This window comes from Myxocyprinus asiaticus, chromosome 20 (assembly GCF_019703515.2).
Source record: "Myxocyprinus asiaticus isolate MX2 ecotype Aquarium Trade chromosome 20, UBuf_Myxa_2, whole genome shotgun sequence".
NCBI lineage: Eukaryota > Metazoa > Chordata > Actinopteri > Cypriniformes > Catostomidae > Myxocyprinus > Myxocyprinus asiaticus.
The window spans coordinates 42090338-42378695 of record NC_059363.1 but is presented as its reverse complement, the minus strand read 5'-3'; the positions used below and the strand labels follow the sequence as shown (position 1 = coordinate 42378695).

General features: G+C 37.6%; 5 protein-coding genes across 13 annotated transcripts in view; 2 read left to right on the top strand and 3 right to left on the bottom strand.

The window, feature by feature from the left end:
* Positions 1 to 291, bottom strand: part of LOC127410967 (interactor protein for cytohesin exchange factors 1-like) — a 25897-nt gene extending 25606 nt beyond the window's left edge. The window contains exon 1 of one of the 2 annotated variants that reach the window (XM_051646261.1): positions 134 to 291. The gene's annotated coding sequence lies outside the window, so the exon portion shown is untranslated. The remainder of the gene's footprint in view (positions 1 to 133) is intronic. The other variant, XM_051646262.1, reaches the window with a different exon arrangement.
* A 4479-nt stretch (positions 292 to 4770) lies between these two features.
* Positions 4771 to 92554, bottom strand: LOC127410952 (connector enhancer of kinase suppressor of ras 3-like). 2 transcript variants are annotated; one of them, XM_051646240.1, is made up of 16 exons: positions 92306 to 92554; positions 48884 to 49047; positions 44542 to 44744; positions 39651 to 39738; positions 36222 to 36263; positions 34392 to 34511; positions 32673 to 32732; positions 30695 to 30763; positions 27320 to 27466; positions 22091 to 22215; positions 20399 to 20580; positions 20106 to 20192; positions 18055 to 18308; positions 9345 to 9382; positions 7252 to 7297; positions 4771 to 5172 (listed from the first exon to the last, which is right to left on the bottom strand). In XM_051646240.1, the coding sequence occupies exons 1-16, from the start codon at positions 92355 to 92357 to the stop codon at positions 5158 to 5160; spliced, it is 1692 nt and encodes a 563-aa protein (XP_051502200.1). In that variant the 5' UTR covers positions 92358 to 92554; the 3' UTR covers positions 4771 to 5157. The 2 variants fall into 2 exon arrangements, with proteins under 2 accessions (XP_051502200.1, XP_051502201.1); XM_051646241.1 differs by lacking the exons at positions 4771 to 5172; positions 7252 to 7297; positions 9345 to 9382 and having other exon boundaries at positions 15905 to 18308.
* A 13548-nt stretch (positions 92555 to 106102) lies between these two features.
* On the bottom strand, positions 106103 to 121242 carry qpct (glutaminyl-peptide cyclotransferase). Its single transcript, XM_051646278.1, has 7 exons — positions 121101 to 121242; positions 113057 to 113203; positions 112398 to 112679; positions 110426 to 110593; positions 108885 to 108984; positions 108341 to 108457; positions 106103 to 106965 (listed from the first exon to the last, which is right to left on the bottom strand). Exons 1-7 carry the CDS (start codon positions 121200 to 121202, stop codon positions 106790 to 106792), a joined length of 1092 nt encoding a protein of 363 aa, XP_051502238.1. The 5' UTR covers positions 121203 to 121242; the 3' UTR covers positions 106103 to 106789.
* An 836-nt stretch (positions 121243 to 122078) lies between these two features.
* mocs3 (molybdenum cofactor synthesis 3) lies at positions 122079 to 145742 on the top strand. The gene is made up of 13 exons (XM_051646254.1): positions 122079 to 122290; positions 124008 to 124140; positions 124230 to 124322; positions 124722 to 124842; positions 132775 to 132853; positions 132947 to 133060; positions 138385 to 138493; positions 141205 to 141267; positions 141381 to 141544; positions 142716 to 142763; positions 142982 to 143078; positions 144551 to 144658; positions 145331 to 145742. The coding sequence occupies exons 1-13, from the start codon at positions 122198 to 122200 to the stop codon at positions 145486 to 145488; spliced, it is 1380 nt and encodes a 459-aa protein (XP_051502214.1). The 5' UTR covers positions 122079 to 122197; the 3' UTR covers positions 145489 to 145742.
* Positions 145743 to 146846: 1104 nt separating this feature from the next.
* Positions 146847 to 274104, top strand: LOC127410935 (serine/threonine-protein kinase D3-like). 7 transcript variants are annotated; one of them, XM_051646204.1, is made up of 19 exons: positions 146847 to 147577; positions 148476 to 149095; positions 211279 to 211417; positions 228141 to 228272; positions 237518 to 237672; positions 239600 to 239792; positions 239908 to 239979; positions 244272 to 244455; positions 244600 to 244744; positions 248943 to 249020; positions 255616 to 255895; positions 256820 to 256872; positions 257104 to 257176; positions 257292 to 257398; positions 261600 to 261761; positions 264950 to 265048; positions 265153 to 265420; positions 271024 to 271109; positions 271196 to 274104. In XM_051646204.1, the coding sequence occupies exons 2-19, from the start codon at positions 148811 to 148813 to the stop codon at positions 271367 to 271369; spliced, it is 2685 nt and encodes an 894-aa protein (XP_051502164.1). In that variant the 5' UTR covers positions 146847 to 147577; positions 148476 to 148810; the 3' UTR covers positions 271370 to 274104. The 7 variants fall into 7 exon arrangements, with proteins under 7 accessions (XP_051502164.1, XP_051502161.1, XP_051502162.1 ...); XM_051646201.1 differs by having other exon boundaries at positions 147017 to 147577; positions 255616 to 255907; XM_051646202.1 differs by having other exon boundaries at positions 147019 to 147577; positions 239603 to 239792; positions 255616 to 255907.
* The last annotated feature ends 14254 nt before the right edge of the window (positions 274105 to 288358 follow it).

The following is a 288358-nucleotide window of genomic DNA, read 5'->3' as shown; positions in this document are numbered from 1 at the left end:
GAAAAGCAATATTATATTAATAGATGATTGATATTTTTGAAAGCACTTTTTGAAATTTTGAAAGTCCCCAGTTGTTTATAAGATATTATCTGCTTCACCTGTATAATATATGCTAAAATATTGTCCGTTTTACCTGTTCACCAGACTCAATCAGATGGAGCGTCTAACTGCCGATGTTTTTTTTTTTTTTTTGATATTCTGAAATGACAATTAACTGTCCTTCTATCACTTTTAAAGTTAAGAAGTAAAGACCACACTCGGCTCATTTGAGAGAGAGAGAGAGAAAAAAAAAGAAAAGACTTCTGCTAACGGAAGACACATTTCAAAACACCCGTCAGTTCTTATTATACACATAACAGCACAGTAGAAATGCATATATGAGTGTTGATGTGTTTCTACAATCACTCAACTGTTACAGGCGAATTTTAAATAAAATCAAAACGCTGTTTTTATTTTCATTATTATAATTTAATGTACAACTATATGAAATCCACATTTATTTTTTTTTGTGCACAGCTCTCTGTCACACATAGAAAAAAAGTCTTGTCAGGTAACCTAAAAACAGCCTGGTCTCATAAACATTTCGTGACTGTGGCAACATTTTTGCCAAAACTAAATTATGCGCTTCATTACACATTTGGCTGCAGTTTCCTGTGAAAGGTCCACCAGGGGGCGCCAAAAGTGAGTGAAATGGTGTCGTAATCAGACGAGGTTTTTAAGGTGAATATTAGATGGAGGTTTTAATGAGATAAATGTGCCTCTGGCTCCCTAACCTCAAAGTTTAACCTAAACCAAACCAATAGTGATCAAAAATAATCTAAGAGGTGAACATAACAGACATCCTTCCCTTAAACCAACACCTTAAAGGAATATTCCAGGTTCAAGCTCAGTCGACAGCATTTGTGGCATAATACTGACTACCACAAAAATGTATTTTAGCTCGTCCCTCCATTTCCAGTGAGGCACTTACAATGGAAGTGAATGGGGACAATTTTTTGAATGTTAAAATACTCACTTTATCAAAAATATAGACAAGACATCAAGGATATGCGTTTAAACACGATTTTAGTGTGATAAAATCACGTACTAACCTTTTCTGTGTAAAGTTATAGCCAATTTTACAACTTCGTTACCATGACGATGTAATGTCAACAAACCCTAAAACCCTAAACAACTGTAAAAATGGCAATTTAAACAATTTTGTAGCTCAAAAAAAATAAAATAACAAAATACCAAAAGAAATAATGTAAGTGCTTTTATAAAATTACAAGCTTCACATTTCTGCCTTTAAACCCTCCAAAAATTGGCCACATTCACTTCCATTTCAAATGCCTCACTGTAACCTAAATGTTTTGAAAACCTTTTTTTTTTTTTTTTTTTTTTAAAGGAGGAGGAGGAACGAGTCTAAATTGATTTTTGTGGTAATCAGCATTATGCCACAAATACTGTCAACTGAGCATAACTTGCATTGAACCCGGAACATTCCTTTAACCTAACCAATAGTGTCCAAAAACAAAATGAGAAATAAAAGCACACATTCTGAAGAAAACATATCATCTTATGTCACTCCTATGACACTCATCTCACGTCAGCTTGTATGCTTGACTGGTCTCAAGCTGTGGTCTTCCGAGTCCAAAGTCCAGTGTCAATTAGGTGAGCTACCGCTGAAGTTTATAACATTGGAATAAGTGTGAAAATGAGTCTGTAATACAAGCGTTAAAGTGTGTAGTTTTTCAAATGATGTGCGAGAAATAGTGTGAAAAAACAAGTGTTTATGAAGTCATAATCAGCCGTTGTACTTTGTGAAAGTGAATAAAACCCACAGTTGTTGTAGCGCCTCTAGTGTTCATTTCATCAGGAAACTGCAGCGAAACGTAGAACGTGGCACGTTAAATTATTGTTATAGTAATGTTCATTCTATGAGACTAGGTTGCCTAAAAATGTGCTTAACACTTAAACGCATACCTCGGGTCTTTAGAGACCCGGGACCTAATTCCACCCCCTGTACCTCATCCATTTTTTGGAGTTGTGCCCACACATCTTTAGGATTCCTCAATCTATCTCTTATAAATATTGTAAAGCCCAAAGTATACTTTGCCTGTACGCATTCCGCGATGGTCCGTGCACAGTCTGCGTGACGTAATTTTCGTAATCAGGAGTGTCTGTGGATGTCCACGCACAGTGTCCGCATGCAGCCAGATTTTTCTGTCCACGCGGACTGTATGTAGACAAACGCACATGCGCAAGGTTGACTGTTGAGATAGAAGAGTCCACTAGGTGGCAGTACGCACAGTTGGGCTGTACTGTCAAGCAGTAGTTGAAGAACATATCCTTCTCTATCGTTTTGTTGTTGTTGTTCTTGCTTCCTCTAATGGCGGATCCTCAGTTTTTCTTCTTCTTTATCCTTCAGAGCAGATGTCCTGTAAATGACACGACTCGGTGCTGCCCTCTAATGTCTGGTAGCGAATAACAAAGCAATTGTACTGCGCATGTGTCGAATGCGTCCATTCGTTCTCATCCGCCTGAGGTATACTTTCAAAGCTGCGCGCACACAACTGTGCGTGAGATGGAACGGACTGCGCAAATTGAAGTATACCTGGGCCTTTACACACACAAAAATGGCAAAATTGCCAAAAAAAAAAAAAAACATTTGTATAATGGTTTAAGTATCAAAAGTTTATAGGGTCTCTACATTGTCATGTAAGAGTGTCGTTTTTTTTTTTTTTGCACTTCCATAAATTACATTTTTTATAATTATTTCATATCTATTTAAGTTTACTATCACAGGATATCTATTTCTTTGTGTCTTATAAGAGAAAAAGTACTTTTATCCAAATAAATACTAGATCATGTTGACTTCTGTGCAACAATGAATTCTCAACAGTGTATGCTTATACACATACAAAATATACATGCAATTTCTTACTCAAGGTGGCGGCGCTGTTTCAGTGATTGACTTGATTTACATTTGACATTGCTATTTGACAAAGAAACAACATCGAAGTATTTTATAGCAAGTTTAACACATGAACAGTATGATATGACTATTGTCATTTGGGTGTACTACTGAAATAATGTAAGTTGTGCATCTATTTAGACTCAAAATGTGCCTGTTAAAATACACATTAGATACACATAAGCTACACATATTTACCCATAGATTACACATGTGTAGATTATGTGTTATGTGTAGCTCAATGTGTTTGACAGCCAGTTGCATCTCATGAAATTGTGAAAATAATGAATCCTGTTCTTGGTTTGTCCTGATTTGTTGCAGTATCTCTTTAATTAATGAAAAATAAAACATCAAAACATATCAAAATATATGTTATTGTTTTATTATTGTCTTGAAAATATTTAAAAAAAATGTTACACTATCTGGGCATTTTGCACATCCATTTTTGATAGATATAAGTGCCGGGTCTCTAAAGACCCGAATATGTAAGAGTGTTTGGGAATATTACCATGCATTTAAGGGTTAATGTTATAACATCTAAATTAACTGGTTTTATTCAAGTTCAAAATCTAATTTAATATGACTAAACCAGACTACAGTCAGTTTTATCAATAAAAAAATTTAAGGATTTGATAAAGTAGAAATGGAACTTTAAAATAAAATGTAAAATAAATTAAGTAAAATATAAAATTAAATGTTTTTGTACCATTCCTGTTTGAATGTTTTAATGAAGGGGAGAGCTTGTAGAGGGCACAAATGTAATAACATGTCCTAAACAAATGTAAAAACAGCCCTAAATGTAACACCTTTTGTCCCAAATGTAACAACTTTTTGCCATAAATGTAAAAACAGGCCTAAATGTAACAACTTTGTTTCCTAAATGTAATGAAATGTTTCCTAAAAATAACAGCATTTTGTCCTAAATGTAATGAAGACCCTAAATGTAAGAACTATCAATCCTAGATGCAATAATTACCTCAAATGTCACGACTTTTTGTCCTACATGTAATGTAGGCCCTAAATAACTTTTGGTGCTAAATACAAGGCCCAATGTGTAATACGTTAAGGTGTTAAAATTAAGAAAAGCCCTGAATGTAATAGCTCATATGAATCATTTATTAATGAGTTATGAACAATAGTAGCCTATGAAAGTTTACCTCAATATTTAGTGGAAACCTATGAATCATTTATTAATGAGTTATCAAAACTAGTAACATGTGAAAGTGGACATTTAATGTAAAGTGAATGGGTACATGGATTAACATTATTTATAACTCATTACATAATTTTATAACCTTTAGGACCGTTTATTACATTTGAGGTTTTTGGTATTGTAATGTATTGACATTGTAATGTAATTTAACTCACAGGCCTATACGTGATGCGAGGAGTCATGATAACAAAGAGAGTAGCTAACTGGTAAATAAGCTTAAAATAAGCTAATCAAAGATGCATTCAATATCAAGTTTTTTCTGCAGTTTTGCTGAAGTGTTGTTGAGTTACCAAAATTCACCACTAGATGTCACTAAAGTAATAGCCTATCCAATACCGGGATAACAGGGATTTGTTGTCATGGCAAGGAAGTTGTAAAGGTGTAACTTCACACAGATAAGGTTAGTAAGAGATTTTATCACACTAAAATCATGTTAAATGGTGTGTATTTCAGCGTTTATGGACTGGCCCAATTCACTTCAATTTTAAGTACCTTACTGTAATTTGTATTATTATTATTTAAATAAATGAGGGTATATGTGTATATATATATATATATATATTCATATACATTCATATACATTCATTGGTGAGGTTCAGATGTGGACTTGATTGACTAGTAACAAACAAGTCATATTTTTAGTGGACTATTTACAACTAACATTTTGACCACTTAATGGACACATGACCATTCACTGACCCCCATACATTCAGCCTCTTTGGATACCAAATAAAAATGAAACATTTATGTCACGGCTGAAATGCTGTCCATGTGAGTGATACACCCCCTATCGCTGTATTTCAGGGATTAATTTCCCACCATGTTCTGCACATGTGATTGTCACGCCACTTAACTAAATACCCCCTTGGGGGCCAAGTCATGTAGCTGTAAGGCACAGAAGGTCCATTCTTCTCTTGCTCTGTCTGTGTTCAATGTTCTCCCCTACTGTGTCAACAACAAAGAAAGAGCTTCTTCTACAATGCTGTTCTTACTGAGTAGTACCCTAGAGGATGATGGCACCAGTATGCATCATCAGGCAATTGTTTAAGCACTGTTGCCTTTATATGTCATAGCACTTTCAGAGTTTGTAATTACATAATGCAAATGATCATTTACACATAAATACAATTGGAGTATAAAGTAACATTACAGTTCCCTTTTTTGTCCTGAAAAATATAGTCTAAACACAGTCGGGAAAAATTCCGAATTTAAAAATTGGCCCTCTAACAATTCATGAATTGGTCAACCCCTACAGAAGTTGAATTGAGATGACAGGAAGATGAATTTAAGGAATTGCATTTCAGGGAAATTAAACATAATAAATCTTTGTGCAAGGAAATGTAATTGACCTTCAAATCGTGATCGTGCCAAGGAGACTGCAGATGTCAAGATTCATAGTGAAAAAGGAGTTACATTTTGGTCTGTTTTAGAGGTAGACCGATATACAGGTTTTACCGATTAATCGGTGCCGATAGTTGCTTTTTGGAACTATCGTTACCAGCAAAAATCTATGGCGATATTTGCAGACAGTTTTTTCATCATTTCAAAATAAGAGTCACCATTGTGTTTCAGGCTTGTTTAAACTTAAAAGTTCCACGTTTTGCACCAAATTGATTTTAAGAACTATTGGCCCATTAATTGGTTAATTAATAATTTAATAATAATTTTCTTTATTTATCACACATTATACATTTGCACATATACAGTGAAATTCTTCTTTTTCACATATCCCAGCTAGGCTGGGGTCAGAGTGCAGGGTCAGGGTTATCAGCCTTTCCCACCACCTTGGTTATCGTATCGGCAAAATCCACTATCGGTCGACCTCTAGTCTGTTTCTTACCCAAAATCAATTGTATCGCTTCAGAAGGCACAGATAAAACCAGTCGAGTTGTATGGATTACCTTTATGCTGCCTTTTTGGAGCTTGAAAGTTTTGGACCCATTGACTTGCATTGTAAGGATATAAACACATATCTTTCCGACTCACGTTTATTTGTTCTCTAAATATTTAAAAAGATGGGGCTTTGTTGTTCTTAAAAGTGTGCTGTGTATTTCAGAGGTTCTCTATTATATCGTGTAATGCTTTATTTTTAGTGTTTTGGTTGGAATTATTTAATAAGAACAAATATTCAAGAATACATTTAAAGTGTTTTCTTTAGCCTTCTCACTGGCATGACTTTGTCTAATAACAGTTCGTAAAATGAATGTACTGTATTTGATAAACAATGCATAAAAATATGTCAGCTTATTGATGTCTGTCCCAAATGCACAGTTTTCTAACTCACGCACCCTCAATGACTTGCTGACTAGCACGTCTGGACTCAGAAGAGGACTGCAAGGGCATTGGGTGCCACTTGGAATGTTTTTTTACTACATGGAAGCATGTGTTTTTTAGCTGGCAGAAGTGATGTTTCAAACACGATGCGTTGCCGCTAGCTTTAGCATGTTAGTCAAACTCAGTTCAACACTAATATCTCAAATAATGTAAATATTCACACAGCGTGGGGCGATGGTAAAGCATTTGACTCACATTTGTATGGTCCTGTCTTGAAACAAACGTTTTGCTGGTTGCTACATTCACCTTTAATTGTTTTGTCAGGCCAGCAACACGGCCAGGTAACTCGGCCCTTTCCGCTACACAGGGCAAGCTGCGACTGTAGAGTGCATGAAGTGAACAACATTCCACAAATTTTCGGTTGAAGTAGTACATCATCCGGATACTCATAGTAAACTTCTTTTTAGATCAAAACTAGGCACTTAAAGGAATCACCGAACAAAAGGCAGCAAACAATCTAAAACTGAATGTTTTTTGGCGAAAATCGAGATTTTAATGTGAAAAGTGGATAAACATGCATTGTGCATGGCTGTTTGGAATGCCATGACTGCATGTGTTTGTATTAGTGTGAGTGTGTTTGGACATGTTTTACCTACACCCAGAATAAAAAAGAAAATATCTGAAACTAACTGGTTCTGTTATTCTTTGACAGGATAAAGTGAAAAGATTTAATCTAATTAATTTTACTGCAAACTTAAATGCAAACTAAAATGATTTTGGCAAAAGAAGATCTAGAGGTGGTTCTTACCGCTTGAGAGAATGACCAGGATCGCATGGCAGTGTTGCTGTACCTCCTAAAAAGATGGTGACAGAAATCAAGCATTTTAGATATGGCAAATTTTTGATAAACTGTACATCTGTACATCTAAAGCAATTTTAGAACACAAACAATAAGTAATAATATTTTAAGGGGTGAAAAATGAAATAAATGTTAGATTTTACACTCACCGAGCACTTTATTAAGAACACTGTGGTGCTCACTGGATGTGTTTTTGGCACCATTCGGAGTAAATTCTAGAGACTGTTGTGTGTGAAAATCCCAGGAGATCAGCAGTTACAGAAATACTCAAACCAGCCCATCTGGCACCAACAATCATGCCACAGTCAAAATGACTGAGATCAAAAAATGTTCCCCATTCTGATGGTTGATGTGAACATTAACTGAAGCTCCTGACCCGTATCTGCATGATTTTGTGCACTGCTGCCACACTGGCTGATTAGATAATCGCTTTAATAAGTAGGTGTACAGGTGTTCCTAATAAAGTGCTCGGTGAGTGTATATTCCCTTACAAAAATGTACATGATTTTACTACAGTAACCACAGTTTGAGGCTGAATTTGTTATTTGTGGTAAAACCATACTAACCACAAAATTAACCATGGTTACTAGTCACAGTATTATTACTACAGTAAAACCATGGTTAAAAACTATGGTTTACACACACAAAAAAACAACTCATGCATCCGAAATCACATTCTTTTGGTATGCATGCGAGTAGTGTGAATAGATTCTGGACATAGTTCCCCTGGGGATGTGGGCATTGTCCCAAGACCCGAATATACAGGGCCGCTTCCAGCTATAAGCAGGATAAGCGGTCGCTTAGGGCCCCCCAACCACCAGGGGGCCCCGCAAAGCAAGGTAGTTTATTATTATTTTATTTTTTTTATTTTTTAAATATAGTTATTTATTGTTATTTAAAGACATTTACTGCAAATTTGTATACAGTAGCTATTTATTTGTAATTTATTGTTAACTTTTTGTTAATTGTAATTGTATTTTTTATTATAGTAAGATTTCGCTTAGGGCCCTCATTTGCTTAGAAACGGCCCTGCGAACGTATGACCTTATAACAACAACAACAGCGAAAATGATCTGCTACAATTTTGTTAAACAAGCACCATTTAAGCACAAGGAACAACTTTCTTAGTATTTATATCACTTATAGTTGAGAAAAGCCGGCTCGCGGTTCTTTGCCATTTTTGTTTTTTTTAAATCCAGCGTTTTGAACGTGACGTCTGCTCAGCTCCACACTACCACAATATAAAAGGGGAAGTCACACCATGTCAGTCCTTGTGACAAGCCATATGACCTTTGGCCATGTGTTTACCTCCTCAGCATGCCTATTCCAAATGGAAGTGTTTATGTAGTTAAACACTAGATTACTGTATGTGTATGTGACAAGTGACACCACAATACCATCTCTGGTCTCAAACTGCAGTTGTATATTTGGCACATAACACTGCACTACTATGATTTACTCTGGGCACGTACGTTTAGCCTAGAGACATTTAAAGTAAGGTATGTCAATTATTTCTCAGTTATGCAAGAAATGCTTGACTGGTTGAATTCACTCAAATGTGTCACTGTTGTTTTCTAACTGTCTTGAAAAGGCTTCGAAATTTGTATTCTATCTTGGCATTTTGTAGATCCATTTGTAAAGTGTCGGGTTGCATAAAACCCGAGGTATGTAATGATGTTTGGCGAAACACCCAAGCATTTAAGGGTTAAAGTGTCCAAATACTTTTTTGGGACCACTTTATAATAGACCTTAACACATAACTGTGATCGTTCCAAATCCTGGGGTTGTCTCTTCTGTTCATGCTTGGGATTTTTACAGCATGATGTCATGGCACTATTGCACGCTATAAATATACATATAAATGGAGTGGCAGCCAGGCCACAGTGCATCTCACATCCTGACAGGAAGAATGCATTCCTGATAACCGTCTGAGCAACATTCATTTGTGCCAAGAATTCTCCTGGCCTTTTTGTTGGGTTTAGAGTGGATGTGCACTGCACTAAGCCGATACTTCTGGAAGTGTAATTTCATTCTGCACCCACCTGTTTATGAATGCGTTGTTGGAGGCCCAGTCAGGATCCTGTGGCAGGACATAAAGAAGTGTTAAAGTATGATCCTTACTGGTTTCATTTGCTCTACTATGGTTCAGCATTTACAGCATCTCCTCATTTGAGTATTCAGTTATTGCTGAACAAAGAAATAGTTCATCTAGAAGAACATGACCACTTTGGAGTAGTTGAAATAAATTTTGGGAGTCCTGCTGTGATATCTAAAAATTTCAACATGGTCTCAAATCAAGTTAAGATACCTACATTTTTGCAAAATGATTTTTATGTGGCTCGTTTTATGCATCACGGACAGTTTCTTGGTGAAATAAAGAATAGAAGTGCTAGAACAACAATGACTTTCACACAAATCACGAGTAAAACAGCAGTTTCTCACACAATGCTATTTTATGACATAAAAAAAAACTTTTACTATAGCATTAGAGCACATGACTTGTAAGGTGATACTTTTGGCAATGCATTACATAACCAACTACATTTATAAGTTCATTTGAATGTGATTAAATTACGCGGTAGCTCAACTGATAGAGGTTGTATTTATGATGCAAAGGATGGGATACGATTCCAGAAGAGCCCACAAGTTGATATATGTGAGCCGAAAGTGTCTTAGAAGCAATACAAAATGACATACATTTGCTTTTTATGACACTATCGATTAGATTTAGGTTTAGGGAAGAGAGGTCAATTTTGTTGATTTAAAACTCGATAGAGCATTAACCTTAAAAAAAAAAAACAAAAAAAACTAATCTATTTGAAAAAAATATTTAACCTCACTTTTAGCACCACTCAGTGGACATTTCACGTCAGAACTGTCACAATATGTGTAACTAACCACATAATATTGTATTGCAAAAATGTTGTAGGAAAAATGAGAAAAAAGGCTGAAAAATATTTTAAACAGCATTTTGCCAATTCTGTAAGCATTGTACATGTAGCCTTTATGACTTCATCTCAATTGAGAGACTAAATTGAATATTTGTACATTTAAAAAAATATATATTTGTCACATTTTAAATTAACTAGTAAACATAAAAAGTTATTTAAAATAGTAGAAAAACAACACTTTCCATTATACATCCATATACATTTTTACCTAAAATCTTGATGTTGATAAAAAGAAGTCGGACCCACTTTATATAAGGTGTCTTTAACTACTATGTACTTAAAGAGATAGTTCACCCAAAAATGAAAATGATCTCATCATTTACTCACCCTCATGCCATCCCAGATGTGTATGACTTTCTTTCTTCAGCAGAACACAAAGATTTTTAGAAGAATATCTCAGCTCTGTAGGTCCATACAATGCAAGTGAATGGTGAGCAGAAACTCCAGTGGTTAAATCAATGTCTTCTGAAGCGATATGATAGGTGTGGGTGAGAAACAGATCAATATTTAAGTCCTTTTTTACCCTAAATCTCCACTTTCACTTTTACATCTGAAATGTCACATGTGGTGCCTGTTTAGATTAACTTTCACATCTGAAAGTGAAAGTGGAGATTTAGAGTAAAGAAAGGACTTAAATAATGTTCTGTTTCTCACACACACATATTATATTGCTTCTGAAGATATGAATTTAACCACTGGAGTTTTAAAGGTTACTTCTATGCTTGCTTTATGTGATTTTTGGAGCTACAAAGTTCTGATCCACATTCACTTGCATTGAATGGACCTACAGAGCGGAGATATTTTCCTAAAAATCCTTGTTTGTGTTCTGCTGAAGAAAGAAAGTCATACACATCTGGGATAGCATGAGGGTGAGTAAATGATAAGAGAATTTTCATTTTTGGGTGAAATATCCCTTTAAGAATTTGATACTATGCACTTACAAACTGATACATGTTGTTGCATTATTCTTACATTTAAAGTACCTGCATTTAATTATGTCTGTAATTACACTGTTAACCTTACCCCTAAACCTAACCTTCACCCTTAACCCTAACCTTACTTCTAAACCTACCTGTACCTTAATCTCAGTAGCAGCAAATGTGAATCTTGTGAGAATTTTACAGAACAGCATGTAGTTACACAATAAATACATTGTGTTGCATGCATTTTAATGTTAATACATAGTTGTTAAAGACAACTAATTTAAAGTGGCACCAAGAAGTCCTTATACACGTTATGTCAACCAAGCCAAAGACTAGTGTGGTTTACATGACAAGGGCTCCAGTTTATCAATGACTAATCAAGGTCTCTTGTGAAAATTTTCAAGAGAGGTATAAGAGGAAAGTAATGATCAGATTACAGTGTCTGAGCAAAAAGTGTTGTATTCCAATGTGTCCATGGGAAAACAGGTCTCTAATGCATTCATGCCGAATATAATCTAATATGATGAGTAAATTCACACTCCATGCAAAGCTAGAGAATGCAGTAGGCCGTACGTCATATCGCAGACAGTATTACTGCTTATTTGATATTTCACTCAAGCAAAGACCTTAGCACAATGCATTTCTTCAATAAAAGTGAAGTACATTTCATTTAGCATTTTGCAAACAAGCAGAGTTTAGTCTTTTGTCAAATATGGGAAAACTGAAGAGGTTAATATGATTGGTTTATTAAGTGACACTAGTAAAGTAAGATGGTAGACCAAGGCAGAGCGAAAATGCGAGGAGAAAACACACAAAGAAATCAGAGGAAACAAACTCGTCAGTTCTGGACAAAACAACTCCTTTAACAACCTTTGTTTGCATGCATCTCTTATCACTGTATGAACTGTATCCCTTTTCTAGCTAAAACCTTGATGTAAAGCAGTTTGTTAAACACTTAAATTCTTGTAAAATGAACATAAACGGTCAGCTGTGCCAGAGATTATTTAGCAGAGATGGGCCACTTCTATCAAAATGAATGGGGAAAAATTGGAACGCCCAATGGCAGCCAACGGTCAACAGATGTAGAAAGGATCTCACCTTTTAGATACAAACATCGCCTGTCAATCAACTCGATAACGTGCATGCGCATTAGCTATACAAGCCGTAATCTGAGGTAAAGCAGCACAATTTATGATACCAGTGTTGTTAGATTTTACTGATGATCTGAAATATGACCTTTGATAGTAATCATGACCAACCGTTTAGGAGATTTTGTTTTTTCCCAATCAAGTAGATAGGAGCTGCACTGGCATGACTGGAAATAGCCTCCCGAGAGCATTCCAAAGATGGCCGACATACCAGAAAGACTTTGGTTGTGCCCAGTGTTGGGGAGTAGCTAACTAAAAGTAGTGACGCTACTAACTTAATTACATTTTTCAGTAGTGTGACAGTAGCTTAGATATTTTCACAATAGTGTAGCTTTTCCAGTAACATGTTACATTTTCTAAAAAATTGCTGTGTAGTGTCACAAAAAATTCTACATTTGTCAAAATATATTGCAAATGCAACAATAAAGCAGAGGGAGTAATCAAATACACTCACCACCTTAACCGTTCTCTCTCTCATGCAATGCTGGGAAAACCAACTCATTTAAGTAAATCGGTTCTTTCGGACAGTTTATGTCAATGAACTAATTTACATATATGATTCACTGATTCACTTGAGCCCGGCGCAAGGGACTTTGCCTTCTTTTTCGAAGCAAAGTATTTGGTTAATGGACCCTTTTCACACGTCCGGGTTTTGGTACTTGGAAGTAAACGACTGCATGGCAACTTTGATAACGGTGAATGGCAGCGAATGAGAGACTATGGCAAAAAAAAAAATGCTGCTTACCCATTTGCGGCAAAATCAAAAGAAAAACGGCCCTATTACGTTTCCACAACTTTAGAGAAAAAAGAAAAAGAGCACGATGGATTACGACTGTCAAAAGAGAGAAAATGACAAATTTACTGTCACCCTCACAGCAGTTGTACTAGAAACCTCATTGTATCTGTGGTAACTCCCTTTTTTTAAACTAATTCCGTAATGTTATAAAATCACACTAAAGAATAAAACATTTGCAAATACAAAAAGTTTGCCAGATTAACGGTTTTAAATAAGGCGAAAATGCGTCATCACAGTCTGTGAAAAGGGTCCACTGCTGCTTTTTATCACTATATTTTGATTGAGAAATATTAAATAGGGCGTTTCACAGTATATTAATATATATTAAAGTATAACTTTGAGTTCAATTTCATTTCGTAACCCTGTTTGTTTAACCCTTACGAAAATTAAGCATGCTTTTATTATCAAATCAAATCCCTTTGTCACTCAACAATATACACAAGTGCAACAGTGGGCGAAAGTCTTGGTTACTACAATATTACTATAGTACTATTGTAGTAACCATGCATTTTTTATTTTTTTGGCAGAACCATGGTTAATGATTGTAGTTTCTTCAAAACAGTAGTTGACTGTAGTTTAACTACTGGAAATTATGAGTAGCTTGTAGTTTGGGAAGCGAAACTGTTTGTGCCATGCTACATGATTCTTATGTCATGTTCATCTTTGTCGTGTTATGAACACAATTTCAAGCGATTTTGTAAACATTTAAAATACTACAGCTAATTCCATTATTGATCACTGCATACGATATAAAAACTGCTTAAGTGTTCACTGTAGTATTACATGGCAACATTTCACCTCCAACTGATATGAAAGACACTTGTAAGTGTATCTTCAAAAAAAAAAAAAATAATAACCTGACAATTAAATGAAGACAATACAAAATCATCTGGAATGGCACCTTTAATGGACATCCGCCACTAATGTGGTACAAAATACAAGTACGGTACAAAAGAGTAACTGTGAAGGCCAATCCTTAATACTGCATAATCCTTTCTGCATAATCCCATTGCAACAAAACAGACAAAAAATTCAGTACGCAGTGGACAAAGGAGCATTATTAGGAGATTCTTAAGTCATTGCAATACACTGTTTAAGCTTAAGCTGTCACTCTCAATTACAGGTTTAAAACACAAAAATAAAATAATATAATATAGATTGACTAGTCTAAAATGCAGGTGGGGTTATTTAACTGCCCCACAGGTGCAAATAATAAAGTCCTCCTCTGTTTCCTTGATTATTGTGCACAGTTGAAAAAAGATGAAATTGTGTTTTGAGGTCCAGAGTAACACTGTAGTTACACTATCACTTAAACCTGTTCTACCATGTTTCCTCAGCAAATGTGGTTTAATCTCAGCAACAGGAAAAAGCAAAACCAACTAATGGGTGCATACTGTAGATTTTGAAGAGGATAACAATGTCAAAGCTTTACTCTCAAAAGAATAGTTCACGCAAAAATCAACACTGCGTCATCACTTACCATCATGTCATTACAAAAAAATCCTGTATTATGATTTATTTTTAATTATTATATTTTTTTTCTTTTATGTGGAACACAAAAGGAGATATTTAGCAAAATATCCAAGCTGTTTTATTTATTTATTTTTTTTTCAAACCACAAAATCAGCTGGGGATTTATACTGTCAAGCTATAAAATGGACAAAAGAGCACCATAAAAGTACTCCATATGTGCTATATTCTAGATCTTTTATTTTTTAAATACATACGATAGACTTTGTGTCTTTTTGGAGTTTGACAGCATAAATAACCTTCAACTTTTATGATTTTTGTTCCACGGAATAAAGAAAATAATACAGGTATGGAACAAAAAAATTTGGTGAACTAACACCTTAATGAAAAACAAGAATAAAAAGCTAACATTTATCAAAAAAATAAAAATAAATAATAATCATAATAATAATATTCTATATACACACACTGATCAGCCACAACATAAAACCACCTACCTAATATTGTGTAGGTCCCCCTCATGCTGCCAAAACAGCGCCAACCCACATCTCAAAATAGCATTCTGAGATGCTATTCTTCTCACCACAATTGTACAGAGCGGTTATCCGAGTTACCGTAGACTTTGTCTGTTTGAACCAGACTGGCAATCCTCTGTTGACCTCTCTCATCAACAAGGCGTTTCCGTCCACTGAACTGCCCCTCACTGGATGTTTTTTGATTTGGCACCATTCGGAGTAAATTCTAGAGACTGTTATGCATGAAAATCCCAGGAGATCAGCAGTTATAGAAATACACAAACCAGCCCATCTGGCACCAACAATCATGCCACGGTCCAAATAACATTCACAGATCACATTTCTTCCCCATTCTGATGGTTGATGTGAACATTAACTGCAGCTCCTGACCCATATCTGCATGCTTCTATGCACTGCTGCCACATGATTGGCTGATTAGATAATGGCATGGATGATTGTTGGTGCCAGATGGGCTGGTTTGAGTATTTCTGTAACTGCTGATCTCATTACATCTATGGTAACTCACTTTTTTTTTAAACTAATTCCAGGGTAATATAATACAAAGTGTAATGAAACTGCAATCTCCAGAATTTACTCCGAATGGTGCCCAAAACAAAAAACATCCAGTGAGCGGCAGTTCTGCGGATGGAAATGCCTTGTTGATGAGAGAGGTCAACAGAGAACGACCAGACTGGTTTGAACTGACAAAGTCTATGGTAACTCAGATAACTACTCTGTACAATTGTGGTGAGAAGAATAGTATCTCAGAATGTTATTCTGAGATGCGGGTTGACGCTGTTTAGGCGGCACAAGGGGGACCTACACAATCTTAGACAGGTGGTTTTAATGTTGTGGCTGATTTGTGTATATCAGTATTGTTAATGTACCCATCTCGGAAAGCAATGCAAAATAGCACAAAATGCAAGATCAAAAACACTTCAAAAGCAAATTCAAAATAACTTACTCAACACACAAATGAGAAAACACAAACCATGATGAAACTCATAGTAACTTAGGAAAACAATTTCCCCAGTCCTCCAATTCCATCCACTGAAGGTTATTAATCCAAAGCAAAAAGACACAAGAAACAACAGGATGCATTTGTTTCTCTGTAAAATGTTCTGTTAGGAGTTTAAAAATGAGAGTTGACTAAGCTGTTTGGAAATACATGGGGTTTGGTAGAAATAACTTTTAACAGTTTTTGTTTTAAATCAGATTTAACAAATGTTTTACCATAAACTATGCAGAAGTGTACTGTTACATAAACACTATGAATTCCATGTACATAACTGTGGAAAGTTGAGGTAGATGTACAAGTGTAAATGGATTGATATACAAATCAATACTGTAGCTTACAATTCAATTTTCCCAAAAAGGCAACTGAACTAATCAGAGACTGTTTATCTAATTTTCCCCAAAAGCATTTCCAAACATTCATACATTTCTGAAGTTAAAGCTAAAGTGTGTAATTTCTGTAATGTAATTAATGTTTTCAAACAGGTTTCCTGTCTACTCCCCCATCTGCCGTTTGTTGGCAAACAGATAGCCCCACCCGAAAGTCACGCCATTGGTTGAGCCAAATGTTGTCTTGTCGGACTGGTCAAGATGTTTAAACAGAACAATGTTTTGGTAGCAGCACAGAGTGACATGTGCATGGCTTACATTTAGCTGTCTTTGACTATTATGGAGCCCCTTAGAGAACAAGGATCGCCTCCCTTCGCAATTACTTTTTCCATCCCTTACAAAACTTAACCATGGTTTTACTTAGGGATGTGCACGAGTAATCAACTAATCGAGTACTCATTCTGTACCAGCTAGTCGACAATTAAAAACACTACTTGAATATCGCAAATTGATTTCTCGCAGTTACAATTCAGTCCACTGGGGGGCGCTGCAGATGTGTGTCTACGAGGTTGTGGATGAGAGAAGGCATAATGATGGTGTGTAGTCAAGTGTGGCAATACTTGCAATATTTTGATTCCTATTGAATTATATTGTATTGGTATTCGGTTCTTGTTGGAGCCATGCAGACCAATGGACAAGGATCTGCTTTTATGGTGGAAAGAAAATGTGAAGCGGTACGAGAATCTCGCAAAACTTATCAGACCAGTATTTGTGTATGTGCGTTAAATCTCTGAACAAGGGCAGAGCACATTTGATAAAAAGTCAACTTTCACCACTTGTTTTTCTGAATAATAACATGTGAAATCATAAAAATGTGTTAGCCTTTATGTAGTTTAAAAGTTTATATACAGTATGTGCATAAACCTCATGCCATCAGTACTGGTTTCTACAGTATGTAAGCTCCGGGTGAGTACAAATATTTATAAAAAAGTTATTTTAAAATCTTTCTTTTCACCATTTTTATTAATGCATATTGTTTATTTCAACAAAATATAAAATTCACGTATGTGTCATACATGTTATTTTTAATTTACATATTAATAAGTAAACGATTATTCGTTTTTTTTGTGGGTTGGAGTACTCGACTACAAAATAATTTGAAAACACCCATTCCTAGTTTTACTACGATAACCATTGTTTAACTATTTGTTGTAAAACCATAGTAACCAAAAAAAAAAAACTATTGCGAGGGAACGCAAAACTATTTCAGAAAATAAATTGCCTCCCTGTTCTCTAAGTGGCTCTGTAGAATATTAACCTGGGACAGGAGAAATATTTAACGTAAAAAAATTACACACTTCAGTTCTACATCTAGTCATTTTAGACATGTTAAAGCAATCTAGTCAAATGGTAATATAAGCAAATAAGAGGCACAAAGACAAATCCAGAGAGTAGGAGAACGAAAGCATGAAAGAGACCATAAGAAAAGAGCCACCACAGAGCTGGACAAAGGCACCAAGGCGACAGAAAGTTAGCCCAGGGTGGGGGGAGAAGGCAAAGCTGACATTAGTGAGTCAATAGCTTAAGCCGTGTGATCCAACTGACCAGTAGCGAGGGCTCCGCAGGGGGTCGTTTGGGGGTGGATGTCATGGGGGTCTTTTTGATTAGGTCCTCATGATAAGGGATGGTGGCACTGTTGTGTAGGTCCGCACTGACCGTTATTCGGCTGTTCCGTGCGTGGTCTGCCTCATGAGTGAGTTTCTGTGCTTTGGATTTGTATGAAGATCTGGGCCCCGGGGCCTCCTCAACAATTGTTGGTATGCGTTCGTTGCTTAGGTATCTGTACAAAAGATCTTCACCTAGAGACCAGAAGATTTAAAGGGGTGTAACAAACTTAAATAAAAAAAAACTTTAAATTCATGTTCCAACAATCGTATATAGTATAGCACTCAATCTGAGAATGAAATATACTTGTTATTTAGTAATGAAATAAAAAGTCACAGAGGCTTTGCTACTATGAGTGAGTTTACCGGCTTTACATGGTAAGTTATTCAACAGGGGCGTTCACATGACAACGAACTGCAACGACTTAAAGTCATTCATTTTCAATTTGCGACAGCAACCGTTTGCGGTGCGACAGTTATTTTGTGCAAATGAACGATGCAATTTGGTAACTACTACTGGGAGTGCAGACAGTATGCCTCCTGACTCAGTTGCATACTGCAGTTGAGTAGGAATGCCTACTAGCCACCAACAGTAGAGATGATTCAGTCCTTGTCAGTGTGAACACCCCTCATGGCACCAGTCTCATACTAACATATGTCATGTTTACAAGAGTTATAGTTATAATTCAGAACAATGTGACAATTTATGGATGGACCGATATGGAAATTTTGGCCAATACGATAACCGATAATGCAATGAATTTGGAGGCTGATTACCGATATATTTGCTGATAAATCTATATCTGGATATATTGTAAATATACATTTTGTGTGTCTGATTACAAAAACAAAAGTATCATGTTATAAAACCACATCCGGAGCACTTCTAATGAAATCAATCATGTAAAGTGGATTATTGTTTTTATTTTAAAACAACTTAAATTGCAAAAAACATCTAAAACTTTTAAATCATTTACAAAATGTAGCCTACTTTGAACCAGTTAAATAAATAAATTTTACATTCATATGGCCAACTTTATTTAAATTTTATAAAATAAAAATAAAATAAAAAGCATAATGACTCAGCCATTAAATTAATTTGATGAGTCAGCTACTTTTATAAATACAGTGCATTGTACTTGATTCAAACCTGTGAAAAGACAAAACTAAGGAATGCAAACAAGTCTCAAACTCACTTTAAACTCAACATGTTTCTACACAACCGATAACTTTAAAATTCACATTTATCGGCCAATACCGATATTGTTGCAGATATATTACGCATCCTTATGACAATTTTCAAGTTTTAACCTCTTAAACTCTGTCTGGGTGGGGCCAGGAGTTAGTAATACATTTATGTAAAATATACTGTAGAGTATTGATGATTAAATATTACACAACAACGCAAACCTGAGAAACTCAGCCTTCCAACAACACCTAGATTAAGCTTATAGTCCACTCAGAGGCCGAGATATTTGAATAAACAGTGGGGAAGGTGCGTGGGATCACAAAATAAACTGAACGCATTTGGACAAGCACATGGCGAGTGCTCAGCTGCATTAGAGCGACACCTGCATTTCAGATCTGTATATTGTGATGGAAGGTGAAAAGCTATTTTTGCTAGTACTTGCTGCCATCTAGTGGAATGAACACTGATTGCAGGAACATAGAGCAAACAGAGCCTGAATCACAGGCTTTCAAAAACAGAATAAACAAAATTATGTTCATCATAAGATTGTAAAAATATACAATATTATTTATGAATTAATGGAATATTTTTTTTATTATAATTATTTAGGGGGGGTTTCTGTAAAATGAGACCAATATTGATCAATTAGTCCACTGTATGTATGTGTAAGGTGAGCTTTTAAATTTGGCTCTGATAAATTGCAGGCAGCAAGAAAAATATGCAGTGGAGCTTAGGGGTGAAACATTTATTCATGTTTTAACTTTACATGTGGGTACAATTTGTATTTCACCCTGAATACATACCTTTCCGTCCATGAGCCCAGGGCCTCGCATACAGGTTTGCAACACTCAAACATGTATCTACTGGCATGGAAAGAGGCCGTGGTTTACCTGTGTATACCGGTCATGAGAAACAAACACAAAGTCACACTCAATGGTAAGAAGAAGAGAAATTATATGATTTATGTGACACTGTAGGAATGCATTATTTATATGAAAAATTGATAACTGTAAATTATGACTTCAATTCAAAAATAATTTTGAATTGTGTTTTTAATTGTAATTTTGTGGAAAAATCTTTTTGGGGGGATAATGACCATGTGAGGAAGCTCTTCCTCTCGGTCGCATCTGTACGTTGACCTCAACGGGGTGAACAGACAGTTTGTCGTACTCTGCAATGGTGAAGCACTGATGGCCCTCCAGATCCAGGAAGGAGTTTGGGGACTCAGAGCCTTTAGGTCTGGCATTGATGCTGGTGTAGGAGCTATTTCTTACTTCCCTATAATAGAGGACACAAGTTTATTTAATCATTAGGAATACCTTTATAATTAAAAAAATTATGAATAATTTAGAGGCTCTCCTTCTGTGTTTACTTTGGAAATACAGAACATGAAAACTAACAAAAAAAGTATTGTGGCATGATCACGGTACCATGATCAAATTACACTGGTAATATTGTAGCTTTAGGTACCTTTCTGTAAGTAAATGTATGGCAATGAAAACAAAAGAGATTTAGAAACCATTTCTAATTAGTCAAAATACAAGAGTCAGAAAAGAACAAGCAGAGGTTGGTAACACTTTGCATTAATGTTCCCTTTGATAAGGGTTTATAAAGGGGTTCATTAATGACTACAAATTAATTTACTAATGCATAACAACATGCAGGAAAAAAGTGACTTTAAAATGTAATTTCTGCTAGAGGTTGACCGATAGTGGATTTTGCCGATACCGATAACTAAGGTGGTAGGAAAGGCAGATAACAGATTAATCTGCCGATAGCTTTTACAATTGATTTATAGAATGTAAAAAAAAAAATAAAAAAAAAATGATATTCTTAATATGACAGGGACAAAGATTCCTAAATGAATAAAGTCCCAGATGCAGTTTAATGTTCAACTAAAATAATATAGATTTGTTGCATAATGCAGGACTTTTAAGTATAAACAATCCCGAAACAGGACACTTATTTTGAAATGATGAAATGATGAAAAAACTATCGGCAACTATCACCATAGATTTTTGCCGATAATGGCAAAAAGCAACTATCGGCACCGATTAATCGGTAAAACAGATATGAGTCTACCTCTAATTCCTGCCAAATAATTAGCCATTTTAACTTACATGTTATAAATGCTTAATGACACTTTCAACATTAGTTACCTAAACAAATGCACCTTCAAGTAAATTGAAGCATTTATTAAGGAGTTGCCAACATTAGAAACCTATGTACATAAAGTTCTATATGGTTTAAAGGTCATCAGGTTTATTATATGATATATGCTGTGAATGAGCACGAAGACCTGAAGTGTTTTTGCAGTGGACTTCAGGTAACTAGGACTAGGCAAGTTGGGACAGCACTTGGATGAGCACCATTCTTTTGACATCAACAGCACAAAAAAAGTGACAACTTGTGAGTCAAGACAATTAATAGAAACAAAAAGTGGACTGTAACAATGACATAATGCCTCCTTTTAATCTCACTATAGTAGTCTATTTTTGCTGCATTGTGAAAGATGATGTATTGGGACATTTTATGTTTGATTAATTTAATATGTATGAATAAGTGTATTTAAGTATTTTTGACATGCAAGTTAAAATGCACACTATTTGGCAAGTATTGCATAAAAGATGCCCTTGTTGTTATAACTGCATATCAATATGTACTGCATTTTTAGATGACTTATTAGTATTAAGGAACTCTTTTAAAATCCCTCAACAAAGGGAACATTGATGTAATGTGTTTCCAAGAGATTTTGGAGGTTGAAGGGTGACAGTCCTCTTTGTCTTACCGTGGTGTGTAAGGCACTGAGGGGGGTGGAGGGATGTACAGGTCCAGTATAGCTGGCTTGTCTTTCCTACTGCAGAGTTTGGTAGTATCACCTGACGACTGACTTTTATTAGGAGAGGTGGAGCTCTGTAGAATGTTACAGAAACATTAGTACACCCAAAACATATCTTTCCACACACATTTTTTTGTTGATTTTCTCCCCTTTTCTCCCCAATCTGGCATGCCCAATTCCCAATGCTCTCTACTGTCTCGTGGTGGCACAGCTACTCTCCTCAATCTGGGTGGCGGAGGAGGGATCTCAGTTGCCTCCACTTCTAAAACAGTCAGCCCACACATCTTATCATGTGGCATGCTGAGCGTGTTAGCGCGGACACTTAACGCGTGTGGAGGCTCAAGCTATTCACCTTGGCGTCCACGCATAACTAACCACATGTCCCACCGTGAGCGAGAACCACCATTTTACATTTACATTAAGTCATTTAGTAGATGCTTTTATCCAAAGTGACTTACAAATGAGGACATAAGCAATTTGTCATACAAAATTTAACAACATCAGTATTGCACTGCCAAGTTCTGTAGCAGTAAAGATGCTAGCGCATAAGAAAGAGACATACAAGGAATTGTATTTTATTTATTTTAAGTGCGTGCAAATAGTTGTGGATTGGATAAGTGCTCGCGGAACATTTGTGTTTTCATATTCGTTTCTTATTTATTTATTTATTTATTTATTTTATCCCCTTTTCTCCCAATTTGAAATGCCTAATTCCCACTACTTAGTAGGTCTTCATGGTGGCACGGTTACTCACCTCAATCCGGGTGGCAGAGGACAAGTCTCAGTTGCCTCTGCTTCTGAGACCGTCAATCTGCGCATTTTATCACGTGGCCGTTGTGCATGACACCGCAGAGACTCCGCATGTGGAGGCTCATGCTACTCTCCACGATCCATGCACAACTTACCACGTGCCCCATTGAGAGCAAGAACCACTAATAGCGACCACGAGGAGGTTACCCCATGTGACTCCACCCTCCCAAGCAACTGGGCCAATTTGGTTGCTTAGAACTCGCGACTCCAGGGGTGGTAGTCAGCGTCAATACTCACTGAGCTACCCAGGCCCCTCAGCTGTTTCTTGAATACTGAGATGTTATCAGCAGATCATGTGGAGGTTGAAAGCTCATTCCACCACAGAGGAACAGAGAGAGTGAATGATTGAGAAATGGACTTTGTGCCTCTTTGCGATGGGACCACCAGGTGCCACTCGTTCACTGACTGCAGATAGCAAGTTGGGACATAGGCCTAGAGGAGTGAATTGAAGGTGCTGTTCCATTGGCTGTCCTGAAGGCCAGAGTTAAAGCCTTGAATTTGATACAGGAAGCTACTGGCAGCCAATGGAGTGAAATCAAGAGTGGGGTGACGTGAGCCCTCTTTAGCCAATTGAAGATCAGACACACCGCAGCGTTCTGGATCATCTGGAGTAGCTTAATCATGCTAGCTGGGAGAATGGTGAATAGGGTATTACAGCAGTCCAGTCTTGAAATTACCAGAGCTTGGATCAAGAGTTGTGTAACATATTCAGACAGGAAAGGTCTGATTTCCTGATGTTGTAAAGCGTGAACCTGCAAGACCAGGCGGTTGATGAGATGTTGGCACTCAAGTTAAGCTTGTCATCCACCACCACTTCCAGGTTCCGGGCTATTCTGGTTGGCGTTAGCGTAGTTGAACCAAGATGAATAGAGAGGTTGCGGTCAACAGACAGGTTGGCTGGGATCACGTGGAGTTCTGTCTTGGCAAGGTTGAGCTGAAGGTGACGTTCCTTCATCCAGGCCATGATCTCTGAGATATTGCGACCACGAGAAAGGTAACCCTACATGACTCTACCCACCCTAGCAACCGGGCCAATTAGACATAAAGCCAGAGGAGGATACACACACTCACACACACACACACACACACACACACACACACACACACACACACACACACACACATATATATATATATACATACATACATACACACACACACACACACACACATACATATATATAAAAAAAATTTTTTAATTATTATTACAAATGCTGTCCGACATTAGATAGATTCCGATTTCGAAGGGAGTCTGTGTGATTTCATGACTGCATACATCAATCATAACGACAAGGTGTTGCTGCCAGTTACTGCATGATAATAAAGCGCACAAAATGAACAAGATTAAAGTGCGCAAAGTTCGCACACCATTTCTGACGGTTATACTTGGATTTAATCTAAGCGCAAACATGACATTTAGTGCAAAATTAGGAGGTATTTTAGTGGAGTAGGCTACCTATATTATTCAGCTTTAGATGTTAGATGTCCTTCTCAACTGTGCCACTCTGTCACTGCTTGCATGTTGATAGCAGACATGCTGAATAAGTCTTGTCCATGTAAATGCGCTTTAAAGCCGCACATAGCAAAGTTTAAAAATCTTGTTTTAGCGCTGCGGTTGATTGACAGGTAGAACTTAACCTAGAAGTCTTGGTTTCACCAGACTCACACTTGGGGAGTAAAAAAAAAACAAAAACAAATCCACTATTGTGTATATACAGTTATAACAGATGCTATACCCTCCTAAATGTCGCCCTAGAACTGAAACTAATGCAAGTATGATGAATAAAAACAGAACATGACGGAAATGTTACAACTTTTTCCATCAGAGTGATAAAGCAATCCGTATGGCAAATGATTTTTTTGAAGAACAGAGAACAGCATGATTCTACAGAAAGGTCATTCTCAGAGATTTGGTCGTGAATAACATGGGAAAAACACCACTTTCTCCAAATGTGTAAAAGCTTCATGAACCCTCAGTTTTCATTGATCGTATGAGTTGTAACACCTTCTACTGACTGGTCAACTTCAGGTAGATCGCCAAATTGGCTCGTTCAACCGCACACACCTACCGGATGCATGCATCCGACGAACATGTGCATTCTGCGTTGGGCCGGGAAGGCCAACAGTGTGAGCAACACATGGAGCTGTGTGTGTGTGTGTGTGTGTGCTGGTGAGTACGCTGAAAAGCAGTTTTATGTTGTGTCCAATTGAAAGTGTGTCCAATTAAAGTCTTCTGTGAACCGTTTACCCCTGCCTCCCACTTCTTCCTTAGTAGGGAATGCAGAGATTTGCCACATTGGTGTCGAACCTGGGAACTGGAGGAAGAAGGCGCCATCATGGAGTCCTCGCCACTGGATGAGTATCGCAACGCAGAGGAGAATCCTGATCTGGTGGTGCTTGAGCAGTTCTTCAGCCGGCGACCGAAAGGGACGGCTGAGTGTGTCCAGTGCCATCGGCCAGCATCGCTGACAGAGGCATAAATATTATTTTTTTCATTAATTGAAAAAAACAAATTAACCCTTTTAATGAATCTAACTAAATGAGCAACAAAAAAGTACATGCCATGAACATCTAAATTAAAATCCATTTAATCATAGCACCATCTTACTTAATTCTGAGATTTATAAACTGACACCACAAAACTTTGTTCAAACAATACTGGCGAGTAATGTTGTAACTACAGGCCCTTCAATGTAAGACATGCATTGTGATGCCTTGTTCTGATTTTGTCCCACTGGGTATGTGAGAACACCTGAGGAGACAAGCTTCACTGCCAAAGATGAGACTTGATTACAGAAGCCCTGTGTTCCTTTGAAAGCAGGGAAGTTGTATCTGGACCGCTTTGTAAGCCTGAGCTATTTTAAAAATGCAAGCTTCAATTGCGATAGTACAAATGTCTGAACATGTTAGATATAGAACCCTTGAGGTTGACACCTAATTTTCCACACAAAGGATAAGAGGGTTTGAACTTTCGCATTGTGCCGTATCATTCAGCGCTAGTGAATGGCATTTGTTTAAGGACAAGTCAGCCCTTGACCCAAGACCCCATGAAATTACTTTACATGCAGTTTTCTTTCCTGTGCTGACATATTTCCTATAGGCAGGAAGTTTAGGCAGGATATACTATAAGGCACGTAAATTAATTAATTAATTATTTTTAAAAGGCCTTTTATGCATGTTTTGTGCTGTTGTACAGATTTGCTTATTATTATTCTTAAGCCCTAAAAGTGTCTAGTCAGCTAAAACCATAAGTCCTAGAGACGCCAGATTTGGCAGGATGGTCTCAAATCCCCCCCACAACTCAGGTGCATACACAAACCCCATTCGACCCTAAGTGGAGCTATAATATGCAATTATTGGTTTGTACTAATATCTTCAAAACCGTATGGGCTACAATAAAGTTTCTCCCTCCGATTCCCTCAGTCAAGTGAAACCAAAACATCTATTTCTAAGTCCGATTTCATTTCAGTTTATAAAATTTTTGATCAAATCTTTTAGAAGATATAGATTAAGTAAATTGGGCCACAGCCAAAAAAAAAATTTGGCTTAAATCTTCTAAAAACGATTTGACGAATCAAAATTATTTTGATAACTTTTGTCATGAGGGTTTCTAGATGATGCATGCAAATTTTGTGCAAATTGGGCCAACGGTTTAGGAGGAGTCTGAAAAAGAAGGCAGACAGAATACTTAATGTCAGATGGAATCCTTACAAAGGAACTAGGAACTTAGTAATGAAATGACTTTGCCCCTAAAAGATCTGTTCTTTCAAATTTGGCAACTTTTGTCATTTTCTACACTTTTCCAAACTGCTTGATCCCCAATAATTGCAGATTGTGGCCATTTTATTTTATTTTAATTGAATTTTCTTACATTTTTTTTGTTTTGTTTTTTATTTCATGGGGTCTTTCAAGGGGAGAAGTTCCAGCCAATAGATGATCTCCTACCCTAATCTTCAGGTGATCTTCTGTTTTCTGAATTGGATCTTAAGGAATGTACATCTTGATGTTATCAGACTGAAGCGTGATGCTATCCACAGTACATCTATCAGGGTCGACACCACTCTGTATGACATCACCCTGATGTTGTGCTTCTCAGCTGCTAATGGAGCATGAAACAGCTAAGTATTGTTCTTACAGATGACACAGTAATGTGCAACCACACAATTTGTTCAGCTGTGATTTCCAAGACTGAGGCAGCAGATACAAGCTTCTGTTAAAAACCACCATTCTTAAAAGTTGACACTAAATGAACACTTCATACCTAAAATGTCTTTGATTCAAGTTCTTACAATCAGAGACTAAAGTTCAGTTCTTTTCCAAGTTATTCTGAAAGGCACATCTGAGTTTGTGATTGAGTAAATGGCACACCTGGGGCACGGGTGGTTTCCAGCGCATGTTCTTGAGAGGTGCTGGGGTGAAGCCTGAGGTTCCTGTAGGTCTTTTCTTTAACAAAAGCACCACACTTTTAGGGTCTTCTCTCAGCTTGGCCACCAGGTTCTTCAGCTGCCAGCCCACCTGGAGCAAGCAATCACAAACACTTCAGAACAATTCTGTTTAACCAGGCATGAGCAATTCACTGCTGTATTATCTCGAACTGAATGACTGATTACAGCTCTGTTCCAAATCCTAGTGAGCTGTAACAAACTCAGTTTAAAAAAATAAATAAAAATGGCAGTCGATTACAAATTAGAGATAGGGATTGTGAGGAATTTAACGTGCAGTAGATTCAAAAGAACCGGCTCTTGGGAGTCATTCCTTCTAAATCAGACTACACTTGTCGTGCTATATGCTTAGCGCTGCAGATTCAAAAGAATCGACTCACTCATAAGAGTCATTCATTCTGAATCGGTCTATACTTTAGCGCTGTGTTTCATGCTGTAGATACAAAAGAACTGCCGCAAAATAGTAATTAGATCGGGAATCAAACTACACTAGTTGCGCTGTATGTTTGATGCTGTATATTCAAAAGAACCGGCTCATGCGTTCGGGATTCATGCATGACTTGTCACACTGTATGTTTCACGCTGTTAATTCAAAAGAGCCGGCTCTTGAGAGTCATTCGTTCGAAATCAGACTACACTTGTGCTATATGCTTAGCGCTGCAGATTCAAAAGAACCGACTCCATCACAAGAGTCATTCATTCTGAATCGGACTACACTTTTAGCGCTGTGTTTCACTCTGTCGATTCAAAAGAACTGGCTCAAAAGAGTAATTTATTCAGGAAGCAGAATACACTGGTCACGCTGTATGTTTTGTGTTGTAAATTTAAAAGAACCGGCTCATAAGAGTCATGTGTTCGGCAATCGAAGAAGACTTGTCGTGCTGTATATTTCGAGTTGTTCAGTTGAAGTCAGTTTACATACACCTTAGCCAAATACATTTTAACTCAGTTTTTTACAATTCCTGACATTTAATCGAAGAAAACATTCCCTGTCTTAGGTCAGTTAGGATCACTACTTTATTTTAAGAATGTGAAATGTCAGAATAATACTAGAGAGTATGATTATTTCAGCTTTTATTTCTTTCATCACATTCCCAGTGGGTCAGATGTTTACATACACTTTGTTAGTATTTGGTAGCATTGCCTTTAAATTGTTTAACTTGGGTCAAACGTTTTGGGTTGCCTTCCACAAGCTTCTTACAATAAGTTGCTGGAATTTTGTCCCATTCCTCCAGACAGAACTGGTGTAACTGAGTCAGGTTTGTAGGCCTCTTTGCTCGCACATGCTTTTTAGTTCTGACCACAAATTTTCTATCAGATTGAGGTCAGGGTTTTGTGATGGACACTCAAATACCTTGACTTTGTTGTCCTTAAAACATTTTGCCACAATTTGAGGTATGCTTGGAATCATTGTCCATTTGGAAGACCCATTTGTGACCAAGCTTTAACTTCCTGGCTGATGTCTTGAGATGTTGCTTCAATATATCCACATAATTTTCCTTCCTCATGATGCCATCTATTTTGTGAAGTTCATCAGTCCCTCCTGCAGCAAAGCACCCCCACAACATGATGCTGGCACCCCCATGCTTCACGGTTTGGATGGTGTTCATCAGCTTGCAAGCCTCACCCTTTTTCTTCAAAACATAATAGCCAAACAGTTCAATTTTTGTTTCATCAGACCAGAGGTCATTTCTACAAAAAGTAAGATCTTTGTCCCCATTAGCAATTGCAAACTGTAGTCTGGCTTTTTTATGGTGGTTTCGGAGCAGTGGATTCTTCCTTGCTGAGCAGCCTTTCAGGTTATGTCGATATAGGACTCGTTTTACTGTGGATATTGATACTTGTCTACCTTTATCCTCCAGCATCTTCACAAGGTTTTTTGCTGTTGTTCTGGGATTTATCTGCACTTTTCGCACCAAACTACGTTCATCTCTAGGAGACAGAATGCGTCTCCTTCCTGAGTGGTATGATGGCTGCGTGGTCCCATGGTGTATATACTTGCATACTATCGTTTTTACAGAAGAATGTGGTACCTTCAGACATTTGGAAATTGCTCCCAAGGATGAACCAGACTTGTGGAGGTCCACAATTTTTTTTGAGGTCTTGGCTGATTTCTTTTGATTTTCCCATGATGTCAAGCAAAGAGGCACGGAGTTTGAAGGTAGGCCTTAAAATACATCCACAGGTACACCTCCAATTCGGCACACCTCCTATCAGAAGCTAAGTGGCTAACAGTCTAAAGGCTTGACAACATTTTCAAGCTGCTTAAAGGCACAGTTAACTTCGTGTATGTAAATTTCTGACCCATCGGAATTGTGATATAGTCAATTAAAGGTGAAATTATCTGTATGTAAACAATTGTTGTTAAAAATTACGCATGTCAGGCACAAAGTAGATGTGCTAAACAACATGCCAAAACTATAGTTTACTAATATTAAATCTGTGGAGTGGTTAAAAAAAAAAAAAGGGTTTTAATGACTTCAACCTAAGTGCATGTAAACTTCTGACTTCAACTGTAAATTCAGAACAATTGGCTCAGAGTCATTCATTCAAAATTAGACTACACTCCTCATGCTCTGTTTCACGCTGCAGATTCAAAAGAAACGACTCACACATAAGAGTCATTCATTCAGAATCAGACTACACAGGTTGTATGTTTCGTGCTGTATATTCAAAAGAACTGGGTCATGGGGGCCTGGGTAGCTCAGCAAGTAAAGACGCTGACTACCACCCCTGGAGTCACGAATTCGAATCCAGGGTGTGCTGAGTGACTCCAGCCAGGTCTCCTAATCAACCAAATTGGCCCGGTTGCTAGGGAGGGTAGAGTCACATGGGGTCATGGTCACTATAATGTGTGGTTCTTGCTCTCGGTGGGGCACGTGGGGAGTTGTGCGTGGATGCCGCAGAGAATAGCGATAGCCTCCACACGCGCTACGTCTCCACGGAAACGCACTCAACAAGCCTTGTGATAAGATGCGCAGCTTGAATAGTAACTTTAAAAAAATTTAAATCTAATTAAAATATTAGCTTTATTATATTTTTACTATTTAAACCAGTTTTGTGTGCTATGAATTTTATCAGGCTGTACTTTTTTAGTCGAGTTTCCCATGTCCTCCATATAAAGAGTGCTATCTGTGCCGCACGGAGTTGCTGCCGATATACAGTGTTTCAATTCAGTCACCTGATGGGGTTCCATTTCAATTAGGATGCTGCCTTAGAAGATAGTTGTCAATGTAGGCAGTAAACAGCAGAGCAGCTCACTAGGCTTTGGAACACAGCTTGTGTATATAAATATACTTACCACTGTCTGCTGGTTGACTTGGATGACCTCATCTCCAGCATGGATCTTGTGTGTCATATCTGCTGGGGACTGAGCAACCATGAGATCAGGAGATTAGAGGGCAAATTCTATGAATGCCTGTATGATTTTAGGTAATATTCACATTTCTGTCAAAGCCATTTTCAAATTGTATAAAACAAGTGTATAGACTTAATCATAACTAGACATAATCTCTAGTCCTATTCACTGCACCATGATCCCAAACTGAAATTAAACAGACTACATAGGATCTGTAAACTATAGGGTTATTCCATGTCAAATCAATGAAATTTCAGAAACTTCTCTGGCTGAAACTTTCCATTTTGTAAATACTTTTTTCTGAAGAAAGATACACTTAAAGGATGATGAAAGGCAAAATATTAAATGCCATGGTTCAATATATACATAGTAATCCATTATTTTTTAGAGGCAATTTTCACCTATGATTTTGGAGCAAACCTACAGGTAAAAAAAATAATCATAGGAAGGTGGCAGCATCTTTATTTTATTTTAAACAAAGATGGGTAAGTATATTACAAAAATCAGTTGACTTCAGCACCCCTTGTTGCATTTAATGGCAATGGTGCGAGTCCAAAAATGGGGGAGAAAGAAAAACATTTTTTTGTGTTATTTCCATAGTTTGAGTGCCTATAACTCCAGAAGTATTAAAGATATCCTAATGGGACTCCGGTTCATAACAAACTTTCCCTTTGGTATCTAAACTTTTAAGGCCCTATATGGTTAAATCCCAGAGATATGGGGCACGCAATGTTGCTCCATCTATAAATTGTTACATTTTACCCATTTTCAAAGGTCAAAAGCCAAGTGTGGGTCAAATTGTATGAAGCTTGTCTTTCCTGTCCAACAAAACAAAGATCTGAAGTACAAATAATGTTTAAACTAGAACATAAAAACAATAAATGTCAAAATCAAAAAACTTTGTAATTTTTTTTAAGAATAAAAAAAGTTTTGGGATTTTTCAGGCCTGGAAAACACGAATTCCCTGATATTTCCAGACTTTCTATGAATTTCCATGTAAATAAAATTTCATCCATTTTTTCCTAAAGAGAAATAGATTTTTTACCCTAATCCATAAACCTTTCAATGCCGATCTATCACGAGCTCTGATATCATTATGTGATCAATATGTCAGTCAGTGTCAATAAGTCAGTGTGATTTCAGCTTAATTCAAAAACAAATCTAGGTTAATAACTACAATACCCATAAATCCTGAAGAGAGAGCTAACAATAAGAGAAGTCGCTGTTACCATTGAAACGGAAATTGCAGCAAAAGCGTTCAGCAGAGACTGCCTACTCCCATGAAGCAATGTGAATTACATCGTGTTGGACTCACAGTATATTTTAATATTTTGCATAAAATTTAAAATACTTTGTTTTTTTTTCTTATAATCAATGACTACAAGTCAATTGTTTTGTACCATGTTGTTTTATTTGATCACATAGTTCACGCTGCTTCATGGGATTATAGTTAATTCCCTCATTTGTGTTCCTCAGAGGAAAGAAAGTCATATGGGTTTGCTACAACATAAAGGTGAATAAAATATGGCAGAATTTTCAAACTTCATCACTTTTGTAATTCATCTCGGAACTGATTGGTTTGGTTCAAGGCACAGAATTCTTAAAGAAATGCCTATGGAGAAAATAAATGGGAACAATACTACTGGAACCAAAGACGCTCATAAAGTGGGTGATCACTTTTGCCCTCTGTACTTAAAGTTAAATCAGTCCAGGTGCAGAATGTCCCCATGTACCATCTGCACCCATGACAGACACAGTTCAGTCTGCAAACTAAAAGAAGCTCCATCTACTTTCCATGAGTTTATTAATTTAGACAGAGCATTACACGCACACTGAGGCTAAATTTATCTCGGCCATTGGCATCATAAAGCGAAAAGTCTCTGATGAATCAAAGACTTTCGTCATTAGAGCTCTTACTCACATTCTCAGTGGTGCCCGTGATGACATGAAGCCCATCGTAGGTGGATTTGATGTACATGCCCTGAATAACAGGAAGACAGAGAGAAAACATGAAAATGCGTTTGCAGCTCACTATTCAGTTGGCAAACAGGAAGCTGTGACCACAGAGATTAAACAATTTTCTGCAAATGTACAAAAAGGTTCAATGGTACATGGTTTTTAGACATGCACCATGGTAGTAACATGGTATTCTTTGAGAGTCATGAACATGTCCGGGCCATATTTTACCAGATTTTTAAACATTTTCTAATTGAGATTCAGATTGCCATTTTCAAGACAATCAGAAAATAGCAGAATAGAATATATTTTCTTATATTTGATGTTTTTATTTTTCATCTATGAAACAGATGATGCAACAAATGATAGAAAAGGATTCATTCAATCCATGCTGAAATTTTATGAGACACAACCTCATATTGAGCTATACATAACACATAAGCTACACATATGCATTTTCTCAGACACTTATTAAGTCTCTCAATAGATGTACAACCGTTGCTTCTTCGTCAAATAGCAATGTCAATTGTACATCAAGCCAATTACTGAAACATCACCGCCACATTGAGGAACTAATTACATGTATAATATGTATGTGTACGTGCATGTGGGATACTGATAATTCACTATTGTTGCGCAGGAAATGGTCATGATATAGTATAAATATAGTACTGATTTGTTATGTAATAAAGTTCTGTGATAGTAAACTTGTATAATTAATATTTTTTGATTATTTAATATCAATATAAGCGCAGATATATATTGCAACACCTTAACAACGACCTTATACTTTTTTAGTAATTAAGTAATTATTCCATTAAGCGTAAAGCATATTTTAATGCTGAAATGTGTCTCTCTCTCTCATATATATATATATATATATATATATATATATATATATATATATATATATATATATATATATATATATAAAACAATAGATAGATTCAACTTTATTCTCATTGTCATATACATTATACAGTTGTGCTCAAAAGTTTGCATACCCTGGCAGAAATTGTGAAATTTTGGCATTGATTTTGAAAATATGACTGATCATGCAAAAAAAACAAAAAACTGTCTTTTATTTAAGGATAGTGATCATATGAAGCCATTTATTATCACATAGTTGTTTGGCTCCTTTTTAAATCATAATGATAACAGAAATCACCCAAATGGCCCTAATTAAAAGTTTACATACCCTTGAATGTTTGGCCTTGTTACAGACACACAAGGTGACACACACAGGTTTAAATGGCAATTAAAGGTTAATTTCCCACACCTGTGGCTTTTTAAATTGCAATTAGTGTCTGTGTATAAATAGTCAATGATTTTGTTAGCTCTCACGTGGATGCACTGAGCAGGCTAGATATTGAGCCATGGGGAGCAGAAAAGAACTGTCAAAAGACCTGCGTAACAAGGTAATGGAACTTTATAAAGATGGAAAAGGATATAAAAAGATATCCAAAGCCTTGAAAATGCCAGTCAGTACTGTTCAGTCACTTATTAAGAAGTGGAGAAATACAGGAGAAATATTCTTTTATATTCATATTTCTGTTATTGTTATTGTCATATTTTCAAAATGAATAACAAAATTTCACAATTTCTGCCAGGGTATGCAAACTTTTGAGCACAACTGTATATACAGTACAGCACTTTTTGTAAGGAAAAATATTTGTCTTCTCACCAATCCCTCTCCTGCTTTGATGTTGGTAAGCTGAACTTCCTCCAGACATGCTGACTGACTCATCAGAGGATCGGAGGTGGTTCTCACCGTCTGGTCACAAATACTGTTTAACACCTTCGACTGAAATTAAGGAGAAAAAGAGTGTTTAGCAACACAGTGCTGGATGAATGGCAGTATCTTCAAAGAAATTGTAAATCTTTAAAATTCTAAAGATCCCTGGTTACTTTAAAATAACTTTGCAATAAAAACTGAGATTACCCTGGCAGCCTGTGCCATTCTGTGTGTATACATCTATAGGCATTAATTTGCCTCACTGCATGAAATTATCAGGAGAGAGGATATTACTACAAAGCCCCAAGATGAGTTGGGAAAATTAAGGTTCCATTAACTGATTTTTCAGTTTTGGACATATTTGGAGGGATATAACTCACTACCAAACCCTCCCCTCTCCATGCCCCCAAACCACCTCTTTTCAAAAGCCTAATCACAGCTCCATGTCATCATTAACAGGGCAGTTTTGTGGCAATCACAAAAGGGTCTTTCTTTTCATGCAATCTTGTTACAAGCGGCCCATAAGTGATATACAATACAAACTACAAAAGGAATGTTCGTCAAGACAATCTTTGAATTTTAGCTTGACAAACCTTGTCTGAACTTTCACATTTATTTAGCCTTACAGTCAGAAGCTTTTCAGTGTGCCAAGTGTGGTGGATGTAGCTTGAAAGATCTAAGAGAAGTTACAATTTACAATGTTTCCTTAGGTTAGAGATAAAAAATAAATTATAAAAGCATAAATAAATAAAATAAAGCAGGTTTGTGTAATAACAGTACAGTATGTTGACTTTATCAACCCAATTTTCAGGGGCAGTTTTGTGGACTAAAATGATGATTATGACAATTTTAAACATTTTAATCTAGTGCAAGCATAAATCTGTGCCTGGGAAACAGATCTATCATGTTTACTTTAAAATTCCAAAATAATCCACCTGAGCCAAGCAAAAAAAAATAAGTCCAACAAACCATTGGCAACCCAAAAACAAACTAAATGTTATCTGAGATTTGATTTAATTTTCCTCTCAGTGCACAAGGACAGCACAATGTCTGCTGAATGCAGTGTAAAAAAAAAAAAAAAACATTTTAGTTTTGCATTCTAGAATTGCAAGCTTCCATGGTTTAATCCGAATTATACATTTGAATTGTTTTCACATTAAAAGCTCAACATAAAGAAGCTGTGGTGTAATGACAAGAGAATGAAGTTCAGCCGGGTGGCCGGTGCAGAGATAAAGGGGTGCCAGGTGGGTGGGAATTTAGAGAGTGTTGTTAACAGGAAATGATGGATGATGAAAAGCAAATGAAGCTTTTTACATTTACCCAGCTGTCTTTGACATTTGGTAGCCTTTGTAGCAGTCAATTTAAATGAGAAACATGTTTAAACTAGTTACTTTATCTTCTTTTCCACAACATAAAAAAACAAGACCAAAACACAAAACCAAAAAACTAAGCAACTTTTACTAAGCAAAACACAAAAAGCAAAACACAAAACAATACAAAGCAAAACACAAAAAACAAAAACTAAGCTAAAAAAAAACACATCAAACTGAACTTAAACAAAACACAAAGCAAAACACAAAAAACAAAACACAAAATACAATGCAAAACAAAAACAAAAACCCCCAAAACAATGCCAAATCAAAAAAAATAAAAAATAAATAAATACATATCCCAAACCAAATCAAACCAAAGAACAAGCCAAAACAAACAAAACACAAAATAATAATAAAACAATTAATAAAAATATACAAATAAAGGCTAGTGTAAAGAGATACTTACAACATCCAAAATCTTCTCTTCCATGTCATTCACAGTGCAATCCTGCACAGGAAAAAAAAAGAAGAAAAAAAAAAAAAGAGCATGTTTCAAACCCTGGCGAATAATTAAAACAAAAACTTCAGTGTCAAGAGGAACGTTGTTACAGAGCCTCAAATAAACTGCTTTCAGCTTTGAATCACATCTCCACATCCACTTAGAGACAAAATAATTACACAACACACCGTGGGAGTACAGCAATATGAGGAAGAGGAGGACATGGAACACCAGCATCTAGTGCTTTAAGGTTAGAAGTGAAAGAGTGTTCAATAAAGACATTTTAATATCTAAGATTTCCTATACAGAGGTGAGACGGACAGTACACTGAAAGTAAACCTGGAATCTGTTACTAGACATTTACTGTGCCAGCTTTAAGTCTGAATGCTCCAAAACTGTTATCAATGCTAATATCTGCTGAAGCAAAAGAGATGAAGGAAGACAATAAGGGTTACAAGACAGATGTGTTTTGAAATCTAGCGACTCATATGACAGGACTTTGATCAACTAACCTAAACTTATATGAACGGCCAGACAACCCTGTTTGACATAAACAAGAGAGACCCTAACAGGAGTCAGTGTCTGTATAACCCACACTGATTGGCCGTGCTGCATTCTTGTCCTCTGTTAACAGGATGTGCAATCTAATACATTTTTCCCACACCATTAAACCTGACTGGGCTGGAAACTCCCAGTTAATGGAGTACCTGACTCTCTTGACCCCTGTGACATATACAAACCTTTAGAAATTCCTCAGCATTCTTTAAATATTAAAAGAGCTGACACAACTTCCAAAGGATTAAAGGAATGTTCTGGGTTCAGTGCAAGTTAAGCTCAATAGACAGCATTATAGATTACCACAAAAATAAATTTTGACTTGCCCCTCCTTTTCTTTATAATTTTTTTTTTTAAAAAAAGCAAAAATCTAAGGCACTTACAGTATAATGGAAGTGAATGAGGGCCAATTTTTGAACGTTAAAATACTCACTTTTTCAAAAGTGCAGCCAAAAGACAAACAATATGCATGTAAGCATGATTTCAGTGTGATAAAATCTGTTATTAACCTTTTCTGTGTAAATTTATAGCCGATTTTACAACTTCGTTACAATGGCAATGTAATGCCAACAAACCCTAAAATGACTGTAAAAAAATTAAACAACTTTACAGCTCAAATTATACATGAGTTTTAACAGAAGCATGAATGTAAGTGCTTTTATAAAATTATATGCTTCACATTTCTGCTTTTAAATCCTCAAAAAATTGGCCCCATTCACTTCCATTGTAAGTGCCGTACTGTAACCTCAATTTGTGTTTTTTTTGAAGAGGGACGAGTAAAAAAAAAATTTTTTTTTGTGGTAATCAACATTGTCACATATGCTGTCGATTGAGCTTAACTTGAATTGAACCCCGGATATTCCTTTTATTTTATTTTTCTTTCTATAAGCTTGTCATTGTATATCGTTTTTCCAATGATCGCATACAGTTACGTAATGACATAAAAATTCTACATTCAATGTTGAAGGTTTTGTAGAAAGACAAAGATAAAAAGAAAAGGTACAAGACTGTACTTAATGTATTTCATGAGAGAATGAACTACAATCACTTAAACTATTGCAAATGACATAACTGAATTAAAAACAATGAAAAAAATCTTCTTCAGGTTGATGATTATAAGTACAGAATCTTAAGCTTATCGCAAACCATTCAGATATTTGCTATTGCAGATATTGTCGATTAACATCCTCAGAGCTCTTTGTATGCCTGTCTTCAAAGCTTTATACGCTTAAATCATTAAAAATGCTTTAAAAATGCTTCAAACTGCTGTTGAACACAACATCACCTTGCAGCTGGGTGCAACTACAGTAACGCCTTCCAAAACGGTCAGAAATCCAGGGGTAACCACCGACAACAGACTAAATTTCACAGACCACATCTCAAAGACCGCAAGATCATGTAGATTTACACTCTACAATATCAGGAAGATAAGACCCTTCCTCTCTGAACATGCCACACAACTTCTTGTTCAGTCACTTGTCATAACTAGACTGGACTACTGTAATGCTCTCATTGCAGGCCTCCCTGCATGTGAAATTAGACCCCTGCAAATGATCCAGAATGCAGCAGCACGTCTGGTCTTTAATCAACCAAAGAGAGCATGTTACACCACTCCTTGTCTCTCTTCACTGGCTGCCTGTTGATGCATGTATCAAGTTCAAGGCTCTGATGCTGGCATACAAAACAGTCACTAGGTCTGCTCCAGCATACCTAAAATCATTTCTGCAGAGCTACGCGCCCACTAGAAGCCTGCGGTCAGCTAAGGAACGTCGCCTTGTTGTACCAACACAAAGAGGCTCCAAAACACTTTCCCAGACTTTCGGCTTCTTCATACCACGTTGGTGGAATGACCTTCCCAAATCCATCCGTGAAGCTGACTCACTTTGTCTTCAAAAAACGACTAAAACATCTTTTCCATGAGCACTTAACCAGTCACTAAAAAAAAAAAAATTGTGCATTTTAATCTGTTCTGAATACTATTCTGATGCTAGTGAAACTTTGTAATACGGCACTTTTCATACCACTGTCTCCTTAAGATGATTCGCTTATGTTTTCCTCTTTTGTAAGTCGCTTTGGATAAAAGCGTCTGCCAAACGAATAAATGTAAAAATCCCCTATAGTACAAATGAATGGGATTTTTAATTCAAAAATCAGACTGTTGTGTTCTATTGTCAGAGAAGTGGCCTAGTGGTTTGTGCATGTGCTCTGATCCCATTCCACCCCCCGTTCTCCATATCTTTTCCTGTCTACTCTTTAATTGTCCCTGTCAATAAACTGGCAAAAAGGCCAAAACAAAACCATAGTTAGGGAAATATGAAGACATACCAGCATATTAAAGTCAGTCATTAAAACGTTCCCATCATCATTCTAAAGTAAACACACACGGCAACCATCACTTCATCCGCATCTCAGTCTCTGATCATGGCAGCTATGAAGTCACCCAGATGCAAGCCTCCCACTGAGAACATCTTACTGAAGGTGAAATGCTCTGCACGGCCAGGAAGATAATATAAAGGAATGCTGGCGGCCAACTTTAAAAGAGTGTCCGGGCTTGTTTAATGGAACTGTTAACTCAGAACCTGTGACTTGTACGTCAGGGGGTCCGCTTATTTTTGTCTGAGGTAAACCCCCCGAGCCAAACACTGCAAGACAACATATGGTCTCATAACTAGCTTCAGGCCTGGATCAAATCCAGGTTTCCAGCTCTAGATCCCCCACTGGGAACACGTGAGAGTATAAGATGAACGCGTCCCAGAAGGGCCTCATAACAGAGAGATCTAAGGAGGTGAGCATTGGCATGTTTAGTAGTTGAGGTACTGAAGCAAGAGATGGTGGGCTTACCTGTTGAACTGTAGTGGTGAGTTCCAAACACAATTGAATGATTTTGTTCTTGGTGGTTGTGAAATCACTGATCCCCGTCAACGGAGTTCTACATAGAGAAGAAGAATGGACGGTTTAAAGACAAGCAACATACACACTGTAGAACCCTAAACAGAACATTAAATGAATAGTGCGCACCCAAAAACGAAAATTCTGAAATTATTTATATCTACTCATGTCATTCTAAATCCATATGAAAATCTTTCTTCCGTGGAACACAAAAGGAGATGTTCTGAAGAATGTTTAAACTGCTCTTTTTCGTATCATAAAAGTGGATGGTGAACAGTAACTGTCAACCTCCAACAAGAACAAAAAAACACAGATTTTCAGTCCCTGAAAATCTTTCCCTCCACTGTAGCTCTCCATTTGCGCTTACATTCTATTCAAAACGAGACGTGGGAGAACCAATGGTGCTTGACATAACTGACATTAAACTGGTACGAGATTTAAGAGTTAAAAATGAAAGGAAAGATTTTTATGGAATAATAACTTTAATAATAGCATGAAATTTGGTTGCATATGAAAGTGATTCACTCGCATTAGAGGGTTGTGAGTAAAAGATCAATCAATTTTAAGAATCAATATCGGGATCACGATTAATCGGAAAATCAATATTTTTACCCAGCGCCATTTCAGAAGACATGCAATGTAGCTTACTAGTTGTACGACTAACTTTTATGGAGCACTTTCTTTGCCCACCCGTCACTGTATGTTTGTTTGGAAAAGGACAGCTTGGACATTATGCCACATATCTCCTTTGAGGGTGAGTAAATGATGACTCATTATTTACATTTTAAATTTGGGTATACTATTCTCTTAAAATTAGGTCTGGAATCAAAATGTTTGTGAAAACTTGTACTACGGGGTTATACAATAGCAGAAGAGAATGTTATTTCCATTGCTGTGTGTCTGGAGTTCTGTGGTCATAATCACTGTGGCTAGCAATGAACATGCTGCAATGTAAAAAACCATAAATCTCAGGTCAACCAGTTTCCATTGCTTTTCCCCAGACATATCAGAACAATCGCAATACACAACATGTAACATTACGTTGCCACATTAAGCTGGCTCTACATTAGCTGATTTTACCAATGATTTTCAGGTGTTAGCTTCATTAACATAATCACTGGCCAGGCAGAGGGAGATGGAACGCCCATTAGCACCTCTCAGCGGGAGGTGTTAATCACTTGACTGTCTGGACTCCCAGCTGAGTTAATGCCTTGAAACACTGAAAATACACATCCGACTTCTTGAAATTATCACTGGCTGTGGATGGGGTGGGAACACACCACCAAGGCAGTAACCAATGAGTGCAGTTCATGTATAAAGTGTTTTTTTGATGGAAGACGGAAGTGATTTTTTTCAGCAGAAAAAGCATGAAAAAGCACCTTATTTTGTTTAGCTTTTTTTACACACTTGTTAGACCTTGCACTAATGCTTGATCTGAGAGGACAAAAAGCATATAATAATTTATTCCATTGTGCAACATGTTAACAGTTGTTAGTCGGTCATTAAATCGCAAAATAAACCCGTCCAAGGTGACAATACATTGCCTACCGTCTATATCGATTTATAAACGTTCACGTGTAAATAAAAGTGACTGTTATGGTCGCGTTCTTACCTCCAATTACCCCTGAAGAACTTCCAAGCCATATTGTCAACTGTGGTCTTGCCCTAAACTTTCGCCGCTTTCTATTCTTTTTGCGTATAACAAAATGCAGCCGCTGCCGTGAAACTCTGCTTGCTGTTCATGTTTGCCTGTGTGTTCACATTTCGCACGGAGGTGGTGCTCTTGCTCTTCAGGTTGATTGGCTGCGAAAATGGGCCATGACAGTGAAGCGTTGAGAGAAGTCAAAGCCAGTCATTAGGTGTGACACCTTCCCTCTGTTTTTGATCGGTAAATGTGACAGGCTCACTGACAAGGAGGGCAAGATTAGCGAAAACAGTCATTAAGTGTGACACCTCCCACCCAATTCGAGTTGTTCTGAGTCTGCTAGTGTAGAGCCAGCTTTATATGCACACACATCACTGAATTTATTTGAGATTAAGAAGAGATTAAGTAGTAGTAGTAACAACAGTAGCTGAGACTGTTCTAAGTTCAAAGTAAAGCTCTATTGACAGCATTTTTGGCATAAATCCTTTACCACAGAAAAATTACTGTTAAAGCTCAGTCCTTAAAATGGACATCTATGGTGCAGTGCCCTTCGAGGGCATTAAAGTAGAAATGTAGTAGCTCATATTTCTGTTAAATCACTTACATATAAATTCTTTGTGTCCTTAAAATTGTTTTAAAGAAGAAAAAGAAAAATAAGCTTTGTAGTTTTTTTTGTTTGTAATTTTTCTTATGGGACTACTGGTCCTGTTGAACTTCTAGACGTATTTCCCTTGACGTATTTCCTCTATTTGAGTTGGACTTTTCTCCTGTATTTGGATGTTCCTCAAAGTTTCCGCTATATCTGCACATATCATGCAACGTTTACAAGGTTTACCACCTTTACATGTTCATGACGAGATGTAATATTGGATTTAAATTTACACTGACAAGGAAAGCAATTCACACTAGTCTCATGTTAAATGTAAAATGTCTTCGGCTATCCTTTTGAAACAGAGTGTTTCAAAACATTTTACAGTAGATTTAGCTTTCGAATAACTGTATTATTTCAGTGATGAATTATATGAAAAAAAAAAAAAGCATTTTAAGAAATGAACTCATTAATAAATTAATTAAAAATTATTCATGCCCCCAGACCGTAACGAAGAATATTCCTACCATCTGAGCAGTTCAAACTTGAAGTACCACCTTTAAGTTTTTGCGAGTCCAAGTCAGCAGGGGGCTGTAAGCGCATCTCCAGCTGAACAGGCAATCTGCAGTTGAACGGGCAACTGAAACCAGTCTTACGGACAGCAAACTGCACAAAACGAGGAGGAGCACTTTGTTTAAACACAGCTGGATGAAGCGCAACTCTGAATGCAGGGGTCTCAAAATGTGTTTTTCTAAGTTTCAAACTAATTTTAACTTGGCAGTGTAAAAAAAAAAAAAAAAAAGGCGTTTATGACGCGACACAACCAAAGTGAGACAATTCAAAAGCCTCCGTCTGATGCATGTATACATAGATGCATCCTTAAAAACCCCTTATAATAAATCGAACTCAGATTACGAATTGAACTGCAAAATGGATTGCTGTTGACTGTAGTCCTATGATAGACTTTTGTTCAATGAGATAAACAATATATTGCCTTTCAAAGCCACATTTGCACTGTCTAATCAATGCTTTTCTCATCTGCCACAATAATGTAAGGTATTTTAGTGTATTTTAATTAGCTGAATTATTATTTTACAAATTATATATTTATTATATATATTATATAAAAATATTTAAATATGATTATTGATAATTATTTAATCATTATATATCATTTTTATTTGGGGGCCTTTTTCTGCAAATGTTGATACGTGCGTAAATGTAATTAATTAAATTAATATTGTTATAATCAGCATATCATTTTATATCATGAATTCATTTGAAAATAATAGACAGCCCTAATTTAATTGTGTTGCCCTGTTTACTTTCATTGTAAGTGCATGTTTTGTTAATTGAGGGATGGGTTGAAATAAATGTTAAGGTAATAGACATTGCCACAAATGCTGTCAATAGAGCTTAAATTGTACTTAACCCGGAGCATTCTTTTAACTGCACTGCAAAGGTTTTTTATTAAATGTATGCGTAATGTCATTAACACACTTTAGTTCTGTTCCAAAACCAGTGACCTGCCTACCTAGACAGCATTTTATGGCATGTATAGACTCAATGAGTAGACTATTCCAAATGCTAGGCAACATAATTATGCCAACATAAAAAAAATTAAATAAAATTGACAACATCTAAGGTAGCACTGCATATAGTCTTTATGAAGAAGCAATACCAAAATGCACTGCGATGATGGTGGATGAGTTGAGAAAAATGTTGATTATAAATATGCTTATATTTAATTCAATACCGAGAAGTATTGATCAAATGCAAAGAAAAATTACTATACCCAATATTAGTGAGTTATGTTATTGTGCTTATTAGAGTATCACGTCGTTAGCAACATGCTGGCATCAAATTTTATTGGGGGTCAAGAGATGTTAGCCAAGAGTATCACGATGCTAGCTTAGCGACATGCTAACATCAAACACTATTGGAATTAATTGTTACGTCAAGAGCATCACATCATTAGCTTAGCAATATGCTAATGTCAAACTCTTTTGGTATCAATTGTGAGTCAAGAGTATCATGTTGCTTGCTTAGCAACAAGCTAACATCAAACACTATTGGAATTAAATGTGTCAAATTCTGTCGATTAAGCTTAACTTATAATGAACCCAGAACATTCCTTTGAAGACATACAGTACGTCCTTCTAGTGAATGTTCATAGAATAGCGGACCACAGTCTCCAACCACCGCCTGTAAGAAGTAGACAGAGGCTCACTAGTTTTAGGAACAGAGCATTTGTGCTCACAGAAACCACTTTCATGTGAGAGATATGGTTAGCTGCTCAAAGAGGGGTGAGGAAGAAAGGCAGACTGGATCTGGTTTCAACTCTGTCCTTGCGTTTTTCTCTGGAAACACAAGTGCTGCTAATGCAAGTTTGCCTGCAGCCTGAGTCTGTGCAGTGAAATATATGATCTTACAGATGGTTAATGGCAGCTTTAAGAATTAATACCCCTGTAAATCATCTTTGCTCAACACATTATAGCCATTTACATGCGTTAATTCACTGTACTGCATGTCCATATGCTTCCTTTGAATTAAAGCAGAGAAATAACCCCCCCCCCTCCAAAAAAAACAAGAATAAAAAAAGTTTGTACCTGTCTAGCCAAGCCAGGAGGCTTTTGGCTGCTCCGATAAGCTCAACCACAGAGGAAAGGAATTCATTTGGAAGCTTGCTAGATGTGCTGTTTTCATTCGTAAGGCTTTTCCTGCGTTCTGATGTTGCACTGTGAAGGCTATTGGTGACAGCTCTCATCTTCACCACCAGGTTCTTCAAGTTATCTGTCTCCAGTCCATAGTTCTGAGGAAGAGGTGGAAAATTATATACTACAGGTTTGTAATATTACCTCAATTCACCAGATGCTACCATGCAGGTATGTCTAGATTAGTGTAAACACATTAATTCGTATATATATATATATATATATATATATATATATAAACTTCAGTTTACATAATAGCAAGATTTGTTCTTGGTTCAAGATTTGTGTTTACATTTTTTCTGATCTTACAAACATTTTGATATAAAGACTTATGCTTAAATGCTTGAAATTTGTAAAAATGATCCCTATATGCACTCCATCTATATGAAAAAAAAAAAAAAAACCCACACAAGACTTCTTGTGTCCTCACATGCCATTGATTTACAACACTTTCAAATATGCTAATAACTTGTTTACTTTGCAAGTAAGCAGTTTATACTTGACTTGCCCCAATTCAATTTGTTTAGTACACGGTTTCATTCTATTTCTGGCATGCAGTGAATGAGTGCCTTGTCCAATAGATGCAGCATAAAGCAAAGCACAGTCTATTCAGAGTGATTTTTTGCCACACTGAGAACAAGCTACTGCATATTCCATCCATCCATCCATCCATCCACCACCGTTATTGGTATCTGCAAAATCCAATTACAGTCCACCTATAATCTGAAATGGTGTGAGAAAGGCTTGAAATGAGACCATTCTGACTTCCTGGGGTTCTTTGAGGTTTCTGCTTATTGGTTTATAGGGTTGCTTTCGCCTGACAGGGATAGGAACCTGAAAGAGTTTCCCTGTGTCTGTCCATCAGGGCTTAGAGAGATCTCAGTTTAGATGGAGTAGGAAATTTGTTTCTGGTTCTGCATGAAAAAGACTTTAGTACATTCCATTAGGGAAAGATCTGGAGAGCTGGTAACACTAACACTTTCTGACTTTAATACTTGGCCTGAGTGCCTTTAATATCTTTTCCAGAGCTGCGAGACAATAGAAGGATCTTTCCATCAAGGAGGCTGTTTTAAGGCCAAAACAGACGTAGGTTTTGGGAGAAACCCTGGAGAAACCATTAAGTACAATCTAATGTAAATGTAATTATATCATGGCATTGCTGAATGCTTGATTCTGATTGTCTTACAGATGCTCCAAGGAGTTTTCATTTTCTATAACTGCATGGCTATGAAGTCATTCAAGGTTTGTTAACTGCACTACAGTTTAATATCAGTTCATCAAATTGAGGCTCCAGCACTTTGAAGCTCAAGAAAATGTAATAAAAATTACAATTATTTATTGATTTATTTATTTCCTAAAGTTGTTTCAATTAGAGGTAGACAGATATATCGGATGTACCAATAAATCTATGCCGACAGTTGCTTTTTGAAACGGTCGTTACAGGCAAAAATCTATGGCGATAGTTGACGATAGTTTTTTCATCATTTCAAAATAAGAGTTCCCCAGCCGAAAATACTTTAATAATATAAGGTCTAATAATGTACAGTATGTGACTAAGTTATCAGTCTGGTTGAGATAACATGCTTTCACAAACACACAGAACCTTGTTGTTATTGCTACCCTGCTATATAATTAATACAAAATGTATTCAGTTTCTCTACTGAAAAGCTACATTGATTAAAAGATATAGACACTGCCAGCTTATAAACGATAAATGTAGATACTAGTAAGGCTGTCAATTTATTAAATAAAAACAACACGTCCAAAAATTAACGCAATTAATTATGCCCCTGACCCTTATGTAAACTTGGTAAAAAGCGTTGACGTTTTTGCATTGTGCAGTCAGCAGGGGGCAGTCAGAGCAGCCTCAGCTTGGGGCTTTACCATGACCATTGGAAAGAGTGTCTTTCTGTCCTTGTTAGTACCAGTTGTCCTTTGTCTTTGAAGACTGTAGTGTACATCTTTGTATGAAATCTTCAGTTTTTTTTGGCAATTTCAAGCATTGTATAGCCTTCATTCCTCAAAACAATGATTGACTGACAAGTTTCTAGAGAAAGTAGTTTCTTTTTTGCCATTTTTGACCTAATATTGACCTTAAGACATGCCAGTCTATTGCATACTGTGGCAACTCAAAAACAAACACAAAGACAATGTTAAGCTTCATTTAACAAACCACATAATTTTCAACTGTGTTTGATATAATGGCAAGTGAATTTCTAGTACCAAATTAGCAATTTAGCATGATTACTCAAGTATAAGGTGTTGAGTGATGGCTGCTGGAAATGGGGCCTGTCCAGATTTCATCAAAAATGACTTTTTTCAAATAGTGATGGTGCTGTTTTTTTTACATCAGTAATGTCCTGACTATACTATGTGATCAGTTGAATGCCACTTTGGTGAATTAAAGCACCAATTTCCTTCCGAAACAGCAAAATCTGCACTTTAATCCAAACTTTTGGCCGCCAGTGTGTGTACGTCCGTCCGTCCATCTAATATGTGTGTGTGTGTGTGTGTGTGTATGCACTTATTTGTTATTAATCTGATTAATGAATCAGCACATCGTGTAATTAATTTGACAAACACTTAAGCGACTGGCAGCTCTAGCCAATAGTGATGCTTTCAAATTAGCAACAGGGACTTGGGGGACTTTCAAGAACTGGTATTATTTGAACGAACATTGATCAGACAAACAGGTAGTCCTGCCCCTACCATTTTATAATAAATTATACTTTTATAATTACAAACAAATGCATGCAGGAAATACAAGGACAGATTTTTTTCATCTTGCACCAATATGCCTTTTACTCCACAGAAAAGAGATCCAATTTGGTGCTTCTGTTCTCATCCATCAGAAAATACTAACAAGAGAAGTGAAGGAGTTTAAACAAGCAGCACAGGGTCATTGGTCGGGATTACTTTTTTTTTCTAAATGTGTTAACCTGAACCATAGTAAAAAGGTACAGCAACATGTTGGCTTTGAAAAAGTTTGGAACTAGTAGGGTAGTTCATCAGAAAAAATGGTGTAGTTCTTTGATGAACTTTCCCCATGGCACCAGTATCATGTTCAAATGGGCTAAAGACATTCAGAATTTAATATTTCATGTACTCAAGGCTCTTCTTCATGGCGACTTTTGGAGCTCTATGTACCCTCCCACCACAAAAATAATGAAGTCCAGATATTTTTGGAAGACTTCAGAGCACCTCATACAAAACTGAGGATTTGTAGCAACTGTCAGCTTCTGATGCAAGGGGTCTGGGGCTAATTCACACATCCATAAAGTGACGAGTGCTGGACACTGGGATGTACTGTATGATTAATAAGCAATGACATAACCATCAGTCAAAGTTCTTTTACCTAACCGTTTCCATGTGTCAGTATCAAGTCTTTGTATTTTGCACTCCATGGGATATCCATAGACACTATGGATAGATCTCTCCAAACAAGAAGCTATTCACTTATAAAACGTTCTTTTTTTTTTTTTTCAAAATCAGATTTTTCAGGATTGTAGCTATGCAGCTACATAATTCACAAAACCATTTTGGTGCATATTGCATGCCTTTCTCAAAGCCTTAAAGCAGATTTTTGGGCGAGGGCTCAACCTCTATGTGACTAATTCCAAATGAATTCAATCTGTTTTTAAATTAGTTGGTCAACAGAAGACAATTACGGGGAAAGATTATATATTGATTCGGCATTATTGTAAGGCAGGAAAGGCCACTAGAAAGATAAAGATAAAAGATAAAGGGATCACACAAAAACACACAAGCCTAAATGGAAACAATAAAAAAAAAAATATGTCTCGTTTCCCAGTAAAAATATTTAAACAACCTTAAAAAATAAAATAAAGATACATTTACTTAAGCAAAATTTCACAAAACTTTTCTTGTTTTCTAAGAATATATTTTAAATTAAGTAAATTTTTCTAACCCCACTGGCAAATATGTTTTTTTATTATCATAAATCTAACAACATTTATTGGTTTATGCTTAAAAAAAAAAAAAACTATTTGCCAATGTGGTAATAAAATAAACGTAATTTAAAGTGATGTTGTAAGTGATGTATACAGTGAAAAATCAGAGACCCTCCCAAAGAATTTCGATCTCAAGAGGTTAATACCGGGTGTAAACCACAATCTGTCTTGGCCGACCACTTGTGATCGAATCACCCAGGATGGAAGTTAATACAAGTTGTAAACAGTGCCTAAGTGGCACAACAAATGTGGAAATGGACTCTTACCAGAGCACAGAGCAGATCTACTGCCTCCAACACCAGCTCCTGATGGCCAATGCGGGCCACGCCCAGTTCCTCAAGGTCCTGATGGGAGATTTTCAGTAGCTGCTCTCCATTTATTTTCTCTCTCTCAAATTTGTGAACATACTGTTGGAGGCTATCATCCAGACCTACAAATGAAGAGCAGGAAAAAGAGAAAACAAAGAAATAAGATTATTGAATAAGCACTTATCCTTCCCACATACAGTACTTGATTTTTAGAGCATTGCTTTGTAGTTGCTGAGCTTTGTAATAGCTATGCAGTTAGGGTGATCTCTGGCCTAATTCCAAAGAGGCCACCCCAAATCCTATGATATTATGGTCTCTATATGGCTTACATCCCTCACTCAATGCAAGTCACCTTTCCTCAACAAGGCATATTCATGTCCATAGTACAAATGGTGCAGGACAAGTTTGTTCAAATCTCTATCCCCAAGTATGAGCAATAGTAATAATAGTGCTTGCCTTAAACTCCCCTGCCTAAATGTTCTTGTGATTCTTTTGAAATGAATCTGAAACATGAAACATCTCAAAGGGCTGCCTGTTAATTATGGATAAGAATACACCGAGAGATAAAATATAGAGAGATCACTTTGTTCTAACAAACAGGTGTCTTGATTTCTCTAGAAACATGGTTCTTGTGTTGACATGGCAACAGGAGTGTATGGAGCTTCCAGATACCATAAACATCATGTTAATTCCACCTGCCAAAGTGTGTACATGTGTGGATGTGGGTCAAGCTGGTTAAACAATTCACGCTTTATTTTTTTTTCCCTGCAAAGCGTCAACTGTAATTACAACAGTTCGAATGGGGCAAGCCTACCAACTCACAGAAAGTACACCTCAAAGGAAACTAATTCCAATTAACTGGTTTAGCAGGATTCTTCAAGACCTTAAGCACCATTCAGTTTCTTTACACCTACTCCTGTTTGGAAATGTTGATGTGTTTCCTGCTTAAAATCAAATTAATTTTTATGTAAATCATAGAACTGTTAAAGAAATAGTTGACTGAAAAATTAAAATGATACTTTTGGTAAATGTTAAAAGGACATGAGTAAATAATGAGTATACATTTTTAGTCAACTATCATTTTAAAGAAAATACAGTTGGCTGAGTTAGCATAGGAAAATCTAAAGACCCTCATGACAAAATGTTATTTAGTCAAATTTTTAAGATATAAGCCAATTAATTTTTTTTGCCGTGGCCCAAATTCACTTATCAACCCATATGTTCTGAACATAAATTCCGAACTTAACCAAAAATGGTCAAACTCTAATACGAAGACATTGAGGATGCATGCATGCCAAATTTCAGCCAAATTTTGTCTATAGGGGGTGCTGAAACTAAAAACAAAAAAAGTTAAACGATGACAGAATTTCCATTAAGCGAACTTTCCCTTTAAAAACAAATGGAGTTTACGGATATAGCATAAGAATTTTAGTCTGATAGCCCGCCTTGTTGACATGAACGTCCTACACCTACCCAGATATACAAAGCTCTTAGTCACCCAGTCTGCACTGCCAGTGAAGGACGGTGAAGGATGGTGCTGTGGGACGAGGGGGATGGGTCTTCACCCAGTCAAAGGCACTACAGAGACACGGCAGCTGCAAAGATCTGGCCTTGTGCCCTCTGCCTCAACAACTTGACAGCCCAGACAAAACCACTGACCTTAATATTCAATACACCATCCACCTCCATCTATCTTTGCAAAACACTGTCAAGGCTTAGCTATATCAATGAACTTTAACAATGGCAATAGAAATGAATTGCTGGAAAATAGTGACATATTCTGTGTTCTAAAACTAGCAATTTAATGCACAGGCAAAAGCTGTTTCCAAAAAAGCAAGCACCACAATTATGCTACTGTACTTTCTAAGATACCTGACAAGTTGTTAATCAGTACAACTACCACAGAGATGTGAGTTAACATGCTGGAAGAACTGGACAACTGTTGTAGTCTAAATGTTAGCAACTTACATTTTAAAAGCACACACACCAATATCATGTTTTGAGGTATGACTGTGTAATTTCTGTTGTAGAACAAAACATGAAAGTCTCTTCAATGACCATTTTTACTCATAGAAAAACACTGCACTACTCTTTTGTATTCAATGTTGAAAAGTAACAATAAAATTCCATGTAATTAAAACAGACTATTTCACCCAGTTCTTATTAGAACATCACATAGTTATTCTAGCAACAAGCTAGCAGCAAACTACTGTATATAGAGTGCAACACTGCCCACCCACTTTTTCAGCCGTCTTGGTTCCGGAAGTATTTTTCCCATTAATTTATTCCATAGGGATTTCATAAAAAACTTAATTAAAGGGTTCTAAGCCATTAGCCAAACCAATCAGCTCCGAGGTGAATCTAACTATTACAGACTTTGGTATAAAGCAAAAAACAAAAGACAAAAGGTACAAGGCTGTGTACTTAACTGTCTTTAATGAGGAAATGCACTGTAAAATTCCATGAAGAATTGTGAATATTGTAATCAATTAAAAATAATGGAAAAGTAAAAAAAAAAAAAGTGATTTAAAGTTGTTTATTGTAAGTGTAAACAATATACTCACATTTTTTTGCAAAATATTAAGATATTTCCAAATATATAAGTATTTTGAATGTGTATATAGAGTGTGCCATGGGAGCGGGCAGTTGCTACAAAGCCCTTTTGGCGTGCTTTGTTGGCCGCGGTTCCCTGATTGGTAGATTTTCCCCTCAGAATCATGGGTAGTGTAGTCCTTCACTAGGAATTCTGCTGATAAACACGATTTATAGAAAAAATTAAGTTGAAAAAAAATGTGGACTGATGACTTTAACAGAAGAATGTACTATCGATTAACAACCTCTAAGCTCATGGAAGGTGTCTTATTTATTGTTAAGAAGTAAAAAAAATAGGCATTTTTACTTCTGGAACCTTACTGTTACACTCTATTAAATCAACAAGTCGATTTAGTCGAGTTTCTTGTGTGCTAAATAGCTTTTGGACCAGGGCTACAATTTCATGTCTCATATTTGGCCTGGCATACTCTGATCACATGTATTTCCATTAAGCTTTATAGGAAGCCATATTATTTTAATAATTCTGCAACAGGGACTGAACACAGGTTGAACACAGGTTGAATTATCCTGACTCTGCAAGCCATTATGCTTAGTCCTTAGAGTGTACATAGTAAATCATGGGCCAAATGATACAGCTATGCCATGTGGACTGCATAGCTGATGTTGAATCAGAGATTATGAATGGCTGGTATCTAGTTACTGATATTGGAGTAACAGATAATTCAGCCTCTAAATGGCCTTCAAAGAAGCACAGACTTCTCACAATAATAATAATTAAAAATAAATAAATAAATAAACTCTGGGTATGAAAGGTAAAGATTAAAATGGAAACATCCACTAAAGTTTCAGATACAGTAACCTAGCTCCAGGCCTAAGCCTCACCAATGACTGAAATTAATTTGTTGTCATCATAAGTTTGTAATATTTTGATACAAATTCCCATGCTAGCCTAATATCATTTGAGCTTCATCTCTACTTTAGTGCTTAGTGTTTTAGCAATAGAGTACAACAGTAAGGTTAGTAAGTAAAAATTCCATACATTCTGCATAAAGGATCAAGATGTACAAAGATAACAAACAGGAATGCACCTTTCAAGACAGACCAACCATGAACTCTAGAGTTGTTAAGCGATGGTATGTAGAAGCCATAAGTCAATGTAATTTCAACTTCGTATTCAAAAATCATGTTTAATTGCCAGATTCCTGGTGAAGTACTACATTACCCAGAATACTAAAGAGAGATCTACCAATCAGAGAAGTCACTGCTACAATGGAAATGGGAGTCACTGTTGGCAGATTTTTTGCAAGATGGAGGCTAGCAAACGTTAGCCATCAACCTAGCTTGAAACCTATTATTAATCACTAATTATTACAAGAAAATTCCTTTAAAAAACACAAATATCTAGATTGATTCAATGACATAATTCGCACTGCTTCATGGGGTGAAGACTTCATTAATTCCCTACACATGAGGTCTTGTACCTTTTTCTTTTCTTTTTTTTTTTTCAGGTTTTTAAAAACTTGTTTTGCTTGGCAAAGCTGTAATGTTGTGATAAATCTCAGGGCTGGTTGGTTGGATCAAGGTATAAAACTCTTTGTTTTTTTTCTAAATGCCAACAGAGAAAATGAATAGGGAAAAACAATTCCAGAGCCCATGTCGCTCAAAAAGTGGGCTGTTACTGTTGCTCTATTGGAGAAACTTATTACTGTATGTGAATTTAGTCCTCCATATTAAGAATTCTTTCCATTTATACAAGCTTTCTCTACAGAAAGAATTTGGGATTGCAGGGAGATTAAATACCCACCCTCTTTTTCACCCGCTCTTCTCACCTGCCAACTACCAATGAGCACAAATGAGACTATACAGAGATCCCACCAAGCCAATTATCTATACAACTCTGACCTATAATAACAAAGTGTACAGGTCCCATTGGAGAAAACACAGAGACCTCAAAGAGATACATTTTCAATTCAGAGATGAATACAATACAAAAGACTTGAGTAGCAATTTACTGTGAGATGAACAAAGTGGGCCTGTGACATTTCTTCAAAGAAAAAAGGCACCAAGCATTATATTCCATAATGAAATAGTTAACAGCAGCATTCAAACATCACTCAGGATGCATCCTAATTTTGTTTCAACTCAATTCTGCCATTTCAAGAGTAAAATCTGTAGCAATGATTATAACTGGGAGGTGAGGGGCCAGAGGATGAGCCCCCAACATGTAGAAATTTCTATATGAGCTGCCCACACCCTTGGCCAGGAGATGATCAATGTATTTAAAGGGTAATAAAAATTGTGGCTATACATGTATCTGACAAATTCATTTCACTGCTGAAGTGTTTGTCAATCTACCTCAATAGTGGGCTGAATGCAGACTAATCTCACAGTGAAATCGGAAACGGTCGATTTTTCATTACTAAAATCGGTCTGTGCTTACCGAAATGAGAAACACTGTCCCCAGTGGCCAAATCGGTTAAGTATTGCTGGGCGTATGGGTATGTTTGAGCTCTATATTCCGGGTGTAATGTCTACGGATTGGTGCCAAAAGTGAGTTGTTTTCCAGGTGTACAGATACAGTGAAGAGGTATGCATATTTTAAAAAACAGAACCTAAACCCCAAATCTAAACCTAACCATCAGTGGAGTAAAAATGTAATTTTAGAGGGAAAAATGCAACCTCTGAATTGTGCTCGTCACTGATTATGCGTCCCACGCTGCCGACGCAACAAGCTTCCAGACGCCTCACAAGGGAAGTTAAACACACTGGAGCCGATGCAAAAATGTCTGATAGGAGATGGCACTCAGGGCTGTTTCTAGGCATAGGCGAACTAGGTGGTCGCCTAGGGCGCCACCTTCTGGGGGGGGGGCACCAAAGATGGATCATCAGGCTGCATCAATTATTTGGCGCCCAGCCTTTCACCAGTTCTACTTTTAAAATCACAACATTTCCTGAATAATATCCTTTCGGAAGCTAGAAACAGCCAACTTCCACTATTTTGCCCAGGGCGATCTAGGAAGCATCAAGGAACATCAGGGCTGTTTGGAAAATGAGGTCATATACAGTATACTCCATGTAGTATATACAGTACAAAAGGTCAACCGATTGTGGATTTTACCGATACCAATAACTAAGTTGGGCAGTACCTGCCGATAACTGATTAATCAACCGACAGTTTTTTAAAAATTGATACTGAATGAATAAATAACACAATGTAAAATAGTGCTGAACTTTATTACACTAGTTTATAAACAGTGCTGACTGAACCATGAAAATGTATTATACTTTTTTAAAATGAAATAAATATATATAAATATTAATATAAACTCAGCAAAAAAGAAACATCCTCTCACTTTCAACTGCTTTTATTTTCAGCAAATTTAACGTGTAAATATTTGTATGAACATAAAAAGATTCAACAACTAAGACATAAACTGAACAAGTTTCACAGACATGTGACTAACAGAAATGGAATAATGTGTACCTGAACAAAGGAGGGGTCAAAATCAAAAGTTACAGTCAGTATCTGGTGTGGCCACCAGCTGCATTAAGTACTGGACCTCATGGACTGGACCAGATTTGCCAGTTCTTGCTGAGTACAGGACTCGGTGTAACGCTCATTCCTTCGACGATAAATGCGAGTCCGACCATCACCCCTGGTGAGACAAAACTGCGATTCGTCAGTGAAGAGCACTTTTTGCCAGTCCCGTCTGGTCCAGCGAAGGTGGGTTTGTGCCCATAGGTGATGTTGTCGCCGGCGATGTCTAGTAAGGACCTGCCATACAACAGGCCTACAATCCCTCAGTCCAGCCTCTCTCAGCCTATTGCGGACAGTCTGAGCACTGATGGTGGGATTGTGCGTTCCTTGTGTAACTCGGGCAGTTGTTGTTGCCATCCTGTACCTGTCCCGCAGGTGTGATATTCAGATGTACCGATCCTGTGCAGGTGTTGTTACACGTGGTCTGCCACTGTGAGGATTATCAGCTGTCCTTCCTGTCTCCCTGTAGCGCTGTCTAAGGAGTCTCACAGTATGGACATTGCAATTTATTGCCCTGCCCACATCTGCAGTCCTCATGCCTCCATGCAGCATGCCTAAGGCGTGTTCACGCAGATAAGCAGGGACCCTGGGCATCTTTCTTTTGGAGTTTTTCAGAGTTAGTAGAAAGGTCTCTTTAGTGTCCTAAGTTTTCATAACTGTGAACTTAATTGCCTACCGTCTGTAAGCCGTTAGTGTTTTAATGACCGTTCTACAGGTGCATGTTCATTAATTGTTTATGGTTCATTGAACAAGCATGGAAAACATTGTTTAAACCCTTTACAATAAAGATCTGTAAAGTTATTTGGATTTCTTTTTTTGCTGAATTTATATGAACTAATATTCAAATTTTAAAGTCAGCTGATTTTTAAATTGACGTTGTTTCCTTAGTCCAAGAGGTCGCAATAAATACATAAACCATTCAACACTGTTATATTATTGCATAGAACATTCCTATCCTGGCTGTTAAAAAAAAAAATTCAACTAATGTGCATAAAATAAATAAATAAATAATTTTAATAGTCAAAAGTAAAATGGGGTTCACATGGTGTTACACTTGCACTGATTCCTACTACTCCAGACACAAGCTTCATAATAACAGCGAATACCACATAGTTTTTTATTCAGTACAGTTGTATGTAGAGTAGCAATATTCACAGATAGCAGTGGTAGTCGGCTGAACTCGGTGATGCAGCGGCTCAGACTATGAGCCCAGGCCAGGGGCTGTTCAAACAGACGGAAAACACAACAGACTGGAACCGAATGGATCTCGAGACACACATTTCCAAGTTGAACATCTTTCCTGACAAAGCATTTAAACAACTCATTGCTTAATCTGAGAAACGCTTATAAAATAGCAAGACGCAACAGCCAAAGACCTCCACCAACTGTAAGAGGCTGTTCACACAAACGCTTTTGCAACCATCCATTTGTTTTTCTATGCAAATGCGCACTAAACGAACGTCGTTGTTTCCCTTTGTTTTTGTTTATTCAGTCTCGTGCAGGAGTGCTGTTTTTTAGATGATTTGTCTAATAAAAAAGAACTTTAAAAGCATATTGAGACACCTGCTTTCTGTTAAACTGTATTTGTTGCGCTGTGTCTTTTTTTTTTTTTTTTAGCGCAAGAATGTGATCGATCTGAAGTCATTGTATTACAGTGTGGATAATTTTTTTCAATTTAAATCAGATGCGTTTCTGATTTGTTTATACGTTTCTCTCGGCTGCATGAAGATATTAATTTGCTTTCTCACGTCACTAGCTTTAAATATGCAACTTAGCTGGCTAACAAATGCATAAACATGACCAGCTGAATATAAACTAACGCAAATGGATGGTAACGATCGTGACATTTAAACATTTGGGTAAGGCTTGCATGTATTTTTGGTCACATTGTTCTAACCGCTTGAGGTTAGTTTTAATGTTAGTGTCCTTGTCGGCAAACATACTGCTGTTCCCTACAAATGCAGCATGTAGACAACAAATTAATTACTTTATAATGATATGACAGCATGTACTGTAGTGTACATACCTTTTCTTTGTTGATGTTTTAAATCCGCATCTGAAGTTTTTTGCGCTCCATGCAGAGTGTAGTCTCATGTGTTAAAAGAAACACCACAAGGCATCAGTGAAGTGATAGTTTTTATTTCACCTCTAGAGGCCGCTCTCATACTGTATAATGACAGCGGACCTTTACCAGCCGCTCCAGCACCGGACGCAACGGGGAAAAACTTTCGATGTGGATTTTTACCAATAATTCCAGAAATCTGTTATCGGTGCTGATTAATCATCAAAACCAATATTTCGTCGACCCCTATACAGTACTATACACAGTATATATAGAAATTAGGGCTGTCGAATAACACAATTACCAATTCGACATTAGATTCTGACATTTTATTCAGCTCTGTGAGAGTTATAAACACTGATTAGGATAGGGAGGAACCTTCGTAACTTGATGGGGTCATTTCACTAAAATTAAAAAAAAAAAAAATTCACTGACAAACTTATTACAAAACAAACCCAGTTGGGACCTGTGTAAAGCACAGATGGGACAGTGCCAGCTCTAAAAGTAAAGCAAGACATTCTCTGCAGCACTTTTCATGTGGAGTTCAAAGCGACACAAATCATGTAAATGCATCTTCACGATTGCTGTAGCAAAGTGAAAATTAATATTGTGGAGGACGAGGGTTTAAGAGATTAAATGTCCACTGCAAACGAATACGCAACCTAAGGAGACTAGTTCTTTCAATTAGTCAACCTCTCACTTAGACTTTGGGAAATGTTTAATGTTGCTGCATGTTATTTTACTGCATTTCCATCTTTATACTGTGGAATCCTTTGTTTGGAATATGTTAATAAAAAATTATTGTTACATTTTTTGTTTTGTTTTCCTTCCTAAAAAGGAAATAAATGGATTTTGATAGAAAATGTATTGTAGAGTCAGATTTTAGCACTTTCAAAATCTACGATTAATCGCAGTTAACTCTGAAAAAAAATCATGCAATTAAATATTTTAATCGACTGATATACTGAAATCATAATTTTCGTACAGAACATTTTGTCTCATTTCTTCTGTCAAAATATTTATCTTTAAAACAAGAAAAAAAAATACTTTAGAAGCAAAATTACATAAAATATAAAGTCAAGAAAAAAGATTTGCCAATAGGGTGAGAAAACCTTTTTTTTTACCCCATTGGCAAATATTTTTTTCTTGTTATAAGCATAAACTTCGACATTTTGTTAACTAAAGGTTTCTCGAAAAAAGTATTTTTTTTTTCTCTTCTATTTTTTTTATTTTGTATTATTTCTACTGGAAGTAAAAAATAAATACATTGTCCAGCTTGAACAAGAACATAAAATACACATTTTTCTCCAATGTTTCTTTTGTCAACAGAGATCAAGGCTCGTTAAAGTGTCAGGTTTCCGCTAAAATTTGGATAATTACACAACTGGATCAGTCTGCTGTTTTTGTTACCTCCCCCCCCTTAAAACAGACTGTGATGTGATCACTGATAAATCCAACACCTTAGTAATGCTCTGAAACTAAAACCTGAACAGCTGTTCCGACAGGATGTATCCCAGCCCCCACTGTACAATGTAGAATCAACCCTATCCAAGCCCTCTACCTTCTCTCAGAATCTCTTAGTCTGAGACTCGCTAACACAGGCCCCATGTCAACAGAATGGCAGGCTGTGGTTCTCAGGGGTTTCATTACATGAGAACCAAAGCCCTTCCAGCATCCACAGAATGAAGGACCTCCCTGTGGGAGTCTGACCTCCCTCTCCACACTTTCTCCATGCCTTCATGAGAAGAAAGTGGGAAAAGCAGTGTGTACAATAGCCACTAATGCTGGTACCCTCTCTCTTCCAGTAAACCTGTGGGGACTAAAGGAATGTCCATTGTTTTTGGGCGGCGACCCTTTGTGGGAATTCCAGAATTCCACACTGGTGCCACCTCGATAGAGATTTGTTATTGTGAAGGCAATAATTAGAAAAAAAGAAAAAGAAAAAATTCCTTTGTGTGCAAAACCTGTCATTAGATCCAAAACAAAATGAGGAAAGTAAACAGAGCACTGTAATTCAGATCAGAGGTGTGGTACAGTATGTCTAAATTGTGTTTACATGCACAAGAATACTTTTATATTAATCAGAATTTGGTAATATTTCAATTATGTACAATATGTGTCATGTAAATGCATTAACTACATTGCCCATATTTCAGTTTCTAGTAATCCAAAAAAAAAAGACAGCTGGCATACTCTATGCCTGTATTCATCTGAATTTCTTGTCTTGCACCATATTTGGATGATCCCCTATGATGAAATAATCATAAAATGTGTGCTTGTCCATACAAAAGTAATTCTGGGTTCTATGTTTTACCAGCAGTTGTACAATGGTATGCATTTGAGGAAACACAAGAGGTGACAAATAAAAAGAAATTAACAAATCAGTATATAGACAGTTGAACGTACAATACGAGTCTGTTAACTTACATTTTGCTATTTATTGTGCTCTTGGGTGCTGTTGTCAAGAATATGAATGAGAACTAATGAGCTGTTTAAATTAATGTGCAGAATTACCACAAATTAGGACTGTCAATCGATTACATTTTTTAAATCTAATTAATTACATGACATGCCTAATAATCAAATTAATCACAATTAATTGCATATGAATATTTGCTGAGAAAGACTTCCAAATAAAGATAAATAAATATAATACACACACATACATACATATACACACACACACATACATATACACACACACACATTATACCAACTACTTTATTAGGTACACCTATATTAGGTACACTTATTCATGGGATTATCTAATCAGCCAATCATGTGGCAGCAATGTAATGCATAAAATCATGCAGATATGGGTCAGGAGCTTCAGAATGGGGAAAAAATTTGATCTCAGTGATTTAGACTGTTGCTGCCAGACGGGCTGGTTTGAGTATTTCTGTAACTGCTGATCTCCTGGGATTTTCACATGCAACAGTCTCTAAGGTGTATAGAGAATGGTGCGAAAAGCAAAAAACATCCAATGAGCGGCAGTTCTGTGGACGGAAACGTCTTGTTGATGAGAGGTCAACAGAGAATGGCCAGACTGGTTCGAACTGACAGAAAGTCTACGGTAACTCAGATAACCACTCTGTACAATTGTAGTGAGCAGAATAGCATCTCAGAATGCACAACATGTTGAACCTCGAGGCGGATGGGCTACAACATCAGAAGATCACGCCGGGTTCCACTTCTGTCAGCCAAGAACAGAAAACTAAGGCCGATGTGGGCCTATCATTTGTGTACCTCAGCAGAAATCCAGATGTTTTCCAAATGTCTACTGTCTAGTTTTGGTGAGTCTGTGCCCACTGCAGCCTCAGTTTCCTGTTCTAAGCTGATAGTAGTGGTACCCGGAGGGGTCTTCTGCTGCTGTAGCCCTTCCACCTCAATGTTCGACGTGTTGTACGTTCAGAAATGCTTTTCTGCATAGCACCGTTTTAACATGTGGTGACTTGGGATACTGTCACCTTCCTGTCAGTTTGGACCAGTCTGGCCATTCTCTGTTGACCTCTCTCATCAACAAGGCATTTCTGTCCAAAGAACTGCCACTTGCTGGATGTTTTTTGTTTTTCCCACACCATTCTCTTTACACTCTAGAGACTGTTGTGCATGAAAATCCCAGGAGATCAGCAGTTACAGAAATACTCAAACCAGCCCATCTGGCACCAACAATCATGCCACGGTCTAAATAACAGAGATCACATTTTTCCCCATTCTGATGGTTGATGTGAACATTAACTGAAGCTCCTGACCCGTATCTGCTAGAATATATAAATTACACTGCTTCCACACAAATGGCTGATTAGATAATCGCATGTATAAGTAGGTGTACAGATGTACCTAATAAAGTGGTTGGAGAGTATAATATATATATATATATATAGCATTATTCAGATAAATATATTGCATTATTGTGGCAGAGGAGTAAAGCATTGATTACAAAATACCAAAAGCTTCACAAGTCAATATACTATTGTTTTATTTCCATTTCACTGAACATAAGCCTACAGTCGACAGTAATCCATTTTGCAACTGGTATCTTATTTTACTGATCTCGTGTGAATTCTACTCATAGCATGAGGTGTGAAGTCATTGATAACACATTTTAATGTCATATTAGTTGATGTTTAACATGTAGTCTTGAGCATATTAATAATTTTCCCCAATTTGGAAAGCCCAATTCCCACTACTTAGTAGGTCCTCATGGTGGCGCGGTTACTCACCTCAATCCGGGTGGCGGAGGACAAGTCTCAGTTACCTCCGCTTCTGAGACCATCAATCCGCGCATCTTATCACGTGGCTCCGCACGGAGACTCCGCACGTGGAGGCTCATGCTATTCTCCATGATCCACGCACAACTTACCACGCCATTGAGAGCTAGAACCACTCATCGTGACCACGAGGAGGTTACCCCATGTGACTCCCTAGCAACCGGGCCAAATTGGTTGCTTAGAAGACCTGGCTGGAGTCACTCAGCACACCCTGGATTCGAACTTGCGACTCCAGGGGTGGTAGTCAGCATCAATACTCGCTGAGCTACCCAGGCCCCCGACCAGCCTCAAATTTTTATGTACCTCTAAATGCCTTTTTGATTGTAATATAGCAGCTCATTTAACAATATATATTTCTAACAGGGTTGTGAATCGATTACATTTTTTAAACTATAATCACACAGTTTTCTGTGATTAATCACGAATAATTTATGGCACATGATACATTACAACAAACATTAAAAAAAATCATCATAGGGGCCTGGGTAGCTCAGCGAGTATTGACGCTGACTACCACCCCTGGAGTCGCGAGTTCGAATCCAGGGCGTGCTGAGTGACTCCAGCCAGGTCTCCTAAGCATCCAAATTGGCCTGGTTGCTAGGGTGGGTAGAGTCACATGGGGTAACCTCCTCGTGGTCGCGATTAGGGGTTCTCGCTCTCAATGGGGCGCATGGTAAGTTGTGCGTGGATCGCGGAGAGTAGCATGAGCCTCCACATGCTGCGAGTCTCCTAGGTGTCATGCACAACAAGCCATGTGATAAGATACGCAGATTGACTGTCTTAGAAGCGGAGGCAACTGAGACTTGTCCTCCGCCACCCGTACTGAGGTGAGTAACCGCGCCATCACAAGGACCTACTAAGTAGTGGGAATTGGGCATTCCAAACTGGGAGAAAAGGGGATAAAATTTAATTTAAAAAGAAAAAAGAAATAATATATACAAATATATAAAATTTAATTTATACTTTGTTTTAAAGAGCTTGCAAGAAATTGGTTAGTCATCATTTATTTAAATAATTTAAATATGTACATGTTAAAATGTATTTTTTTTTTTCTTCAAATAGTGTTAGACACATTTTTACAGGTATTAATATTTGATACAAGAGTATACATGCCATAAAATCAGTGGACATGTTGTAATTAAAATTTTGGCAAAATCTTCTGCCGTTATTCAGTGGCCTTTTTTTTTAATAATAGGATCAAATGGGCAGAATTGATTCATATCAAACTTTATTGGCAAGAGAAACTTAAGTGTACATTGCCAATGCATTATTAGACATGATACATACAGATATAAAACAAATTGAATGCTTAAGTTATTTGTTGAAGTTTAAAATCTCAAAAAAATATTTAAAATATTATTTTCTCTGGCTGCCGTTCAGTCTCTACAAGTACCTGGCGTCAGCTTGGTGAACGGTCATGTCCTTCTCAGTCTCTATTGAGCACAATCTGGGTCTCACTCACTCATTTTTAAAACTGCTTCAAATGACAGTAACAGAGTTTTCACCACTTGCGGGTGAAGTCTCCATTCTCCGTACAGTAAATCCGCTCCCATGTTTATTATGCCCAAGACTAGAGCCCGACCGATATGGGATTTTTGAGACCGATACCGATTTTAGAGAGAGGGAAAATTCACCGATTACCGATATTGTGGCCGATATATAACATTTTTGAGTTGGAATGAAAACAGACCTTTTCTGTGTGGATTTTTCACCAATTTGACTATGCAAAGGTACTCAGAAGGATGATTTTTTTTAAACAAAGAATATTTGACATTATTATTATTAGACATTGTCAACAAATTCTAGAAATGAACATTGAGAAAATGAAGACTAAATAAAAATAAAATAAATAGCTAAATAAACATCAGTATTACTGTTTAATATCAGTCAAATACTGAATATATTAATACTGCTGAGTCAAGATAAACAGATAATCAGCGGTGTTGTACCATATTCTGCTATACAAGTTCAGGGGAAACTTTCAACGGTGGAAAACCAGACTTTTAAATATTACATTTTATAAACGCAACGACTGGAATTGTTCGGTTGAAGGGGTACCAAACTGTGAATCCTGAACAAAACAGTTTGGTGAATACATGTTTTCTCATTAGCTTCCACTCAGCTGACAACTAGTTTCCATCCACTTTTCGCTCTATTTTGTTATCGACAAAGTGAAAACGCGTAAAAACAAAATTTGCGAAATTTGCCGTCTTCTGCCTGTTTCCATTCAAATGGCCTTTTATCGATAAAAATGGTGTGCGTGATGACGTCATGCCTAAAAAAAAAATTAAAATAAAAAAAACTGTCGCATACGTTTTAGTTTATCACAAAAGAAATCTGCCCTTAAGCCATTTCCATACAGAAATGTGTGTTTATCGCTAATTCGCCTCCCAGATGTCCCTAATTTTTTTCCTCCGAAGTTTTGGTAAAATGGGGAGAGTATTGAGACAATTCATTGAAATTAGTCAGCTTACTGCCATTTTAATTTCACAAATAAAAGCAATCAGAAGACGAGGCATTGCAATCAAAAGGGAGCTGTTGCCCTTCTGATAGGACTGTAATATTGCTCCTGATGTTGCGCCTATCACAGTTTGACACCGGTTCCAACCCGAAAGTGAATCGTTATGGCCCTGTTCAACCTGCACCAAGTAGTGGGGAAATTTTCAGTCTTAGTATAAGGACCATCCATCGATGTGTATATGCTCTGTGCACAGCTATTAAAGAAAAACTGATGCAGTGTAATATCAGGGTTTACATATGATACATTCCTGATATTCAATTGGCTATTTTGAACAATCATCTAAAGCATTGCCATCACAACTGCATTATGTCCCGCATATTTGTCCAGCAACTTTTAACAACCAACTGAACATGATTATCATCTAAAATGTATTTTAGCATCATAATGCAATTTACATTTTCTGAAGTGGCTCAGCAAATGCGATCTGAGGTAAAGAGGGTTAGATTTAAAATATGTAAAAGTTTTAAAAGGTTCAAAAGCTTGTTTTCTGAAAGTGAACTCTGCATTGGACAAATAGTTCTGATAGTTTATATTCTTGAAGTGTAGAAAATGTCATTCAGCTGACTTTATTCGTCTACAGAACAGGGTAAGGCTAATTTATGTTTGTGTAAAGAAAAGGCATATATAGGTCTAAAAATATAATTTTTTCGTTTGGCAATTTATTTATTTTTAATTTAATGCGTTTTTCGTTTGGTAATTTATTTAATACAGGGAATTTTTCCAGCATTTTTTCAAAAGTAAGCTAAACAATAATTTAATATAATTGGGCTATATTAGTGTTCCAAAAAAGCACACTGAAGCTTTTCTTCAAGTAGTATGTTTTTATTTTTAATTTAAAACATCTTTGTGCACAGAAATAATATGTTTTTTTTGTATTATGGGCTAATTCCGTGACTGCTGTCTATTATTTTGAATGGTGTGGAAAAGCAACTTTAATAAATAAACGGATGTCTACTGCAATTAAATTAATTGCAAAGAGTGGCCATTCATTTGTTCTCCGTGCACTTGTCGATGTGCATGTTACGAAATATTTGTGTTGGCACTCCTGGAAGTGTCATGTTTGCAGTGATCGGATCTTTATGCCGTTCAGATCAATCCATAATCACGTACAATAAATTGGCTTTTATGGATGTATACATTGTCGTCATGATTAACACAGGCTAACGATTGGGGTAAATTCTGTCATGTGACACTATATTTTTGCGTTAATGCCAATTTTCTCTACAAAGTGTTTCCAAACCAGTTTTTCGTGAAATTTGATGTATCGACAGAGTTTATGCATTAGAGTTAAACTGAAAAATATGTCAACACTTGTGAAATTTTGGAGATAATCAGCTTTATTTTGATGCGCTAAATTTTTCAGTAAAAAATCCTTGGATGGAAACGTAGTTATTTAAAGTAGCTACGTGATTAGCTGTTAGCTATAAGCTCGTTGTCACGGAGAGTAAAAGACGGACGTTGTTTATTTTACTTTCCAGCATTGTGTCTCACCAACAAGGTAATAACATAGCATGAAATCAACACTCAGACACAATCCACCACCGCACCATTGTCTGCTGAGCTGCAAAAATATGTTCTGATGTTTAACCTTTCAATCTGCTACATTACTGACTGCACTGACAAACTATAGCTGGCTAACAGCAAACAGACATGAGTGACATGGTTGTCAGGGACAAGGTTAATGTTATATTAGTTATATTGAAAAGGGAAAATGATGGGGTCATTGTTTATTAAGTTTCCAGTATGTATTTCACAAACTAGTTAACTTACCGAGACACCGCTTAACTCCGCCCTGTCTGCACAGCCACCGCCAGCTTAGAGTCAGCTCTGTAAACAATGGAGCCGGAGCGCGCTCTGCTGGACAAACTACGTAATGACACCAATTCTAAAGCATTGTTTTCTGCATTTTATGTTCTGGAAAAAAAAATTAATATCGGTAAAATATACGCCGATACTGATATATCGGTGAAAGGCTAATATCGGCCGGCCGATATATCGGTCGGGCACTACCCAAGACGTGTCACGCTTAATAAATAAGCGTGCGCTGCTCCACACAATCAGTTTCTGTGCTAGGATGTGCAGGCGAGTTGAGAGTGTACCTCCTGAACATTTATATATGCCAATTTTAGCCACATAAAGTGGGGAAAAACATTGAAGTTTTGCCAGCAACAACTCGGGACACTCTTTTCCTATTGCATGAAGTTTCAGCAATTAAAAAAGAAAAAAAGAAAAGAAAAAAAACAGATACTGCAGTAAATGTGTTATTTTTTTTTTTTTACACATTAAACAAAATATATTAAATCACAGAAATTAACGCGTTAAACTTCCCAGCCCTAATTTTTTATCTCACTTGAAAATTTGCTTGCAGTTCCACACAAGAAATTCTAAAAGAAAAGAAAGGCAATCAGATTAAGATTCCCCCCTCCCCCTTTATACTTCAAAAGACAGACAAGGGAGACAAAAGGCTTTTTGTGGACTCTAAGAATGATTGATAAGCAGGTTTCGAGGCGATGATCTGGGCCGGGATAGAATGAGGCATCATGGGATTGATGGTCTTTTGCCATAATGCTTGTGGTTTTAGCTGACAGAGTCAGAAAAAGAAGAAAAAGTCAAACCAGATAGAAGAAAAAGCCTTCAGGGAAAAAACTTAACTGACAAGTTTGCTTAGGGTCACACACACCCTCTACATCAGGATTAACTGAAAGGAAGGAGGACTAGTTCTGGGTCAATGAGTTAAAGTATTGCCAACCTCCTGATGTTTAGAAGATCATGTCCTTCTATAGGCTAATTCATCATATTTGTGCCAGTGTCTGTGGAATATGAATGTGGAAGCTCAGTTCTGTTGTGAGAGTGTGGAAAGAGCCGGGTCAGTTTGAAACCATGCTGGAATGCAGGAAAAACTGTCAGACAAACTCCGTTTTTAATTATTATTACTCCGTTTCCGTATATTATTTAGGGCTGTCAATCAATAAAAAAATTTAACTGATTTAATTACATGACATGACAAATTAATTAATTGCTTACAAACATTATTTGCTGAGAAAGGCCCCCAAATAAAGAGAATTCATAAAAAAAATGCATAATAATTCAAATTTTTATAAATATAATATATAGGGCCTATAATAAATATATAATAATACAGATTGAAATTCAGTTTGAAATAAAATCGCATTATTGTGGCAGATAAAGAATTGATTTAAAAATACAAAAAGTAGCTTAAGAGCACAATATATTGTTTGTTTTATTCTCATATCATTGCACTGAGTTCATCAATGTGTCCAGTTCTGTTCCATCGGAGCTATTTTTAATTGTTGTTTTATGTACGTGTGCGTGCCAGAGACAGACATGTTTGGAGCACCTCACTGGCGTTCAGCATAATACACACTATTTTTTTAGGACGCTGCGCTGCTTGTAAGTTTTCTTGAGGTGCGCTGCCACATATTGATGCAGCTCGTAAAAACAGATGTACTTCAAGCTTGAATTGCTCGTATGATAGGAAAATTCTAACTTTTAATACGGAATTTACATACACGTCAGGGGGCATTATGAACTGCGTAATTTTTTTAGCACGTTATTCGTAATAAAATTACATTAACAGATTTCTATTAAGCCAGGCATCCCATAGACTGTGATAAAACTGTGATTTCCACTCATATCTTTAAGGATGTTATCCAGTATTCACAAACATCTGTTAAGGTCATGGAAAGGTCTTAAGAATTCATGGGTCAAAATCTGTGGGAACCTTATAACCTAAGCCTTAATATGAACTTCATATTGTTGCATCTGCTACTGAGCATGTCCAATGGAGAAGCATTGAGGCTGAAGGCAATGCCCACAATCCCTTGCGCTTGAATTTATTGCTAATGTTTGGTCAAAGCATGCCGACTAAATCTGTTTTGAATCAATAGGTGTTTTAGCTTTATGTGTGCTTTTAATGATGTTTTGCTGTAAAAAGTTGTGTTTTGTTTCATTTCACCATCAAGGTGATTAGTTTTCACTTTGATGAAGATTCTTCAATTATTAAGTACTTGTTACCTACACCACCTTTTAAGTTAGACCAACTATTTGGTACCTTGGTGGGACTGACACGTGATCTTATGTTGAAATGTAGATCTGTCTAATAAAGAATATACAGAATTTTTGCATTTTTGAATTTTGAAAATTCTGGACAGCTGCACTTAAAAATGCAAGTTCATTGAACTTGTATACTAATCATTCATATTTCTGAGTCTGCTGAACATACTGTATTGAGTTCATAGAACTTACACACCAACTTGATTGTTGCATTGGTACAACATTTGCCTGAAGTTGAGTAAACTCAAAAATGCTTCGCAGCTGGTTGCTTTAAGTTTAAAAAAAAAAAAAAAAAAAAAAAAAACAATTTCATTGCAACTTCTCTTACATTCTTATTTGTCAACATATGTCTACGTCAGAAATGTCCACCTTTGATGCAGCATAAAATCTAGTGTTTATGTGCCAAGGTTTGTTCCAAAACCTGGTGAGCTGCCTTTATGTCTATGTCTACATAGGTAGCTACCTTCTAAGACAGCATTCTCATTGAAATGGAAGCTCACTGGAAAGTGACTGATTTGGAACCCTCTTCATGCTCGCTACAAAAATAGCGAACTGCACAGGAGGTGCTCCTCTCATGACTGATTCCAGCAGTTTGATGTTAGCATGGTGTGACGTTACCAACAGATATCTGAAACAGCATAATGAAATACATAACACAAATATTGGGTAAAATATTTTAAATAGATTCATCTAATTTCTGTACATTTCATATATATATATATCTCACTGCTGAATTAAATCTGAAAATTTACCAGCCAGTGGCGGCATTTGCAATTCATGTAAACACATTTTGTGCAGAGTTGTGCATTGAGTAAAAGGTCCATCTTGGGATTTTAATAATCGAATTGTTCAAGTGACGATTGGGACTGAAAATTGCTATTTTTACTCAGCCCTAGCTAAAATCACTTACCACCGATGGACAAACCATGACAAAACGGCCATTTATGCTAAGAAATGGCTTGGGATGCCAACAAAATCCCTTTGCGGCAAATTAGTTCAATCGGCCATCTTGGTAACACCCCCCAGGCAAATTTTTCTAGTACTAGTTTTCTAGTACAGTTCCTAGATACTTAAATGTCGAAAATCTAAAATCAACAAAACTGTTGGCCAAGCTTAGGTTTCAATAACATGTGTAATCACCAATCAAATCTGACAAAAATAGTATAAGAAAACTTGCTGAAATAGGGGAAAAAACCTACTGAACATTGTGATTCCTTCTCACATTCATTTTCCAACAAGTGGCCAGACTCCTCCTCATTAAAGGTTATCTGATTCATCGTTGACTATTATGAATTTACATAATAGCACAATGCTGGTGGTTTCACACGTTCTACTTGTTTACACACAAAAACTGTTTCTGCCCTGAAGTCATTCATTAACAGACCAGTAAGAGCAGCCAGTGATCTCACACTTCCCTAAATCTTTTCAATACACATTACATGGCAATTGTTGTGACTGAAGAGAGGATGAAAGTCAGTCTGAGAGACCTGTAATCAGAAGTGACTTGGAGAACAGAAAGGCATCTGTGGCTGGATCTACCCTCCCCATTCTCTGCTAAATCACCCTCTGCCAAACCAAAATTACAGAGGCAAACCTCACATGTTACCCCCATATCTCAACAACTACCTTTATTTTAGTAAAAATATACACAAAACCAACACAAAAAGTGCTTAATTATGGAGGTCCTGAATCATTCTTCAACTTGTTGGTTGCATACAGACCCATTATAGAATCAGAAATGTAATGAGAGCCAGAAGATGATATAAACTTCTCTTCAGGAGAAAGGAATGTGTAGCCCTCTCTTTGGGTGGTAGTGGAGCAACCACAAATCTATGGGATCTTCCTGCTGAAAGGACTTTAAATGCAGCTATGAACATTTTATTTTAGCTAATGTCTATGTACCACATGTGTGGCATGCTGTCGATTGCAAAATACAATCATTTTATCTCACCTATAAACTAACAGGAAACATGTTTACAGTAAATACACTTAAAATGCAAACAGACAAGCGGGCATCACTGTAAAAAAAAAAAAAAAAAAAAAAAACACCTTATATACTCGGGCAAATATTATGCCCATGAAGCAAAGATGGCAGTGTTGTGTACTTCCAGGACTGCATGCACCAGTCGAGCAACTGCCATTGAGATAAATGGGAATGCGAACACATAGCTTTATCTAGGTATTTAGGCTCGAGTTTACTTATACAAATACATTTCCATGTGCTTGATCGTACTGTATTGAGAAAATCTGGGCCACACACAGATAGTCGGATTTGTACTGAAAAATTAATGTATGGGATTTCATAAAATACTTCACATTTCGGTTTTTAAGTGGCCTGGCCCACTTGCTGAGAAGATTCAATTATAAGTGTATTTACAGTAAATAATAAAGATTTTTATATTCTATTCCTTGCAAATCTTTGAAACACAGCAAATAGTCAAATGAAACTACACATTCGATTTGAATTTAGATGGGTCATGAATTTACAGTTATCTCACTCTACCGTTTTGCCAGCAGCATTTTTTTTTTTTTTATTTCCATTTGAATGCAGAATAAAAAAAAAAAACATTGTACTGTTTATCAAACTTTAAAAGCAACACAATTTTTGAAAGCAATTTTTATAGGGTTATTCTTCCATGTCAAATCTACCAAATTTCAGAAACTTTGGTTCAAATTTCTGAAGAAATACTAACATCAATGATGATAAAAGCAAAAATATTAAATGCCATGGATCAAACTTTACTAAGTAATCCATTATTTTGTAGAAGGGGGTCATAACATTTATTGCCTATGATTTTGGAGCAAAACTACAGGTAAAAAAACAAAATACACCTTAGAAAAGTGGCAGTGTCATTATTTTATTTTTACACAGAGATAGGCAAGAATACACTGGCAGCCAAAAGTTTGGAATAATGTACAGATTTTGCTGTTTCGGAAGGAAATTGGTACTTTAATTCAACAAAGTGGCATTCAGCTGATAACAAAGTATAGTCAGGACATTACTGATGTAAAAAACAGCACCATCACTACTTAGTTTTTTTTTTTTTTTTTTTTTTTTTTGGTGTGCCTATAACTCCAGAAGGGGCCTATTTTACAGTAGGTGTGCTTAACTACTATGTACTTAAGTTTTTTGATACATGCACTTTATATGTACATATGTGTTGTCGCATTGTACCTGCATTTAATTACATCTGATATTATACTGTTAAACCCCTAACCCTACCCCAACCCTACTCTAAACCTAACCCCTAAAGGCCCGGGTATATTTTGTATTTGTGTGTTCAGGATTGGATCACGCCTGTCAACCATGTTGCCTTTCAAAGCATACTCTAATGGCCATGAACGAGTACAAATGTGGTTGAACATGCACACAATGACTGCTTTGGGATACTGTTTTAGTACAGTCAACGGCAGGTGCAGGTGCCGACGATACGCTCAGACGAGGACTGTCCGCGTGTCGAGAAAATCTGGGTCGCGTGCAGAAAGTCCGCGCCGACAACGGAATTTGCATCACGCATACTGTGCGCTGAGCTATCACCACCGCGGACAACCACAGTATACTTTGGCCTTGACCCTTACCCTTTTAAACCCACCTGTACCTCAACCTCTGAAGCAGCAAATGTGAATCTTGTGAGAATTTTGCATAAAAACATGTAGATAAACATTAAATACATTGTACAAGTACAATTTCTTATTCTTTCCTTATTATGAAGGGCACAGACAAAAGAGTCCTAAATGAATAAAATCCCAGATGCAGTTTATTGTTCAAACAAAATCACCAAAATAACAAGAAAAAAACGTAGATTTGGTGCATAACGCAGGACTTTTAAGTATAAACAAGCCTGAAGCACACCAGGGACTCTTACTTTGAAATGACAAAAATTATCGACAACTATCCCCATAGATTTTTGCCAATAACGATAGTTCCAAAAAGCAACTATCGGCACTGATTAATTGGCAAAACCGATATATCGGTCTACCTCTATTTGATATATAGTGGGACCCCAGAAGTATTAAATATATCTTAAAAACCTTTTAGATTCTGGTTCAGAACAAACTTTCCTTTTTGTATTTTCATACTTAAGGTCCTATATGGATAAATTCCAGAGATATAGGGTTCTCAGTGTGGATACATGCATTTATTTATTTATTTTTATTTTATTTACCTATTTTAAAAGGTCAAATCCAAATGTGGGTCACATGATATGAATCTAGGTTTTCTTAAAAAAAAAAACACAGATCTGAAGTACAAATAATGTTAAAACTAGCAATGTCCAAAAAGAAAGAGTCCAAAAATGCACTATTACTAAGAATAATGGACACTTGTGGCTCTTCAGTGTAATATCTAATTTTTGGATTCCAGAAATGTACATCTGCAAAACAACGTTGTTGGGATGGTCCTAAAGTCTGTAATTACAGCCATCTCCCAAGGAAAATGAACTTAGATTTAGACACAACAATGTAACAAAGGAAAAGTGTTATTTACTACTCGATTGAAAAGCATGAATGCTGCACTTCAGGGACATATTACATTTCACTTCAGTTATGCAGGTTAACTCCTTACACTTAAATATATATTAAAAAAAAAAGAGGAGTATGATGAGAGTATTTGTTTGAAGTCATTTGATACATTAATTCTGAATAGATCCTGAGTGAATAATGTGAGAATGAATATAAGACATTATGGCTGGTGTCTATCAACGCGTGTGAAAGTTTCTGATGCAGATGAGTCACAACAACCAGGCTGTTATGAGTGAATGACAGCATGACTGACTCAACCCAGTGATGCTGTTACTCTCTGATCTCTCTCTCTCTCTCTCTCTCTCACTCTCACTCTCACTCTCACACACACACACACACACACACACACACACACACACACCCCTCTGACAGATGCACAGGAGACTAAGGTCAAGTATGTGCATGCACATAGATGCAAACTGGAATTTAAAGGCTGCCTTTCATACACCTGATGACCCCATGAAATGGCTTGACAAGTGCAGTTTTCTTTCTTGTGCTGACATATAAGATGTATGGGCAGTACATATCGAAAGGGAATAAAAGTCATTGTTGTAGCTTCTCGAGTGTTCATTTCACCAGGAAACTGCTGCAATACATACAGCGAGCCACGTAAAAATCCTTTTACAAAAAATATAGGTATAGTAACACTATACCTATATTTATTATATATATTTTTATATATAACCACATTGAATTTATTATACAAAATAATTTAATGAACAAATACGCCATAAATAAAGATTTGTTTTTAATGCAGTGGCCAAATGAAGGCGTGGGCAGGATTTCTCATGATGCCCTGATGTGGCTAAGACCTTTTGTCTGTGCATGCACAGTAACACCCTTCCTCTGTTTACCCAAATGCAGGTGCTGCATGAGGAGTATTATAATGTGACCTTTACACAGTTCAATGGGAGACCCAATTCTTTTCTGTTTTCCCAAGCTGTGGAAAACACAGAGGAATTTAACTAGTGCAGTCCTGTAAATCTCTAGTGCAGTCAAGTGAAAGTTTCTCTCAATTAATCTCTGGTTTGAGAACCATAAAATGTAGGTTTGTTACAATACATAAAAACACCAAAAACTGTAACATAAGTAAGAACATAAGTAACACATAAGTAAACCCAACTAAAATGAACTCAAATGAATCTCTTTCCGTTACAAACTGGCTAGTACAGTGAATACTAGTAAGCTATAAGCTTGCTAATGGCAAACACTATGCTATGATTAGCATAGCAATTGCTCAATGAGTGAAGCCATTGTAGACCATTAAAAAAAAACGTAAATAATAACAAAGGAATTACAACGCTACTGACCCTGAAGCATTTCCAGTATCATTATCGGATCCTTTAAATAAGGCTTGGAGTTGAAATATTTTCACAAAGAACATCAAACGTTTACCTGAAGTGACTTATCCAGACGTGTTGTTGATACTGAGCGTCTACGTGCAAGAGGCGATTAAACTGAATCGTAGTTTAGATGCTCACAATTATTTCCTCAGCAGACAGATCAGGAATATTGGATCACTCCTATTATAATCAATGAAGCCGTTCAACAAACTATCTGCGTGACCTGCGGACAAGTATTTCTTTTTAATTATAAAAATACTTTTGTAGTTACTCTGAGAACTTAGCAGTTCGATACTGCAGATATTGTTGACTTGTGTGACAAACTGCTTGTTCCTCATTTGTAAGTAGTTTTGGATAAAAGTATCTGTTAAATAACTAAATGTAATAGTAAATGACTAGTGCAGCTTCATTCATTATAATGGGAGCGATCTATATTCACTTTTAGAGCGCTACCTCTCAAATGTACAATTCACCTACCTACGTGTGCTACAGTTGTTAGTACTGTACGCATCCAGCTCTTGCTTTATTACAGTGGTTCATGTGTCCCTTTATGGTTGTTTTTTCTGCAAGCTAAACACTTTAATTTCTGTTAGTTCCAGGCATCCAGGGAGCATCCAGCCAACGAACAACATGGTCCACGTTATAAATAATGACATTTTATGACAATCGTGTTAACATCAGTAACGTTAATCATGTTAAAGTCACTATGAATGTAATACCTCCCGCTGTTGTTTTGAATGAGTTTGACAACTTGCAGGAAATGTTCGAGGGACAAAGACGTCACTTCCTAAAACCGACGAGCAGTCATTCAAATGATCTACAGAGCATTCTCAACATGTACCTGTCCTTAAAATGAGCTCAAGCTCTACTATTTCACCATAATGGTAACCCCCCAAAACTCCACAGAAACTCTTCCAAATCTTAACTCAATAAAACATTAACACTAACAAGTCTCCCCCTTTAAATTCATCTTGCACAAACACTAATTTGAACATTCACTCTCCCTATCGAGTGGTCGTGTCTAGAAGGGAACCCTCTCTCATCAATCTCGCGCATGCGCATTCTATTATGACGCTATGGTGGATTTTTCCGCTCGCCTCAGCGTAATAATGATAAAGAGCATTCAAACTTCAATAATATAACATTATTGCAATCATTACGGAGTGACTATTTACATTAGTTGTACATACCTGCCACACAGTGCAGCTACTTGCACTCACATAGTCTGGGGGAAACAAGAAATTAAAGACAAACTGCATGTCAACGAGTTGCCATGATGACTCGGTCTGTAAGAACAGTGTATGTGTGTTTTTTCCATGTGTCCAACATGGGTTCAAATCTGCCTTTTGACCCAGTTTTCCCCATACTGTTTCCTGTCTCCACTCTTAATATTTTTCTTTAATACTATATAATAATAAATAAAATGAATATAAAGTTGATTTCCTCACAGTGATTTGGTCACGATGAAGGCTAGAGAGTTGAGTGAAAGGTTTGATCCGGGTAAAATTACGGCATGCTCATGAACTGCTTTTAATTTTAAAAACATCATATGCGTTAAATTTACAGTAATAAGATGATGGCAACATACACTATATTGCCAAAAGTATTCGCTCACCCATCCAAATAACTGAATTCAGGTGTTCCAATCACTTCCATGGCCACAGGTGTATAAAATGAAGCACCTAGGCATGCAGACTGCTTCTACAAACATTTGTGAAAGAATGGGCCGCTCTCAGGAGCTCAGTGAATTCCAGCATGGTACTGTGATAGGATGCCACCTGTGCAACAAGTCCAGTCGTGAAATTTCCTCGCTACTAAATATTCCACAGTCAACTGTCAGTGGTATTATAACAAAGTGGAAGCGATTGGGAATGACAGCAACTCAGCCACGAAGTGGTAGGCCACGTAAAATGACAGAGCGGGGTCAGCGGATGCTGTGGCGCATAGTGCGCAGAGGTCGCCAACTTTCTGCAGAGTCAATCGCTACAGACCTCCAAAGTTCATGTGGCCTTCAGATTAGCTCAAGAACAGTGCGTAGAGAGCTTCATGGAATGGGTTTCCATGGCCAAGCAGCTGCATCCAAGCCATACATCACCAAGTGCAATGCAAAGCGTCGGATGCAGTGGTGTAAAGCACGCCGCCACTGGACTCTAGAGCAGTGGAGACGCGTTCTCTGGAGTGACGAATCACGCTTCTCCATCTGGCAATCTGATGGACGAGTCTGGGTTTGGCGATTGCCAGGAGAACGGTACTTGTCTGACTGCATTGTGCCAACTGTGAAGTTTGGTGGAGGGGGGATTATGGTGTGGGGTTGTTTTTCAGGAACTGGGCTTGGCCCCTTAGTTCCAGTGAAAGGAACTCTGAATGCTTCAGCATACCAAGAGATTTTGGACAATTCCATGCTCCCAACTTTGTGGGAACAGTTTGGGGATGGCCCCTTCCTGTTCCAACATGACTGCGCACCAGTGCACAAAGCAAGGTCCATAAAGACATGGATGAGCGAGTTTGGTGTGGAAGAACTTGACTGACCTCAACCCGACAGAGCACCTTTGGGATGAATTAGAGCGAAGACTGCGAGCCAGGCCTTCTCGTCCAACATCAGTGTCTGACCTCACAAATGCGCTTCTGGAAGAATGGTCAAAAATTCCCATAAACACTCCTAAACCTTGTGGAAAGCCTTCCCAGAAGAGTTGAAGCTGTTATAGCTGCAAAGGGTGGGCCGACATCATATTAAACCCTATGGATTAAGAATGGGATGTCACTTAAGTTCATATGCGTCTAAAGGCAGATGAGCGAATACTTTTGGCAATATAGTGTATGTGCGGCAGTGATGTAATTGGGGAAACGAGAATGGACGGCGAGCGCTCCTCGTTGCTACGAGTTCTGCAGCTCATGCTCCTTTCCAGTCAAATTGCAAAGAAAAATGCAAACAAATGTGTTCCCCCTCAAGATATACTTCCACTGAAGTGCGGATGCAATCTTTGTTTTATTAAAACGTATGGGTGGACTAGAACCCGAAGCCTCTAGTGCAAGGGGCGAATCAGTTACCACTAGACCATGCAGTCAGATGCTTATTAAAAGAACTGATTAATGTACTTCTCCACTGACCAACAATATCTCATGACTGACAGAAGCAGATGTAAAGCTGAATATATTCATATTTGTTAAATATTTATTTTAGATCTTGAATTGATAATCAAGAATGACTATTCATCAAAACAGACAATTTAAAATAATCCTTTACGAGCGCTCCTCGTTGCTGTGCGACCTTAAATTAACGCAGTGTAAGAATCTTGCGAGGTTAACGAGTGAGGAATCCCTTCTAGACATGAGCCTATTGAGTGCCATGCAAAGCATGTTGGGAATTAGAATCCCCTGCCCAGTTTCAGTTAACCAAAAAATAATAATAAAAAAATAAGTATTCATGTTGTCTCAACACAAATAGATTAAGTAAAACTTGAAACCGTTCAACAACTCAATTTAAATTCACTTGGTAACATGCATTTTTTGAGTAATATGAACAAGGGAGGATCGGTAAAACTGACAAAAGTGAAAATTCATTTTTTGAGTGTACATATTTGAATGTGCTACATGAGTTTGAGATTTTGAAAGTATAGTGAAGGAACTTTCCGATGAATGACAATCATTGGTCTGTTCCTCACACAAAGCTATCATATGGCTTGCTTCAGAAGGCTTTAAATATATAGAACACAAGTCTTATGAACTACTTTGATGGTGCAATACTTTAAAGTTTGCATGTGCCTTTTATTGGTCCAATTGTGTGTTTAATAGGCATTCCATTTATTCCTGAGGATTAGCCTTCTGCCGCAACCACGACCGCCATGTCCCGTCCACCTTTCTGCCTGGTTAGGCACCCATGGAGGGCCAGTGAACCATGTATGCTGCACTAAGGTTGCATTTTCCCCATTGCATTAAGCTGTGTGTTTATAGAGATCACTGTTCTTATGCTGGCACTACTAAGCTTCTGTAATCTGACTTTTGTATTTGGTAGTTCAGCTTTGAATGCAAAAGTCAGTATTCCCACCCCTTGTCACCTCAAAGCTGTTATAAACAGAGCATGGCTTCATGCAAATATTAACGGATCATCAAATAGAATCAAAGATCTTTTGTGATAAGTTGAAGCGTATTGGAAAGGAAAGCACTGAAAAAAAAAAAAAATTGTGTTGTCTTATCAACCATAACGCATGGAAAAATAAATCGCTTCTATTCAGAAACGTACATATTTGTAAAATGTTTAGCTTTACTTCACTTGCATTAATGCATACAACACAAAATATCAATTATAAGGTGAACGCAGAGTGATAAATAAAGTAAATGAATAATTGTGAGTTCCTTGATCTTTTTTGGCTTAAAAATCCATAAAATTAAGATATTAAGTACTACTAACTCAAACAATCAAGTACAGAACTAAGGTTGTTGGAAATATCCATAATCCCTTGCACTTGAATAATTTAAGCATGTTTGTTTAGTGAAAAGGAACTTATTTCTTATTAAGAAATCATAGAGATTTTAGCTCTTTTTAGTAATATTGATATTGTTTTACTGTAATTAGTTGTTTTATGTAACGTCACCATTAGGGTGATTAGTGTTCCCTTTGGTGAAGTTGGATCTTGTTCAATCCATGTAATTTTTCCTAGCGCATGTACATTGCTGACGCGCTTTATCTGCACTTCTTTGGGGAATCAAGAAGGGGAATTATTTTATTTTGAGCCAATTAAATTAAGAAACAATAAAAGAAATATTAATTTTAAAAAGAGTGCTATTAGTTGTTAAATCTTAATCGTGTGAAATACCTTTTTAAATAAATAGTTGAATGAACTGATAAATTTGTGTATATCTAAAAGTTTTTCTAGTTATGCTGACATAAAATGACCATAACATGAATTTTCTTAAATTGTGATGCAAAAAAATGCTACATAAATATTTCAAGTAAATCCCACACATCATTTTTTATTTTCTGTGTGGTCAGATATTGTAATAATCAGGAACTAGCTAAGCTAAGTTAGGTTGTTAATGGATGCCAAAATGTGTTTCACTGTATTTGTGCCATTAGTTTAAATTAAAGCTTTGTGGTGCTCTATACTGCACCATGCAAAAAATACAATCCCATAAAATTAAAGAACAGGAAATGCCAGGCATCTCTTCCTTAATTCTTTCAACAGCAAGTCTCCACTTAATATTTACGAGAATCCCAATAAGACGCCATATGGAGATATCATGGATCTAAGGGCTGACATATGGTATTGTGATGGAGACAACAGTTAGATTAAAGCATAAGTATAACAGAACCTATGGAAAAATGTCATCATGGGTAGCACTGTAGCGGAATCAACTTGGCAAATTAGTAGCATTTTCAAGTTTACAGATCTGACAATACTCATGAAACAGATTTTTATAGATGCATTATGGAAAGACTACAATGAATTCTGTAGTTTTGAGAAATTCTATATGTTACTTTTATAGACTCCTCAAATACTGTAATAGCATCTAATGAAAATCACGTGACTGTGGCAACATTTTAGCAAAATGTTATTACGTGGTTCATTACACGTATCATGGCAGTTCCAACGTGAAATGTCGACAGTTACCTTTTCTCCCAAACAAATGAGGTTTTTAATGCTCAATCGATTTGTAAATCCACAAAACATACTATACCTCCCTACCCTTAAACCTAAACAATAATGTCTTAAAAAGCAAATGTGAGAAGAACACAATTACTGGAGCAATCACGTCATTTTGTGGCGCTTCAATGGCACTTTCGGTTCAAGTGTCAATCCGTGTGCTCTTCAGGACTCATACCCCAGTACTTTGCATCTTAAGTGCAACACTCTATCGGTTGAGCAACCACGCAATTGGGCGAGCTTATATTTGTAGTTGGTCGTGTAAGGGAAACATTCAAATGTATCACCTTACAAGTCATGCGCTAAAGTATTTTGCTGTCATTAGACAAAAGCAAAATTACATGTAAATGAACTGATAATCTGCAGTGTTACTCATGAATTTGTGTGAAAGTGAATAAAAGTCATTGTTGTTAGATATCTTTACCTGCTGCCACAATTATGAGGCAGTAACATTTCCCATTACCTGATACCGTTTCATTAGCTATGTTTCCATCCAAGTTGTGAATTTAATTTATGCGAAAAACCATAATATCCATAATATGGGGGCAGTGGTAGCTCAGCGGTTAAGGCTCTGGGTTACTGATCAGAAGGTCGGGGGTTCAAGCCCCAGCACCGCCAAGATGCCACTGTTGGGCCCTTGAGCAAGGCCCTTGACCCTATCTGCTCCAGGGGTGCTGCATCATGGCTGACCCTGCACTCTGACCCCAGCCTAGCTGGGATATGTGAAAAAGAAGAATTTCACTGTATATGTGCAAATGTATAATGTGTGATAAAGGAAATAAATTAAAATTAAATTAAAATTAATATCACAAAAACAATGTGCATATCAAGCTACATTTCCAACACGTGTTCAAAATAGTCACATCCAGGGAAATTGTAGCCACTGTGACTCTTTTCTTAATAAAATACTCGCAGATTAATCAAAACACTCTAAAGAACATCTCATATCCAGGAGCGACAGCTTCAGTGCCACAGTTTTGGGAGTGCTATGCATGTGCGTTCCTCCATCATTATGACTTTATCATGCTGATCTATTTTACATTTTTCAAAAGTGTCAATAAACCTGCTCTTCTGCGCAGTTCAAGATTGTATTTGACTTATTTTTCTCTGCAAACTCTATACAGGCTTTGGATTTTCTAGACACGGTTGATTTCAGGATGACCAGGGCAACATTTCAGATGTGATGATTGGGCCGCTGGTTAGTTCAGTTATGAACAAGTTATTCAGTCACATGACTTTAATGCACATCTTGTATTCCTAGTAAATTCAATAGTAGTTTATTCGGTAAATGTGTTTCCATTATAGTTTTTGCATTTTTTCTCATCGAATAAAAAATGAATCCACCTCAAGCTAGCATATAGGTTTTTGATGTGCATTTTGGAGATTTTCTTCGCATCTTAGTGTTTCCATCCAGCGTTTTTTTTATGTGATATTCCAAAATGCGTGGATGGAAACCCAGCAACTGAAGAGCTCATGTGAGCAGAAACATATGAACACAGATAACAATTGGGGAATTCCTGATAAAACTTTTGTCTAGATTTAGGGCAGACTTCAAGGTGCAGTGTGTAATTTCCCTTACAGCACTACACAGAATTGAAATCTTTTTCTTTCATTGGCCTGACATAATATTTAGGACAAAAAAGTCTGACATGATAGTTTCTTCAATTTTGGGCACTGTGGATTTCTAGAATGTAAAATCTTGTTAAAACTTTTTTCACACTCTCAACTTTATTATTATTATTATTATTATATGGCTGATATCCATATCCAACTGTGTATGTACATGCGTCACAGGAGATTAATGTCATTTTTTTCTGAAAGTCATGAAAAATCCCACCTCAGTGTCATTTCGAACACATTTCAAAATCTGTATCGTGTTTAATAGAATTCTGTGGTGGAAATGACCACATGTTTTTGGAATAAAATGGCTGACTTCAATGTCTTGCTAAGGATAATTTCATAACTAATATTTTATGAATCCTAAATACACACAATTAAATATTTTCACATTTTTTGCACTATTGGCAAAATTACAGTTTCATTGGAAATTACGTCCAATAAAAATTGTCTGTACACAACAATATTTACCTTGAATTTTCTTTGTTTTCTTAAAACATTACTTGTCATATTCCATCTCAAGCATGCTCTTCATCTTTATATATAAAGAAAACAGTTGGAATCTGTTAGTTAAAAAAAAAAAAAAGAATGTGGGCTCAACCAATGGCATGACTTTGGGGCTGGACTAGCAAACAATGGGAGATGAAGAGATCAGGAAACCTGTTTAAAAACAATTATTTTAGCAATTCCATTTGATGCCACTAGTTGCAAACAATGCACCTATAAATAATTTAGAGACTAGACAACGAATAACTATGGGCCAAAGAAAGCAATATAGAAAAAGAAAGACAACTCTAGTTCTATATACTCACTCATCTACATTTTTTGTACATCGTATATTTCGGCTGCTTGTAAAGATTTTAAAAAGAATGTAAGGCACTCAGCTGTCCTTCATCGAGTGTGGGAGCAGAAGGGGAGGGATGAAAACCAAATTCGTATGTGTGAAATTATTCACTCCAGTTTCAGAAGAACATTCCATGAATATACTCCAGACCAGAAGCAAAAGTTTTAAAGACTATATTTGAAAAGTGAATTATGTGACTTTAAATGCAACTGTGTGCGCTTGTGTTTGTTAGAGAATGAGAAAACCTGAACTGAACACATTTTCAGCAGCTGAAGCAGTAAAAGAAAAGTGATAAAGTTCTTAAGCTAACAATCGCATAATATGGAGCAGACTACATAACACCTCCAGCAAAAATAAAAGCCATTCGAGTTACACCTGGCAGGTACTGTCCCCAGGAGAAAACAAAATTCATTTATTGCAACTGTCTCTTATGAACAGGGAAATCAAATAACAATAAATAAATGAAACAGTGCTGAGAGACAGGAGCCCCCTACACGAACCACTGTGCACCCTAAAAGCCTAAAATACCCTAAAAGGGTATTTTATTCAACACTGAACTGATCCAGCTCTTGTTCTTTTCTTCTCTTAACTATAGACAGCGGGGTACTTCGTTTCTTTGTAAACATGCTTTCCCACTGTCTGGCGTTTCAATATAGTGGTACAGTAGATGTTTGCAAAGCACCGTTTGTGCCCAAAGGCTATTCCCATTCAATTCAGGGTGGTGTAGCATAGTGGTTAAACATCAAGGCTTGTAACTGAAAGGCTGTTGGTTCAAACCCTGCAAGGGTTGATCCATTAACATCACCACTGTTCACCTGAAGTTCTAACCACCGGGTTACACCAAGGAGACTGAACCCATAATGTGTGTATAATTAAGAGGATTCAAAAACAAATAATTGTGATGGAGAGCCTGCGAGTCGGTCTCCATCACAGGATTTTATTGTGTTCAAAGGACTTATTGTTTTACTCGCCAATTTTCAATATTTATTGGGGTTTTATTGTGCAAATGTTTTATCCGTCCTATTAACTGGTTTTGTTTTAACTCTCATTTTAACTCATTCTTATGTATTTTTCAAAGATTTTGTATTTAAGAATGGGGAGGTGAGGCTTAATTTTATTTCAAATAATGGTTTGTTCCAATTAGCAAAGGCGGGGAAATTGTGTATTTAAACCAGCCACCACTAAGGGAGAGGAAAAAAGATGGACGACAAAAGTTTAAGCACACGGACAAGGTTATGCGTGAGTGCAAATATACTCCGGCCTCAATTGTTTAGGGAGGGGAGTAGGTACTGCTGTTAGTACCAAAAACAAGGCTAGTTTTTAGACTGTTTTTATTTTTATTTTTTATGATTGCTTTTTAACACTTTATTTGCACATTTTGCACCTCTAATGGATTAAACATATTTTTGGAACTTGGTGTTGGGGTGTTGTCTGTTACTATAGACTGTACTTTACTGTTACTGTAGACAGCGTAATCTGCGTATAGAGAGCTGCGGAACTGCAACTCTGTACATATCGTAAATCGCTCGTAAATGGGTCATTCCTACAATTCGGTGACATTCCAGCTTTGAAAGTTTTGAAAAATAAAACATACTTTTACAAGTTTCTTCATGTTTCATCATTACAGGGACATATTAAACACTGTATTAGTCATGTCAAGCTAAATTACTAAAAATTCAGATGTCCATCCAGTTAAATGGGCAGCATCAGGGTGGACATTCAGTGGATAAATGAGCCACTACATGTTCTGTGATTAATATCTAGGAAACATATTTGTACTTATATTTATGATTTTAATTCTGTTAAAAAATACTGTATATTATTTTTTTATAAAATTAATTTCCCATATATCTTCCCATAATAGGGTGGACATGTTATGCTTGACCACATATGACTAACACCATAAAATAAAGGAAAACATAAATAAAACAATAGAGTTATAAACTTCAAATAACTCAAAGTAATTTTGCAGAATGGCTGATGTCCACCTCCATTTTGTATGATGTCATTTCCTAACATATATCTTCAATGAAAGGTCATAGTATCATGACATAACAGGGTGTGCAATGAATCAAGGGACACACAAAAATCCTCCACTATCAGTGTTAAAAGCACACATTTACCACAAATGAATAAATGTTAGTGAGAGAATGTAACACTAAACTCTTAACTGTATGTGGGGGAAAAAATAGGAATGCTCCAATGATTTAACATATATTTTTGTCAAAGATGTTTGATGTGCAATCTTTGGGACATCAGGAAGTGACAAAGTGCAATAAAAAAGGATTTCAATTATTTAAAATGTTACTTTTAAGCCCACATTAGAATCAGATCAGAATCAGAATAAGCTTTATTGCCAAATATGCTTACACACACAAGGAATTTGCATGGTGACTAGGGCTAAAACGATTAGTTGACGTTAACGACAACATCGACAATAAAAAAAATTGTAGACAAAAATTTGTTGCCGAACAGTCGTTTTATCTCATTTAATGTAACATGAGATTACATTAAACTCTAATGATGATGCACGAGAGCAGCACTGCAGCTCGCACCTGACTGAGGAGAGGAAGAATTACACAGCTCACAGTCCAGATGCACTCTAAACATTCCAAACAGCTTAAGATGATGTAGACTGCAAAGTATGAGGGAATTATAATGAAAAAATACAAAATAATACAGAAGCACTCTCGTTGTGGAATAAGTGGAGCCAGAGCTGTCGCTCCGCTGAAGCAAAACTTGTGTGTCAAGCGTAATATCGAGCGTAAAATATTTTTCTTTATAATATCTATAATATTTAGACTTTAGCATGTAAGATATTTAGACTTGCTTTTAGAGAATAGATCTTGAATATAAGTATATTGTGTCTTCACTGCACTCACAGAAATATAACCAAATGAAAAAAAATAAATAAATACACTTACAGTTGAAGTCACCAGTTTACATACACTTAGGTTGAAGTCATTAAAACTCATTTTTTAACCACTCCACAGATTTAATATTAGCAAACTATCGTTTTGGCAAGACATTTAGGACATCTACTTTGTGCATGACAATTCTTTACAGACAGATTGTTTCACTTTTAACTCACTATATCGCAATTCCAGTGGGTCAGAAATTAACATACACTAAGTTAACTGTGCCTTTAAGTAGGGGTGTGCGATATGACGATATTAGATCGTGAACGATTAAAATGTCTCCACGAGCTGCCTTTACAGAGAGATCTATGCAGTTCTATGGCTCGCGCCCCCATCCCAACATGCAACGCGACATACCTTCACATCCCCTATTTAGCAACGTAGTGGCATGGATGAAAACACGGAAGTGTTGGTCCCTAAAAAGAATTCAACATCAGTAATATGGAACTGGTGTGGATTTTCCAAAAACGACATGCCGCAAACAACAGTTAGTTGCAAAATTTGCAAAGATAAGATTCGCACGTCAGATGGCAACATGACGAACCTTTTTAACCACCTCAAAAGAAAGCACCCGAAAGAGTATGCTGACAGTCAAACTGTGAGGGGATCCCACATGAGTGCATCAGCTACAGCCATGCAGCCAGAGGCTACAAGGCTAAAACAACTCTAACGAAGCAGGCATTTGAGAAAGGCACTCCGTATGACAGGACAAGTAAGCGCTGGAAAGAGTTAACTGATGCAGTGACATTTTACCTGGCCAAGGATATGATTCCCATAAAAACTGTGGAAAATGAGGGCTTCAAAAGACTGCTCAAAATAGCTGATCTGCGGTACGAGATACCCAGCCGCAAATATTTATCCACCACGGTCATTCCACGGCTGTACTCCAAATGCCGCAATAAGATTGAACACAAAATTCTAAACTTTCAGTTTTTTGCTACAACAGCTGATTTATGGTCTAGCTGCACTTCAGAACCTCCTGTCCACACCAAATGCAGACAGTGAGATGGATCCTCTGGAATGGTGTAAAGTCAACGAGGGAAACTTTCCAAGATTACCAACTAGTTAGAAAGTATTTGTGCATTCTAGCAACAAGTGCTCCATCAGAAAGAGTCTTCAGCACTGGTGGCAATATTGTCACATGCCAAAGGGAAACTCTCAAGCCAGATAAAGTCAATCAACTGGTTTTCCTGGCTAAAAATCTGTGACTGAGATCTGTCACACTTTGTCTTCTTTTAGTAGGAAATATAAATTATAAGATGTGAAAGGTATGTTCTAAAGCTGCTGGGTTTTCAATAGTCAGGATTCAGACATATTTTTGCACCTTTAGTTGATGGTTTTGGTTCTGAATCACACTGCAATTTAAAAAATTACAAGAGTTAGTTTACATTTTTATTTTACCTTTTATATATATATATATATATATATATCTCATTAAGCTAATTATAATGTTGTGTTTTTCCTTTTGAAATCAATGTTTATTTTGGGAGTTATGCTAAAGTCTCTGATTGTACTTGAAGACCAAGTTGAAGACCAAGTTAAAATTATTGTTGAATGGTAATACTTTGCAGAATTGTATTAGATTACAAGAGTTTACATTTTTATTTGACATTTTTTAAATAAGCTATTTATATTTTTTAAAACTGGCTTTGCCGCATTGATATCTTGTTCTGTTTATGTTTATTCTACTTTTCATGCTAGATGCTACCTCAAAAAAGAAAGTGAATAGACTGGTTTTGCTGAGGATCTGTGTCTAATAAGCTACCTGACTGTTAAAATTGTTATCAATGTTAGATTTCTCTAAACCAATGTTCATTTTGGGATGGGATATATGCAAAAGTCTCTGATTGTAATTGAATGCAAGTCTAAACCAAGTCAAAATTCTTGAATTTCTTACTTTGCAGAATTGCACACTTGATTAAAATCTGTTTGAAAAGGTACTTTGGCCTAAATGGTCTGTCATTCTTTATTCTTTTATGTTTTGTTACCTTGTAGGGCTATATTTTTTAAATAGGGAAATAAGTTTGTCTGTATTGCTCATTAACTTGCAAAATAGTCTTAAAAACCAACATGAAAACTAATTGTGATAAGATCATGGCTTGTGATCCTGCCTGAAAACAATTGTGATACGATATTTTTCACCCACCCCTACTTGGACAATTAGCTTCTGATAGGCTAATTGGAGTCAATTGGAGGTGTACCTGTGGATGTATTTTAATGCCTACCTTCTCTCAGTGCCTCTTTCCTCAGTGCCTCTTTGCATGACATCATGGGAAAAATAAAAATAAATCAGCAAAGTTAAAAAAATAAAAAATACATTTGAACTCCACAAGTCTGGTTCATCCGTGGGAGCAATTTCCAAATGCCTGAAGGTACCACGTTCATCTGTACAAACAATAGTATGCAAGTACAAACACCATGGGACCACGCAGCCATCATACCACTCAGGAAGGAGATGCATTCTGTCTCCTAGAGATTAACATAGTTTGGTGCGAGAAGTGCAAATCAATCCCAGAACAACAGCAAAGGACCTTGTGAAGATGCTGAAGGAAACAGGTAGACAAGTATCTATATCCACAGTAAAACAAGTCCTATATCGACATAACCTGAAAGGCTGCTCAGCAAGGAAGAAGCCACTGCTCCAAAACCACCATAAAAAAGCCAGACTACAGTTTGCAAGTGCACATGGGGACAAAGATCTTACTTTCTGGAGAAATGTCCTAAGTGTTTGGCCATAATGACCATCGTTATGTTTGGAGGAAAAAGGGTGAGGCTTGCAAGCCGAAGAACACCATCCCAACCGTGAAGCATGGGGGTGATTTGCAGCAAGAGGGACTGGTGCACTTTACAAAATAGATGGCATCATGAGGAAGGAAAATTATGTGGATATATTGAAGCAACATCAAGACATCAGCCAGGAAGTTAAAGCTTGGTCGCAAATGGGTCTTCCAAATGGACAATGAAACCAAGCATACCCAAGCAAGTTGTGGCAAAATGGCTTAAGGACAACAAAGTCAAGGTATTGGAGTGGCCATCACAAAACCCTGACCTCAATCCAATTTGTGGGCAGAACTGAAAAAGCGTGTGCGAGCAAGGAGGTCTACAAATCTGACTCAGTTACACCAGTTCTGTTTGGAGGAATGGGCCAAAATTCCAGCAACTTATTGTGAGAAGCTTGTGGAAGGCTACCCAAAATGTTTGACCCAAGTTAAACAATATAAAGGCAATGCTACCAAATACTAACAAAGTGGATGTAAACTTCTGACCCACTGGGAATGTGATGAAAGAAATAAAAGCTGAAATAAATCATTCTCTCTACAATTATTCTTGACATTTCATTCTTAAAATAGTGATCCTAACTGACCTAAGACAGGGAATTTTTTTCTACGAATAAATGTCAGGAATTGTGAAAAACTGAGTTTAAATGTATTTGGCTAAGGTGTATGTAAACTTCTGACTTCAACGGTATATACAAAATGCACTTATATTTAAGATACATTCTCTTAAAGCAAGTCTAAATATCCTTTATGTTGCTTCTCAAATAAATGTATCTTGTTTTAAAGGATTTTTAGACTATTTTAAATGGAAAACAAGACAAAAACACTTGATAACAATAGGATTGTTTTGCAGTGAATTTCTTTACTGAATTAAACTTAAAAGTATTTTTTCCTTTAATTCAGTGAATGTCATTTAGAAGTATTTTTAAAAGATAATTTTGTCCTCTTTATTGTTAGTAAGCACTATGGGTGTAAATTGGACATTTCATCTCAATACGATCTTATATTGATTCTCTTGGCCTGCAATCCGATATTTGCCAATATTATGCACCTATTTTACACAATCAATTTAAAAACTTTTGCCCTCAAATGCAACCAAAATATAATTTGTAAAATAAAATAAATATAATTCTATTAAGCTCTCTGAAAAGTGCCAATTTATTATCCACATTGGGACATCCACAACAAAATAAGGTACTTAAGATGTTGAAAAGAATTATAAAGATAATAATATAAAAAATTGTGTTTGTCAGAGCTCACATATTAGGGAGCACACAGTTGACGTGCTCGCACGGATCCTGTCACTGGAGCTTGCCTTTCGCGGGAAGCTCGGTTGACGCGCACGCACGCCGCATGGATAGCAGAGCACAACTTGGCTTCACAGACCCCAAACACATCCGTGTCCACACGAAAAGCGTATTTAGCGCTCAAAGTTAAATGAATGTAATAAGGTTGCTTCATTGCCTGACGGAAATGTGTACGGACGTGGCTGACATGAGAGTATTAAAATAAAGGTAGGCTACATCTTTAAAAAATGTCTATATCAATATTTACGCACTGTATCAATAACATTGGATCATTGGTTATTGGTAGGGATGTACCAATACCACTTTTTCTCTTCTGATCCAGTTCCGATATCGGAAATCTCAGTATCGGCCGATACCAATCCCATACCAGTGTTGTTTTTTTGCATAATCAGTTTAGAATATCTTTACATTATTGTGTGGAACTAATTGGGACTAATTGAACTAATTCTCTTTAATGCGTAAAGAAGCACAAACCTCTAACTACACATTATTTAAATATAAATGTATATCTTATTAAGAAAAACTTTGTTAACTAGTATACTGGATAATGTAGCAGCAAAATTAACAGTAATTCCAGTATAAGTCATCAGTAGAAAAGAAGCCATGTTTTTTTTTTTTTTTTTTTGTAAATTTTTTCTCAACTTGTATCTGGACTTTAAAGGATTCAGATCTCTTTTTTGTTCAATTTAGTTGTAAGATATCAGTACACTTTTCATTTACACAGTTAATTTTTGGAACCCATTCAACTTAAATATTATTTTATTTTGTAAACAAATGCCAATAATAATAATAATAATATAAGTAATATATATAGTAATATATCTCAATCGTGCACCTTTAACTTTAAAACCCTCTGGCTTTTATTTTGACATTCTGAACTCTCCAGGAAGTCCCGTATGTGTCTTTTTGTAGGCAAGTTCACAGTAGTTTAATTCGATTCTTATTCAAATTCTGGTAAAATGCACCTCCAGTGCCATTCTAAATGCATATTATAAGTGAACCGAACTACTGAGCATCTACATCTGAGATGTTATTCGTGAGTAGCGCTCAAATATTGCACACCGCGTGAAGGCTATAAATAGGTGCACGTGTATTGACAGATCAGCGCCATTCACTGATGTGCTGGAGCTGCGTGTGCATTTTATATATTTACTTATAAAACACAGCCTTTTGTGATTCACAGAGCTACTGCACGTCTTCAAGTGGCTTTGAATAAAATGCACGAGTCATATGAACTACTTTAATTGTGTTTTTATGGTTCTTTCATGTCATTTTTTGAGCTTGCAGTAACGAACATGACTAACACACAGTATCGGATTTGGATCGGGCTCATCGGACCGATACCCGATCCATTCAAAAACGTCAGTATCAGAGCCGATACTGATCCAGGTATCGGATTGGTGCATCCCTAGTTATTGGATCGATGCATCGATCCAGATCGATGAATCGTTACACCCCTAGTAAGCACGTTTAATACAACCTTTTAAGTCAGGGCACAAGCTGAATAATCCATTAAGAGCTAATGATTAATCGTTGCAATAATCGCAGAATAGTTGAATAATTGTTCTAATAATTGTTAGATTAATCGATTATCAAAATAATCGTTAGTTGCAGCCCTAATGGTGACAGAAGCTTCCAGTGCAAAAAGAATGCACCCATACCAAGGGGGCCATCCGTGGTGCCATCTTAGGCCATAAGTGTGTAACATTATAAAAAGTCTTCTTTTTAGCAAGCCTATCAAAATTGTAATCGGGTGAAATTAAACAATATAAATACCGCACACACTTGTAATGGGGACTTAAGTGTCAAAGAATTGTAGGAATGACCCATATTTACAGGTGTTCCTGCACGAGACGCTGCTTAACATTGAAAACAGTGTGGAAGGACACAAAAACACGTTCAGTGTGAACGTCCCTACTAAACTTAAAATGAATGTAAACTGATATTGACAGTAAATTATGGACATCTGAGACAGCAAAACAAGTGGGTATACGCAAGTACTGATCCTTAGAAGTCTATATACGCAAACAGCCCTGGGGATAAAAGCAAGCATATGCTGTATATGTGCATATGGCCCCGACTACACCACTGGTCAGATCCTTATAATGCAAGTAAATGGGTGCCAGCTATTTGACGGTCCAAAAGTCACATTTAGGCAGCATAAAAGTAATCCATGTAGCTCCAGTCGATCAACTGATGTCTTCTAAAGCAAATCGATCGGTTTTTGTAAGAAAAGTCTATAATGAAAACGTTTCTAAATTTAACTCGGCGCTTCCGTCCAGTGCTGTATTGATGTTTGAAATGGCCAATCTCTTGCGTGATGTTTGTTTTTCTGTTGTAAATAAGTGCCGCTTTTGAATTCTCGCGTGAAATCGCCGACGCGCTTACGTCACGACAGCTACGTGATGCGTCAACTGCTGGCAGGAAGCGCTTTTAAAAAGTTAATTATTATTATCCCGATTTCTTTTTTTACAAAAAAAAATTTAAGAAAACAGGAAACTCGAGGTAGAACAAGGCAATAAATTACATTTTCAAACAAGATACAGTAAACAGAGATAGTCTACTAAAAATAAAAATGAATGCACAAAACATCTAAAGCAACAGAAATTAAACATACAATAAACATTATCGCTGGATGTAAACAGCTGAACGGGCGTTCTTACCGGCTTAATCCAATGTATGCAAGTGCTGTGCGCATGCCTCTTCACGGGCTGACGTCAAAAGCACAGAAAAACGTCAATTATTTCAAATCTTTGTTAAACTTTAGACTTTCTTACGAAGTTGTATTTTTTTTTTATTTATTTATTTATTTTAATAAACTAGTGAACAACATTTGGTTTGTATGTAAACGCGCTCTACAAATACTATGATTTGAAGTTTATTTATATTCACATGGTTACAAATGTTCCGATTCCAATTTTACTGTAATTCACTGCTGCAAACGAACAAGTGCTACTACAATGCTGAATAATAGTGTGTTATGCGGTAATCATTTGCAAAGATGACAGGGTATAATTATCTAGAAGAGTTGAAGTGATGGCATGTATGATAAATCTGTCTATAACAAGCCCCAGAACTGTAAAACTATATTTATGCGTGCATAACAATGAATGCGTATTGAAAAAGCGAACGAAAGTGAAATATCCCCCCTAAATTATTTTAATTGTTTCTTTCTCTTCCACAAGGCAGAAGCAGTTTTTTAAAAACATATAATTTTGTTTTGTTTGTCCTCGAACATTGCTGACGCTTTGACTTGGTTCCATCGAAACTACAGGTAGCCTAAACAAAGCCCTGATAAAAATCCCTGCACTCGCTTTCCATTCAGTTTATATATAATATATCATAAAACATTTAATCTGCAGCAAATGACAATATTGCACCGGTAAACTCACCTCTCATCCAGTCAACAACCTGCTTCGGTGTCCACTTTGTTACTGGATCCATTGCTCTACAACTTCAGTCCAGTCGCTGGAGTTCTCGTCAAGTGCTGAAGATGATCAACAAAGTGCATAAAGCATCAGTGTGAGATCGTCGATGTTAACTGAGACCATTCTTTCGTCTCAAAATCCAGAAGTAAGCACGCTTGTCGAAATGCTGAATCTCCGTTTGAACCTAACGACTCACACACACGGACTGGTCGCTAATAATCATGTGGAGGAAAAGAGTTCCTCGGTAGCCAAATGGATCAGATTTCAGTGTGTTCCTCCCCTCTGCCAAACGGAGGAGGAGCATCAACGACTCAACCAAGCTGTGAAGTAGCTGCTAGTGTCTCCTGAGTTTGCTTTTATGTATAATCTTTCAGTTGATCATTATTCAAATGCACGAGTCACCTGTGTGGCATCATTATACTACTTTTGAGCAAAATATTTTTTTTGGACAGTCCTTGGGAAAGTTTTCAAAATTTTGAAAACAGTTTGAATACTTTGGAATACTTTGAATACATCATTTAATGCAGTGCACCTTGTAGTTAAATTTGCTGGCCCATTATATACACAGTATATTACTTTATATGTACTATTGCCTATATATTACTACTGAATATTTCTCAGGGTTCATTTCGTTACCATCACCACTACTACAAAACAAAATCTATATCTATATATATATATATATATATATATATATATATATATATATATATATATACAGGTGCATCTCAATAAATTAGAATGTCGTGGAAAAGTTCATTTATTTCAGTAATTCAACTCAAATTGTGAAACTTGTGTATTAAATAAATTCAATGCACACAGACTGAAGTAGTTTAAGTCTTTGGTTCTTTTAATTGTGATGATTTGGGCTCACATTTAACAAAAACCCACCAATTCACTATCTCAAAAAATTAGAATACATCATAAGACCAATAAAAAAAACATTTTTAGTGAATTGTTGGCCTTCTGGAAAGTATGTTCATTTACTGTATATGTACTCAATACTTGGTAGGGGCTCCTTTTGCTTTAATTACTGCCTCAATTCAGCGTGGCATGGAGGTGATCAGTTTGTGGCACTGCTGAGATGGTACGGAAGCCTAGGTTTCTTTAACAGTGGCCTTCAGCTCATCTGCATTATTTGGTCTCTTGTTTCTCATTTTCCTCTTGACAATACCCCATAGATTCTCTATGGGGTTCAGGTCTGGTGAGTTTACTGGCCAGTCAAGCACACCAACACCATGGTCATTTAGCCAACTTTTGGTGCTTTTGGCAGTGTGGGCAGGTGACAAATCCTGCTGGAAAATGAAATCAGCATCTTTAAAAAGCTGGTCAGCAGAAGGAAGCATGAAGTGCTCCAAAATTTCTTGGTAAATGGGTGCAGTGACTTTGGTTTTCAAAAAACACAGTGGACCTACACCAGCAGATGACATTGCACCCCAAATCATCACAGACTGTGGAAACTTAACACTGGACTTCAAGCAACTTGGGCTATGAGCTTCTCCACCCTTCCTCCAGACTCTAGGACCTTGGTTTCCAAATGAAATACAAAACTTGCTCTCATCTGAAAAGAGGACTTTGGACCACTGGGCAACAGTCCAGTTCTTCTTCTCCTTAGCCCAGGTAAGACACCTCTGACGTTGTCTGTGGTTCAGGAGTGGCTTAACAAGAGGAATACGACAACTGTAGCCAAATTCCTTGACACGTCTGTGTGTGGTGGCTCTTGATGCCTTGACCCCAGCCTCAGTCCATTCCTTGTGAAGTTCACCCAACTTCTTGAATCGATTTTGCTTGACAATCATAAGGCTGCGGTTCTCTCGGTTGGTTGTGCATCTTTTTCTTCCACACTTTTTCCTTCCACTCAACTTTCTGTTAACATGCTTGGATACAGCACTCTGTGAACAGCCAGCTTCTTTGGCAATGAATGTTTGTGGCTTACCCTCCTTGTGAAGGGTGTCAATGATTGTCTTCTGGACAACTGTCAGATCAGCAGTCTTCCCCATGATTGTGTAGCCTAGTGAACCAAACTGAGAGACCATTTTGAAGGCTCAGGAAACCTTTGCAGGTGTTTTGAGTTGATTAGCTGATTGGCATGTCACCATATTCTAATTTTTTGAGATAGTGAATTGGTGGGTTTTTGTTAAATGTGAGCTAAAATCATCACAATTAAAAGAACCAAAGACTTAAACTACTTCAGTCTGTGTGCATTGAATTTATTTAATACACGAGTTTCACAATTTGAGTTGAATTACTGAAATAAATGAACTTTTCCACGACATTCTAATTTATTGAGATGCACCTGTATATATATACACTATATTGCCAAAAGTATTCGCTCACCCATCCAAATAATTGAATTTAGGTGTTCCAATCACTTCCATGGCCACAGGTGTATAAAATGAAGCACCTAGGCATGCAGACTGCTTCTACAAACATTTGTGAAAGAATGGGCCGCTCTCAGGAGCTCAGTGAATTCCAGCGTGGTACTGTGATAGGATGCCATCTGTGCAACAAGTCCAGTTGTGAAATTTCCTCACTACTAAATATTCCACAGTCAACTGTCAGTGGTATTATAACAAAGTGGAAGCGATTGGGAATGACAGCAACTCAGCCACGAAGTAGTAGGCCACGTAAAATGACAGAGCGGGGTCAGCGGATGCTGAGGCGCATAGTGCGCAGAGGTCGCCAACTTTCTGCAGAGTCAATCGCTACAGACCTCCAAAGTTCATGTGGCCTTCAGATTAGCTCAAGAACAGTGCGTAGAGAGCTTCATGGAATGGGTTTCCATGGCCGAGCAGCTGCATCCAAGCCATACATCACCAATTGCAATGCAAAGCGTCTTATGTAGTGGTGTAAAGCACGCCGCCACTGGACTCTAGAGCAGTGGAGACGCGTTCTCTGGAGTGACGAATCACGCTTCTCCATCTGGCAATCTGATGGACGAGTCTGGGTTTGGCAGTTGCCAGGAGAACGGTACTTGTCTGACTGCATTGTGCCAACTGTGAAGTTTGGTGGAGGGGGATTATGGTGTGGGGTTGTTTTTCAGGAGCTGGGCTTGGCCCCTTAGTTCCAGTGAAAGGAACTCTGAATGCTTCAGCATACCAAGAGATTTTGGACAATTCCATGCTCCCAACTTTGTGGGAACAGTTTGGGGATGGCCCCTTCCTGTTCCAACATGACTGCGCACCAGTGCACAAAGCAAGGTCCATAAAGACATGGATGAGCGAGTTTGGTGTGGAAGAACTTGACTGGCCTGCACAGAGTCCTGACCTCAACCCGACAGAGCACCTTTGGGATGAATTAGAGCGAAGACTGCGAGTCAGGCCTTCTCGTCCAACATCAGTGTCTGACCTCACAAATACGCTTCTGGAAGAATGGTCAAAAATTCCCATAAACATACTCCTAAACCTTGTGGAAAGCCGTCCCAGAAGAGTTGAAGCTGTTATAGCTGCAAAGGGTGGGCTGACGTCATATTAAACCCTATGGATTAAGAATGGGATGTCATTAAGTTCATATGCGTCTAAAGGCAGATGAGCGAATACTTTTGGCAATATAGTGTATATATATATATATATGTCAGCCAGTTGTTATCGCACAATAAACCCCGACAGGGGGATCGGCCTGAAGGGGTTTATTTTGCAATAACAACCGGCTGACTGTACTTTATCCCACTTATTACATGGCTACTAACCAAATAAATAAATACATGGACACAAAAAATTTATTTGCGTTGATATTATGTAATTTGAGAAGAAACAGCTGAACAGCTGGGATCAACCTCCGGTTTGCGTCAGAGTTCTGTTGGTGTTTAATTTTTTGAAAATGACTGTCTGACTGCTCGTTATTTAGCCTATTACAAGACTACTTGCCAGCTAAAAAATAAATCAAATCAAATCACTTTTATTGTCACACAGCCATATACACAAGTGCAATGGTGTGTGAAATTCTTGGGTGCAGTTCCGATCAATATAGCAGTCGTGACAGTGATGAGACATATACCAATTTACAATAACATCAAATTAACACAACACAATTTAAAGTGTAATATACACATAATTACACACAACAATATACAAATAATAACATACACTGTACAGTATACAATACGCACAATATAGATACACATTATTCAATAAAAATTAAAAAGTATATATAGTAGTATATATAGAATATACAGTAAGATGTATTGTACTGTATTGACATTCAGGCTGTCGGTTGATAGTAAGTTGTTAAGAGAGAATATACAGGTGCATCTCAATAAATTAGAATGTCATGGAAAAGTTCATTTATTTCAGTAATTCAACTCAAATTGTGAAACTTGTGTATTAAATAAATTCAATGCACACAGACTGAAGTAGTTTAAGTCTTTGGTTCTTTTAATTGTGATGATTTGGGCTCACATTTAACAAAAACCCACCAATTCACTATCTCAAAAAATTAGAATATGGTGACATGCCAATCAGCTAATCAACTCAAAACACCTGCAAAGGTTTCCTGAGCCTTCAAAATGGTCTCTCAGTTTGGTTCACTAGGCTACACAATCATGGGGAAGACTGCTGATCTGACAGTTGTCCAGAAGACAATCATTGACACCCTTCACAAGGAGGGTAAGCCACAAACATTCATTGCCAAAGAAGCTGGCTGTTCACAGAGTGCTGTATCCAAGCATGTTAACAGAAAGTTGAGTGGAAGGAAAAAGTGTGGAAGGAAAAGATGCACAACCAACCAAGAGAACCGCAGCCTTATGATTGTCAAGCAAAATCGATTCAAGAAGTTGGGTGAACTTCACAAGGAATGGACTGAGGCTGGGGTCAAGGCATCAAGAGCCACCACACACAGACGTGTCAAGGAATTTGGCTACAGTTGTCATATTCCTCTTGTTAAGCCACTCCTGAACCACAGACAATGTCAGAGGTGTCTTACCTGGGCTAAGGAGAAGAAGTACTGGACTGTTGCCCAGTGTTCCAAAGTCCTCTTTTCAGATGAGAGCAAGTTTTGTATTTCATTTGGAAACCAAGGTCCTAGAGTCTGGAGGAAGGGTGGAGAAGCTCATAGCCCAAGTTGCTTGAAGTCCAGTGTTAAGTTTCCACAGTCTGTGATGATTTGGGGTGCAATGTCATCTGCTGGTGTTGGTCCATTGTGTTTTTTGAAAACCAAAGTCACTGCACCCATTTACCAAGACATTTTGGAGCACTTCATGCTTCCTTCTGCTGACCAGCTTTTTAAAGATGCTGATTTCATTTTCCAGCAGGATTTGGCACCTGCCCACACTGCCAAAAGCACCAAAAGTTGGTTAAATGACCATGGTGTTGGTGTGCTTGACTGGCCAGCAAACTCACCAGACCTGAACCCCATAGAGAATCTATGGGGTATTGTCAAGAGGAAAATGAGAAACAAGAGACCAAAAAATGCAGATGAGCTGAAGGCCACTGTCAAAGAAACCTGGGCTTCCATACCACCTCAGCAGTGCCACAAACTGATCACCTCCATGCCACGCCGAATTGAGGCAGTAATTAAAGCAAAAGGAGCCCCTACCAAGTATTGAGTACATATACAGTAAATGAACATACTTTCCAGAAGGCCAACAATTCACTAAAAATGTTTTTTTTATTGGTCTTATGATGTATTCTAATTTTTTGAGATAGTGAATTGGTGGGTTTTTGTTAAATGTGAGCCAAAATCATCACAATTAAAAGAACCAAAGACTTAAACTACTTCAGTCTGTGTGCATTGAATTTATTTAATACACGAGTTTCACAATTTGAGTTGAATTACTGAAATAAATGAACTTTTCCACGACATTCTAATTTATTGAGATGCACCTGTATATAATAAAAATATAATTTATGACAGTCCGGTGTGAGATATAAGAGTAAGGGTAATAAAGTGCAGTGCTGATGTATTTGATCGTGGGAGATCAAGAGTTCAAAAGTCTGATTGCTTGGGGGAAGAAGCTATCATGGAGTCGGCTGGTGCGGGTCCTGATGCTGCGATATCGCCTGCCTGATGGTAGCAGTGAGAACAGCCCATGACTCGGGTGGCTGGAGTCTCTGATGATCCTCCGAGCTTTTTTCACACACCGCCTCGTATATATTTCCTGGAGGGAGGGAAGCTCACCTCCGATGATGTGTCTGGCAGTTCGCACCACCCTTTGCAGTGCTTTGCGGTTGTGGGCTGTGCTATTGCTGTACCAGGCGGAGATGCAGCCAGTCAGGATGCTCTCTACAGTGCAGGTGTAGAACCGTGTGCGGATGTGGCAGATCATTCCAAACTTCCTCAGCCGTCTCAGGAAGAAGAGGCGCTGATGAGTCTTCTTCACAATGACTTCAGTGTGGATGGACCATGTGAGTTCCTCAGTGATGTGGACACCCAGGAACTTGAAGCTGCTGACTCTCTCCACTGGTGCTCCATTGATGGTGATGGGACTGTGTTCTCTGTCTTTTCTTCTGAAGTCCACCACAAGCTCCTTTGTCTTACTGACATTGAGGGAGAGGTTGTGCTCCTGACACCAGTGTGTCAGAGTACAGGGAATACAGGAGTGGACTGAGAACACAGCCCTGTGGGACTCCAGTGTTGAGGGTCAGTGATGAGGAGATGTTGCTGCCTATTCTAACCACCTGGCGTCTGCTTGACAGGAAGTCCAGGATCCAGCTGCACAGTGAGCTGTTTAAGCCCAGAGCCCGGAGTTTCTCATCTAGCTTGGAGGGCACTATGGTGTTGAATGCTGAGCTGTAGTCTACAAACAGCATTCTCACATAAGTGTTCTTTTTTTCCAGGTGGGAGAGAGCAGTGTGTAGTGTAGATGCAATGGCATCATCAGTGGAGCGGTTGTTGAGGTAAGCAAACTGCAATGGGTCAAGAGAGAGAGGCAGCACAGAGCAGATGTAATCTCTGATTAGTCTCTCAAAGCATTTGCTGATGATGGGGGTCAGAGCAACAGGACGCCAGTCATTTAAGCAAGTTATTTTTGATTGCTTTGGAACAGGCACAATGGTGGATGTTTTAAAGCATGTGGGGACTACAGACAAAGAGAGGGAAAGGTTGAAAATGTCTGTAAAAACACCAGCCAGCTGGTTCGCGCACGCTCTGATGACGCGGCCCGGAATGCCGTCTGGGCCCGCGGCTTTGCGGATATTCACCCGTCGGAAGGATCGGGTTACATCCGCTACAGAGACGGAGAGTGAACTAACCTCTATAGCTTCGGCCACGAGAGCTCTCTCCGCGAGGGTGGTGTTATTTCCCTCAAAACGAGCATAAAAAGTATTTAGCTCATCCGGGAGAAAGGCAGCAGTGTTTATGGCAGAGTTTTTATTCCCTTTAAAGTCTGTGATGATATTAATTCCCTTCCACATGCTTCTAGAGTTGGTGGTGTTAAACTGTCCTTCAATCTTGTTCCTGTACTGGCGTTTTGCTGTTTGCTGTTTTTCGGAGGGCATAACTGGCTTGTTTATGCTCCTCTGCATTCCCGGAATTAAAAGCAGAGGTCCGCACATTAAGTGCCGCGCGAACATCGCTATTAATCCATGGCTTCTGGTTCGGATAGATCCGTGTTGTTCTGGTTGGAACGACGTCCTCCACACACTTTTTGATGAAACACATTACGCTATCAGCGTAAACCTCGATGTCGTCATCAGAGGAGGACCAGAACATCTCCCAGTCCATGTGATCAAAACAGTCTTGTAGCATAGAGTCTGATTGGTCCGACCAGCACTGGATCGTTCTGAGGGTGGGTGCTTCCTGTTTCAGTTTCTGCCTGTAAGAATGGAAGAGTGGTCTGATTTGCCAAATGGTGGGCGGGGGAGGGATTTGTAGCCATCCCGGAAGGGAGAGCAGCAATGGTCCAAAACCCGGTCCCCTCGTGTGTTGAAACTAATGTGCTGGTGGTATTTTGGTGCGACTGATTTGAAACTGGCTTTATTAAAGTCCCCGGTCACAATGAACGCGGCCTCAGGATGTGCGGTTTCCTGCTCACTTATACTCCCATACAGTTCCTTGAGTGCCCGGTCTGTGTCGGCTTGTGGCGGGATGTACACTGCAGTGATAATGACTGCTGTGAATTCCCTCGGTAGCCAGAATGGTCGACACAGAAGCATGAGAAATTCCAGATCAGGAGAGCAGAAAGACTTGATAGAATGTACGTTCCTCTGATCACACCAGGATTTGTTGATCATAAAACATTCACCACCACCTCTGCTTTTACCTGAGAGGTCTTTTGCTCTGTCCGCTCGGTGCACGGAGAACCCCGCGGGTTCAATGGCTGAGTCTGGAATCTCCACAGACATGCAAGTTTCTGTAAGGCAGATAATGCAGCAGTCCCTCATCTCTTGTTGGAAAGAGATCCGCGCTTTCAGCTCGCAGAGCTTGTTATCCAGAGACTGAACATTTGCCAGTAGAATACTGGGTAGTGGGGGTCGATTTGCGCGGCATCTTACTCTGATGAGAACGCCGGCTCTGTTTCCCCTTTTCCTCCTGCGTTTCCGCGGCCATGCAGCCCAGACAAAGGGCTCCGCTTGCGTGTTTGTAAACAGCGGGTCGGCATTGAGGAATTTGAAGTCCGGTTTACGGTGTGAAATTGCTGAACCAATGTCCAAAAGTGTTTGTCTGTCGTAGACAATAAGGCAGACAACATCCAAGACAAAAAACATAAGAATTGTGAACAAAACAAACAAAAAACTGCCATGTTGTGTCGGAGCTCGCAATGCAGCAGCCATATATATATATATATACATACACACACTAGTGGCCAAAAGTTTGGAATAATGTACAGATTTTGCTGTTTCGGAAGGAAATTGGTACTTTAATTCACCAAAGTGGCATTCAACTGATCACAAAGTATAGTCAGGACATTACTGATGTAAAATACTGCATCATCACTATTTGAAAAAAGTCATTTTTGATCAAATCTAGACAGGCCCCATTTCCAGCAGCCATCACTCCAACACCTTATCCTTGAGTGATCATGCTAAATTGCTAATTTGGTTCTAGAAAATCACTTGCCATTATATCAAACACTGCTGAAAGCTATTTGGTTCGTTAAATGAAGCTTAACATTGTCTTTGTGTTTGTTTTTGAGTTGCCACAGTATGCAACAGACTGGTGTAGGGCTTTACTGGTTGTTTAGATCAGTGTTACTATCAGAAATAATTAATAATTATTTCTGTAGTTATTAATTAATATTTAAATTAATCAATTGAATCTAACTCATTAAAACCTCATATGGGGCTCCAGTAAATGTATTGCGCTACGTTTAGGAGCAAGTTTGGTTATTAGCAATAATTAATAATTATCAAAGATAATTATTAATTATTAAAATCAATAGAACATTGATGAGAATCAATGTTAGCTTTTTAAATCCTTTAAATCAACAGTTATCAAAGATAATCGTTAATTGTTAACATCGATGAAACAATAATTAAAGTTAACACAAGCTTATTGATCATTCAAATTCAAAAATCATCAAAGATAATTATCAATTATCAAAAATCAATAGAATATTAATAAGGATTAACACTGACGGGGCACCACCCTGAAATCAGGGACTAATAACCAGATAGTAAAACAGTCTCAATATTAGATTGTTTTCTTAGGAAAATAGACATCCGAAGAATATCGATTTTCGGGAAAAAAAACAATGAATGAAGGCTTGAATCCGAGCACTGACATCCCGTCAGCATGACACAGGTCTATGCAAAACAAACCAAAACACTTCTCTTTGTAATATAAACAAAGTTTATTTATGCAGTAATATCAATTAATAATTAATACAATGCGGTCAATAAACTTCCGACTTACAACTACAAACTAAACAGTGATATGATTAGATATGGAAATCAAAATAATCCTTTAACACATAAGGTGTGTGTGTGTGACAGTGTGTGTGTGTGTGTGATTAGTAAGAGAGAGAGAGAGAGAGAGAGAGAGATTAAGTAACAGCCCTAAAGCTGATTTCGCGATAGCGGGAGAGAAAGCAGCTGTGTTCATCACTCAGAGACGCGGTTTTAAGAGCGGGGCTCGTAAAAGTCCTGCGTTATTTGACTCTTTAATGGAGGAACTCAGTTTCTGTCTCACCCGCGATGGCGAAATTGCACAATCCAATTTGGTTGGACCACAATACAGCAAAACAAATTTGTGATAATTAATACCTTGAGTATTAATAATGAGCGGACATGGCGGTCCGTAAACTGTACAAGCAAAAACCTTGAAACACAAGAATAACACACTATAATATTCTATCTCTGCCCAGACGTAAACCTCTTACTTGTATCGCATGAGGACACAGGTAGAATGTGTTTTACTCTGTCATTTAACTCTGACCCGGTTCCTTGAGGCTCGGGTGATGACGGGAGGCCGTTTCCTCACTCTATCGGCGGGCGGTACGGCTGTTGATTGTCGGCGGGCGGGCGGAGAACTCAGAAATGTCGACTTGATTGAAGATGGAAGAGAAATCTTTAATCTCTTCACTTCTGCAGGCAAACGGATGAAGGTGCGAATTGCTCGGCGGTCTCCTTCGGATCCGTTAGAGTGTTCGGTTGAACACAGAGTAATCTCAACTCGTCCAGTGAGATGGAGATTGTATGGCTACAGTTTCAAGTCGGACATTACTTCCTTGTGCCACGAGGTTGCACCGGAGAGCAGCAAAAAAACGACGTCTATATTCGGTGAACAAAGTCACTGGAAGCAACTCACGAAACATTTTAGAGGTATTTCAACTCCTGATGATGTCATGTTTGAGGGACGTTCTGTTGTGTGCCTCATCCAATAGGAGTTGAGAGCTCGATCCTTTAGTGAGCAAGGCTTCATGGATTTGTAGTCTGTTTTGGACTCCCTTTGTTTGATTTTGGCATGATTTTTATCAGTAAAATTTACAACATGGAATGTGTGGGGGCTGAGTTAGGTTTTACGACTTGTGTTAGGCCTGCCTTTGTCTTCTATCTGAATACATGAGGCCCAACACTGGCATGTCTTACAGTCAATACTGTCAAAAAAGAAACAGCTTTCTCTAGAAACTCGTCAGTCAATCATTGTTTTGAGGAATGAAGGCTATACAATGCTTGAAGATTTCATACAAAGGTGTACACTACAGTCTTCAAAGACAAAGGACAACTGGCTCTAACAAGGACAGAAAGAGACGTGGAAGGCCAGATGTACAACTAAACAAGAGGATAAGTACATCAGAGTCTCTAGTTTGAGAAATAGACGCCTCATGTCCTCAGCTGACAGCTTCATTGAATGCTATCCACCCAACACCAGTTTCATGTACAACAGTAAAGAGAAGACTCAGGGGTGCAGGCCTTATGGGAAGAATTGCAAAGAAAAAGCCACTTTTGAAACAGAAAAACAAAAAGAAAAGGTTAGAGTGGGCAAAGAAACAGACATTGGACAACAGATAATTGGAAAAGAGTGTTATGGATCTTAATCCCATTGAGCTTTTGTGGGATCAGCTTGACTGTAAGGTGCGTAAAGTGCCCGACAAGACAGCCACATCTATGGCAAGTGCTACAGGAAGTGTGGGGTGAAATGTCACCTGAGTATCTGGACAAACTGACAGCTCTGCTGTCAAGGATCTGCAAAGCTGCCATTGCTGCACGTGGAGGATTTTTTGATGAGAACTCTTTGAAGTAGTTTGAGAAGTTCTGATTTTTTTTTTTCAAATTGTAATAGTAATTTTTCATGTTATTAACGTCCTGACTATACATTGTGATCAGCTGAATGTCACTTTGGTGAATAAAAGTACCAATTTCTTTCCATATGAGCAAAATCTGTACATTATTCCGAACTTTTGACCGCCTGTGTGTGTGTGTGTGTGTGTGTGTATATATCACTATGAACATTGGCTTTAAAATATATCCAAGTAAATCTGTGTTTATTGTGCCACTCTCTAGTGACTGACTACAGATAGTATTTTAAGAGTGAATACCATCAACTTCACCCAGTGCATGGAAAACCCATATTACTTTGTAAGGTGGAATAAATCTGGGGACTTTTGACACTGGAATTCATGGCAGTATCATGATCATGTGGTGTAGAAATGCTTGTGTCTGGAAACACCCAGTTCCAAGGCTAGAATCCAATCTGAGCTTCAGCCACAGTTTACAGAACATCTTACTTGTAAAAGCCTTCAGATGGGGCATCTAAACACAATTTAAAAGAATTCCTCCTAATTCAATCTCTGCTAAAATATGGTTGAGAATCTGGAAAAGTACTCGGTACATACACATGGATCTAATATCTTTATTTCTATGATCCAAATATCTCAAGTCCTCAAATATCTTAAGGAATTCTTCCAGGTTCAATACAAGTTGAGCTCAATCGGCAGCATTTGTGGCATAATGTTGATTACCACAAAAATTATTTAGACTCTTCCATCCTTTCTTAAAAAAAAAACAATAATAAATAAATAAAAAAAATAATCGATGTTACAGTGAGGCACTTACAATGGAAGTGAATGAGGCCAAATTTTGGAGGTTTTAAAGACAGAAATGTAAAGCTTATAATTTAATAAATGCACTTACTTTAATTCAATTGTTAAAACTCATGCATTATTTGAACTATAAAGTTGTGTAAATTAAAATTTTACAGTCATTTTAGGGTTTTAGGGTTTATTGAAAAGTTGGCCATAATTCTACACAGAAAAGGTTAGTAAGTGATTTTATCACACTAAAATCATGTTAAAACACATATTGTTTGAGTCTTGTGGCTATACCTTTGAAAAAGTGAGTATTTTTATGTTTATGGATTGGCCCCCATTCACTTCCAATGGTGCCTCACTGTAACACAGATTTTTGCTTTTTTTTTTTTTAAAGAAAAGGATGGACGAGATGTACAGTTCTGTATAGTATTCGACACTGTAGACAAATACTACATTTGTATAGTTAACAAAATATGGACATTATTTTTTTTTTTAACATCTAACTTTTAGGTTTAAAAGTGCACTAAAAAAAATATTGTACCCAATTTTTAGGCATTTGGGGTTACAATTTTCACTACTGTTTTTTGAGGACTATTGATATCGATGATATATTTGATGATATAATCAAAATAATAAACAAAAACATCAATTTGTAATGCAGTATATCTAATATACCATGAATACCAAACAAAACAAATATTTTTTAATGACGGAACAGCACAGAAACAACTGAAAATCATTTGGAATAGTTTACCAATTCATTGAATAAGCTCCAATGTGTGAATATAAAAAAACTTTGACCGCTACACTCAGCATTGCATCGCTTAGAAAAATGGTCTCAAATTCAAGAAAGTTGATTTTTCCCAACAAACAACTGGAATTAAGAAAAAAAGCAGGTCAAACACTTTGAAAATTGCTGAATTGTTCCAAAATGTTTGCAATTGTGTCATCTAGCCGTGACCTTTTTGTGTGATTTCAGATACAATTCAGTGTCAGCTAATGTTGTATGTAGTTTTTACCCATATTTAATGAAAATTTGATATTTTATAGCTTTAAACAAATGGTCTGCTATGCTGGATCTCTGAGGGTTAAATAGTCTTGTGTTGAGATAAATGATTTTTTAAATGTACAAAAAGTATATTGCATGTAACTATACGTACTGTATGATAAATATACAAGAATTAGAAAATGTTGCACTTCAGGACACTACTTCAAGGTCAAAAAATGTAAAAGTACAAATAAAAATAAAAAAGCTATGTTATTAAATAATGTATGAAGTTTTAAGATTTACATGAGTTGGACCCCAGCTGTTGATTAATGTAACCGAATGAATGAACGAATGAACTAATGATTGATTAAAGGACAGCTTTGTAAAGTGTTTATTTGACTTTTTGTTATGAACAGCTATCTAAAATGGATACATGTTTAATGTGACAATAAAAGCTTTCAGAACCCAACGGTCAGTGAGAAATATGTTGATACCTGCAGCACATAACAATAGCAGCAGTATGAAGAATCACACCAGCACTGTTTCCCGATTGCTGTACATTTAAAGTGATAAAGGCAACAAACTATAAACTACATTATTTATTTGTCTACCCCACTAGAATTAAAATGTTTTTAATATTAAGTTCTAACTTTTGACACTGGTCATCTGTGGCAAAGTGACATGCTGAGCACAAACTGAGCTTCCAGAAAGCAAGAGGACATCGAGAAAACACCGTTGCTGAACACACATTGAACCCAGTAAACCTGCTCCTGAACCGCTCAAATGTCTTCTGAATTATATCAGTCCCAGTAGCAGCACACCTAAGTGCATCTGGCTGCACATTCAAAATCTTTACACAAGAACTAGCAGAAGATTTACAGGATCATGTAAATGTGTGACGGAAATCGATAATGCAAGACACAAATACAGTAAAAAACCCTGGAATTGGTGAACCTGGGTAATTTGGAACACCAAATTATTCAGAGTTTACTGTGCTTTTCAGTAAGAGGAATGTCATGGTTGATTGATGTTTTGGCAAAAAAGTAACTGAACATTAGGTGTTTTCAGGGGCAGGGTTCTGGATTTTCTTGTTGAGGTACTCAAGAACAAAGACCTGCAGGATCTTGTTGAGATTGCTGATAGAGGTACGATCCAGGTTCTCCTCATTGTCATCAAAGGTGTGCCACACTGCAGGAAAAGGAGTGGAAATCAGATGGAGGATCCGAACCCCTGTGAGTGCAGAGGGATATAAAGTGAAATATGCTTTCTAGACATAAGGATCACCTCAATTTTATATGCATTTTTAAAAAAAATTTTTATTAACATCCACAAATCCCAGGAAGGATACAGTATTAGGACACTTTCCACGAATAGGGTAAAAAACAAGGTTAGAAACTGAAGAATTTGTGTGATTTTGTTGTTTTATAGCAATAAACATTAAATAAACATCAAAATTAATTAAAAATAAAGACAAAATCTATTACTTACTATGGGGATAACTAGTATAGGACCAAATGTTGGTTTATAATTACTGATAAACTTATATTTCCCATAAATATTTCTTTCTGACAATACTTTTGGTAACATGGTTGAATGATTAAGGCTGATCAACACGGATCTCCACACAGATCACAGGGAGGGCATTTTTTTCTTTCACTCACAATAAATTAACTATTGTATTTGTAGTAAAACCATAGTAAACACAAAAATTACCAAGATTTTACTAATGTATCCATATTTTAACCATGACATTGGTAGTGAAACCATTGTAAGCTGATTAGGCTAAAACAACAAAACGAAAACTAGTAATAAAATCAAATAAAAATGGTAATAAAATCATAATTTTGTGGTTACTATAGTTTTACTACAACTACCATAGTTCAGCTATGATCACTGTAATAAAACCATGGCTAACCCTTATGAAAATGAATCATGGTTTTACTACAATTACCATAGTTTAACCATGATATCTGTAGTAAAACCATTGTAACCACAAGACTACACATGGTTGCTACAGTCATGGTTACTACAATATTACTATATAAAAACAATGGTTACTATATGGGTACCACATTATTACTGTAGTAAAACCATGGTTAATTTAATAATTCATTTATTGGGAACCCAAAATAATTGCAAGTTACCTCAAAAAGTATTGTGGAGGAACACAAAACTATTTCAGAAATTAAATTCCATTCCTGTCCCTGAAGGGGCTCCGTAGAATGCAGTCAACACCACAATTTTTTTTTTTAGGGATTAATTATTCTTTACTTTCTTGCTATACTGTAGAAAGGATCCAAATGATGTTGAAGTTACAGTTTTAAGGAATGTTATATTTTTAATGGGGGAAAATCATGCGGTAACAGGGTTGCACACAAAATGTGGGACAGACATTAGATGCGTATAAAACATCTACATTTCAGGCTAGGTTAATTTTGTGTAGTAACAGTTTTTCTAACACACTGTATATAATAGTTCTCACAAAAAAATAAAATACAAAAATAAATAAAAATCCGTGCCTCTAATGTTATTTAAAAAAAAAAAAAAAAAATTTAAGTACCCTATTAGTGGAAAGTGCTATTACATTGTTCATTTATTCGTTTACCTCGGTTGAAGAATGGTATGTGGTCGTCCAGAATTAGACCCACATGCAGGCCGGGCCAGAAATACTGAACCTCATTAGGGTGATTCTCTAGATAGCCGAGTGCATGCAGCCGACGCTCTAGACAAAGTTAAAAGTAAAGAGGGTGACATACTTTATACTTCCACTACTTCAACATCAGTTGAAATCACCTGAAACATGATCATGTTCTCAAGTTGAGATATTTTTTAAGGCATGCAGGGATGACGGACTGACCCCACATCCTATAAATAATTCAGCATTTTGGTCTGAAGGAAGACCTCTTTTCAGATGTAATATACAGTATGAGAGGAACACTTGAAACTATAAATGTCATGGCCTGAACTGAATCGTTAGTTTTAGGATCGACATTTGCTTGTCAAACAAGGTTCTGGCTGTTCGGACTTATCCAATAAAATAAAATAAATAAAAAATACTTGTTAGATCCCGCATAACCAAACTCAACTAAATTACTCTGAAGGGAAAAGGATGTAACACTCAAGTGAAAACAGAGCATAATAATGCCAACCGATATTCTGTAGTCTGGAAAGCCATCGGGTCGTACTGGAGAGCTGATTACCGAAGCGAGGATTAGGACCTCCAATCAAGTCCAACAGAACAAACAGATCCTGATGAGAAATTAAATGAATGAAGTAACAGAAAGTGAGAAGAAAAATCTTATGAAAAAGGTGAATATAGTTGGCATGCTTAAGTTTTAAGACTTTAACCATTAGCCCTACATTCTCAATATCTATGATGAACCATTTGCATGCATAATGTAATTTAGGAGGTATTCAAATTCTCCTGTCAATTTGAATATTGTATGAGTCATGCTAAGGAAACAGTGTCATTTGTGAGTCCCCATGCCTAAGTACAAATATAATCATTTTTTTATATACTGTATATATTTCACATTGTTTGATATATTTCACTATACAGTATTTCATGTGTAATGAAAAATAAATGTTAATTAAAACCTAATTTGATTTTGGTTGCACTTTATTTTACAGTATGTGTACTTTCTGTATATGTACAGTGTATTTACAGTACCCAAAAATGTACTGAGTAATATTAGGTAAATGCATGTACTTAATATAGGTTAAGGTTAGTGTTGGGGTTAGGTTTAGGGCTAGTACCTGGTAATTACTGTAGTTGTTGTAATTATATAGTATGTAAATTTAGAACAGTACTGTAAATTAAAATGCTACCATGATTTAAAAAAAAATAAAAAATCTTCATCAGAATAACAGCTAATTTGCATATCCCCATTAAGTACCATTACTGTACATGACGATTACCATCGGTCATATAAAACTGAAAGCTTTAACTACATATTTAGGATCGGATGTAATAGTTGCAAAATAAGTTCAGGCACAAATGACATTGTTTCCTCAGAATTACCTATACAGGTGCAACTTAAAACGCATATAGTGATTTTTTACTTTGAACTGCGGAACAAAACCTGTTAAAGGAATATTCCGGGTTTAATAGAGTGAGGTACTTACAATGGAAGTGAATGGGGGCCAATTATTGAATGTTTAAATACTCACTTTTTCAAAAGTATAGCCACAAGACATAAACAATATGCATGTAAACAAGATTTTAGTGTGATAAAATCACTTACTAATCTTTTCTGTGTAAAGTTAAAGCCAACTTCGTTGCCATGTAGATCTAAACAAACCCTAAAACAACTGTAAAAATGACAATTTGAACTACTTTACAGCTCAAATAATACGTGTTTTAACAGAAGAATAAACTTAAGGGCTTTTATAAAATGATATGCTTCATATTTCTGCCTTTAAACCCTTAAAAAATTGGCTCCCATTCACTTCCATTGTAAGTGCCTCAATGTAACTCTTTTTCTTTATTTTTGTGGTAATCAACAATATAACACAAATGCTTTCGATTGAGCTTAACTTGTATTGAACCTGGAACATTCCTTTAAGCTGAATAAAAAAACAACTATTCCAACAGTAATTAAGATGCAGCAAGTGGATTTCTAGAACAGTCTGCTGGTCTGTCTGTATGTCAACTATACTGTATTTGTGAATCACTCAAAGAGAACAGTACAATGCTGTCGAGCTGGCTGGTGTTGGTGGCTCCAGGCGGGTGTGCTGTTGTTGCCATCCTGTGGGCGAGATGCCGGGAGCCGTACAGCGAGTCTTCAGAGGTCCACTGGTAGAGCGCCTCCTCTCCATCGAAGAACAACAGCTGCAGAGACAGATCTGAGCCAGAGTCCTGCCAGAAAAATCACAACAAACACTGCCATCTACTGGTAACAATGCAGCATACAGCACAAATTGTGTGCCCAGAGTAATTGAAATTAATACATAATCACATGACCACTACTTTTGGCATGAAATTATGCTCACTGAAACTAGTAGTAAATAATGCAGTGCTTCTAAACTGGTGGGTCATAGGTCTGTTCTGATAAGGTTGCAGACAGCAGGGAAAAACAATGTTAACCCTTACAAAAAATGTAAACTAGCCGCAAACGTGCTGCAAATTTGCCACTTGTTATTTTCACATGCAAATGAGCTTGTGATTCGCTGCATATATTTGCAGGAAGTTTGCATCTATTCACCAGTAGTGGTGAACCTCCGGCATACCTTTGGCAACAATAGACAATTTGCCACAAGTTTGCTGCAAAGCTCAAACGCATGTGAAAATGATCAGTGGTGAATTTGCAGCAAGTTTGCGGCAACTTTGCAGTGAACTCTCAATTTGTGTAAGGGAAAATAATCAAATGCAACTCACCATATAATCGTACATAGTTTTAGGACAGCAATTTAAATAGGCTTATTAACTTTTAAAAAGGAGGAGAACATGCTTACTGTACCTTTTGTTGTTGACTGTGAGCATTCAATCAGACTCAACAATATGTTGGCACAAATTCATCTGTCACTTGGTAGAAGCTAGCCAAATAATAATAATTCCTTACATTTTTATATAGCACTTTTCTAGGCACTCAAAGCACTTTACATAGTATAAGGGGAATCTCCTCAACCACCACCAGTGTGCAACATCCACCTGGATGATGAAACAGCAGCCATAGTGCACCAGAATACCAACTGTGATATAGCCAATTCAGGGATGGAGATTATTAGGAGGTCATGATAGATAAGGGCCAAAGGGGGTAATTTTGGCCAGGATACCAGGGTTATACCCCTACTTTACTAGAAGCACCCTGGGATTTTTAATGACCACAGAGAGTCAGGACCTCGGTTTAACAACTCATTTGAAAGACAGTGCTTTTTTACAGTATTGTGTCCCTGTCACTATACTGGGGCATTAGGACCCACACAGACCACAGGATGAGCACCCCTACTGGCCTCCCAAATACTACTTCCAGCAACAACCTTAGTTTCCCCTAAGAGGTCTCCCATCCAGGTACTGTCCAGGATCAACCCTGCTTAGCTTAAGTGTACAACCAGGTGAGAGCTGCAGGGTGATATGGAATTTAAAGGCTACATGCTTGAAGGTTGTATAATATGTCCCCATTTTGAAAACCATGGACAAAACGATGCAAGGTAAAATAAAAATAAAGAAAGAAAGAAAACAACCCAAAGTACATTTAATACAGAGTTACCTGCAGTGAAGATAAACATGTTATGTGCTGACCGCAGTGTGTTTTGTGGATGCCGAGAGCATGAGACCATTGAGTAAAAAGACACTTTCAATCTAGAATTAATTCGTTTACAAGAACAATTTTGCACCAATTATTACTTTATCTGTGTAAGGTCATAAACGGCTAAAGAATAAACCAATCGTAACGGGTAGATTTTTGCCCATTACTCTGTCAAAAGCAGAGAATAACTTGATTATTTCAAATCTCATGTAAACGTGGTTTTCTTGCTTTGTTTGATTTTTTAAATAAGCTGATTTTTGGGAGTTATCAGCGTATTGGTGTGCATGCAAACAAGCTCATTGTGTGAGGTCATTTAAACACAATAAAGGCAGTATATAGTATTTTTTGTGCCCCTTGCTTCAAGTATCCTTCTTAAATCGATTTATCCTTTTCATTATCTTTAAGTTGCCAAACCTTTAGAGTATTCAGCTCATCATCTTGGGCTCTTGCCAGTTCCAGAATCATTGAGCAGGGCACAGCAGAATCTGTAGCACCGAGAAACTCGCGGCCATCCCACTGCGGAGGGTAGTATTTGGAGTCAAAGTGGCAGGCCACCACTAACTGACGCTTTGCAGCAGGTTTGAGAGTGGCAATGATGTTGGTGAAGGGAAATTGGCCGTAAGGAGTTTCAGAAAAGAAGGTATCTTCCGTCACTTCCCACCCTGCTTTCAGCGAGCCGAGGGTCGATTTGATATGCTAAAGAGAGAAAGAGAGACTCAGATCCACTGTCAGCTTTCACACACACACACACACACACACACACACACACACACACACACACACACACACACACACACACACACACACGTTGGTGCAGCTATCCTTATGAGGAATCTCCACAGACATAATGATTTTTATACTGTACGAACTACAGATTTTATCACAAAAAAACTTTCTGCATTTTTACATTTTCAAAAAAACACTGTTTAGTATGATTTTTAAGCGATTTAAATTATGGGGACACTAGAAATGTCCTCATAAACCATAGCATAATACCCTTGTAATTACCAGTTTGTTACCTAAAAAAATGTCCTCGTAAACCACCGAACCCACCCGCACACACTCACACTGACCTGCTGAACATCTTGGCTTCCAGTGGAGCCTGGGTACCGCACGACAAGCATGGGCTTCAGGTCTTTCTGCCACATCCGGTCCAGATCAGTACGAGCTAAAACACTACTCAGTTCACTAGAGCTCAGTGTGGTTGCTTCATGTTTCAGCTGAAGAGAACAGAAAAAGATCACACTCTCATGTACTACCTCCACTTTCATAATCTCTGTTTTACACAAAACAAAAGCATATAGTGACCAGGAGCTGTCCAGCTCCAAAAGGGACAAAAATATCGCAAGCCTTTTCAACATTTAAAAACGTGCAGGATATTCATTTTAGATCTCAACAATTACATTTTCACTAGTTAAAATGCTCATTCTTTATATCAGTTATTAGATTTGCCCTAGTAACAATATTCATTTTTGATATAAAAAATGATGTCATTGCTCACAGAAATACCCATTCTTGATTTCAAAAATGGAATTTCAACTAGTACAATTTCACAAGGATCTTTCATTCTATGGCAAGCTAAATTGACTTTTAATTACATGCAGCATATGAAATACTAATATCTGTTATTCAATTTTAATTTAGTTAAACTGCTAATTGTTGATATCAGCAATGGAATTACTACTAGTAAAAATGCTAATTTTTTTAATCAGTTATTTGCACTAGTAAAACAATTCACTCTTGATATATATATATATAAACTATTTAAAAAGATAATTATTGATATCTGTAATTGCATTTTCGCTAGTAGAATTTCACAATGATCTGTCATTCACTCCAGTTCAAAACACAATTACAGATACCTATACTTAATATTTTACTATCAGCTAATGTACATACTTCTCACTAGTAAAAATTATCATTTTTATATCAGTAATTACATTTTTACCAGTATAAATATCCATCTCTAATATCAACAATTGAATTTCAACTAGCAAAAATGCTCAATTTTGAAATCTGTAAATATATTTCAACATATTAGATCTGGCATTTCAGATATCTGGAAAAGGATTTCAAATATCAATAAATTAACAATATCATAAAAGGCTTTCTTACTAGTTACAATCACATTACAGATTTCTGAAATTAACATTGTTACTACTGAATATCAAATTACACATATCAAAAATTAGCATTTGTTACTGGTTGCAATTCAGTTGTTGATTTCAGAAATTGACTTTTGCACTTGTAACAAATTAATTACTGATATAAAAAATTATCATCTTTACTAGAAAGTAGTACATTGCTGATATGTGTATTTGGAATTTCAACTAGTAAGAAATTATCTGTAGATATCTGTAATTGTGTTTTGAACAGGAATAAATGATCATTGTGAAATTCTACTAGTGAAAATACAATAACATATATCATTAATTACAGTTTTTACTAGTTGAAATACAAATTTTTTCAAATTAACAATGGGTATTTCTGAGTCACGTGACGCCATGTGAGGATCGGACGTGTGAACGGCGAGCTCTGCGCACTTTGCTAGTTTTAACACTTTTAATGACATAAACCAGTGAGATTCGATACACTGTTCCATAACTGTTCTAGGATGACAATATGTCAAAGAATTCAAAATCCTCTGGCTCTGGAGACATTAAAAGACACTTACGTGGGGGCCTGGGTAGCTCAGCGTGTATTGACGCTGACTACCACCCCTGGAGTCGCGAGTTTGAATCCAGGGCGTGCTTAGTGACTCCAGCCAGGTCTCCTAAGCAACCAAATTGGCCCGGTTGCTAGGGAGGGTAGAGTCATGTGTGGTAACTTCCTCATGGTCGCTATAATGTGTGGTTCTCACTCTCGGTGGGGAGCGTGGTGAGTTGTGCGTGGATGCCACAGAGAATAGTGTGGGCCTCCACATGCATTACGTCTCCGTGGTAATGTGCTCAACAAGCCATGTGATAAGATGCGTGGACTGACAGTCTCAGATGTAGAGGCAACTGAGATTCGTCCTCCGCCACCCAGACTGATTCACTATGCCACCACGAGGACTTAGAGCGCACTGGGATTTGGGCATTCCAAATTGGAGAGAAAAAAGACACTTACGTGCTCAAGCTGACACCTCCAAGCAGGCCGTGAGCCTGGGAGTCGATTTAGTCAAGGAAGTGCGGGAAATGCGGCGAGAGATGCTGAACATGTCGGCAATGCTGACGAAGGTCGTTGCTGACTTGGAGGATCTTGCTGTGACAAGTCGATCGATCACTGCCATGGAGGCGAAGTTCACTGAGGTGGTTACAAGAGAGGGGGATGTCGAGAAACGGATCGATTACCTGGAGTCATCGGAGAGGGAATTATCTGCTAATCCGCTAGCAACCAAGGTGGATTTGGAGTATGTTTGAGAGAAGTTGGAGGACATGGAGAACCGTAGCCGGGGGAAAAATGTCTGTATCGTTGGAATTCCAGAGGGTAAGAAGGATAGGATATGGTGAAATTCCGGGATGGGCTCCTTTCGAATCTGCTTAACATAGCAGGTTTCCTGCTCAGCGATCCGCGGAGGGAGACAGGCCCTGGTCAATTCTGGCCAAATTTCTGTGATCATCCGATAAAGATCTTGTGTTATGCGAGTCGAGGAGTAAAGGAAGGCTTTCTTGGGAAAACCACAGCATTTTCTTGTTCCAGACAAGATTCAAAGAATGGAAGAAACTTTTATATCAACAGAAGGTTGCTTTTGCACTAATATTCCTGGCAAAATTGAGAATAGATGCTAAGGATGGCCGTAAAACATTCACATGCCCATGGCAAGCGATGTCCTTCATAAAATTAATGGAGTGAGTAAGTCATCTTGTGGTCCTCACGTTGCAGCCGAGTGGACTGGCTCACTGAACATTCGCTTGACTGTTTGAGGAAACTGAACGCTTTTTTTTTTTTGTGCTGGTTCCACCTAGCGGCTATAGTTTATTTTGTAGAGTAACACACCTTCAGGACAGTTTTATGGATGAATCTACATGCTCTTTGTGTTTATTCCACCTAATGGTTGGAGTTTGTTTTATAGATTATCTTTTGCCGTGTAATTCTCTCTAACAAAATTTGTATAGAAACACCGGACTTGAGTAACCCAACAGCAAAGTTGTCGCGGGGGTTCTCGTGGTGTGTATGGACTGTTTGAGTTCGGAGGAACAGACTGCAATTGCTGCTGTCATGCACGGGTTTAATGCACACGTTTTTCTGTTTGTTTGGTTCAGGGGGATGTTCGGGTTTTAATGGTTGCACTAATTTTGCAATGTGGTCTTTATAATCTTGTTTTTGACTCACAATCTATTTTTTCTTACATGTCAAAATGTCAAATGTTAATATGAGTGGATTGTCTCTCTCCATGTGGAATGTGAATGAAAAGAAGGAAGGTTCTTCTTAAGCGTAAGAAATATGATATAGTGGTTCTTCAAGAAACACACATTTCTCTGCAGGAAGCTGAAAAATTTGGAAAGATATGGGGTGGGTATTTTTTTTATAGTGCTGGCTCGAGTAAGAGCAGGGGAGTCATTACACTGATAAGTAAACATCTACAATTCAAATGTCTCAAACAGAGTAAAGATAAATTAGGAAGAGTCATTATTGTTTTAGCTGAAATTCAGAGACAAAATCTTGTTTTGGCTAATATTTATGGACCTAACGTTGATGATCAGGGCTTTTATATAGATCTTGAAGGGATGTTGCAAGCCGCTAGCACCCCTCATGATATAATATTGGGAGGAGACTTTAATCTTTTGATGGACTCAGTCCTTGATCATAGTGAAGCAAAAGTGTGTAAGCCCCCTAGAGCATCATTGACACTTCACAGGATGTGTCAAAATAATGGTCTTACAAATATTTGGAGACTGTTGAACCCATTTTGGCTATTTTGTCGCAGAAGGTGGAGTTTTTGCTATTCATGGCAAAAAAGTCATACTTTGAGTTGGGGGACAAGGCAGGGAAACCTCTGGCTAGATATATAAAACAGAGAGAGTCTTTTTCTAGCATTCCCTCAGTGAAATCTGTTGGTGGTGAAATATTTACCACGGCCATTGATATTAATAATGCTTTTAAAGAATTCTATCTTGATCTCTATAGTTCCACGTCTTCGTCTACTGATGAGGATATTAGAAACTTTGTGGAACTATTAGAACTTCTTAAACTGACAACTGAGCAAAACAATTCTCTTGATTCTGAGATAACCTTGGAGGAGCTTGGCGAGGTAATTAAGGCCTTGCCTACAGGCAAGGCTCCAGGGCCAGACGGCTTTGCCGCTGAATTTTTTAGATCTTATGCTACAGAACTGGCTCCACTTTTGCTAGAAGTTGATACGGAATCATTAAAGAATGGAAAGCTTCTGCCAACAATGACACAAGCCCAGATCAGTCTGATTCTAAAAAAGGACAAATATCCAAGCGAGTGTAAGAGTTACCATCCAATTTCCCTGATCCAGCTAGATGTTTAAGTAAAATTATGATGTTATACATATAGATCAGGTGCCCTGGAACCATTAGCAGCCACGATAAGAAAGGAGGATGATTTTCCAGGGGTGGTGGTGGGAGGTGTGGCGCATAAGCTTTTGCTTTGTGCAGATGATATTTTACTATTCGTCTCCGACCCTACTAGATCTATGCCTTGCCTACACAGAATTATTAATTCCTTTTCTAAGTTCTCGGGATATATATATATATATATATATATATATATATATATATATATTGTTTTGTTTTTTGTGTATTCTCATGTTTGACCACATGGATATTTGTTGAGGGTCTGGGTGGATTGTGAGGGGGAAAGGGAATAATGGGGTGTAAGGGGGTTCAGTGGAAAGGAGGAGGCGAGAAGCAGCTTTCCTTGTTTAGGTAAGGATTTATTTTCTCTGTTTGCAGCACAATTTACAGTCTCACGTTATGCATTAAGTTAATCCACTATCACACACCGCTTCACAAAATAAACTCTCATTATTTGTAATAAAAAATCTTTGCTTCTGGTTCGGGTCTGTCGTGCCCAGGCTCTCTCTCCCTCTTCTATTTGCGGTGTGTCTATTTATGCCGCTCTCCCCGTGCTCACTGAAATTAGAGACAGGTGTTAGACATAATTTAGCTCAGGTGTAAGCACCCTTACCGCTTTCTCTCTCTCCGGAGAGATGCTTGACCATGCCCCCGCTGCCACATGGGGGTTAAAAGTTGATTCGGTGTATATATGTCTGCTTTTCTGTTTCATGTGTCTGAATCAATAAAAAGTGTTAATCGGAAAAAGAATGGGTATTTCTGTGAGTGATGACGTCATTTTAAAAAGTGCAAATGTAATAACTGAATTACCATTTTAACCAGTGAAAATGTCATTGTTTATATCTATTAAATTCATATCCTGGACATGATTAAAAGTCAATTTGGCTTTCCATAATTATCTGTCATTCACTCCTATTCAACATGCTATTACACATATCTAAAATTATTTAAAACCAATTTTACATATCAGTAATGTGCTTCTTACTAGTAAAAACAAACAAACAAACAAACAAACAAAAAAACAAACATTATTTTTGATATCAGTAATTAAATTGTTAGGATTACAAATATTTATTCCTGATATTAAAACCTTAAAATTAAATGTAAAATTTTGATATATGTCAATTTAAACATTATAGATCTGGTATTTCAGAAATCTGGAAATGGATTTCAGATATCCATAAACTGAAGAATAATTAATGATAACTAAAAAGGCTCTTACTAGTTGCAATCACATTCCAGATATCTGAAATTAACACTGCCACTAATGAAAAGTGAAATCATATTACAGATATCAAAAATTTGCATTTTCACACATTGAAACATTGCGGCAAGTTTGTCATCAATGATGCCAAACACCATTGGTTCTCACGAGTGTTGTTACCGATTTGGATGCGTGACATTTGAGAACTACGGTGGAGGGCAGGTTTTTCATTTTATGAGTAGTCAGAACATTCTGCTAAAAATCTCCTATTGTGTTCAAAGTAAACATAATGCAGGTTTCAAATGACATGAGGGTGATGAAATAATTTATTTTATTTTAATTAACTTTCTATAGTTTTCAATTGTGGGTAAACTATTCCTTTAAGCTAGGGAAGATCCTACATGAAACCATGCATTATTTTTCTCTTAATTAATCAACATTAATTAATGTCCTTAACCAAAACCAGACTAGCAATTTTAAGCAATTATTTACTTGGTTTCTTAAACCCAGGTAAGTGTTTTGTTACACTGTGATATTCAAAACTAAAGAAAATTCTATTCATTTTGTTTTATTTTGATATGAAGCAACAATTGAGCTGACAGTAACATGAACAACTTGAATGAAACAACTCTGTTATGTTCTTTGTTCTAATGAATAATATGCCAATGTCTACTTTTACTCGATTTACAGATTGAAGGAAAAACCCAACTTACATGGAATGCTGAATGACTCTTATTACAGTCAGATAAACATATGGTAATTATACTTTTGCTTTAACTGCAATGTTGCAGCCAAACTAGTGCAGTCTTGTTTAAAGGAGAAATTATACACTGCATGTCTAGAGCATAATTATGTGTTCCAACTAAACCATACATGCCAACAGAAGGTTTATGAAATAAAGAAACAGCTGTAGAACATGCATACATTATATATAACGCACCGCTTGAAAGGATTTGGATTCTATTATGTTTCATGAATAACAGTTTTAAGCTGGGTAATGAAATGCAGAAATAATTCTTCTCTAACCAGAAATTCAACCATCCACATTTGAGCACGAATCCCTCATTGCATTGATTTTCTACAGACCTGCATGTTTTTAGTTTAGTCTCAAAGTCCAGGTGTTCTTGTGCAGTCATTATTGATCCTTTGTGTTTTTTCGACAAGCATAAAAAAGAATGACTAGAACAAAAATTGTCATGTAGTTTGACATTTTCAACTACATGATTATATGCTGAAAATATTAGTGCAACAGTAGCTTCATACAAATATTAATGTACTTCTGATTCTATGGCCAAATGAGGCAGAGTACTGAATGGAAGAGATTTATTGAGATTCATTTGTTTCTTTTAGGGATGTGCATGAGTAATCGATTAATCAACTACTTGTTCAGCTTTAAATGTTCGACTATTAAAAACACTTCTTGAATATTGCAGTTTGTTTTTTCTTGTGTGCATTTGCCTGCCGCGGGCAACAACGAAACTGCTTCTCTCATCTAAATCTTGCCATTAGAACTCAATGCATTGGTTGGTGCTGTTAATGCATTACGTTGTTAAAGGTATTCCCCCCAAAAAAACTTTTTCAGAAGACTTGGAATGTATTTTTGAATCTAGATGTAGTGTATGCAAACGTAGTGCCAAATATTTCATTAAAAAAGCGGATTCAAAATTCAAAGACTGAACTTATATTCTAAATTTCAAGTAATCGATTACTTGTTTCTGACGTCAACTACAAAATTACACAAAATGCCCTTCCCTAATTTATTTACAGTATGAAGAGAGGTCAACCCCACACTGACCAACTCTCTTTAGAACGAAACAGAGTGAAATGATTCTAGAGAGAAATAGAATCTATAAATAAAGAGATCTCCAACTGGTGGATCAATGATGAGGATCCTGTTGCCACAGCAACGGAAAAATAGGAGACAGGCTGAGCAGCATGAACTGAAGTCTGAAAGTCTCAAGATGCAAGTGACCAAACAATATCCTTGAAAGCATGGAGCAAATTAATTTCATTTTCATCAGTAAGCTTATATAAGTAAACACAGTTACGCTTCTATAAGACGTTTTAAATGTCATAGGAGTACATTACAAAACAAATAAACAAACTAATGACAGATAAATAAATGAACAAATAAACAAAATCAATCAATAACTACATTGTATGGGTTATGAAGTATGCAGAAAAGACAGAAAAATGCACTATTGATTGTCTAAACAAGATATGTAAGGAATGCACAAGGAGATAACCAGCTCTTTAATGATACTGAGAATGATCCTGAAAAAAAAAAAAAAAAAAAAAAAAAAAAAACGGCACGCTTTGCCCTGAAAAACAAATAATTAAAACACTGTATGGATAAGAGGCTGATTTTCTTTTGCAGTTCATGATAGCTACCTTTTCCTCCTGCCACGGAACACTGTCGCATCTCCTAAGTGTCGCTAGGATGCCAATCAACGACAGCAGACGCGTCTTCAAGCATCGTTTGAACGCGGCCATCTCCTCCGTTTATAACTGTGCTGTACAATCCTCCGCACGACCTACTACACTCCACTCAGATCATGTGAGAGAACGATTCACTAATCCTACTATGGTGAAGGCATAGCTCATGAATATTAAAGTAGTTCCGAAACGTTCGGCGACTGATTCGCTGAAGGGCAGACATAAGCAAGTGGGCGCCTACTATGACGAAGGCTTGGCTTATGAATATTTAGTATTGTGAACGCAAGGTCAAGGGAGGTTACCAAGCAACGTCAGCTAGGATCATTAACATTTATGAGATAACCGACTCCGATTCAACACAATGAGCCAGCTGTTAGCTTGGACGAGAGTTCTGCTACTTAAACAGCCCCCAAATAAAAATTATTTACACCGATATTTATAAAAAACAAACATTATAAGCATGAAAGGTAAAGAATGTAAGGGATTGGTAAATGTTTAGATATGGAGCTGCACCGCTAAACGAGAGTAAAAAACAAAAAACACAATCTGTAGTGCAATAGAATACCATACCATTAACATGAATACTATTACCCCCAAACACATGGTAGTGATCCTGTCACATGGTTGTCCACTTGGCAGACTTTTTTCACCGATTGTCGATGTATAAATCACTAATTGTAATGGCAATGATTAGCAGAATTGAGAATTAGTCATTCTGTTTATATGAATTAAACTGCAACCCTCCAGTTAGAAGCCGATAGCCTTGATATTTCAGAGTTTTGTGCTCCTTTTACACATCCAATTCTACACAGTACTGTCAAAATAAATGTAATTAGATTTAGTGGGTTATAAAATCAAACTAATATAGTGCGAAATACAAAGGGCCAGTGTAGTAATCACGTGGTACGCGCGCCACACGTGGTGCTACGCGCGCACGTGGAAACCCGGAAGTGTTTTGCAAGCATGATTTCAACTAGTTGTTTATAGTGATTTGTTTATTATTGCTCGTTATAACATCTGCTTAATAAGGTTGATATCGAGGTGACTTCGTGATGGATGACACAATTTCACATTTGAAGACAAAGCTCTTGGAAAAAGAGAGGGAGGTTGCAGATTTGAAGAGGAAACTTAATCAAATGGAAAAGGTCTGAAGTACATGAATATTTTCAGTGCAAATATTAAGGCAACAATTTATAGATCGTCATTCTAGCGCAAAACCGGTGCCTTTGAGGCATGTATGAACATATTTGCGTAAATAATGACTTTAATAAAGTGTAGTTGATGACAACTTTTTTATTATAATTTTTAAATGGATTTAAACAGATAAAGATCTCCCTTTTTTTCTTATCAATTTATTTATGTTTGAGTTTTAATGAGGAGACAATCTTAAAATGTCAACCTTGATTTTGTATATTAAAAAACTTTTAACAGTTCTTACCTGCAATTAAAATGCAGAAAAATGAATATTTGTAGAAATAACAGCACTAAATCAAAGCATCGGTAGTTTAATACCCATCAGAATTATTAAGCTTTTATTTAAATTTATTGCATATGCATGTACACCTACAGATTATACATGCTATTTGTTACTCAAGGTAGCACTGTCATCTTAGTGATTAGCTTGATTTACATTTGCCATTACTATTTGATAAAGAAACAACGTGGAAGTAAACTATAGCAAGTTCAACACATGAACAGTATGATATGGCTTTTGTCTTTTGGGTTTACTACTGAAATGATGTAAGTTGTGAGTCTATTTAGACTCAATCAGTGCCTGAGAAAAAGCATATGTGTGGCATATGTGTTTTGTGTAGCTCAATATGTGTTTGACAGCCAGTTGCGTCTCCATGAAATTTCAGTGTGAAAGTAATAAATCCTGTGCTAGATTTGTTCTGATTTGTTGCATCATCGCTTTGATATATAAAAAATAAAACATCAGAATCAATCAGAATACGTAGAATACATTCTATTCTATTATAGTCTTATTGTTATTTTACACTATCAGGGCATTTTGTAGATCCATTTTTGAAAGATATACACTACTGGTCAAAAGTTTTGAAACACTTGACTGAAATGTTTCTCACGATCTTAAAAATCTTTTTATCTGAAGGCATATGCTTAAATGTTTTAAATTAGTTTTGTAGACAAAAATATAATTGTGCAACCATATTAATTTATTTCATTATAAAACTAAAATGTAATTAAAAAAATATATATATTTTTTGAAATTGATGACTTGGACCAAATAATAAAGAAAAGCAGCCAATAAGTGTCCAGCATAGATGGGAACTCCTTCAATACTGTTTAAAAAGCATCCCAGGGTGATACCTCAAGAAGTTGGTTGAGAAAATGTCAAGAGTACATGTCTGCAAATTCTAGGCAAAGGGTGACTACTTTGAAGATGCTAAAACACAGTTTTGATTTATTTTGGATTTTGTTTAGTCACAACATAATTCCCATAGTTCCATTTATGTTATTCCACAGTTTTGATGACTTTACTATTATTCTAAAATGTGAAAAAAAATAAATTATAATAAAGAATGAGTAAGTGTTTCAGAACGTTTGACCGGTAGTGTATGTACCGGGTATCTAAAACCCGAGGTATGTAATAATGTTTGGTGAAATACCATGCACTTAAGAGTTAAATTTAATAATGTATAAGGATTTCGCAATGCAATTTGTGAGAACTTTATTACTTTATTTGTCTGATAAAATGTTTAATATATATATATATATATACACATACACAAAATTTTTTTCAAAAAGCAAGGCACCCGTTTCATAGAATGAATCAGATCAGATAATTATGGTCAAATATGTAAAAGCAGAGCTGAAACATACCCTGCGTGTCATTTCTCTCAGGGAAACTCAATATTAATGGAGTTACAGGAGGAAGTCACTGATCTTTCACCACTGAAATCAAATGCGACATTGAGCAATGATGACATCATGAGATACAGCAGACAGCTGCTCCTACCGGAACTGGCTGTTAAAGGTTATAAAATAATTCTGCTTTAACAAAACACATTTATCTTTTCTCTTCTAAAGAATTATGTTGTGAACATAATTTTGTTTTCTCCACAGGCCAAGTTGCCCTGTCTAATACATCTGTTCTGGTTGTTGGATGTGGAGGTTTAGGTTGTCCTCTTGCGCAGTATCTTGCTGCAGCTGGAATAGGTAAAATTTTGGGTGAACTAGTCCTTTAAGAAATTGAAAACCGATTAAGCAGGAAAGTGTAAATGTCGGTCAGAAACAGCGGTAAAACCGTTCTTCAGTTGGTCTGTATTGTATATTGTATTGTATATTGTAAGGTAGCTTACAACTAAAGTTTTTACTGTAGCATTTTTGATTTATTTTTCATTCTTTATTTTATTAACAGTTTTAAACTGTAGAAGAGCAGTTTCAGTCATTACACATTCATAATGGGTTTAACAATAACCTTCATACCTCATTCTCTCACTGTTGTGGTTTGTGCCTCAGAGCCTACACCTGCACCATCCAGACACATCCTACAGTTATTATTGTGGTAACTGCGGCATTAGCTGGCAGTTTGGTTAATGTAGTTTGTGTTTTCAGGGCGTTTGGGTCTGTTGGACTATGATGTGGTGGAACTGAGTAACCTGCACAGACAGGTGCTTCACACAGAACTGACTCAAGGTCAGTCGAAAGCCCTGTCTGCCTCCAAGGCCATCAGCAGGTAATGTCCTGCAGCTCCTGCTCCCTCAAAACCTTATTTATATACCATCAAAGAAACAGTTCAAAAAATTTAAATTGTGTTATTATTTACAGTTCCTCATGTCGTTCCAAACCCCCATGTTGTTGATTATTCTGTTAAACACAAAAGGAGAATTTGCAGAATCTTCACACAGCTGTTTTCATACAGTGGTAGTTGAACGTGGTACCAAAAAAGCACCATAAAAGTTGTCCATAAAACGATATTCCATGTCTTCTGAAGCCATGATGGCTTTGTGTGACAAACAAACTGAAATTTTCAGTGAATAACGGCTTAGATGTCAGTCTGATCATCACAGAAATCGCTGAAATTTGCCTCTAAATATAATTTTTTCCTTTCCAAATGTAGCTACACTCAGCGCCTGAATAATCTATCTAACATGTATAACCTGCAGCAGTCTAGCCAACTCATTAACGCACATTCCCTTACGATTCAGTACACTTGACTTTGCGTCACTAAGATTACGCTATGGGAGTGTCCTTCTACACAACCTAGTTGAAACCTATCTACAATAACGCCAAGATTGGCTATGGTGTTTAAGCCCCGCACTTTTAGGCGTGAAACTTGTCTGGTATAAAAGCAGGTGCGCAAACACCATTCCTCAGATTTTTCTTCCTTCAAGACAAGACTTCCTTCATCTCTCATCTAGAAGCCATCTACCACTTCGCCATCAACATACAGGAGTCAGCAGGTGGGATCTTCATGGCAACGAGAAGACTCTCTGCTCCCCTGCAGTGTTCCGGTGAACATTTACATTATATAATTATATAATCGCTTGCCATTATATCAAACACAGTTGAAAGCTATTTGGTTCGTTAAATGAAGCTTAACATTGTCTTTTTGTTTGTTTTTGACTGGCCACAGTATGCAATAGACTGGCATGTCTTAAGGTCAATATTAGGTCAAAAATGGCAAAAAAAGAAACTGCTTTCTCTAGAAACTCGTCAGTCAATCATTGTTTTGAGGAATGAAGGTTATACAATGCTTGAAATTGCCAAAAACAAGATTTCATACAAATGTGTTCAATACAGTCTTCAAAGACAAAGGTCAGCTGGCTCTAACAAGGACAGAAAGAGATGTGGCACATGCCCCGCTAGCCCTTCAATCTCCATATACTGCATCTATTCTGATACAGTATGTGTGTGACGAGCTTCAGCCCTCTGCAAGAGTGCACAACCTCATCGTGTTTGGCGGTTCTGATGCTGGGGATGATGATGTTATGTCTCTCGCTGCATCTGGCAAGTGGTCAATGGAGGATGCCCTTCCCCCAGCGAGGGCGAGGAGCATGCACGCGCCACAGACAAGGAGATCTCGTCTTGATGAATGGTTCTTGCAGTCCGGATGCTTTCAAGTGACTGTAGATCTGCCCCGTTCTTCCCGGAAGTTCATAACGAACGGACAAAATCCTGGCGTGCGCCCTATTCAGCTCGCTTGCACAGTGATTCCACTCTCTTCACTTAAGTGGACAATGGGGAAGACAAAGGTTAAGCCCAACTACCCCCTGTGGATGAAGCAGTAGCGGCACATCTCTGCCCGGCGAGTAGCAGGGCATGGAAATCACGGCCCGTTCATCCTTCCAAGCCGTGTTGACTGACGTCTGCACTGGCTGGAAAAGCATATTCAGCGGTGGGCCAAGCTGGTTCAGCACTCCACGTGATGGTGGTGCTCCAAGTTTTTCAAGCTAAGCTCCTCAAGCAAATGGACGAGCAAGGCTACGATCCAGAGACATTCAAAGAGCTTCATACCTCTACGGACTTAGAGCTGTGTGCCAGGAAAAAAACTGCATGGGCCATTGGCAAGTCAATAAGCAAACTGGTGATTTTGGATTGTCACATCTGGCTGACCCTCACGGAAATGCTTGACCCAGAAAAAGATGCTCTATTTGATGCTCAGGTGTCTCCAGCCGGCCTTTTCTGTGGATCTGTTGATAGATTTGCTGAGCGCTACGGCACAACTCAGCAACACTCTCAGGTTATGAGATATTTTATGCCAAAACGGGCAGTACTTAATCACAACCAGCTCGCTCCTGCTCTGTCTCGGGCCAGTACCCTGCTAAAAACCCCACTCCTGCTGTCTCAGTGCTGCCAAATGTTGCCGCTGGTAAAGCCATGCAAGCCGTGGCCCAAATGAAGGCAGCTACCTCAGTGCAAGACCCCCTCCACCCCCGCGCGCAGCAAAAGCACTCCTGATGGGCACAACCCTATGAAGCCGAAGAAGGCTCGATTGGAGAGACACACAATGCTGTTCCCCTCTTCCCCACTGCTCTTTGTTGGGAAAGAAATATTGTTGTTCAAAATGTTGTTCAATATGTTGTTTCTATGTCTCACATTCAATCACATGCAATAAAGAATGCAAAAAAGAGTACAGCACTAGTTGCACATGCACAAGACGTTCACACTTTTTCAATAAAGAGCTTTTACCCACTTCAAAGCCCACACATTATGCACAACCACTTCCCCATGGTGAGCAGCACATTATATCATACAATGAACAAACCAAGTTGACCTCTGTCACATTACGCGGATGCATGGCGAGCCTTTACGGGCATTTCCGACTGGGTGCTAAAAGACACGCCAATGTTACGAGCAGAAATACACAATCTTCTCACATAGAATGCGATAGAGTTTGTTTCAGATTAATTAATATGCCTGCTGTCCCACTGCGCAAATGCGTGGCAAGCCCTCACAGGCATGTCAGACTGGGTGTTTAAAATGATCGAGCACGGTCATACGATTCAGTTTGACCGCCGGCCACCTCGCTTCACTGGCACTTTGCAATCTGTGGTCAGACCGCAGGATGTGCCGGTGTTGCGCGCAGAGATTCACAGTCTCCTTGCAAAAAACGCTATAGAGACTGCCCAAGACTGCGACACACACTGTGGGATTTTCAGCCGTTATTTCCACGTTCTGGAGAAGGACGGCGGGCTTCGGCCCATTCTTGTTCTGAGATGCTTTAATCGTGCGCTCACGACGCACCAATTCAAAATGTTAACTCGGAAACAGATCTTATTGCACATCCGTCCTCAGGACTGGTTTGCGTCAATAGATCTGAAGGACGCGTACTTCATGTATCAATTGCACCGCGATTGCAATTATAGGCGGCTTTTTAGATTTGTGTTCGAGGGAACTGTGTATCTATTTTAAGTCCTTCATTTCAGTCTGTCTCTGTCTCCCCGCACGTTCACGAAATGTATCGATGTGGTGCTTGCCCCTTTGAATATGAACAGTGTGCATGTTTGAATTACCTCGGTGACTGGTTATTACTAGCTAATCAGGCACTACTGAGCGAACTCAGAGACTTGCTGCTTTGCCGTATGAAAAATCTGGTCTAATGTCAACTGGGCGAAAAGCACACTTTTCCCCAGCCAGTAAATCTCCTTTTTTGGAGTTCGTCTTGACTCTGTGAGCATGCGTGCGCACCTCACGAACGAGCGTGTACAGACCATTCTTCGGTGTCTGTCTCAGTTCAAACTGGAAATATATTACCACTGAAGTCATTTCAGACAATGCTGTGTTTTATGTCGGCAGCATCCGCCAACATACCATTAGGTCTGTTACACATGTGACCTCTCCAGTACTGGCTCAAGCGATGTTCCACATTGCACCTGGAGCCTCGGGCGCATGCGCATCGTGGTGACTCGCCATTGTCTTGCTGCTCTAGCACCGTATACAGCGCCGGCCTTCTACCAACAGGGTGTTATGCTGGGAAAGTGCTGACCACAGATCCAACACAGGTTGGGGCGTGGTGCGTGATGGACGCCCGACTTTCGACACCTGGACAGGTGCGAAACGGGTGTGGCATGTCAACCGCCTAGAGCTACTTGCTGTCTTTCTAGCTTTGAGGGCTTTTCATTCTGACATCGTGAATCACCACATTCTGATTCGTTTGGACAACACAACAGTAGTGGTGTAAGAAGTCTGCAGGACGCGCTGACCCACATATGGCCGGCGAAATGCAAGTATGCGTTTCCCCCGGTGCGCTTCCTTCATTCTGTCATTAGCAAAGTCCGACGAAATGTCCCAATCAGTCCTGGTTTCTGGAGATGGTAGAAATACTGGATGGGCCTCCATGGGACATACAGCTGAGGAGAGAATTCTCTCTCAAACACAAGGCATGATTTGGCATCCCCAATAAGAGCTGTGAAGCTTACACGTGTGGCCTTTGAACGGAGCAAAGCGGATGAGCCAGAATTGGCTCAGTCAGTTATGAACACCATTTTACAGGCTAGAGCACCGCCCACGAGATGCTTTTACCCACTGAAATGGAATGTGTTCACTAATTGGTGCTTTTCACACGGCAAAGACCCAGTGAACTGCCCCATACCTGAAATTCAAACCTGGGATTAGGAAGAAGAAACGCGGTCATGGAGTTCTTGCCGCTGGCCAAAATAATCAAGACCCTCGCCGGCATTCACCAAGACCAACATCAGACTCTGACCAAGCTACGTATGGAACAGGAGCAGTGGTTCCAGGTGCTGTTCCAAGCCCAAGCGGAGGACCAGCAGGTGCTATGGAGCTTTGTACACCGGGGGGACTGATCTTAGTAAAAAGGGGGCACCAGATCTGGTCCAGTGGATGGAGCAGTGGCAGCAGGTGTTCACACAAGTGAAAGCTGCGCTTTGCGGTGGGCCGTTATTGCACTCTCCTGACTTCTCTCTCCCTTTTATCTTGCAGACGGATGCATTGGACAGGGGGTTGGGAGTGGTACTGTCCCAGATGGTGGAGGGGGAGGAGTGCCCCGTGCTGTACATTATTTGCAAGCTCTCGATGAGAGAGAATAAGTACAGTACAATCGAGAAGGAGTGTTTGGCCATCAAATGGGCGGTCCTTACCCTCCAATACTATCTGTTGGGACGTGCTTTCACCCTCTGTTCGGACCACGCCCCGGTCCAGTCGCTCCATCACATGAAAGATGCCATCTCGCGGAACACCCGTTGGTATCTAGCTCTCCAGCCTTTAAAGTTCAACGTGGTCCACAGGCCAGGGGCGCAGATGGCTGTTGCAGATTTCCTCTCCATGGGGGGGGGGGTTGTGGCCGAGTGACGTCTGTGGAGAGCGGGGCCGAGAGAGTGAGTGCGGTAAGAGTTGGCACCTGTGGGAAATCATCTCTAACAGCTGTTTTGTGTTTGCAGTGAGAGCGGAGAGTGATTTAAAGGGCGATCCAAACCGCCTGTGGGGAGAGAGAGCTAAGCTTCCAGTGAGTGTGGGTGTGTTGGAGATCATTCTGCTATAAAGCAAAATAAGTTTGTATACAAATAAAAGACTCGTGTTGGATTGTTATCCGGCTCCTGCTTCCTCCTTGAGAGAAACAAAGGACCTTGTCACACACACCCTTCAGATCGCAGGTGGTTCACCTTCAAGCATTTTTCCCCCCTCCATTTCATTTGGATGAGGAACAGTCCTTGCATTTGTTATGCCCTGTGCGAGTGCTACACACATACGTTGAGCGCACCCACCAGTTCAGACTGTCTGACCAGCTGTTTGTGTGCTATGGAGGATGCACAAAAGGAATATCCATCTCCAAGCAAAGACTTTCTCACTGCATCATTGATGCGATCGCCCTGGCTTACGAATCACAGGGTGCAAATTGCCCAATTGGCGTTAAAGAACACTCAACTAGAGGCGTGGCCTCTTCATGGGCATGGACGAACGGTGTGTTCTTATAAGACATAGGTTTTGCAGAAGGATTGTCTTCTTAAAACACATTCACAAGGTTTTACCACCTAGACATAACGTCTCTCTCATAGAAAGTCCTCTCTGTCTTGAGTGCTTGCTATTTCATTGGCAAAACATATACTTATGCCCCTCTTTTTAGGTATGGGCTCCCTGTCATTTTATACAACTGCCTGCATTCAGACCGTTGTAATTCCCAAAAGTCAAAGGCACTTTCAATACAAAAAACTTGTATTGTTCATATATATATATATATTCTGAATGTTCACCTCCTGGCTCACCATGAGGGTCATCCACTTGCGGCATACTCATGTCAGTCGCCGTCGGGCATCATGTTTTCTCTCTGGGAAGGTTATGTTGTGTAGGGCGGCGTGATGGGTATCTGTTCCCCATAGCGTTAGCTTAGTGATGCAATGACAAGTGTACTGAATCGTAAGGGAACTTCTCGGTTACATATTTAACCTTGGTTCCCTGAGATGAAGGGAACGAGACATTGCATAAGCTGGCAGCACTACGGACTCAGGGATTTTTGAGGTGCGAGTGATGCGCTCTTTGTCCCTCCATCAGAAAATTCTGATGAATGGTGTTTGCGCGCCCGCTTTTATACTGGACAGCTTCGCGCCTAAAAGGGCGGGGATTAAACACCATAGCCAATCCTGCCGTTATTGTAGAAAGGTTTCAACTAGGTCGTGTAGAAGGACACTCCCATAGCATCAGCTTAGTGATGCAGTGTCTCGTTCCCTTCATCTCAGGGAATCGAGATTACATACATAACCGAGATGTTTCATTCATTGATGATATTTCATACCTGTTGAGCTTCAACGTTAAATTCCACCATACAATCATTTCAGATGACTTTACTCTTGTTAAATGTCCCAGATGGATTGAATTATAAATAAATTAGCCCTTCTCTTACTCTGCAGGATTTAAAAATCACTCATAACAGAATAAAGCAGTTTTATTATCAAATTAAATAAATGCTCTAAAATATATTTAACAACACTATACTGAATATTTCATCTATTTAAACGTTATAACTCATCTTTGGCAGCTCTTCTATTGATGCACTTACATTTCAACGTACATGTGCTGTATATCGATATACTTAATGAAACAGTGACACAAAATAAAGATTAAAACATACATTTAATAAAAAATAAGGTGATGCATGCATTCATAAGGTCTATCTGTCCTTTCTGTGGCTCCCTTACGCATGGAGCATCGCCATGTTGGAAGCGTGTAGTTGTTTCATTCAAATATCGCTGGTGCTGACACCCTTTACTAGTTTTCTTCAACCTTCTGTCTTTTGCAGTTTAAGCTGAATTGTGGCTTAATGTCAGCTACGGACCTCTGTTTGAGGAAAAATGGTAAAATGCGCTTGGAGTGTATACCAGCCATTACTTCCTCAGATCGGCTTGGGCTGAATTAAAGCTGTGAAAAAGTTTCTTCCCCTTTCTCTAAAAATATGTCTGGAACTTAAAATCTTCTCCTGAACACTCACTTTAAGTGCAGTTTTGGCAACTAAGGCACATTGCAAACACATATAACAGGAAGCTAGCGGGCCACATTATTTCAAAGCAGAAGGACATCACGAGGCTTAGTGCAAGTAGTACATTCAAACTCCAACGATCAAAAAATTCAAATGTAAACAAATCCACAAAAGGCCTTTGATCTGCTTTAAGTTGCACTCTCTCTCTCTCCCTCACTTTCTTTCTCTGACGATTTATCTGACTGCGTAACAGCTGGATGTTTGTCTTACTGTAATGTATGTTTCAAATTTTAAAGCTAGTTTACACTTTCAGACAAAGCTTTTTCAAGCCAACATCAAAGTTTGTTTTGATAAACTTTACCTATCTAGTTTTATGTTGTTGCTTTATCTTTTTAGGAGCTTGACCACTGTGATCACTACAAACTGTCATTATACAGAAAAAAGCTACATAAAAATGATTAAAAACAATTCTCCTCTTGTGTTCTACAAAATATTAAATATTAAATAAAATTCAAGGCTCTTGAGTTTTTTCAAATGCAACATACAGTATAGTATTATGCAAAGTACACTTGTTTGGGTTTTATGTCACTAGTGTTATAAACTTTTTTTCTTTTCAGCAGCATGCTTTTTGTATAGATTTGTAACTGGGCCAGTGTTTTTCTTAACAAAGATTTACTGTAGTTATTTTTTGTTAGACAGCATAGATGAGTTAAATGGTCAACTCTGTGCTTATAGGTTGAACTCTACGGTTGAGTGTGTTCCATATCACCTCCAGCTGTCCAGAGAGAACGCCATACAACTCATTCGACAGTATCCACTCTTATTATTAGTCAATAAGAATTGTTCTATAGCTTAGTTTAATGCAAATCTGAAACTGTTGGATCCTTGACATGATGTCCACATGTATGACATTGTAGCAGACTGTTCAGACAATGTTCCCACACGGTACCTTGTAAATGATGCTTGTGTTCTATCCGGCAAGCCTTTAGTGTCAGCGAGTGCTTTACGAATGGAAGGACAGGTGAGATTAGAAACATACCGGCAACCATTGAAGTTTACACTTGTATTTGAATCTCTTCTATAGAGGTCATGGATTTAGCAGATACCGATAACCAAGGTGGTAGAAAAAGCAAATAACTGATTAAACGGCCGATAGCCGGCTGATTTTTAAAGTCAATTTTTTAAATGTGTTTTCTCTCTAAGAAAATGTTCCTTACTGTGACGGGCACAGACATAGAAGCTACAGGAGTCCTAATTGAAAGAAATACCAGATGCAGTATATTGTGCTAACCAAATCCCGATAATAAATATATATACAGGTGCATCTCAATAAATTAGAATGTCGTGGAAAAGTTCATTTATTTCAGTAATTCAACTCAAATTGTGAAACTTGTGTATTAAATAAATTCAGTGCACACAGACTGAAGTAGTTTAAGTCTTTGGTTCTTTTAATTGTGATGATTTTGGCTCACATTTAACAAAAACCCACCAATTCACTATCTCAAAAAATTAGAATATGGTGACATGCCAATCAGCTAATCAACTCAAAACACCTGCAAAGGTTTCCTGAGCCTTCAAAATGGTCTCTCAGTTTGGTTCACTAGGCTACACAATCATGGGGAAGACTGCTGATCTGACAGTTGTCCAGAAGACAATCATTGACACCCTTCACAAGGAGGGTAAGCCACAAACATTCATTGCCAAAGAAGCTGGCTGTTCACAGAGTGCTGTATCCAAGCATGTTAACAGAAAGTTGAGTGGAAGGAAAAAGTGTGGAAGAAAAAGATGCACAACCAACCGAGAGAACCGCAGCCTTATGAGGACTGTCAAGCAAAATCGAGTTGGGTGAACTTCACAAGGAATGGACTGAGGCTGGGGTCAAGGCATCAAGAGCCACCACACACAGACGTGTCAAGGAATTTGGCTACAGTTGTCGTATTCCTCTTGTTAAGCCACTCCTGAACCACAGACAACGTCAAAGGTGTCTTACCTGGGCTAAGGAGAAGAAGAACTGAACTGTTGCCCAGTGGTCCAAAGTCCTTTTTTTAGATGAGAGCAAGTTTTGTATTTCATTTGGAAACCAAGGTCCTAGAGTCTGGAGGAAGGGTGGAGAAGCTCATAGCCCAAGTTGCTTGAAGTCCAGTGTTAAGTTTCCACAGTCTGTGATGATTTGGGGTGCAATGTCATCTGCTGGTGTTGGTCCATTGTGTTTTTTGAAAACCAAAGTCACTGCACCCGTTTACCAAGAAATTTTGGAGCACTTCATGCTTCCTTCTGCTGACCAGCTTTTTAAAGATGCTGATTTCATTTCCCAGCAGGATTTGGCACCTGCCCACACTGCCAAAAGCACCAAAAGTTGGTTAAATGACCATGGTGTTGGTGTGCTTGACTGGCCAGTAAACTCACCAGACCTGAACCCCATAGAGAATCTATGGGGTACTGTCAAGAGGAAAATGAGAAACGAGAGACCAAAAAATGCAGATGAGCTGAAGGCCACTGTCAAAGAAACCTGGGCTTCCATACCACCTCAGCAGTGCTACAAACTTATCACCTCCATGCCATGCTGAATTGAGGCAGTAATTAAAGCAAAAGGAGCCCCTACCAAGTATTGAGTACATGTACAGTAAATGAACATACTTTCCAGAAGGCCAACAATTCACTAAAAATGTTTTTTTTATTGGTCTTATGATGTATTCTAATTTTTTGAGATAGTGAATTGGTGGGTTTTTGTTAAATGTGAGCCAAAATCATCACAATTAAAAGAACCAAAGACTTAAACTACTTCAGTCTGTGTGCATTGAATTTATTTAATACACGAGTTTCACAATTTGAGTTGAATTACTGAAATAAATGAACTTTTCCACGACATTCTAATTTATTGAGATGCACCTGTATGTATGTATGTATGTATATATATATATATATATATATATATATATATATATATATATATATATCATTATATATATATATACACACACACACACACACACACACACATATATATATATATATATATATATATATATATATATATATATATATATATATATATATATATATATGAGAGATTTGGTTAGCACAATATACTTATGTGATATTTCAACCTCAGTTCCTATAATACATCTATAATACACTGTGTACACAAAATAGTTACACTCAGGACCTTAAAAACAATATTTGATCCCAGTGACATTAAAGCATAAAATCATGAATTATATGATATTATGCTTTCATTCCAGAGCCCTGGCTTCAAAAGTTACATTTTTAATATTTTCCACCAGATTGTGCCATTTTCGTCATGTTTAGCCTATGGAGCAAATGTATGCTTTTTTCCTATTTTCTGTTTAGAGCACTGCAGGCCAGTTGAATAAATGATGCAGCTAAAATGATGTGGGTGTGTTGGTATGGATGTCAGAGTGTGTTTTGTGTTTGTGTATTGAGAAGTGTGTGTGTGTAAAAAACAACAGTGGCATTATGTAAACAAACTGGCATTTAAAGGGTTACAATCCTGAAAATGAATGAGTATTTGGTAGTTATGATCAGGACTGATGTTGGTTAAAAAAATCTAAGTCAGTGAAAGTGGAAAATAATATTAATATATAATATGTTTATGGCAGTTTTTTGACACAGACATTTTTGTCCTTTAAGGTCCTGAGTGTGAGGTTTTCTTTTTAAATCTGACAATGCGCAAAAAATAATAATGCATCAAAAATAATCATTGTTGCTAATCATTGACATATCCCAGACTGTGATAATCCAAAAAAAATAATTTTCCCCTTAGCATTTAGTATATGGAAAAGAATATATATATCTATAGCTATATATCTATCTATCTATCTATCTATCTATCTATCTATCTATATATATTTTATTTTATTTTATTTTATTTATTTATTTATTTTTTCATACAAAAAACAACTGTGGTATTATATAATCAAACCGGCATTTAAAGGGTTAAAATCCCTAAAATGAATGAATATTTGGTAGTTATGATCAGGACTGATGTTAGTTAAAAAAATTACTCATTGTATAATATTATTATGGCAGTTTTTTGGACATTTTTGTCTCCTAAGGACCTCTGAGAAACTTTTATAAATTGACGCACATGGATTAATTGACTATATCACAATTCCAGTGGGTCAGAAGTTTACATACATTAATATAACTGTGCCTTTAAGCAGCTTGGAAAATTCCAGGAAATGATGACAAGCCTTTAGACAATTAGCCAGTTAGCTTCTGATAGGAGGTGTACTGAATTGGAGGTATACCTGTGGATGTATTTTAAGGCCTACCTTCAAACTCCGTGCCTCTCTGCTTGACATCATGGGAAAATCAAAAGAAATCAGCCAAGACCTCAGAAAAAAAAATGTGGATCTCACAAGTCTGGTTCATCCTTGGGAGCAATTTCCAAACACCTGAAGGTACCACGTTCATCTGTACAAACAATAGTACGCTGTATAAACACCATGGGATCATGCAGCCATCATACCGCAAGAGATGAACATGATTTGGTGTGAAAAGTGCAAATCAATCCCAGAAGAACAGCAAAGGACCTTGTGAAAATGCTGGAGGAAACAGGTAGACAAGTATTTATATCCACAGTAAAACGAGTCATATAGCATCATAACCTGAAAGGCTGCTCAGCAAGGAACAAGCCATTGCTCCAAAACCACCATAAAAAAGCCAGACTACAGTTTGCATGTGCACATGGGGACAAAGATCTTACTTTCTGTAGAAATGTCCTCTGGTCTGATGAAACTAAAATTAAACTGTCTGGCCATAATGACCATCATTATGTTTGGAGGAAAAAGGGTGAGGCTTGCAAGCCGAAGAACACCATCCCAACCATGAAGCATGGGGGTGGCAGCATCATGTTGTGGGGGTGCTTTGCTGCAGGAGGGACTGGTGCACTTCACAAAATAGATGGCATCATGAGGAAGGAAAATTATTTGGATATATTGAAGCAACTTCTCAAGACATCAGCCAGGAAGTTAAAGCTCGGTCCCAAATGGGTCTTCCAAATGGACAATGACCCAAAGCATACCTCCAAAGTTGTGGCAAAATGGCTTAAAGACAACAATGTCAAGGTGTTGGAGTGGCCATCACAAAGCCCTGACCTCAATCTGATAGAAAATTTGTGAGCAGAACTGCAAAAGCATGTGTGAGCAAGGAGGCCTACAAACCTGACTCAGTTACACCAGTTCTGTCTGGAGGAATAGGCCAAAATTCCAGCAACTTAAAGTAGTGATCCTAACTGACCTAAGACAGGGAACGTTTTCTACGATTAAATGTCAGGAATAGTGAAAAACTGAGTTGGTGTATGTAAACCTCTGACTTCAACTGTGTGTATATATATATATATATATATATATATATATATATATATATATATATATATATACACAGTATATACTGTAGGCTCTACAGTACAAAAAAGATTTGGTGACTAACACAGAACACAGAGGTCTCTTATTTTGAAAGGTCTTTGTTCATAGCTGCTCACACAAATGAATGTGAAACCAAATATGCACTCTTAAAATTATCTACAAAATATTGTAAAATAAATACTAAAATATAACAGGTACAAGCAGTAATGCATCAACAGTAGATCATCAGCAATCGCTTGATATAAAAGACAATCAAACTATCAGTGAACAACCTGCGTTAATTTCTGCCGATAACCTATAGTTTTAAAACTAGTGAAAAGTATTGGCAAAACCGATATATCGGTCGACCTCTATCCTCATAAATACTAAGTGTAAATTGTAATGGTTGATTGCTGCCTTCATATGCTATCGGAGTTATCCTACTTCCCACTTCTGAAGTCGTAATTATGTGTACATCACCTTCAAGTGCTTTGTTGTTGGAAAGAACAGGAAGCATGGTGGACACCAGGTTTATTGTTGCATATTTCTTGGGGAACTCTTATTTTGACACTGTAATACAGGTAAGTCAGCTTGTGTTGTTTACGATAATGGGATTTTGGTCATACATGCCATTTTCTGTGTAAAAAATGTACAATATACGTAAAATTACCACTGATATAAGCGAATGTACGTATATGACTGAATTGGCAAGTGATAAAAAGGTATCTGCATTTAGAAAATGTAATAAAGCCATTCACTATCATTCAGTCATTCACAACAGAAACTGTACTAATTATGAATTGAGGGGGTCTTCATGTGCAACGTCCAAGTTGGAATCTCGTTTTTACGATAATTTTGATATCATGTGAAGGCAGCAGATGTCTTCTTAGAGAAGAAGGGGATTTGCTCATTTATCTGTTAATTAAAAAAAAAAAAACTAACAAAGTACTGATTCTTTCTCTTTTTTTATTTGTAGCTCACAGTATACAACTATAGAGGTGGGCCATGTTACAGGTGTTTATACCCCAAGCCGCCTTCTCCTGAGACTGTGACAAACTGCTCTGATGGAGGGGTTCTGGGAGTGGGTCAGTCGGCCTTTATAGTGTACAACCCGGTGTCTTTAGACTCAGTATTATTGCTTTTTTTGTTTGGATGAACTTGCCTATATATTTAATATTTGTCTCAATTCTCTATTACAAATCACAGCGTTTGCTGTCTTAAAGTCAGCATGAAATTCTGTTTCAGATTACAAAGACAGACTTGTTTTATTTGGAATAGGTGCACCAATAAATCATTCATTGTAAAGCCAGATATAGGGTTTGGGAACTGAGAACCAGTTCTTATTCAGAACTGATTAGTTTAAAAAATACCGGAACCAAATGATTTTCATGACTTTCGGTTCCGTTAACGGTTATTGAACATGCATTCTTCAGCCAGTGGAGATGCAACACTGTACTCTGATAGTGTTTCCTGCTACCTCTCAGCTGCACTGCGACACCTCTGTAGAATCAGCAGCGCAAAACATATAGCGCAGCCAGTGTAGTCCGATACCCAAACGAACAAGTTAAGAGTCTGTTCTGTAGAATCTACAGTGCAGAACATACATTATATTGCCAAAAGTTTTCGCTCATCTGCCTTTAGACGCATATGAACTTAAGTGACATCCCATTCTTAATCCATAGGGTTTAATATGACGTCGGCCCACCCTTTGCAGCTATAACAGCTTCAACTCTTCTGGGAAGGCTTTCCACAAGGTTTAGGAGTGTGTTTATGGGAATTTTTGACCATTCTTCCAGAAGCGCATTTGTGAGGTCAGACACTGATGTTGGACGAGAAGGCCTGGCTCGCAGTCTTCGCTCTAATTCATCCCAAAGGTGCTCTATCGGGTTGAGGTCAGGACTCTGTGCAGGCCAGTCAAGTTCTTCCACACCAAACTCGCTCATCCATGTCTTTATGGACCTTGCTTTGTGCACTGGTGCGCAGTCATGTTGGAACAGGAAGGGGCCATCCCCAAACTGTTCCCACAAAGTTGGGAGCATGGAATTGTCCAAAATCTCTTGGTATGCTGAAGCATTCAGAGTTCCTTTCACTGGAACTAAGGGGCCAAGCCCAGCTGCTGAAAAACAACCCCACACCATAATCCCCCCTCCACCAAACTTCACAGTTGGCACAATGCAGTCAGACAAGTACCGTTCTCCTGGCAACTGCCAAACCCAGACTCGTCCATCAGATTGCCAGATGGAGAAGCGTGATTCGTCACTCCAGAGAACGCATCTCCACTGCTCTAGAGTCCAGTGGCTGCGTGCTTTACACTACTGCATCCGACACTTTGCATTGCACTTGGTGATGTATGGCTTGGATGCAGCTGCTCGGCCATGGAAACCCATTCCATGAAGCTCTCTACGCACTGTTCTTGAGCTAATCTGAAGGCCACATGAACTTTGGAGGTCTGTAGCGATTGACTCTGCAGAAAGTTGGCGACCTCTGCGCACTATGCGCCACAGCATCCGCTGACCCCGCTCTGTCATTTTACGTGGCCTACCACTTCGTGGCTGAGTTGCTGTCATTCCCAATCGCTTCCACTTTGTTATAATACCACTGACAGTTGACTGTGGAATATTTAGTAGCGAGGAAATTTCACGACTGGACTTGTTGCACAGGTGGCATCCTATCACAGTACCACGCTGGAATTCACTGAGCTCCTGAGAGCGGCCCATTCTTTCACAAATGTTTGTAGAAGCAGTCTGCATGCCTAGGTGCTTCATTTTATACACCTGTGGCCATGGAAGTGATTGGAACACCTGAATTCAATTATTTGGATGGGTGAGCGAATACTTTTGGCAATATAGTATACATTGCGACAAATGTAGACAGATTCCTGAATGAATGACTCTTGTGAGTCGGTTCTTTAGAATCTACAACACAAAACATACAGTGGACCAGTGTAATCCGATTCCCAAACGAATTATTCTTGTGAGTTGGTTCTTTAGAATTTGCAGCGTTAAACATACAGTGGACCAGTGTAGTCCGATTTCCAAACGAATAACTCTTGTGAGTTAGTTCTTTAGAATCTACAATGTGAAACATACAGTGGACCAGTGTAGTCCGAATCCCGAACAAATGACTCTCATTTGTCGTTTCTTTTTAATCTACGCCGCGAAACATACAGGGCTTCCATTCAAACAAATTACTCTTATTAGCGGGTTCTTTTTAGTGGATCAAAAACTTAACTGAATCGCAAGTCATTCATTTCATCATGTCCCACTCGAACTCACTAAACCAAGAACTGTTACTGTGTTCTTTAATCAGAGTAATTAAAGGTACACATTATAAGTTATGTTTTAATCAGTGGTATGAAAAGAAAAAAGATAATAAATCAATACAGTAAAAGTGAATGTAAACTCACCAGCTAAAATATGAAATGATCTCATCGTTTGACCAGGCTGCTGAGGGCAGTAAACTTAATATTAATTGCATTTATTATTTCCAGATATTTCTTCCTCAAAAGTAGTAAAAGAATCGTTAATGGAACTGTTAAGGAACATGAACTGTTAAGAGGAATCGGAGTCGGAATTGTCAAATTCCTTACGATTCCTATCCATAGCCAGGAATGATGAGAAAATACGTTTTTTTTTTTTTTTTTTTTTTGCACTGGTAAAATATGTGTTTATTTTATTATTTAAAAAGTCAGTCTGATGTTTTTCACTCTTTACTAATGTTAGTTATTCAATATTTAAGTAATTAGTAGTTCATGTATTAAATAAAGGATTGTGAAGTGATTTTTGGCACATTGCAGTGCCTGGGATAATGGGCTGTCTTCAAGCATTAGAAGTTCTGAAGATTGCATCTGGTCAAGTATGTATCCTTTCTACTTGTAACGACCTGCTAAACTAAAACGACTATAACTTCTTACGCTCATTACCAAAATACAGGCGTTACATAATGTAATGACTCTTTAACTGGTCGGTTCAGCCTCATTTGAGAAGAAGCTGTTGATGTTTGATGGTCAGGAGGGGCGGTTCCGCTCCATACGGCTGCGGCCCAAACAGGCTGAGTGTGCTGTGTGTGGAGAGACACCCACCGTGACGGAGCTGCAGGACTATGAGGAGTTCTGTGGTTCTGCTGCTACTGATAAGGTCTGAGTCACACTTCACAAAGGAAATCACACACTTTCCCTCCCTATATTGAGGCCTGCCTTTGTCACTTCTGCAAAATAATCAGATAGATATGTTAAGTATCCACAAGATGTCACTGCAACACTACTAGATGACAGAATCTGTTGCACTTTCCACAAATAGTGTACAAAGTGGGGCCTATTACTCTCTTCTTATGTGCTATTTTAATTTTATGTTAGATAATACTTTATCTAACATAGCTACTGTATAAGTTCTCTCAACAAAAAACAGCAATCGCTCCATCAAAATCAACAATTACTTTTTTTTTTTCTGCGGATTATCAGTTCATAAACACTTTATGCACTGTTCTTCACATAATGCTATCGTATGACATCTGAACACTTTAGTATAGCGCAAGACTTGTACACCGATATATTTACATTACATAAGCAACTACATTTACAAGCATATTTAGCGCAATCAACTTGCCTTGTATCTCAACTGATGAGTGTTGCACTTGTGATGCAAAGGTTGCTTATTACATGCGCAACATAGCTGCTTATGTAATGCAAATGTATGCTAAATGTATGCAAAATGGGGTACGAGTCCCAAAGAGCTTGCAAGTTGAAACGTTAGCCGAAAGTGTCACGGAAGCACCCCAAAATAATGTGATTGCTTTAGCTATTTGTGTTTTTCATCTCACATTTGCTTTCATGACACTATCGGTTAGGTTTTTGTTTAAGGTTTAGGGTAGGGAAGAAGGTTTTGTTGATTGAAAACTCGATAGAGCATTAACCTTTAAAAAAAATTAGCACCACACAGTGGACTTTTCACCTTGGAACTGCCAAGAATCTCATCGGTCAACGGATGCATATGTCAGAGTTTGTTGCAGCGAAAGATTAAGAAGTCATATGACTCACCATTCTTGTTGAAATTGGAGCTTTTGCAGCATTCTCTGATGCAAAAAAAACAACAAAAAAAAAAAAAACTTGTGTGTAGAGGCCCTTAGACAGAACCTCTTTGGTCTTCTTGTGATAAAAGGCTTAAGGGTACATTCTGAGACGGGCACCTGACCAGACATGGCCTCAAAAGTGTTACATCAGCATATATGTATGGTGGTTTTTCTTTAAGCTCTGAGTAATAAAAAAAGGACTTATTTATACTCTCATTTCTGTTTTGATCTCTTTTCCAGTGTCGAAGACTCAATCTTCTAACCAAAGAACAGAGAGTCTCTGTGCAGGTAGTACAGCTATTCGTCATCATTCTTGGCATCGAGGAATGTTTCTTATAGGTGTTTACATTTCCATTTGGTAGTTTAGATTATATCTTTAGCAGAACTCCTCTATGTGAGCCAGGTGAAGAGTGAGTGCTGGAAATGTGCAGCTGGTCATTAGTAAAGCAGATTTGATCTTTAGTTTCCCTCCTCAGACGTTACAAATGATTTTTCACTCATTGCAGGAGTATAAAGTGATTCTGGACAGCTCAACTCCTCATCTTCTCCTTGACGTTCGGCCCAAAGTCGAAGTGGACATTTGCCATCTGTCAACCTCAATCAGTATCCTTTCCCAGACTCTCTACTTAATGGTTTAAAGATTGACATTTGCTTTATTGAAATATTAATCTTTATACTGGCGCAGAAATGGTTATTTCTTTTGCTGACAATGTGAACTCTACTTGTGGGTCAGCACTGTACTTTGGAGTTTTAGATATTTTTAATTAGTGGTGTTAAATGCAAACATCATTAGTATTATTATTTCTCGTACTTAGAGTAAGCAATGTGTTCTAAACCCCTAACATTAGGTATTAAAGGGATAGTTCTCCCAAAAATTATTCTCTCATGATTTACTTACCCTCATGCCATCCCAGATGTGCATGACTTTCTTTCTTTTGCAGAACACAAATTAAGATTTTTAGAAGAATATTTCAGCTCTGTAGGTCCATACAATGCAAGTGAATGGTGACCGGAAGTTTAAATATCCAAAAATCACATAAAGCCAGCATAAAAGTAATCCATACAATTACTCTGTCGGTTTAATCCAGTGGTTTAATCCATGTCTTCAGAAGTGATATGATAGGTGTGGGTGAGAAACAGACCAATATTTAAGTCCTTTTTTTCCTATAAATCTCCACTTTTGAACAGCCCCGACCAGTAGGTGGCGATATGCACGAAGAGTGCAATCGGCAAAAAACAAAAGAGGAAGAATGTAGATGTGAAAGTGAAGATTTATAGGAAAAAGTAGTTAAATATTGATCTGTTTTTCACCCACATCTATCATATCGCTTCTGAAGACATGGATTTAACCACTGGAGGTTTATGGATTACTTTTGTGCTGATTTTTTTGTGATTTTTGGGGATCCAAAGTTTTGGCCACCATTCACTTTGATTTTGTGAGGACCGCATTGAAAGGACCCACAGAGCTGAGATATTCTTCTAAAGATCTTAATTTGAGTTCATCAGAAAAAAGAAAGCCATACCCATCTGGGATGGCATGAGGGTGAGTAAATGATGTTTTTGGGTGAACTATCCCTTTAAATTGTGGCATGTAATTTGTCCTCCACCATTTGTGCTACATATATGAATGTTACCTTAAGTTGTGCTGCTTGTTGAGGAGAGCGGTGCTATTACTTTTTAAAGTCAGTGCTGGGTAGTAAGGGATTACGTGTAATCTGGATTACATAATCAGATTCCAAAAAGCAAGTGGTTGTAATTGGATAAAATAAAATGTTAAAATGTGCGTGATAAACAAAATGACTTTGAATGGATAACTTGATTACATTTTTGATTACATTACTAATCAGCCATTACTGCAATAACAAGTGTGGGATTCACTGATTATGCTCCTAAATTTCTGAAGATTAGTCTAGGCCAGAGCCTGAAATATGTGCTATAGGCAGATTGAAGACTGTGATCCCGTTCCTCATTTGACAACATAATGAAATGACTTTCAAAGAGACAAGGGGGGAAAATAACTGAGCAATGCAATCTTTACTTTTTAAAAATGTTAGTTTTCTTACTGTGCATGACAGACATTCCACTTGCTAGTTTAGAGAACAAGAAAACTGAGGACATCACATTATTAAAGGATAAAATTTGTGAACTCAAACAACAGATGAACATCACATCACAACTCCAAGGTAAGCACTGATGTAACATAATTGGTGTTATATCCCATATACTCCCTGCTCCTGCACCTCATTGCCTCCTCTTTGTTCAAACAAATGTGGTGCTAACATTTAAAGAGTGTAGTTAATGCTATTATGCGCAGGCCTGCAAATGTATAATGTTAAGGCTGAACATGGTAAGTGATATGATCTATATACACAGTCAACTTGTCTGTATGCTAAATGCCCACAGCCATGAGATATATCGAGTATTTTCAGCAAAAAGGAGGCTTAATCTTTGTTTCCTCAAGCTAATTAACTTTTCTTGGATAGCCAATGAAGGTGGTGATGCTACGAGATTACTTTTTCAACAGAGAAATACTTGAAATGGCTGACCAGCTGTTCAATAATCATGTATTTTTTGTTTGTGTCTTTGTATTTTTTTTAGAATATTTTTTTTATTGCCGATAAAATAATAGAAGATAGGTACGTTCAGGCCCTGAATTCAAATGAGATGGGTATTGAGAAATTGCCTAATATTATAAAACTATGTTGCTGTAATATTCCATGCTAGCACCCCAATGAAAAGAGCATAAATTATACAGTATCTTAATTTTCTGTAAGTGCCTTATATTTGGTATCTTTTTTGTGAGTGATATGACTGCAGCAGGCTTTTGTCTTTGTTAAACCTTTAATTCCATGTAGTGTTTGTGGTGTGCAAACTTGGCAATGACTCTCAGAAGGCGGTTTTGCTCCTGGAGAAGATGTCTGGACTTGAGATCGAGCAGATCACTACGAAGGACATCACAGGAGGATTGATGGCCTGGGCTAACAAAATAGACCCCTCTTTTCCTCAATATTGACGTCATTCTGTTTATTAATTACATAAATGGAAACAGTAAAGTTGCTGTTTCATTTCTATGCCATTGCATGATGTTGGTATTAATTACAAGTTATTTTTAATTTGAGGTGTTTTAAATGACACTTTCACTCCTTCCTTTCATGTTGTTGTTCAGAAGTATTAATGTGTTTATAATCAGATTTTTTTTTTTTTATTATTATCTTCTGACTGTACCATTTTTATACCAAGCTTCTCAAATAAATATACAGTACAGTTGCCATGTATCAGTAACAGATTGTTGGTTGGCTGTAAAAGGTTTGCTGCAACTGTTTAAGTGTTTTACACTCTCTGTGGTAACGCTTAATAATAACATTCATTAATACGTCATATCAGTAGACATTAATAGATCATTGACAAATGTTATTACATATGATGTCCACAGAAAAAAAGAGAGGAAAAATGCTGCCACACTGCTAACGTTCAAGTTTACTGACAACATTTTGACCCTGAATGGGTCTTCGTCAGGTCAAACAAAACTTATTCAGGGTCGAAACGTTGTCATTAAACTAGAACGTTAGCAGTGTTTCAGCGTTTTTTTGTTTTTTTTCCTCTCTTTTTTTTCCCTCTAGGGATATACATTTTTATCTGTGCACCTGCTTTTATTTGACGTGTATATACTACTTTTTGTTTACAGAATATATAATAATGTCACATTAATCAATGTGCATAGAAATGGCATTAAACTTTTATTTTTAAGTTATGTATATTCACATGTATTTTTCAATGTACATTAACTACCTCCAAAGTGATCTGAAACCAAAGTGTGACCTGATCTTTTCAGGAAAGGTACTACATTTTATTATTTTCAATACGAATCTTTGTCAAGTTAAAAGATAGACCTACATAAAACAAGACTTTCTTTGTGACTTTAAGCCATTTATTATAATGGTTTTAAATATGAACAAATTTGCATATGATTTTAAAAGTGATATGGAACCCACTGATTCTTATTTTATTTATTTATTTTAATGTTTGGTAGTTAAAATTGAAATTCAGTACAGTACAACGGGGCTAAAGGCACCCCTTAAGGATTTTCTTTTTTTTTTTTTATGGTCGCAAAACGTTTCAAGATTTAAAAAATGAATTTCGTTTTTATTGAATATTGATGGAGCAACATTGTGTGAAAATAATAATGAATGGTTGTTTTGATTAAAATAAAAAAGATTGTGAGGGGGAGAAAATATAGGAGAGTTATAGTAATGTGAATATAGGGGCAATACTTATAGGGCAAAATCTGTCAACTTGTGCAAATACTTTTGAGACAGCAAGATGCTTTTTTTAAAATAAGAAATTAAGATAATGGTTATTCAAAATCACCACTTCAAAAAAGAGCGCTTTTCATGACATCTCATGTATTCTATAAACAATTGAATCTCCATTGTGGTTGGATCAGTCAGTCTGAGCCCACTTCAGACATTCTTCATAACAAATCTATTCCCCGGGGCCTTTTACCCTATAGTTAAATCCAAGCAAAACCAGACTAACTACCGGAACGCACACAATGAGCTTTGTGTACAATCATAGATCGCACAATCTAAATGTAACATTCGGAACGTTCTAAGGGCTTTATTGCGTCACAATGACTGTGGAATGACGCCGATAGAGGGCGCGAGCGCACACTCAGCGCTCACATAACGGAAACTGCGCGTGAGAAGACATGCGCGTCAGGCGGAGAGAGAAAGAGAAAAACATTTCTGCACGTATCAATCCCAACTTCACCCTTTCTGCTCGACAGCCCTGCTGTTAACTTCAACGTTTACCTTCTTTGTCCATGCAGCACTTCTTATTTTCCAGCGAAGATGCGGAACAGACAGTAAAACGCGTAAAATGTAGTAATGTGAAATGAAAACAGGATGGAAAGTTTTCAAATCCAGCTGAAGGAGTCTGTTACCGAGCAATGCTTTACTGTCGTTGTAGTCGAAAAGCTTTGAAGAAGAAACTTAGAGTTGAAGTCTTTGTTTTGCATTACTAGTAAGCGTTTTTTTTCTTTTCTTTTTCTTTTTCTTTTTTCTGCAGTCCACTTGTTAGGGAAACGCCTTTCAACATTAAAGGTATGTTTGTTCTCTTTTCCTACTCTGGTAGTGGATGCTTTAGAGGTTTCAAAAGTTTTCAGATTCAGTTGTTCATGATGATAAAGCTTGAACAAAGACATTGTATAACCTATTTTGCTGGTGTTTGTGGTCTTTAGTTATGCGTTCTAAGGTGGGAGGGTCCCCAGATGTGCTTCCAGATGTGCGCTGCCGTTCTTAATAGCAAAAGACAAAAATATGCAAAACTCTTCCAGAACACGAAACGAGATTGAGCTGCACCCTTACTTGAATGTTAAATAACACTTTATGCCCTTCTAGATAGGGTTCCTTCGGTCATGGAACATCTGGAAATATCAGGGAATTTTAAAATGGTAAATTTCTACAGCGAATATACATTTTTTCTAGTTATATTGTCTTGATATTGCTCTTGTGTAGAGCAGTAATCCCCAAGCAGGGATACTCGTACCTTGGGGTACATACACACAGCAAGTAAGTTCCAGGAACTATTTCGATTTTGCGTTGTTACTGTAAATCTATAAAACAGGAAGTTAAAATAAAGAATATTAGGGCTGTCAAAAAGTTTACATTATAAGGACATCTTGTATATTTTGAGTTTAAAGGAATATTTCAGGTATGCTAGGAACTTTACTAACGGGGCTGTGAGGGTATCTAAGACAAAAAAACAAAACAAGCTGGACAACACTAGTGTAAAGCTTGTGTAGATGTTTGTGGGCTAGTATTTCTTTTGAATCGGTTCTTTTTAATGAATCGGTCAAACCAGTTCATAAATATCAATTGGTCTGAAATGTTTAAATTCAAATTAATTTGTCAAAAAACATGGGAACCCTTATAGGAACTACTGTACCCCCATTCAGGGAATGAGGATGCGATCTAAAATGTTTTTTTTTGTTTCAATCAGGAATGAGAAGCTGGTTTACAATGGCAGTCACTTTGTCAAGCATCATGCTGGCATCCTGACGTCTCGACCGTGGAGTGACACTTTTAATAATCCAACATGTGCAACACACGCTGGATACTGCACAGACAGCAGTGAAGTATGCTATCCGGATTGCACCTTGTTCATATTCCTTGCACCAATTTCATTACTTTGTACATCACGGATTGCACATGGCTGTTAGGACGGAAGGATTGCGTGTTTAATTAAAATAGTGGCTCAGTGGACATCAGCCACGTTTTCTGAGCTAGTCACCTCCAGTTTTACACAGAGGCCCCTTCAATCTGCGGTGGAAACTAATGTCTGCCAGTAGTAGCACGTCTCCTCTGACCTTACCTAAACCCTTCGTCCACTCTCAGCATCAGACTGCACCCCCTACCCCCACTCCATCACCCAGCCCACCGGTGCCACTCTGTGTCCGCCTCTCCAATGGGAATCACAGTGTTCCGAGCCCCACAAGCTCCATCCATGGAGTCTCGTTCCTCCTTCAGATTGGACTTACCAGGGAGATGGTCACCCTGGAACCTCACGATCTGTCGCTCAGCTCTGTGAAGGATTTGGTCTGCTCTATAGTCGATCAAAAGGTAAAAAAGTATTTTTTACCTTTTATTCTTTATTTTCATAGTCTAGGTTCACACTGTAATTTTTTTCTCATTTAAAAAGTTTTACTTCTATAGAAATGAATAGTTATAAGGAAACTATTCATAAAAATTCAGTCATATCAGTAACCTTATAAAAGCTTTTTTATTCTACACGGGGTGGGGGCGCCCTCATGGGAGCAGCCATGCTAGCATCACATGACCAGCTGAATACTACTTGCTTAATCTCAGAAACCATCCTGTTATTGGACATGTTCATTCGTGGATTCAGTTAATCTAGGTTTACTGTGCATAGTGAATTTCTACAATGACATTGGAATGACATTGGTTGTCATGTTGTACTTTAACACACAATCACGTTGTGTGCAGAAAACATTAATGTTCATTTGTAGAGAAACACTAAAACGTTGTTTACATTGAGCCACTTCATCTCTGATCTGTGCGTCGGCTCTTCTTCTGTGAACTGGATAGTGAAATGCAGTGCGCAAGCACCCTCTAGCGGCGGCTGACTGTATAGACAGCCTTATCAAAGTCTGCTGTTATGATTACTGAACGCATTTGTCCTGAAATTAATTATTCGACAATCGATGAGCATAATTGATCGAATTATTTACGACAATTAATCGATTTTCGATTAATCATTAACATCCCTAAGTGTAAGTCAAAGTCACTTCGACATACTTCATAAAATTACTGAGTGCACCTTTAAAGACCCCATGAAACCAAATACTGAGTTTTGTTTATTCCATGTCTGTTATTTTTGAGGCCATCTAAATGCTAGTGTTATCCTAAAAGTTCACAACATTAACTTTTAGCTTATAGGCACATCAGAGGTCGACCAGTATTGGATTTTGAAGATGGTCGAACTAAGGTGGTGGGAAAGGCCATCAAAAAATTAAAAGAGAATGTAAAAAATGTCTTATTCTATCCTTACTATGACAGGGACAGACGAAGAGTCCTAAATGAATAAAATCCCAGATGCAGTTTATTGTTCAACCAAAATCCCCAAAAGAACCAGAAAAAAATCCGATTTGGTGCATAATACGGGACTTTTAAGTACAAACAAGCCCAAAATACACAGAAGAATCTTATTTTGAAATGACGAAATGATGAAAAAACTATCGGCAATAATAGTTCCAAAAAGATTAATCGCACCGATTAATCAGTAAAACAGATATATCGGTCTACCTCTAATACACATTTCAAATTTGCAGTCCAAATATATTGATGACTCATCTTGCATGTACCCCAACTTTTTGTCCAATAAAATGCTCTGAGAATGTTCCCTTCCCCTAAAATCACGTCCCTCTAAATAGCAATAGAGTGCACAACACGACTTTTTCAGCCTTCTTGGTTCCGGATGTGCTTTTCTCATGAATTTCTTCCATAGGTATTTTATGAAAGTCTTCATAAAAGAGTTCTAAGGCATGAACTAAACCAGGGGGCAGGAAATAGCTGGTTAGCAGGTCCCTGTTAGCCCCTGCTGGTAGATGCAGGAACTACACCCTCTGGTGCTTAAGAGCATGTTTTCCCATTGACAGACATTCAAAAAACACCATGTATTCTGTCGATTTTTATATATTTATTTTTGACAAGAAACGTGATCACAAACTTTTAATTACATTGTACTACATCTTTTTCGATTTTTCATCGATTTTTTTGGCGGGATGCTAAAAGCATGAAATTTACTTGTTTTTCCCCGTCTCATACTGCTCACATCACAGCTCATGCACGAGCCTGTCAGAATTGGACGATTTTTGTATTTTATTTTGAATGAAAAGCCGACATGCCAACGTGTGCAGCTTTTAATTGTGCTAATCGCCACACTACAAGGTTGTGTAAAATTCCATGGCTAAGATATTTAATTAATTCTTAACACGCACACTTTGTGTTGTGAGGACGTCATTTTTCTGTGGCTGTAGAGCAAACTGGTGCTAAGATGGCGACTACTTCCGGGGTAGTCGCGGGGATCCTGCGCCAGCTGAGCACCGCGATAGAGATTAATGGGAATGCTAACTGATAGCTCTCTCCAGGTATTTTAGAGCTCCTTGAACCAAACCATCCAGCTCTGAGGTGGATCACAACAATTCAAACTTTGATTAGAAACCAAAAGGTATTAAAAAATTGGACACAAAAGCAAAGGAACAAGACTATACTTGGCGTCTTTCATGAGGGAATGAACTACATGACCCATGAAACATTGCAAAAGAGGTAATCAAAACATTGGAAAAGGTGGACACTATTGAAATTGGCTTTGTTGTCTGTGATTCTCTGTTTGGTTAATCTTTTCTCTTCAGCATCATGGGTAGTGTAGTTTTTCACCAGCAATTCTGCTATGAAACATGATTTTTTTAATTTAGTTTTTATTTGTTGAAATAATTTTGACTGATGGCTACAACGTAGACCATCGGCTAACAACCTCTGAACTCATGGTAGGCCTGTCTTCAGAGGTTTATAATTTATTGTTAATAATCAATTTGGCAGTGGAGAAAGTAAACAAGATCTTTACTTCCAGAACCAGACTGTTGCACTTTATATCACCTGTCTCCAACTAGCAATTGCAGGTAGCCAATCATGCTTCATGGCTATTGGCTATATGCAGTATTGCTCCCCCTAGTTTAAACTTGTGGTTTTAATAGAAATACGTCAACACAGGAAATAAAACTGTGCTCGTCAAGCCATTTCATGGGGTCTTTTATTAACATTCATGCAGGAATCTAGCTGCTAAAATGATGCTGGTTGGTTTTCTTGGCTTTGATAACTAATCACACACAATCCACTAACACGTGGCAGAGTAATCACTTTTCGTTTGAAAGTTGTAACATTGAAAATCTTGAAAATCATCATGAAAACATGTTATTTTTTATTCTTCTGTATTTAGGTTAGACCAAATGAAGTGGAATTCAATTAATTTCTTTAAAAGGGTAGAAATAATTGACTGAATTGTGTTCTTTCCTGTAATCTTCAGGAAGTTGATTTAGATGGATGAGCATGAAGAGCATTAGTGACTGATTAAAAAACACATTTTCATTCAATCTCATCTAAATATGCTCTGATCCACATGAGGTGGGATGCTTGCTGTTAGCCGCACATTTCTGCTGGTCATGGGGTGAGAGTGGAAAGGTGATCACTGTGATTTTTCTGATCTCAGTTATAAACTAAGAGCCATAAACTTAAATATAGCGTACCTATCCATCAGCATGGACCCTATCATCAATGACACACTAAAGCGTGCTTGCAGGTTAAGTAGGATACTTTTAGGTAGGTTAATTAAGATGCTTTTACACTTACATTTATGAAAGAAACAGTTGCCCTGACCTGACGTTCAAGGGCACAATGGAATGATAGCATATGAAATATAACATATACAGCGGCCCTCATGGTCACAAACATAATTTGTTAGGTTTTAAATAATAAACAATAGATATCAAATTGAAGATGTATTTGGACACTTTCTTGTTGTCAAACATTTGGAAAATGGTCATAATTAATGTGACGAGCTACACCTTTGGTTACTGACTTAATCCACTAAATTTCACCTTAGTTGGTTAAAAATATTTCTGAGGTCTAGAAGATCTGTAATCTTTTGTTGCAGGTGACATTTGGTTTGATACTTTATCTAACGCCGTAAAACGCAGCTTTGTCCTCATGGGAATCAAACCAGCAACCTTATGATTGATAACTTGCTCAAATCAGTAATCAGTTTTCATTCTGATCTCAGGCTTTTTTTTTTCAGCAGTGCAGAGAATCTGTATAAACCGTAGAGATCAACTGATATTGACTTTTTTTGTTTTTGTTTACAAATGTTACGGATTATTTTTATTAGAGGTAGATCGATATATCGGTTTTACTGATTAATCAGTGCCGATAATTGCTTTTTGGCAAAAAACTACACTGATAGTTTTTGCAAAGGAAAATTTGACTATATGGATGCCCCGTCAGCACAAACATCATATCTCCAACTTCAGATCTTGTGAATAATAAACATTATTCCTTATTAAACCTCATATGGCGAAATATATAAATACATCCAAATTCATCCAGATCAGATCAAATGAAAGCTTTTGAAAAAACAAAAGAGAAACCTGACCTCTGGCTTTACTATATAAGTAGATAATCCAGTATTATTTAGCCGTTTGAGCAAAGACCGATCTGCAAATGTAATTTTTTTCCCCCCTCTTCTCCCGGTTTCTCTTTGCATGGAAACTTTACCGGCGTTATTACAGGCTTATCCAATGCGCACAAGTGTTGTTCACAAATCTGTTTACATTTCGATGTCAAAAGCAGAAAATTATAAGTCTCATGTAATCACGGGTTTTCTTACGTTGTCTGTATTTTGATAGTTATGAACGTCTTGTTGTGCATGTCATGCTCAGTGTTGCTTGGGAGAGGCTATTAAACTTCCCCACCAATTTGTGCGGTGATGTCGGCGTAAATAAAAATAATTTATTTTTTATGTACTGTAGCACTGGGACATGACACCGTTGTTTGGCAAATTCAACAAGCTGTACAGCTACAGTACAATCTACGTGGCTTTGCCATCGATCTTCTCACCTATGTACTGTGTGTTGCTCTTTTTTTCCTGTGAGCGCTCAGCACCGCCCCTTCACAGCTCTCAGTATTGTGCTGCTTGGTTTAAATTACACTATAATGTGTTTCTTTATGTATTCTAAGATACATAGGGTATTGAATTGTAAGCGTCATATCGTATGATACAATATGATACAATATTTTATATATATATATATATATATATATATATATATATATACACCACATTGATGAGCCAATGTGCCAATGAGCCCCTGGAAGTGTCCTGTGGTATCTGGCACCAGGACATTAGCAGCAGATCCTTCAAGTCCTGTAAGTTGTGAGGTGGAGCCACCTTCGATTGGACTTGTTGGTCCAGCACATTCCACAGAAGCTCAATCGGATTGAGATCTGGGGAATTTGGAGGCCAGAACAACACCTTGAACACTTCATCATGTTCCTCAAACCATTCCTGAACAATGTGTGCAGTGTGGCAGGGTGCATTATCCTGCTGAAAGAGGCCACTGCAATCAGGGAATACCATTGCCATAAAGGGGTGTACCTGGCCTGCAATGATGTTTAGGTAGGTGGCACATGTCAAATTGATGTCCACATGAATGGCCGGACCCAGGGTTTCCCAGCAGAACATTGCCCGGAGCATCATACTCCCTCCACCGGCATGTTGTCTTCCCACAGTGCATCCTGGTGCCATCACTTCCCCAGGTAAACGGCGCACACATACACGGCCATCCACGTGATTGTGGTCCCTCCCTCTCGTCATCATCGCCCCGACTCTTAGGGCCGTCCTTCAGCTAGGCTCACAATGAGAGTGGGCTGGAGAGCGAGAAGAGGTGCATAGGTAATTGGCCTCATTTCGACACTGGTTGATGAAGTACACCTGATGTGAAAAATGCTTCATCACCGCTGTGTTTAAAATGCAGAGCACACCTCTTCTCGGAGAGCCGACTTCAAATCTCCATGTGTGCACATACTGGCATCCTCGCACGGCTAGGACCAGAATGGGGAGTGTTTGGCCGAATTAGATGCGACACCGGACCCGCTTATCAGGCCCCCGGCGTGAGTTGGATGTGTCGCCGGGGGAGAACAGCATGCGTCGCGGCCGACGGGCTAGAGACCAGGTCGCTTCACCTCATCCACACTCGCGTGCCCATTGTAGGCACTTTCGATGGTGGACAGGGGTCATCATGGGCACTCTGACTGGTCTGCGGCTATGCTGCCCCGTACGCAACAGGGTGCGATGCACTGTGTGTTGTGACCTCCTGTAACCATCATTAACATTTTCTATGACTTGGCCACAGTAGACCTTCTGTCGGTTTGGACCAGACGGGATAGCCTTTGTTGCCCTCACGCATCGATGAACCTTGGGTGCCCAACACTCTGTCACCGTTTTATAAGAGCCGTTTGAGAGATGCTCTGATTCGGTCGTCTGGCCATAAGAATTTGGCCCTTGTCAAAGTCGCTTAGGTCTTTACTCCTGCTCATTTCTCCTTCATTCAATATGTTGACTACGAGAACTGATTGTTCACTTACCATCTAATCTACCCAGACCTTGACAAGTGGCCTTGGTAGGAAATGAATGTGTGTATATATATATATATATATATATATATATATATATGTATGTATATACAGTTGTGCTCAAAAGTTTGCATACCCTTGGAGAATTGGTAATATGTGTACCATTTTTAAAGAAAACATGAGTGAGCAGGCAAAACACATTTCTTTTATTTCTTATGGGATTCATATTCAACTGTAGGTTATAACAGAATGGCACAATCATAAAACAAAAAATGGCAAAACAAAAATAAAAAATAAAATGAAATGAAATGAAATGACCCCTGTTCATAAGTCTGCTTACCCTTAGTTCTTAATACTGTGTATTGCCCCCTTTAGCATCAATGACAGCATGCAGTCTTTTGTAATAGTTGTCTATGAGGCCCCAAATTCTTGCAGGTGGTATAGCTGCCCATTCGTTTTGGCAAAATGCCTCCAGGTCATGCGAAGTCTTTGGTCGCCTTGCATGAACCGCATGTTTGAGATCTCCCCAGAGTGACTCAATGATATAAAGGTCAGGAGACTATTATGGCCACTCCAGAACCTTCACCTTTTTCTGCTGTAACCACTGGAGTGTCAACTTGGCCTTGTGCTTAGGGTCATTGTCATGCTGGAAAGTCCAAGAGCGTCCCATGTGCAGCTTTTGTGCAGAAGAATGCAAATTGTCTGCCAGTATTTTCTGATAACATGCTGCATTCATCCTGCCATCAATTTTCACCAGATTCCCCATGCCTTTAGAGCTCACACACCCCCAAAACATCAGTGAGCCACCACCATGCTTCACAGTGGGAATGGTATTCTTTTCACTATAGGCCTTGTTGACCCCTCTCCAAACCCCTCTTGTTGTGACTTATACAAGTCTGTATGTCTGTAAAATGTCTATAAATGATGTATACAAAGTTTTGAGTGAATCGGGCAAACAGCCTAGGACGAGTTTGAAAAAGAATTTGTATTTTTATTTTTTTATTTTTAAATCAAAATGATAGAAACGTTTTTTGCGGAAATGGAAATTCATGTGACTACATGATTTGGAGGCACTTATGGATTCACAGAAATAAAAAAAAAAATTTGTATCTTATACAGTTCTGAAGTTAATTCAACTGTTTTGAGCACAGTTGCACATTTAGGATTTTCTTAAGTTATAGCGCCCCCTAGCATAAAAAATGAACGAAACTTGGCGTGTTACCATTATCTTGTCTGTGTGTACAAATTTAGTTAAGTTTGAAAATTGTGCTCACAAGATACAGGCTAATTAGTCATTATAGGCCATGTTCAAAACATATTTGCTTATATCTTTGGAAGGATTTGACACATTAAAATTATTATGATAAATTTTTGTCAAGAGGGTCTGTAGATGATATATACCAAGTTTCGTGATAATCGGGCAAACGGCCTAGAACGAGTTTGAAGAAGTAGGTTTTTTGAATAAATCGAAATTGTAAAAAAAAGTTTATTGCGGAAATGGAAAATAAAGTGACCATATCATTGTGGGGCACTGGTGGATTCAGAGAAGCTAAAATTTGTATTGTAGCCTATACGGTTCCGGAGTTATGAGCAAGAACGCAAATTAGTTAATTATACCACCGCTGTGTGGCCGATTGTCACAAAATTTTATATGCGGCTTTAAATTGAAACCCTGCTTGTGTATAGTAATTTCCATAACCCTCGGCCATTCCCAATACGAGTTATAAGGTGCTGAAATTTGATTGGCCGGTGGTGGCCATTTTTGTTAATTTTTTTAATCGAATTTTTAAGAATATGTTAGCATTTTAACCAAAGAAGATGCATATTTAATTAGAAATTTGTCAAACAGCTGCAAAGTTATGACGATTCTTTTAGATGTAGCGCCCCCTAGGGGCAGGATTGTATGAAACTTTGCTGACATCTTCTAAACATCCTGTTGACTGTGTACACCAAGTTTGGTTACATTTGGTGTTTGCGACGAGTAGATATTGATCAATTACTCAAATCGTGTTAAATCAAAGGAATTTTATCATTAATATATTTGGAAAGATTTGACATATCAAAATTCTTTTGATAGCTTTTTGTCAGAAAGGTCTGTAGATGATGTATACTAAATTGCATGCCGATTGGACTAATGGTCTAGGAGGAGTTCGAAAAAGTAGGTTTTTCAAAAAATTCAAAATGGCAGGAAATATTATAGACGGAAATGAAATTGGAGATATACATTTTGTAGGGCTTGGCTCAAGGAATCAGAGGGAAACAATTTTGAATTTTGATTCAAGCCTTTATGGTTGCAGAGATATGATCCAAAATTTAAAAGTGTTTATTATAGTGCCACCTAGGGTCAGATGGGTGTACGTTTGTGCGCCTGAGTAGTAGGGGAGATTTGGGATCATCCTTCCACGTTTGGTGTCTCCACGACATACGGTCTCTGATGCCCAGACACTTTTAGGACAGAAAAAAAAAATGATAAGAAAAAGAAGAAAATCAGTACAATTACAATAGGGTTCCAGCAGCTTCATTGCTTGGCCCCCTAATTATGACAGTGATTGCCGGGAAAGCAAGAAGGCACATTCAGCTGACATCTCACCATCACCAGAGAAGCTGTAAGTTATGTACGGTGTTTACCTAGTGTTATGATTTGACTTCATTTCAAATAAAAAATATGTCTAAATGTCTGAAATATTCCACGATCCACAATGTGAAGTTTTAATGAACTCAAATATTGATACCAGTTACATCTTCTATGCAAGTTATTATTAACAGTACTGTATTTTCTGGAATATAAGTCGCAGTGTTTTTTATCATCTGAATGGTCCTGCGACTTACAGTCCGATGCGATTTATATACATAATTTATACGTAAAGGATGCCAACTGGTCAAACACACGTGCACCAAAACAGTTGAAAACATCAGTCATAGAGATGGTAGAAATGTTTTAATATTGCCAATTCAAGATTTTGCCTTTGCAAAGTACTTTATGCAACCAGTTCAAATATTTTGTCCATCATAACATTATTGTTGTAAGAAATTCTAAACCGCTGTCAAACGCAACTCCTCACATGCCCACAAAATGACGTTTCATCACACTCGTAGTAAAAACATTCAGTCAGTGAACCGGATAATTAATACATTGCAAAGAGGGTTGCAAGTATCAGAAATATCCACAGTTGCTAACGTTAATGAATGAATAGAATTCAACAGGCAAATTGTTTTACTCACTGACTAAAAGCTGTTTATTTGTGCACAGCATAGAGTTACAGATGTTATAAACAGATGTGGCTTACTTGTCACGTTTCTTTCATGGAAAATAAAAAGAATTTGAGAAACTGCTATATGCGATTACTTAAAGCAAATTATCCCGTTTAAAACAAGCCCAAAAACACAGTGATACGATGTGTAGATTCTGAGGTATTGTAATTTTCACGGAGCGCGTTTCACATCTGGACTGCTGAATGGTGTTCAGGCGGCTGCTCCCGGGTCCTAGTGCCTGCCGAATGCAAACCGGAAAAGCTTTTCCTTTGCGTTTTTGAAAAGTTTCGCGTACAGATGACAACGTTTTCGAAAAGATCCCCGTTCACACAGATCTGCGAAAATGACTAAAAGCGCTGTATTTTGCATGCCAGGCCAGTAGTTGGCGATGTCACTTTGTAAAGAAACACTACGCGCCTGCGCACATAAACACAGAGCGGTGAATATAAACAATGAAGATGGCGAAAGCATCAAGCAATTTTGTCTGGACAAAATCTTGAGCAGCACAAAAACAGTCCTGTAGTCCGCCATTGTAGTTTTGAATGTCTCGCGCGTTGTTTTGAAGTACTCGCGCACATGCCTATAGACTGAACACATAATACGCGTGCGCATGACGTCATCGTTTTTGTATGTTTACACGGAGATGATAATGGCATCGTTTTAAAAAACTTGCACTTTGAAACCCGTTTTCAAAAGTTTGCGTTTTCAGGCCCCAAAACGCTGTTGTCGTGTAAACGAACAGCCAAAACGCATAGAAAGTTTTAAACGGCCACTAATATGTATTTTTTTTCTCTCAACAATGTGATTTTTACCCGGTGCGACTTCATTTCCAGAAAATACGGTAATGCATTAACAGTAATTAAATAATTCACAAATTCGTACTAAACTTAGCCTAAATGTATTAAAATACACTGAACTAAGAATATTTTAAGAGGAAAATGACAATACTTCCATTTTTTTAAGTGTATTAATTTAAATTATGTTTAAACAGTAGCGTACATGCACATATTATTTGGAGTCCTCCACGTGCATTTTGCAGTATTAATGTTAACGATTAAACAGTTAATTGATTGTTCATTTCCACGATGATCGATTATGAAAATGTCTGAAAATAGACATCCCTAGTGGGAACAGTGTCATCAAAATTATGCCCTTGTTCTGAGAGTAGCTATGCCTTTCATGTGAACTGTGAATAGCATGAGCTGTGCCCTAATTATCTGATAAAAGATTACGAATATCAGGTCAATATGCCATAAGAGCAGTGCAGTGAGTTAATGGCTTGCTGCATGTGACCTTGTACAGTTTGTCTGGTGCAGTTCCAGTCAAGTTCACATTCCTGTAGGCCAGTGTAATGCTGTTGTTGTTGTCATGAAGTGGATGGGCGCTTGTTATTCACAGGGGAAAATTCTTCATTGATATTGTGTGGAATCTTGTAAGATGTTGGCTTTAAAGCAAGAATTTTGGAAAGAGACACAGTACAGGCGTTCTGGGCAAACATCTTTCATGGATGAGTCATACCCTCCTGTTGACCTGAAAACAGTCCTGGTCACTTGCGGGGGTGCTGTTATGCTGCCTTCAAATCTGTCTTGGCAGCTGCTACTTAGAATAGGGAAAAGACCTTTTTTTTTTTTTTTTTGAGTGATGGAAATGGTTAATTGAATCAGAGTTTTGCGCTGATTAATTGACACAGTTTGAACAAATTTTATGAAATGAATCAAACTTATCAACTCTAAGACTAAACTATTAAAACACTATTAAAACAATCCCTGTTTTAAAATCTCTGTCGCCTAATAAATCAGTTAATTGAGCAATATTTTCTTTCAAGCTTTATAGCTATTCTTTATAGGGATGGGTAAAAATATAGTTTTTCCAATTAATCACGATCTTCAATTGAACGATCTCGATATCGATTCTTAATCCCAAGATTTCACACTTTCACTCAATGCACAGCCCTCTACTACAGTGAGAGGAAATCACTCGCACTTGCAAATGAATTTTGCGCTATGCGACTAAAGTAAATATTTTTGGCAACTGGCTGGTAAATGTTTACATTTCAGGGCTCCAGACTGCGACTGAAATGGTCGCAAATGCGACCAAAAATAATTTATTGCGACTATAATTTAAAATCTAGTCGCCATTGGCGACAGTCGGGTTGTGTGCATTCATATGCGGTTTCGTCAGATATCATCTTGTGAGTTATTGAATACATCTATAGAGTGAGCACCAGTGTGTCTCGTGCTGCTTTTCACCCGTTCTGTTGTGGTGACAAGCTCGCTGCACCGCACGCAACAACAACAAACCCAGCGCGAGAGAGTCGTGACCAAATGACTCTTTTGAACCGGATCTTTTTCATGAATCACCCAAAAAGAACTGAAGGTTTGAATTCAGGAGCTCAGGTTAGCATTTTGAATCAGATTCACTTTCTCAGCGAATCAGCCGTCAGTGAGCTCACAACTGGGAGTGCAGACATTTCATAATAAGAGTCCCATGTGTATTTCGGGCTTCTTTATAATTAAAAATCCCGTATTGTGTACCACTTTTTTTCTCCTGGTAATTATTGATTGGGATTGAAGTAGCACAGTAAACTGCATCTGGGATTTCATTCAATTTGTACTTTTGTAGTCTCTGTGTCTGGGCCATCTGGTAAGAGTAAAAGACTAAGACAATAGACCTTATTCACGCTAGCGCCATTTTTGATTTTTAATAGGAATGACAACGAGGCTGTGAGGGATAGACGTTCAGTCTCTTCAATGGCACAAACGGTGTAAAGCTGTATAAAGCTCCTAGATCACATCTGATTTTCCACAACTCATGTTGTCTGGAGTTCTTTGTATACAGAATGTTCTTGGACAGATATTTTATCAATGTTTTGTCCGCGGAATGATCCAAAGACACTTTAAACTGCAGTAAAGCCCATTGAAGAGATGGCAAGTCTATCCCTCACAGCCTTGTTGTCATTTCCATTAAAAATCAAAGATGGCGCTACTGTGAAACATATATTGTAAAACAAATATATATACAGTGCATCCGGAAAGTATTCACAGCGCTTCACTTTTTCCACATTTTGTTATGTTACAGCCTTATTCCAAAATGGATTAAATTCATTATTTTCCTCAAAATTCTACAAACAATACCCCATAATGACAACATGAAAGAAGTTTGTTTGAAATCTTTGCAAATGTATTAAAAAAAAAAAACGAAAAAAAAAAAATAATCACATGTACATAAGTATTCACAGCCTTTGCTCAATACTTTGTTGAAGCACCTTTGGCACCAATTGCAGCCTCAAGTCTTTTTGAGTATGATGCTACAAGCTTGGCGCACCTATTTTTGGGCAGTTTCTCCCTTTCTTCTTTGCAGGACCTCTTAAGCTCCATCAGGTTGGATGGGGAGCGTTGGTGCACAGCAATTTTCAGATCTCTCCAGAGATGTTCAATCGGGTTCAAGTCTGGGCTCTGGCTGGGCCACTCAAGGACATTCACAGAGTTGTCCCGTAGCCACTCCTTTGTTATCTTGGCTGTGTGCTTAGGGTCGTTGTCCTGTTGGAAGATGAACCTTCGCCCCAGTCTTAGGTCCAGAGCACTCTGGAGCAGGTTTTCATCAAGGATGTCTCTGTACATTGCTGCATTCATCTTTCCCTCGATCCTGACTAGTCTCCCAGTTCCTGCCGCTGAAAAACATCCCCACAGCATGATGCTGCCACCACCATGCTTCACTGTAGGGACGGTATTGGCCAGGTGATGAGCGGTGCCTGGTTTCCTCCAGACATGACGCTTGCCATTCAGGCCAAAGAGTTCAATCTTTGTTTCATCAGAACAGAGAATTTTGTTTCTCATGGTCTGAGAGTCCTTCAGGTGCCTTTTGGCAAACCCCAGGTGGGCTGTCATGTGCCTTTTACTGAGGAGTGGCTTCCGTCTGGCCACTCTACTATACAGGCCTGATTGGTGGAGTGCTGCAGAGATGGTTGTTCTTCTGGAAGGTTCTCCTCTCTCCACAGAGAAACACTGGAGCTCTGTCAGAGTGACCATCGGGTTCTTGGTCACCTCCCTGACTAAGGCCCTTCTCCCCCGATCGCTCAGTTTGGCCAGGCGGCCAGCTCTAGGAAGAGTCCTGGTGGTTCCAAACTTCTTCCATTTATGGATGATGGAGGCCACTGTGCTCATTGGGACCTTCAATGCTGCAGAAATTTTACTGTACCCTTCCCCAGATCTGTGCCTCAATACAACCCTGTCTCGGAGGTCTACAGACAATTCCTTGGACTTCATGGCTTGGTTTGTGCTCTGACATACACTGTTAACTGTGGGACCTTATATAGACAGGTGTGTGCCTTTCCAAATCATGTCCAATCAACTGAATTTACCACAGGTGGACTCCAATCAAGTTGTAGAAACACCTCAAGGATGATCAGTGGAAACAGGATGCACCTGAGCTCAATTTTGAGTGTCATAGCAAAGGCTGTGAATACTTATGTACATGTCATTTTTTTCATTTTTTATTTTTAATAAATTTGCAAAGATTTCAAACAAACTTCTTTCATGTTGTCATTATGGGGTATTGTTTGTAGAATTTTGAGGAAAATAATTAATTTAATCCATTTTGGAATAAGGCTGTAACATAACAAAATGTGGAAAAAGTGAAGTGCTGTGAATACTTTCCGGATGCACTGTAGATGGATATAGATATAGATATGAGATCAAGCATTTGACACTTGAGGGACTTGTTCACAACTATTACACAAGGTGCAAATATTCATTGATTCTCAAGAAGACAACAAATATGCATACTATACTTCATGTAATTATCTGTAATGTAGATTGTGAAGAGCAGTATTAAATAAAAAATCTTTTATCTCTTACATTTGTATAAATTATGAAAGGGGTGTGAACATTTATGAGACAAAAGGGAATGCAAACTTATCTTCTCAACTATATATACTGTTTATTAAACCTCCGATTAATGGGTTATCAGCTGACTTCCTTTTTTTTCGGCTTTCTATCTTGTTTCTGAACAACAGTCTAAATCAAGCCATTATATGATTTGGCGACTAAAAACAGCCATTTGGCTCCTTAATGTTTCAGATTTGGAGCCAAAGTCTTTTATTTTAGTCTGGAGCCCTGCATTTTATCTACTAGTAATTGTGTAGTTTAGTCATGAAATGTTCAGCAGTGAGATCCTTTCACATCGTGTTGAGATTAAAAGTTGTTCCGTGTAATGTGTGTCCAAGACGAGATCCACGTAACCCATTTGTCATTGAATACGTTCTCTTTTAATACCCTTTCTGTTTTTTAGTCAATTGTTGATCAAAAACATCTACAAAAAACATTTAATATTAATCATGCATTTTACAGATGAGGTAAATTCATTTGAGTCCTCTCTAGTTAACATGCGCTCATTTCAAGGCACTGTTTACAGAAATGCCATTTTTTGTTAAAGAGACAGTACCGGTTTTAGCATGTGTTCAACAAATCAATGTGAATACTTGTAAATAGTACAAATTATGCAATTTAAAGGTGCAATATTTAAAATTTTTATTTCAGTGATTCTCTTCCGCTATTCAACAGCGACAACAAACTGCAACACTAGGTAACGTTATCTTAGAGATGGAATCCAGCAAACGGCCGGCTCCCAGCACAACACCGACTCCTACACAAACTCTGAGTAAGCCAAAAAAAAATAAAATGATCTACTGAATCCCGTCTGGCTAGGCAGAAACGTGATCATGGTCAAGTGAAAACTAGAGTGAACATCGGCAGGGTATTTGATTCCTGGAGGGAACTTCGTTCGGTTTTGGGGATCAAAACAGACCCTGAACTGGCGTTCTTCTTATTGGACAGGTAAGCTTACATAACTGCAAAGCATGTGAAATATAGTGCCATAAGGATTGATCTGTGTAATTTTAGCTAACTTGATCTTGCCTGCTGACGCTGACAAATTGCAAGCTACCTTGCTTCGTAACTTTCAAATAATTTCAAAGATCTTCTCTTTATACTGTAAGTCAGGTATACAGGATAAATTTAAGCAAATACGCTGGTTTCTTATTCATAAGTACAACATATGACATACAAAACATACAATAGTCAACATAACAGTGCAACAGTAAACTGTCTGGTATAGTTCGGTAGTATGTAGCTGTATGTGTGTATCAGTATGCTATGTTAGCTGATAAGTAGTTTTAGTTTAGTCTCAAAGTTTGTAGTAAAACAATCATAACTGTAATTTTAATTATGCTACCTCATCTGTCAGCATGATGCCGGTGGATCATGTTCAGTCTCTTTGTACGTTACATCATTGTTTTGGATGCTCGCTCGCTCGCGTCCCTATGAAGTGTGTGCACGAGCGCGAGCACGAGCAACAGGTAGCTGGCTGCTGTTCACTTACCTTCCACAGATGTCATTAATGACAATGGTTTCTGAATCTTACATACTGCACCTTTAACAATAAATATGTATAAAGTATAATATCTTATGTATTGATTGAATTAATACATTTATTTGTTCATTTATAAAAAGCCAAAATGATGAAAAAGTAATAAAATATAATTAGTGAAATTAATATTTTCCTAATGTACCTAATTGAAAGGTCCCCTGTATAATTAACAGCATTAGCTAGGAGAGAATTTCTTTAATATGTTAGCAAAAGGGACATTAAAACTGAAATAAACCCATATGAATTGATATTGAATCAAATCAAAATTGAATCGAATCAAGCGCTTGTAAAATCGGAATCCAATTGAATTGGGAAATCTGTATCAATACCCAGCCCTAATTCTTTATCAACAGTACACAAAATGTGTGCAGACTAAATTGTACATTCAACAATCACAATGAAAACTTAATTGTGACAAATCAGTTTTGTCCTGCCATAATTCTGTTATTGACAGCTCCAACTTTGCAAGATACAGTTGAAGTCAGAAGTTTAGATACAGCTTATCCAAATACATTGAAACTCAGTTTTTCACAAGTCCTGAAATTTAATAGTAGAAAACATTGCCTGTCTTTATTTTAAGAATGTGAAATGTCAGGATAATAATAGAGAGAATGACTTATTTCAACCCATAATTCGGACTGAGGTCAGGGCTTTGTGATGGCCACTCCAATACCTTGACTTTGTTGTCCTTAAGCCATTTTGCCACAACTTTGGAGGTTTGCTTGGGGTCATTATCCATTTGGAAGACCAATTTGCGACCGGGTTTTAACTTCATGGCTGATGTCTTGAGATTTTGCTTCAATATATCCACATTATTTTCCTTCCTCATGATGCCATCTATTTTGTGAAGTGCACCAGTCCCTCCTGCCGCAAAGCACTCCTACAACATGATGCTGCCACCCCCATGCTTCACGGTTGGGATGGTGTTCTTCGGCTTGCAAGCCTCACCCTTTTTCCACGATGGTCATTATGGCCAAAAATTTTAATTTGTTTCATCAGACCAGAGAAAATTTCTCCAAAAAGTAAGATCTTTGTCCCCATGTGCACTTGCAAACTGTAGTCTGGCTTTTTATGGCAGTTTTGAAGCATTTGCTTCTTCCTTGCTGAGCAACCTTTCAGGTTATGTTGCTATAGGACTCGTTTTACTGTGGATATAGATACTTGTCTACCTGTTTCCTCCAGCATCTTCACAAGGTCCTTTGCTGTTGTTCTGGGATTGATTTGCACTGTTCGCACCAAACTATGTTCATCTCTAGGAGACATAATGTGTCTCCTTCCTGAGCGGTATGATGGCTGTGTGGTCCCTTGGTGTTTATAATTGTGTACTATTGTTTGTATAGATGAACGTAGTACCTTAAGGCGTTTGAAAATTGCTCCCAAGGATGAACCAGACTTGTGGAGGTCCACAATTTTCTGAGGTCTTGGATGATTTATTTTGATTTTCCCATGATGTCAAGCAAAGAGGCACTGAGTTTGAAGCTAGGCCTTAAAATACATCCACAGGTACACCACCAGTTGACTCCAATTAGCCAATTAGCTTATCAAAATCTAATTGGCTAATTGCCTAAAAGCTTGACATAATTTTCCGGAATTTTCCAAGCTGCTTAAAGGCACAGTTAACTTAGTGAATGTAAACTTCTGACCCACTGGAATTGTGATATAGTAAATTAAAAGTGAAACAGTCAGTTCGATTGGAATTCGCCAATTGTCGCAAATTGTTTATCCAGAAAAGTGAAGCTTCCGGCAAAAAAACACCTAAAATGTCATAATAAACGCATGATTCAAAATAAAAACTAGATGCCTGAAATTGAAGAAATTGTGACAACTGTATGTGACAACTGAATAGTAAAATGTAATATTCACTGTAATATTAATAATAATAATTATAATAGTAATAATAATAATTAAGCAATAAATCACAAGCAAGACAGCTGTTGAATAGAAGGTTGGCAAAAAAAAAATGCAATGACATGTTGAAAAGTTATATTTTCACTTGTTAAAAGATTTAAGAATTCATTGATTAGGCACCATTTTGATGATGAAATTAAATGTAACTTTAAAACAGGGAGTTCTGGAAAATTAATAAGAATTATTATACTATTAAAATAATTTTAGAATGATTAAAAATAACTAAATTGGTGTGTTCAATAGCACGTTATCATATTAGCATATTTTTGCTGTGGTATCGAAATTGGTATCGAGAACCATGACGTTTTTCTGGTATCGTTACCGAATACTGAAATTTTGGTACCGTTGAAACACGAATGGCTATATGTGCTATTTGGAGCTTCAAAGATTTTGCACCCATTCACTTTTTTTATTTTTTGGACCTACAGAGCTGAAATACTCTTCTAAAAATCTTTGTTTGTATTCTGCTGAAGAAAAAAAGTCATACACATCTGGGATATCATGAGGGTGAGTAAATGATGAGACCATTTTTATTTTTGGGCGAACTTCTCTTTTAAAGGAATTTTGTATAACATAAGTATTCATTTTTGGGTGATTTAACACTAGCACTTTTGGTGTGCACCCTGATGTCTTCTTGAGTTGTTACCTAGTTACAGTGGTAAACAGCTGCTGCTTGTACTCACGTTGATATCTCAATCGAACCGCGGTTTGGACCCAAATAATATGATATGGACAGGGACCAGCGGGGGGAGGAAACAAACTCTGGTTTGGTCCAAGCAATCGAACCAAGTGTGAAAGCACCCTTACTTTAGAAATTTGGTGTACATCTAGTTTGCTGTTGTTAAATAAGAACATTGGTAAAGATGTTTACATGCAACACAAAATCAGGGTAATGGCAAAAATCTACCTGTGTCGATCTGTTTATGCTTAAATCGTTTATGACTTTACCCTGATAAAGGGATGCAGTTTAAGGCATTTATATGACCACACACAGTGTTTGTAATAATCAATGTTTATGTTTTTATTTGTGATTTAATTTCCAATTTGCCATTGCATTTATGTGCACAACATATGCATATAAAGGCAGATAGCTGCGATTGGTTACAATACTCAGCTTCTGCAATAAAATAAAAATAAAAACAACCTTGTAAATAGAAAAGTGTGATGGAACGGGAGGAGATCAAAATGGAACGCTGTAATTGACACGTTAATTGCAGCATTCACAATCTCATTTATTTGATTAATTGTACAACCCTAATGCAAGGTATTGAATGTTTCAGTAAGCCAAACAATAAACCAAGCAAAAGAGTAGGTTGTTTTAAAATCGTCCCTAGGTGTGGATTTATATTCATTTGCAGCTTGGTCTCTACAACAATACATCCATTTACTGATATGATCTTGGAAAATTTGAAGAGAACGTAGGCCGTAGGTTTTTCAGAGCTGTGCTGCATCACTCACTTCAAACCCAGGAGATGAACAGCAAATGCCATCTGCTGAGATCCAGGCGTGCAGGATCATATGGCTTTGATATCGTTGGAAAATATGACTCTGGTTCCCCCAACATCCAGGCAATCTTTACACACACATACACAGTCACCCAGCCTCCCCAGTGCTTGCTGGAGGAATGTGACCTGTCTTGGGAAAGCATGAATTCTAGCACTCAGCGAAACGCAGCACTGCCACAGTCAACAGGGAGCAGACAGGAAAAGTGTTTTATGTGCTGATGCCTCATTAGATATGCTCTTGGATGATTTCTGTATTTGGTGACTATTATTTACTTGACTGGAGGACGCTTAGGGAAGTGATTCACTACTAGATATTTGTTCACATGTACACTACGCCACAACTCTCCATCACAGCTACTTTTTAACAGATTCATATTTTGAGAGATACAGGCTTCACAGAGCTACAAAATGCATCCTGCTTGGAAGAAAATAACAAAAATTCTGTTTAAAGTATTCATATCTTTTTAAACAATCTTTGAGGATTCTTCACAATAACATGATCTTTTAGACCAATAGTACAGCACAAAGTTACTTTATTTCTATATGTCCTATCTATGAAACACTCAAAACATTTAAAGGTAAACTCTGAATTACTGCGTGACTTGCAGCACCAAGCAGAATTGAACTAGATTTTTACATTTTCTGAAGAAAATGTGAGCTTGCCAGTACAGAATTTGCTGCCACAGTGCTAGGGTGTTGTGGGTGGTTGCCAGGGCATTGTTATGCAGTTGCTAAGGTTTCTGAGTGGTTGTTAGTGCATTGCAATACAGTTGTTAAGCTATTCTGGCAACATGATCACATGGTCGACGTGTTGTTTCCAAGAGTTCCCCATATGTCCAAGAACACTTTCCGATTTGGCCACTGGGGTTGGTGTTTTTATGAATTTAGGTGAGCACAGACCGATTTTAGTTAAAGAAAAGTCAGCCTACTGTTTCCAATATCACTGTGAGATCAGTCTGTTTCTGGGTGGTTGCTAGGATATTGCTAGGTGGATGCTGGTCCCTTATAATAGCTTAGTCCCTCCATCTAGTTTATATAATTTTTTTTCACGTTTTATCATCCGCCAATGAAAAACTTATCTCATCACTTAGAAAATTAATAGCACACCTCTCCTCATCAAGCCAATAGATTTGAAGCCAAGAGATATCATTCATGTCTTGGGATGCACTGATTCACAGCATTTTGTGGCCAATACAGATAACTGGAAATGTTACTTTTGCTAATGGCTAACTAATTAAAAAGTACTCACTTGAAACAAAATAGGTGTTGTTTAAACATTCAAAATCTGGACTTTCTGGATATTCTGACTAACTGTTAAAGAGGTCATGAACTGCCTTTTTTTAATTTATTTATTTTGTACTGTTCTCTGAGGTTCACTTATAATGTTATCAAGATTTTTACATCAAAAAACATAATAATTTAGAAGTAATAGGTTATTTTCTGTCCTGTTTTGACCCCCCTCATCGTAACACACCGTTTGAATAGGCGTGGCGGATTGTAGACTCGGAAGTAAACGCCCACTGGTATGATTGGCTAACAGTTTTGCATATTTAAAAATCCTACATCCTTCATAGATGGATGCTGCTTTGATTTAGGTTAAAAACACATAAATACTCAGTACATATCAAACGATCTGTAATAACAGACAAAGCAATAGTGACCACGTAATAAAAACAGTTACTCACACTTGTGTGGTGCGACATTACTGTCGGATCCAATATAGTCGGCACAGCAACGTCTTTTAGTTTCAGTCTTTCTGAAAATCCTGCATCGAAGTGAACAAAGGACCAAGTTCTTACTGACGCGGTCTGGAACTTCATTAAAAATGAAGTTCATCCACTCTTTCCTAATGTTAGGATCAGAAGGAAGGCAATGCACAGCGTCTTGTTGTCTTCGGAGCCATTGTATCGTTTGGTTTCTGCGTAGACCTGCGTTTGCCTCTCTCGTTATTTACCTATTACATGCGTGAATCGGTGGGCGGGGCTAAACAGGCAGTGATGTAGAAGCAGGCGTTGATCTTCTTCTGCGGAGGCGGTGTTTAGCCACACTATTACATAATAAAGTGGCACATTCCACATCCTGTCGTTTTGGCAGATTGGCTTCAATATAAGTTGTTTTTAGACTAACGAGAAAGTTTTGAGTTCTGAAACTTACAGGATGTTTTATAGTACAATGACCTCTTATATGTCAAAAGATCAAGGGAATTTTGATTTCTCAGTTCATGACCCCTTTAACTGCTGTTTTTGAAGGTTTGGAGAATGTAACGTGAACCAAAAGTGTGACTACATTGCATATGTATGCTGAAAGAGAAATAAATGACTTTAAACTTGCTTATATTGTATTATAAGTAGGGATGCACCGATACCACTTTTTCTATTCCATTCCGATATCTTAAATCTCAGTAACGGCCGATACCGATCCTGATCTGATACCAGTTTTGTTGTTTTTTTGCATAATCAGTTTAGAATATCTTTCCCTCATTGTGTGATACTAATTGGGGTTACTCTTTAATATGTAAAGAAACACAAACCTCTAACTGCACATTATTTCAACATAAATGTATAGCCTATTAATAAAAACGTTATTGTTAACTAGTTTACTGGATAATGTAGCAGCAAAATTAACAGTTATTCCAGTCTAAGTCTTCAGTAGAAAAGAAGCCAGCTTTCTTTGGAAAATTTTCTCAACTTGTATCTGGACTGTAAAGGATTCAGATCTTTTTTTTTGTTGTTCAATTTAGTTTTAAGATATCAGTCCACTTTTCATTCACACAGATATGTTTTGGAACCCATTCAACTCAAAAACTTAAATATGTTTATACTTTCAGGGTTCGTACAAGGTGCTTCAAGTGCTTGAAGTTTTTGAATTTGGCTTTTTCAAATTTAAGTCCTGGAAAACCCTTGAAAATAGCCATTTTTACCAAGAGGTGCTTGTAACGTTTTTGAATTATAGAAAATCGTAAAATACATTGCTTATATAATTTAATAAATGAAATATATTTATATATTTTTGGAAAAACACGACAACAGACTACTAGACCACTGCTGAAGCAGGCAGCGCATAGACGGCGCTGTCATGTGGCACCTGTTACTTTTGGCAGCGCTGTTCAGAATGGGCCAATCACAATCAATTGTTACTGGAGGATTTAAATATATATGTGTATATATATATATATATATATATATATATATATATTTTAGAGACTGCTGTGGTGGATTTAACAAGTATGAATTCTTGCAACTATCAGTTTTAATTAAAAAATTACTCTCCAGAGTGAAAAAAATTATTTGAGATGTAAAATGTTTTGAGATTTGAATGCAGATCAGTGAAGGATTCAGTTTTGTAAAATAGGTTATTTCTGACAACATTTGGGTCAGTATCAAAATATGTTGACAGACATGTCCATTGAATTTTTTTAGTCATGCAAAATCTTTCAAATAGTGAAGAAAAAAAAAAAAAAAGTATAATTCTGTAACCTTACCTTTAATTATATGAAATGGCTTGACTCTGTTTTGCTAAAACTTTTTTTTTATGTTTTAAAAATGTTTTAAATACAAAAATCAAAGTTCAGAGGCGGCTTAAATATGCATATAGTGATTTCCCCCAGCATGAAATCACTAATTAAAATTCACATTTTAACTAATATTTTCACACAAAAATATTTGGTGTTGTACCCCATTGAACCCTCAAAATGTGGTGTAACCCATTTAACCCTCGTTAGTGTTAACTTAGTGTTAACTTGCTTTTTTATTGAAACAAAATTAAATAATAAAAGAAAGAACAACAGCCAAGTTGTCCTTTATGAATAAAAAGAATGTCAACATGTTATAAAATGTTTACCCTCAGCGTTTATAGGCAGAAACTGAACTGAATGGAAAATTTCAATATTTTGTAAGTTGGAAGGTCAAATTTTTTTGATAATGACCCATTTGCAATTTCAGTCAGTTCCTCACATAAATCTGTTGTGTGACTTTAGAAAACATGGAACACAGCACGAGTCATATGGACTACCGTATACGGACCCAGTTATTCACTTTTGTTGAAAAGCGAAGTACTTTTCAAGGAGCACATTACAATTGCACATCAGTTTCATCATGAATGCACAAAGAATTGTTACCGTGAGAATGTGTAGTTAAAGATGCACATTCAGATATGTTGTACTTGTAATAAGTGGTGTTTTATAAAAATAAATTAACTGAAATTAATAAAATATTTTCATTTAAAATGAACAAATAAAGAATTTGTTTTAATGACATCTCGAGCATAGTCCTTGAAAACAAATAAAAATGTACTTGAAAAGTCCTTGACGAACCCTGTGCTTTGTAAACAAATAATAATGATAATAATAATAAATTATTATTATTATCATTGACTTTTAGACTTGTAAATACAACAGTAATATATTCAATCGTGCACCATTAACTTTAAAACCCTCTGGCTTTTATTTTGACATTCTGAACTCTCCAGGAAGTCCTTTAAGTGTGTCTTTATGTAGGCGAGTTCACAATAGTTTAATTAGCTTCTTATTCAAATTCTGGTCAAATGCACCTCCGGTGCCATTCTAAATGCATATTATAAGTAGGGCTGGGTATTGATACTGATTTCCCAATTCAATTCTGATTCACAATCTTTCGATTTGATTTCGATTCAGTATCGATTCATATGGGTTTATTTAAGTTATAATGTCCTTTTTGCTTGCATATAAAATATATTCTCTCCCAGCTAAAGCTGTTAATTATACAGGGGATTATACACTTTTAACTAGGCACATTAGGAAAATATAAATTTTACTAATGATATTTTATTACTTTTTCATAATTTGGTCACATTTTGGCTTTTTTAAGACTGAACAAATACATTTATTCAATCAATACATAAGATGTATTTCATATATTATTTTTGTTACATATTTATTGTAAAAATTGCATAATTTGTACTATTTACAAGTATTTACATTGATTTGTTGGACACATGCTATATACTGTCTCTTTAACAAAAAAACAAACAAAAAAAAGGCATTTCTGTAAACAGTGCCTTTAAATGAGCCCATGTTAACTAGAGAGCACTCTAATGGCTTTACCTCATCTGTGGGATGCATGATTAGAAATATGGACTACTCTAATGGTGTTTTTATGGTTCTTTTATCTAATTTTTGGAGCTTGACCGTAACAAACATGACTAACACATAGTATCGGATTTGGATCGGGCTCGTCAGACCGATACCTGATCCGTCTAAAAACCTCAGTATCGGAGCCGATACCGATCCAGGTACCAGATCGGTGCATCCCTATGATAATGCTGATCCTCAATTGTTAAGTTAAACAGAATGAATAACAAACGTCAAATAGATGTAATTATGAATTACAGTAAATCAAAATTAGGCACTAAATAAATAGCATGTAATGAACATTAAACCACAAAACACACGATACAAACACAATGCAAGCTAAGTGTAAATAGCAACCAAAAGCGTCGTCTTTGCATCAAGTGCAAATAATGGCAGACGCCATTTGCACCCCTAATTAAATACAAACATACAGTAAAGGAGCATCACTACAGCGAGTTTATTGTGTTTATGTGGAGTCCAACAGACACTACAGTACACCATCCCCTACCCCTAAACCTAACCCTAACCTTACCTTACAAAAATTAACCATGGTTTTACTACAGTAACCATAGTATTACTATGGTATTTTGTAGTAAAATCGTTGTAGCCACAAAATTAAAACATGGTTACTATAATTACTTTAGTAACACCATGGTTAATTGCATTAAAACTATAGCTTCTGCCAAAAAATACAGTTGCTACAATATTACTTTGTTAAAAACATGGTTAATTTTACCTGGTCCAAACATTTCTCTTAACTCTTCGACCTACACAGTGACCAAATTCCTGCGAGGAAATCAACCTTTATGTTACTTTTTTATTATTATAAGTAGTATTAAAAGAAGTAATTAGAGCGGAGACATGAAACAGGATGGAAAAAACTGGGGCAAAAGGGTGAATCGAACCCAGGTCGTCCGTACGACAAGGGTGTCTTTACACACCATACCATACCATGGGGTATGTCTTTAATTTAATTTCTTTAAACTTAAAAATGGTTCCATCAGACCTTTTGAGTGCAAATAGCCGCACTGTGTGGCAGGTGCTATTTACACCTAGAGCAAATGTTCACTCCGTATTTAGGCCTGGAGCCAGACTGTGTGCAGTAATGATTTGTGTGTGTTGTGTGTGCCCACATGAACAATGAATACTTTCACATACACTCATCACAGCACTTGTCTGTGACAGTTTCCTTTAATAATGTATTGAATATGATCATATTAATCATTAGGGGTAGGTAAAAATATAGATTTTCCGATGCATCGGATCTTCATTTTAACAATCTCGATATTGATTCTTAAATCCCAAGATCGATCTTTTACTCAATGCGCAACCCTCTACTTCAATGAGAGGAAATCACTTGCATTTGCACCCTTTTGTGCTATGTGACTAAAAATATCTAAGATTAGCCATTGGCTGGTAAATGTTCAGATTTTACTGACCAGCAATGTATAGTGGTGAAGTATTCAGCAGCGAGATTCTTTCGTAATGCACCTAGTTAGAAAATCCCCTGTATATTTAACAGCATTAACCGATCATTTCTTTAAAAATATAATTTAGATTTTTCTAAGTAGATGCCCTTGTCTAGATTGCAGTTCTGCACACTGTGCTTTTCCTTCACTTTCATCTGGATGAATTTATACATTATTTTTTTTTTAAGACATTCATTTTCATAAGTCTTCAAAACGAATTTCAAGCATTTAAGCACAAGCATTTAGATCAATAGCTTTTTACGCTGAACTTCTTTTGACTGGACATCATGGTATTCTGCTGCTCATGGCAAATACCACACCACTTGTCTCTGTATGTAGTGGGATGAGCAATAGGATCACTTATGAATTATGTATAAAGGTTCACAGTGATCTTCTGTTACGTTATACTCTCATTAAAAATCTGAAATATAATCATTATAACTTTGACTAATTCAAGACAAAAGTCACTGCTAGTTTGCCCAAACATGTCTTTTGTTCCTGATGTTCAATGGACATTATAGTTCAGAATGATGTGTCCAATAAACATGATAGCAAGGCACTTCCTGTTTTGGGGTCATCCAGGTCCCTGTCTGCTGCCGGGAAGGAAGGCATCGTAAAACAAGAGTTCACTGCACTAACAGCAGAACGCGATCAGCATTCCTCACATTCCTGAGTGCTGATGTCAAATCAAACATCTCAAACTGACCTAATGTGAATCAGGTCATTTCTTTCAATTGCCAATTTCATTTAAAGTATAGTATAGTATATTGATTTCAACTGCATTTTAAATATAGGATCACTGGAGTTCTAGTGGTATAAAGGGTTGCTGCAGTTCTCTGCTCTGTTTTCAGAGTGTATAAAAGTGAGTTTACAGTATTCATTGGCCCAGAACTTTACAGTCCTATCAGGGAATGATATAGCAAGCTTAATGGAAGAAAATATGCAGACTTTTTGGCAAATTTGTTGGAAGAAAATTTAAAACCATTCTCAATATCTCTCAAAAGACAATGAAACCTAGTGTCTGTCTTTGGAAAATGGGGGCAGCTGCAAACAATGTTTGCTCAGATGTGGATGTCGTGAATGGAAGCAGGTTAGTTGGCCTTTATGTAGTTTGATTGGTCAGTAAGGTCCGTGCGTTGGATGTGTGGTCACTAGCAGATGCGTACGTGGTCTTACCATTGATTGTACAACAATGCACAGCGCATCAGACATTGCACATGGACAGAAATTAATACAAGTTAATTTAATACACACTCCTGGTCTTATTGTGCATGATATCTCAGTGCACGTTATTATAAAGAAAAATGTTTGCCTTCATATCATTTTCCAGTAAAATATCTAAACGTCATATACTAAAACCCATCATACATACAAGATACATTTACTTGAGAAACAAAATAAGATATTTGTACTTGTTTTCGGAGAAATCTTGTAGGTTTATGCTTTAAACAAGAAAAAACTATTTACCAATGGGATAAGAAAAAAAAAAACTTAATTCAAAGGGAAAACAAGTTTATTTTTCTTTACCTATTGGCAAATAGTTTATTCTTGTATAGATATTTTTTAGACAAGACAAAAAATCCTAAGAAAAATATTTTTTGCAGTGTCTGAAATGAAATTCCTTTTTGGCTAACATCACCTAAGCCTTGCAGGCTATTGGTTTGTTAACTATTAGCCCAGTAGCTGTGCAGTAAGGCTGTCAATTTACCTCATTAATGAAGTTATTCACATAAAAAAAGAATACACTTAAAACATGAAAGCAATTAATCATCCCCTTGCCCACTTTTTATTTCAGCAATAAGGAATTTTCCTACAAACAGAGCAGTTCAAGCTTTACCCTCTTGAAATGTACCATTTTCATGTTTTTGCGAGTCGCAATCAGCAGGGGGCAGTCAGCGGAGCTCCGGCTGTACAGGCGACAAACCAACAGCTGGACGGAGCTGGTTTTTTAAGCTTCAAACTATGGCTGCGTTTACACTGCAAGGCTTAATGCACAGATCCGATCTTTTGATCGTATCCAATTTTTAAAATTTGTTTTCCACCTGTTTACATTCACTGAAGATACAACTCTTATCTGATATCTGTGTTTACAGTAATCTCCCATCCAGACTCGAATGATTCCATTACTGACCGCTTTCATGAATGGCCTTGTGCAATTTCATATTTTAAAAAATGGGCAAAATTGCACACAATTTTAATTAGGCTAAAAAGGCGAAAGGGACTTTTTACTGCTGCCATGGTAAGCACAGCTTTAATGATTTCAACATCAGTCAGGCGAGAAGTTTGGCTAAAACCCTATTCGGACGGGATTAGTTTTCCTGACATATGTCCGTAAAGTCATTACTACTGCGGACGTCTGTAATATTTACACTTGATTCGCATAATGTCTGTAAAAAGCAAAAAGTTGTGTTTGTCTACAGCATTTACACACTGCTGTCACATGAAACTGACCTGTTAGAAAATGTATACTGTGCTGATTAATTATGCAGGAAATAATAAACATGAGCATGTACGGTATCAGTGACTATAAGAGGAAAGTGATTGGAAATTCTGTCTAAATACAACAGAACTGGTGACATAAGCAAGGCTGTAATCATATATTACTGAATTTAAAAAATTGACAATCCATGATCTAATATACAAATAATATACTCCGGAATATACTTGCATGTTCCGAAATGGGAGGCTCAACACAATTTCCCGCTCTCACTCTGCCTAAATAATAATAATAATAATAATAATAATAAAAAGCTTGAGAAAAAGATGCATCAGTCCAAATGTAACAGTCAGCGTCATCTGAAGTGAATCACGTCTTTAATTTTCTGGCATATTCTTTTGACCAACATCCACTTCAGACACAGAGAACTTAAGAAACAGCGATATTTAAAAGGCTCAAGGGCTGGAAAGTGCAGATTTGTGGGCTTTTTACCAACAAGTCAATTCGCACGGGATAAATATTACCAGGGGTTATCTTTACAGGGCGTTTTATAGTAGGTAAAACACGCTGTAATTTTTTGCTGGCATGACAACGCAGTCCGTAAAAAGTCTGGGAAAAAAATGACTGACATGACCTATTTGCACGGGATTAAAATACTGAGAAGCTCTGCTAATTATTGCATTACCAATGTCCCCATATAAAACTAATCCCGTCCAAATAGAGCTTGACATAGAAGTCAGGAGTGGTGGGACCAAGTCCACGACAGAGTGGGTACAAAATTTCAACAAGAGAAGCTTTGAGTTTTTGCGCGAACACCTACAGGCACGTCTGCTTCACACAGACATGCTGTTAAGAAAGGCTATTCCTTATGGCATTGCCATCTGACTTAAACATAGGTCAGATGTCCATATATCGGATATGTATCTGATTTAAAACCACATTTGGAAGTGGCTCAGATGCGAAAAAAATCAGATCTTGTGCAGATTCTTCTGTTTACACGTGTGCAACAATAACTAATCTGTGTCAGGTGTGAGTAAAAAATGTGATTTTTATGACAATGTAAATGTTCTTGAGGGTGAAATTGGCCTCAACATATTTGTCAAAAAGCCTCTTCAAAAGTGTGTCTGCTGTGTTTCAGGAGGCAAATAGCCCTCCATAATCGACTGCAAACAGAAAGACAGGTTTGGCTCTATTTTTGTATGGAACACCCACTTATTATCATCCAATCAATTCCTGATGAATACAATCAAGTCCCACCCTGTATCTTTTATCGCATTGAATGTCTTGTTTCACTCTGTAATATGTCACAATCCGAAAATAAAATGGGTTTTGAATGCTGTTTCATATATGCATGGTTGATGTAGAGTAAAAGTATATAGACTTTAACAGGGACTTGGAAATGGTTTTTACCCAGCTAGTGTGGGGTGTTAAAGCAATTCTTAGTCTAATAGCTTTAAGCACATCTGGTCATTTGAATTTCCATGGAAAATTCTTGCAGATGTATCCAATCAGCAGCTGACAGGAAAGAGGGAAAATCAGCCTTGTGTTTTCTGAGAGTCGCTTAATCGTTACACTTTTACAGGTTCATAGGAGGATAGTTGACAACATTACAGTGTACCATGGTAACAGAGACCTGGAAGTGGACTGCAAAGAACTCAAAAACGAGGGAGAGAGATGAAGGAGGGAAAATAGTTAAATAGAGGGTGCACATGGAAATTGGAGTGTGCTGTGATCCCACTGGCCAAAACCAACTGAAAAATGTGCAGGAAATAAATTTCCCCCTGCCCAACCCCTGTGGCCCATATAGTGAGCACACATGTGCTCCCTCATATGGAAGAAACTATATTTCATCAACTGGCCAGAGGGATGTTCAGTTCCTGGAAACATCCACATTGACGGTTCTTTGAAATGTAAGTTTTATAGAAAATTAGCCATTTTCTCTACAGAAAATGAAACGTGAAATTTAAAATAGAAGTTAAAAATAATGATTATGATACTGCCCCCCTCTTGATTTTCAAGCCTGCATTTCTGTGCATGCTGCAGTTGCCCATTCGATTGTATTGACAGCAGAATTTCCATTATAAATGTAAGAGGTAATGTACAGTAAGCCGGTCATTATTTTAGAAAACCTCAACAGGATGATCAGGACCCTCGATATAAAGTGTTGTAGAACTGTTATTGGTCACATTTTTTTAAATACAATTATTTACATGATATGCTGATTAAGTGATCGCAATTAGTGACATCCAGGCCTCCAAACTAAAACTGAAAGTTTAGGAGCCAAATGGCTGTTATTACTTGCCAAATTACAGAATTGCTTGATGGTTGTTTAGAAGAGGATGGTTGTTCAGTTAAAATTCAGTATTTTATAAATAAAATGCATGGCAGGGTGACCCAGACACAAAGGCTACAAGAGTCCAAACTGAATGAAATCCTAGATGCAGTTTGTTGTGCTACCAATATACCAAGAATAACCAAAAAAAAAAAAAAAAAGAAGACTTGGTACAGAACATGGTACTTTAAATTATAAACAAGCTCAAAGTACACCATGGACTCTTATTTTGAAATGTCTGCGCTCCCAGGTGCTCTCTCAAACAGTTAAGGGAGACAAAAATATGCACTCGTTAACAAATTTAAGCACTACAAAGTAAACATTTTCATATAACAAAATAAGCAGTAATCAACAGTAGATCATTAGTGATCACATGTTAAAAAGGTCCGGAATTCCGATAGTAACTAATTAACGGCTGATTCGTTGAGAAAGGGACTCTGTATCAAATTGCAAACCTCAGCTCCTGAGTTTAAACCCATTTTGTGAATCTTTTTAGCCGAGTCATTGAAAAGACCGGTTCAGAAGAGTCATTTGTTCATGAATCGGACATCATTTCTTGTGCTGTGTTTGTTGCGTGCAGCGAGCTCATCTCAACTGTCTAGCTGTCCTTAAGCCATTTTGCCACAACTTTGGAGGTATGCTTGGGGTCATTGGCCATTTGTAAGACCCATTTACGACCGAGCTTTAACTTCCTGGATGATGTCTTGAGATGTTGCTTCAATATATCCACATAATTTTCCTTCCTCATGATGCCATATATTCTGTGAATTGCATCAGTACCTCCTGCAGCAAAGCACCCCCACAACATGATGCTGCCACCCCCATGCTTCACGGTTGGGATGGTGTTCTTAGGCTTGCAAACCTCACCGTTTTTCCTCCAAACATAACGATGGTCATTATGGCCAAAAAGTTCAATTTTTGTTTCGTCAGACCAGAGGACATTTCTCCAAAAAAGTAAGATCTATGTCCCCATTTGCACTTGCAAACTGTAGTCTTGCTTTTTTATGGCAGTTTTGGAGCAGTGGCTTATTCCTTGCTGAGCAGCCTTTCAGGTTATGTCGATATAGGGCTTGTTTTACTGTGGATATAGATACTTGTCTACCTGTTTCCTCCAGCATCTTCACAAGGTGCTTTGCTGTTGTTCTGGGATTGATTTACACTTCCCGAAATTGGAAAAAATTTAATACAAATTTGAATAAAAATATATTTCAACTGTGTAGTAAAATGTAATATTCACTGTAATAATAATAATAATCAATATATCTCGAGAAAGAGCTGAAAGAATTGAAAAAAGTTTGGCAAAAAATGAAATGACTTGAAAGTTGAAAAGTTCTATTTTCACTTGTTAAAAGTTTTAAGAATAATTGATTAGACACCATTTTGATGATGAAATTAAATTAAACTTTAAAACATGCTGAAAAAGTTCAACATCATGAAAGTTCTGGAAAATAATAATAATTATTAAAAATAACTAAACTGGTGTGTTCAATAGCACATTATCATATTAGCATTTTTTTTTTCTGTGGTATCGAAATTGGTATCAAGAACTGTGAAATTTCACTGTTATCAGTACCGACTACTGAAATGTTGGTACCGTGACAACACTAGTTATAGGGATATAGACGGTTAACCAATAAACCGGCATAACATTTTTTTAATGTTTTACAAGCTATTTGTCTGCTACTGCGTGACAGAAAACCAAATATAAACACAAAATAAAAACACAATAAACATATTTTAACTGATTTGTATGTTTTGTCCAAGATGGCAAAAAAAAAAAAAAAAAAAAAAAAAATGATATTTGGAAGAGGATTTTTTTTTAAACTGTTGTCTTCCAGGTTGGAATGTTGTTTTGTCCAGACTTTCAGAGTAAATCATTAGTGAAGGTTACTGGATATGATGTAGACATAGTGGTCAAATTAGTTGAGTGGCGAAGTTGGAAAGATGACTCGCAATACCCGGATGACCTGTGAAATATCACATTATTCCCAGATGTGTTGTCATTATTCAGAAATATTCGATCACTTGATGGCATGATTGAATTTAGGATCATGTATTCCAGAGAGCTGTGAAATAAACAAAACATATTTGACTGCAGAAAACCGCTATTGAACAATCAGAATAAAGTATCCCAGAGGTCTGTAATACATTTGTATATTGTGCATCTCAAAAGGTATGCATAAAGTCATCATTCTCATTTGCACTTTGCTACCATTCAAAGGCAGATATGTGTGAAAGCAAATACACTTTTGTGAAGACAAAAAGAGCAAATCTTGAAATCTCTTCCATCTGTTCCATTCTGTCCTTTCACTCTCTGTTGTTCCTGCATGAGAACACGCTGAAGTGATTGAAGAGTCAGAGATGACGAATCAGCCCAGTGTGACTTATGAAAACAGTGCAGCAGTATTGGGTAAGTGTGTGTTCAGGCAGGACCCAGTGAGACATTGAAGTGCACAGGATGTGTTTGGTGGAAGTCATGCATATTATACACCACAGCCACGTGTGTCTGGGACGTAGATGTATGGAAACAGTACAATGGCTGGCTGAGATCTGAACTGTAACTTTATATGTTGGTGGTTTTTACTGACTTTTTACTGACTTTGGAACACTACTGTGCTTTCATTCTAATTGCTGAACTTGCTATTGATGGAGCATCATTTCTTACAGCTGTAGTATTCATATATCCATTCACTGACTGTCTGATACATGTTGCACTCATAACTGACAAAATCTCCAGCCTGATTGACTGGCTGCTACTTCCAGGAGTCAGGGTGCTCAGGTTTTTACCAGTCCATTGTGTTTATAGGCCAGTGTTTATAGTTTATTTGCTACTACAAAGCAATTTTGAGGTAGAACATTTGCAAGATTTGTTTTATCAAATCTTTGACATTTTTGTTTGAGGCCCTTAGTAGCAAGTAAAGTAGATTAAACTGTGCATTCCCCTTTTTTCTGGGTTATGTCTGTGAAATAATTGTGAAAGTACTTTTTTTGAACAATTTGAACAAACCTCTAACCCTAAGGCTCGAAACATACTCAAGTACATGAACGCAGGTACTCTATTTTGTATATAGTTGTGTTCCAAAATATGCAACCCTGTGGTGACTCTATGGCTCAATTACTGGGGTTTGTTATTGTCACAGTACGCAAGAACGCACGTTATGTGTGTTCAACCAGACCACGCTTTGGCATCGCATTGGCCAAGCTCTCGCATCTGCATGTGGGTACTTGCCTAAAGTATCTTGTCCTTAGGCCCAGAAAAATATTCTACGCAAGTAGAGTTGTCGCGATTATTGAGTTTCACGATTAATCGTGATTAAAAATGGCGCGGTTAATTTAACCATAAGAATTTAGAATCTACGGTAAAAACTGTGAAATGTTTTATTTACACATGGCAAAAATATTATATATGTAAAATATAATAAAAATAATATAAAAAGACTTTTTTGGTGTAAGTGTAGCTTTTACTATGGTTATGGAAGGTGGTGCTTGGCCAGCTATCGCAGACTAATAGTGAACTTTCAATTCACGTGAAACTGGGGCTACACATGAAATCCCAAAATATAATGGAGGAATTAGATCTACCAGACCCATATCCACTGAAAAAGCAACTTAAATCGGCTGTTTGGGAGCATTTGAATGACTGAGGGTTAATGAAGACTGCAGATGTAAAACATGCAGACAGAAGTCATATAATGACAGAATGTTCCACTAGTCGTCCAACAACAAACTAGTGAGTATAATATTTTTAACTGTGGTGCTTTTAAAGGGATGAATAGAGAGCTGCAACTTTTTGGAATGTTTGAGCTTACTGACAATGAGCGGTGCATTTGTCATAGTGTAGTTACTATAATATATTAAAACTTTAGTCCTCATCGGACTTAAAGGGATTGTTCACCCAAAAATGAAAATTCTCTCATTATTTACTCATGATATCCCAGGCGTGTATGACTTTCTTTATTCACAAGAACACATTTGAAGAAAAATACAAAAATATCTCAGCTCAGTAGGTCCTTAAAATGCAAGTGAATGGAGATTTTTCTTTGAAGCTCCAAAAATCACAGACAGTCAGCATAAACGTCATCAATACGACTCCAGCGGTTAAATTAATGTATTCTAAAGTGACACGATCAATATTTTTAAATTATTAAAACGATTATTAAATTGGTCTGACGATAAGATTATCAAACAAATAATTGCGGTTATGATGATTAATTGCCTGTGTTAGGGCTATGACAATTATTTGTGTCTTTTAGGTCTTTCACGATTAATTGTCGTATAAATTGTCACATTTCTTAAGGTAAATGTGTGCTTCATAAACCATAAGAAATCATTTTTACATATTTAATTTCAAAAATATTTATCAGAAATAAAATAAGGATATATGATTTCCTTTTAAAGCTTTAAAAACTTATGAGTGACATGAAAAATAATGTTTTAATTATCAAAATATTTCAAAATATTTAAAATATGTCTCTATTTTTGGTGTTTTAGTGAATTTTACATTAACACTGTTGTGGGTTATAGTTTTTATACAAATAAAATAAAAATTGTTTTTATATTATATTACATTATTATGCAATAGTAAAATATTTCTGTCCTAATTTCTTCCCTTTCACACATTATTTTAATGCTTTTTGTTTAAACCCATGGCCACAAGCCCTTATTTCTCATGAAACAAAACCTTTGAGATTTAGTTTCTTCATTTTATCACTCCACAAGAGTAAGTGCGCATCTCCTCTGGTTGACGTCCGCGATGTGGCTCAGTGATGCTCGGAATTAAACTGAATGACACCCAGACGTGTCTTTGATGGCATTTGCTATATACATATATATTGACAGGGTGATGAGGGTTACTTTTGAAATGTATTCCACTACAGATTGTAAAATGTAATTTGTAATGTATTACGTTAGATTACTCAAGGTCAGTAATGTATTCTAAATACTTTGGATTACTTCTTCAGCACTGGTCGATTTTTTCACTTGTTTTGACTATAAAAACTCTGCCAGTACAGTAAGACAAAATACACATGTTAAAAATACATTCTCTGAAAAACCTAAATATCTTATGTAGTGTTGTTTCTAAAACAAGATAAATCAAATTGATCTTGTTTTAAGGAGTTTTAGATATTTTTACAGGAAAACAATACAACAATTATTATCAAGAATTAGATTTTTGCCCTAATATCAAAAGTCTTACTAGAAAAAAAGAAATTATGATCCAACGTGAATTTTCTTGATTAAAACAATATGATCTTGCCTGGTAACATGTGCATGTAAAATGGCTAGAAATAGCATTTTAGCTTAGTGTAAAGCTGACAATTTACACAAGGTTTATTTCAATTTCTTGTGCTCCAAACTTACTTCAAACTTACTTCTCTGTCTGCTCGTATGAATGTAACACATCATAAGAAAGTGTTTCACCGCTGTTCAAATGCACTTTGGATCGTATCATTTATATGTATAAATGTTTTCCATCTGAAAGGACTAAATATTAAATGAAACAAATGACAATAAAATGCAAAGTAATCTCTTCGGTAATCAAAATACTTTTTGAATGTAACTGTATTCTAATTACCAATGATTAAAATTGTAACTGTACTGGAATACAGTTACTTATATTTTGTATTTTAAATACGTATTCCCGTTACATGTATTCCGTTACTCCCCAACCCTGTATATTGATTTAAAAATCACTTATTTGGGCATTACGATGTGATTGGAATTTGAAGTACACAATAACAATAAGCGATAAGACGATATATATTTATATATGTATATATCATGACAGGCCTATCCACATGTTTATTTGTGAGGTGTTGTGGAGAGTATTTGTATGGAGTCTGTTTCCGGTTCTATATGGTGGGGTGTCTGACAGACATCAGATCGCTTTAATAAACTGTTGTAGAAGAAAAAAGTGTTGGATGCCGTGAACTTCATGTTGCGCACCCACAATAATCTTATAGTTATGCATTTTTTAAGCAACTTCAACCTCACTTCTTACATTGAAGTGAATCATTCTGCACCTGCGCATGTGGTGTTGGACTGTCTCTTATTATATACCTCCTATTTATTTGTGTATTTATCAGTTTTCCTATTGTAGGACTGCGTTTAGCGTCCAAATATCCCTGAGAAACATGTCCACTAACACGTTCAGTTGTGATATGGTATGCCTTTTTTTGCCTCTGCTGTTGCATAATTAGAAAATTAGAAAATAATTGTAAAACCGGTTAACCACTATTTTTTCTCAGATGGTAATCCAACTGTCAAAAACTCCCTTTATGCTAGTATGAATGCATGTGCTTCTAGCAATATAAGCTCGATTTTGTGCGTTGTTGCAGTCTGAAGTGTTCCGAAGACCACAATTCATAACACATGACAGCAATTCAAAACCACTCACATTTCTTTTGAGTAGAATGTTCTGTAAAATCTACATTGATACTGATATAATATCGAGCTTTAAGTGCATTGTGTTTATTCTCTGCATCCTTTTCAGCTTGTAAAGGGTCATTGATGGAGTTTGAAACCTCTTTTGTAAATGATCCTTTGGAATGAGTGTCAAGAGTTCAGAAGAGCTCAGTAGTGAATGGCAGGTTGACCTGACCGACATGCAGTCAAGTGGAAAGACAGGTCTAAGTGAAAAAAAAAAAAAATAATAAAATAAAATAAATAAATAAATAAATAATGGGAAAGGTCCTGAGACCGATTCCTTGGACTGAAATGAAAAAAATCATCCATCCTGTAACTGGCCATCTTAAGTCATGGCAGTTACAGGATGGAAAGTATGATCAGATCTTTCCTCTGGGTGTTCTCCAGCTGTCTCTATAGCTCAAATCTAAACATCTGAAATGTGCTGTCATGAAATGCCTCATTATTGAGTACATGACATTTTGTAAACTTTCACACGCTGAGATGTTTATGTTTTAAAGCACATATTAGGTGCATCCGAAACAGAAGGCAGATGCCTGTCAGTCTGTGACTTCACAAAGATTTTGTAGGTGCCTCTCAAAGACCCCACGAAATCAGCTTTGGCTTTAGTACATGTCTAGACCTTTTAGACTAAACTAACGTTTAGTCGATATTTAAAATGCAGTTTTTCTCTTCACGGATAATGACTTATCTTACACTCAAGAGTGTATACAAATTTGTGCCCAATAAAATTATTTATTATGGGAACGCCCCTTCCCACAATACACTGCAACAGTACTTGCAAGGCCTGTCACGATTAAATAATTTTCTGATTGCTGTTTTTTTATTTATTTAATTGGATTATTTTGCACTTCTTATCACATTTTACTGTCCAAATAAGAAAATTTTAAGCAAATATATAAATGTTTGTGTGTCTCATTTTTCAATGTTATTGCATTATCTGAGCACTCAGATTGAGCTCTTATTGTCTCACTGAGCCTCACCGCGAACCACACTGAGAGTAGCTCCTGAAGAGCAAGTAAAGCCTTGTGATACATGCCCCTTCAGCGGAGGTTCGTGCCAAATTCCTGCTAAAATTTAAGAGTGGTTTTTTATGGTGAACACCAAGTTCTCCAATTTCACTTTAAAGGAACAGTTCACCCAAAAATGAAAATTTGCTAATAATTTACTCATCCTCATGCCATCCAAGATTTTCTTTCTTCATCAAAACAGAATTGAAGATTTTTAGGATTTCATTTCAGGCCTCCTCCTCTAAACAATGCAACTGAATGTATTTTTTTGACGGTCCAAAATGCATATTTAGGGTGCATCAAAATAATCCACACAAATCCAGTCGACCAATAAAGTTCTTCTGAACCCAAACGATTGATTATTTTTAGAAACAAAACAATACTTATATACTTTTTAACTACCAATGTTTGCTTCCGTAAATCTCTGTGACGCGCTCATGGGAGGGATGATGTAAGCTCATTGGTAAGGTCATGCGTCACGTGGAGGTGGAGGCAGGAAGCGCGTCATTGTTTACAAGAGAAACTTGCACAGACCACAGACCAAGTGCCGTTCACAAACCAAAACAGTCCAAAACAATTTAAAAACAATTTAAAATAATAAAAAAATAATTTCCAAAAAATAATAATAAAAAAATACATTACTGCAGTAAATAACCATCCTTTATTTCGGAGCAATGCTGTTGCGTTTTCTACTTGTGCTTTTTCTTTAGCAGAAATATATAGGCTATATGACTGTCAGGAATTCAAGCTACACAAGTTGTAGTTAGTGAAACCAAGTGTCCTTTGTGTGAGACTTGACAGTGAAGTGGCATGAAGGTGAGTTATTTATGCAGGCAGTGATGAGCGAGTGAATTCAGTGCAGGTGCGGTGAATTAGAAATCGTGTGATGATGAGCGGAGCGCTGAGGGTGGTGCAGAGCCCGAGGGAGGCGTGACATTAACAAAGTTTTCACACATACCTGAGTTTGCTGGAAAAACAGCACGGGCACAGCCGATGAACACAGATATCGACCCTTTGTTTCTTTTGGTGGTCTGAAATCCTCAGGGGTAAAATGTTCACTGCACACCCTCCAATATTTGAGAGAATATAGGGGTGTACTGATATCCAGGTTCAGCGTGATAAGCCAGAGCTTCAATCGCTCATGATCATGCATAGGCAATCGATGAAAAGTTAATATTTTTTCCCGGCGTGCATTTTCTTTGGGGTTTCTGAAGGTTAAAGCATCCAGGATACACACACCAAACGACCATTTTGAACAATACACTTATACAAATATACAGCAAAGACAGTTAAACTTTTGTACAGCGTTCCTCTTGTAAACAATGACGCGCTTCCTGCCTCCTCCTCCACGTGACGCATGACCTTACCAATGAGCTTACGTCATCCCTCTCATGAGCGCGTCACAGAGATTTACGGAAGTGAACATTGGTAGTTAAAAAGTATATAAGTATTGTTTTGTTTCTAAAAATAATCAATCGTTTGGGTTTAGAAGAACTTTATTGGTCGACTGGATTTGTGTGGATTATTATGATGCACCCTAAATATGCATTTTGGACCATCAAAAAAGTACATTCACTTGCATTGTTTAGAGGAGGCCTGAAATGAAATCCTAAAAATCTTAAATTGTGTTTTGATGAAGAAAGAAACTCAGATACATCTTGGATGGCCTGTGGGTGAGTAAATTATCAACAAATTTTCATTTTTGGGTGAACTATTACTTCAATTTATCAAACCTTTAATGCAAATATTCTTGGTCATTGCGGGTTCATACATGCAGTGTTAATGACGCAATGACACAGAGGAGATGCCCACTTGCTCTAGCATCATGAAATAAGGACTCATGAGTTTAATCGGATATCCTTAAAAAATATATATAATATAACACAATATAAAAAAATATATAATATAATATAATATAATAGCTATTCAGTTTGGCTTGGTTGCAAAAACAAAAGTGTACATGTAAAACTGTATAAAGTTGAGCAAAAAGAGAGACATATTTTAAGTATTTAGGAATATTTTGATTTTAAAATTGTTATTTTTTATGTTTTTTTATACGTTTTTAAATCCTTAAATGAAATCATGTATTTTATCACCGTATATGATTCCAAGTTAAATATGAACAAATTATAAGTATTTTTCTTATATTGTAAGGGGCTATGAATGCTCTTTTTTTTTTATTTAGTTTTAATATCTTCCCTGAGGTCAACTGATAATGTAAGTGAAGTTTTTTTTTTTTTTTTACCTAAACAGTCATAATTTAGTAATATATTATCATTTTCCACCCTCTTTCTGAACAGTCGGTTTTGGCCTCAGCTCCTCCTTTAAACTTCAACGTAATCACCCACTATTCTGATTGGCTAACATCGTGCAGCCCCTCAAATACAGCCATATTTGAAATTCAATCGGCAGAGAATGAACAACCCCACAATATTAGAGAGGCGTGTCGTGTCAAAAGCAATAGAGCCCTTTATATTCAGTGATGCTGTCTAAAATGGAAGCGTCAGTTGCAGCGTGTCATGCCAACAGTAAACAGGTGTCCCGTTCCATTTTGCGCTGACTCTACTACTGCCAGTAACACAAATAAACAGTTTAGAAAGTTTGTGTCGACACGCCCGGTGTAAACAGCCTCAAGCCGTAGTGTCGCATCAAATCAACAAACGCGCCCGCAGTAGACAAGTTGTTAGCACCATAAACTATCAGTCATGACATTTGAAACATTCATGAATGGAACAGTTTACTTACGTTTTTGATTGGGTCCAATAGAGTTTTTAACTGCCCCATCCTTCAATTACAATTCCTTGGCAAAGCTCGAATCGTTTTATGACTGGTTCACAAAAAATCCATGCTGGTATCGGTCGACAAAACATGAAATCCACACTGAAATACGCTGAAGACACATCCACATTACACACATACATAGTCCAAAGCACTCTGAAGACACACATCCAGTTTCCACTATCATACTGCACTGAGGTACACATCTCCGGAAACGCATCAAAACGGTCAAAGACGTCCATCTAGTGCATGTTTACATACACCGACAATTAAAAATAGCACAGATGGTCGAAAGAACTGTTTGTTGAGCAGTTTATGTACAAAACAACAACACTGTCAGAATTCTTTTGTACCTTTAGGGGAACAGTGGCTTGTCACTGGGGCAGTACCCTTAAACGTGGGTACATTTTCATACCCTTGCAACTTGTACCTTTTAAGAGGCAAATATGTACCCTTGGTGACTAACTTGGACCTCAGTGATATGGTACTATAAAGTACTCTTGGACAAGGTGCAAATTTGACCTTTTAAGGGTACTGCCGCAGTGATAAACACTTTGTACCTTATGAATGGCAAATTTGTACTCAATAAAGCATATTTAAAAACTGCCAACTTGATGTTTAATCACATTTATTTAATAACATAAAAGATTCAGTAATTTCACATTTCTCACATTTTTGTTCACAATGTAACAGAAGTAACACTTTAAAATCTCAGAATCACAATTGGTCATCAAATACAGTAGGATGTTTAAAGCCATTTTGCTTTAAAAATATCACTACACATTTCATTTTAACTTAAGTACCCTTTAATACTCACCCAAAAATACATTTTAGGAGCACATAAAAGGAGAGGTTTTAATGAACATCACAGGCTATCTTTTCAACACAATGGCAGTTGACAGTAACTCACTTTAAAGCTTAAAAAAAAAAAAAAAAAAAAAAAAACGTGAACACACAAACCACTTCGAAGGAGCTTCTCTCATTTCAGGTTGTTTCTCACAAAAAAAATTATCGTATGCCATCAGACAACTTGAAATTAGACGCACAAGTCACATGGACTACTTTTAAGACATCTTTTGGGTCCTCTAAGCTTTAAATTGAGCCTCTATCCACTGCCATTGCATTGAAAGTGTGGGCTGTGATATAAAAATATCTCCTTTTCTGTCCCCACATAAGAAAAGAAAGTCACACAGGCTTGAAACTTCATGAGGGGGAGTAAAATATGACAATTTTTATTTTTCGGTGTTAATAGTCTCTTCTGGATCACAGGACATCTTTGAATGATTTTTGACTCATATCTTTGCAATAGCACATTGCAGGAAGTGAGCATATTTTTCATAAAGGGTGAAAAAAGTCATGTTGAAAAAGAAAGTATGCACTGAAGGCTGCAATTACCCCCTCTTTGATCCTTATTCCCCTGCACACCATCCATTTGATCAGGACATGATCCATCCTGGTGAAAGCCATTTTCATATGCTGTATCAGCATCACACTGTAAGAGGAAAACATAATGTTATAACAGTATAAAACCATGCAACATATGCAAAAACAACTTTCCAAACTTCACTAAATTTGCTATGACAGAACTTAGAGTATTACATCATTCTGATGAAACAAAAGCATTTTGTTTGACAATATTTACTACTCATATAATCTGCAGTAATGCCACAGTAAATACCTGAAAAAAAAAAAAAATGATAGTAATGGAAAGTTAATCATTCACATTAACTTGATATTAAAGTGGTCACACCAGTCTTATAGAAATAGTTCACCCAAAAATGAAAATTATGTCCTAACTCTGAAAAACTGAATTTTTGAAATATTCATAGTGTTTATTGGCCATAATGTAAGTGGATGGGGACATAAAAAAAAGCCCAAACAGGGGAAAATACCATAAAACCACAGTAAAAGTAATCAGTGTTCCTTAAACTGTATTCCAAGTTTGTTCACAGGATGTAATGAGAACCAGTGAGGTTTTCATAGCTTTATTGCATTAATTTGATAGTAAATAACAACTTAAATTATGTTCTGTTCATCAAAGTGATCATATCACTACAGAAAACTTGGAATACATCGCACCTTTCATTTCAAATACTTTTACTGTGGTTTATGTCCTGCCACCAGAAATTCACCTTTTATGTTACAAAGAAAAGAGTCATGTTGTTTTGAAATTACATTAGGGCGAGTAAAAGACATAATTTTCCTTTTTGGGTAAACTATTAAAAACTTCTCAGCAATATAACATTTTTAAAATGCCCAAATTCTGTTCCCCTCTCATTTTCATGTCCCCCTGGTCTTTAAGGGGGCTTTCACACTGGGCACGTTTGCTGCGGGCCGATTCCGAGTGCGATTGTTCCCGGTGCCCCCCGCAGCATTGGTCTAGTTTCACACTCACTTGATTCTATCGAACCCTGGTCCATTTGCGTTCATCTTACGTCATCACAAACACGCATGGAGAACACAACAAGACTCATCATACTTTTTGTTTTTTTGTTATTTTGGTGCCATTATGCACAGCAGAGTGAACGACAACTGCGTTTATGTGCGCTTCATGGTGTAACTCATCAGATGTCCAGGGGAAGGCGGCTTGCTGCTGCTCGCAAACGGCGTTTTTTGAGGAGACAGCTGATTGCAAGGAATTCATTTGCATCTTTGTTTACACTGCACGCTTACTCGCGCTCGTGTCCAAGGTGACGTTATCGCCACTGTCATCTCCTATTCTACCCTATATTTATAACCTATAATAGTATTTATATATAGTATTTATAAGGTGTATAGATAGATAGATAGATGTCGTCATCAGCTCAAATGCATGCGCAGGTTACTTTACTTCCTGAAAGTGTGCGCACCCGAGACCGAGTTGCTTTCACATTCACGCGAATCGCGCTACAGTTCCATTGCAACTGAACTCAGACCACCTCCTACAGGTAGTCTCGAGTACAGTAACGCGGTGCGCTCCCCGGTCAGCATGACAGCTTTCACATTACCAATTTTTTATGTGAACCGTGCTGTGTTTTGAAATAAACTGCCAGTGTGAAAGCACCCTAAAATGTAGTTCTAACCTGCTGTTCCACGTGCTACACTGAAATCAACATATATCTCAAGCTGAGAACTGACATTAAATTATCTGTGATATTACTTACACTGGAGAGTTTTTATCCACTAGTCATTTCATCTTCTATCTCCCTTCTCCACCATGAAAAAGTTTGCTGCATCCGGTCTTTCAAAAACAAGGTAACTGGTAGCATCTTGCCATACAGTACATACAAAATATTTACGTGTCCCTCAAAAGTGCATCCTCATCAATGACAGCAAACTCCTGTTGGAGCCAAATAAAAAGTGCAGAGGAAAATAATTGTTTAATCTCAAATGTACAAAAATTTTTACCATCTGAACTTACATTATGCAACCACTCAAAGATTATAAAGAGTATTAATGCTATCAATGATTAGAAGCTGTATGTGTTGTGAAAAGCACTATACAAATAAAATAAAAATGAGGACTTAAAATATATGTCCTGTAAAACATTATTGTGCACTTGGCTAGCTAATGTGTTATACTACAGCAGTCCACTCACCCCGACACAGATCTGTGATATGCTCTTTGCAGTTTCTTCAGATTGTATGATTGTGCCCAAATTTCTCCTTACTCCTCTCCTCATCGAGAATCAGAGGTACACGCTCCTAGAGAATGGTGCCAAGTATGATAACAAAAACAGAGAAGCACGTATAAGTATGATCAAGGGTTACAGGCAATAAATGTCATAATACTTGGATTTATTGTGACAGTACTGTGGCTGGGGAAGCTAAAGTGTAATAAATCAACAATGTTTTTTAATACTTTGGGCATTCGGAATTAACGCTGGCATCTTTCCAACTGTAATCGCACATATTAAAAATGATATTATTGCTTGTGGACGGAAAACAAACATAGCCCATACACACTTGCTGTACACTGGCCCAAAGCACCAGCTCTCTGGCATGGTGAGCGGCGTTGAGCAGATTTCTTTCGCGCCAGTGGGCACGTACTGTAACATGCTCAATACGTAGTGCAAGAAAGCAGTTCGACAGTCTTAATTGTTTAAATGAAGAAAACATGACAAAAAACATCTTGAGGTGTAGAAGCTTTGGTATAAGTGGAATGATTGTCTCGAACGTCAAATTATTGGAAATGAATGCAAACCTGAAGCGTAACGGCTGCAGCGCGATTACCAATACTGTGTGTGCAATAACTGTCAATAATTAGATGGTCCCTCGTCAGTTATTCTGTACTAAACTGAAGTAGGAAAACAATATTTTGACCTTCTCAAGCCTGTATAAAAGTATTTTGGCAGAAGGGCTGGTTTGCTCACGAACACGTCAATGGCCCTGTCAATGAAAATTACTACCTACTAACACATAAAAATTGGACAAATACACGAAATACAAGCGAAATACCAATTATAACAACACTTGAATTTAAATGTACCTCTGAATTTATGTGATGCTTCAGTGACTTCCAGGTTCTTTGAACTTGAGGAGAAGATCCTCAGTCAACAGAGATCCATCATCATGTTGCCAGTGTCGGTCTGTGCACATCCCAAACATCCGTTTGGGACAATGAAGTGAATTTCATGCACTTGAAGGGTTTGGCAGACATGAACCACCGCATCCCCCACCAGGCAAATCATTTGATCACAGTATTTTGTACCTCTATTGGGTGAAATGGTACATACATGGACCCTATGATGGACAGAAATATATTTGTACCTTATCTATCCCTAAAGGGTACATATTAGTACCTTAAGGTGAAACTTTGACCCAGTGAGGGTACAACCACATAAGCTGTACCCTATGTGATCACAAATGGACCCCAGTTTCTGACAGTGAAGAGGCAGATCAGTTGGCCTATATCCTGCTCTCTCACTCTCTCTTTACAAACTGACCCCCCTCCCCCAAGTAGGCATTGATGTTTTTGCTGTAGAGGTGGTCATGAATTATTCAGTACCTTTTGTGACCACTAATATATGGATGTAGAGGAGGAGGCAGTTTGGCAGCTTGGTTTCAGTAAATGCTTTTATTGCATTGGGGAATAAGTTTTGAGTTCTGCAATTTTACAGTATGTTTTTATAGTAGAAAGACCTTTTAAATGTCAAAATATGAAGGAAAATTTGATTCCTCATGACCCCTTTAATAACTTTAACTTATCGTGCATTTTTTTTGTGATTAATCGTGATTAAATGATGGTACATAACACATTACAACAAACATTTAAAAAAAATCATCATAGATATATTTACTTTTATACTTTGTCTCAAAGAACTTGAAAGCAATTGGTTAGTCATCATTTATTTTAATTATTTAAATATGTACATATACGTTAAAATATACGTTTTTTTTTTTTTTTTTGGTTTGTTTTTGTTTTTTTGCAGATAGAATTAATTAGACACATTTTTTACTGGTATTAATCTTTGATACAAGTACATGTATACATGCCATAAAATTGTTGTAATTACAATTTTGGCAAAATCTTCTGGGGTTTTCCAGTGGACTCCAGTGGACATTTTTTAATAATAGGATCAAATGGGCAGCATCAATTCATATCAAACTTTATTGGCAAGAGAAACTTAAGTGTACATTGCCAATGCATTATTAGACACTATACGCACAGATATAAAACAAATTGAATGCTTAAGTTTAATTTGCTGAATTTTAAAATCTCATCTAAAATCTGGGTCTCTCTCGGGCGATTTTGCTTTTGATATGGCGATGCAAAGAGATACGGCTGCTTGCCCGTATCACTCGCCCGCTTGCGGATGAAGAATCTTCATTCTCCGTACACTAAATTTGCTCCCGTATTTATTATGCCTGGGACATGCCTTGAATAAGCGTGCACTGCTTCACACAATCAGTTTCTGTCCGATAATGTGCAGTTGAGTCAAGCGAGTACCTTAAAATTGATATATGCCAGTGTTAGCCACAGAAAATGGGGAAAAACGTTGGTGAAGTTTCGCCCATTGTACAAAAAGGCCTGGGTTTGTTCCTGGCAGGCAGCAGATGCCATAACCCTGTCCCACCATAATTTCAGTAAGTAGAAAATCAGACACTGCATTAATTGTGTTTATGTTTTTAGTGCAGTAAAAACTGTGCTTTAATTACAGAAAGTAACGCATTAAATTTCCCAGCCCTAAATGTAATTATCTGTGTATTTTTCCCATTGAATTCTTCCATGGGGATTTAATTAAATCCTTTATAAAAGAGTGAACCAAACCAACCAGCTTTGATTTGAAGAAAAAAAAAGTGTTTGAAAATCAGACAAAAAAGAGAGAAAGCAATCACTATTTTGTCTTCTAGTTAATCCTTTATTTCTACTTGGAGTTTAGAACCAATGACAACAACTTCTCCCAACAGAAAAATACCCAGATGTCACAGCGACACAACAATGGAGCCACTGTTAACTCACAAAAATGGAGATTTCCTCCTATTATGTTAATAGTGGCAGGTTCATACAATGAAAACCATATGGAGGCCTCACTTTTCTCAGAGTTCTGAAGCAAGCTGCTAACTTTATCGATGGGAAAAGTTTGAACTGATTGACAAAGCTGTGCTACGAGGTGTTTGCTTAACTTTGCTTTTCCTGTCTGTGCAGCAAGTAAGTGATCTACACAGCTGATAGGCACACTGCAAGGAAGTTTACAAGGGTTGAAGGAGTTTGGGTAGTCACATATTCTTGCCTGTCATCACATGACCTAACCATCAGTATGTGCTACGGTAGTGACTGCTTTTTACAAAAAATGTAGGTGCATTCCAAACAGCATTTTTCAACCTGATCTCATTAATATATGTAGCTATTTGTACGTTCATATTTGTAACATTTAATCGTACATGTTTGTATGCTTGGATAGACACTAAAACGTACAATATGGATGTTTGAACGCATCTAAAACCAACATTTTTTAACGTATTTACAGCTTTAGAAACGTAAAATATTGACAAATCCATTACAAATATATTTGGATACACGACTCGATTATAAATATTTTGTAAATGTTTACTGTTTTATAGATATATTAGATCCCTTAACTCTACCCTAACCTCTAAACATAACCAAATTTCAACAATATAAAAACATGTAACAAGTAGATTAATGTACAGTAGCAATAATGTTTGATACAATATATTCATTTATGTTACAGCTGCTAATCCCACACCTATTGCTAAATCTAACCATAACCATTTATTAAGCAAATATAACATGTAACAGGCAGATAAATTTAATCTCATAAATTTATGCAGAAAAATGGCAAAATTCAGTACAAAATAGTACAAAGGACGATGCGCTGCATCCGTTGTGCTCCCTGACGGTATACAATAGCATTGTGTAGGTGGAGAGTGAAATTTAAATTATTAATCGCTGTAAATATTCTGCTGATGCAGTCCATAACGGCGCTGTGATATCTCATTCAAACATATACTTCGCAGAATACGACATGTCGCAAACGGTCACGAGACACTTGAGAGCCAATGAGCATTCAACATCACTGCTGTAAAACCGCTGTTTGTAATGCTTTTTGAGGCAGCAATCTTTTAATTTTGAAAACGAAACCAACCAACGGGTTGACGGTTACGGCGCTGAGGCGGATAGAGATGGAGATCGTTGAATAAAAGGCTTGAATTTGGGTCTGTTCTTCACAAAAAGCAGTCTGAAGATTTGGATTATAGCTAACAAATTTATGAATTAATTTTATTATTGTTTTATTGTGCTTTTTGTGGTTTATTTTGTTTTTTGGCATATTCTGAAAGCACCTTTTGTGTCCCATGGCAAACAAAAACAAAATTAAATGCTTAATAAATGATTAAACTGTTACAGTTTTTATTAGTTTTAACATTTTAAAGTTTAGTCTTGGTTAAAGTGATATAATCCTTTAAAACGCTGTATAGGGCTGAAGAAATCACACAGAACTGAATGAAACCATTAAAATATCATATTATAATCTCAACTGCGTTAAATAAATATGATGACATTTAACTAATCTCATTGATTGTAAGTTAAATGTAATTAACTGATTAATTCTATGAATTATTCAGTGTTAAGGCAGTCACACACCAGAAGAGAAGTGCCCTTTCGCATCACGGCTAGGGCATGGCACAGGTATCAAACACAGGGCACGTCGATGCGGTTCACATGGCAGACAGTACACACAAAAGTTAGCAAGGTTTCCCCCTTTTTAAAGAATGAACAAGGCTAGAGTAAATAATATATGTCCATTGATAATGATTTGGGTCGAATTTAATAGAAAATATTGGAGTTGCGCTCCATGGTGCAGCAGAAATTTGAGCAGCCTCCGGAGTTGTAGGTGGGCGCCACCGACAGATGCCAAGTGGCAGCGGCGGTGAGCGTACCTTCATTGAAAACTATTGTTTCGAATTTTAGAACGCGCCATATCCTCCGCCAGAAAATAGGCATTACAATATGGTTATTTAATATATAAACCAATTTTTATAGATTTTCAAAAAAACTTTTACTATATCGTGATATATATCATTATCGTGCTATAAAATTACTCATATCGTGATATAAGATTTTGGTCATATCGCCCACCCCTACTCCCAACCAGTCTCCCTAAAGGGACATTCTAATAAAATCCTTACCACCCAAATACTAAATTGCAGTGCAAAAGAGTGTACTGTGTAATAGTGTAATAGAGTGGCACAATTAAGGGGGTTTCATTTTCTCCAGGTTTTTTTTTTTTTTTTTTTCCCACACAAAGAATTTTTGTTCTGTTCAATTAGCGTTTGCTTTGAAAAGATTTTGCATATCCACAAAAGATGATAATATAACAGAGATTATGGCAGTTGTCTTCTGTTTGAGCCTCAAACTTGATAAGAGAACCGCATTAACTAATCACCCCAAGCCTTTCTATCCAAGTTTTTTGAAGTTGAAAAATAAATTCTGAGCACTGGCAGCTGGTGCTTTTTAAGACTGGGGAAGCACATACTATTGTTTTTAGTGTCTGCAATGTTGCTCTCAAAGCTGCTCAAACTTCTACTCAAGCAGTGAAATTTTGTAATAAAAATAATTAACTATGCTCAAAACAACAAAATAGGCAAAATATCAAATTATGAAAGCTGAAATAAATGTGTTACATCAGATTGTAAATAACTGTGCATATATCTCTGCGATCACAGTGTGCTCAGCAATGATTTTATTTCATATGGTCACCTTCCGATGAAAAACACGTACATTATCTCAATGGCAATTTTGACATTTTACCATATACAGAATATGCTGAATGACCTACTGTTTGAATTGTGTATCGAAATGACCAATGAAAAGATGTTTCATCAGGCTTTCTGTTTAACAAGTATCTCCATTGGTCTTGAGAAGTGTCCATCAAAACCGCGTATGTCCTGCCCTTATGTTTTAAAGTGCGTCAACTAATTTACCTCAGATGTCCTGCTGAAGTGTAGTGAAGAGATTGCCTTCATCGTGCTGGCTGTGTTATTTCCCTGACAACCAAAGCCATTCATGCTCGCACTATGTCAGGTGGCTTCAAAAAGTAGACTATACCAGTCATATACGGTTGACAGATTTCCATCTTCACGAAACTGCAAGTTAAAGCTAATTCTGCAATTTACGCATTGGACACGGAAAACGCGTCTCGAAAATGAACTCTTCACTCAACAACTGGATTAGAAAACCTAGTTGTAAAACTGATTTTGATCCAAAATAGTAAGCTCACATTATATCCAAAAATAAATTCTCTAGCAATCGATAACCTACCAACTGAGTTCTGGGAACACGAACAGTTTGACTTGACTCTGTAACTGAACATGCGCCATTGGAGCCCATGATAAGAAAACATGTACAAGTCCAATTAAAATATCGAACAGTTCACTAGCAGATGTGTAATGATAGAATTCTATTTATGGTGCTAAATGTGACTAATTATGTTATTTTCGATTCATTTTGTAAGATTGTTTATGAGAGTTTTTCCGTGCGCTTGAAACATTTATTTTTTGGAGATACGTTTCATCAGACAACGATGATATGCTGCCAATCTTGAACATCATTGTTTTAATTATTGACTGTTTGTTGCAAAGACCCCCCCCACCCCAGACAGTAGTACATTGACTGAAAACCCAATGTCCAGTAGGCAATCAAATGTGGATCTAATGAAAATTCAGTTCCCATAGACTCCCAGAGAAGCAGGGCGTCCTGGCGGGATTGAAAATGGCGTGTTTAGATCCTCTTGTCCAATCAGTAGCGATATTTTGCACCGTTGATTTGAATGGCACAGGTATGTGCCAAAGACACATATTAAAGCACTACGTTAATTTTCATGTGTCAAGCGCGAGGAAGTGTAATCCTTCATTTGTGTTCTGCAGAAGAAAGTAAGTCATGCGAGTTGTAAAAGGCATAAGGGTAATTAAGTGATCCGAGAATTATAATTTTTTGGTGAACTTTTCCTTTAACATTGCAAACATATCTACAGCCTCTCTATTTGTTCTGTTTTTACGTGCTAGTCGTCTCTGTGTGGGTAACATTTACAGCTTCCTAATAGCTTGCTGGTATGGTGTGGCTCGCTACAGCCTCCTCCCAGCCGTTAGTCCAACCACCAGCTGCTGATGAAAGCGAATGGGAAACATGAGGAGTGGAAAGAGTGTGGGCAGTGCCAGCAGGAGGAATTGAAGGGTCCAGGTCCAGGCTTGGGCAGGGAGCAGAGAGGAAAGCTCTCAGTCACAGCCCACTCAGGAAGGATGCGTGTCAGGAGCGCACTGTAAATCTCCGGGGCTATGACATAAGATTAGCATTCCCATTCATCTCAGTGTTGGGCCAAATGAAAGGAAAATTTCACACTTTAAAGAGCACTTCAAAACAATTGGTCACTGATAAAACATCTATTATAACATCAGTATTTTTGATTTACATGTTGCTTGCAAAAAAATGTATTTGCTGCTTTTTTAAATGGCTGCCAATGGAGAAAGATTTGTTTTGCAGCCAGATGGAGTAGTTATGGCATCTGCCAGCTAACCGGACTATGCTGACCCCTTGCCAGACCCTGACCCCTTGGCAAACACATCCTTTTTATGCAAATAAGACTTATTATAAAATGTGCCAGAATCATGAATGTCAGCGCTATTGGCCTGACGCAATTACAGTATTGTGCACTTTTACTGCCCGTGCACAGAAAGCTGGCAGTAAACAGGATTTTATTTAAATGTGATGTTTGTGTACATTTTCTAGTGATCATGGCAGCAGTAATGCTGTAAATAATGATCACATAATCATCAGTAATCCAAAAAAGTGTTGAGCAGGGCTGCACAATTTTAACTATTCATTAAAAGTGTCATTTGCAGAATAAAAATCCTTCATGTATACCTCAGTCGTATTTACATTTTCTGTTTACAATGTGGTGTTTGCAACATTGAGGATTGGAAAGACTTTTTTTTTTTACATTTAAAAAAAAAAAACATTTTTTAGTTCCCTTATGACTCAGTACACTTAACATTGCGTTTATTAACCAATATGGGGAGAGCCTTCTTACACGACCTAGTTGAAACTTCTCTACAGTAACGCCAATATTCTAATATTGGCTGCAGTGTTTAAGCCTGCCTGTTTTGCCACGAAACAGTCCGCTATAAAAACCAGTGCACAAACACCATTTCCTCAGAATTTCTTCCTTCCAAGACAGCGATCATCTCTTGTCTAGAAGCCCTCTACCTTCGCCATTGATATACACGAGTCAGCGGGTGTAACATTCGCGGGAAGACTTTCTGCTCCCCTGCAGTGCTCCGGTGATCATCACACCGCCTCGCTGCTTGATGCTTCGTTGGTGACCAGGCCTCAGCTCTTGATTCCCTGCAGTGCTTCGGTAGGATTTGTGTATCCTTACAAAGCAATTGTATATTGTGTATTGTATATTGGGTGGTATAAATATATATTCATTTATATATTTATATATCTAAAAGAGTCATTTACGTTTTCGCGTCTTTTTAAAGATGTCGTTCCGTAAGTGTTCCTTGTTCGAGAGGCACATCCCGCCGTCAGATCAGCATGAGAGCTGCGTTTACTGTCTGGGCCCCGCCCACGCCTCATGGAGATAGATTCCTCACTGTGAGGGCATGAGTCTCAAGACGCTTCGCTCGTGACTCACCCTCGTTCTGAGGGACGATGCAGCCTCCCGCGCCCTCTTCTGTGATACCCGAGGATACATACGAGGAGGCACGGCGGGGCTGCAAGGTTGAGCAGGATGACTTTGAGGTGGGCCTCATGACGGCACACGCTCCACGAGCCCCTCAATCTCTTCGAAGCGCATGTTTTACGATACAGTATGTACAATACGAGCTCCGACCTTCTGAAAGAGCAGGCGGCCTTGTCTCATGCAGCGGTTCTGACGCTGGGGATGATAATGACGATGTCATGTCTCACGCTGCATCAGGTGGGTGGATGATGCTGCCGCCCCACTCCCCAGTGAGGGCAGGGAGTGTGCAAGCGCCACTGACGGGGAGATGCTCCGTGTCCTTACAAGGCCAGTCGAAGAGCTTCACCTTGAATGGTCTCCCCCAGAGGAACCTGAACAGTCTCGCCTCAATGAATGGTTCCTGCAGTCCAGACACCGTCAAACGGCAGCATCCCGCAAATCTGCCCCATTCTACCCCACAGTTCATAACGAACTATCTAAGTCCAGTTCGAGCAGTGACGCCATCCTCTCTAATGTGGATCACGGGGAAGAAAATGGTTATGCCCAATTATCGCCTGTGGAGGAGGCGGTAGTGGCACACCTCTGCACAGCGAGTAACAGGGCGTGGAAATCATGCCCCATACAGCCACAGGCTGCAGCCACAGACCTGGATGAGCTCACAGATACTGTTACATCATATATCAGTTTCTGTGAGGATATGTGCATTCCTACTAGGACTTATTTAATGTTCAACAATGACAAACCGTGGTTTACAGCAGAGCTCAGGCAGCTTCGTCAGGCCAAAGAGGATGCTTACAGGGGTGGAGATAAAGTCTTGTACAATCAGGCCAGGAACACACTGAACAGGGAAATCAGAGTGGCTAAAAGAAGATGCTCTGAGAAGCTGAAAAACAAGTTTTCATCTAACGACCCTGCATCAGTGTGGAGTGGCATGAAACAACTCACAAATTACAGGACTCCTACCCCCAACCCTGTAGGGAACCAACAACTGGCTGACGACCTGAATGTGTTCTACTGCATATTTGAAAGGCCCAGTTTCACACCCCACACCCCCCCAGTTTTACTCAGCAGTCATTAAGTCTGTCCTCTGCACTTCAATAACTGTCTGGTTTGGTTCAGCTACGAAATCAGACATCAGAAGACTACAAAGGACAGTTCGGACTGCTGAGAGGATTATTGGTTGCCCCCTGCCCCCACTTCAAGAACTATACACTTCCAGAGCGAGGAAAAAGGCTGGAAAAATCACTCTGGACCCCACTCACCCTGCCCACTACCTTTTTGAACTGTTGCCTTCTGGCCGGTGCTTCAGAGCTCTGAGCACCAGAACTGTCAGGCACAGGAACAGTTTCTTCCCTCAGGCTATCCATCTCATGAACAGTTAAACTGCCCCATTGAGCAATAACTATGTGCAATACACAGTTTAGTCTTTCTTATATTTATCCAACATATCCAACCTCTTCTGCCATTTTATTCCTCTGAGAAAAAAAAAAAAAAAAACATTTGCACTGTACATAACAGATTGTATTAGATTTGCACTACCCATGTGTATGTGTGTATGTATGTATGTGTGTGTCTGTACATATGTGTATAATTATTTTTATTTTTTGTTTTTTATTATTATCTATGTCTTGCTGCTATTTTTGTATTGTTTTTGTATTGTTGTACACTGGAAGCTCCTGTCACCAAGACAAATTCCTTGTATGTGTAAGCATACTTGGCAATAAAGCTCATTCTGATTCTGATGAGACCTCTTCAGTGCTGGCTGAAGCGCCGTGTGCCACGATGTGCTTGGCACCAAGGGCGCATGCACATCAATATATCCCACTGCTGTATAGCTGCTTTAGCACCATGGACAGCTCCTGCGTTTTACCAGAGAGGTGTCGCGCTGGGGCAAGTTGTCACGCGGCGCCTAGAGCTATCGGCTGTATTTCTAGCCTTAAAGGATTTTCAGTCAGAAATAGCAAACTGTCATGTCCTGGTTCACTCAGACAACATGACAGTTGTGGCATATATAAACCACCAAGGCGGAATTCAGGAGACTTCATCCTCAAACTGTATTGAGGATTTGGGAAATATTCGGCAAAGCAGAAATCGATCTATTTGCCTCAGTGGAGAATACCCACTGTCCCCTCTGGTACTCGAAGTTCCAAGCCCCGCTGGGAGCGGGCACAATGGCACACAAATGGCCGGCGAAATGCAAATCTGTGTTTCCCCTGGTATGCCTGATTCACTCTGTCATATGTAAAGTATGAGAGAACAAGGAAATGATTCTATTAGTTGTGCCGAAATGGCCCAATCGGCCATGGTTTCCGGAAATGATAGAGATGCTATACAGCTCACCATGGGAAATACCACTGAGGAGGGATCTACTCTCTCAGGCACAAGACACAATCTGGCGTCCCCAGCCCTAGATGTGGAACCTGCATGTGTGGCCTCTGAACGGAGCGCACTAGACGCATCAGAACTGACGCGTTCAGTCATGAACACCATTTTACAGGCCAGAGAGCCGTCCACGAGACGCCTCTACGCACTAAAATAGAAGGTGTTCACTGATTGGTGTCTCTCACATGGCAAAGACCCAGTAAACTGCCCCATACATGAAATTCTTCTATTTCTTCAAGAGCAATTAGATGCAGGACTCACCCCGTCAATGCTCAAAGTGTATGTGGCAACTATATCTGTGTATCACACACATGAAGCCGGCACCTCTATAGGCAAGCATGATTTAATCATAAAGTTCCTTAAAGGAGCAAGACGATTACAGTCCCGTTAAGACTGCACTACTGCTGGCTCAGGCCTCAGTAAAACTGAGTGACTTACATGCACTATCAATCGACAATTCATGTCTGGAGCTTGGCCCCGGTCTTTCATTACTTACATTGTTAGGACCAACAGAGCTGAAATATTCTTCTAAAAATCTTTGTGTTCTGCAGAAGAAAGAAAGTCATACACATCTGGATGGCATGAGGTTGAGTAAATGATGAGAGCATTTTCATTTTGGGGTGAACTATCCCTTTAATAAGCAAATATGCTAGGGCAGTGGTGTATTGTGCATCACCACAATTGTACCACAAATCAGTTTTCAGAACTGTGAATTATCTCTTTTCACACTTGATAATGTAGAGAAAAATATTCTTCAGCCTTTAAACGTCAGAGTAGAATGCAGACTTTGGATTCAAGCCCTTGCCCTTTGGTCTGTAAAATCCTGATCTAACTAATACATGTAAAAGCCAGGAGCAGGGAATCAACAATAGATCCTCTGGTGTTGTCTGTATGCGCCTTCAGCACCTTAAGCAGACAAACCCCTGCCTCTGCAGCATCGTTCAGACAAGCGGAGGGATGCTCATTTATCTAGTATGGATGAAATGAGATGCAGTTCATGCAGATTAGGTCCAATGTCCAGCTGTATCAAATGAGGTTATATAATTCAGCAGAAATATAAAGGCTCTCATGTTTCTTGTACATTAAGGGATAAAGCAGGCCTGGCTACATGGAATTATGCTGGTTTTAACATGACCAAGCCATTTTATGGCTTTTATCTGCATTTTACAGATTAGTGATATTAATGTCATTGGAGTGATAAGACATCATGAAACTAAAGGCTATGTTAAGAATAACAAGCTACCATGCTATTCATTCTATTTGCAGCATATTTATTGCTGCAGTATATTTCTGTAGAATTTCAAAATCATTTAATCGGGTATTTGCGCTGTACACTTTGCACTTTTCAGTAGCAGAAAACCCATTTGAAAATGGCACAGAGTAAGCTGCAGTGGAAAACAAGTGTTTAACGCAAGTTGACCGAATGGTTGTGATTGCGCTGCTTAATGTGGTTGAGATGTTTTTCACCAGGACAGTTGCAGAACAGCTTGTTCTAACAGCATGCAAGTGATTATTTGTCACTGTCATCTGTAAGCCCCATTCACACTGACAGCGATATTATTGCAATCAATGTACATTTATTCCAATAACCGATAGTTCCAAAAAGCAACTATTGGTAACGATTAAGCTGTAAAAAACAAGATATCGGTCTACCCTCTAATATATACAGTATAGGTCTGTTCCAAAACTTAGTGAGCTGCCTCACTGACTCCTGCCTACATAGGCAGCTATCTTCTATGGCAGCATCCTTACTGAAATGATGCCCATTAAGAGAGCGTTTTAGAACACTCTACATAGGTGGCAGCTCTATGTGTCATTCAAATAGTGCTCCTCACGCGCAGCACACGGGACACGATACTCGCAACTGATTTCAATACATGTTACACGAGTGAAATGACGCGATCCTCTAATCAGCCTGAATATGCACGGCACACACACATTTTGGGTAAAATAGTCGGTTTTGTGTCATATTAAACTATTATTTATCTATACTTTTCAGTATTGAATGAATTATAAGTTTATTTATAATCTAAATTTCTCTTGCTTCGTCTGCCATCTTGGATTTATTTTTACGCCAAGCTCATCATGATGCATTCTGGGATCGCCTACCAAGGCGATACATACATTGCTACCTTAGAAAAGGATACATACGATGCTACCTTAGAATTTGGCCAAAACGAGATATTTTAAGAGGCAGCGTAATTAAGATACCTACCTTTTGGAACAACCTTTGCATCAGGAGCGCACCTATGATGTCTTAAAATGCTGCCTCCGATCTGATGAATCACAATTTCTGCTGAGGTACACAGATGGTAGGCCCAGTGCAGCCTCAGCTTTCTGTTCTTGGCTGACAGAAATGGAACCAAATGTAGTCTTCTACTGTTGTAGCCCATCTGCCTCAAGGTTCGACATGTTGTGCATTGCGAGGTGCTATTCTGCTGACTGCAATTGTACAGAGGGGTTATCTGAGTTACCGAAGCCTTTCTTTCGAACCAGTCTGGCCATTTTTGTTTTTGGAACCATTCTGAGTAAACTCTAGAGACTGTTGTGCATGAAAATCCCAGGTGATCAGCAGTTACAGAAATACTCAAACCAGCCATCTGGCACCAAAAATCATGCCACGGTTGAAATCACTGAGATCAAATTTGTTCCCCCCATTCTGATGGTTGATCTGCATGATTTTATGCATTGCACTGCTGCCACTCAATTGGCTGATTAGATAATGGCATGAATAAGTAGATGTGCAGGTGTACCTAAAGTGGTTACTGACAGTGTGTGTATATGTAAATCTATATATATATACACTGGTGTCCAAATGTTTGGAATAATGTACAGATTTTGCTCTTATGGAAAGAAATTGGTACTTTTATTCACCAAAGTGGCATTCAACTGATCACAATGTATAGTCAGGACATTAATAACATGAAAAATTACTATTACAATTTGAAAATTAAACTACTTCTGGGGCCTGTCTAGATTTGATCAAAAATGACTTTTTTCAAATAGTGATGGTACTGTTTTTTACATCAGTAATGTCCTGACTATACTTTGTGATCAGTTGAATGCCACTTTGGTGAATTAAAGAACCAATTTCCTTCCGAAACAGCTAAATCTGTACATTATTCCAAACTTTTGGCCGCCAGTATATGTATGTGTGTGTGTGTGTGTGTATATATATATATACATATATATATATATATATATATATATATATATATATATATATATATATATATATATATAGTTGAAGTCAGAAGTTTACATACACCTGACATTTAATTGTAGAAAACATTTCCTGTCTTAGGTCAGTAAGGATCACTACTTTATTTTAAGAATGTGAAATGTCAGAATAATAGTAGAGAGAATGATATATTTCAGCTTTTAATTCTTTTATCACATTCCCAGTTGGTCAAAGGTTTACATACACTTTGTTAGTATTTGGTAGCATTGCCTTTAAATTGTTTAACTTGGGTCAAATGTTTTGGGTAGCCTTCTACAAGCTTCTTACAATAAGTTGCTGGAATTGTGGCCCATTCCTCCAGACAGAACTGGTGTAACTGAGTCAGGTTTTTAGACCTCTTTGCTTGCACACATTTATTCAGTTCTGCCCACAAATTTTCTATTGGATTGAAGTCAGGGCTTTGTGATGGCCACTCCAGTACCTTGACTTTGTTGTCCTTAAGCATTTTGCCACAACTTTGGAGGTATGCTTGGGGTCATTGTCCATTTGGAAGACCCATTTGCAATTGAGCTTTAACTTCCTTCTTGAGATGTTGCTTCAATATATCCACATAATTTTCCTTCCTCATGATGCCATCTATTTTGTGAAGTGCACCAGTCTCTAATGCAGCAAAGCACCCCCACAACATGATGCTGCCTCCCCCATGCTTCACAGTTGGGATGGTGTTCTTCAGCTTGCAAGCCTCTCCCTTTTTCCTCCAAACATAACGATGGTTATTATGGCCAAACAATTCAATTTTTGTTTCATCTGACCAGAGGACATTTCTCCAAAAAGTAAGATCTTTGTCCCCATGTACACTTGCAAACTGTAGTCTGGTTTTTTATGGCAGTTTTGGAGCAGTGGCTTCTTCCTTGCTGAGCAACCTTTCAGGTTATGTCGATATAGGACTCATTTTACTGTGGATATATATATACTTGTCTACCTGTTTCCTCCAGCATCTTCACAAGGTCCTTTGCTGTTGTTCTGGGATTGATTTGCTCTTTTTGTACCAAACTATGTTCATCTCTAGGAGACAGAATGCATCTGGTTCCTGAGCTGTATGATGGCTGCGTGGTCCCATGGGGTTTATACTTGTGTACTATTGTTTGTACGGATGAACGTGCAGGTTGGTGCTGTTTTGGCGGCACGAGGTTGACTTACAACATTAGGCAGGTGGTTTTAATATTGTGGCTGATCGGTGTGTGTGTGTGTGTGTGTGTGTGTGTGTGTGTGTGTGTATATATATATATATATATATATATATATATATATATATATATATATATATATATATATATACACACACACACTACCAGTCAAAAGTTTTGAAACACTTGGCTGAAATGTTTCTCATGATCTTAAAAATGTTTTGATCTGAAGGTGTATGCCTAAATGTTTGAAATTAGTTTTGTAGACAAAAATATAATTGTGCCACCATATTAATTTATTTCATTATAAAACTAAAATTTAATTAAAAAAAAAATTGATGACTTGGACCAAATAATAAAGAAAAGCAGCCAATAAGTGCCCAACATAGATGGGAACTCCTTCAATATGGTTTAAAAATCATCCCAGGGTGATACCTCAAGAAGTTGGTTGAGAAAATGTCAAGAGTTCATGTCTTCAAATTCTAGGCAAAGGGTGGCTACTTTGAAGATGCTAAAATATAACACAGTTTTGATTTATTTTGGATTTTGTTTAGTCACAACATAATTCCCATAGTTCCATTTATGTTATTCCACAGTTTTGATGACTTTACTATTATTCTAAAATGTGAAGGAAAAAAAATTGTAATAAAGAATGAGTGTTTCAAAACTTTTGACCGGTAGTGTGTGTGTGTGTGTGTATGTATATATATATATATATATATATATATATATATATATATATATATATATATATATATGTTGTGCCCCTGAATCCTTCAATAATTTTATATACATTTATTTAGGCTCTTTATGGCATTTGCACTAACAACGAATCTGCACTTCAGTAAGTTATTCATAAAGCATGTGCCTGGCTGTCAAGATTCTGCTGATTTTACTCTAGTCTGTTTGAGCTTGTGTGAATGGTTTGCACACCCATGCCCGTGAGTGTTACTGGCCCTGGCATTTTGGGCAGTATTGTTTTAGTTGCATTGTGTGCCAGGAAACAGCTGTGACAGATGGGCTTTCCAGAGCTGTTAGCTGGCTGGGAGATGCACCCCCCACCCCCGCATCAAGGACCAGCTTTGCTCCTCACCCATCCATCCATTCCTCTCTCCCCCTCTTTTCCTTTGCATCATCATCTCATTTTTTTATATGCAATATTTCATTTCAGCTTGCTGTCAAAGGCTTCAGGAAACGTGTCCTCAACAGTTAGCAACGGAAAAAAATACAGCTTGGTGAAGAAAGCTAGTGCTATACTCAAAAAAAAAAAAAAAATAAACATTTAAAAAAGTAATAGGTAATCATTTCTGTCCATCCAAAAGCATTGCGTTTAGATTATTTTGCAGACATAACTCTAAAAAATAAAATAAAATGCAGAATATACAGTTCTATTTGTAAGAACATGCTAATTGCTAGACTAAATAATTAGCTTGTCAATTTGCCACAACTGTAATTATTATTATTTTTATTTTTTTTAACTGTAGTGTTTCAAACTTGATGTAAAAAAAATATTACATTAAGGACTGTATTGTCTACAACCCCAATTCCGAAAAAGTTGGGACTGTATGGAAAATGCTAATAAAAACAAAAATGAGTGATTTGTAAATTCTAGTCACCCTGTTCTATATTAAAAGCACTACAACACATTTGATTTTTTACCTTGTACATTTAAAAAAAAATTTAATATACACTCATTTCAAATCAGGTGATTGCAACTTGCTCCAAATTAGTTCGAACTGTCAAGTGTTTACCACTGTGTAACATCATAATTTCTTCTAATAACACTTATTAAGCATTTGCCACTGAATACACAAGTTTGTTCAGGTTTGCCGTTGTCAGCTCTGAACGTTTCCACTTCTGCTGCACTCTGACATAGGCATCAAAATGGCAAACATATTCAGTCAAGTTTGTCCAAACTTTTATCTGGTAGACTAGTGTAAATAGACACATTGTGAAGGAAAGAGAAAAAAGTTTGAAAAATCATGAAAGCAAAGTTAATGAGACCTCTTTCTGGCAAAGCACGCAAGCAATTTTCTTTTAGTATTTGGCAGTTCTTCCGCATGGAGAAGGACTGTGGTGGAAGAAGTGGAGAACAGTAGTGTGACTCATCACTGTGGGCTTCATTTCAACAGATGTTTTTCAGACCTTCCCTAAGCAAGGCTAATATTCCATGCACTCTGCACCGCATGCCTCCCAGCTTTAGTAATCTCCTTAGAGGGGAGCCATGGCTGAAAAACAGGGCCTGGATGTTGCACTCTGTGTCTCCCTCTTGTCTAGTTATCTTTGGCTCTAGAGCAGAAATTAAAGATTAACTGTACATTATATCACAACTGTACAGCACATTTGATTTAATGTGAGGAATCTCATAAAAAATCCCCCTTAAAAATACCTGTATGCAAATGTTCTCAAAGGTTCTCAGTATGGCTTCTTATCTTTAATGCTTGATGTGATTTGTCTGTTTTTGAGTTGAGATCTGTGCTGATATTAATGACATATACCATCCTCCTCTTCTCAGTTCCCAGAATGTGGATTCTTTGGATTGTACGATAAGATCTTGCTCTTCCGCCATGATCTGAACTCGGACAACATCCTCCAGCGGTTAATGTGTGCAGAGGATATTCATGAGGGAGATCTGATTGAGGTCGTCCTTTCTGGTGAGTTGTGATAGCTGTGGTTTAACTAATAGACAATGCTGTGTATGGGGAAAATACCACTTCAAAACATGACTCTTAACTATTAAAAATAATAATCATCACCACTATCATCATACTTACAAACTCATGCATTTAATATACTATCAGATAATATGATGATTTGATAATCGCTGTTAAGAGTAACTAATTACAAGTAGCCAGTTGTGAATCTACTAACTTAAAGGAATGTTCTGGGGTCAATATAAGTTAAGCTTAATTGACAGAATTTGTGTCATAATGTTGATTTCAACAAAAATTAATTTCGTAATGTTCCTCCTTTCTTTAAAAAACACAAAAATCGAGTTTACAGTGAGGCACTTACAATGGAAGTCAATCGGGACAATGAAAGTGAATGAGGGCTAATTTTTGGAGGGTTTAAAGCAGAAATGTGAAGCATATAATTTTATAAAAGCACTTACATTAATTCTTCTGTTAAAACTCATGCGTTATTGGAGCTGTAAAGTTTCTTAAATTCTAATTTTTACAGTCATTTTAGGGTTTTAGGGTTTGCTGACATTACATCATCATGGTAACGAAGTTGTAAAATTGGCTGTTTACACAGAAAAGGTTAGTAAGTGGTTTTATCACACAAATCACTTTTACACTCATCCTTTATGTCTTGTGGTTATACTTTTGAAAAAGTGAGTATTTTAACATTCAAAAATTGGCCACATTCACATCCACGGTAAGTGCCTCGCTGGAACCAAGATTTTTGCTTTTTTAAAGAAAAGTGGGGATGAGTCAAAATTAATTTTTGTGGTAATCAACATTATGCCAAAAATGCTATCGATTGAGCTTAACTTGTATTGAAACTTTTTCAAGCCTGATCTCATGAAAATTACGTGACTGTGGCAACATTTTTGCTAAATGAAATGACATGGTTTATTACAAATTTCACTTTCGAGGTGAAATGTCTATTAAAGGGACGCTAAAAGCAAATTAGATATACTCTCATAAAGATTATGTTTTTAAGGTTAATGCTCTAAGGAGTTTTAAATGAACAAAACCTACCTCCCTGCCCTAAACCTTTAACTAAAATCTTACCAAAAGTAGGGGTAGGTAAAAATATGGTTTTTCGATGCATCGTGATCTTCCTTTCGATGCATCTAAATCCCAAGATCCATCTTTTGTCAGTGCGCAGCCCTCCATTACAATGTGAGGAAATCACTCACATTTGCAACCAAATTTTGCGCTATGTGACTAAAATGTATATATTCGGCAACTGGCTGGTAAATGTTCATATTTCACTCACCAGTAATTGTGTAGTACTGTATGAAGTATTCCACTGTGAAGTATTCAGCAGCGATATCCTTTCACTGTGTGTTGAGAGTAAAAGTTGTTCAGTGTAATGCATGTCCAAAGACGAGATCCATGCCACCCATTTATCATTGAATAATGTCTCTTTCAATACACTTTTTGTGCTCTACAGGCGGTTGTTGACCAAAAAAATTTTTTCATTTAATTCTAATAATGCATAGCAGAGATGATGTAAAGCCATTCAGGTCTCTCTCCTTAAAATGCGCTCATTTACAGACGCTCTCTTCAGAAATGTCGGTTTTCTTAAAGAGACAGTACCAGCTTTAGCATGTGTGCAACAAATCAACGTAAATACTTGTAAATTATGCAATTAAAAATAAACAAGTAACAAAAAATAGTATATGAAATATAATATCTTATTTATTGATTAAATACATGGATTAGTTCATTTTTAAAAAATGTCAAAATGTGACCAAAAGAATGAAAAATAAAAAAAATATTATTAGTAAAATTAATATTTTCGTAATCTACCTAGTTAGAAGGTCCCCTGTATAATTAACAGCATTAGCTGGGAGAGATATTTTTTTTGTTTTCTTCATATGTAAGCAAAAGATAGTGTCATAAAAGCAAATGTGAGGTAATCAAAATAGACATCCTTACTCTAAACCCCACACCTAAACCTAACTGATAGTGTCATAAAAAAAAAACACATAATAGTTGAAACAACCACGTCATTTTTTGGTGCATCTTATTACATTTTCGGCTTATGTGTTGACTGTGCTGTGCTGGTGTTGAAACGAGGGTCTACCGCGTTCTGAGTCCAATGCTCTTTCAGTTGCGGCACCACACAACTAAGTATTGCTTCAACAAGCTTATAAATGTAGTAGGTAAGACAAGCGTCAAAATGTGTTGTCTTTTAAATAATGCGCTAAAGTAAAAGTGTTTTGATGTAATGAGATAGTTTTGTGAGGGGAACAGAGCGAAAAATAAGTGTTTATGAAGTGCTAATCTGCCATGTTTCTTGTGATTTGAGAGAAATTAATAAAACTCGTTGTTGCACCTCTAATGTTTATTTCACCAGAAAACTGCAGCGATACGTAGAACGAGGCACGCAAAACTCATTAAGCAGAAAATATAGTTATAGTAACGTGATTCTATGAGACCTGGTGGGATTTTTCAGTAATATGACCGTAGACCAGCTGTTTTTGAAATAGTGGAGCTTTCCTAGTAGAAGTTATTTGTGACATTAGTGAACAAGCTAGTAGTGTATGAACGAATGCTACATTATTGTTTTTATGTCACATTGTATCAAGCTGTAATTCAGAAAAAACATGGCAAAGTTGAATTTTAGAGATAATTTAGGCTCTAAATAATTCATGACATACATACCATGAGCTCTGAGATTGTCTAGTATCCTGTAGAAGCCACGAGTTACCTCAGAAGTACGCTAGTGTAATTTTAAATCTTGTAATAAAATGTCATGATCTTGTGATTCATCAGAGCTGGTTGGTTTGGTTGGCCTGGAACTCATTATATAAGAATTTTCTGAAATGTCTATGGCAAAATAATTTTGAAATATACTTTTTAAGCCCAGGCCAATAAGAAAGTGGGCAAAAAGAAAGTTACTTCATGATTAGGTTGTAGTCAGTTGCAGCATCTGTGTGCCAGATGGAGGGGTCTGTGTTAATCTAGTCAATATGGACCTCAGGTGGTTCTTTTCAAATGGCACTTCAAATGTCTGTTAACACCAGCAGGTCAGTTCCCCTAAGGCCACCTATCACAATCAATTTTCTAATTTTACCTTATATTGACTGTACAGATCCATGTGTTGAAAGATTTGTGGTCAATCAGAGTTGGCTCAAGGGTTCTGTTTATTTGTGTGACGAGTGCGCATGGCCAGCCCCCAATCGGCTAATCAGCCGAGGAGAGGGATAAAGCTGCCGTGTGTTTATGTTTATGTCTTTTTAAGTTTTCATTAAACATTATTTTGATGGTTCATCCGGTTCCCTTCTCTTCCTTGCCCATTTTAAACCCCTGTTACAATTTGATAACGAGTGAACAAAGTGTTTCACAAGATCTAATCTTGACATTTTCAAGTTTTTTTGAAGATGTTTTCAGATACATCTGTGAAGTAAATACATTTGTGCTCAAAAGTTTGCATACCCTGGCAAAAATTGTGAAATTTTTGCATTGATTTAGAAAATATGACTGATCATGCAAAAAAACTGTCTTTTATTTAATCATATCATATGATCATATGAAGCCATTTATTATCACATAGTTGTTTGGCTCCTTTTTAAATCATAATGATAACAGAAATCACCCAAATGGCCCAATGGTGTGGTTGTTTCAAGGAGCACAATACTTGTTGACCCTTCTCCAAACATAGCGCTTATGGTTGTGACCATAAAGCTCTATTTTGGTCTCGTCACTCCAAATTACAGTGTGCCAGAAGCTGTGAGGAGTGTCAAGGTGTTGTCGGGCATATTGTAACCGGGCTTTTTTGTGGCATTGGCTTCTTTCTGGCAACTCGACCATGCAGCTAATTTTTGTTTAAGTATTGTTGTATTGTGCTCCTTGAAACAACCACACCGTCTTTTTCCAGAGCAGCCTGTATTTCTCCTGAGGTTACCTGTGGGTTTTTCTTTGTATCCCGAACAATTCTTCTGGCAGTTGTGGCTGAAATCTTTCTTGGTCTACCTGACCTTGGCTTGGTATCAAGAGATCCCCAAATTTTCCACTTCTTAATAAGTGATTGAACAGTACTGACTGGCATTTTCAAGGCTTTGGATATCTTTTTATATCCTTTTCCATCTTTTTAAAGTTCCATTACCTTGTTACGCAGGTCTTTTGACAGTTCTTTTCTGCTCCCCATGGCTCAGTATCTAGCCTGCTCAGTGCATCCATGTGAGAGCTAACAAACTCATTGACTATTTATACACAGACACTAATTGCAATTTAAAAAGCCACAGGTGTGGGAAATTAACCTTTAATTGCCATTTAAACCTGCGTGTATCACCTTGTGTGTCTGTAACGAGGCCAAACATTCAAGGGTATGTAAACTTTTGATCATGGCCATTTGGGTGATTTCTGTTACCATTATGATATAAAAAAAATTTCAAAATCAATGCCACAATTTCTGCCAGGGTATGCAAACTTTATGTAAAAAGCAACAATATCTAGTTCTGCTGATTTTTACTGGAGTAGGCCCCCCTCACTGAGGGTTTCAGCACATCTTTGTACCCGGTCCGAATGGTTTACATCCTGTGCAGGTCTGCTCTATGTGGATTGATCTTCCTGTCGGTTGTGTGTTCACAGGGGAGCTGTACAGCACACCTGCAACTCACATCCTCCTCACTCAGTGGCAAAAACACACATTCAAGTGTCACACACTGGAAATCAACAAAATATGCATGACTAATTCCAAATCAGTTCCGTGTTTAGCCTTAAACCCTAAGCATCTCCCAGTGCTCAGATTATTATTCATGAAAGGTTACAAATTGTTAGGACCAAGGAACTCCACATTCGGCACACAGGTCATATCTGGCCCGTCAGCCTTCACTTTGTGAAAAAAATAAAATAAATTCTGAATATGCTTATTGTAATCATCCCCCAAAGTTCATCCATCCCCCAAAGAAAATTAAGCAGGGTTTTTTTATTTTTATTAAATATACTTCTAATAGATAATGTGAATGTTAACTATGTATTGTGAGAACTGTTTTACAAGTTATTTTGAATGATGGCGAGAAAGAAAAGGAATGCGAAAGTCACATAACTATTCCGTATTTGGCCATGCGCACCTTTGTGCCTGTGAGAATTGAATGCATCATCATAAAGCAGGTGTTTTCAAAATTACCCTTGTGAGACAGACCCCCTTCCTAGAATATAAAGGTAGCTATATATTTTAATATATTAAGGCCCATTTATATTATGTGAGAAAAATATAAAGCGAGATATTACACCACTATATACATAAGTGCAACAGTGGGTGGAAGTCTTGGGTGCAGTTCCGAGCAACATAGCAGTCATCATGACAGTGATGAGACATATACCAATTTACAATAAACATCAGATTTACACAACACAATTTACATATCTAATATACACATAATTACTCACAATATACAAATAATAACACAATGTACAGTATACAATACACACAATATAGAATACACATACAATTAGAATACACAGTATACAATAAAAATAGTATATATAAAATATACAGTAGGTTGTAATGTACTGTATTGACATTCAGGCTGTCAGTTGATAGTCAGTTGCCAGTGTGTTGTTAAGAGAGAATAGAATTTATGACAGTCCGGTGTGAGATAATAAGATCAATAAAGTACAGTACTGATGTATATTGATCGTGAGTGATCAAGAGTTCAAAAGTCTGATTGCTTGGGGGAAGAAGCTGTCATGGAGTCGGCTGGTGCGGGTCCTGATGCTGCGATACCGCCTGCCTGATGGTAGCAGTGAGAGCAGCCTATGGCTCGGGTGGCTGGAGTCTCTGATGATCCTCATAGCTTTTTTCACACACCGCCTGGTATAGGTGTCCTGGAGGGAGGGAAGCTCACCTCCAATGATGTGTCTGGCAGTTCGCACCACCCTTTGCAGGGCTTTGCGGTTGCAGGCGATGCTGTTGCCGTACCAGGCGGTGATGCAGCCAGTCAGGATGCTCTCTACAGTGCTGGTGTAGAACCGTCTGAGGATGTGGAGGTTCATTCCAAACTTCCTCAGCCGTCTCAGGAAGAAGAGGTGCTGGTGAGCCTTCTTCACAATGGCCTCAGTGTAGACGGACCATGTGAGTTCCTCAGTGATGTGGACACCGAGGAACTTGAAGCTGCTGACTCTCTCCACCGGTGCTCCATTGATGGTGATGGGGCTGTGTTCTCTGTCTTTTCTCCTGAAGTAAACCACAAGCTCCTTGGTCTTGCTGACGTTGAGGGAGAGGTTGTGCTCCTGACACCAGCATGTCAGAGTGTGCACCTCCTCTCTGTAGGCTGTTTCATCATTGTCAGTGATCAGACCTACCACCGTCGTATCATCAGCAAACTTAATTATGGCACTTGAGCTATGTGTTGCCACACAGTCATGTGTGTACAGGGAATACAGGAGTGGGCTGAGAACACAGCCCTGCGGGGCCCTGAGGAGATGTTGCTGCCCATTCTAACCACCTGGCGTCTGCCTGACAGGAAGTCCAGGATCCAGCTGTACAGCGAGCTGTTTAAGCCCAGAGCCCGGAGTTTCTCATCAAGCTTGGAGGGCACTGTGGTGTTGAATGCTGAGCAGTACTTTGCAAATTACATTATGAGCTTTTATATTGTTATTGCACCAAAGCCAAAATAAATTGTTAAAATATTATCTTGAAAATATTTACTTTATATTTATATTTATTTATTTTTCCCTACCCACTGTTCCCTTCAGGTTAGGTAACCTAACCCTAACCTGAAGGGAAACATTTTCAATTAAATTCAAAAGATTTTTACTAGAAAACTAAGGGTGTCATATAAATAAAATAATCATGATTAACCTCATGATTTCCAACCAGTCTTTAGAAAGCAGAATGAATGTTAAAAAAAAAACATTTCATTTGCAGACCCCCTAGCACCCCCTGGGAGTCCCTGTATCCCGGTTTGAAAACATAAAGCATAAACCAGGCTTCAAAGGCCCAGTTGGGAACTGATTTGCATGTTTTACTTTGTAATTTATCGGCACCCCTAAAAGATGACACATTTATGCACAACACATCTTTTCTGAAGGAACATGTCAATTATGTCAATTAACTTGTCATGCAATTGATGCTTAACGGAACAATATGTAACATTGACATCAAGCGTTTAAAATGGGTACTGCAGTCCAAATTCAAAATATTGGAGAGAGTTGTCTCCCCCGAACCCTCCTCCCCAGACTTGAAGCTCACGCGGGTTGCCAGGTTGAGGACACGCAACAGGAACAAGCAAACAGACAATGGCAAGCGACGAGCCTTACACTGTAAGTTGATCAGCTAATGTATACGTTTGCAATGTTTTTATTGTTTGCAAATTATAAACCATGACTGTCAACGTTAGCTAAACGTATTGCTGGCTTCCATGGCTGCAGCGCACCGTGTTTGCCCGCTAACTTGTTTCAAATCTGGCAACCCATGGTGTCGAAATACTATTGGGAAATAGGCAGTGGGCGGGATCACACAGGCCAAAACACAAACAGAAATTCCGGCCCGGAATTGACATTTCAAAGTAGAATATTCTGGTTGTAGCATTGTTTTCGGAGAAGCCAGTATTTCAGCTTAGCATGTTAAATCTCTGATAATATATTATGATAATTTTATGCTTTAGTACAGTAAATATATTACATATTGCTCCTTTTAGGATGTGGCTCAATAGAGCACAATAGTGCCCACCCACCTTTTCAGCCGTCTAGGTTTCCAAAAGTATTTTTTTAAATTAATTTTTCCCATAAATTATTTAATGAAAGAGTTCTTATTCATGAACCCAACCAACCAGCTCTGAGGTTAATCAAAAACATTACAAACATTGATATGAAGCAATAGACTATTTGAAAATCATATAAAAAGACAAAGGTTCAAGACTTAACATCTTCAATGATTTAATGAACTACAATCCCATGAGGCTTTGCAAATTATTTAATCACATTAATAACTATGGAAAAATATTAATTAGCCGCAGTTCTCCGATTGGTAGATTTTCTGGGTAGTGTAGTTCTTCACTAGGAATTCCGCTCATAAACACGATTTTCAAAAAAATGAAGTGGAAATAATGTGGACTGTTGGCTTGAGTAGAAGCATATACCAAGCTGGATTAACAACCTCAGAGTTCACGGTAGGTCTTTCTTTAAAGGTTTATATGTTTTTGTAATAATCAATTCCCTTATGGAAAAAAGTTGGGAAAAAATGGGATTTTTAATTCTGGAACCAAACTGTTGTATCTATAAGGCTCATTTTCACCCGCTCTTTACAATAAGTTCTTGAAATCTGCGCTACCATTCACAGAGGACTCGTATGCGTACATTTACCGAACATATAATTAAAGGAGTTTGCATCTGTTGCGGTTTGCATGTGGCCCTCTTGGCTTTTAATGTCATCCAGTGAAATGTCCACCGGGGGGTGCCAAAAGCGAGTGAAATGGTGTCGTAATCAGACGAAGGTTTTAAGGTGAATATTATGGTAGATTAGGTTTTAATTCGTAAAACATACCTCCCTTACCAAATCTTGAACCTAAACCTAACCAATAGTGATCTAAATCAAATAAGAGGGAGACACAAAACGGACAACCTTACCCTTAACCAACGCGATAGTGTCCAAAAACAAAATGAGAAAAGCACATTTTTTAAACCAGCCACATCATCTCGTACCACTTCTATGACACTCTCGTCTCACTTGGCTGGTCTCAAACCGCATACTTCAGAGTCCAAAGACAAATGCTGTATCAGTTGAGCTACCGCACAAGCTAATCACTTTGTAAGTGTGTTACAGTCTGTTGGTGAGTTTGTAATACAAGCGTTAAAATTAATCGTTTTTCAAATGATGCGTTATAGCAAAAGTGTTTTGATATAATAACATAGCAGTGTGTGAGTAATAGTGCGAAAAATATGTGTTTTTAAAGTCATAATCAGCAGTGTAGTCTGAGTTGTGTGAAACTGAATAAAACGCTCAGTTGTTGTAGCGCCTTGTAGTTCTGACATACACCTCAAAATGCAACTTGGACACATCATCAATGATGTAACCTGGGGTCAACAGGTGTTTCGGGTCTTTAATCATCAGACACCCTTGCCCTCTAGTGTTAATTTCACCAGGAAACTGCAACAAACATAGAATTTGGCACGTAAAATCAGTTTGCAAAAATGTTGTTTTAGTAACATTCATTCTATGAGACTAGGTTGTTTAAAGTTGAGTACCTCTGTGTTAGACAGTTGTGCTTAAACATTGTATTCTTTCTGAACATACCTGAACAGATTAGTTTAGACAAAACAAACGAATGCACTTTCACACACTGACCCTGATTATCATCTAGTAATCGTAGTTTATTTTCCCTGCATCCATCGGCTGTGCTAATAAAACATTTTAAAGAAAACACGCGCGCTGTGAGCAGGAGAGAGCAGCTTTTTGTTGGCGCTGAGCTCTAAGGCAAGAGCTTGTTTTTGTTGCAGTAGGTGATGGTCGTGCTTCTGCTGAGAAGAAACGGGGGGCCTTGGAGAGCTCTCAAACAAAGACGTCCATCACTGTGTGCTTTTGCTGGAGATAGTGTGTAGACAGGATCTGTTGTCTTAAACCCAGCGCACACGTACGGTTTTGCTGTCTGAGACCAATTTCAGATTTTTTTATGTCATAGGACAAAATCTACAGTCTTTGCTAGGTTAGTGTGACATGCTAACCGCTTTGTGAAAGTGCCCTTCTTGAAGGGATTCAGTTGCTTAGTTTCATTTGGAGTGGCCTTTTGAATAATGTCCTCTTCCCGTAGTGCCCTTCAGGGGGCATGCACCAGCCGAGTGAGCGACTGCCATTGAGATGAATGGGAATGAATGGATAGCTCTCACCAGATGCACTTTGCATGCAACAAGATCCGATGTGTGCTAGATATCAGTGGAAAAATCAGAACTGACTGACCGTGATAATGCTGTCTTTATTTCAGTTACTCCCAAAATGTGTTGACTTTTGGATTGAGGATGGCTTTAAAGTAGTTCCAAAAGAGTAGAAGTATTATGCATTACTCTGTTTCACTTTTATTTCACAACACTTTCATTTGACTTGGCGTTAGGAGATTCCCCCTAGGCCGTTACTAGAGTTTATTAACCATGTTTTGATCCACTGCCTGAAGAATAATAGATGAGTTTTGAGATGCTGGTCTTCATTTATCATAATGTATGTAGTGTCTTCATGAATGGCTCATTATGAGCCTGTGCTCCAGTGCTCTGGACTGCTGCCTGCCATGTGATTCACTGCCTACTTGAATGTTCCACTTTACTCTTTGATGTTCAAGAAGGAATGCACTCTTTTCTCTATTTCACTATCTCTTTCTCTATCCGCTTTGATTTGATCAAGTGTAAGATTTTTTGTTCATTTGGGTTATGTCCTAACATCACAGAATGAGTTTTCTCCACGACTGTGGTCAAAACAAACCTCAAAATACAGCCTCCTAAAGGAGAGATACAGTAAACTGCAGATGGATCATTGTAAAAAGATGCAGATGGAAATTAAAGGTATAGATGAGTACAAAGTGAAGGGCAGAAAATCAAGAACCAGTTCTTATTCAGAAAAAAAAAAATGTTAGAAACCAAAGTATTTGGTCATGACTTTTGGTTCTGGAACATCTGCATTCTTTCATCTATGCAGACGGAATGGTGTAATAAAATATGCATAAAATATGCAAAGTTTCCATCAGAACCACCTTAAACTTTACCCTCGTGGAAGCATAATAAACATACTTACCATGGAATATACTGTATGCTGCTACCAACCTGGTCTCATTTGCCACTTTTCCACCATCTGGCAGAACGGTTCTTGATGCAGAACCGTTCTGTTCCATGGCGATCCGGGCTCATTGGCATGGGTACAGTTTTTCTTTCCTTTTTTTTTTTTTTTTCATGCTGTGAAATCAGGATTAGAATGGACTGACTGGGCAAGTGCCAAACTGTGAGTCACCACGTCACCACAGGCATTCCTTCAGAATGGTTCTCTTTCCTGAGCATGGTTAGCTAACACCCAGTCTTGTGTCGACATCTACACTGGATGTGTCGACACAAACGTTCTAAACTGTTTATATGTGTTGTTGGCAGTAGTAGCACCAGCACGCGCAGAGCAAAATAGAACGGGACACCTGTTTACTGTCAGCTCGACATGATGTGCCGCAATGGATGCTTCCAGTGTTGATTATAATGGGTTCTGTTGCTTTTCATGCAGTGCGATGTGATGCGCCACTCGCGTCCGGTGTTGGCAGGGTATAAGTGTCGAGTGCCGAGAATTCCGGGCTGAGAATGTTTTTAATTGAACCGTACCAAACTGTGCTATAGTGGAAATGACACTGGAACTTTTATTCATTGTGCTCAGAACTGTTCAGCCTGATGGTCGAAAAGCGCCTTGAGTCATGTTACTATACTTACATTTTTGCAAAATTATTTTTAAGTAACATGTTGTACATATCACCACAGTTTTCTGGTGAAATAAACACTAGAGACACTATAAAAACAATGACTTTTCACATTCACACAAATCAAGAGTTAAACTGAAAGATTATTCATAAACACTTCTGTTCATCAACACTTTTCGCTCTGTTCCTCACACAATGCTATATTATGACATCTAAACACTTACTATAAACGCATGATTTGTAAGGTGATACATTTGAATTTTTACGTTACATAACCAACTTAATTTATAAGCTTGTTCGAGCCCCATCAAGGTCCAGGGTACAAGTCCTGAAGAGCACGTGAGCCGAAAGTCTTACAGAAGCACCTTAAAATGACACAAGCCATGTAAAATAAGACTTCAGTCCTCAAGCATTATGTCACAACTGTGGTAATGATGAAGAAGAGGCGATGGATCTATTTGCAGGCTTTAATGAAGATGATGAAGATATAGAACAACGTGGAGTACCATAAACCAAATCAACAAACTAACACAAGTGCTACACAGACGAGAACTGACAATCAATGAACAAAACTGGAGGGTATTTATACACAAAGGAACTAATGAGGGGATGGAAGACAGGTGATGATGAGGAATAGTGATGAGGGCAGAGCACTGTGGGAGATGTAGTCTGGGAGAAAACTTCAAAATAAGAGTCCTAGGGAAATACGAGGGAGACAGAACGTGACATTCTCTTCCACCCCCCCACCCCCCCCCCCCCCCTTTACAATGAGACTCCTGGCGCCTAAAGATGGAGAAGGGCAGGAGGAAACAGGTAACCATAGGACAGGAGGTAGAGTCAGGAGGTTTGGGGGGCGGCCTCAGGGCAGGAACAGGGTTGGAAGGCCTGGAAGGCGGCCTCAGGGCATGAACAGGGTTGGGAGGCCTGGGAGGTGGCCATGGAGCAGGGACAGGGTCAGGAGGCCTGGGAGGAGGCCACAGAGCAGGGACAAGAGGCCTGGGAGGTGGATCCAAGGGAGGTGGATCCAAGGGAGGTGGAGCCATGGAAAGCTCGAGGGATGGAGCCAAGGGAGGCGGAGCCAGGGAAGATGGAGCCATGGAAGGATCGGGGGCGGAACCAAGGGAGGTGGAGTCATGGAAGGTGGAGTTGTGAGAAACTCGAGGGGCGGAACTGGGGATCTTAGCGCCTGGAGAGCAGCCGAAGGCTCGAAGGGCCATGGTGGAGCTGGAGGCTCAGAGGACCGAGGCAGCGCCGAAGGCTCGGAGGACCGAGGCAAGCTGGGAGATCAGAGGACCGAGGCAGAGCCGGAGGGAAGGAGGTCCCTGGTGGATCCGAAGGTGGAGCCAGGTGGCCGATGGACCAAGACGGAGCTGGAGGGACCCCGGTGAAGCCGATAGGCTGACGGCCCACAGTGGAGATGAGGGGATGTAGAGCCGGGGTGATGAAGAGGGATCGGAGGGCCAAGGCGGAGTCCAGGGTTCAGAGGGCCAAGGCGGAGTCCAGGGTTCAGAGGGCCAAGGCGGAGTCGGAGAGTCGACAGATCCCCTTGTCTGTGGAGTCACCGGGGCCAATGATTGAGCCGGTGACTTGAGGGGAACCGGCTGAACAGAGGGTGGAGGAGGAGCGAAAGTCCTAAGTGGAGCCAGCGGATGAGGAAGGGATAGGGCACTGGACGGAACCAAGGTGTCCATTATGCTGGCTGGAACCAGCGGCGGGTGAAGGGTAGTCAGGGTGGGAATCATGTCCAGGTCTACCAACTTGGCGAGAGCTGGCTCTGGGACAGATGGGGCTACTGGTACTGGCTCTGGGATGGGCGAGGCTACAGTTTCTGGGACGGGCGAGGCTACAGGCATTGGCTCTGGGACGGGTGAGGCTACAGGCATTGGCTCTGGCTCGTTAATCGTGGCAAGCGTGGGCGCTGGCTTGTTAACCGTTGCAGGCTTAGAGGGAGGAGCCGTGGCAGGCTTGGAGGGAGGAGCTTTGGCAGGCTTAGGGGCATCCACTGTGGGAGGAGATTCCAAGTCCTCATCCTCCACACCCACAGTGAAAGGAGAGCTGCTAAGTTGTAAAGCCATCTCCACGAACTCGAGCAGCATTCAGTGAGGATCCAGCGGAGGCATTAGCTCCTTTAGTGCACTATTCAGGCCAGCCCAGAAGAAACTTACCAGAGCGTGGTCATCATAGTGCACCAAATTTGCCAGCTGGAGAAACTCACGAACGTGATCCTCAACTGCTCGAGGAGGAGGATTTTTACAGCAGGTAGATCCATCTTTGTCGGTCAGTTCTTCTGTCACGAATTGTGGTAGTGAAGATGATGAAGAAGAGGCGTGAGGCCATGGATCTATTTGCAGGCTTTAATGAAGAAAATGAAGCAGATATAAAACAACGTGGAGTACTATAAACCAAATCAACAAACTAACACAGGTGCTACGTGGAAGAGAACTGACAATCAATGAACAAAACTGGAGGGTATTTATACACAAAGGAACTAATGAGGGGATGGAAGAAAGGTGAGGATGATGAGGAACAGCTGGATGTGATGAGGGCAGTGCACTATGGGAGATGTAGTCTGGGAGAAAACTTCAAAATAAGAGTCCTAGGGAAACAGAACGTGACACATTGTCATGTGCTTGTCCTTCGGACAAGAAAATTGGTTATTCACTTGTCCGAGTAGAAAAGTTACTTGTCCGGAGGGAAAAAAGTACATTTAACTAATAGTTACATGCTCAAGCAACAATATATACAGTGTCACAATACCAAAATTTCAGTAGTCGGTAGTGAAATTTGATGATTCTCGATACCAGCTTTAATACCACAACAAATAAAAATAAAAACGAATTTGTTAATAATGAAAGAATTGTTTCAAGTTAAGTAATTATTCAAGATTAGTAAACAGTCAGTAATAAAATAACAATAAACAATTAAAAGTAATGAATAGAAACAAATTCAAAACAATAGAACAAAAAATACAAATTAAGAAAACAGTGCTTTTTAACAGCTTTAAAAGTTTTTAAAAGCAGTATAAATTATTAAAGTAAGCATTGAATGAAATGCAACATACATTACTACTGGTCTTCATTGTATGATTATAATACAGTAATACATTTTAAAGTGATCTAGTCAAGAGCAGTGAGTGGTTTTCTCATTTTCTTGTTATAGTTGTTTGGTTAATATTAACAACTCACTGGACAGCGGCAGGTCTGTTAGGTTTCATTTATACTTAAAGTCTGACATTTTGACACAAATCTGCTTTTTCCCTCACTGTACACATTTAGTTTCAACATAACTCACTGTTTTTACATGAATACCTCACCAAGACAGGCAGTCGAAATTTTGAAACGTAGTTGACCTTTCAGACACGTATCAACATTAGCCACCTCTCAGTCAAACAGCACACAGCTATTACTAGATCACTAGCTAATTAGAAAATGTAAATTATGTGGCTCGCTGCCTGAGGTAAGTAATGTCGAATCAAATTCTGATTGGTCAAGACTTTGTTGTTTCTAAGCCACTGCTAGTACTTACCTAGCTATCTCACTAATATAGCTGTTTATTTTTGACATTATTGACAGTAATTTTTTACTTGCCCCATCAAAAATCGTCCTGGATAAGCAGACAAGCGTTAATGTTGAGCCCTTGACTTAAAGGCCAAGCAGAGGCCTCTAGCCTACAATGAATATTATCTTTTTACTAAGGTCTACCTGTTAGCAAATCTGTTAGAACTACTGGTCAAATGCCATTTCCAAACTTTGTCCTTTTTGTCCTTCCTCAAAATTAGTAAAAGAATTGTTAAGGAACCAGAATTATTCAATGGAATCCGAATAGCAACCAACATTGTTAATTGCTTACATTTCCCAACCCTAAAGTAAAAGTGAATTTTTGCTACACACACACACACACACACACACAAAAAAAACTTTTGCACATCAAGATCAACACTTACAAAAACCAACAGAGAATCTTATCCAGTATCATGAAAATAAATTACTCTTTTTCTGTCACATATGGAATGTGTTATCCCAGTATCTTTTTGGCATTGTGGTCCAGTCATCCATTTTTACAGCTTATCTGAATTCGGAATATGTGGTATTTGCCAACAATCTTATCGTGCTACTTTGTTGGAAAGCCCACCGTTATCTCGGGTGTGGATTCTAGAGAATCAAGGACGATGGTGGATTTTTGGGTATATTTCTTTGTTTGGTGTCTGTGTTGGGGTAACTATAAAACTTTCACGGTCAAATTGAATTACATCTCTCTGGTCTCTACAAGACTATGTTCTTCATCATTCTGTCCCAGACTGCTGAACCAATAGGGAGTCAGATCCCCTCCTCACGTCCTGTCAGATTCATGGGAATGTTCACTAGAAAGTGAATTTGATGCTTTATTAAATTTATATTACACACTTTATGGATTTCTGGGTGTCATGCTGACCTTACTCAATGTTCGCTCTTATGTCAAAAAGTGGGATAGGGAAAAATATTGGAATTCTTTGAAGTAATTTCTGTGAAAAGCTCATATTTTAAGAAACACAATCTACCTGTGGCACTGTGAAAGACATTTTCAAGAAATGTTTCTTTCTACCAGTGAATACGCAGTGTGATTTTATCAGAAACAGTAGGTAACACATTGTTTGCCATGCACCAAACATTTCCTGACCTTCTACTTTCGTTTCAGCAGTGCATTTTGTGTTATTGACAGATGCTCTCTGACCAAAGTAACTCGCAAGAATGTTGTTTATTCCAGAATAAACCTTAAGACTCCATTAGTTGTGCTAAACATTCTTATATTCCATATACACTTAGAACTTAGAAGACTCAATTCAGCCAGTCGAGTATTAGTGTGAAACCACAAACTGTTCATTCTTGTTGCACGCATGAAGTAACTTAACTCATATTCAAATTACTTAGTCAGCTTCTGATTTATGCCTCATGAATCATCCAGATGAGATCATATTCCACTGTTCAAATTATATTAGGGCTGATTCAAAAGACACTATAATCTGAGTCATGTCTGTGAATGGCTTATCTTGAATCAAACTAAAGGACACCCCTGTGAAGTTCAAACTCCCATGGTCTGCTGGCTGAAATGCAGGTTTAACTGTTGAAAAGTGTATAAAATGAGTAGTTTCATTGTTTATTGTGGAAAAATATTACGAAATGATGACTGCTTGAATTAATAATACATTTATGTTTATGTAATGTTCACTAATGTGTTGCATTTTTTTTATTTTTTATTTTTTTTTTAATTATTTTCTTCAGTATTTTTTGTTTTGTCATCCATTCTTTACCTGAGTTGTCCTTTAAGTTGCATTCTAATTGCAGCTCTAGCTACAGTGGAAGATTTCCAGATCCGACCTCATGCGCTTTACGTCCATTCCTACAAGGCACCAACCTTCTGTGACTACTGCGGTGAGATGCTATGGGGACTTGTACGACAGGGCCTTAAATGTGAAGGTAAAACACACTGTACACACAATAATTGTATTCAGTTGTACAAGAATTGAAATGCACATCATCAAGAACATGGTTGTTCACAACACACTAAAAGGATCTGAGTTAAAGAAGCACAATTTATAATACCAGTGTTGTCAGATTTTACTGCTGATTTGAAATGTTATTTGATTGTAATATTGACCAACCATAATGGAGATTTTAGTCTTTTCCCATTCAAATAGATAGGAGCTGTACTTTTATGCCACTTTTATCCATAGAAATTAGCTGTCTGGGAAATTTCCCAAGATTGCCTTGAAAGGGACTTTGTTTTGACTTAGAAACACTGCATTCAGCATGTTCCTGAGATTCAGAGAAACACCATAAAGGGATGCGTTCCTCTAATAGTCCATTAAAGTTAGTGGTCGATGGATGTGGGTTTTCAATTGTTTATTCTGAAATTATTACAAATAATTCCCATAAAAGATCCCACTTTATATTAGTTGTCTTTAACTACTATTTACTAACATTAAAATTAGGGCTGTCAGTTGATTAAAAATTTTAATCGAATTAACTACATCGTATGCTAACTTATTTATTGAATTAATCGCAATTAACGCATATACAGTACTGTGCAAAAGTTTTAATGTTTCACAAAAACATTTGTCTTAAGATGGTTATATCTTCAGTTTTAGTGTGTCAATTGGAAATATACATTTTAAACTCCCAAATATTCCTTTTGCAAATAGAATAGAATAGAAGAACAGGGAGCTCTGCAACAGATAGCATGGCCCCTGCAGAGCCCCCCACTGAACACAGAGCCAGTCTGGGAGTACATGAAGAGATCGAAGCTGTTGAGACAGCCTAAATAGATAGAAGAACTGTTGCGAATTCTCCAAGAAGCTTGGAACATCCTATCTGCCAACAACCAAGAAAAATTGTGTCCAGGTGACCTAGGAGAATTGGTGATGTTTTGAAGGCAAAGGTGGTCACACCAAATATTGATGTAGCTTTTTTTATGTTTACTGGAATTTGTATGATGTTAATTGATAAATGAAAACTTTTTATGGCATTATTTTTGAAGACATCCTCACTATGAAACATTTTTCACAAGTTCCTAAAACTTTTGCACAGTACTATATAAATATTTGCTGAGAAAACCCCTCAAATAACAATAATTCTGTATATAATAATTAAATAATTACATTTTTATATTAAAATAATTAAGTAAAATATATACAGTATGTCAAGTTAAACATAGTTTGAAACTTAAAAAACACGTCTTGAGGTCCCTACATTCAGATTTGCACTCCATCAAGCTGTGTTTGAACACAAGAACGTGTTCACATCTTGTGCTGTCTGCTTTTCTGTATAAATGTGTGTTGCCTTTACAGCTTGAATTTCGCTTACTGTCCCCTGTTTACTACTATGAATGAAACATCACTATTTCTTCTAATAACACTTAAGCATTTGGGCTCTGAAGACCCAAGTTTGTTAAGTTTAGAAAGTGGAATTTCCCCCATTCATTCATTATGTAGATCTTCAGCTGCACATTTGTACGGGATCTTTATTGGTGTATTTTGTGCTTCATAATGCGCCACACATTCTCAATTAGAGACAGGTCGGGACTGCAGGCATGCCAATCTAGCAACTACACTCTCTGATTACACAGCCATGCACTTGTAATCCAGGCAGTATGTGGTTTGAAGTTGTCCTGCTGGAAATGCAGGGACGTCCCTGGAAATGACTGTGCTGGATGGTATGTGTTTGTGGAGGTGAGGGCATGGTTGAGCGTTCATCTTAAAGAATAAGCGGTAAGGGTTCTCACCTGAGATGAATTGCTGGTAATTGCTTGTTTCTGTGTTCAGAGTGAGAGATGGGGGAATTAAAAGTGCCAGTCCTCAGAGTGTGAGGGAGAGAGAGCCCAGCTGACAAGCTGTTTGTGTGTGTTGGCCGATGCCATTTTTGAAGATTTAAGTTATATGAAGCTATATCATTGTGCATTGAAGTAAACGTATTATTTTGTCATGTATAACATTCGTGAGTTGGAATTGCCGAAACCTGTGAAAACGAAGGAAGAGGATACGCTGCCATGGAGTTGTCGCCACTGTAGAGTGTCTTCAGGTCCCACAAAGATGGGCCATCAAGATCATCTGGAGGCCTACCTCGAGGTCTTTGAGCACACGGCCAAAGCTCTGAGATGGCCGCAGGAGCAATGGGTGGTACATCTTCTGCCGCTGCTGAATGGGGAAGTCCAGACTAACCTCCTGGACTACGAGTTGTTGAAGAAGTCCATCCTGCAACCCAGAAGAACACCACCAGCACTTCCACTCCTTGGCATTGAGTGAGGTCGGCCGCCCGTTTGCTTTTGCTCAGCAGCTCTGTGACACCTGCCGGTGGTGGGTACTGGCTAGTAAGAACAGCGACGTGGACGATGTGATCAACTTGGTGGTGGGTCTTCCGGCTGCCAAAGGGGACGGCCGAGTGGGTCCAGTGCCACCGGCCGGTGTCACCGGACAAATCAGTCCAGCTGGCGGAACACCATCTGGCGGCATATCCAGGGGCCGGCGTGCCCCATGCCCTTTACCTTCCCTGTTGGTTCATCCCTGCTCTCTCACCCCCCTTCCTCCCTTCCCCCGGAAACAGGGGAACATTTCCCCGAAACCAGCTCCCCGGTCTTGGGGGTTCGCTAACCCTGTCTCTCCCCTCTCTTCATCCCAGGTGAAGGAGTCCACTGCCACAATTGTGGGCAGGAGGCTTGGGCTGGTCTGCCGGAGTTGCTGGGAGCCGGGTCATTTCCGAGATCTGTGCCCGGTAATGGAGGTGGGGGCCTTGATCTGGGTCCCCAACACTCCACAGACCGCCCCCGATCAAGCAGGGACATACTAGATACCGGTAAGTGTCAAGGGGGGTACATAGCAAGCCTTGGTGGATTCAGGTTGTAGTCAAAACTCCATTCATCAATACTTGGTTCAAAACAGGGCATTGGATGCAAATAATCGGGTGAGGGTAAGGTGTGTGCATGGGGATATTCAGGATTATCCCGTAGTGACTGTCACGATAATGTTCTGGGGACATAATGTCGAGGCGGTGGTTGGTCCTCGTCTCACCCATCCACTAATTTTGTGAACTAATTGGCCCGCTTTTCGATTATTATTGAAGGGGTTGTGTGTGGATGGGTACTGTAAGAAGGTGAGTCAGTGTGAGATGGGTGAAGCACTGGCTGGGGAGTTGTGGCCTTGGCCGTCTGTGCCTACTCCGCGTCAGGCTGACGCCTGGGAAGGGGAGGTGTCATCCTCCCCTGCCCTTAGGGAATTCCCGATAGAGGATATCCCTTTAGAGCAGTCATGAGACGAAACCCTGAAGCATGTATTTGACCAAGTAATAGTGATTGATGGTCAATGTCTTAAGCCAGGCATCGCCCTCGCATATTCATATTTTTCAATTATAAAAGATCGGTTGTATAGAGTGATACAGGACACTCGGACAAATGAAAATACAACCCAGTTTTGGTACCAAAGAGCCGTCGGGAAATGTTATTCCAGGCGGCTCATTATAATCTGATGACAGGTCACTTGGGACAGGGGAAAACACTAAGTCGTCTGCTGGCCCATTTCTATTGGCCGGGCATTCACGGAGATGTTCGCTGGTGGTGTGCAGCATGCCGTGAATGTTAGCTGGTGAATCCGCCAGCCACTCCAAAAGCGCCATTGCGCCCCCTCCTGTTGATTGAGGTCCCCTTCTTATGAATTGGCATGGACCTCATCGGGCCATTAGAATGGACAGCACGCGGGCATCGCTTTGCGTTAGTCCTGGTGGATTACACAACACGATATCCAGAAGCAGTGCCTCTGCACAATATCTCCGCACATAGTGTTGCGGAGGCACTCTTCAGAATTATCTCCCGAGTGGGGATTCCGAAATAAGTCCTCACTGATCAGGGCACTGTTTTTATGTCACGTATACTATTCAAGCTGTATGAATTAGTGGGTATTAAATCCATTCGGACAAGCGTGTACCATCCACAAACGGACGGCTTGGTCGATTGATTTAATTAGACCCTAAAGATTATAATTCGGAAGTTCATGTACAAAGATGATTGGAACTGGGATAAGTGGCTCGAACCCCTGTTATTTGCAGTGCGAGAGGTCATGCAAGCCTTCACTGGGTTTTCCCCATTTGAATTGTTATATGGGCATAAGCCCCGTGGTGCGTTAAACGTCATGAAGGAAAATTGGGAGGAGGGACCTTCACAGAGCAAAAATGAAATTCAATATGTTCTTGACCTGAGAGCAAAACTCCACACACAGGGGCGACTATCACAGGAGAATTTGCTACAGTCATAAGAACGTCATTCCCAGCTGTATAGCAGGGGAACTCGGCTACAAGAGTTTGCACAGGGAGATAAAGTACTTGTATTGCTCCCACATCGAGCTCAAAATTACTCACAAAGTGGCAAGGTCCCTTTGAGGTCACACGGCGAGTTGAGGAAGTCGACTATGAGGTAGTGCATACTGATAGGGGCGGGGCACATCAGATTTACCACCTCAACCTACTAAAACCATGTAGAGAGGCTGTCCCTGTATCCTTGGTGACTGTAGTTCCAGAGAGGGAGGAGCTCGGACTGGAGGTGAATCTAAAAACCCCAGTCCCTTGTGGAGACCACCTCTCGCCATCACAACATGCAGAGGTTGCCAGGTTGCAAAGGGATTTTTCGGACGTGTTCTCACCTCTCCCCAGCTGCACTAATCTCATAGAACACCACATCGAGACAACCCAAGGGTAGTGGTATGTAGACGTCCCTACCGCCTACCCGAACACAAGAAACCGGTAGTACTGGAAGAATTAAAGGTCATGCTCAATATGGGAGTAGTAGAAGAATCCCACAGTGATTGGGCTAGCAGGTGGTTCTGGTGCCTAAGAGCAATGGCTCGGTCCGGTTCTGTGTGGATTATAGGAAAGTCAACGCGGTGCCGAAATTTGATGCATATCCAGTGCCTCGTATCGATGAACTGCTTGATCAGTTGGGCACGGCTCTCTTTTATTTGACATTGGATTTAAACAAAGGATTATTGGCAGATCCCTTTAACGCCAATGTCCCGTGAAAAAATGTCCTTCTCCACACCATTTGGTTTACACCAATTTGTGACCCTTCTGTTCGGTTTGTTTGGGGCACCGGCTACATTTCAGCATCTTATGGTCAGGGTCCTCAGACCGCACACTGCGTATGTCGCTGTATATTTGGATGACATCATTACTTACAGTAATGATTGGCAGCGGCACATGCAGCATCTGGGGGCAGTTCTGAGGTCGCTGCGACGAGCGGGGCTCACGGCAAACCCGAAGAAGTGCGCAATTGGGTGTGTGGAGGTACGGTATCTGGGGTTCCACTTGGGTCACGGGCAAGTGCGGCCCCAAATTGATAAAACCGTGGTGATTGCGACCTGCCTGAGACCCAAGACCAAAAAGGAGGTGAGACAGTTCCTGGGGCTGGCTGGCTATTATCGAATGTTTGTGCCTAATTATTTGGACGTCACCAGCCTGCTGACTGATCTCACTAGAAAGGGAGCTTCAGACCCAGTCCAGTGGATGGAGCCGTGCCAACAAGCATTTACGCAGGTAAAAGCCGCATTTGCGGCGTGCCGCTTCTGCATTCCCCTGACTTCTCTCTCCCTTTTGTGTTGCAGATGGACGCATGCGGCAGGGGGCTGGGTGCTGTGCTGTCCCAGGTTGTGGAGGGGGAGGAGCGCCCGGTGCTATACATAAGTCTTAAGCTTTCTATGAGAGAGACTAAGTGCAGCAGCATAGAGAAGGAGTTCTTGGCCATCAAGTGGGCGGTCCTCACTCTCCACTACTGTTTGTTGGGACGAGTGTTCACCCTCTGTTCAGACCATGCCCCACTCCAGTGGCTCCACTGCATGAAGGATGCTAACGCCCGGATCACTCGTTGGTATCTGGCAATCCAGCCGTTTAAGTTCGAGGTGGTCCACAGGCCGGGGGCCCAGATGGCTGTCACGGACTTCCTCTCCAGAAAGGGTTGGGGGGGTCGGCAGTCCGGATGGTCCCCCGGCTTGAGTCGGGCAGTGGGGGTATGTGGAGGCGATGGCATGGTCGAGTGTTCGTCTGGAAGGAGAGTAAGCGGTAAGGGTTCTCACCTGAGATGAATTGCTGGTAATTGCTTTTTTCTGTGTTCACAGTGAGAGACGGGGGAAATAAAAGGGCCAGTCCTCAGAGTGTGAGGGATAGAGAGCCCAGCTGTTTGTGTGTGTTGGCCGATGCCATTTTTGAAGATTTAAGTTATATGAATCTATAGTGAACGTTTTATTTTGTCAATAAAAGTGACATTCCTGAGTTGGAATCGCCGTCTCCGGCATCCTCATTCCTTTGAACTTGTTATGGTGTTGCTCCAAAATGTATACATATCTGTCTGCGTTAATGGTGCCCTCACAGATGTGTGAGTTACCCATGCCATGGGCACTGACACATCCACATACCATGACAGACACTGGCTTTTGGAGCTGACGCTGATAACAGCTTGAATGGTACTATTCCTCTTTGGCCTGCAGAACACGATGGCTGTGTTTTTGTATTTGAAATGTGGACTTGTCGGACAAAAACTATTTTCTTTCTCAGATGAAACTGAGCCCAGAAAAGTCATCAGTGCTTCTGGAGAGTGTTGATGTATGGCTTCTGCTTTGCATAAGTGAAGTTTTAACTTGAAATGTCAATGCAGCGGCGAATGGTGTTAACAAAGGTTTACTAAAGTAATCCTAAACCCATGTTCAAGATATCCATCACAGATGAATGATGTTTTTAAAGACAGTGACATCTGAGGGATCAGAGATCACACGCATTCAGAAGTGGTTTTCAGGCTTGTCCTTTACGCACCAAGATTCAACCGGATTCCCTGAATCTTTTAACTATATTATGTAAAGGGTGAAATGCCCAAAATCCTTCCAGTTTGTCACTGAAGCATCTGTTGGCAAATTGACAAGTCTCGAATGATCCTTGCTCTTGAAGGACTAGGTTGTTTTTGGAGGCTCCTTATATACTGACACAATTGCCTCACCTGTTTAACATCTGTTTCAAATCGCCTTGTTATTTCAACTCGTTGAATTGTTATTAGTCTTAAATTGCCCCGTCTCAACTTTTTTGGAGCGTGTTGCAATCATCTGATCTGAAATTACTGTACATTTTCAAAACAACAATGAAATTCACCAGGTAAAACATAATATAATGTGTAGTTGTAGTGCTTTCAATATAGCAAAGGGTGAAAATAATTTACAGATCACTCCTTTTTGTTTTTATTAGCATTTTTCATACTTTTTTTGGAATTGGGGTTATACTTAAATGCAGGTACATAGTTGCTAAAAACACCTAATATAAATTGGGTCCCAGTAAAATGATTGAAAATCCAACTGTTGTTGTTTGTTTTATTTTTATTTGTATTATTATTATTATTATTATTATTACATTGTAGGAAATGCATATTCTGTGGTGGTGGTGTGTGTGTGTCAGTGGTGGTGGGGGGGATGGGGTAGAGATTGTTGCAGAACTGATGTATGCTGTGATGAATATTTATAGTAATAAAAAATATATAATTAAAACAAAATGTTGATTTTGTGTCACAATTGTAGTAGTATATGTAGTAAATTCTAGGAGTAAATAATACAAATAGTAATAAATACATAATTTTAAATAATAAACAATTTATTAGTCTGCTAATACATTTTTATTTGTGCTCATACATTTTTTTGTTCAGCATAAATCCCTGCTCTGCTGTCTGGCTCATGGTACCAGAGACTGGGTTAAAGTATTTAGACTAGCTTAAAATAATCTGAATTTACTCCCTCTGAGATTGATTTAAAGTACATTGAGTTTAGTTTAAAGCAGGGGTTTTCAAACTTTTTGATGCCAAGGACCCTCTTCCTAAAATATAAAGTCAGCCTTATATTTTCATAAAGACCCAGTTTTGCTGTGTGAGAAAAAGCACGATATTACCAAAAAATTTTTTTAGCGAAAGTAAATAGTTTGTTTTTATTTTGTCATTGTGTTAAAACCAAAAAAGTGATTAAAATATTTTCTGTAAAATATTGTTAAAAAATATATTTTCTTTTTTGTATTCAGTTTACAGTGTATCAATTATTCCAATATTAATGTTTGCAACCTGAAAAGAAATGTTTTCAATAAACAGTCAATGTATTTGTATAGCATGTTCACAATAAATAGTATTGTTCCAAAGCATATTTACTGAGAATATGGCCTCAACCCCCAGTCATCAAGCTAAAGGTGTCAGCTAAAGGTTCAATAATATTTTTCATCACAAACCTACAGTATATGCAGATTTTTTTATTTGGCTATTTCTTACAGTTAAAAATTATGGGTTTCAATAGAATAAAATAATCTTGATTAATTTAATGATTTCCAACAAATATTATTATTTTTATTTGTATATTTTTACCCTTATTTTTTATTTTTTTCGTGGACCCCATAACACCACCTTTTGGCACATCTGGGGGTCCCTGGACGGACCCCAGTTTGAAAACCCCTGGTTTAAAGTACTCCAGGTTTAGTTTAACATGCTTTGATTCAACCTGGTTGTAGATGCTCTCAGACTGGTTAAAAGTACTCTTAATGAGTGTGACCCAGTCCTCTGAATGTAGCTCAACGTATTATTACTGAGTCTGGTTTAAATAACTCTGAGTTTGATTTGACAGACTCTGATTGAGTCGGGATACAGATTATTTAAAGTGCTGTGATTGAAGTTTTAACCACTGTGAGTCTAGTTTAAAGTATTCTGAGTTTCACTGAACAGCGTGCTGTGTCGTGCAGTGCGATGTGTCTGTCCAGCTTTGAAGTTGAAATCAAGGGCTGTTTGAATGGAACCCAGTGTGCTTTTGCCAAGCACTGAAAGTGACATTCAAAAGCAGTATAAAGATCATGGGCTCCAGTTGTAAAAAGCCACAAAAGCAGTTCATATGTAGAGGAATTCTATAACACTTTTACGCTTTGTAAACATGCTTTGGAAAAACAGCTGGAATTTTACAAACAAAAATCTCCAATCAGTTCTCAGGAGAATCTATACACGCTTCATTATCAATACATCTAAAAATGTCTAAAAAGAGAGGGGGGCCCTCTGCTGGACTTTAAGGGTAAAAGGCTGAAGATCAAATTAACCTTGTGTGTTTAAACCATATACTCGATTCTTACCTTTAAACCCTTGGCCAAACTGACTCCTGATCACTAAAGCTGTCTTTGTGGATTCGCAGGTTGTGGACTGAACTATCACAAGCGATGTGCCTTTAAGATCCCTAACAACTGTAGCGGTGTAAGGAAAAGACGTCTCTCCAATGTGTCTCTGCCCGGCCCCTCGCTGTCTGTCCCTCGTCCCGCGCCAACTGATGCTGCCGTGGGCCTGGAAGAGGTGAGGGGACATCTGTCCAACCTGTGCAGACAGGAATTGTTTCTGTAGATGTTCACATTAAAGATATTTTATTAAATGTTTTTTTTTTATGTATGAGTAAATAACAGGATGCTTAACCAAAGACCGATAGATTAGACATTGCATCAACCACTTAATACAGCTGTATGGTTTAAAATGTAAGATTTTCAGTAAATATACATTGATATTTTTTCCAATAAATATTGGAACTGTTTTGGAGCTAGCATGTTTTAGAAAGCATGTTCAACGTGAGTACACTGTAAAATATGACAGAAATTAGTAAAACTCAGCTGGCAGTATTTCAGATCTCATGAAACTGTAAGCCCAGTAGTAAAATATTTTGTTTTTGACCCAAGAAAAAGTCATTTTTAAATAAAATTAATCTTCCTATTGTCTTAGGGTCATTTTTTACCCTTTTTTTACCTTATAGTTTTTGGTACTGGAAGCAAACATGGTGATTTTGTCAAGACTATCAAAACAAACTAAATAAAAAATTAACTACATTTATTTGTGTGTATAATTGGCAGAAAGAACTATTAGGGCACCTTCCTAAACCCCTGTAACACTGTAACAAATTGACTTTAGTGCCATTGTAGACTAATCAAGAATTTATGCATTTTGAATGGTTTTCAAAACGGGTCAAAATGACTCGATTGGAAAAGGTGGGGCAGTTTCTTAAGACAATAGGAGGGTTAAGGTACATCAAACCTTTTGTTGTGGCCAATCTTTTTGTGAAATCTTCCATGGGTGAACAGGTTCTGTTTTAGCTGTGTGTACATGTTTGAAAGATAAACATTCACAAGAATTAAATTAATTCTGAGTTCTTGGACTCCATTTGTTTACAGTAATGAATCTTCTCTGTTAATTCAAAATGCTGAGACCGTTGTAATAGAATGGAATAGCATACTGCGTACTCACGGTCACATTTGAGCTTTTTAAAAATCTACAGATCCCTGTATTCCATAAATAAATATGATATTATATTGCATTATATGTTGCTACATGTTTATTGTTTAATGCACAATTTATACTATTTACAAGTATTTACATTGATTTATAGAACACTTGCTAAACAAATCAGTACTCTCTCTTTAAGAAAACTGGCAGTTCTGAAAGGGCATCTATAAATGAGCGCATATTAACAAAAAAGGTCTCAAATGGCTCCTTTACCTCATCCGTGCTATTCGTATTAGAATGAAATGTTTATGTTTTGTTGTGTTTGATCAACAAGTGACTGTAAGGAACAGAAAAGATATTAAAAGAGACATTATTCAATGACATGTGGATTTCGTGGATCTCGTCTTTGGGCACACATTACATGAAACAAGTCAAGCAAACTTTAACTCTCAACACGCAGTGAAAGGATGCTGAACACATTCACCACTATATTACTCAATCACTGGTGAGTGAAATCTGAACATTTACCGCCAGAGCGTGAAATTTTGTCTTATATGGGAGTGATTTACTCACATTGTAGAGATTTGCACATAGAGTAAAAAGATCAGTCTCGGGATTTAAGAATTGATATCAGGATGGTTAAAATGAAGATTGCGATACATTGGAAAATCGATATTTTTACCCTGTACTAATATATACAGTAGCTAGGTGAACAGGTGTTTCATGTTATAGCTGTTTCTATACAGTGTATTTTAATATGGCTGGTGCACTGTATTGACCAGTCAGCATCCAGAACTGGAACTATATGCTTTATAATGCACATTTAGTTAATGTACTAGGTCATGCTAGACCATGCATAAAAAAATTTAAAAAATGGCCTACTGTGCACTATATACATATTACATACTGCAGACATAGTATAAGTAGTATGTTAGTATGCTATTTGGAACACAGGCTTTATCTGTTTGAGATTCCTCTTGCATGCAAATTATGTTCCCCTAACTCATTTCAGCAGCGCCCTCATCAGGAGCCAAGTAAGCGGATACCGTCATGGAGTGGCCGGCCCATCTGGATGGAGAAGATGGTGCTGGGGCGAGTGAAGGTGCCGCACACCTTTGTCATTCACACATACACGCGTCCCACCATCTGCCAGTACTGCAAACGGTTGCTCAAAGGGCTCTTCCGTCAGGGCATGCAGTGCAAGGGTTTGTATCATTCTGCCTTCATTCATTAAAGAAAATACTTGTTGTCAAATAATAACTAATGATACTAATGTAAGAAAAATAACTAATGATCATGAGAGTTTTTTCTTCACCTTAGATTGCAAGTTCAATTGCCACAAGCGATGTGCTTCAAAGGTACCAAAAGATTGTCTTGGAGTCTTCAATGGAGGTACAGTCATGGTTTTCAGTCATATCAAAATAAAAAATGAACAGTGAAATGAACATTAGTTGACACCTAACACAATACTAAACGTATGTAATATGGGTGTTTCTTTAGTTTCCTAAAATGTAAAGTCTCGTTAAAACATTTTATTTGTCACCTAACAGTATCCAACTGTGTACGTACATGCGTCACAGGAGATTTACACCAATCAGCCACACCATTAAATCCACCTGCCTAATATTGTGTAGGTCCCCCTCGTGCCGCCAAAAGAGTGCCAAACCGCATCTCAGAATAGCATTCTGAGATGTGGGTTGGTGCTGTTTTGGCAGCACGAGGGGGACCTACACAATATTAGGCAGGTGGTTTTAATGTTGAGGCTGATCGGTGTATGTCATTTATGTCATTTGATTTTTAAGTTATGGAAATTTCCACTACGGTGTTTTTTCCACCACATTTCAAATTCTGTATTGTGTTTAATATAATTTCATGATGGAATTGACAGTGATAGAAATAACAAAATGGTCGTCTCTTTGGTCTTTTAATGGATAATTTCATTGATAACATTTAATGTATCCTAAATACACACAATGAAATAACATTTTTACACTTTTTGCATAATTTGGCAAAATTAAAGCATGATTGGAAATGACCGCCAATAAAAATATTTTGCTTACAAGTGATATTTAGCTTGATTTTTTTTAGTTTTCTTCAAACATCCCATATTTAATCTCTTGCACGCTCTTCACTCACACTTTTGTTGACTTGTTTATGTACATTAACTTTTGAAAAAAAAATTAGGAGCGAAAATGTTTGGTGTGGTTGAAATGACGCCATAACTGTGGAACCGTTGTTACTTTTGAAAAAAAAAAAAAATATATATATATATATATATATATATATGTATAATGTATAGTTGTGCTCAAAAGTTTGCATACCCTTGGAGAATTGGTAATATATGTACCATTTTTAAAGACAACATGAGTGAGCAGGCAAAACACGTTTCTTTTATTTCTTATGGGATTCATATTCAACTGTAGATTATAACAGAATGGCACAATCATCAAACAAAACATGGCAACAAAGAAAAAAATTAAATGACCCCTGTTCAAAAGTCTGCATACCCTTAGTTCTTAATACTGTGTATTGCCCCCTTTAGCATCAATCACAGCGTGTAGTCTTTTGTAATAGTTGTCTATGAGGCCCCAAATTCTTGCAGGTGGTATAGCTGCCCATTCGTCTTGGCAAAATGCATCTAGGTCATGCAAAGTCTTTGCTCGTCTTGCATGAATCGCACGTTTGAGATCTCCCCAGAGTGGCTCGATGATATTAAGGTCAGGAGACTGTGATGGCCACTCCAGAACCTTCACTTTTTTCTGCTGTAACCACTGGAGGGTCAACTTGGCCTTGTGCTTAGGGTCATTGTCGTGCTGGAAAGTCCAAGAGACTCCCATGTGCAGCTTTCGTGCAGAAGAATGCAAATTGTCTGCCGGTATTTTCTGATAACATGCTGCATTCAACTTGCCATCAATTTTCACAAGATTCCTCGTGCCTTTAGAGCTCACACATCCCCCAAAACATCAGTGAGCCACCACCATGCTTCACAGTGGGGATGGTATTCTTTTCACTATAGGCCTTGTTGACCCCTCTCCAAACATAGCACTTATGGTTGTGACCATAAAGCTCTATTTTGGTCTCGTCACTCCAAAGGCGTGTCAAGGTGTTGTTGGGCATATTGTAACCAGGCTTTTTTGTGGCATTGGTGCAGAAAGGCATCTTTCTGGCAATTCCACCATGCAGTTCATTTTTGTTCAAGTATCGTCGTATTGTGCTCCTTGAAACAACCACACCGTCTTTTTCCAGAGCAGCCTGTATTTCTCCTGAGGTTACCTGTGGGTTTTTCTTTGTATCCTGAACAATTCTTTTGGCAGTTGTGGCTGAAATCTTTCTTGGTCTACCTGACCTTGGCTTGGTATCAAGAGATCCCCGAATTTTCCACTTCTTAATAAGTGATTGAACAGTACTGACTGGCATTTTCAAGGCTTTGGATATCTTTTTATATCCTTTTCCATCTTTATAAAGTTCCAATACCTTGTTACGCAGGTCTTTTGACCATTCTTTTCTGCTCCCCATGGCTCAGTATCTAGCCTGCTCAGTGCATCCACGTGAGAGCTAACAAACTCATTGACTATTTATAGTGGTGGTGGTGGTGGTGTTGTGGACTAAAGCACTGAACTGGTAAGCAGGAAGTTGTTGGTTCGATCCCCACAGCCACCACCATTGTGTCCTTGAGCAAGGCACTTAACTCCAGGTTGCTCCAGGGGGATTGTCCCTGCAATAAGGGCACTGTAAGTCGCTTTGGATAAAAGCGTCTGCCAAATGCATAAATGTAAATGTAAATTTATACACAGACACTAATTGCAATTTTAAAAGCCACAGGTGTGGGAAATTAACCTTTAATTGCCATTTAAACCTGTGTGTGTCACCTTGTGTGTCTGTAACAAGGCCAAACATTCAAGGGTATGTAAACTTTTAATCAGGGCCATTTGGGTGATTTCTGTTATCATTATTATTTAAAAAGGAGCCAAACAACTATGTGATAATAAATGGCTTCATATCACTGTCCTTAAGTAAAAGACATTGTTTTTGCATGAACAGTCATATTTTCAAAATCAATGCCAAAATTTCACAATTTCTGCCAGGTTATGCAAACTTTTGAGCACAACTGTGTGTATGTATATATGTATATATATATATATATATATATATATATATATATATATATATATATATATCATTTTCACTACAATAAACATCTGAATGGTTTAAGTTTGTTCACTCTTTTTTTAGGGCTGTTTATTATTATTAATCACACAGTTTTCTTTGATAAATCTCGATTAATCATGGTACATGGTACTTTAAAACATTAAATCATAATGTAATCAGAAATATGTAAATATGTTTACTTTAAATTTTTTCTCAAAGAACTTGCAAAAAATGGTTAGTCATAATTTATTTTATTTAAAAATGTTAAAATATGAATTTATTTGGCAGATAGAGTTAATTAGACACATTTTTCTGACTTAATAATACCATCAAATGGGCAGATTAAATTCATATCAAACTTTATTGGCAAGAGAAACTTAAGTGTACATTGCCAATGCATTATAAGACACTATACGCACAGATGTAAAACAAATTGAATGCTGAAGTTTAATTTGCTGAAATTTAAAACCCCAAAACTATAATTTTCTCCAGCTGCCATTCAGTCCCTATCGTGTACACACTAGGTCTCTCTTGCGCGGTTTTACTTTTGACACTGGCTCAGATGATAGCGAGTGAATGTTTTCGGGCAATGCGAAGAGATATGGCAGCTTGCTCACCATTTGCGGGTGAAGTCTCCATGCTCCTTACAGTAAATCCGCTCCTGTGTTTTGTATGTTCTGGACAGTGCACTGCTCCACACAATCAGTTTCTGTGCTAGGATGTGCAGTCGAGTCGAACGTGTACCTCCTGGCAATCTGTATATGCCAGTTTTGGAAAAAATATTAGTGAAGTTTCTGGAAGTGAAAAAAACAGATCCTGCATTAATTGCGTGAATTTTTTAAACCTGTTAAACAGTCAACTATTAATCGCAGAAATTAATGTGTTTAATTTCCCAGCCTTACTCTTTTTATAATGTATTTTTGTAGTTTACTATTGAAAGTCTTGGTTTGGGACAAGGCTAAAACAGTAAATTCTAAACATAAGGCATTTGAAAAGTATATAAAAAAAAAAAAAAATGATGAAGACCTGGTAAAAAGTTTCAAATTCAGTTTTAATGAATCCTTAATACAACAAAAACAGGGGAAAATGTAATCTGTTTGTTTTTAATAAAGATCAACCCCTAGGACATAAAAGTCCTCGAATCCGAAGAAATACCCATATGCAATGTATACGTAAATATAGGCCTATATCCTATATGCATGTAGCCTTAATGCATTTCTCAATTAAGCAATTAAGTGCTTAGTCAAGTAAACAGTAATAAAGAACTATTTTTTTTAAATAATTTTGTCACTCATGTGAACATTTAAATAGAGATAATGAACTATGTTGACGTTAATGTGTCGCCAAGATGGGCATTTTGATCAAGAAGTTTATTCACACATCCACATACAACAAGGCGTGAGCACTTTTCAGAGTATGTGTGCAAATGCAAAAAAATGTTTTACCGACTTTGTACCAAAGTGTTTGACATCTCTAATGTGCAAAAATAAATGTCATTATCTACATGTTCAAACACAAACTGTATGTTGTTTCAGAGCCGGCCAGTCCAGGTCCAGACTCTGATACCACAATGGAAGTTGACAGCAGTGATGTGAACAGTGACAGCAGTCGAGGGATGGACGACTCTGAGGAACCCACCACGCCAGAAGACAAGATCTTTTTTATGGACTCGCCCTTTATGGACCGTGAGAAAGATGAAGAACCTGTGAAAACCATCAGGTACTCAAAACATCCTTTAAATAATAAAGTAATATCAGCTTAACGGGTGTCCACACCCAGAAAAACAACTTTCCGAGATATCCAAATGGAAGTTTTTCTTCTTACTCAAAATGCTGAAAATGCCTAACCACTGATCCACATTAGACTTCTGTTGTCTCTTTTTAGCCCATCCACCAGCACCAATATCCCACTGATGCGTGTGGTCCAATCCATCAAACATACCAAGAGGAGAAGCTCCACCATGGTCAAAGAGGGATGGATGGTGCACTACACCAGTCGAGACAATCTTGTAAGATATTATTCCTTAAACTCAAAGCAGATGTTGTTTTTACTTATGTGATTTTTGCACTTTGGTAAAAAAAAAAAGCATCCGCTTAGAGCATAATTTTTAAGCAGTGTTGGGGAGTGACTGAAAGTGTTCACCGACTCATTCGAGTCACCACTCATTGGTGTTCCCAAAGGTCCCTGTGCAACATTTTAAGTCTTTTTGTTGTAAAATATTCTGTTTATTGTTAATTACTATGTTTTCAATGCAGGTACTGTACCTAAATTAGAGTGCTTTTTAGTTTTATCAGTTGTATTTAGTGTAAATTTATTAGGGATGTCCAATACCGCACTCATGTACTTGTACTCGTGCTCGCAAAAATGTTCCGATACCAAAAATCGATACTATGTGACGTAAAAATGTAATTCAATAAACATTCAGCGCACAAATCAAAGGAATGTTCCGGGTTCAATACAAGTTAAGCTTAATCGACAGCATTTGTGGCATAATGTTGATTACCACAAAAATTAATTTCGACTCGTTCCTCCTTTTCTTTAAAAAAAGCAAAAATTATACTAAAATCATGTTTACACACATATTGTTTTTGTCTTGTGGCTATACTTTTGAAGTGAGTATTTTAACGTTCAAAAATATGCCCCCATTCACTTCCATTTTAAGTGCCTCACATTCCTTTAAAATCACGTTATGTCCTTGTGTGATTATTAAACAGCAAAGGCTGCTATTTCATGTGATAAATGTATAGTTTGCATGTGCTGCACGCTTCAAAGTGAATGTGTGCAGCCAGTGTTGTGCCAACCTTTTAGATCTCCTTGGCTCATACACTTAAAACACCATCATGAGTATTGCGCACTCTTTTTGCAGCAGATGACAGCGAGCAGAGCGTTAATTTACAGATAACCTTTTGTGGATTAATAATCACATTGGGTCAGGTAGCAACTAAGGATGTGCGAGACTAGTTGACTAAACGGTTCTGATGCTGTTAGACACTGGAATTATGAGTCTGTAAATATTTTTCCCCATTAAACAGTTTAACATTTTTACATTTTACTTTATATACTTACAGAGGCTGCACTTAAATTACTGTCATATTAATTTACATATTTTAAATAGAATTAATAATACAAATATTATAAAAAAAAAAAATAAAAAAAAAAAAAGAGGATATCTGGAGCAGATACAGAGTTTAATTTCACCTCAGGCTCCCTCTCTCACTCGCGGCGCGCGTAGAAAAATGTCCTCTCGCTAGACAAGAAAACTCAGGAAGCTATGAAATCACTTCGGTAGTGGTGCGGGAAGCGGATTTCCGAAACGTTGGCTTGAAAGTCGGATGTTTTCACATTTGAATGTTTTCACATTCTTTAAATCTGTGCGTGCCTTAACTGTAAATTATTTTCCCACCAAGCTGGCTTTTTCAAGAGCAGTATAGCCGCCTCAGGTGAGTCAAGTCCCATCTTTCACCGTACCATGTCGACGTGCAAATAAAAAAAAATTATACTTATGAGTAAATAGCCTAGAAAATTATGGCATGTTTTGAGCAAGGAATGGCATTTTTTTAATCTACTGATTAAGAAGGTTATTTTCAATGAGGTGCCGATTGCGTAACGGGTTAAACTATCTTTTATTCTGTGTACACATCGTGTTTAGAATACATTAAGTTTATTATAGGCTATATCACAGGCCTATTTTTTCTATCCTATAGCCATTTTGTTTTGTTTTTTTACATCGTTACAGTTATTGGTTAATGTTCTTTACAGAACAGCTGTCATATTAGATCAGTGGCTAATGCAAGACTGTACATTGTGAAATATGCGCAACTTTTCAGCAAAACAATTCTTTCGTAGATTTGGCTTAGCCTACCTGTTAATTATTTTCAACAATGTCCTTTACTTTGTGTATTCTGTTTAGAAAAGGCTGTGGATTTCGCTATTTGTCCTGCACTATTCATTTAGTTGTTTTCAATAAATAAACCTGTATTCGCTAAAGGTGAATGTGTGTCATTTTATAATGTACAGTGATGATAATGCAAGGCGAGCACGTCTCAGATAAATGCCCCTTTCAGCAGAATTTAGCGTCGGATTTGGAATAGATTTAAGTATTTTAAATGGGATGCATAAACACACATTTTTTGACTGTTTTCTGAAGGTTAGTTTCTTTTTAGACTAGTCGACTCCAAAATGTTCGTTTAAACGTCAGTGAAATTAGTCATTCCGCACATCCCTAGTATCAAACTGCTTTTCCGGAAGTGAGAAGCTCTGTCAAAAACACAAAGAAATGGAAAGGGCTTCACTTCAAAATAAAAGCTTCCATTAAAATAAAAGCTTAATTTAAATGGAAAAAAGTACAGCAGAAATGTACAGTATCACTACAATATAGTTAATATAAATAATGTAATATTCTCTGTAATACTACTTCTAATAATAATAATAATAGCAACTATCAATTAATCAATATTAATTGTATTATATTTAAGCAATGCTCTGTTATGCAGCTCTTTATTTGAACAAAAAATAACTCTGAAAATTAATTGTTCTATTTTTAACTGATTAAAGTTTTAACAAATTAATTTATTTTGAAACAATTTTGATGCTAAATTTAAATAAACTGTTGATATGGAATTCAGAAAAAAATAAAACAAAACAAAAAACAGGTATCGCTGTCAGCGAGTACCGAAAAGGAAATAATGGTACCAGTCCTCGTTTTCTAAATTTTGTGTTCTTTTGTATTTTGTGTAAATTTATGTTAAATTTGATGTTTTCGCCCTAAATTTGATCCTCATTCTTTATATGCAAGATAAACACTACTCAAAAAGGAAAATTCTGTCACCTTTTATTCATCTTCATGTCATTTTATATTTATTTTCTTATGTGTAATTCAAAAGAAGAAATTTTGTCCACCTGCACTTTTCCATACAATGAAAGTGAATGGGGGCTGCTCCAAAAAGTCACAAAAAAGTTTCAGTGGACTTAAGAATTTAGTACAAAAGTTATATGTTTGTAAATGATTTAGGTACTTTTAGCATAGCTAACTAAAGGGTGGCTTGACTGTAGTTTAATTAAAGCTGAAGTATGTAATTTCTGTGGCACCGAATGAATTTGCATAAGTAAACATTGTTTTCAAACAGTTTTCCAAATACACCCCCATCTGCTTTTGATTGAACAAACAGATAGTCCTGCCTCCAACTCGCACCATTGGTTAAATCAGTGTTGTTGTGTCGGGCTGGATGGGCTGCTTAAAAAACAGCTGAATTTTTATAGCGCTACAGAGACTCGAGAAAATTAACCTACGAATGGCTTGCTTATAATTGAATGAATGAATGAATGCTTATGTAGCGGTTTTCTGACACTACACTCAAAGCGCTTTACATAGTGACCATGGGGTTCTCCTCAACCACCACCAGTGTGCAGCATCAACCTGGATGATGCGACGGCAGCCATAGTGCAGCATTACGCTCACCACATAGACAGCAGCGACTGGTGAAGAGGAGATAGTAGATTTATAGAGCCAATTCATGGGGGCAATAATTGACAAGGGCCAATGGGGTGAATTTAGCCAGGACACCAGGGTTACATCCCTACTCTTATATGAGAAGTTTTTAATGACCACAGAGTGTCAGTACCTTGGTTTAACGTCTCATCTGAAAAATTGTGCCTTTTTACAGTATAGTGTCCCCGTCACTATACTGGGGCGTTAGGACCCACACAGACTGCGGGGTCAGCACCCCCTTCGGGCCTTCCTAACACATCTTCCAGCAGCAACCTTAGTTTTCACAAGGTGGTCTCACATCCAGGTACTGACCTGGCTCAACCCTGTGTAGCTTCAGTGGGAAACCAGTCTAGAGCTATAGGGTGATATAGCTGCTAATAATTTAATTGTCTCTGCATATTTAGCTGGGATAGGAGAAAGGATTTTAACAGTGAAAAGTTACAAAATTCAGCTTTAATTATGAGCAGCTTAAAGCCTGACAAGCTATAGTTCAAAAGAAGCTTCCCAAACACTAATGTTAATGTGAAAGCCACAGCACAACTTGTACTTATGGAGCATTGAGTGGATTTAGAATTAACATCCTTATACCATCATCTTACATAATGACCTCAGAGTGTAAAATCAATTTATATTGTTAAATTCACATCAATTTATCTTTGCTCTAAACCAGGGTCTGCCTTGGGTTTGGCAATTAATCCAATTTATGTTTTGTCCTCAGAGAAAGAGACACTACTGGAGACTGGATAGCAAGAGTCTAACTCTATTTCAGAATGACTCGGGGGCCAAATATTACAAAGTAAGAACTTTTTTCTTTTATATATATATATATATATATATACTTTAATATGTCATAAAGTTCAGTACATTTCTTATTGTATCCTGATAACCTGTATGTGTGTGTGTGTGTGTGTGTGTGTGTGTATATATATATATATATATATATATATATATATATATATATATATATTATGTACAGGTCAGTACATATATATGCTCATAAGTTTACATTTTCCTTTTAATAACCATTTAGGTATAATTATACTATTTCCTATGTACTATACTATTATACTATTTATACTAAGCAATTACATTGATTTTATTAAATGGTGCTTTCAAAAACCTCTTTTTATTACTACTGCTTTTAAGTTACCATCTCTATTTAGTACACTTTAAATACTAAATATCTAAATCCAACCAAACTTGTTTTCTGCAGTTTCTCCAGTTTATTTCTTAAAAGGGTTAGTTCACCCAAAAATGAAAATTCTCTCATGATTTACTTACCTTTAAGCCATCCCAGATGTGTATGACTTTCCTTTTTCAGCAGAACCAAAGTGAAGATATTTATAAGCAGATTTCAGCTCTGTTTGTCCGTAAAATGCAAGTAAACAGGTGCCATCAGGCTGCTGGCTGATTGACGGTCCAGAAGGCATATTTAGGCAGCATAAAAGTAATCCGCACAACTCCAGGCGATCAATTAATATCTTTTGAAGCAAATTGATACGTTTGTGTAAAAAAATAAATCGATAATTAAAACTTTATTAACTTTTAAAAATCGCATCACTACTGCCACGTTCACACGAGATGTCGGAAGTGCACGCTTTGTTTACAACAGAGGAACGAGCGTCACACGAGTGTTTGGTCATTTCCAACAGCAATCCAGCGCTGGCCTGAAGCAATGATTTAAAGTTATAATGTTTTAATTATCAATTTGTTTCTTACAGCAACCTATCGATTTGCTTCAGATTTACTTACATTGTATGGACAAACAGAGCTGAAATGGGCACAAAAAAAAAAATCTTAATTTCGGTTCTGCTGAAGAAGGAAAATCATACACATCTGGGATGGCTTAGAGGGAAGTAAATCATGAAAGAATTTTCATTTTTGGGTGAACTAATCCTTTAAGTGCTGTGATCTCATGATTCTAAACAAATATTGCGCATCCAGGTTAATAGTTCCAGGATATACACCCAAGACTGTATTGTGACGTCTTTAATTTATTTACAAACTCATTTTTGAGTAAAATGCTTTTATGGCCAAAATTTTGTGAAATCATAAATGTTATGGTTTATACATATTATATTTTCTGTTGGTTGAATGTTTGAACCTGTTGAATAATCAAATTATATTTCCATGTTAATGAAAACAACCTTTAAAATAACGTAGGAAATTGTAATGTTGTTCATGCTCGTACTGTACCTCTCACGAAACCGATTATGCTGCAGTCCATCTTTGATCTTTGTAAGGTCAAAATATTATAATGAATTGCTCATAAAGAGCATTGCTCTACAGCCAAATGTGTTTGAGGAGTAGTACTTTCCCCTCTCACAAATATCACTGAGGTATTTGGCAAGTACCACAGAATGCCCCCTCCTCCTCTGCGTTAGCTCAAGTGAAACAGCATTCAGAAAGGTCCATGAACTGCTTCAAATAGAAAGTGTTTGTGGTTAATGTATCAGTTATTGTTTCAATGTAGTTTTATTAATTAATTCGACATTCAGACTAAATACAGTGGCCCCAAAATGTATTTGGACACTAAAGCTGCACTTTTTGTTAGGGTTAGGGTTATATATATATATATGACCTTATCTGGTGGCCAAAAGTTTGGAATAATGTACAGATTTTGCTGTTTTGGGAGGAAATTGGTACTTTAATTCACCAAAGTGGCATTCAACTGATCACAAAGTATAGTCAGAACATTACTGATGTAAAAAACAGCACCATCACTATTTGAAAAAAGTCATTTTTGATCAAATCTAGACAGGCCCCATTTCCAGCAGCCATCACTCCAACACCTTATCCTCATGATAAATTGCTAATTTGGTACTCGAAAATCACTTGCCATTATATCAAACACAGTTGAAAGCTATTTGGTTCATTAAATGAAGCTTAATGTTGTCTTTGTTTTTGAGCTGCCACAGTATGCAATAGACTGGCATGTCTTAAGGTCAATATTAGGTCAAAAATGGCAAAAAAGAAAGAGCTTTCTCTAGAAACTCGTCAGTCAATCATTGTTTTGAGGAATGAAGGCTATACAATGCTTGAAATTGCCAAAAAAAACCCTGAAGATTTCATACAAAGGTGTACAATACAGTCTTCAAATACAAAGGCCTTATGGGAAGAATTGCAAAGAAAAAGCCACTTTTTAAACAGAAAATCAAAAAGAAAAGGTTAGAGTGGGCAAAGAAACACAGACATTGGACAACAGATAATTGGAAAAGAGTGTTCTGGATTTTAACCCCATTGAGCTTTTGTGGGATCAGCTAGACTGTAAGGTGCGTAAAGTGCCCAACAAGACAGCCACATCTATGGCAAGTGCTACAGGAAGTGTGGGGTGAAATGTCACCTGAGTATCTGGACAAACTGACAGCTAGAATGCCAAGGATCTGCAAAGCTGTCATTGCTGCACGTGGAAGATTTTTTGATGAGAACTCTTTGAAGTAGTTTAAGAAGTTCTGAATTTTTTTTTCAAATTGTAATAGTAATTTTTCAAGTTATTAATGTCCTGACTATACATTGTGATCAGTTGAATGCCACTTTGGTGAATAAAAATACCAATTTCTTTCCATAAGAGCAAAATCTGTACATTATTCCAAACATTTAGCCTCCAGTTTGTGTGTGTATGTATGTGTGTGTGTGTGTGTGTGTGTGTGTATATATATATATATATATATATATATATATATATATTTGTGTGACTAAAGTGTCCAAATTTGTAGATAAGTTGTAGTAACATTTCCAAATTAGTATTTTGCAACTGAGAACTATTATTTGGTCTTTGTTATGTGTACACATTTGCAGATGTGAATGATCATGTTGCTACAGAGAAATCTATATAAAACAAAAATACAGCAGTATTGTCATTTAGATTTTTGCTACCCATTTGTATTCTTAAGTGTAAAAAATGTATGTGTGTTTCTGTTGATGTTCTGTAACACTCTGTTAATATTCCCAGATGTAAAACCAATGGCAGGAAACCTCATCATCCTGTGTGAGACTTCAGAGTGTGCTTAAAACTGTTAAACACACCACTTTATTATCAGCTTGGCATTCTGCTCAAGTCTCAGATTCTTAGTGAGAAAATAATGCTTTTCATCATTTTGACATTAAATTTAGATTCCAGGCAAGTAAATTTTTTAAAAGTCATCACTGCTGAGGCACTACATTATTCTGTATAATAAATCATTTTAGTAACAAAGGCAATTTTTTATTCAGTCCTTTGCTTGTATCTAATTTTTCTAAGCAGAATCAATTGTGAGTAGTATAATAAACAATCGATTTTTAGGTTTAAAAACCCACCCTTGTCGGCACACTAAGAGAGAGGTATATAAGTCCCAAATCAGCTTGAGTAGCCATAGCATCAGATTTGATATTATACATTTAATTTTCATCTGTATCTTTATGGAACCGTATCTCATGTAGGCATGCATGATTTATTGGTGATTAAATCGTTGTCAGCCAAAATTTGCATTTTTTATTAAGTCTAAATTGGAAGAAGGAAATATCATCTGGGCTTATCTACATTCAATTGTTTCAACAATATAGAGCATGAAAGACTCTAGATTTGAGCTTTATTTTAAGAACAGTTTCCGATTAAATGGTATAAATTTATGTTATCAGTCATAAAGGTGATGGAGCTTGTTGGTGAGACAGCATGATGTGGCCGATCCTAGGGTATCGGACCTCTCGGAAACAACATGCCGACTTCCCGTGTGATCACTATGCAACGTCACACTATCACTTGAATACTCAACATTACATATTATTGTAAATGTCACATATAAATAAATACTTCTACAAAAGTGCAGTTTTTTAACATCATATAGAACTCCTTATTCACAACTGTCTGTGTATCAGTTGTCAAATTTGCACATTTGGAAACCATAGTCTTTTCTTTTGAAGATGAAAACCCTCTACTTTTGGTTTCTGTGCTCCTTTTGTTGAGTAAAGGGGTTTCGGGTCTGTCTCAGGATAACCGCAGCCAACCCCCATAACTATGGAGTGACCACCTCCTACATAGTGCTAACAGTGTCTTGGTGCCTTAGTAAGACTAGCCTACACACACACTCGCACATGTATGCACGCGAGCACTTCTGGTGTGCTGCCCTGTAATCATGTAGCTCTTCATAGGGCTGGGTCACATGATTCACCCACCAAACCACAAGCACTTCATCTTATATTCAGAGGAGGCCGCAGGCGCAGCATTTACTCGTATTGGCCACAGCTACTGTTTTTCCTGTCTCATTTGAGAGCGAGTTTGGGGGCTGAGCTGAAGGTGGACTCTTGAAAGACTGTCAAGAGCAAACTTGCCACATTTGTGAACCTGTTTGAACCTGGAGATATCACATGGACTCTGAAAGGACTTTTTCCCTGTGACTGATTTTTCCCTTCTAATCAGCAGTTGTCTGGTCACATCTAAAGAGATTCGGTTTGACCAGTATGTTCTTCAGATATTCACTTTTTTTATTTCAACGGTTATCTGTACTTTACTATCAGGTCTACTGATAAATGCCAACTGGTGGTGTTTGCAGGTAAATTAACGTCACTTTTCTATTTAATCGATTATCGGTTCTTTAAAATAGGGTCTACCTATAAATGGCAACTGGATGTGTTTGCAGGTAAATTAATGTCATATTTTAATGTGTTGCTTGTATTGACATTCATGCTTTAACATGTTACAGAAATACTTGACATATACCATTTTAAGCTAAAATAAAATTATTAAAATATGCATAACCAATGTTTTCTGTTGTTATAGGGTAAGTACCTTGTCATTGTGTTAATAATTAGAAAAATCATTAAAAATCGGTTCTGCAGATCGGATAATTAAACACCAAAGTAAGTGTTATCATATCGGTCATAGAAAAAAGTATTAATCGAGCTCTACTCACATCGATCAAATGCAGTCCTGGAGAGCCACCATCCTGCGGGTTTAGCTCCAGTCATAATCAAACACGAGAGCTGTGAAGACATCACATTCAAAACACTGAGTTAAAAAAAAAGTGGCGAAGAACTGCTAGTCGGATGGCTCTTTTCAGCTTTAAGTGTTATACAGTATATACCAAGAAAGTTGTTTCTTGTGGTTAAATTGTACTTGTTTAACCAAACGTAAAAGTAAATTATTTTCACAGTTGTTAGTACGTCATACATTCAGGTCACAGGACAATGCCTACGTTCCCAAATGAAGTCTGTACGGGAATGTATTCATACTACTTACCTGCGTACCTAAAGATCTAAAGTGCAGGGAAGATTACTTGACTAAAATTTTAGTCGGTAACATAATCTCTTGGATTACATTTTAAAGTAATCTAATCTGATTGCTTTTGGATTACTTCTGACCTAATCTTTGTTTATTTTATGTCATATGCATTTGAGTAGGATAAGCTTTAACTGTTTTGAAATGATGCTTAAATGCATTAAATAAAGCTTAAAGGATTCAAAATATTTTTGTGTGTTTACTCGCTTTTGTAAAAATGTGTCTGTTTCTGAGTGAATTAAAAAAAGGCACTTAAAATGTTCTTACTTTGACAATTTTGGCTTTAGAAACGGCATCAATGTGTGGTAACAGATCAGACCAGTCTATCTGTGAATAAACATCACAAAAACAAAACAACAAAATTGCAACATTTCTCAAAAGCACATTCGTGTACATTTTTGAAGCTGAGTACAAAAGCAGTTTGCAAAACTATAACTTTACCGCACTAATGCAGTCGGTTCAGCAACTGCACCCACCCTTCATTAAATACTCACTAGCACTGTAGGCTGATTTAGAATGAAAATGTTTAAATGTTTAAAAAAAGAAGAATTAAAGGGATCAATTAATTATGAACAATTTACTGCTTTTGCCTAATTAATATGTAATCATATAATCCATAAAGAATTGCCATAATCTGATTACGAGTGTTTTAAAATGTGATTTAATCTAATTACAAACACTTGATTTTTGTAATCTGATTACATCATCCACATTACATGTAATCCGTTACTACCCAGCACTGTCTAAGGAACATGCTTTGTAAAAGCCAAGAAGTACATTCTTCATCAAATGCAGTTCATATTCTGGCAGAATGCGAATTCAGACATTGAAAATAGAATAGTTTAAAATTACAGGCAAGTTGGAATTAAACTCTTCTCTAGGACCAGATTTAAATAGCCCTGCCTTAGAGTCATACACGCGAACCCTGACTCTCAGGTTTTAGGTGTGATAAACTTGTGATCTCTTTGCCGAGCAATCTTAGAGTTGGATTTTGATTTGCCTTCACATAGATTAACTTGATGACTCATTCACTGACTCAAAGAGCAAATGCGAGGTTAATGCAGCGAATTGGTAAACTGTCTAATCTAACTATCAGTGAGTCAGCGTCTGAATTTCTGACTCATTTTCTGACCCACAGGAGATTCCCCTGTCAGAGATCTTACAGGTGGATATTGCACACGACTTCAGTAGTTTAGCACTGGGGGGCAATCCGCACTGCTTTGAGATCATCACTGCCACCATGGTTTATTATGTGGGAGAGAATACCATCAGCTCCCACCTCCACATCCACAACACTGCGCTGGCTGCCGGTGGCGTGGGGCTGGAGGTTGCCCAGGGCTGGGAGAGGGCCATACGCCAGGCCCTGATGCCTGTTCCAGTAACACCACAGCCCAGCATCGGCACCACTGCAGGACAGAGTAAGGATCACAGTAAGTAGCTGAGCTGAGTAGAGCTCTTTAAAGACCTGTGAAGTGAATTAGGGCATCATCTGGAGTCTTTGACATACACTATGAATGGATGGTTCATCCAGATATCAACCTCATATCGTTCCAAACCTGTATGCTGTTATTTTTTCCATTGAACATGAATGAATTTTTGAGACTCTGTACGTCTTACCAGTATTATCTGTAGTGTTAAATATTGATAAGAACCCAAGGGGCTGGCTGAAAATGCCTCTAAATGAAGCAGATTTGCAGCAATATTCTGCCGTTTGAGAGTGAACGGCTCAGTCTTTAATATCCTAATGCACCTCCATTTAATTGTGTTGAGAGACACAGAAGATTAAAAAGGGTTTGACAGGTCTGGATTAATAAAAGCTGTTTAGTTATGAAACAAGCACAGTTTGCATTCAGCATTCAGGGGATATAGTTGAATGACATACTCAGTTAAGGATTAACCTGTAGACAAGAGAAACCAGGGCAAATCCAACCCCAAAAAAATAAACAGAAAAGTGTTTCTTCTGAGATTTCCTGTCCTTTTCTGTGTATGACTTTTGGTCACCCATCATTGACTGCTTATGTTGCAGTTCATCATTACTTTTAAATAGGATCTGTTTTAGTAGGTTTCAAGTCATGCAGGAGTCGAACACAAGAGGATTATGGAAAATGATGCATAAATCATAAAGCTAAAAATTGCACATTTATTCTGAATCTATGACACCTCATAATTTGTTGCATTCAGTTGAAGTGATTAAAATTAATAAAGAAAAAAAAACAGAAAAATTACAGAATTATTATTTTTTGATCCCCATTTTATCCCACATTCTAAAATGGGCTGACCTGTATGAAATATCAGAATTTAATCCAAATGACTGTATAGTGTTTTGTTTGTGTGTGTTGCAGAGGAACTATCTATCAGTATTTCTGTGTCAAACAGTCAAATCCAAGAAAACGTGGTGAGTGTGTGGCCGTGTTTACCGACAATTTTTCCCAACAGCACACCCTTTTTATTGACACTTCTGTTTGTTTGGTCGCGTCCAGCAAATTATACCACAATAACAATGTGAAGAACTGAGAGATGAAATACAAAATTGTAGTATTTCTTTATAAGGTGTTTAAGAAATTAAATGTATTTAATAAGGGTCAATTATAATACTAGCCCACTGCTCTGTTTCCTCTGTCTTTAGGACATCAGCTCAATCTATCAGATATTTGCTGATGAAGTGCTGGGCTCTGGACAGTTTGGCATCGTTTACGGAGGTACAAATGGAAATGCAGCATTCTTGAGTTGTGCTTCATAAATGTTATTCATGCCCTCGTTTCACCATCTCATGTTAATGAAGGGTTCTTAAGTGTGCTTTGTATCTGTTATAAGGGAAACACAGAAAAACAGGAAGAGATGTGGCCATCAAGGTCATTGACAAAATGAGATTCCCCACCAAACAGGAGAGCCAGCTGAGGAACGAGGTGGCAATTTTACAGGTGAGAATTCCTTGGAATGAGATTACTGAGAGTTATGAGGGTGAATCTCATGAAAACATGTCTGGGTCATATTTCACCCCAAATTAAAAGAAAAGAGAAAAAAGATAGAATTATTATTATTTTAGTACTATTAAGATGTTATGCATTGTGACATTATTTTCATGACAAATAAACTTGTTATTTTTTTATGACAGTTCAACACATTTTACCCTCAAATTCTCATCAGTATTATGTATCCGGATTTTTTTTGTTTGTTTGTTTGGTTGGTTTTTTTGTTTGTTTGTGGGGGGGATTTTAATTAAAATCAGCATGAATAGGCAGTGTAGCATATACTACCATGATGTATAAATTAATAGGTAACACTTTACAATAAGGTTCCATTTGTTAACATTAGTTAACAACATTAGTTAACATGAACTAATAATATAAAAAAATACTTCTACAGCATTTATTAATCTTGGTTAATGTTTTAAAATTTTTTACATCAAAAGTTGTGTTTGTTAAAGGTGCAGTATGTAAGATTCAGAAACCCTTGTTATTAATGACACCTGTGGCCGTTAAGTGAACTGCAGCCAGCTACCTGTTGCTCGTGCTCGCGCACACACTCTATAAGGACGCGAGCATCAGCCAAAACAATGACGTAACGTACAAAGAGACAACGTGATTCACCGACATCATGCTGACAGATGAGGTAGCATAACTAAAATTGCACAGTTATGATTGTTTTACTACAAACTTTGAGACTGCATATTATATTTGACACTACAGTGCTGGAACAGGGCTAAAACAAAGTGTGGACATACTGTAGGTCTGACTATGCGTGACTGTAGTTTGAAGTAATCACTTTTCTTTGCATGATACATTGACTGCATTTATACGATAGCCTATGTCGGCGTTAGCTAGCTAGCCAGCTTTATCAGTAGCTGTTAGCTAAATTTGGTGGATGATGACAGTAGCTGTTTATAAAATAGACTGTACATTATAAATATGTTGACACAATTCAGTATTGATGTGATTCCATCACAACTGTCATTTTGATATATCGTTATATTATATATTGTTTTATAATAATAGAATGTATATATTTTCTGTATAACCAAGTTACGTCACACTAATGAATGGGTCATTTCACATTATCTTGAACATTGTCTAGCATTCATTTAATGTGTTATTGTAGTTTTTCCTTGCTGAGTAATTACAGATTAACATTGTTTATGACAGTTACTGTGCAGGCAAGATCAAGTTAGCTAAAATTACACAGATCAATCCTTATGGCACTATATTTCACATGCTTTGCAGTTATGTAAGCTTACCTGTCCAATAAGAAGAACGCCAATTCAGGGTCAGTTTTGATCCCCAAAACCGAACGAAGGTCCCTCCAGGAATCAAATGCCCTGCCGATGTTCACTCTAGTTTTCACTTGACCACGATCACATTTCTGCTTAGCCAGACTGGATTCAGTAGATAAATGTTTTAGTTTTTTTGGCTTACTCAGAGTTTGTGTAGGAGTCGGTGTTGTGCTGGGAGCCAGCCATTTGCTGGATTCCATCTCTAAGATAACGTTACCTAGTGTTGCAGTGTCGCTGTTGAATAGCGGAAGAGAAGCACAGAGGTCACATCCTTTGGATTTTCCCGGCAAAAGCAACCCGCTCCCTTCGCATGAAAATCTGTCTACAGGCTTTAATAGGCAACCTAGGAAGTCCGGGAAGGGCTCATTTTTTAAGTTGCGTTACAAGCCGTTCACACATTGGCAAAAAAAAAAAGGCGACTATTACATGAAAATTGTTACATATTGCACCTTTAACATTAGTTAATGCACCATGAACTAACATGAACTAACAATGCACAATTGTATTTCTATTAACTAACATTAACAAAGATTAATAAATGCTGTAAAAAGTACATTGTTCATGATACCTAATGTATTAACTAATGTTAACAAATGGAACCTTATTGTAAAGTGTTACCAATTTGTTTTTTGTTTTTTTCATTGCTCTAATGATGAGTTGTAATTACCCATGTTGGGTAGTAATGGACTACATGTAATATTAATTATGTAATCCGATTACATATAAAAATACTTGTGATTAGATTTGTAAATGCATGCAATCTATTTTTGGATTACATGTTTACTAATGTTGTAATCAGTAAACTAAAACTAATATTGTAATCAGTAACCTAAAACTAATATTGTAATCAGTAACGTAATCTTTTAGGAATCCCTGAGCATTTTTTTGAGAGTGTAATCCATTACCTATCAGTTTTACTCTCAAAGAAATGCTCAGGGATTCCTAAAATATTACGTTACTGATTACATTTTAATTGTGTAATTTGTAATCAGTACTTGATTTGGCTACATTTCAGCAAGGCCTGTTCACACCAAATTCGTGACGATTTTGCGAGACGAACCTCTGACGAATGGTCGATTCACACCGATTCACCCCTGTATAGTAGGCGGCGCTGTTGTATTGCTGTTGTTATATCAGTCTCCTGTCCGCATCTTCAGCTGTTAGAGATTAATATAATGAACGCTTACATTGTTAAAGCATTTATTTACCAGTTTGGTATAACTGTTTCGTTATGTTCTTTCAATTGTGTTGATACATTTTGATTAATCGGTGTTTTTTATGTGAGTGAGATGAGTAAAGAGCGCTGTTGGATATGTATTTTGTCACAAGTATATTACAAACAGACACCTGAAGCCAATTTCTCTTTTAATAATGCCTGGATTAATGCCTAGATAAAATAACACAAGGTACAGTGATATAAATACACGTGGAATAATTTCAGGTATATTATAAAATATGATAGTATAGTATTAAAAGAATATAAAAGAATACCTTGGCTCTCGGTCTTTATTAAAATTAATGCAATACTTTGTTATATTACACTTGCAATAAAAATAACAGTGTGGTTCTTCAACTTATTTGTCTACAGTAAAATATAGCATGTAAAGAGTCTTTTTCTGGGATTTTCAACAAGCTCAGTGCAAACGAATTGCTGAACCTCGCCGCTATTTTAAATGCCATGAGAATATAACAGGCACAGTGTTATACACATTAAATAATGTATATGAACACAAAAAATACAAGCAGACTTTCACAAACAGAACAGGTTTATGTTAATGAACTGCAACTATTATTTTTAATTATATAATTTTCAGGGGTGTGTATCGGCTGCACGTATGCCAGTGTTTGCCAATTGATTAGCGCCACCAACACGCTGGATTGAGCAGCTGCAGCGACTGACAAAAAGCTCTTATCTCATTGGTCAGTCAGTTTTCATTGCAGTCTGAAGTCCGAAAAACCTTCGGATTGTCGGCGGACGATTTGTCGGACCCGATGTGCATAGCGCCATAGGAATGCATTGTTACCTTACAAAAGCTTGTTCTGAATGAACATTCGTATCGAAAAAATGGACATTGTGTGAACAGGCCTTAATCAACACAACACTGGTAATTACTTAATTGTCATGAAAATAATGTCACAAAAAAATCTTCTGTTGGTAAATTTGATTAAAACATGAAAAATATTGGTAAATTGGTATGCAAACTGCAATTTCTTTTCTTTTTCTTTTTTTTTTTTTTTTTTTTTTTGATTTTGGGATGAAATGTCACCCATACATGTTCCTAAGAGTTTCTGTGAAATTCACCCATGAGTTTTGAATGTGAATACTACCCTAAAGCCCAAAGTATGCTCAGGTTTTGATGAGAATGCTTAGTGTCTGTATACAGTCGAACAGTCACGTTCAGTGCAAGAAATCCAGAGTTCTGGCAAACTTGCCGCAAATTCACCACTCACTATTTTCACAATGAGCTTGCTATCTGCCGCAAATGTTTGCCAGAAGTTTGCTGCTCTTCACTGGTAGTTGTGAACCTGCAGCAAACCTTTGGTGATGAAGAGTTTGCCTCAAAGCTCATTTGCATGTGAACATAATGAGTGGCAAATTTGCGGCAAGTTTGCAGCAACTCTATATTTTTTGTATGAGTGCTCAAACTCTCTACTGATGATGAAATTTGCATTAAGCATCCTATACGCAGACACCTGCCATTTGCGTCTGACCGAAGTATACTTCAGGCATTAGAAGGATTAGCATTAGAAACCATTAGTAATGTTTTTCTTGTTTTTTTTTTCTCAATACATAAAGAAGGAGAGAGAGAGAATCAAGCTGGTAAAATATGTTTACGCTTTTTTTCATGTAGAATTTGCATCATCCTGGCATTGTAAACCTGGAGTGCATGTTTGAGACTCCAGAAAGAGTTTTTGTTGTCATGGAAAAACTCCATGGAGACATGCTGGAAATGATCCTGTCCAGTGAGAAGAGCAAACTTCCAGAGCGCATTACCAAGTTCCTGGTCACACAGGTTTGTAGCTAACTTTACTAAATATCTCCTGTTTTCTCCAAGTCATGTTTTTCATTATTTATCTCTGTATTCTGAAATGGCTTGTTTAGATGCAGCTGTATATGGATTTCATCAAAGAGCTAAATTCGAGTAGTGGGTCTGGGGGTTTATTAGAGCAGTGGGGCCATGCAAACTCATTAGCTGTAGATCTTAAATCACAGAGCAGCTCTGATGTGGCTAAGATGCTTCTGTCTCCAGTATCACAGGTCAATGTTTCAGTGAAAATAAATGACAACATTGAATGATTGTGATTTCACCATGTGTTCTCAATATGTATCACAATGCTTGTTTGGTTTTAAAAGGGTTTCAAAACAGTAGTATATAATCTCAGTCCAGATAGGAGAGCTAAATAAAGTTTTTACTTTTGTGAAGCGCTGTGCCATGCTTTCATGTGTTGATTTATCGCAGTGCTATTTACTGTAATTATTATATTGTGATTTATATATCTATATATATATATATATATCTCTATATATATATCTATATATATATATATACACACACTGGTGGCCAAAAGTTTGGAATAATGTACAGATTTTGCTCTTATGGAAAGAAATTGGTACTTTTATTCACCAAAGTGACATTCAACTGATCCCAGTGTATAGTCAGGACATTAATAACGTGAAAAATTACTATTACAATTTGAAAAAAATGTTCAGAACTTCTTAAACAACTACTTCTTTTGCGTTCTCAAAAAAATCCTCCATGTGCAGCAATGACAGCTTTGCAGATCCTTGGCATTCTAGCTGTCAGTTTGTCCAGATACTCAGGTGACATTTCACCCCACACTTCCTGTAGCACTTGCCATAGATGTGGCTGACTTGTCTGACACTTCTCACACACCTTGCACAAAAATCCCACAAAAGCTTAATGGGGTTAAGATCCATAACACTCTTTTCCAATTATCTGTTGTCCAATGTCTGTTTCTTTGCCCACTCTAACCTTTTCTTTTTGTTTTTCGGTTTCAAAAGTGGCTTTTTCTTTGCAATTCTTCCCATAAGGCCTGCACCCCTGAGTCTTCTCTTTACTGTTGTACATGAAACTGGTGCTGAGCAAGTAGAATTCAATGAAGCTGTTAGCTGAAGACTATTTCTCAAACTAGAGACTCTGATGTACTTATCCTCTTGTTTAGTTGTACATCTGGCCTTCCACATCTCTTTCTGTCCTTGTTAGAGCCAGTTGTCCTTTGTCTTTGAAGACTGTAGTGTACATTGCCTTTTTTTGGCAATTTCAAGCATTGTATAGCCTTCATTCCTCAAAACAATGATTGACTGACGAGTTTCTAGAGAAAGCTGTTTCTTTTTTGCCATTTTTGACCTAATATTGACCTTAAGACATGCCAGTCTATTGCATACTGTGGCAACTCAAAAACAAACACAAAGAAAATGTTAAGCTTCATTTAATGAACCAAATAGCCTTCAACTGTGTTTGATATAATGGCAAGTGATTTTCTTGTACCAAATTAGCAATTTAGCATTATTTCTCAAGAATAAGGTGTTGGAGTGATGGCTGCTGGAAATGGAGCCTGTCTAGATTTGATCAAAAATGACTTTTTTCAAATAGTGATGGTGCTGTTTTTTACATCAGTAATGTCCTGACTATACTTTGTGATCAGTTGAATGCCACTTTGGTGAAATAAAGTACCAATTTCCTTCCGAAACAGTAAAATCTGTACATTATTCCAAACTTTGAATCGTATCGAATCGTAGTTTGCTGGGGATCGTAAACAAACCTGTCATATGACACTGCAAGCAGCTTGCCTTCATATTAGGTAGAGATCAAACTTTCCTGTTTATCCTATCAGACAAAGCAAAAAATAATTTCCTTACTTAGTGTTTTTGTCTCGTGTTGCAGAAAAAATATCTAAACATCCTCAAAACGAGATGCATTTACTTGAGAAGCAAAATTATAACATAGGATATTAAATCTTGTTTTCAGAGAGACAGGAAAAAACTATATGCCAGTGGGGTCAGAATTTTTTTTCTCTCACCCCTTGGGCAAATAGTTTTTCTTGTTGTGAGGATAAACCTCTACATTTTTGTTGATTTTTTTCTGAAAACAGGACTTACTACTAACCAGTATATGCACATGCATCACAAGATATTTATGTTATTTTTGTCATTTTTTCTGAAAGTCATTAAAATTCCCAGCACAATGTCATTTCCAGCTCATCATAAATTCTGTATTGTGTTTCATAGAATTTTGTGGTGGAAATTACAGTGATGGATGTGACATTTTTAATGTTTTTGAAATAAACTCCTTTGGCTAATTTCAGAGCTAACATTTTATGAATCCTAAATACACACAATTAAATAATATTGTCACACTTTTTGCATAATTTCAAAGAATTACAGCTTGATTGGAAATGACTCACAATAATAATATTCTGCTCACAAGTGATATTTACTTTTAACTTTATTTTATTTTTTTCTTCATACATCATTTGTCTAATATTTTATCTCAAGCATGCTCTTCACTGACTTTTGTCAACTTTTATTAGGAACAAAATTGTTTTGTGTGGTTGAAATTACACCACAACTGTGGGACAGTTGTTATTTTTCAAAAACTGATAGAAATTTTCACACAATAAATTTGAAATTGTACAATGGATTTTAATAGTGGGTTTAATTTTATAGTGGATTTAATATAAAAAATAAATTTTTATAATAGATGTTCATGGATTGAAAGTCTGGGTCAAGGCTAAAACAATAAAATCTATACATATAAGGCATTTAAAAAGTAACAAAAATAAATGATTATGGCCTGATAAGAAACTTTTTAATGTGACTTTTATATAACAAAAAGGGAAAAAAGTTGAAATCTATTTGTTTGAATAAAAATCAACCCCTGGGATATATAAGTTTTTTTCAGTGTGATGTTAATCCTTTGTGGAGTTCAAAGAAATGACAGACAAAGGAAAAATACACAAAATACATCATAACTAGGGACAAATCAAGGGTTTTTCTTGACATTCAAAGGGATGTGTACCCACTGTCCACTCATGAATCCACACCTCTGAATTTATAATGTGTACTTTTGCAAAGATGATTTGTTGCCATGGTGGATTACATCAATGGACAGTTGAAGCTTTAGAGATGTACATTGAGTTGATATTTGCATGGAAATAAGTGACTACTTTATTGTCGTAGATCCTTGTAGCTTTGCGACATCTCCATTTTAAGAACATCGTTCACTGTGACCTGAAACCAGAAAATGTGTTGTTGGCATCTGCAGAGCCGTTTCCTCAGGTAACACACCGTGAATAAACCAAACTTCCCTGCCATTTTTCTAGACTTGATGAATCACACATCAACTGGATTGCTTGCTCAATGAGACTACTGTCCTGTTCCAGGTGAAACTGTGTGACTTTGGGTTTGCTCGCATCATTGGGGAAAAATCTTTCCGCCGCTCAGTGGTGGGCACACCAGCGTATTTGGCCCCAGAGGTACTGCGGAGTAAAGGCTACAACCGTTCACTGGATATGTGGTCAGTAGGAGTCATTATCTACGTCAGCCTGAGTGGCACCTTCCCCTTTAATGAGGATGAGGACATTAACGACCAGATCCAAAATGCAGCCTTCATGTACCCACCAACTCCCTGGAAAGACATCTCTGCAGAGGGTAGGGAGATCCACTTTACTGATTTGAACTTTAACTCATTTGGGGAAGAAACATTCTCAAGAATAAATCTCTCACTTCTCAGCACCTTCATGATTATTGTATAACAGGGTTCCCACATGTCCTGAAAATCTACCAGGTTTACTAGTCATTGAAAAGTCATGGGAAATGAGAAAAACACCTAAATGTCCTGAAAAATATTTTAGTATAATAAAACTGTTTGATTGGGTCACTGAAAAGGTTTTTATTATATGTATTGATATAGTAAAAATTTTTTAGTTCCAAAACTGCTGTAGTGTACACAAAAATATTTGAGTTGTAAACTTCAGACAATGACGACGGTTGGACCGCAGATTTTTTTTTAAGAATTCACACGAGGTGGTAGCATGGTGATGCGGCCTTTACACCTTGGTATGTAAATTAATGTTCACTAATTCAACGATGGGAGTCTGCTTATACCGCTGTACCACATGTAGTGCCTTATTATTTCCACGGAAACATGGATTGAATCACTGAATCCAGTCATAAAAATTACATTACCTATAAAATGCGGAATGTCAAGGAATTTGACATATTTATTGTATTTGTCCAAGTGTGATCATGAAACCGCAAAAGGTTGTGATTTAATTGAAGATGTAATCTGCATGTGCTGCGTGCTTCAAAATGAATGTGTGAAGCCGGCCGCTTGTACGCTGAAAACACCTCTCATGAGCAACACCCGTTCAGCGTGCATACATACAGACTATATATTTATTTTAATGAAATTATAGGTTTTTGGGGTTTAATAATAACCCTGGGATGTGTAGCAAACTGCTTATTGATTACTAGTTATTGAGAAACTACCGTCAAAAACACACAGAAATGCCAAAATAAAATCTCGATTTAAATGAACGCTTTAAATGGGAAAAGGATCATGTTTAATGCAATTAAATAATAATACTAAAGCAATATCTCACATCTGTGATGTTCTGTTGTGTAGCACGTCATTTGACAAAAATAATCTCCAGTGTTGTTTCGGATTGTCCTGTGAGGATTTTGTAGAAAGCACTTCATTTGATTCAAATAATGCAATGTTATGTTGAAAAATTGAATTAATTAAAATAATTCTATTTTCATTTGATTAAAGTTTTAACAAATTCACACCATTTTCATGATGTCATTAAACTGTCGTATACGGGGGCCTGGGTAGCTCAGCAAGTAAAGACGCTGACTAACACACCTGGAGTCACAAGTTCGAATCCAGGGCATGCTGAGTGACTCCAGTCAGGCTTCCTAAGCAACCAATTGGCCCGGTTGCTAGGGTGGGTAGAGTCACGTTGGGTTAACCTCCTCGTGGTTGCTATAATGTGGTTCTCACTCTCTGTGGGGCGCCTGGTGAGTTGTGTGTGGATGCCGTGGAGAATACCGTGAAGCCTCCACAATCTGCGGTAACGCGCTCAACAAGCCAAATGATAAGATGCGCGGATTGATGTCTCAGATGCGGAGGCAACTGAGATTCGTCCTCTGCCATCCGGATTGAGGTGAGTCACTACGCCACCATGAGGACCTAGAGCACATTGGGAATTGGGCATTCCAAATTTGGGAGAAAAAGGGGAGAAAAAATAAATAAATAAACTGTCAAATACAGAATTTGAAAACAATAACCCTCCAATAACCACAGTTTTAATGACCTCTTGTGTGTTTTTGCTTCTACGTAGGTTATGTGAGCTCCATCTAACAAACAGTCACAAAATGTCCGTAAAAAAGTCGTTTTTTTTTTTTTTTCTGTAAATGAATGGCCACATGCTCCTGCAGACACTGCTGTATATCACTCACCCAGACCCACTTTTCCTGTGCTCATTAAATCAGAATTAAACAGAACAAAGGTAAACAAAGTTATATTTACAAAAGTATTTGTATAAATTATCATACCATCATAATATTGCAAAAAAATGTACAGAATGTGGCATATTATACTGTAGAGAGGCACCAAAAGGTACTTGGATGCACAAGTCTCTCTATTAAAATCATTAGATTAAATTATTTCCTTTTTTTTATTGCTAGACATGTTTCCATCTCACTGTGTAGATTTTGTGTTTATGGGATGCATGTATGCAAGTATAAGCACATCAAAATTAAGTGACACACAGTGGCCACAAAAAGTTTATGGACACTTGAGCCACATACATACAAATTTATGAATGTTAACCCATTAAAGGAATAGTTCACCCAAAAATGAAAATTATCTCATTCTGTAATTGAATAATTATAATAATAATGTGTTTTAGTTATTAAACTCACCCTCATGCCATCCCAGATGTGTATGACTTCCTTTCTTCTGCAGAACACAAAATTAAGATTTTTAGAAGAATATCTCAGCTCTGTAGGTCCATACAATGCAAGTGAATAAGTGCCAAAATGTTGACACTCCAAAATCACATAAAGGCAGCATAAAAGTAATCCATCCAACTCCAGTGGTTAAATCCATATCTTCAGAAGTGATATGACAGGTGTGAGTGAGAAACAGATCAATATTATGTCTATTTTTGTTAGAAATTCTCCTCCCTGCTCAGTAGGGGGCGATATGCTTGAAGAATGTGAATCACCAAAAACAAAAGAAGAAGAATGGGAAAATGAAAGTGGAGACTGACTGAGCAGGGGAGAGATTTTATAATAAAATAAAAAAATGTAAACAAAAATGGACTTAAATATTGATCTGTTTCTCACCCACACCTATCAAATCACTTCTGGAGACATTGATTTAAACACTGGAGTCATATGGATTACCTTTATGCTGACTGATTTTTGGTGCTTCAAAATGGTGGCACCCATTCATTTGCATTGTATGGACCTACAGAGCTGAGAAATTCTTCTAAAAATCTTCACTTGTGTTCTTCAGAAGAAAGTCACACACATCTGGGATGGCGTAAGGGTGATTAAATGATGAGAAAATTTGCATTTTTGGGTGAACTATTACTTTAAATGCCAAAATATGAAACCAAGTGCCATTTATTTTGAGAAAGATTGCACAAGCAGACTTTTCAAGCAAAATATTTCACATAAAATTATAAAACAAAAGATATACTTTTCAAAATAAAAACGAAGTATTTATGATTTATGGTAGTGATTAATGATTGATTTTTGGAGGGATTCAGTGATTAATTATTTCTGTTATCTTTATTCTTTTAAAAGGACTGAGGATAGATTATAGATAGTATTATATCATTACTTTTTGTGCCGTAGAAGAGAGATGGGCAGACGACTGTCAGACAGTGAGCAGACGGTCCACCCCCACGTCTGTTTAGAATAGTTCTGTCCGCCTGAGACTTGAAAGATTATACCAGCCTCTCCTAGTTTCAGTCTGTCATACTCCTCTGCAACACTATAAATGTAATTTCTCTTTCTCTACATTTCACATCATTACAATATATTTGTTGGAGCAATTATACTTAAATTTGTCTTTACAGTAGCTTAATTTATTGTTACAAACCCACTATTACTGCCCAACATCAGCAACACTGGAACTGGGAAAAATGGCTTCAGGGTTTTTTTGGTTTGTTTTTTATTGTCCAGCCTGACGTGGATTATAAAATAGTCTTACTCTGTTTTTCTCAGAATCTGAGCATAGTTCTGCCAAATCCATCTTTCACAGGATAGATCATAGTCTTTTAGACCTTATTTTGGTTTTAACTCCGTTTTGACAAAATATGCAATTACTGTGTTTTGCCTTGTGTAATGTCCTGATCATGTATGGTGGCCCCAAAAAGTATACTTTTTGGGCTCTTAAGCCACTTAAAAATGCATGCATGTTATTGCATTAGATTACAAAACAAAACAAAAAAACAAGTGGCATTCATTTTAAAGATGACATAATCACACTTTTAAGCAAAGCATTTAGTTTGTTAGGTTTGAAATGATAAAACAGCATAATGTTCAAAGTGAAGGCAAAAAGTATTTGGACACTTTGCGATTGTAGTGGAACATGTCTATAGTTAATGTAATGAAATACACCTGTGGCTACTCTGCTAGGATACCTGTGTGGCCTCAAGAGGAACATATAGTATCAGCTAAAAATCACCTCGATACCAGTTTGTTCAAAGTATTTGCTTTAATATTTTAGGTTTGATATTTTCTTATCTAATGAAGTTCATTATAGGGCTGGGCATCGATACAGATTTCCTGATTTGATTCGAATCCTATTCACCAGCTTTAAAATTCATTTGATTTCTATTGAATTTATTCTGATTTATTTGGGTATATTTTAGCTATAATGTCATTTTTGCTGCAACCTAGTCTCATAGAATGAAGGTTACTATAACTACATTTTTGCAAACTGAGTTTTACACGCCACGTTCTACGTTTCTCCGCAGTTTACTTCTGAAATTAACACTAGAGGCGCTACAAAAACACAAATCACAAGTACAAAGTCTGATTGTGAAGTTATAAACACATATTTTTCCCTCTATTACTTAGTCACTGCTATATCATGATATCGAAACACTTTTACTTGAACACGTCATTTGAAAAACAACACATTTTCATGCTTGTATTACAGACCCACCTACTTTTACACACTTATTCCAATGTGATTAGCTTGTGCAGTAGCTCACCTGATAGAGTGTTGGATTTTGAACTTGGAAAACCACGCAGTTCGAGCCCAGCCAAGCACACAAGCTGACACAAACACAAAATGGCATGGTTGCTTTAGAAAATGTGATTTTATATCGCACTTCCTTTTAGAACAGTATCGGTTAGGTTTAGGTTAAAATTTGGTTAGAGAGGAACGTTTTACTAATTTAAACCTCCATCTAACATTCACCTTTAAAACTTCTTCTGACTACGACACCATTTAACTTGCTTTCAGAGCCCCCCGCTGGACATTTCACTGGGAAACTGCAGCGAAACGTGTAATGGAGCACGTAATTTCGTTTTACAAAAATACCACTACAAAATACTAACTAATTTGAGTAAACATTGTACCATTGTAAGCTATCAGCTATGATTATTCAAGACAAGTAAACATACAGTAATAAAAAACAGTGCTTGAAGTTTTTAACAGCAGTATCAAGTATTCAAGTAAGCATTAAAAATGGAGAAATATAATATAAAACTACTGGTCTTCACTGTATGATTAAAATACATTATATTTTTTAGAGCTACTAAAGTTATCCAACCGAGCAGTGAGGTTTTCGTTTTTCTTGTTTTTGTTTAATTAATATAAACGGCATATTAGACAACAGTTGCATTTACACCGCTGTTTACATTTAATTTAGATGTAATTACTGTGTTTACATTAAAACCTCGCCAAAACAGGTATTTTCACTGAATTTTTAAGTGTACTTTACCGTTTAGCCTGTATCCACATTACTGTAACTTAAAGCACACAATATTTTCGTTGTGTGTGTAATTTCTCTCTACTCTTTTGTCCTTTTGGCCTGTTAAAGAGATTAACTAGTGGTTGTCTTTTGACTGTTCAATCTTTTGATTTTAAGAATCGATATCAGGATCAAATGAAGATTACGATACCCAACCCTAGTTCATAACTGTTAAGTGTGTCTTAAGTTTCCCAGTACTTTTTGGAGCTATTGTATCAACCAGTCTAAATGTGTCCAAATTTAACTTTACAGCCACAGATTTGATCAACAATCTCCTCCAAGTCAAGATGAGGAAGCGTTACAGTGTGGACAAGACCCTCAGTCATCCATGGCTACAGGTAAGGAGTGCACAAACCTGTGCGATAACTTCTCTAAATACTTCAGAGCCTTGTACCTTATCATTCCCATGTCTGTGCTGTCCCAGGACTACCAGACGTGGCTAGACCTGCGAGAGTTTGAAACACGCCGAGGGGAACGTTACATTACTCATGAGAGCGATGATGCCCGCTGGGAGAAGTACGCTTATGAGCACAGTCTAATGTACCCTAAGCACTTCATCATGGCTCCAAACCTTGATGATATGGATGAGGACCCCTAGTGGCCATATGAGCGAAAGGCAATCAAAAGCATCAAAGACAGCATCTGGTCAATGGTCTGTTGCTTCAGAGATTAAAACACATCGCCAATCTTTGGCAGAATGTGATGGGAGCAAACTGTTACAAGACCAGCCAGGCATCGCGCTGCTTTCTGGAACTCAACAAGAGCCGTGGAAACATCTCTTACTGTGGATCTATAATGCTAATGACGATGAAGATGTTTTTGGTTAGTTAAGTAGAAGTATTAATTGGGATTGCATTCCAAAGTCGTAATGACTGTTCTTTTCCAAAAGGTGCTGTTACGTTTGTTTCTTATAGAGATGCATGTTCTGTCTGTTAAAACCCAGGTTTCAACAAAATCTATAGGTTAATGAGAAGTTAGTTACGAATGTGAATGAAGTAAAACATTGGTAAGAGTGATCAAACTGGAATATGGAATTTTTTTTAACTTTCTTACACTTCTGTAATTTTCTATAGTCTATATGTAATTGTCTTACAACAAGATTTCAATTATGGTCGTTTTTTTGCACTAAACAATACAACCACTGCAGCTGGTACAATTAAATTGTTAAGTGAGATAATGGCACACCGGTATAGGGTAGGAGAGCAGTAACCCAGAGGATTACAGTTAAAACAGCAGTGCTGTTCTCCAACCACATGTCGACGGATGAAACGAGAAGCACACTTCAAATACAGCAAGTTTGAATGCATTTCTGAACTGAATCTGCCAGACAGATTGGGAGATGTTATCTTTAAAAGACCAAAGACTTTCAACTTTGTCTCTTTTTTTTTTTTTACATTGTTCTAGAGCTGTTGTCCTCACCAGCATTTACAGAGCCAATCTTTTTATTTATTCCTCATATTGCGGTCTCAAAAAAAGCTAAGCAGAGCAGAAAAACCAAGTCAGTCAAAAGCCTACTGTGCAAGGCCTAGCATTTTTTTCAAATAGATGTAAAAAAACAAAAAAAAACAAAAAAAAAAAACATTTTTAATTAAAAAAAAAAACTTCTAACAACTGTTACTAGATAAAGAATTTGAACAGTATTATGTTATTTTCTTTCTTTCGGTCTGTCTGTACCAATGAATGAACCTTTCCAATTATGAATCCCAGAACTGGAATATCTAAGAGGAAACAGAATATTTTGGTAATGGTCTCATTTGTTGTTTTTGTAAACACCACCTACTATTTGGAAAGGAAGCTGGTTAAATTGGTAGGGATGGGCATTTTCAGTAATTTTCAGGAATTTAAGTTCAACCTTCAACCTTTGAACCCATTTTTCTTATGAAAAAATTAGCAATATGCATAAATAACATCTAGATTAAAATAATGACAGAAAACTATTTGCACTCACACATAAAAGCATACATTCCAAGTCTTCTGAAGAGACATGTTCACTTTAAATAATTTAAATGTTCTTTTGGGGCAAACTAAAGCCGTGCATCCACAGCGCCAACCAATGTAATGCAATCCATTCTCTTTAGGTGAGAGAATCAGTTTTATTGTTGTCCACAACAATTGTTTTATTGTTGTTTTATTGTTTTATTGTTTGGGCAAAGGCACAAAAGAAAAATCCAATTGCAATATTGTTTTTATATACACCAATCAGCCACAACATTAAAAGCACCTGCCGTGTATCGTGTAGGTCCCCTCGTGCCGCCAAAACAGCTCTGACACGTCGAGTCCTGGGCCCCACAAGACTTCTGAAGGTGTCCTGGGGTATCTGGCACCAAGACGTTAGCAGCAGGTCATTTAAGTCCTGTAAGTTGTGAGGTGGAGGCTCCATGGATCAGACTTGTTGGTCCAGCAAATCGCATAGATGCTCATTCGGATTGAGATCTGGGGAATTTGGAGGCCAAGTCAACACCTTGAACTCTTTGTCATGTTCCTCAAATAATTCCTGAACAATCTTCCTTGGACCACTTTTGGTAGGTACTAACCACTACAAACAGAGAAAACACCCCACAAGACCTGCCGTTTTGGAGGTGTTCTGACCCAGTCGTTTAGCCATCACAATTTGGCCCTTGTCAAAGTCGCTCAGATCCTTACACTTGCCCATTTTTCATGCTTCCAACACATGAAATTCAAGAACTGACTGTTCACTAGCTGCCTAATACATATGCCACCCCTTGACAGGTGCCATTGTAATGAGATAATAAATGTTATTCACTTCACCAGTCAGTGGTTTTAATGTTGTGGCTGATCAGTGTGTGTGTGTGTGTGTGTGTGTGTGTGTGTGTGTATATGTATATGTATATATACACTGTATATTCAACCAGTGTTTTTACTAGTCGAATATTTCAAGCCGAACGAGTACTCAATTAACTCATGCACATACCTAGAAATTGGGTTTCTGAATGTAGGCTACTGTAGGTAGTATATTTTGCCCACACCCCTCCACACACACACAAACAAACACAATCATTATTTGTTAGACATTAAAGACACTCTAGTGGAAACTAACAGAGATTTGGCTGTTTCTTATACATGAAATTAAACAGACTGAACATTCTGTACAATTAGGTGTATTTGCCTTATCTTGGTAAAAGAAGCAGTGTTTAAGCCGTTCTTTTTACCATCCATGAGATGAAAGATTTTCTGTACACAATTAAAATCTGAGAGAGAAAAATTGAGGATTTCTCTACATCATTATATTACTCAATGTTGCCGCTGGATTGGCAAGTGTCAGTGTTTTGTATATTTTAGTACATACTGATTGAATAAAAACAATACACTCCAGGTGTTTTAGGATGATTTTTCAAACTCACATTAAAACATGCAGTTAATATATTGGTGCTTGCTAAGGCAAACATAACTATTACTCTTGCTCATACTTAGGGTTAAGGATTTGGGGTTTGAGAGGTGTGCCATTTCTCATAGACTCACAATGGAGGAGGAACCCAAGGCATATCTAGCTCTTTTGACTTGGGCCAGTAAGCAACCCAGGCTGAATTTGTGACAAGTCTAAAGTTCTTAAGATAAAATCGGTCTGTGCACACCGAAATTCAAACCACTGCCCCCGGATGTCAAATTGGGAAGTGTTTTTGAGTTACCAGGTGAACTGTCCACAGAGGGGCACCAAAAGCAAGTTGTCTTTAGTTGTAAAGGATGTTATACAGTGAAAATGAAATGCATTTTTTATTAAATCAACACCTAAACCCCAACCCTAAACCTAAATGTCAGTGGAGGAAAACTTCAATCTTAGAGGAAAAATGCAAGCTTCGAATCGCTTTTGTCACTGATTATAAGAATGTGATAACTTCCTGGTTTCAGTGCAGAACAGCAATCTGGATTTCTGAGGCTATTGACACAAAGTGCTATCGGTCGCACCACAGGAAAATCTAAACACATTTTAACTGATGCAAAAATGTCTGATATGAGATAGCACTTGTCAGTAACTCGGCAGAATGGAGTCAGTGTCAGGGTACTGGAAAATTCAGGCATCAAGGAAAGCAATTCCTAATTGGGTGATTCAGAAATAATAACCTGGAAAGCGCTACCTCATTAGTCAGAGAAACTATAACCTAACCCTTAAACCAAGTCCTAATAAATCAGGTAGTGCTTTCTAGATAAATATGAATGACTCTTCCCTGGCCATCCTATGTTTTTCGGAAATCTCCCACGTGAACATGAACAACCTCATAACAACTCACAACCACTTTAGAACACCTTTACAACTGTATAGCAACATCCGATGATTGTGGTAGTGACTTTTCTTTATTAAATGTATGTAAAAAAAAAAAAAGCTAGATTTTACAATTACAGTATTGTACAGAATAAGAAAATTCTTTAAGTGGAGAGATGAATAGGCCTAAATGAGAAAACAATCTTGAACCTTTTTCACCAGACTTAACCATGGCATATGTTTAATCATCACAGCATGGCAGTACTGAGTCAAGGAGCCTGTTTGTGCTTGTCAGCATGTCTGCCTGCCAGAGCAGAGTTAACCGCGTTATAACAGTGGCACCACAAGTTAGCGCCAATCAACAGCAGCTGCATGCAATTTTGTAACCGCAGTGATCAGGCACTGTGGCCTTCTCTACAACACTCACATTTTTGAAAAAGAAAAGAGGACTGGCTTTGTTTGCTTTCATATTTAAACGAGCTAGTATGTCTTCCAGTTCATCAGCAAAAGGGAAGAATGTATGAATAACAGACCCTTTGCATATATTGTGATTAATATTGTGATCAGTTAAACCCACAGGTGTCATGAACTATTCTGTGTTTCCCCAAGTCTTCAAGAGACTCTGTTTTTTAAATCACCTTCTTCACTATGTTTCCCAAGATTCACTGTTATCATCCTCACCTGTCTTCCCTTATCATTGTCTTCAGCTGTTTTGTGTTACCCATCGTTTGTACCTTTATTTATACCCTTCATGTTCAGTTTTGAGTTGTCTAGTATCGTCTATGGCAGCATAGAACAATCTTCATCCTTTTGTTCATGAAGCTAAGTGTTCTGTATCCTTCTTATTGTTGATGCTAATCTCTTTTGTTTATATACATTGTGGAATCTCTAACTTTATAGTTTTCAACCTTCATCATTAAAATACTGCATTTGGGTTCAACCAGCATCTCTCTCCTTGTTTATGCATGACAACAGGGGCTTGTTGATTGTAATTTATAAGGAATAGGGTTTAAGTTTGGAGTCAAAAGTTTAAACAAGAATAATAATAAAACAAAAAAATAGAGTTGTTGATTTAACTTGGTAATTTGGTGTGTTAAATTCTCTTGAAAAATTAAGTGTTAAAATGATTAGGAAATTAGTCATGATACTATCATCATGTTTTTGCCAGTAGCACTCAGCAGGGGGCAGTCCAGCGGTACAGGCAACACATTGATTTTCTGCATCTTGCACCAAAAACGCTAAGACCGGACGTAACTAAAGTGAGACGCTCTAAACGTGTCTATCTGCAAGAAAAGCGCAGATATATGCAATTAATCATGACACTATTTGCTTAATTGTCCCTTAAGGGAACAAATACTATTTGGGCCACTGCTTTTATCTGCAATGTGTGTGCAGAATATCGAATGTGTGTTCTACAAGGCATTATTTAAAATATTTTGAGCATCTTCAATGGAATGAACAGATCTCTTAAGAGTTATGAAAATAGTCAGAACTATGCTACTATGTGCACAAGACATCAGAGAAAGTACATCAGAGGTCTGCTGTAAGTCAGTGTTAAGGATGGGTCTCATCCACTTCTCCAGAGATGAAGGCATCTCTGAATGAGCTTCTTTATCTCCTCTCTCTGCAAATGGCTTAAAGATGTGCACCGTGCCACATGGTGATAAGTGTTCATCTTCAGTCGACAGGAAAACTGGGCAGACAAATTTACTCTCTCATTTTATTTCATGACCAGACCTTGTGAACTGGAGATATGTTCGTTTTATCATTGACTGGTTTAGATAAGGGATGGGGGCTAGGACCTGCAGCTCCAAGATCAAAAATAACTCTGCAAACCTAACCATAAGATTTCAAAGCTGATGTGTTGGCATTGCAAAAACAGGAAACAGAGAAACAAATTGTGACTGAATTATACACTTTAAAGAACATTTGAGAAAACACTCATTTTTCAACCTATTGTAACTGCAAATGTCCTCCCCAGCTTTAGTATTTTTGCTGAGTCGCGACTTATTAATTTAAAAAATCTCTGACTCAAAATAAGAGGATGAATAGTCTATGAGGGCACTACTTCCCAGATTAAAATTGTATTGCTCAGAGGTTGCTTTTTCATATCATTCATGTCTTGGTTATGTTTCATTGGAGAAGTAACAGTGTAAACCAGTCAAATTAATACAGATAGCATAGCTCAAATGACTTGGTTTTGGAAGATTTTGATAATTCTTTTCTGACTTTTGATTGCAGACTTTGGTAGACTGATCTCACTATGCTAAAGCTAAACTTGGGCTTACTGAAATTGTATTCACTGTGAATGTATGGGTACATGTGAGCTCCAGTTTCTGGGTGAAATGTCCACAGAGGGGCCCAAAAGTGAGATGTAAATTGAGTTGTTTTAGTTGAAAATGATGCAATACAATAAAGAGGAATGCATATTTTTTTAAACCTAGCCCCAAACCATGTCCCTAAACCTTACCGTCAGTGGAGTAAAAATGCAATCTTAAATGGAACCTCCGAACCACTTTGTCATTGATTATGTGAACGCGATTACTTTCTGGTTTCAACGCAAGACCTGGGTCTGAAGAATTACTGACACTCAATTAGTCACGTCACAGGAGTGGGTAAATACAGTGGAACTGATACCAAAAGGTCTTATGGGAAATGCCGCTTGTCAGTAACTCTGCACAGTGGGCTTGATATCTGGGTACTGAAACATTTCCTAGCAACATGTTCACTTCCTGTGTGATCACATTGAAATCTGAACACAGTTTGTGACATTGTTGAGAATGATATCTCCTCTGAAAATCTAGAGGAAATGTGAGATTACTGGGGCCTATTTTTCATGATGAGAAGCAGGAGACCTAAGTGAAAGTCTCTATTTGTTCTCCATTTAATGTCAGTGCTGTATAGGCAAAACAGTAACACAAACTTTTGCTTTGTTACGGGTTTATGAAGGGGTTTATTAATGACTAAAGTTAGTTCCTAATGCATTATAAATCATTGAGATGCAGTCATAACAATATGAATAAAAAGGGCAACTTTCATGCATCTTGCTAAATAGTAAGCATTCTAACTTACATGTTATAAATGCTTAATAAATATACCTTTTTATCCTTATATTTTTTTTTTGTTATTAAAAGTTTTTATTGATTCCATATAACAGAATATTTGGAATCATATTATATTATTTACAACCCTTCCTCCCGAACATTATCCACCCCACCCCACCACCCAGCACAAAAAGATACCCCAGAGGTCAAAATCAATTGACAAAGACACACAAACAAACAATAAAACAGAAGAAAATATTTAGAAATACATTTCAAAAAAAGTATATGTTCAAAAACAAAAAGGCTACAACATACACATTTAAAACAACACATCTCCCTCCACTGTCCCTCCCCGAGAGCCCTTCAAAAAGGCCAAATAGTTGCCCCACCTCCTGATGAACATATCCATGTTGCCTAGCCCTCTATATGACAACTCTTCCCAAGCTGCCACCCTGCCCATCTCCTCGCATCACTCACGAAACGAGGGGGCTCCAGCTGACTTCCATCCTCTAAGGATAACCTGTCTGCCCACCATAACACCTGCCAGGATCCAATTCTTCATGTACTTATCTCCTACGTCAATGACCGCCCCGTCACCCAAAATACAGAGCTTGGGGCAAAAGGAGATCCGAGTACCCAATACGTCGGCCATAAAATTCTGGACCCTCAACCAGAACTCCTGTATCTTATGACACCCCATGGTTGGTGTCCATGGGGTGTCGTAAGATCCATGAGTGGTGTCTCCATCTTCTAAATGGCATCGCCAGCAGGTGCGTGTGTTCTTAAGACCAAGTCAACAATATCAATCAATGCAATATCATCAATGCAACAATAAAGCCCCGAACTTCCCCCCGAACAAAACAAACAGAAAAAAGAAAAACGTGCACATTCACCCCACGCACGAAAGCGCCAACCGGCGTCGATCCCTTTAAACTCAAAGAGTCCATGTATGCCTACGAGAGCCCCCGCGACAACTTTGCCATCGGATTGCTCAATTTTGCTTCACAAATTTATAAGGCAAAATTACATAACATCAAATATTTTGTAAAACAAACCCCAGCCAATAGGCAGAATAAACACAAAGAACATGTAGACTCATTCACAGAACTCGAAGGTGTGTTCCTTCACAAAACAAATTCCAGCCCATATAAATCCATTGTTTCCTCGGTCAGACAAACAAATCTTCAGTGAGCCAGCTGATGAGTGCAGCAGATGACATAATCATTCCAATGTGCCACGAAAATACTCCACAAATCATACTCCAGCCAACAGGAGGCATAAGCACAAGGAACTGACAGATTCATCCATAACCATCCCAAAGTAATGTTATTTAACAAAACAAGCTCCAACCGCTAGGTGCAAAAGGAAACCAGCACAAAAGGAAACGAAACATGCATCCCAGTTCCTCAGATGGTCAAGAGTCAATTCACTCGGAGGCCGCATAAAAGTATATCCCATGATTTACACAGTCCGCCAACTTTATAAAAGACATCCTTTGTGTGGGCATGTAGATATTTTGCGGTCATCCATTCATTGTAAATGTGATCTTCCGTCAATGCAAAAGTTTCTTTAAGGAAAAGTGTTAATCCACAAAACAAAACAAACTCCAACCACTCGGCGGAGCCAACGCAAAAAGAAACAAAAATGGTGCCCAGCTTCCTCCGAAAGCCAGAGTATGTACAGTGAGTCAATCCACTCACAAGAAATACACCCAATGGTTACTCACCCATTGTTTCAATAAAAGACATTGCCTGATTGGGACATGTAAATACTTTGCTGCCGTCCTTGGTTTTTATTCTCAGTTTGGCAGGGAACATCATTGCAAAAGTGATCTTCCACTGATGTAAGAGTTTCTTGCATTCCTTAAACCGATCGCGTTTCTCTCTTGTCGAGTTCGCAAAGTCCGGGAACAAGAAAATATTGTAATTCTTCCAAGAAAGCTTTCCTTTGCTCCTCGCCTGGCGCAACACGAGATCTTTATCGGATGATTTCAAAAAGTTGGCCAGAATCGATCTGGGCCTTCCTCCCTCAGCAGATCTGTGAGCTGGGACTCTGTGAGCTCACTCGATTTCCAGCTTGTGACCTTTTATGTCGAGCAGACTCAGGGAAAAGCTTGTCTAGGAATTTCGCCATATCTCTGCCTTCCTCATGCTCAGGAATTCCAACAATTTGAATGTTATTCCTGCGGCTTCTATTCTCAAGATATTCAAGCTTTTCAAGAACACGTTCCAAATCAACTTTGATCGTGGGCAGATTAGCGGCTAATTCCCTCTCTGATGACTCCAAATAATCGATTCGTTTTTCAACATCTGTCACTCTTGTGACTAGCTCAGATAATTTTTTTTCCATCGCCGTAATTGATTGACGTATTACAGCGAGATCCTCCAAGTCCGCAAGTACCTTCGTCAACATCACCGACATGTTGGACAGTTCACGCTGGATTCCTTCTCCCGCCACACCACCCAAATCGAGTCCCCGGTCCACTGGCCTGTCTGGGCTTTCATCTTGAACCCGTAAGTGTCTTTTATTGTCTCCAGAGCCCGAAGATTTTGACTTCTTTGCCATGTTTACCTCGAACAGTAAATGTGTAACTGGGTGTATCGAATTTCACTGGATTATATCATGAAAATAATTAAAAAAATTAGCAAAGTGTGCAGAGCTGTCTTTCACACATCTGCCCTTCGCATGGCGTCACCGTAGTCCACCTTTTATCCTTATATTAATCAAAAACGTAAAATGCCCTAATTCATAATTTATGTCACAAAAGCAAAAATAGACTTCTGTTAGGAAATTAAAAGGAGGGAATGCCATTTTTTTCTACAGTCTGCTTTGTGTATATATTCATTACGGTAATATCTTGACTTACTTGTGTTGTCACCTTCCTTGTCATGTTCATGTAAAAAATAAATAAAAAGGTGCCCTTCCAAAAGCTGTCCCAACTTACCTTGTCCTAGTTACCTAAAGTCATCTGCAAAAACACTTTTCAGCTCTTCATGCTCATGCTCATTCACAGCATACATCATATAATAAAGCCTGATGACCATTAAACCATGCAGAACTTATGTGCATAATGTTGACAACTCCTAATAAATGCTTCATATGTATCCACTTTACATTAAGGTACGTTTTCATTGAATAAGTGTTATTAAGCATTTATAACATCGGAAGTAAAATGTCTCACCATTTGGCAACTTTATGTACATAGGTTTCTAATGTTGGCAACTCCTACTAAATGCTTGATATGTATCCACTTTACATTAAGGGACATTTTCATATGTTACTAATGTTGAATAAGTGTTATTAAGCATTTATAACGTGTGTTATATAGTATAATGGCTCACCATTTGACAAGTACTGCATGAAAGTCGCCCTTTTTATGCACGTTGTTATTAATGCATATCAGTGATTAAGAATGCAGTTGTAAATGACTTATGAATCAAATGAATTATTTTATAAAGGGAACATAAATTTGAATGTCTCAACAGCCCCACCCCCTATTTTATTACTCCATAAGGTGCTTAATTGTATCCCAACCTGCTCAAAGTCATCATGGAATAGATCACGAATAATAATGAATGCTTTATGCATTTCTGCATGGGAACACACACATGTGGTCTCACTTTTCACAAAGCCTGTAATATACCATCTTTACTGTGCTGGCTACAACCACAGGGTTTGGCATAGCCTCACACAGTATTTCACTGACCTGCCGATCAGTAAAAGTGCACCCATCAAATGCCACAGCAACCGTATAGCACTGAGGATGAGAGCTCTGAACTTGTGGTCTTGAGCCAAGATTTACTACTGTAGATTCAGCCTCATTCTAGAAAGGCTTGGCAGTCCATTAAATGTTGAAAAGACTGGAGAGTAACGCAGAGATCAAAAAGGTTTAAAATGCACATATTGTGTAAATATGGGTAATGAAGTCCAGATGCTGTTCTAGGTGGGGAAGCACTATGTAAATGGAAAAGCCCCGATGACTTGTGTAATCTGATCTGCATTTTTTACATATGGTCTTTATGGTTTGTGATAGAGAGATACCATTTGGAGATTAAATGCTCAGTTATGTAATAACATCATAACACATTTGTATGTTGTTGGTTATTGTTTATTGCGCTCAATGTATATGGTCAGTAATGGAACGCAGCAGATTGAATAAATTCTGTAAATTATTCACAAGGTATTGCTTCTCCAAAGAAAAATGCCTTTCCAGATCTTTCATACGATCATTTTAAAGCAACATAGTGTCTCCATTATTACTAAGTTATAATTGCATATTTACACCATTGCTGATTATTACTAAATAATTAATGCAAAAGTTCAATACTGATCATTACAAAAACAAAATCTAGTAACACTTCACAATAAGGTTCCCTTTGTTAACATTAGTTAACATGAACTAACAATGAACAATTCTTTCACAGCATTTATTAATCTTGGTTAATATTCATTTTATCATATATTATAGCTGTATTTGCTAACATTAGTTAATGCACAATGAACTAACATGAACCAACAATAAACAGTTGTATTTTTATTAACTAACATTAACAAAGTATATATATATATATATATATATATAATAAATGCTGTAAAAAATAAAAAATAATATATATATATATATATATATATATATATATATATATATATATATATATATATATATTGTTCATAGTTAATTCATGATACTTAATGCATTAACTAATGTTAACAAATGGAACTTTATTGTAAATTGTTACCCAGAATCTTTGTGAAATAAACAAATATTTCTGAAACCATCTTGTATTTTTAGGAGGGCCGGACAGAGTTTATTTACTTTTTGTGCCACTAGGGGGCATTCTGCTCATACAATTCAGAAGTAACCCTATGCAGGCAGTCCATCTGTGTGGTATAAGCCTTACAATGCTTGCACATGCTAGTTGCAACACATAAAAACTGTTATACTGTACTCATGGGAACATGGCTTCAAATCTGACCTGTTTCACGCCCCAGTCCCATTCTACTTTTACATTCCTGTCTAGTTTTTATTATGAGAAAAGGCAACAAGACCTTAAAAATCTGTTTGTTTCATTTTTAACTATCAGAGATGCTCGTTAAAATGACAACAATAAAATGTAACAAATTTATAAAGCTAATGAAAAACTCTGAAATTATCACATTTATTTATATATATATCACATATACATATGTAATTTCATGATTTAAATTAATTGTTTTTCAATAACTGCCCAACAAGTGAATGGAAATTATTTGGGGTAAAAAGCCCCCTTGTTGCTGTGGCTAAAGGCCCCTATAAAACAATTGTTTTTCTTAAGTGGGGGAATAGATTTGACTAACATTGGGCTAACACTGATCCAATCACAAAGGATATTCTTTTTTTTATATACAATACATGCGATATTATGAAATGCCAAATGTGATTGAAGTTAACAAGAAATTATGCACCCTTTTCTGAAGTGGTTATTTTGAATAAGCTTGATCTTAAATTTGTTACTAAAGAAAAACAAAAGCATTTTACTGTCTCAAATGTATTTGCACAAGTTGACAAAATTTCCCCTATAAATATTGTCCCTAAGTGTGTTAAAAAGGCTGCTCACGACTATATATATAAACTCAGCAAAAAAAGAAACATCCTCTCACTCTCAACTGCTTTTATTTTCAGCAAACTTAACATGTGTAAATATTTTTATGAACAGAAAAAGATTCAACAACTAAGACATAAACTGAACAAGTTTCACAGACATGTGACTAACAGAAATGGAATAATGTGTACCTGGACCCCTGGGGGGTGGGGGGTCAAAATCAAAAGGAACAGTCAGTATCTGGTGTGGCCACCAGCTGCATTAAGTACTGCAGTGCATCTCCTCCTCATGGACTGCACCAGATTTGTCAGTTCTTGCTGTGAGATGTTACCCCACTCTTCCATCAAGGCACTTGCAAGTTCCCAGACATTTCTGGGGGGAATGGCCCTAGCCCTCACCCTCCGATCCAACAGGTCCCAGATGTGCTCAATGGGCTCTTCGCTGGCCATGGCAGAACACTGACATTTCTGTCTTGCAGGAAATCACGCGCAGAACGAGCAGTATGGCTGGTGGCATTGTCACGCTGGAGGGTCATGTCAGGATGAGCCTGCAGGAAGGGTACCACATGAGGGAGGAGGATGTCTTCCCTGTTACGCACAGTGTTGAGATTGCCTGCAATGACAACAAGCTCAGTCCGATGATGCTGTGACACACCGCCCCAGAACATGACGGACCCTCCACCTCCAAATCGATCCCGCTCCAGAGTACAGGCCTCGGTGTAACGCTCCTTCCGACCATCACCCCTGGTGAGACAAAACCGCGACTCCTCAGTGAAGAGGTGGGTTTGTGCCCATAGGCGACATTGTTGCCGGTGATGTCTGGTAAGGAACTGCCCTAAAACAGGCCTACAAGCCCTCAGTCCAGCCTCTCTCAGCCTATTGCGGACAGTCTGGGCATTGGTGGAGGGATTTTGTGTTCCTGGTGTAACTCGGGCAGTTGTTGTTGCCATCCTGTACCTGTCCCGCAGGTGTGATATTTGGATGTACCAATCCTATACAGGTGTTGTTACACGTGGTCTGCCACTGCGAGGACGATCAGCTGTCCTTCCTGTCTCCCTGTAGTGCTGTCTTAGGCGTCTCACAGTACGGACACTGCAATTTATTACCCTGGCGACATCTGCAGTCCTCATGCCTCCATACATAAGTTATATATACTGTATATCAATTGTAATAAAAAAATCTGTGATTTATTTTCATAAAAACTGTTCCTCGATAACTATTCAATAAAAAATAAATGTATTTTTCAATCTTGATACACTTTGCGACCAGAAAAATAGGCACATTTTCCATAAGGTGTGCCTTTAGCCCCATGTTCCCTACTTCATCTGTTGTTCATGTGTTACCCTATAAATGAACTGGGTAATTGGTTTTATTCAAGTAATTATTGAAAAATATAATTTAGTGTGACTGAATTAACACAACCTCATAAGGTTACACCAATAAATGTATTTTGTATGGATTGAATCAGGTCAAAATGACACAACTGTACATTTGCACTTTTTACAGTGTGTTTTCCATGTCACATTACTGCATTTTCTTTTACTTAAGCTTACTTCTTTGATTATTGCATAATTCTTGAATTTGCCCTGATCATCTGTTGAATAAACATTACCTTCATACAGCATGCCATTTCTAAATTTCCCTGCAGACCAAATATTAATGTACACTACACGTAAGTTGAGAAAACAGGTTAAGTACAACACTTAATCATCTTTATCATCATTCTTTCATTACTAAAAATCAACATTAATTTATTTCTAACTAGGGATGACACAAAAGGGCTTTGCCATTCTGACATCATTTCACCCCGTGTGTTGTACTAAATTTGGACAGCAGCGATGGGAAATATTGGTAAGTGAAATAACAAAGCCTTCTTGGAAGCAAATCAAGTTAAGGTTATAAAATAGCTAAATGTAATAAGTATTTTGTGTTTTTCAAATATATTAGATGGGATACACTGTTGAATCAGATTTTTCAAAAGTCATATTCATATTATATTATCTTTCTTGTTTATTTGTATTTTTTTCTGTTCATTCTTTCTTTCTTCTTTGTTTTTTTTTTTTTTTTTTTTTTTTTGTTAGTGACCCTAACACTGTTGCGGTTGCTAACAGTGTTCTGGCAAACAGGGACAATGTATTACTGGCAAACTGAACTGCTGTTTAAGTAATTTTAGTGGTGGGTAATAAATGATAGTTCTATATAGTTCACTGTAGAAGGTAAAAGCCTCCCTGCTTTCTTCGGCCTGGTTGGTAACTGAAAACTTTTGCTTTTGTGTGATCGATAGTGTCAGAAGTCCAAGAGGACTCCCATTTCTAGAAGGAAAAAGGAAAACAAATAACAGATTACATGCAATCTGGATTTCGTAATCAGATTATGAAAATCAATTACATGTAACTGGATTAAATTACACTTTTAAATATTTGTAAGTGGACTGCAGTTACTTTTTTAAGGATTACATGAATACATGTTAATTAGGTGATGGTTATAAATTGTTTATAATTTACTGATCACCGTAATATTTCTCTTTTTTAAATCTTTTACAATTTTCAATCTAAATCAGCCTACCTATGGAATACTTCTGTAACTCGAGTGTTTTCGGAATAGGGGGAGAGAGTTGTGAAATTACACACAGACCTAATACTCGTCATTAGCCATGTGAAGATAGAGCAGTCCAAATCAGCATTTGACTGCTGGATGTACAGAGATAATTTCACTTTGGGCAAAAACATCACCGTGCAATGTAAACTCTGCCTTCCAAAGGTTAATATCCTGTCAACTGCAAAGGATTCAACATCAAATTTAAAGAAGCATTTGAATATATTTGGATTGTTCCTTAACTTAACTCCTGACACATTTTAATTATTATTTGAATTATCACTCTCTGTGTTATATAACCATGTTTGGCTATTTGTTTGGAAGGGTTTTGTCCATCAAAATGCCCAAGTATTTTCACAATGTAATCCAATTGCATTAGTGCCATAAAATTAGTTTTTGTTTCGTGAATTGCTTTTGTACTTGCCTTTATAAAATGTAAATGAATGCACATTTGTTTTACTGATAACTTTGAGGCCGTTATTGTGACGTTTATTCTCAAATATAACTGGTCTGATCTCTTACCACACATGGGTAGTGAAATTACATGACCACGTTTATGTAACGCTACCTGGGAACCTGTCCATATTTCTAGAAAATCCCATAAGAAATGCCTGTTAAACTTCATATTTCATATTTTTACATGCACATGCATGTTTAATGCACTTTTAAACTAAGGAGCTGTTTATGTGCAGTTCTTTTGGTTAGTAATAAAGAATGGAAAATATTTTCCTTCCTTTTTGTATTTTTTCTGATTAAATTTTTTTAGATTCATATAGCTGACAAAGAAAAACAAAACATATATACTGTACATTGAATCAACAATTAACTCCCACTACTACCCCTCCCCAATCACCAACCCCACCCCGACCCCAACGAACATCTCACACATAAGTACACACACACACACAAAAATAAAATAAATAAATAAATAATAATAATAATCATACACATCTAAAACTACACCTCTCCACATCCCCTCCCAGAGAGTCCCCCAAAAATGCCAAATAACTGCCTATTTCCCATCAAATGAATCCCAGATCCCCAACCTTCTACATGACACCTCCTGAAAAGCTGCCATCCTCCCCATCTCCGCGCACCATTTCCGAAATGAGGGCACTGCAGCCGACTTCCATCCCATTAAAAAAATCTGTCTGCCTGTCATAACACTGGTCAGAACCCAATTTTTATGTGTTTATCCCCTAAATTGATGACCGCCCCATCGCCTAAAATACAGAATCTGGGGCAAAACTAAACCTGAGTGCCCAACACGTCACACACAAAACTCTGAACCTTCAACCAAAATTCTTGGATCTTAACACACCACCAAAAAACATGGGTTGTGTCTCCATCTTCTGATTGGCATCTCCAGCAGGTGGGTGTGTCTTTAAGACCAAGCCTATACAATCTAGAGGGGGTCCAATAAAATCTATGTAAAATCTTGAATTGCATAAGGCGCACCCTTGCATCTCTACATACAGACTTGACCTTTTTTTAGAATCCTAGCCCACACTCCCTCCTCCAATACCTAGTTTAAATCTTTCTCCCATAATCTCTTGATAGAAGTTAAAGCTCGTCCCCCAGACTCTGAATTAGCAGAGAGTAATACACTGATGCCTCATGACCTTTTCCAAAAGCAGTAATCACCACTCCCAGAATATCTTCTGCTTTAGAGGGGTGTATACTACTCCCAAAAATAGTAAAGAGCGGATGACAAAGCTGTAAATACCTAAAGAACTGAGATCTGGGAATCCCAAAATGTTGAACCAAATTTTCAAAGGATCTCAACACTCCAATCTCATATAGGTCACCAAGCATATTAAACTCCCTCACAATCCACTCTGACCAGCAGAAAGGGGACTTATTAATACATAATTTTGGGTTCAGCCATATGCTCGAGGCAACATTTAAATAAATATCCAAATTAAACACTCTGGACACTTTTGTCCATACCGAGTGCAAATGTGAGATAAAGGGGTGTAACTTAACTTCTCTGATTAGTTTGATATAAAGGCTTTGCAATGGTGAAATAGGGGCAAGAACTTCCTGTTCAATACAAAACCAGGGAGGGGCTCTCTCAGGTGGAAGCGACCAATGAGCCAATTGTCTGAGACCGAATGCATAATAATAAAACAAAATCTTGGGTAGGCC

Coding starts and splice junctions, on each gene's coding strand:
- LOC127410952 (XM_051646240.1), bottom strand. CDS start 92,357: ATGGATCCAGTAACAAAGTGGACACCGAAGCAGGTTGTTGACTGGATG. Junction 34,512..36,221: donor AAGAGAAGATTTTGGATGTT/GTAAGTATCTCT, acceptor CCTTAATTTCAG/TCGAAGGTGTTAAACAGTAT. Junction 9,383..18,054: donor CTGCGGAGCCCTCGCTACTG/GTCAGTTGGATC, acceptor GTCCTGCCACAG/GATCCTGACTGGGCCTCCAA.
- qpct (XM_051646278.1), bottom strand. CDS start 121,202: ATGGCCGCGTTCAAACGATGCTTGAAGACGCGTCTGCTGTCGTTGATT. Junction 113,204..121,100: donor TTCCGTGGCAGGAGGAAAAG/GTAGCTATCATG, acceptor TGTTCTCTTCAG/CTGAAACATGAAGCAACCAC. Junction 106,966..108,340: donor CATACCATTCTTCAACCGAG/GTAAACGAATAA, acceptor CTGCACTCACAG/GGGTTCGGATCCTCCATCTG.
- mocs3 (XM_051646254.1), top strand. CDS start 122,198: ATGGATGACACAATTTCACATTTGAAGACAAAGCTCTTGGAAAAAGAG. Junction 132,854..132,946: donor TACAACTCATTCGACAGTAT/CCACTCTTATTA, acceptor GTCCACATGTAT/GACATTGTAGCAGACTGTTC. Junction 141,268..141,380: donor GATTGCATCTGGTCAAGTAT/GTATCCTTTCTA, acceptor TGGTCGGTTCAG/CCTCATTTGAGAAGAAGCTG.
- LOC127410935 (XM_051646201.1), top strand. CDS start 148,811: ATGTCTGCCAGTAGTAGCACGTCTCCTCTGACCTTACCTAAACCCTTC. Junction 149,096..211,278: donor GCTCTATAGTCGATCAAAAG/GTAAAAAAGTAT, acceptor TCCTCTTCTCAG/TTCCCAGAATGTGGATTCTT. Junction 265,421..271,023: donor GAAAGACATCTCTGCAGAGG/GTAGGGAGATCC, acceptor TTAACTTTACAG/CCACAGATTTGATCAACAAT.